We start from the raw sequence: 288,358 nt of genomic DNA, 5'->3' as shown, positions 1-288,358 counted from the left end.
ATGTTTTCATTGTCATTCGATCGGACATTTGCATGAGTAAGTACTTTTGGTGTTTGAACACTTTCTTCCATGTGATCACAGAGACCTCGATCATTTATTTACTTTCAAACATTTAATACACCAAGATCTTTGAGGAGAATCCATATTCTTTGTTCCAAAAGATAGCTTTCGCCTATCGATCACAGTTGCTTCGCTTGATTAGTATCATCTGCAAGTCAAGTAAATAATTCATCCCTGTGAGGATAACCTGTCTTTACAGTAGGCAGATGTTTGACGCAGTTGTAAGAAATCGCGATCCGTGTTGATAGTATATATATCCCGTTGTAGACCGTATTTGGAATTGGTTTCACATGTCACAATGTTAAGCATTACAAACGTAAAACACCTTTAAGAATACGAAAGGAATCTTGACTTTCCTTTAGCATTTAGGCCTTATAGTGCAATGTTTAAATTATAAAGCGTCATACACAAGGTTCAAAAATGCATTGAAACATTTATTTGCTCACATGCATCTTTTTGCATTAGGATAATAACTGTATAAGGCCTACACATTCTCTTAGGAAGATATTCATGAAAGGTAGAATAATTGAAGAAAGCTTCGTCTTTCGTTCCGTTTTTAACACGTTTGAGAATCCACGATGATTATTTTTTTTTTGAAGTATCATCGGTAAAGTGACTTTTATTATTCAAATAAAGTTAGCCACGTGTTCATTCTTTCGTGACAGGCTATCACTGCGACTGTACATTGCTCCATTGCCTGAATGAAAACCGCATTCTTTATCATCAGCAGTGATTTCAAAGTATCATGTTTCTCGACTAAATGCGACCTATTTGTAAAATCATTGTTGAAAGTTATTATCATAACATCATAGTGATTCAAAGCTTGTTTCCTCGTCAGCTATTATTCGAATACATAGGTGGGTGGCTTTATTACATATTGGAATAGTTTGTGTTGGATGAGAAAACCTGTATCACAAGTTAAAAGGAGAGAAAATGACAATCATTCATTCCACTATACTTCAGTCAAATTTAGACGATCGAAGGTACACTTTGTCACATTAATAATAATTCTAGAGAATCATATCTTCACTTGATATTGAATTGAAATATTGTGCAATATCGATACCAATACAAGTCATAACATTTATCGTCAGAACAGTTCTTCCCTTGCCAGCCTGTTGTACAGTTGCATGAGTAGCTTCCATTGCAATTTGTGCAGGTGCCACCATGTTCACACATGAAATTTAAACATTCATTGATATCTGAAACTTTATACTCCAGCAAATTAAACATTCGAAACAAAGTATTATCCTTCATCATCATAGTATTTGATATATTCCTGGCAGACGTGCTCTAATCGAGACCTGCAGTTTAGATGATAAAAATTATTCTTTTAAATATAATTAGCACACTGCATCATCACGTGAGTCCCATCGAATAGGACTATGTACAATGCAATAGGACTGGAATCTTGACACTGATTTGAAATGCAGTTTTAAAATAAATTGCAAGGATGAAAGTGTAAAGATGTATTAACTGTTTTCTCTGATCAGCTTAAATGCCTTCTATAAGTAAATATTTCATCAGTTCAGAAAGTATTCTGAATAACACCTGATATTGTTATGCATATTTAATTTATATTCAGCCCAAGATTTTGTCCATCATAAGGTGGATGACTGGAATTTATTGGGAACACAAACGTAATATATCCGAAATACTCAATAAATTTGGACCTATGAAATTGTTTTTAGAAAATCTTGGACATAGTTCACAGAAGTGTTAGTTTTTTTTAATTAAAATTCCAGCTGAATTCAAGGGAAATAAATTATTGTTAGTTTTCACTAAAAGAGATGGTTTCTGCTCTTTTCTATTACTTAATTTAAATCATGTTTCAAAACAATCGGCAATTCCAATAATAAGAGCCATGAATGTTACATGTAGAAATAATTGTTTCATTACCAATCGGTCAGATAACTGCAAGAGTGAGCAACGTTAGTTTGTGTAGAGTTACCTCCTGATTATCACAGAGATGTCGATCATTCTTTGATATATAAACATCAATATTCTGTAATATTTTAGGAGAAAAAACATTCTTTGTTGGAGGCGATTTTCAACACCTATCCCTCACAGCTGTTTCATGGATTATGTTTAATTGAAATCTAGTAAATAATCCCTCATTGGAAGGTTAATAGGTCTTTCTTATAACCAGATGTTTGGCGTAGTGGACATAAATCGTCAAACACTTTCTTTGCATACAAACAAATACCATCCATATTAGCATCGGATGTTAAATTTGTGAAAATGAGAAAATAGAGTATTACAATCGCAAACAGTAATTAAGATTTACGAAAGGGATCAAGACTTTTGTATTGATTTTGGTGATTTAGTTGAAATGCTTAACTTTTGAAGTATTATATACTAGGTTCAAAGATGATTTCTAGCATTTGTTTTGGTCAAATGGCTCGTGGCTTTTGAAAAGGATAATCATTCTTTGAGGCCTTCACAATATCTTAGAAACATATCTGAAAGGCTAAGGTATACGAAATGAAGAAAGCTTCGTCGTCCGTATCCTCTTTTACACCTTTGAGCATTAATGACAATTATTAATTGTAAAATGGGCATGGATCTTGAGGTCAAATCAGCCACTTGTGCAGGTGTCTGATTCGGTCCATCTCTGTGCTTGTGTATTGCGCCGTATCCGTAACAAAAAATAAATTTGTGATCACCCGATTTTATTCAGCGAGTTCAAGCTCCTCGTTGATGTTTCATTTTGTCCGTTAAACGATCTATTTTCTAAACATTACTTGCATTCTATCTTTGTGTGACATGTAGATTAATAGTTTGTCTCTTCATGGACTATTACTCCAATGAATGTTACCGAGAAAGCGTCAGTAACTATTAGAATCGTTTGTTTTGGATGGCGATATTTGTATTGTACCTTTAGAAGGAATAAACCTATTATCTTTCGATATCCATTTCAATGAATTTAGAGGAAAACAGCAGATTTATTCCGAATAATGGCAAATCCAGCAAAATGAATCTTGATGAAATACTGTGTAGAAATTTGCATTGTTAGATATCACCAATGTCTTTCGCCTTTACCTTCAGAACAGTTCTTTCCTTGCCAGCCTGATGAACAATTGCATGAGTAGTTGCCATTGGAATTTATACAGACGCCTCCATGTTCACAGGGAGAATTTAAACATTCATTGATATCTGAAATGTAATGGTTTAACAGATTAAATGTTTATAAACAATAGTATTCTTAATCTATCCTACACTTGAATCATACTACAAAGTTGCATTTTAATCGAGACATGCAATTTAGACGATTAATGTTATCCTTCCTTGGCTAATAGCACGAACTACTTTCTAAAAGCATTCTAGTCGGCAAAGACTGTAGACGATGAAATTGTACTTTAGTTTTCTCATCTATTTGGCAGACGCCTCTTCAAACAAACTGGCAGAGAGGACAGTAGAACGATTTATTTACTTTTCCACGATTAAGCTCAAATGAGTACTGCGGAAAACCACTCCATGGCTTCATACCTTATGCTGAATAATTCCTGATCGTCTTATGTGTGCTAATATTGGATTTTGTATTGGATTTTGACCATTATTAAATAGAACCTAAGACTTATATCGGTACTACTCTGGCATTCATTCAGATTGCTCTCTACTTCATGATTTGAGAAAGACCTTTCCGACTGATCTTGAACTTATTTCGCAATAGTGTAAATACTTTTTTCATGCTGACTATTTTGTCTCAGGAAATACCTTTGTTGTTACATTTGATTAAACTGCTGGATTTTATTAGGTTTTTATAGATATCTACGATCACCCTGAAAAACACTCGTTCACTTCAATAATAGGGTCTATTAATGTCACCTGTCTAACAATGTTTTCATTGTCATTCGATCGGACATTTGCATGAGTAAGTACTTTTGGTGTTTGAACACTTTCTTCCATGTGATCACAGAGACCTCGATCATTTATTTACTTTCAAACATTTAATACACCAAGATCTTTGAGGAGAATCCATATTCTTTGTTCCAAAAGATAGCTATCGCCTATTGAGCACAGTTGCTTCGCTTGATTATTATCATCTGCAAGTCAACTAAATAATTCATCCCTGTGAGGATAACATTTCTTTACAGTAGGCAGATGTTTGACGCAGCAGCACGAAATCGCGATCCGTGTTGATAGTATATACATCCCGTTGTAGACCGTATTTGGAATTGATTTCACATGTCACAATGTTAAGCATTACAAACATTAAACACCTTTAAGAACACGAAAAGAATCTTGTCTTTCCTTTAGCATTTAGGCCTTATAGTGCAATGTTTAGATTATAAAGCGTCATACACAACGTTCAAAAATGCATGGACACATTTATTTGCTCACATACATCTTTTATGCATTAGGATAATAACTGTATAAGGCCTACACATTCTCTTAGGAAGATATTCATAAAAGGTAGAATAATTGAAGAAAGCTTCGTCATCCGTTCCGTTTTTAACACGTTTGAGAATCCACGACGATCATTTTTTTTTTGAAGTATTATCGGTAAAGTGACTTTTATTACTCAAATAACGTTATCCACGTGTTCATTTTTTCGTGACAGGCTATCACTGCGACTGTACATTGCTCCGTTAACTGAATGAAAACCGCATTCTTTATAATCAGCAGTGATTCCAAAGTATCATGTTTCTCGACTAAATGCGAATTATTTGTAAAAGCGTTGTTGAAAGTTATTATCATAGCATCATAGTGATTCAAAGCTTGTTTCCTCGTCAGCTATTATTCGAATACATACGTGGGTGGTTTTATTACATATTGGAATAGTTTGTGTTGGATGAGAAAACCTGTATCACAAGTTAAAAGGAGAGAAAATGACAATCATTCATTCCACTATACTTCAGTCAAATTTAGACAATCGAAGGTACACTTTGTCACATTAATAATAATTCTAGACAATCATATCTTCACTTGATATTGAATTGAAATATTGTGCAATATCGATACCAATACAAGTCATAACGTTTATCGTCAGAACAGTTCTTCCCTTGCCAGCCTGTTGTACAGTTGCATGAGTAGCTTCCATTGCAATTTGTACAGGTGCCACCATGTTCACACGGGAAATTTAAACATTCATTGATATCTCAAACTTTATACTCCAACAAATTAAACTTTCGAAACAAAGTATTATCCTTCATCATCATTGTATTTCATATATTCCTGGCAGACGTGCTCTAATCGAGACCTGTAGTTTAGATGATAAAAATTATTCTTTTAAATATAATTAGCACACTGCATCATCACGTGAGTCCCATCGAATAGGACTATGTACAATGCAATAGGACTGGAATCTTGACACTGATTTGAAATGCAGTTTTAAAATAAATTGCAAGGATGGAAGTGTAAAGACGTATTAACTGTTTTACCTGATCAGCTTAAATGCCTTCTATAAGTAAATATTTCATCAGTTCAGAAAGTATTCTGAATAATATCTGATATTGTTATGCATATTTAATTTATATTCAGCCCAGGATTTTGTCCATCATAAGGTGGATGATTGGAATTTATTGGGAACACAACCGTAATATATCCGGAATACTCAATAAATTTGGACCTATGAAATTGTTTTAAGAAAATCTTGGAGATAGTTCACAGAAGTGTTAGTTTTTTATAACTAATATTCCTGTTGAATTCAAGGGACAAAATTATTGTTAGTTTTCACTAAAAGAGATGGTTTCTGCTCTTTTCTATTACTTAATTTAAATCATGTTTCAAAATAATCGGCAATTCCAGTAATAGGAGCCATGAATGTTACATATAGAAATAATTGTTTCATTACCAATCGGCCAGATAACTGCAAGAGTGAGCAACGTTATTTTGTGTAGAGTTACCTCCTGATTATCACAGAGATGTCGATCATTCTTTGATATATAAACATCAATATTCTGTAATATTTAAGGAGAAAGAGCATTCTTCGTTCGAAGCGATTTTCAACACCTATCCCTCACAGCTGTTTCATGAATTATGTTTAATTTAAATCTAGTAAATAATCCCTCTTCGCGAGGTTAATAGATCCTTCTTATAACCAGATGTTTGGCGTAGTGGACATAAATCGTCAAACACTTTCTTTGCATACAAACAAATATCATCCATATTAGCAGCGGATGTTAAATTTGTGAAAATGAGAAAATAGAGTATGACAATCGCAAAGAGTATTTAAGACTTACGAAAGGGATCAAGACTTGTGTATTGATTTTGGTCGTTAAGTTGAAATGCTTAACTTTTGAAGTATTATATACTAGGTTCAAATATGATTTCTAGCATCTGTTTGGTGAAATGACTCGTGGCTTTTAAAAAGGATAATCATTTTTGAGGCCTTTACGATATCTTAGAAACATATCTGAAAGGCTAAGGTATACGAAATGAAGAAAGCTTCGTCGTCCGTATCCTCTTTTACACCTTTGAGCATTAATGACAATTATTAATTGTAAAATGGGCATGGTTCTTGAGGTCAAATCAGCCACTTGTGCAGGTGTTTGATTAGATCCATCTCTGTGCTTGTGTATTGCGCCGTACTCGTAACAAAAACTAAATTTGTTATCATCCGATTTTATTCAGCGAGTTCAAGCTACTCATTGATGTTTCATTTCGTCTGTTAAACGATCTATTTTCTAAACATTAGTTGCATTCTATCTTTGTGTGACCATGTAGATTAATAGTTTGTCTCTTCATGGTCTATTACTCCAATGAATGTTACCGGGAAAGTGTCATTAACTATTAGAATCGTTTGTTTTGGATGGCGATATTTGTATTGTACCTTTAGAAGGAATAAACCTATTATCTTTCGATATCCATTTCAATGAATTTAGAGGAAAACAGCAGATTTATTCCGAATAATGGCAAATCCAGCAAAATGAATCTTGATGAAATACTGTGTAGAAATTTGCATTGTTAGATATCGCCAATGTCTTTCGCCTTTACCTTCAGAACAGTTCTTTCCTTGCCAGCCTGATGAACAATTGCATGAGTAGTTGCCATTGGAATTTATACAGACGCCTCCATGTTCACAGGGAGAATTTAAACATTCATTGATATCTGAAATGTAATGGTTTAACAGATTATATTTTCCAACACATACTATTCTTCATCTATCATACACTTGAATCATACTACAAAGTTGCATTTTAATCGAGACATGCAATTTAGACGATTAATGTTATCCTTCCTTGGCTAATAGCACGAACTACTTTCTAAAAGCATTCTAGTCGGCAAGGGCTATAGACGATGAAATTGTACTTTAGTTTTCACATGTATTTGGCAGACGCCTCTTCAAACAAACTGGCAGGGAGGATCCTAGAACGATTTATTTACTTTTCCACGATTAAGCTCAAATGAGTACTGCGGAAAACCACTCCATGGTTTCATACCTTATGCTGAATAATTCCTGCTCGTCTTATGTGTGTTAATATTGGATTTTATATTGAATTTTGACCATTATTAAATAGAAGCTAAGACTTATATCGGCACTACTCTGACATTCATTCAGATTGCACTCTACTTCATGATTTGAGAAAGACCTTTCCGACTGATCTTGAACTTATTTTGCAATAGTGTAAATACTTTTTTCATGCTGACTATTTTGTCTCAGGAAATACCTTTGTTGTTACATTTGATTAAACCGCTGGATTTTATTAGGTTTTTATAGATATCTACGATCACCCTGAAAAACACTCGTTCAGTTCAATAATAGGGTCTATTAATGTCACCTGTCTAACAATGTTTTCATTGTCATTCGATCGGACATTTGCATGAGTAAGTACTTTTGGTGTTTGAACACTTTCTTCCATGTGATCACAGAGACCTCGATCATTTATTTACTTTCAAACATTTAATACACCAAGATCTTTGAGGAGAATCCATATTCTTTGTTCCAAAAGATAGCTTTCGCCTATCGATCACAGTTGCTTCGCTTGATTAGTATCATCTGCAAGTCAAGTAAATAATTCATCCCTGTGAGGATAACATGTCTTTACAGTAGGCAGATGTTTGACGCAGTTGTAAGAAATCGCGATCCGTGTTGATAGTATATATATCCCGTTGTAGACCGTATTTGGAATTGGTTTCACATGTCACAATGTTAAGCATTACAAACGTAAAACACCTTTAAGAATACGAAAGGAATCTTGACTTTCCTTTAGCATTTAGGCCTTATAGTGCAATGTTTAAATTATAAAGCGTCATACACAAGGTTCAAAAATGCATTGAAACATTTATTTGCTCACATGCATCTTTTTGCATTAGGATAATAACTGTATAAGGCCTACACATTCTCTTAGGAAGATATTCATGAAAGGTAGAATAATTGAAGAAAGCTTCGTCATTCGTTCCGCTTTTAACACGTTTGAGAATCCACGATGATTATTTTTTTTTTGGAAGTATCATCGGTAAAGTGACTTTTATTATTCAAATAAAGTTAGCCACGTGTTCATTCTTTCGTGACAGGCTATCACTGCGACTGTACATTGCTCCATTGCCTGAATGAAAACCGCATTCTTTATCATCAGCAGTGATTTCAAAGTATCATGTTTCTCGACTAAATGCGACCTATTTGTAAAATCATTGTTGAAAGTTATTATCATAACATCATAGTGATTCAAAGCTTGTTTCGTCGTCAGCTGTTATTCTAATACATAGGTGGGTGGCTTTATCACATATTGAAATAGTTTGTGTTGGATGACAAAAGCTGTATCACAAGTTAAAAGGAGAGAAAATGACCATCATTCATTCCACTATACTTCAGTCAAATTTAGACGATCGAAGGTACACTTTGTCACATTAATAATAATTCTAGAGAATCATATCTTCACTTGATATTGAATTGAAATATTGTGCAATATCGATACCAATACAAGTCATAACATTTATCGTCAGAACAGTTCTTCCCTTGCCAGCCTGTTGTACAGTTGCATGAGTAGCTTCCATTGCAATTTGTACAGGTGCCACCATGTTCACACATGAAATTTAAACATTCATTGATATCTGAAAGTTTATACTCCAACAAATTAAACATTCGAAACAAAGTATTATCCTTCATCATCATAGTATTTGATATATTCCTGGCAGACGTGCTCTAATCGAGACCTGCAGTTTAGATGATAAAAATTATTCTTTTAAATATAATTAGCACACTGCATCATCACGTGAGTCCCATCGAATAGGACTATGTACAATGCATTAGGACTGGAATCTTGACACTGATTTGAAATGCAGTTTTAAAATAAATTGCAAGGATGAAAGTGTAAAGATGTATTAACTGTTTTCTCTGATCAGCTTAAATGCCTTCTATAAGTAAATATTTCATCAGTTCAGAAAGTATTCTGAATAATACCTGATATTGTTATGCATATTTAATTTATATTCAGCCCAAGATTTTGTCCATCATAAGGTGGATGACTGGAATTTATTGGGAACACAAACGTAATGTATCCGGAATACTCAATAAATTTGGACCTATGAAATTGTTTTAAGAAAATCTTGGACATAGTTCACAGAAGTGTTAGTTTTTCTAAACTAATATTCCAGCTGAATTCAAGGGAAATAAATTATTGTTAGTTTTCACTAAAAGAGATGGTTTCTGCTCTTTTCTATTACTTAATTTAAATCATGTTTCAAAACAATCGGCAATTCCAATAATAAGAGCCATGAATGTTACATGTAGAAATAATTGTTTCATTACCAATCGGTCAGATAACTGCAAGAGTGAGCAACGTTAGTTTGTGTAGAGTTACCTCCTGATTATCACAGAGATGTAGATCATTCTTTGATATATAAACATCAATATTCTGTAATATTTTAGGAGAAAAAACATTCTTTGTTGGAGGCGATTTTCAACACCTATCCCTCACAGCTGTTTCATGGATTATGTTTAATTGAAATCTAGTAAATAATCCCTCTTTGGAAGGTTAATAGGTCTTTCTTATAACCAGATGTTTGGCGTAGTGGACATAAATCGTCAAACACTTTCTTTGCATACAAACAAATACCATCCATATTAGCATCGGATGTTAAATTTGTGAAAATGAGAAAATAGAGTATTACAATCGCAAACAGTAATTAAGATTTACGAAAGGGATCAAGACTTTTGTATTGATTTTGGTGATTTAGTTGAAATGCTTAACTTTTGAAGTATTATATACTAGGTTCAAAGATGATTTCTAGCATCTGTTTTGGTCAAATGGCTCGTGGCTTTTAAAAAGGATAATCATTCTTTGAGGCCTTCACAATATCTTAGAAACATATCTGAAAGGCTAAGGTATACGAAATGAAGAAAGCTTCGTCGTCCGTATCCTCTTTTACACCTTTGAGCATTAATGACAATTATTAATTGTAAAATGGGCATGGATCTTGAGGTCAAATCAGCCACTTGTGCAGGTGTCTGATTCGGTCCATCTCTGTGCTTGTGTATTGCGCCGTATCCGTAACAAAAAATAAATTTGTGATCACCCGATTTTATTCAGCGAGTTCAAGCTCCTCGTTGATGTTTCATTTTGTCCGTTAAACGATCTATTTTCTAAACATTACTTGCATTTTATCTTTGTGTGACATGTAGATTAATAGTTTGTCTCTTCATGGACTATTACTCCAATGAATGTTACCGGGAAAGCGTCAGTAACTATTAGAATCGTTTGTTTTGGATGGCGATATTTGTATTGTACCTTTAGAAGGAATAAACCTATTATCTTTCGATATCCATTTCAATGAATTTAGAGGAAAACAGCAGATTTATTCCGAATAATGGCAAATCCAGCAAAATGAATCTTGATGAAATACTGTGTAGAAATTTGCATTGTTAGATATCACCAATGTCTTTCGCCTTTACCTTCAGAACAGTTCTTTCCTTGCCAGCCTGATGAACAATTGCATGAGTAGTTGCCATTGGAATTTATACAGACGCCTCCATGTTCACAGGGAGAATTTAAACATTCATTGATATCTGAAATGTAATGGTTTAACAGATTAAATGTTTATAAACAATAGTATTCTTAATCTATCCTACACTTGAATCATACTACAAAGTTGCATTTTAATCGAGACATGCAATTTAGACGATTAATGTTATCCTTCCTTGGCTAATAGCACGAACTACTTTCTAAAAGCATTCTAGTCGGCAAAGACTGTAGACGATGAAATTGTACTTTAGTTTTCTCATCTATTTGGCAGACGCCTCTTCAAACAAACTGGCAGAGAGGACAGTAGAACGATTTATTTACTTTTCCACGATTAAGCTCAAATGAGTACTGCGGAAAACCACTCCATGGCTTCATACCTTATGCTGAATAATTCCTGATCGTCTTATGTGTGCTAATATTGGATTTTGTATTGGATTTTGACCATTATTAAATAGAACCTAAGACTTATATCGGTACTACTCTGGCATTCATTCAGATTGCTCTCTACTTCATGATTTGAGAAAGACCTTTCCGACTGATCTTGAACTTATTTCGCAATAGTGTAAATACTTTTTTCATGCTGACTATTTTGTCTCAGGAAATACCTTTGTTGTTACATTTGATTAAACTGCTGGATTTTATTAGGTTTTTATAGATATCTACGATCACCCTGAAAAACACTCGTTCACTTCAATAATAGGGTCTATTAATGTCACCTGTCTAACAATGTTTTCATTGTCATTCGATCGGACATTTGCATGAGTAAGTACTTTTGGTGTTTGAACACTTTCTTCCATGTGATCACAGAGACCTCGATCATTTATTTACTTTCAAACATTTAATACACCAAGATCTTTGAGGAGAATCCATATTCTTTGTTCCAAAAGATAGCTATCGCCTATTGAGCACAGTTGCTTCGCTTGATTATTATCATCTGCAAGTCAACTAAATAATTCATCCCTGTGAGGATAACATTTCTTTACAGTAGGCAGATGTTTGACGCAGCAGCACGAAATCGCGATCCGTGTTGATAGTATATACATCCCGTTGTAGACCGTATTTGGAATTGATTTCACATGTCACAATGTTAAGCATTACAAACATTAAACACCTTTAAGAACACGAAAAGAATCTTGTCTTTCCTTTAGCATTTAGGCCTTATAGTGCAATGTTTAGATTATAAAGCGTCATACACAACGTTCAAAAATGCATGGACACATTTATTTGCTCACATACATCTTTTATGCATTAGGATAATAACTGTATAAGGCCTACACATTCTCTTAGGAAGATATTCATAAAAGGTAGAATAATTGAAGAAAGCTTCGTCATCCGTTCCGTTTTTAACACGTTTGAGAATCCACGACGATCATTTTTTTTTTGAAGTATTATCGGTAAAGTGACTTTTATTACTCAAATAACGTTATCCACGTGTTCATTTTTTCGTGACAGGCTATCACTGCGACTGTACATTGCTCCGTTAACTGAATGAAAACCGCATTCTTTATAATCAGCAGTGATTCCAAAGTATCATGTTTCTCGACTAAATGCGAATTATTTGTAAAAGCGTTGTTGAAAGTTATTATCATAGCATCATAGTGATTCAAAGCTTGTTTCCTCGTCAGCTATTATTCGAATACATACGTGGGTGGTTTTATTACATATTGGAATAGTTTGTGTTGGATGAGAAAACCTGTATCACAAGTTAAAAGGAGAGAAAATGACAATCATTCATTCCACTATACTTCAGTCAAATTTAGACAATCGAAGGTACACTTTGTCACATTAATAATAATTCTAGACAATCATATCTTCACTTGATATTGAATTGAAATATTGTGCAATATCGATACCAATACAAGTCATAACGTTTATCGTCAGAACAGTTCTTCCCTTGCCAGCCTGTTGTACAGTTGCATGAGTAGCTTCCATTGCAATTTGTACAGGTGCCACCATGTTCACACGGGAAATTTAAACATTCATTGATATCTCAAACTTTATACTCCAACAAATTAAACTTTCGAAACAAAGTATTATCCTTCATCATCATTGTATTTCATATATTCCTGGCAGACGTGCTCTAATCGAGACCTGTAGTTTAGATGATAAAAATTATTCTTTTAAATATAATTAGCACACTGCATCATCACGTGAGTCCCATCGAATAGGACTATGTACAATGCAATAGGACTGGAATCTTGACACTGATTTGAAATGCAGTTTTAAAATAAATTGCAAGGATGGAAGTGTAAAGACGTATTAACTGTTTTACCTGATCAGCTTAAATGCCTTCTATAAGTAAATATTTCATCAGTTCAGAAAGTATTCTGAATAATATCTGATATTGTTATGCATATTTAATTTATATTCAGCCCAGGATTTTGTCCATCATAAGGTGGATGATTGGAATTTATTGGGAACACAACCGTAATATATCCGGAATACTCAATAAATTTGGACCTATGAAATTGTTTTAAGAAAATCTTGGAGATAGTTCACAGAAGTGTTAGTTTTTTATAACTAATATTCCTGTTGAATTCAAGGGACAAAATTATTGTTAGTTTTCACTAAAAGAGATGGTTTCTGCTCTTTTCTATTACTTAATTTAAATCATGTTTCAAAATAATCGGCAATTCCAGTAATAGGAGCCATGAATGTTACATATAGAAATAATTGTTTCATTACCAATCGGCCAGATAACTGCAAGAGTGAGCAACGTTATTTTGTGTAGAGTTACCTCCTGATTATCACAGAGATGTCGATCATTCTTTGATATATAAACATCAATATTCTGTAATATTTAAGGAGAAAGAGCATTCTTCGTTCGAAGCGATTTTCAACACCTATCCCTCACAGCTGTTTCATGAATTATGTTTAATTTAAATCTAGTAAATAATCCCTCTTCGCGAGGTTAATAGATCCTTCTTATAACCAGATGTTTGGCGTAGTGGACATAAATCGTCAAACACTTTCTTTGCATACAAACAAATATCATCCATATTAGCAGCGGATGTTAAATTTGTGAAAATGAGAAAATAGAGTATGACAATCGCAAAGAGTATTTAAGACTTACGAAAGGGATCAAGACTTGTGTATTGATTTTGGTCGTTAAGTTGAAATGCTTAACTTTTGAAGTATTATATACTAGGTTCAAATATGATTTCTAGCATCTGTTTGGTGAAATGACTCGTGGCTTTTAAAAAGGATAATCATTTTTGAGGCCTTTACGATATCTTAGAAACATATCTGAAAGGCTAAGGTATACGAAATGAAGAAAGCTTCGTCGTCCGTATCCTCTTTTACACCTTTGAGCATTAATGACAATTATTAATTGTAAAATGGGCATGGTTCTTGAGGTCAAATCAGCCACTTGTGCAGGTGTTTGATTAGATCCATCTCTGTGCTTGTGTATTGCGCCGTACTCGTAACAAAAACTAAATTTGTTATCATCCGATTTTATTCAGCGAGTTCAAGCTACTCATTGATGTTTCATTTCGTCTGTTAAACGATCTATTTTCTAAACATTAGTTGCATTCTATCTTTGTGTGACCATGTAGATTAATAGTTTGTCTCTTCATGGTCTATTACTCCAATGAATGTTACCGGGAAAGTGTCATTAACTATTAGAATCGTTTGTTTTGGATGGCGATATTTGTATTGTACCTTTAGAAGGAATAAACCTATTATCTTTCGATATCCATTTCAATGAATTTAGAGGAAAACAGCAGATTTATTCCGAATAATGGCAAATCCAGCAAAATGAATCTTGATGAAATACTGTGTAGAAATTTGCATTGTTAGATATCGCCAATGTCTTTCGCCTTTACCTTCAGAACAGTTCTTTCCTTGCCAGCCTGATGAACAATTGCATGAGTAGTTGCCATTGGAATTTATACAGACGCCTCCATGTTCACAGGGAGAATTTAAACATTCATTGATATCTGAAATGTAATGGTTTAACAGATTATATTTTCCAACACATACTATTCTTCATCTATCATACACTTGAATCATACTACAAAGTTGCATTTTAATCGAGACATGCAATTTAGACGATTAATGTTATCCTTCCTTGGCTAATAGCACGAACTACTTTCTAAAAGCATTCTAGTCGGCAAGGGCTATAGACGATGAAATTGTACTTTAGTTTTCACATGTATTTGGCAGACGCCTCTTCAAACAAACTGGCAGGGAGGATCCTAGAACGATTTATTTACTTTTCCACGATTAAGCTCAAATGAGTACTGCGGAAAACCACTCCATGGTTTCATACCTTATGCTGAATAATTCCTGCTCGTCTTATGTGTGTTAATATTGGATTTTATATTGAATTTTGACCATTATTAAATAGAAGCTAAGACTTATATCGGCACTACTCTGACATTCATTCAGATTGCACTCTACTTCATGATTTGAGAAAGACCTTTCCGACTGATCTTGAACTTATTTTGCAATAGTGTAAATACTTTTTTCATGCTGACTATTTTGTCTCAGGAAATACCTTTGTTGTTACATTTGATTAAACCGCTGGATTTTATTAGGTTTTTATAGATATCTACGATCACCCTGAAAAACACTCGTTCAGTTCAATAATAGGGTCTATTAATGTCACCTGTCTAACAATGTTTTCATTGTCATTCGATCGGACATTTGCATGAGTAAGTACTTTTGGTGTTTGAACACTTTCTTCCATGTGATCACAGAGACCTCGATCATTTATTTACTTTCAAACATTTAATACACCAAGATCTTTGAGGAGAATCCATATTCTTTGTTCCAAAAGATAGCTTTCGCCTATCGATCACAGTTGCTTCGCTTGATTAGTATCATCTGCAAGTCAAGTAAATAATTCATCCCTGTGAGGATAACATGTCTTTACAGTAGGCAGATGTTTGACGCAGTTGTAAGAAATCGCGATCCGTGTTGATAGTATATATATCCCGTTGTAGACCGTATTTGGAATTGGTTTCACATGTCACAATGTTAAGCATTACAAACGTAAAACACCTTTAAGAATACGAAAGGAATCTTGACTTTCCTTTAGCATTTAGGCCTTATAGTGCAATGTTTAAATTATAAAGCGTCATACACAAGGTTCAAAAATGCATTGAAACATTTATTTGCTCACATGCATCTTTTTGCATTAGGATAATAACTGTATAAGGCCTACACATTCTCTTAGGAAGATATTCATGAAAGGTAGAATAATTGAAGAAAGCTTCGTCATTCGTTCCGCTTTTAACACGTTTGAGAATCCACGATGATTATTTTTTTTTTGGAAGTATCATCGGTAAAGTGACTTTTATTATTCAAATAAAGTTAGCCACGTGTTCATTCTTTCGTGACAGGCTATCACTGCGACTGTACATTGCTCCATTGCCTGAATGAAAACCGCATTCTTTATCATCAGCAGTGATTTCAAAGTATCATGTTTCTCGACTAAATGCGACCTATTTGTAAAATCATTGTTGAAAGTTATTATCATAACATCATAGTGATTCAAAGCTTGTTTCGTCGTCAGCTGTTATTCTAATACATAGGTGGGTGGCTTTATCACATATTGAAATAGTTTGTGTTGGATGACAAAAGCTGTATCACAAGTTAAAAGGAGAGAAAATGACCATCATTCATTCCACTATACTTCAGTCAAATTTAGACGATCGAAGGTACACTTTGTCACATTAATAATAATTCTAGAGAATCATATCTTCACTTGATATTGAATTGAAATATTGTGCAATATCGATACCAATACAAGTCATAACATTTATCGTCAGAACAGTTCTTCCCTTGCCAGCCTGTTGTACAGTTGCATGAGTAGCTTCCATTGCAATTTGTACAGGTGCCACCATGTTCACACATGAAATTTAAACATTCATTGATATCTGAAAGTTTATACTCCAACAAATTAAACATTCGAAACAAAGTATTATCCTTCATCATCATAGTATTTGATATATTCCTGGCAGACGTGCTCTAATCGAGACCTGCAGTTTAGATGATAAAAATTATTCTTTTAAATATAATTAGCACACTGCATCATCACGTGAGTCCCATCGAATAGGACTATGTACAATGCATTAGGACTGGAATCTTGACACTGATTTGAAATGCAGTTTTAAAATAAATTGCAAGGATGAAAGTGTAAAGATGTATTAACTGTTTTCTCTGATCAGCTTAAATGCCTTCTATAAGTAAATATTTCATCAGTTCAGAAAGTATTCTGAATAATACCTGATATTGTTATGCATATTTAATTTATATTCAGCCCAAGATTTTGTCCATCATAAGGTGGATGACTGGAATTTATTGGGAACACAAACGTAATGTATCCGGAATACTCAATAAATTTGGACCTATGAAATTGTTTTAAGAAAATCTTGGACATAGTTCACAGAAGTGTTAGTTTTTCTAAACTAATATTCCAGCTGAATTCAAGGGAAATAAATTATTGTTAGTTTTCACTAAAAGAGATGGTTTCTGCTCTTTTCTATTACTTAATTTAAATCATGTTTCAAAACAATCGGCAATTCCAATAATAAGAGCCATGAATGTTACATGTAGAAATAATTGTTTCATTACCAATCGGTCAGATAACTGCAAGAGTGAGCAACGTTAGTTTGTGTAGAGTTACCTCCTGATTATCACAGAGATGTAGATCATTCTTTGATATATAAACATCAATATTCTGTAATATTTTAGGAGAAAAAACATTCTTTGTTGGAGGCGATTTTCAACACCTATCCCTCACAGCTGTTTCATGGATTATGTTTAATTGAAATCTAGTAAATAATCCCTCTTTGGAAGGTTAATAGGTCTTTCTTATAACCAGATGTTTGGCGTAGTGGACATAAATCGTCAAACACTTTCTTTGCATACAAACAAATACCATCCATATTAGCATCGGATGTTAAATTTGTGAAAATGAGAAAATAGAGTATTACAATCGCAAACAGTAATTAAGATTTACGAAAGGGATCAAGACTTTTGTATTGATTTTGGTGATTTAGTTGAAATGCTTAACTTTTGAAGTATTATATACTAGGTTCAAAGATGATTTCTAGCATCTGTTTTGGTCAAATGGCTCGTGGCTTTTAAAAAGGATAATCATTCTTTGAGGCCTTCACAATATCTTAGAAACATATCTGAAAGGCTAAGGTATACGAAATGAAGAAAGCTTCGTCGTCCGTATCCTCTTTTACACCTTTGAGCATTAATGACAATTATTAATTGTAAAATGGGCATGGATCTTGAGGTCAAATCAGCCACTTGTGCAGGTGTCTGATTCGGTCCATCTCTGTGCTTGTGTATTGCGCCGTATCCGTAACAAAAAATAAATTTGTGATCACCCGATTTTATTCAGCGAGTTCAAGCTCCTCGTTGATGTTTCATTTTGTCCGTTAAACGATCTATTTTCTAAACATTACTTGCATTTTATCTTTGTGTGACATGTAGATTAATAGTTTGTCTCTTCATGGACTATTACTCCAATGAATGTTACCGGGAAAGCGTCAGTAACTATTAGAATCGTTTGTTTTGGATGGCGATATTTGTATTGTACCTTTAGAAGGAATAAACTTATAACCTTTCGATATCCATTTCAATGAATTTAGAGGAAAACAGCAGATTTATTTCGAATAATGGCAAATCCAGCAAAATGAATCTTGATGAAATACTGTGTAGAAATTTGCATTGTTAGATATCACCAATGTCTTTCGCCTTTACCTTCAGAACAGTTCTTTCCTTGCCAGCCTGATGAACAATTGCATGAGTAGTTGCCATTGGAATTTATACAGACGCCTCCATGTTCACAGGGAGAATTTAAACATTCATTGATATCTGAAATGTAATGGTTTAACAGATTAAATGTTTATAAACAATAGTATTCTTAATCTATCCTACACTTGAATCATACTACAAAGTTGCATTTTAATCGAGACATGCAATTTAGACGATTAATGTTATCCTTCCTTGGCTAATAGCACGAACTACTTTCTAAAAGCATTCTAGTCGGCAAAGACTGTAGACGATGAAATTGTACTTTAGTTTTCTCATCTATTTGGCAGACGCCTCTTCAAACAAACTGGCAGAGAGGACAGTAGAACGATTTATTTACTTTTCCACGATTAAGCTCAAATGAGTAATGCGGAAAACCACTCCATGGCTTCATACCTTATGCTGAATAATTCCTGATCGTCTTATGTGTGCTAATATTGGATTTTGTATTGGATTTTGACCATTATTAAATAGAACCTAAGACTTATATCGGTACTACTCTGGCATTCATTCAGATTGCTCTCTACTTCATGATTTGAGAAAGACCTTTCCGACTGATCTTGAACTTATTTCGCAATAGTGTAAATGCTTTTTTCATGCTGACTATTTTGTCTCAGGAAATACCTTTGTTGTTACATTTGATTAAACTGCTGGATTTTATTAGGTTTTTTATAGATATCTACGATCACCCTGAAAAACACTCGTTCAGTTCAAAATAGGGTCTATTAATGTCACCTGTCTAACAATGTTTTCATTGTCATTCGATCGGACATTTGCATGAGTAAGTACTTTTGGTGTTTGAACACTTTCTTCCATGTGATCACAGAGACCTCGATCATTTATTTACTTTCAAACATTTAATACACCAAGATCTTTGAGGAGAATCCATATTCTTTGTTCCAAAAGATAGCTATCGCCTATTGAGCACAGTTGCTTCGCTTGATTATTATCATCTGCAAGTCAACTAAATAATTCATCCCTGTGAGGATAACATTTCTTTACAGTAGGCAGATGTTTGACGCAGCAGCACGAAATCGCGATCCGTGTTGATAGTATATACATCCCGTTGTAGACCGTATTTGGAATTGATTTCACATGTCACAATGTTAAGCATTACAAACATTAAACACCTTTAAGAACACGAAAAGAATCTTGTCTTTCCTTTAGCATTTAGGCCTTATAGTGCAATGTTTAGATTATAAAGCGTCATACACAACGTTCAAAAATGCATGGACACATTTATTTGCTCACATACATCTTTTATGCATTAGGATAATAACTGTATAAGGCCTACACATTCTCTTAGGAAGATATTCATAAAAGGTAGAATAATTGAAGAAAGCTTCGTCATCCGTTCCGTTTTTAACACGTTTGAGAATCCACGACGATCATTTTTTTTTTGAAGTATTATCGGTAAAGTGACTTTTATTACTCAAATAACGTTATCCACGTGTTCATTTTTTCGTGACAGGCTATCACTGCGACTGTACATTGCTCCGTTAACTGAATGAAAACCGCATTCTTTATAATCAGCAGTGATTCCAAAGTATCATGTTTCTCGACTAAATGCGAATTATTTGTAAAAGCGTTGTTGAAAGTTATTATCATAGCATCATAGTGATTCAAAGCTTGTTTCCTCGTCAGCTATTATTCGAATACATACGTGGGTGGTTTTATTACATATTGGAATAGTTTGTGTTGGATGAGAAAACCTGTATCACAAGTTAAAAGGAGAGAAAATGACAATCATTCATTCCACTATACTTCAGTCAAATTTAGACAATCGAAGGTACACTTTGTCACATTAATAATAATTCTAGACAATCATATCTTCACTTGATATTGAATTGAAATATTGTGCAATATCGATACCAATACAAGTCATAACGTTTATCGTCAGAACAGTTCTTCCCTTGCCAGCCTGTTGTACAGTTGCATGAGTAGCTTCCATTGCAATTTGTACAGGTGCCACCATGTTCACACGGGAAATTTAAACATTCATTGATATCTCAAACTTTATACTCCAACAAATTAAACTTTCGAAACAAAGTATTATCCTTCATCATCATTGTATTTCATATATTCCTGGCAGACGTGCTCTAATCGAGACCTGCAGTTTAGATGATAAAAATTATTCTTTTAAATATAATTAGCACACTGCATCATCACGTGAGTCCCATCGAATAGGACTATGTACAATGCAATAGGACTGGAATCTTGACACTGATTTGAAATGCAGTTTTAAAATAAATTGCAAGGATGGAAGTGTAAAGACGTATTAACTGTTTTACCTGATCAGCTTAAATGCCTTCTATAAGTAAATATTTCATCAGTTCAGAAAGTATTCTGAATAATATCTGATATTGTTATGCATATTTAATTTATATTCAGCCCAGGATTTTGTCCATCATAAGGTGGATGATTGGAATTTATTGGGAACACAACCGTAATATATCCGGAATACTCAATAAATTTGGACCTATGAAATTGTTTTAAGAAAATCTTGGAGATAGTTCACAGAAGTGTTAGTTTTTTATAACTAATATTCCTGCTGAATTCAAGGGACAAAATTATTGTTAGTTTTCACTAAAAGAGATGGTTTCTGCTCTTTTCTATTACTTAATTTAAATCATGTTTCAAAATAATCGGCAATTCCAGTAATAGGAGCCATGAATGTTACATATAGAAATAATTGTTTCATTACCAATCGGCCAGATAACTGCAAGAGTGAGCAACGTTATTTTGTGTAGAGTTACCTCCTGATTATCACAGAGATGTCGATCATTCTTTGATATATAAACATCAATATTCTGTAATATTTAAGGAGAAAGAGCATTCTTCGTTCGAAGCGATTTTCAACACCTATCCCTCACAGCTGTTTCATGAATTATGTTTAATTTAAATCTAGTAAATAATCCCTCTTCGCGAGGTTAATAGATCCTTCTTATAACCAGATGTTTGGCGTAGTGGACATAAATCGTCAAACACTTTCTTTGCATACAAACAAATATCATCCATATTAGCAGCGGATGTTAAATTTGTGAAAATGAGAAAATAGAGTATGACAATCGCAAAGAGTATTTAAGACTTACGAAAGGGATCAAGACTTGTGTATTGATTTTGGTCGTTAAGTTGAAATGCTTAACTTTTGAAGTATTATATACTAGGTTCAAATATGATTTCTAGCATCTGTTTGGTGAAATGACTCGTGGCTTTTAAAAAGGATAATCATTTTTGAGGCCTTTACGATATCTTAGAAACATATCTGAAAGGCTAAGGTATACGAAATGAAGAAAGCTTCGTCGTCCGTATCCTCTTTTACACCTTTGAGCATTAATGACAATTATTAATTGTAAAATGGGCATGGTTCTTGAGGTCAAATCAGCCACTTGTGCAGGTGTTTGATTAGATCCATCTCTGTGCTTGTGTATTGCGCCGTACTCGTAACAAAAACTAAATTTGTTATCATCCGATTTTATTCAGCGAGTTCAAGCTACTCATTGATGTTTCATTTCGTCTGTTAAACGATCTATTTTCTAAACATTAGTTGCATTCTATCTTTGTGTGACCATGTAGATTAATAGTTTGTCTCTTCATGGTCTATTACTCCAATGAATGTTACCGGGAAAGTGTCATTAACTATTAGAATCGTTTGTTTTGGATGGCGATATTTGTATTGTACCTTTAGAAGGAATAAACCTATTATCTTTCGATATCCATTTCAATGAATTTAGAGGAAAACAGCAGATTTATTCCGAATAATGGCAAATCCAGCAAAATGAATCTTGATGAAATACTGTGTAGAAATTTGCATTGTTAGATATCGCCAATGTCTTTCGCCTTTACCTTCAGAACAGTTCTTTCCTTGCCAGCCTGATGAACAATTGCATGAGTAGTTGCCATTGGAATTTATACAGACGCCTCCATGTTCACAGGGAGAATTTAAACATTCATTGATATCTGAAATGTAATGGTTTAACAGATTATATTTTCCAACACATACTATTCTTCATCTATCATACACTTGAATCATACTACAAAGTTGCATTTTAATCGAGACATGCAATTTAGACGATTAATGTTATCCTTCCTTGGCTAATAGCACGAACTACTTTCTAAAAGCATTCTAGTCGGCAAGGGCTATAGACGATGAAATTGTACTTTAGTTTTCACATGTATTTGGCAGACGCCTCTTCAAACAAACTGGCAGGGAGGATCCTAGAACGATTTATTTACTTTTCCACGATTAAGATCAAATGAGTACTGCGGAAAACCACTCCATGGTTTCATACCTTATGCTGAATAATTCCTGCTCGTCTTATGTGTGTTAATATTGGATTTTATATTGAATTTTGACCATTATTAAATAGAAGCTAAGACTTATATCGGCACTACTCTGACATTCATTCAGATTGCACTCTACTTCATGATTTGAGAAAGACCTTTCCGACTGATCTTGAACTTATTTTGCAATAGTGTAAATACTTTTTTCATGCTGTCTATTTTGTCTCAGGAAATACCTTTGTTGTTACATTTGATTAAACCGCTGGATTTTATTAGGTTTTTATAGATATCTACGATCACCCTGAAAAACACTCGTTCAGTTCAATAATAGGGTCTATTAATGTCACCTGTCTAACAATGTTTTCATTGTCATTCGATCGGACATTTGCATGAGTAAGTACTTTTGGTGTTTGAACACTTTCTTCCATGTGATCACAGAGACCTCGATCATTTATTTACTTTCAAACATTTAATACACCAAGATCTTTGAGGAGAATCCATATTCTTTGTTCCAAAAGATAGCTTTCGCCTATCGATCACAGTTGCTTCGCTTGATTAGTATCATCTGCAAGTCAAGTAAATAATTCATCCCTGTGAGGATAACATGTCTTTACAGTAGGCAGATGTTTGACGCAGTTGTAAGAAATCGCGATCCGTGTTGATAGTATATATATCCCGTTGTAGACCGTATTTGGAATTGGTTTCACATGTCACAATGTTAAGCATTACAAACGTAAAACACCTTTAAGAATACGAAAGGAATCTTGACTTTCCTTTAGCATTTAGGCCTTATAGTGCAATGTTTAAATTATAAAGCGTCATACACAAGGTTCAAAAATGCATTGAAACATTTATTTGCTCACATGCATCTTTTTGCATTAGGATAATAACTGTATAAGGCCTACACATTCTCTTAGGAAGATATTCATGAAAGGTAGAATAATTGAAGAAAGCTTCGTCATTCGTTCCGCTTTTAACACGTTTGAGAATCCACGATGATTATTTTTTTTTTGGAAGTATCATCGGTAAAGTGACTTTTATTATTCAAATAAAGTTAGCCACGTGTTCATTCTTTCGTGACAGGCTATCACTGCGACTGTACATTGCTCCATTGCCTGAATGAAAACCGCATTCTTTATCATCAGCAGTGATTTCAAAGTATCATGTTTCTCGACTAAATGCGACCTATTTGTAAAATCATTGTTGAAAGTTATTATCATAACATCATAGTGATTCAAAGCTTGTTTCGTCGTCAGCTGTTATTCTAATACATAGGTGGGTGGCTTTATCACATATTGAAATAGTTTGTGTTGGATGACAAAAGCTGTATCACAAGTTAAAAGGAGAGAAAATGACAATCATTCATTCCACTATACTTCAGTCAAATTTAGACGATCGAAGGTACACTTTGTCACATTAATAATAATTCTAGAGAATCATATCTTCACTTGATATTGAATTGAAATATTGTGCAATATCGATACCAATACAAGTCATAACATTTATCGTCAGAACAGTTCTTCCCTTGCCAGCCTGTTGTACAGTTGCATGAGTAGCTTCCATTGCAATTTGTACAGGTGCCACCATGTTCACACATGAAATTTAAACATTCATTGATATCTGAAAGTTTATACTCCAACAAATTAAACATTCGAAACAAAGTATTATCCTTCATCATCATAGTATTTGATATATTCCTGGCAGACGTGCTCTAATCGAGACCTGCAGTTTAGATGATAAAAATTATTCTTTTAAATATAATTAGCACACTGCATCATCACGTGAGTCCCATCGAATAGGACTATGTACAATGCATTAGGACTGGAATCTTGACACTGATTTGAAATGCAGTTTTAAAATAAATTGCAAGGATGAAAGTGTAAAGATGTATTAACTGTTTTCTCTGATCAGCTTAAATGCCTTCTATAAGTAAATATTTCATCAGTTCAGAAAGTATTCTGAATAATACCTGATATTGTTATGCATATTTAATTTATATTCAGCCCAAGATTTTGTCCATCATAAGGTGGATGACTGGAATTTATTGGGAACACAAACGTAATGTATCCGGAATACTCAATAAATTTGGACCTATGAAATTGTTTTAAGAAAATCTTGGACATAGTTCACAGAAGTGTTAGTTTTTCTAAACTAATATTCCAGCTGAATTCAAGGGAAATAAATTATTGTTAGTTTTCACTAAAAGAGATGGTTTCTGCTCTTTTCTATTACTTAATTTAAATCATGTTTCAAAACAATCGGCAATTCCAATAATAAGAGCCATGAATGTTACATGTAGAAATAATTGTTTCATTACCAATCGGTCAGATAACTGCAAGAGTGAGCAACGTTAGTTTGTGTAGAGTTACCTCCTGATTATCACAGAGATGTAGATCATTCTTTGATATATAAACATCAATATTCTGTAATATTTTAGGAGAAAAAACATTCTTTGTTGGAGGCGATTTTCAACACCTATCCCTCACAGCTGTTTCATGGATTATGTTTAATTGAAATCTAGTAAATAATCCCTCTTTGGAAGGTTAATAGGTCTTTCTTATAACCAGATGTTTGGCGTAGTGGACATAAATCGTCAAACACTTTCTTTGCATACAAACAAATACCATCCATATTAGCATCGGATGTTAAATTTGTGAAAATGAGAAAATAGAGTATTACAATCGCAAACAGTAATTAAGATTTACGAAAGGGATCAAGACTTTTGTATTGATTTTGGTGATTTAGTTGAAATGCTTAACTTTTGAAGTATTATATACTAGGTTCAAAGATGATTTCTAGCATCTGTTTTGGTCAAATGGCTCGTGGCTTTTAAAAAGGATAATCATTCTTTGAGGCCTTCACAATATCTTAGAAACATATCTGAAAGGCTAAGGTATACGAAATGAAGAAAGCTTCGTCGTCCGTATCCTCTTTTACACCTTTGAGCATTAATGACAATTATTAATTGTAAAATAGGCATGGATCTTGAGGTCAAATCAGCCACTTGTGCAGGTGTCTGATTCGGTCCATCTCTGTGCTTGTGTATTGCGCCGTATCCGTAACAAAAAATAAATTTGTGATCACCCGATTTTATTCAGCGAGTTCAAGCTCCTCGTTGATGTTTCATTTTGTCCGTTAAACGATCTATTTTCTAAACATTACTTGCATTTTATCTTTGTGTGACATGTAGATTAATAGTTTGTCTCTTCATGGACTATTACTCCAATGAATGTTACCGGGAAAGCGTCAGTAACTATTAGAATCGTTTGTTTTGGATGGCGATATTTGTATTGTACCTTTAGAAGGAATAAACTTATAACCTTTCGATATCCATTTCAATGAATTTAGAGGAAAACAGCAGATTTATTTCGAATAATGGCAAATCCAGCAAAATGAATCTTGATGAAATACTGTGTAGAAATTTGCATTGTTAGATATCACCAATGTCTTTCGCCTTTACCTTCAGAACAGTTCTTTCCTTGCCAGCCTGATGAACAATTGCATGAGTAGTTGCCATTGGAATTTATACAGACGCCTCCATGTTCACAGGGAGAATTTAAACATTCATTGATATCTGAAATGTAATGGTTTAACAGATTAAATGTTTATAAACAATAGTATTCTTAATCTATCCTACACTTGAATCATACTACAAAGTTGCATTTTAATCGAGACATGCAATTTAGACGATTAATGTTATCCTTCCTTGGCTAATAGCACGAACTACTTTCTAAAAGCATTCTAGTCGGCAAAGACTGTAGACGATGAAATTGTACTTTAGTTTTCTCATCTATTTGGCAGACGCCTCTTCAAACAAACTGGCAGAGAGGACAGTAGAACGATTTATTTACTTTTCCACGATTAAGCTCAAATGAGTAATGCGGAAAACAACTCCATGGCTTCATACCTTATGCTGAATAATTCCTGATCGTCTTATGTGTGCTAATATTGGATTTTGTATTGGATTTTGACCATTATTAAATAGAACCTAAGACTTATATCGGTACTACTCTGGCATTCATTCAGATTGCTCTCTACTTCATGATTTGAGAAAGACCTTTCCGACTGATCTTGAACTTATTTCGCAATAGTGTAAATGCTTTTTTCATGCTGACTATTTTGTCTCAGGAAATACCTTTGTTGTTACATTTGATTAAACTGCTGGATTTTATTAGGTTTTTATAGATATCTACGATCACCCTGAAAAACACTCGTTCAGTTCAATAATAGGGTCTATTAATGTCACCTGTCTAACAATGTTTTCATTGTCATTCGATCGGACATTTGCATGAGTAAGTACTTTTGGTGTTTGAACACTTTCTTCCATGTGATCACAGAGACCTCGATCATTTATTTACTTTCAAACATTTAATACACCAAGATCTTTGAGGAGAATCCATATTCTTTGTTCCAAAAGATAGCTATCGCCTATTGAGCACAGTTGCTTCGCTTGATTAGTATCATTTGCAAGTCAAGTAAATAATTCATCCCTGTGAGGATAACATTTCTTTACAGTAGGCAGATGTTTGACGCAGCAGCACGAAATCGCGATCCGTGTTGATAGTATATATATCCCGTTGTAGACCGTATTTGGAATTGATTTCACATGTCACAATGTTAAGGATTACAAAATGAAAACACCTTTAAGAATACGAAAAGAATCTTGACTTTCCTTTAGCATTTAGGCCTTATAGTGCAATATTTAAATTATAAAGTGTCATACACAAGGTTCAAAACTGCATGGACACATTTATTTGCTCACATGCATCTTTTGTGCATTAGGATAACAACTGTATAAGGCCTACACATTCTCTTAGGAAGATATTCATAAAAGGTAGAATAATTGAAGAAAGCGTCGTCATCCGTTCCGTTTTTAACACGTTTGAGAATCCACGATGATTATTTTTTTTTTGGAAGTATCATCGGTAAAGTGACTTTTATTATTCAAATAAAGTTAGCCACGTGTTCATTCTTTCGTGACAGGCTATCACTGCGACTGTACATGGCTCCATTGCCTGAATGAAAACCGCATTCTTTATCATCAGCAGTGATTCCAAAGTATCATGTTTCTCGACTAAATGCGACCTATTTGTAAAATCATTGTTGAAAGTTATTATCATAACATCATAGTGATTCAAAGCTTGTTTCCTCGTCAGCTATTATTCGAATACATAGGTGGGTGGCTTTATTACATATTGGAATCGTTTGTGTTGGATGACAAAAGCTGTATCACAAGTTAAAAGGAGAGAAAATGATAATCATTCATTCCACTATACTTCAGTCAAATTTAGACGATCGAAGGTACACTTTATCTCATTAATATAATTCTAGAGAATCATATCTTCACTTGATATTGAATTGAAATATTGTGTAATATCGATACCAATACAAGTCATAACATTTATCGTCAGAACAGTTCTTCCCTTGCCAGCCTGTTGTACAGTTGCATGAGTAGCTTCCATTGCAATTTGTACAGGTGCCACCATTTTCACACGGGAAATTTAAACATTCATTGATATCTGAAAGTTTATACTCCAACAAATTAAACATTCGAAACAAAGTATTATCCTTCATCATCATAGTATTTGATATATTCCTGGCAGACGTGCTCTAATCGAGACCTGCAGTTTAGATGATAAAAATTATTCTTTTAAATAGAATTAACACACTGCATCATCACGTGAGTCCCATCGAATAGGACTATGTACAATGCAATAGGACTGGAATCTTGACACTGATTTGAAATGCAGTTTTAAAATAAATTGCAAGGATGGAAGTGTAAAGACGTATTAACTGTTTTACCTGATCAGCTTAAATGCCTTCTATAAGTAAATATTTCATCAGTTCAGAAAGTATTCTGAATAATATCTGATATTGTTATGCATATTTAATTTATATTCAGCCCAGGATTTTGTCCATCATAAGGTGGATGATTGGAATTTATTGGGAACACAACCGTAATATATCCGGAATACTCAATAAATTTGGACCTATGAAATTGTTTTAAGAAAATCTTGGAGATAGTTCACAGAAGTGTTAGTTTTTTATAACTAATATTCCTGCTGAATTCAAATGAAATAAATTATTGTTAGTTTTCACTAAAAGAGATGGTTTCTGCTCTTTTCTATTACTTAATTTAAATCATGTTTCAAGACAATCGGCAATTCCAGTAATAGGAGCCATGAATGTTACATGTAGAAATAATTGTTTCATTACCAATCGGCCAGATAACTGCAAGAGTGAGCAACATTAGTTTGTGTAGAGTTACCTCCTGATTATCACAGAGATGTCGATCATTCTTTGATATATAAACATCAATATTCTGTAATATTTAAGGAGAAAGAGCATTCTTCGTTCGAAGCGATTTTCAACACCTATCCCTCACAGCTGTTTCATGAATTATGTTTAATTTAAATCTAGTAAATAATCCCTCTTCGCGAGGTTAATAGATCCTTCTTATAACCAGATGTTTGGCGTAGTGGACATAAATCGTCAAACACTTTCTTTGCATACAAACAAATATCATCAATATTAGCAGCGGATGTTAAATTTGTGAAAATGAGAAAATAGAGTATGACAATCGCAAAGAGTATTTAAGACTTACGAAAGGGATCAAGACTTGTGTATTGATTTTGGTCGTTAAGTTGAAATGCTTAACTTTTGAAGTATTATATACTAGGTTCAAATATGATTTCTAGCATCTGTTTGGTGAAATGACTCGTGGCTTTTAAAAAGGATAATCATTTTTTGAGGCCTTCACGATATCTTAGAAACATATCTGAAAGGCTAAGGTATACGAAATGAAGAAAGCTTCGTCGTCCGTATCCTCTTTTACACCTTTGAGCATTAATGACAATTATTAATTGTAAAATGGGCATGGTTCTTGAGGTCAAATCAGCCACTTGTGCAGGTGTTTGATTCGATCCATCTCTGTGCTTGTGTATTGCGCCGTACTCGTAACAAAAACTAAATTTGTTATCATCCGATTTTATTCAGCGAGTTCAAGCTACTCATTGATGTTTCATTTCGTCTGTTAAACGATCTATTTTCTAAACATTAGTTGCATTCTATCTTTGTGTGACCATGTAGATTAATAGTTTGTCTCTTCATGGTCTATTACTCCAATGAATGTTACCGGGAAAGTGTCGTTAACTATTAGAATCGTTTGTTTTGGATGGCGATATTTGTATTGTACCTTTAGAAGGAATAAACCTATTATCTTTCGATATCCATTTCAATGAATTTAGAGGAAAACAGCAGATTTATTCCGAATAATGGCAAATCCAGCAAAATGAATCTTGATGAAATACTGTGTAGAAATTTGCATTGTTAGATATCACCAATGTCTTTCGCCTTTACCTTCAGAACAGTTCTTTCCTTGCCAGCCTGATGAACAATTGCATGAGTAGTTGCCATTGGAATTTATACAGACGCCTCCATGTTCACAGGGAGAATTTAAACATTCATTGATATCTGAAATGTAATGGTTTAACAGATTATATTTTCCAACACATACTATTCTTCATCTATCATACACTTGAATCATACTACAAAGTTGCATTTTAATCGAGACATGCAATTTAGACGATTATTGTTTTCCGTCCTTGGCTAATAGCACGAACTACTTTCTAAAAGCATTCTAGTCGGCAAGGGCTGTAGACGATGAAATTGTACTTTAGTTTTCACATGTATTTGGCAGACGCCTCTTCAAACAAACTGGCAGGGAGGACCCTAGAACGATTTATTTACTTTTCCATGATTAAGCTCAAATGAGTACTGCGGAAAACCACTCCATGGTTTCATACCTTATGCTGAATAATTCCTGCTCGTCTTATGTGTGTTAATATTGGATTTTATATTGAATTTTGACCATTATTAAATAGAAGCTAAGACTTATATCGGCACTACTCTGACATTCATTCAGATTGCACTCTACTTCATGATTTGAGAAAGACCTTTCCGACTGATCTTGAACTTATTTTGCAATAGTGTAAATACTTTTTCATGCTGACTATTTTGTCTCAGGAAATACCTTTGTTGTTACATTTGATTAAACTGCTGGATTTTATTAGGTTTTTATAGATCTTTACGATCACCCTGAAAAACACTCGTTCAGTTCAATAATAGGGTCTATTAATGTCACCTGTCTAACAATGTTTTCATTGTCATTCGATCGGACATTTGCATGAGTAAGTACTTTTGGTGTTTGAACACTTTCTTCCATGTGATCACAGAGACCTCGATCATTTATTTACTTTCAAACATTTAATACACCAAGATCTTTGAGGAGAATCCATATTCTTTGTTCCAAAAGATAGCTTTCGCCTATCGATCACAGTTGCTTCGCTTGATTAGTATCATCTGCAAGTCAAGTAAATAATTCATCCCTGTGAGGATAACATGTCTTTACAGTAGGCAGATGTTTGACGCAGTTGTAAGAAATCGCGATCCGTGTTGATAGTATATATATCCCGTTGTAGACCGTATTTGGAATTGGTTTCACATGTCACAATGTTAAGCATTACAAACGTAAAACACCTTTAAGAATACGAAAGGAATCTTGACTTTCCTTTAGCATTTAGGCCTTATAGTGCAATGTTTAAATTATAAAGCGTCATACACAAGGTTCAAAAATGCATTGAAACATTTATTTGCTCACATGCATCTTTTTGCATTAGGATAATAACTGTATAAGGCCTACACATTCTCTTAGGAAGATATTCATGAAAGGTAGAATAATTGAAGAAAGCTTCGTCATTCGTTCCGTTTTTAACACGTTTGAGAATCCACGATGATTATTTTTTTTTTGGAAGTATCATCGGTAAAGTAACTTTTATTATTCAAATAAAGTTAGCCACGTGTTCATTCTTTCGTGACAGGCTATCACTGCGACTGTACATTGCTCCATTGCCTGAATGAAAACCGCATTCTTTATCATCAGCAGTGATTTCAAAGTATCATGTTTCTCGACTAAATGCGACCTATTTGTAAAATCATTGTTGAAAGTTATTATCATAACATCATAGTGATTCAAAGCTTGTTTCCTCGTCAGCTGTTATTCGAATACATAGGTGGGTGGCTTTATTACATATTGGAATAGTTTGTGTTGGATGACAAAAGCTGTATCACAAGTTAAAAGGAGAGAAAATGACAATCATTCATTCCACTATACTTCAGTCAAATTTAGACGATCGAAGGTACACTTTGTCACATTAATAATAATTCTAGAGAATCATATCTTCACTTGATATTGAATTGAAATATTGTGCAATATCGATACCAATACAAGTCATAACATTTATCGTCAGAACAGTTCTTCCCTTGCCAGCCTGTTGTACAGTTGCATGAGTAGCTTCCATTGCAATTTGTACAGGTGCCACCATGTTCACACATGAAATTTAAACATTCATTGATATCTGAAACTTTATACTCCAGCAAATTAAACATTCGAAACAAAGTATTATCCTTCATCATCATAGTATTTGATATATTCCTGGCAGACGTGCTCTAATCGAGACCTGCAGTTTAGATGATAAAAATTATTCTTTTAAATATAATTAGCACACTGCATCATCACGTGAGTCCCATCGAATAGGACTATGTACAATGCAATAGGACTGGAATCTTGACACTGATTTGAAATGCAGTTTTAAAATAAATTGCAAGGATGAAAGTGTAAAGATGTATTAACTGTTTTCTCTGATCAGCTTAAATGCCTTCTATAAGTAAATATTTCATCAGTTCAGAAAGTATTCTGAATAACACCTGATATTGTTATGCATATTTAATTTATATTCAGCCCAAGATTTTGTCCATCATAAGGTGGATGACTGGAATTTATTGGGAACACAAACGTAATATATCCGGAATACTCAATAAATTTGGACCTATGAAATTGTTTTTAGAAAATCTTGGACATAGTTCACAGAAGTGTTAGTTTTTTTTAATTAATATTCCAGCTGAATTCAAGGGAAATAAATTATTGTTAGTTTTCACTAAAAGAGATGGTTTCTGCTCTTTTCTATTACTTAATTTAAATCATGTTTCAAAACAATCGGCAATTCCAATAATAAGAGCCATGAATGTTACATGTAGAAATAATTGTTTCATTACCAATCGGTCAGATAACTACAAGAGTGAGCAACGTTAGTTTGTGTAGAGTTACCTCCTGATTATCACAGAGATGTAGATCATTCTTTGATATATAAACATCAATATTCTGTAATATTTTAGGAGAAAAAACATTCTTTGTTGGAGGCGATTTTCAACACCTATCCCTCACAGCTGTTTCATGGATTATGTTTAATTGAAATCTAGTAAATAATCCCTCTTTGGAAGGTTAATAGGTCTTTCTTATAACCAGATGTTTGGCGTAGTGGACATAAATCGTCAAACACTTTCTTTGCATACAAACAAATACCATCAATATTAGCATCGGATGTTAAATTTGTGAAAATGAGAAAATAGAGTATTACAATCGCAAACAGTAATTAAGATTTACGAAAGGGATCAAGACTTTTGTATTGATTTTGGTGATTTAGTTGAAATGCTTAACTTTTGAAGTATTATATACTAGGTTCAAAGATGATTTCTAGCATTTGTTTTGGTCAAATGGCTCGTGGCTTTTAAAAAGGATAATCATTCTTTGAGGCCTTCACAATATCTTAGAAACATATCTGAAAGGCTAAGGTATACGAAATGAAGAAAGCTTCGTCGTCCGTATCCTCTTTTACACCTTTGAGCATTAATGACAATTATTAATTGTAAAATAGGCATGGATCTTGAGGTCAAATCAGCCACTTGTGCAGGTGTCTGATTCGGTCCATCTCTGTGCTTGTGTATTGCGCCGTATCCGTAACAAAAAATAAATTTGTGATCACCCGATTTTATTCAGCGAGTTCAAGCTCCTCGTTGATGTTTCATTTTGTCCGTTAAACGATCTATTTTCTAAACATTACTTGCATTCTATCTTTGTGTGACATGTAGATTAATAGTTTGTCTCTTCATGGACTATTACTCCAATGAATGTTACCGAGAAAGCGTCAGTAACTATTAGAATCGTTTGTGTTGGATGGCGATATTTGTATTGTACCTTTAGAAGGAATAAACCTATTATCTTTCGATATCCATTTCAATGAATTTAGAGGAAAACAGCAGATTTATTTCGAATAATGGCAAATCCAGCAAAATGAATCTTGATAAAATACTGTGTAGAAATTTGCATTGTTAGATATCACCAATGTCTTTCGCCTTTACCTTCAGAACAGTTCTTTCCTTGCCAGCCTGATGAACAATTGCATGAGTAGTTGCCATTGGAATTTATACAGACGCCTCCATGTTCACAGGGAGAATTTAAACATTCATTGATATCTGAAATGTAATGGTTTAACAGATTAAATGTTTATAAACAATAGTATTCTTAATCTATCCTACACTTGAATCATACTACAAAGTTGCATTTTAATCGAGACATGCAATTTAGACGATTAATGTTATCCTTCCTTGGCTAATAGCACGAACTACTTTCTAAAAGCATTCTAGTCGGCAAAGACTGTAGACGATGAAATTGTACTTTAGTTTTCTCATCTATTTGGCAGACGCCTCTTCAAACAAACTGGCAGAGAGGACAGTAGAACGATTTATTTACTTTTCCACGATTAAGCTCAAATGAGTACTGCGGAAAACCACTCCATGGCTTCATACCTTATGCTGAATAATTCCTGATCGTCTTATGTGTGCTAATATTGGATTTTGTATTGGATTTTGACCATTATTAAATAGAACCTAAGACTTATATCGGTACTACTCTGGCATTCATTCAGATTGCTCTCTACTTCATGATTTGAGAAAGACCTTTCCGACTGATCTTGAACTTATTTCGCAATAGTGTAAATACTTTTTTCATGCTGACTATTTTGTCTCAGGAAATACCTTTGTTGTTACATTTGATTAAACTGCTGGATTTTATTCGGTTTTTATAGATATCTACGATCACCCTGAAAAACACTCGTTCAGTTCAATAATAGGGTCTATTAATGTCACCTGTCTAACAATGTTTTCATTGTCATTCGATCGGACATTTGCATGAGTAAGTACTTTTGGTGTTTGAACACTTTCTTCCATGTGATCACAGAGACCTCGATCATTTATTTACTTTCAAACATTTAATACACCAAGATCTTTGAGGAGAATCCATATTCTTTGTTCCAAAAGATAGCTATCGCCTATTGAGCACAGTTGCTTCGCTTTATTAGTATCATTTGCAAGTCAAGTAAATAATTCATCCCTGTGAGGATAACATTTCTTTACAGTAGGCAGATGTTTGACGCAGCAGCACGAAATCGCGATCCGTGTTGATAGTATATATATCCCGTTGTAGACCGTATTTGGAATTGATTTCACATGTCACAATGTTAAGGATTACAAAAGGAAAACACCTTTAAGAATACGAAAAGAATCTTGACTTTCCTTTAGCATTTAGGCCTTATAGTGCAATATTTAAATTATAAAGCGTCATACACAAGGTTCAAAAATGCATTGAAACATTTATTTGCTCACATGCATCTTTTTGCATTAGGATAATAACTGTATAAGGCCTACACATTCTCTTAGGAAGATATTCATGAAAGGTAGAATAATTGAAGAAAGCTTCGTCTTTCGTTCCGTTTTTAACACGTTTGAGAATCCACGATGATTATTTTTTTTTTGGAAGTATCATCGGTAAAGTGACTTTTATTATTCAAATAAAGTTAGCCACGTGTTCATTCTTTCGTGACAGGCTATCACTGCGACTGTACATTGCTCCATTGCCTGAATGAAAACCGCATTCTTTATCATCAGCAGTGATTTCAAAGTATCATGTTTCTCGACTAAATGCGACCTATTTGTAAAATCATTGTTGAAAGTTATTATCATAACATCATAGTGATTCAAAGCTTGTTTCCTCGTCAGCTATTATTCGAATACATAGGTGGGTGGCTTTATTACATATTGGAATAGTTTGTGTTGGATGACAAAAGCTGTATCACAAGTTAAAAGGAGAGAAAATGATAATCATTCATTCCACTATACTTCAGTCAAATTTAGACGATCGAAGGTACACTTTGTCACATTAATATAATTCTAGAGAATCATATCTTCACTTGATATTGAATTGAAATATTGTGCAATATCGATACCAATACAAGTCATAACATTTATCGTCAGAACAGTTCTTCCCTTGCCAGCCTGTTGTACAGTTGCATGAGTAGCTTCCATTGCATTTTGTACAGGTGCCACCATTTTCACACGGGAAATTTAAACATTCATTGATATCTGAAAGTTTATACTCCAACAAATTAAACATTCGAAACAAAGTATTATCCTTCATCATCATAGTATTTCATATATTCCTGGCAGACGTGCTCTAATCGAGACCTGCAGTTTAGATGATAAAAATTATTCTTTTAAATAGAATTAGCACACTGCATCATCACGTGAGTCCCATCGAATAGGACTATGTACAATGCAATAGGACTGGAATCTTGACACTGATTTGAAATGCAGTTTTAAAATAAATTGCAAGGATGGAAGTGTAAAGACGTATTAACTGTTTTACCTGATCAGCTTAAATGCCTTCTATAAGTAAATATTTCATCAGTTCAGAAAGTATTCTGAATAATATCTGATATTGTTATGCATATTTAATTTATATTCAGCCCAGGATTTTGTCCATCATAAGGTGGATGATTGGAATTTATTGGGAACACAACCGTAATATATCCGGAATACTCAATACATTTGGACCTATGAAATTGTTTTAAGAAAATCTTGGAGATAGTTCACAGAAGTGTTAGTTTTTTATAACTAATATTCCTGCTGAATTCAAATGAAATAAATTATTGTTAGTTTTCACTAAAAGAGATGGTTTCTGCTCTTTTCTATTACTTAATTTAAATCATGTTTCAAGACAATCGGCAATTCCAGTAATAGGAGCCATGAATGTTACATGTAGAAATAATTGTTTCATTACCAATCGGCCAGATAACTGCAAGAGTGAGCAACATTAGTTTGTGTAGAGTTACCTCCTGATTATCACAGAGATGTCGATCATTCTTTGATATATAAACATCAATATTCTGTAATATTTAAGGAGAAACAGCATTCTTCGTTCGAAGCGATTTTCAACACCTATCCCTCACAGCTGTTTCATGAATTATGTTTAATTTAAATCTAGTAAATAATCCCTCTTCGCGAGGTTAATAGATCCTTCTTATAACCAGATGTTTGGCGTAGTGGACATAAATCGTCAAACACTTTCTTTGCATACAAACAAATATCATCAATATTAGCAGCGGATGTTAAATTTGTGAAAATGAGAAAATAGAGTATGACAATCGCAAAGAGTATTTAAGACTTACGAAAGGGATCAAGACTTGTGTATTGATTTTGGTCGTTAAGTTGAAATGCTTAACTTTTGAAGTATTATATACTAGGTTCAAATATGATTTCTAGCATCTGTTTGGTGAAATGACTCGTGGCTTTTAAAAAGGATAATCATTTTTTGAGGCCTTCACGATATCTTAGAAACATATCTGAAAGGCTAAGGTATACGAAATGAAGAAAGCTTCGTCGTCCGTATCCTCTTTTACACCTTTGAGCATTAATGACAATTATTAATTGTAAAATGGGCATGGTTCTTGAGGTCAAATCAGCCACTTGTGCAGGTGTTTGATTTGATCCATCTCTGTGCTTGTGTATTGCGCCGTACTCGTAACAAAAACTAAATTTGTTATCATCCGATTTTATTCAGCGAGTTCAAGCTACTCATTGATGTTTCATTTCGTCTGTTAAACGATCTATTTTCTAAACATTAGTTGCATTCTATCTTTGTGTGACCATGTAGATTAATAGTTTGTCTCTTCATGGTCTATTACTCCAATGAATGTTACCGGGAAAGTGTCATTAACTATTAGAATCGTTTGTTTTGGATGGCGATATTTGTATTGTACCTTTAGAAGGAATAAACCTATTATCTTTCGATATCCATTTCAATGAATTTAGAGGAAAACAGCAGATTTATTCCGAATAATGGCAAATCCAGCAAAATGAATCTTGATGAAATACTGTGTAGAAATTTGCATTGTTAGATATCACCAATGTCTTTCGCCTTTACCTTCAGAACAGTTCTTTCCTTGCCAGCCTGATGAACAATTGCATGAGTAGTTGCCATTGGAATTTATACAGACGCCTCCATGTTCACAGGGAGAATTTAAACATTCATTGATATCTGAAATGTAATGGTTTAACAGATTATATTTTCCAACACATACTATTCTTCATCTATCATACACTTGAATCATACTACAAAGTTGCATTTTAATCGAGACATGCAATTTAGACGATTATTGTTTTCCGTCCTTGGCTAATAGCACGAACTACTTTCTAAAAGCATTCTAGTCGGCAAGGGCTGTAGACGATGAAATTGTACTTTAGTTTTCACATGTATTTGGCAGACGCCTCTTCAAACAAACTGGCAGGGAGGACCCTAGAACGAATTATTTACTTTTCCAGGATTAAGCTCAAATGAGTACTGCGGAAAACCACTCCATGGTTTCATACCTTATGCTGAATAATTCCTGCTCGTCTTATGTGTGTTAATTTTGGATTTTACATTGAATTTTGACCATTATTAAATAGAAGCTAAGACTTATATCGGCACTACTCTGACATTCATTCAGATTGCACTCTACTTCATGATTTGAGAAAGACCTTTCCGACTGATCTTGAACTTATTTCGCAATAGTGTAAATACTTTTTTCATGCTGACTATTTTGTCTCAGGAAATACCTTTGTTGTTACATTTGATTAAACTGCTGGATTTTATTAGGTTTTTATAGATCTTTACGATCACCCTGAAAAACACTCGTTCAGTTCAATAATAGGGTCTATTAATGTCACCTGTCTAACAATGTTTTCATTGTCATTCGATCGGACATTTGCATGTGTAAGTACTTTTGGTGTTTCAACACTTTCTTCCATGTGATCACAGAGACCTCGATCATTTATTTACTTTCAAACATTTAATACACCAAGATCTTTGAGGAGAATCCATATTCTTTGTTCCAAAAGATAGCTTTCGCCTATCGATCACAGTTACTTCGCTTGATTAGTATCATCTGCAAGTCAAGTAAATAATTCATCCCTGTGAGGATAACATGTCTTTACAGTAGGCAGATGTTTGACGCAGTTGTAAGAAATCGCGATCCGTGTTGATAGTATATATATCCCGTTGTAGACCGTATTTGGAATTGGTTTCACATGTCACAATGTTAAGCATTACAAACGTAAAACACCTTTAAGAATACGAAAGGAATCTTGACTTTCCTTTAGCATTTAGGCCTTATAGTGCAATGTTTAAATTATAAAGCGTCATACACAAGGTTCATAAATGCATTGAAACATTTATTTGCTCACATGCATCTTTTTGCATTAGGATAATAACTGTATAAGGCCTACACATTCTCTTAGGAAGATATTCATGAAAGGTAGAATAATTGAAGAAAGCTTCGTCTTTCGTTCCGTTTTTAACACGTTTGAGAATCCACGATGATTATTTTTTTTTTGGAAGTATCATCGGTAAAGTGACTTTTATTATTCAAATAAAGTTAGCCACGTGTTCATTCTTTCGTGACAGGCTATCACTGCGACTGTACATTGCTCCATTGCCTGAATGAAAACCGCATTCTTTATCATCAGCAGTGATTTCAAAGCATCATGTTTCTCGACTAAATGCGACCTATTTGTAAAATCATTGTTGAAAGTTATTATCATAACATCATAGTGATTCAAAGCTTGTTTCCTCGTCAGCTATTATTCGAATACATAGGTGGGTGGCTTTATTACATATTGGAATAGTTTGTGTTGGATGACAAAAGCTGTATCACAAGTTAAAAGGAGAGAAAATGACAATCATTCATTAGACTATACTTCAGTCAAATTTAGACGATCGAAGGTACACTTTGTCACATTAATAATAATTCTAGAGAATCATATCTTCACTTGATATTGAATTGAAATATTGTGCAATATCGATACCAATACAAGTCATAACATTTATCGTCAGAACAGTTCTTCCCTTGCCAGCCTGTTGTACAGTTGCATGAGTAGCTTCCATTGCAATTTGTACAGGTGCCACCATGTTCACACATGAAATTTAAACATTCATTGATATCTGAAACTTTATACTCCAGCAAATTAAACATTCGAAACAAAGTATTATCCTTCATCATCATAGTATTTGATATATTCCTGGCAGACGTGCTCTAATCGAGACCTGCAGTTTAGATGATAAAAATTATTCTTTTAAATATAATTAGCACACTGCATCATCACGTGAGTCCCATCGAATAGGACTATGTACAATGCATTAGGACTGGAATCTTGACACTGATTTGAAATGCAGTTTTAAAATAAATTGCAAGGATGAAAGTGTAAAGATGTATTAACTGTTTTCTCTGATCAGCTTAAATGCCTTCTATAAGTAAATATTTCATCAGTTCAGAAAGTATTCTGAATAATACCTGATATTGTTATGCATATTTAATTTATATTCAGCCCAAGATTTTGTCCATCATAAGGTGGATGACTGGAATTTATTGGGAACACAAACGTAATATATCCGGAATACTCAATAAATTTGGACCTATGAAATTGTTTTAAGAAAATCTTGGACATAGTTCACAGAAGTGTTAGTTTTTTTAAACTAATATTCCAGCTGAATTCAAGGGAAATAAATTATTGTTAGTTTTCACTAAAAGAGATGGTTTCTGCTCTTTTCTATTACTTAATTTAAATCATGTTTCAAAACAATCGGCAATTCCAATAATAAGAGCCATGAATGTTACATGTAGAAATAATTGTTTCATTACCAATCGGTCAGATAACTGCAAGAGTGAGCAACGTTAGTTTGTGTAGAGTTACCTCCTGATTATCACAGAGATGTAGATCATTCTTTGATATATAAACATCAATATTCTGTAATATTTTAGGAGAAAAAACATTCTTTGTTGGAGGCGATTTTCAACACCTATCCCTCACAGCTGTTTCATGGATTATGTTTAATTGAAATCTAGTAAATAATCCCTCTTTGGAAGGTTAATAGGTCTTTCTTATAACCAGATGTTTGGCGTAGTGGACATAAATCGTCAAACACTTTCTTTGCATACAAACAAATGCCATCCATATTAGCATCGGATGTTAAATTTGTGAAAATGAGAAAATAGAGTATTACAATCGCAAACAGTAATTAAGATTTACGAAAGGGATCAAGACTTTTGTATTGATTTTGGTGATTTAGTTGAAATGCTTAACTTTTGAAGTATTATATACTAGGTTCAAAGATGATTTCTAGCATTTGTTTTGGTCAAATGGCTCGTGGCTTTTAAAAAGGATAATCATTCTTTGAGGCCTTCACAATATCTTAGAAACATATCTGAAAGGCTAAGGTATACGAAATGAAGAAAGCTTCGTCGTCCGTATCCTCTTTTACACCTTTGAGCATTAACGACAATTATTAATTGTAAAATAGGCATGGATCTTGAGGTCAAATCAGCCACTTGTGCAGGTGTCTGATTCGGTCCATCTCTGTGCTTGTGTATTGCGCCGTATCCGTAACAAAAAATAAATTTGTGATCACCCGATTTTATTCAGCGAGTTCAAGCTCCTCGTTGATGTTTCATTTTGTCCGTTAAACGATCTATTTTCTAAACATTACTTGCATTTTATCTTTGTGTGACATGTAGATTAATAGTTTGTCTCTTCATGGACTATTACTCCAATGAATGTTACCGGGAAAGCGTCAGTAACTATTAGAATCGTGTGGTTTGGATGGCGATATTTGTATTGTACCTTTAGACGGAATAAACTTATAACCTTTCGATATCCATTTCAATGAATTTAGAGGAAAACAGCAGATTTATTTCGAATAATGGCAAATCCAGCAAAATGAATCTTGATTAAATACTGTGTAGAAATTTGCATTGTTAGATATCACCAATGTCTTTCGCCTTTACCTTCAGAACAGTTCTTTCCTTGCCAGCCTGATGAACAATTGCATGAGTAGTTGCCATTGGAATTTATACAGACGCCTCCATGTTCACAGGGAGAATTTAAACATTCATTGATATCTGAAATTTAATGGTTTAACAGATTAAATGTTTCAAAACAATAGTATTCTTAATCTATCATACACTTGAATCATACTACAAAGTTGCATTTTAATCGAGACATGCAATTTAGACGATTAATGTTATCCTTCCTTGGCTAATAGCACGAACTACTTTCTAAAAGCATTCTAGTCGGCAAGGGCTATAGACGATGAAATTGTACTTTAGTTTTCACATGTATTTGGCAGACGCCTCTTCAAACAAACTGGCAGGGAGGATCCTAGAACGATTTATTTACTTTTCCACGATTAAGCTCAAATGAGTAATGCGGAAAACCACTCCATGGTTTCATACCTTATGCTGAATAATTCCTGCTCGTCTTATGTGTGTTAATATTGGATTTTGTATTGAATTTTGACCATTATTAAATAGAAGCTAAGACTTATATCGGCACTACTCTGACATTCATTCAGATTGCACTCTACTTCATGATTTGAGAAAGACCTTTCCGACTGATCTTGAACTTATTTTGCAATAGTGTAAATACTTTTTTCATGCTGACTATTTTGTCTCAGGAAATACCTTTGTTGTTACATTTGATTAAACTGCTGGATTTTATTAGGTTTTTATAGATCTTTACGATCACCCTGAAAAACACTCGTTCAGTTCAATAATAGGGTCTATTAATGTCACCTGTCTAACAATGTTTTCATTGTCATTCGATCGGACATTTGCATGAGTAAGTACTTTTGGTGTTTGAACACTTTCTTCCATGTGATCACAGAGACCTCGATCATTTATTTACTTTCAAACATTTAATATACCAAGATCTTTGAGGAGAATCCATATTCTTTGTTCCAAAAGATAGCTTTCACCTATCGATCACAGTTGCTTCGCTTGATTAGTATCATCTGCAAGTCAAGTAAATAATTCATCCCTGTGAGGATAACATGTCTTTACAGTAGGCAGATGTTTGACGCAGTTGTAAGAAATCGCGATCCGTGTTGATAGTATATATATCCCGTTGTAGACCGTATTTGGAATTGGTTTCACATGTCACAATGTTGAGCATTACAAACGTAAAACACCTTTAAGAATACGAAAGGAATCTTGACTTTCCTTTAGCATTTAGGCCTTATAGTGCAATGTTTAAATTATAAAGCGTCATACACAAGGTTCAAAAATGCATTGAAACATTTATTTGCTCACATGCATCTTTTTGCATTAGGATAATAACTGTATAAGGCCTACACATTCTCTTAGGAAGATATTCATGAAAGGTAGAATAATTGAAGAAAGCTTCGTCTTTCGTTCCGTTTTTAACACGTTTGAGAATCCACGATGATTATTTTTTTTTTGGAAGTATCATCGGTAAAGTGACTTTTATTATTCAAATAAAGTTAGCCACGTGTTCATTCTTTCGTGACAGGCTATCACTGCGACTGTACATTGCTCCATTGCCTGAATGAAAACCGCATTCTTTATCATCAGCAGTGATTTCAAAGTATCATGTTTCTCGACTAAATGCGACCTATTTGTAAAATCATTGTTGAAAGTTATTATCATAACATCATAGTGATTCAAAGCTTGTTTCCTCGTCAGCTATTATTCGAATACATAGGTGGGTGGCTTTATTACATATTGGAATAGTTTGTGTTGGATGACAAAAGCTGTATCACAAGTTAAAAGGAGAGAAAATGACAATCATTCATTAGACTATACTTCAGTCAAATTTAGACGATCGAAGGTACACTTTGTCACATTAATAATAATTCTAGAGAATCATATCTTCACTTGATATTGAATTGAAATATTGTGCAATATCGATACCAATACAAGTCATAACATTTATCGTCAGAACAGTTCTTCCCTTGCCAGCCTGTTGTACAGTTGCATGAGTAGCTTCCATTGCAATTTGTACAGGTGCCACCATGTTCACACATGAAATTTAAACATTCATTGAAATCTGAAACTTTATACTCCAGCAAATTAAACATTCGAAACAAAGTATTATCCTTCATCATCATAGTATTTGATATATTCCTGGCAGACGTGCTCTAATCGAGACCTGCAGTTTAGATGATAAAAATTATTCTTTTAAATTTAATTAGCACACTGCATCATCACGTGAGTCCCATCGAATAGGACTATGTACAATGCAATAGGACTGGAATCTTGACACTGATTTGAAATGCAGTTTTAAAATAAATTGCAAGGATGAAAGTGTAAAGATGTATTAACTGTTTTCTCTGATCAGCTTAAATGCCTTCTATAAGTAAATATTTCATCAGTTCAGAAAGTATTCTGAATAACACCTGATATTGTTATGCATATTTAATTTATATTCAGCCCAAGATTTTGTCCATCATAAGGTGGATGACTGGAATTTATTGGGAACACAAACGTAATATATCCGGAATACTCAATAAATTTGGACCTATGAAATTGTTTTTAGAAAATCTTGGACATAGTTCACAGAAGTGTTAGTTTTTTTTAATTAATATTCCAGCTGAATTCAAGGGAAATAAATTATTGTTAGTTTTCACTAAAAGAGATGGTTTCTGCTCTTTTCTATTACTTAATTTAAATCATGTTTCAAAACAATCGGCAATTCCAATAATAAGAGCCATGAATGTTACATGTAGAAATAATTGTTTCATTACCAATCGGTCAGATAACTACAAGAGTGAGCAACGTTAGTTTGTGTAGAGTTACCTCCTGATTATCACAGAGATGTCGATCATTCTTTGATATATAAACAGTAATATTCTGTAATATTTTAGGAGAAAAAACATTCTTTGTTGGAGGCGATTTTCAACACCTATCCCTCACAGCTGTTTCATGGATTATGTTTAATTGAAATCTAGTAAATAATCCCTCTTTGGAAGGTTAATAGGTCTTTCTTATAACCAGATGTTTGGCGTAGTGGACATAAATCGTCAAACACTTTCTTTGCATACAAACAAATACCATCCATATTAGCATCGGATGTTAAATTTGTGAAAATGAGAAAATAGAGTATTACAATCGCAAACAGTAATTAAGATTTACGAAAGGGATCAAGACTTTTGTATTGATTTTGGTGATTTAGTTGAAATGCTTAACTTTTGAAGTATTATATACTAGGTTCAAAGATGATTTCTAGCATTTGTTTTGGTCAAATGGCTCGTGGCTTTTAAAAAGGATAATCATTCTTTGAGGCCTTCACAATATCTTAGAAACATATCTGAAAGGCTAAGGTATACGAAATGAAGAAAGCTTCGTCGTCCGTATCCTCTTTTACACCTTTGAGCATTAACGACAATTATTAATTGTAAAATAGGCATGGATCTTGAGGTCAAATCAGCCACTTGTGCAGGTGTCTGATTCGGTCCATCTCTGTGCTTGTGTATTGCGCCGTATCCGTAACAAAAAATAAATTTGTGATCACCCGATTTTATTCAGCGAGTTCAAGCTCCTCGTTGATGTTTCATTTTGTCCGTTAAACGATCTATTTTCTAAACATTACTTGCATTTTATCTTTGTGTGACATGTAGATTAATAGTTTGTCTCTTCATGGACTATAACTCCAATGAATGTTACCGGGAAAGCGTCAGTAACTATTAGAATCGTGTGTTTTGGATGGCGATATTTGTATTGTACCTTTAGAAGGAATAAACTTATAACCTTTCGATATCCATTTCAATGAATTTAGAGGAAAACAGCAGATTTATTTCGAATAATGGCAAATCCAGCAAAATGAATCTTGATGAAATACTGTGTAGAAATTTGCATTGTTAGATATCACCAATGTCTTTCGCCTTTACCTTCAGAACAGTTCTTTCCTTGCCAGCCTGATGAACAATTGCATGAGTAGTTGCCATTGGAATTTATACAGACGCCTCCATGTTCACAGGGAGAATTTAAACATTCATTGATATCTGAAATGTAATGGTTTAACAGATTAAATGTTTATAAACAATAGTATTCTTAATCTATCCTACACTTGAATCATACTACAAAGTTGCATTTTAATCGAGACATGCAATTTAGACGATTAATGTTATCCTTCCTTGGCTAATAGCACGAACTACTTTCTAAAAGCATTCTAGTCGGCAAAGACTGTAGACGATGAAATTGTACTTTAGTTTTCTCATCTATTTGGCAGACGCCTCTTCAAACAAACTGGCAGAGAGGACAGTAGAACGATTTATTTACTTTTCCACGATTAAGCTCAAATGAGTACTGCGGAAAACCACTCCATGGCTTCATACCTTATGCTGAATAATTCCTGATCGTCTTATGTGTGCTAATATTGGATTTTGTATTGGATTTTGACCATTATTAAATAGAACCTAAGACTTATATCGGTACTACTCTGGCATTCATTCAGATTGCTCTCTACTTCATGATTTGAGAAAAACCTTTCCGACTGATCTTGAACTTATTTCGCAATAGTGTAAATACTTTTTTCATGCTGACTATTTTGTCTCAGGAAATACCTTTGTTGTTACATTTGATTAAACTGCTGGATTTTATTAGGTTTTTATAGATATCTACGATCACCCTGAAAAACACTCGTTCAGTTCAATAATAGGGTCTATTAATGTCACCTGTCTAACAATGTTTTCATTGTCATTCGATCGGACATTTGCATGAGTAAGTACTTTTGGTGTTTGAACACTTTCTTCCATGTGATCACAGAGACCTCGATCATTTATTTACTTTCAAACATTTAATACACCAAGATCTTTGAGGAGAATCCATATTCTTTGTTCCAAAAGATAGCTATCGCCTATTGAGCACAGTTGCTTCGCTTGATTAGTATCATTTGCAAGTCAAGTAAATAATTCATCCCTGTGAGGATAACATTTCTTTACAGTAGGCAGATGTTTGACGCAGCAGCACGAAATCGCGATCCGTGTTGATAGTATATATATCCCGTTGTAGACCGTATTTGGAATTGATTTCACATGTCACAATGTTAAGGATTACAAAAGGAAAACACCTTTAAGAACACGAAAAGAATCTTGACTTTCCTTTAGCATTTAGGCCTTATAGTGCAATATTTAAATTATAAAGCGTCATACACAAGGTTCAAAAATGCATGGACACATTTATTTGCTCACATGCATCTTTTGTGCATTAGGATAACAACTGTATAAGGCCTACACATTCTCTTAGGAAGATATTCATAAAAGGTAGAATAATTGAAGAAAGCGTCGTCATCCGTTCCGTTTTTAACACGTTTGAGAATCCACGATGATTATTTTTTTTTTGGAAGTATCATCGGTAAAGTGACTTTTATTATTCAAATAAAGTTAGCCACGTGTTCATTCTTTCGTGACAGGCTATCACTGCGACTGTACATTGCTCCATTGCCTGAATGAAAACCGCATTCTTTATCATCAGCAGTGATTTCAAAGTATCATGTTTCTCGACTAAATGCGACCTATTTGTAAAATCATTGTTGAAAGTTATTATCATAACATCATAGTGATTCAAAGCTTGTTTCCTCGTCAGCTATTATTCGAATACATGGGTGGGTGGCTTTATTACATATTGGAATAGTTTGTGTTGGATGACAAAAGCTGTATCACAAGTTAAAAGGAGAGAAAATGATAATCATTCATTCCACTATACTTCAGTCAAATTTAGACGATCGAAGGTACACTTTGTCACATTAATAATAATTCTAGAGAATCATATCTTCACTTGATATTGAATTGAAATATTGTGCAATATCGATACCAATACAAGTCATAACATTTATCGTCAGAACAGTTCTTCCCTTGCCAGCCTGTTGTACAGTTGCATCAGTAGCTTCCATTGCAATTTGTACAGGTGCCACCATTTTCACACGGGAAATTTAAACATTCATTGATATCTGAAAGTTTATACTCCAACAAATTAAACATTCGAAACAAAGTATTATCCTTCATCATCATAGTATTTCATATATTCCTGGCAGACGTGCTCTAATCGAGACCTGCAGTTTAGATGATAAAAATTATTCTTTTAAATAGAATTAGCACACTGCATCTTCACGTGAGTCCCATCGAATAGGACTATGTACAATGCAATAGGACTGGAATCTTGACACTGATTTGAAATGCAGTTTTAAAATAAATTGCAAGGATGGAAGTGTAAAGACGTATTAGCTGTTTTACCTGATCAGCTTAAATGCCTTCTATAAGTAAATATTTCATCAGTTCAGAAAGTATTCTGAATAATATCTGATATTGTTATGCATATTTAATTTATATTCAGCCCAGGATTTTGTCCATCATAAGGTGGATGATTGGAATTTATTGGGAACACAACCGTAATATATCCGGAATACTCAATAAATTTGGACCTATGAAATTGTTTTAAGAAAATCTTGGAGATAGTTCACAGAAGTGTTAGTTTTTTATAACTAATATTCCTGCTGAATTCAAATGAAATAAATTATTGTTAGTTTTCACTAAAAGAGATGGTTTCTGCTCTTTTCTATTACTTAATTTAAATCATGTTTCAAAACAATCGGCAATTCCAGTAATAGGAGCCATGAATGTTACATGTAGAAATAATTGTTTCATTACCAATCGGCCAGATAACTGCAAGAGTGAGCAACATTCGTTTGTGTGGAGTTACCTCCTGATTATCACAGAGATGTCGATCATTCTTTGATATATAAACATCAATATTCTGTAATATTTAAGGAGAAACAGCATTCTTCGTTCGAAGCGATTTTCAACACCTATCCCTCACAGCTGTTTCATGAATTATGTTTAATTTAAATCTAGTAAATAATCCCTCTTCGCGAGGTTAATAGATCCTTCTTATAACCAGATGTTTGGCGTAGTGGACATAAATCGTCAAACACCTTCTTTGCATACAAACAAATATCATCCATATTAGCAGCGGATGTTTAATTTGTGAAAATGAGAAAATAGAGTATAACAATCGCAAACAGTTTTTAAGACTTACGAAAGGGATCAAGACTTTTGTATTGATTTTGGTCGTTAAGTTGAAATGCTTAACTTTTGAAGTATTATATACTAGGTTCAAAGATGATTTCTAGCATCTGTTTGGTGAAATGACTCGTGGCTTTTAAAAAGGATAATCATTCTTTGAGGTCTTCACGATATCTTAGAAGCATATCTGAAAGGCTAAGGTATACGAAATGAAGAAAGCTTCGTCGTCCGTATCCTCTTTTACACCTTTGAGCATTAATGACAATTATTAATTGTAAAATGGGCATGGTTCTTGAGGTCAAATCAGCCACTTGTGCAGGTGTTTGATTCGGTCCATCTCTGTGCTTGTGTAATGCGCCGTACTCGTAACAAAAACTAAATTTATTATCATTCGATTTTATTCAGCGAGTTCAAGCTAGTCATTGATGTTTCATTTCATCTGTTAAACGATCTATTTTCTAAACATTAGTTGCATTCTATCTTTGTGTGACCATGTAGATTAATAGTTTGTCTCTTCATGGGCTGTTACTCCAATGAATGTTAAAGGGAAAGTGTCATTAACTATTAGAATCGTTTGTTTTGGATGGCGATATTTGTATTGTACCTTTAGAAGGAATAAACATATCATATTTCGATAACAATTTCAATGAATTTTAGAGGAAAACAGCAGATTTATTCCGAACAATAGCAAATCCAGCAAAATGAATCTTGATGATATACTGTGTAGAAATTTGCATTGTTAGATATCACCAATGTCTATTGCGTTTACCTTCAGAACAGTTCTTTCCTTGCCAGCCTGATGAACAATTGCATGAGTAGTTGCCATTGGAATTTATACAGACGCCTCCATGTTCACAGGGAGAATTTAAACATTCATTGATATCTGAAATTTAATGGTTTAACAGATTAAATGTTTATAAACAATAGTATTCTTCATCTATCATACACTTGAATCATACTACAAAGTTGCATTTTAATCGAGACATGCAATTTAGACGATTAATGTTATCCTTCCTTGGCTAATAGCACGAACTACTTTCTAAAAGCATTCTAGTCGGCAAGGGCTGTAGACGATGAAATTGTACTTTAGTTTTCACATGTATTTGGCAGACGCCTCTTCAAACAAACTGGCAGGGAGGACAGTAGAACGATTTATTTACTTTTCCACGATTAAGCTTAAATGAGTACTGCTGAAAACCACTCCATGGTTTCATACCTTATGCTGAATAATTCCTGCTCGTCTTATGTGTGTTAATATTGATTTTGTATTGGATTTTGACCATTATTAAATAGAACCTAAGACTTATATCGGTACTACTCTGGCATTCATTCAGATTGCTCTCTACTTCATGATTTGAGAAAGACCTTTCCGACTGATCTTGAACTTATTTCGCAATAGTGTAAATACTTTTTTCATGCTGACTATTTTGTCTCAGGAAATACCTTTGTTGTTACATTTGATTAAACTGCTGGATTTTATTAGGTTTTTATAGATCTTTACGATCACCCTGAAAAACACTCCTTCAGTTCAATAATAAGGTCTATTAATGTGACCTGTCTAACAATGTTTTCATTGTCATTCGATCGGACATTTGCATGAGTAAGTACTTTTGGTGTTTGAACACTTTCTTCCATGTGATCACAGAGACCTCGATCATTTATTTACTTTCAAACATTTAATACACCAAGACCTTTGAGGAGAATCCATATTCTTTGTTCCAAAAGATAGCTATCGCCTATCGAGCACAGTTGCTTCGCTTGATTAGTATCATCTGCAAGTCAAGTAAATAATTCATCCCTGTGAGGATAACATGTCTTTACAGTAGGCAGATGTTTGACGCAGCAGCACGAAATCGCGATCCGTGTTGATAATATATACATCCCGTTGTAGACCGTATTTGGAATTGGTTTCACATGTCACAATGTTAAGCATTACAAACATTAAACACCTTTAAGAATACGAAAAGAATCTTGACTTTCCTTTTAGCATTTAGGCCTTATAGTGCAATGTTTAAGTTATAGTGTCATACACAAGGTTCAAAAATGCATGGAAACATTTATTTGATCACATACATCTTTTTTGCATTAGGATAATCACTGTATAAGGCCTGCACATTCTCTTAGGAAGATATTCATGAAAGGTAGAATAATTGAAGAAAGCTTCGTCATTCGTTCCGTTTTTAGCACGTTTGAGAATCCACGACGATTATTTATTTTTTTAAGTATCATCGGTAAAGTGACTTTTATTATTCAAATAAAGTTAGCCACGTGTTCATTCTTTCGTGACAGGCTATCACTGCGACTGTACATTGTTCCGTCGCCTGACTGAAAACCGCATTCTTTATAATCAGCAGTGATTCCAAAGTATCATGTTTCTCGACTAAATGCGTCCTATTTGTAAAAGCATTGTTGAAAGTTATTATCATAGCATCATAGTGATTCAAAGCTTGTTTCCTCGTCAGCTATTATTCGAATACATATGTGGGTATCTTTATTACATATTGGAATAGTTTGTGTTGGATGACAAAAGCTGTATCACAAGTTAAAAGGAGAGAAAATGACAATCATTCATTCCACTATACTTCAGTCAAATTTAGACGATCGAAGGTACACTTTGTCACATTAATAATAATTCTAGAGAATCATATCTTCACTTGATATTGAATTGAAATATTGTGCAATATCGATACCAATACAAGTCATAACATTTATCGTCAGAACAGTTCTTCCCTTGCCAGCTTGTTGTGCAGTTGCATGAGTAGCTTCCATTGCAATTTGTACAGGTGCCACCATGTTCACACGGGAAATTTAAACATTCATTGATATCTGAAACTTTATACTCCTACAAATTAAACTTTCGAAACAAAGTATTATCCTTCATCATCATAGTATTTCATATATTCCTGGCAGACGTGCTCTAATCGAGACCTGCAGTTTAGATGATAAAAATTATTCTTTTAAATATAATTAGCACACTGCATCATCACGTGAGTCCCATCGAATAGGACTATGTACAATGCAATAGGACTGGAATCTTGACACTGATTTGAAATGCAGTTTTAAAATAAATTGCAAGGATGAAAGTGTAAGGATGTATTAACTCTCTTCTCTGATCAGCTTAAATGCCTTCCATAAGTAAATATTTCATCAGTTCAGAAAGCATTCTGAATAATACCTGATATTGTTATGCATATTTAATTGATATTCAGCCCAAGATTTTGTCCATCATAAGGTGGATGACTGGAATTTATTGGGAACACAACCGTAATATATCCGGAATACTCAATAAATTTGGACCTATGAAATTGTTTTTAGAAAATCTTGGACATAGTTCACAGAAGTGTTAGTTTTTTTAACTAATATTCCAGCTGAATTCAAGGGAAATAAATTATTGTTAGTTTTCACTAAAAGAGATGGTTTCTGCTCTTTTCTATTACTTAATTTAAATCATGTTTCAAAACAATCGGCAATTCCAATAATAGGAGCCATGAATGTTACATGTAGAAATAATTGTTTCATTACCAATCGGCCAGATAACTGCAAGAGTGAGCAACATTAGTTTGTGTAGAGTTACCTCCTGATTATCACAGAGATGTCGATCATTCTTTGATATATAAACATCAATATTCTGTAATATTTAAGGAGAAACAGCATTCTTCGTTCGAAGCGATTTTCAACACCTATCCCTCACAGCTGTTTCATGAATTATGTTTAATTTAAATCTAGTAAATAATCCCTCTTCGCGAGGTTAATAGATCCTTCTTATAACCAGATGTTTGGCGTAGTGGACATAAATCGTCAAACACTTTCTTTGCATACAAACAAATATCATCCATATTAGCAGCGGATGTTTAATTTGTGAAAATGAGAAAATAGAGTATAACAATCGCAAACAGTTTTTAAGACTTACGAAAGGGATCAAGACTTTTGTATTGATTTTGGTCGTTAAGTTGAAATGCTTAACTTTTGAAGTATTATATACTAGGTTCAAAGATGATTTCTAGCATCTGTTTGGTGAAATGACTCGTGGCTTTTAAAAAGGATAATCATTCTTTGAGGCCTTCACAATATCTTAGAAACATATCTGAAAGGCTAAGGTATACGAAATGAAGAAAGCTTCGTCGTCCGTATCCTCTTTTACACCTTTGAGCATTAATGACAATTATTAATTGTAAAATGGGCATGGTTCTTGAGGTCAAATCAGCCACTTGTGCAGGTGTTTGATTCGGTCCATCTCTGTGCTTGTGTAATGCGCCGTACTCGTAACAAAAACTAAATTTGTTATCATCCGATTTTATTCAGCGAGTTCAAGCTCCTCGTTGATGTTTCATTTCATCTGTTAAACGATCTATTTTCTAAACATTAGTTGCATTCTATCTTTGTGTGACCATGTAGATTAATAGTTTGTCTCTTCATGGGCTGTTACTCCAATGAATGTTAAAAGGAAAGTGTCATTAACTATTAGAATCGTTTGTTTTGGATGGCGATATTTGTATTGTACCTTTAGAAGGAATAAACATATCATATTTCGATAACAATTTCAATGAATTTTAGAGGAAAACAGCAGATTTATTCCGAACAATAGCAAATCCAGCAAAATGAATCTTGATGATATACTGTGTAGAAATTTGCATTGTTAGATATCACCAATGTCTATTACGTTTACCTTCAGAACAGTTCTTTCCTTGCCAGCCTGATGAACAATTGCATGAGTAGTTGCCATCGGAATTTATACAGACGCCTCCATGTTCACAGGGAGAATTTAAACATTCATTGATATCCGAAATGTAATGGTTTAACAGATTAAATGTTTATAAACAATAGTATTCTTCATCTATCATACACTTGAATCATACTACAAAGTTGCATTTTAATCGAGACATGCAATTTAGACGATTAATGTTATCCTTCCTTGGCTAATAGCACGAACTACTTTCTAAAAGCATTCTAGTCGGCAAGGGCTGTAGACGATGAAATTGTACTTTAGTTTTCACATGTATTTGGCAGACGCCTCTTCAAAGACACTGGCAGGGAGGATTTGATTAAACTCCTAGATTTTATTAGGTTTTTATAGATCTTTAAGATCACCCTGAAAAACACTCGTTCAGTCCAATAATAGGGTCTATTAATGTTACCTGTCTAACAATGTTTTCATTGTCATTCAATCAGACATTTGCATGAGTAAGTACTAAAGTTAGCCACGTGTTCATTCTTTCGTGACATCCTATCGTGGAAAACAACTTCATAGCTTCATACCCTATCCTAAATAATTCCTGATCGTCTTATGTATCTTTAATTTTGAATTTGTATTTGATTTTGCCCATCATTATATGGAAGCTAAGATTTTTCTCGTTACTAGTCTGACATTCATTCTGAGTGCTCTCTACTTTAGGATTCGAGAAAGACCTTTCCAAATTATCTTGAACTTCGTTCGCAAGACTGACAATGATATTTTCATATTGACTTTTTTGTCCCAGAAAACACATTTGTTGCTACATTTGATTAAACTGCTGGATTGTATTAGGGTTTTGTAGATCTTTACGATCTATCTCAAAAATACTCGTTCAATTCAATAATAGTGTCTATTAATGTTACCTATCAAACAGTTATTTCATTGTCAGTCTCCAGGATATTTGCATGAGTAAGTACTTTTGGTGTTTGAACCCTTGCTTCTATGTGATCACAGAGACCTCGATCAGTTATTTACGTTCAGACATTTAATACACCAAGATCTTTGAGGAGAATCCATATTCTTTGTTCCACAAAATTGATATCGCCTATCGATCACAGTTGCTTCGCATGATTAGTATCATCTGCAAGTCAGGTAAATATTTCATCCTTGCGAGGATAACAGGTTTTAACAGTTGGCATATGTTTGATGTAGTAATTAGAAATCATCATAAGGGTTGGTAGGATACATCCTAGTGTAGACCGTATTTGGAATTGATTTCACATATTTGACAATGTTATGGAAAGTATTACAGCCGTATAACAGCTTTATGAAAACGAATGGAATCTGGACTTTTGTTTAGCACTAAGGCCTTATATTGCAATGTTTAATTTCTACTGTGTCATACACAAGGTTCAAAAATGCATGCATACATTTATAAAGTGTGTTTGTGTGTGTGGGGGTGGGTGGGTGTGTGCGTGCGTGTATGCGTGCATGCTTCGTATGATTATATTTGCTTTACCATTATTAGGTATTCTTTATCATTCATGTAATAGATTGTATTCTAGACTAGGTACCAAACCTACATGACCACTATTTGTTAAACGAAACACGGCTCTATATGTTACATGGCTTTTTCAGGTGGGATTTTCAGCACTCTAGGATTTCAAAGAACTGGTTGATAGTCTTTTTAAAACAGTGTACAGATCACTTCTGATTTCGTACAGTTAGATGATAAGACTACTTAAGATTATAAATCCGCTGCAATTCAACACGTTTGATTATAAGCATTCTTGCCTACGATTACATCACACATAAAAAAGTAATTTTAATGTGTAAAGCACAATTGTTTGTCATTAAAATATCAAACATTTCATTCTTATGCGAGAAGACTCGAATATAAGATAGTTTAGCGTGGATCAAACTGTATTAGCATACATGCATTACGTTTGATCATGTCTGCAATTCAGGCTGTTCATGTTTGAAATGTATTTGGCAAACAAATCCTAAATTTAAAAAAAAATTCTTTTTAATGGCATCTATAGCTTTCATCCAATCAAATATGATCAAAGATCCTCGTGGTTTTTTATAGTTGCCAACCCCACTATTATGCGTTTCATGGTAAATGGTAAAAGTCCATTTTGCGAACTACATGTTTGATCAGAAGGTTTCATGGCTGATGGAAAGCTATTTTTTTTAGAAATATGGACATCATAATGTTTTAGAAATATAGTTTCTGGTAACCAATAGGTATACGACTGACTTTATTTGCACTAGTTTTGATTTTTATCAAGTTTATACGATGATTTGTTCGTACCATTTCCAGAAGCTTATCAGAATACAAAATAATGCCTCAGCTAAATCTACAATATCTATTTTAAAAATATAGATTTACCAGGCATATTAATTTTTTAATGGTTTGAGAATATGTGTGTTTCTACACCAGTTTGATCGAAATCTGGATGAAATATCAATTGTGGATGTTATTTGTGTGAAATCTTTTACAATTTTGGAAATTTCTTAGAGAATGAAGTAAGAATTCGATTCGCATTAAACATAATTGACTGATTTGATCGGAACGAAGTCAGCATTTTATTACGGTGGATGCGCAACATCATTCATGTTGGAGATACAGAAAAGAACCCGATATTTTTTCTGTAAAACAAAACGCATTACCGTTCGAAATTCTGAAAAATCTATCTTGCTTTCGTTAACATTCAGGACACGCTCATGAATCGTATTTTTTAAAATTGTTGCCAATAGCTCAGTTATAGAGCAAATTCAAGCTCCATCTGTCAGAAAATATTCAACTGTATATGTCTAAATAATAGAAAATAGTGACTCAAATAACGATATTAGTATATGTCAAGCTTAAACAGCACAATGAAGGTTATTTCCGCCTTCGAAATCAGGATATGTGTATTTATAGATACAATTAATAATGATGTCTAGCACTGGGGCATAATGAAACTGACATTTATCATCATTTCCCACCAAGTCACATTATCCTGACACCATGACAACCAGTCCTAATATTAATATATTTTGTGTATAGCGCCAACCGTGGTAACTGCATGTATTATTGTTATAAATCTTTGGCACGTCTCGGCCGGGGTTAGAACCGGTGAACTCCTAATCCTAAGCGGAGTCTCTAATCACCGGCCACCGAAACGGTGTGGACAGATAGATAGGTAGGTAGATAGATAGATAGATAGATAGATAGATAGATAGATAGATAGATAGACACATAAATGAACACATAGATAATACCAGACTGCGCAGAAAGTGCTATCACTGCTTCGCAAAATAGTATGCTTGATACAATTAACATCATTTTCAGATACGAACCAAGAATACTATCATTAATGTTCGGTACGGAAATTCGAACCAGGGACCTCGAGTTGCTGTGCTAATCGCCTTGGCTGTTCGAATCAACCTTTATATCATCTCGACTATTCACATATAACCAAACAAAGCATGTTGCTGCCAACATGTTTTCTTCCAAGTGGCTGATATAGGAATTCGTTCTGTTGAGACAAACCAGCATATCGACCCAGTATTGAATTCTTGTCAACATACATTGAAATCTGGATTCCTATGACACAAATGAAGTTGCATTGTGGCTATTATACAGATATACAAATATACGCTAAATAGAGAGAAAAGTGCGGTACCTGGAACCTTCAGGATGATGCTTGTCAACATTAACATTACCAGTAAATACGAAAAAAATAATATAATATCAGTTTATAGAACCGTTAATTCTTATTCGAACTCCATCACTCTGTCTGCACATAACAACCCATATAACATCCAGACCAAATCATGATACTACGTAGTCGTTGGTATACGCATTTGTGAGTGACCTACACAAACGCATATATTGGCGCCCTAACTCATTCCCATTCTCATATAAATATAATAACACTCTCGATTCCGTCGCTCCAACAGGAAAATGCTTGATACCATTAGCAAAATATTTAAATATAAATTACAAATATATGTTTCAGTGTGGTATCTGCGTATTTATGATAGTAATTACCGGATTTGGTACTTCGTAATAGTGCACAATCGAATATATCTTTAGTAAGAAAAGGATATTATACATACTTGTTACAAACAATTATCCATTAGTTACTATTGTGGATAGGAGAGTGCTATATTGTGGACTACGACCACATTAACTCACAAAAACTGTCATAATTCTTGGAATGATTGGCTGATTCTTCAAAGAAGGAAAACAAAAAATATTGTCCTATAACTTACATTTTTCGCATGTCTGACCATCCGATTGCAGTATAATACCATCGGAGCATGCACATACCCTTGAACCACCAGGTTGAGGGAAACAAAACTGGCTACAACCTCCACGTCCATTAGAACACCCGTTAATGCCTGTAATATTAGTAAGTAACACTTAAAGATTAGGTCCAATTTATTATTCATATAGCTTATTGATGAGCATATATTTTGCTAAACAATAAACTAATACTTATCATTATATAAAGATATAGATTCAGTTATACATCAGGTTCCACACCAGAGTATATACATTGTCATCGAATTACATGGTTATATATATATATATATATATATATATATATATATATATATATATATATATATATATATATATATATATATATATATATATATATATATATATATATATATATATAGAGAGAGAGAGAGAGAGAGAGAGAGATAATAACCTACCAAACTTATATATATATAACAGTTATTGGATTCTTTAACATTATTGTTTAATTTAAATCAGAATTATTTTCCTCTGTAAACCTTATCATCGGACACACAATATGCACAAATTAATGTAGGGTCATAAGCTAGAGATATTTATTATGATACAAATTGTGCGATACGTTGTTCCCTAAGAGCGTGCGATGTACAATAGTTGCAAGCTTGACAATTCGTTTCCCTTCATGATGGATTCATAAGTCAAAGTTGCAACCTAATTTCATTACTCTTTGATGACCAATATTGTATTATTTTGCAATATAGCTACGCATTTGTAACACCTTTCACACACCAGAAATAATCCATTCGTGAATGGAAAATATACGTTATATATACGGTTGACGAAATATGTAAGAAATAATATTGCTAGCACAGCCTCAGCAAGAGAATAGTTCTCAGGTATCGTGACTTACGTAGTGCTTTATAACTCAATATTATTAACTTTTACCTAGCTAATGCAACGTTCATATAGCTGGGGGTCTCTCAGGTGCTGTTTGTTTGTACATTCTTGTATCTAATCTATAACTCATGATACTACCGATACTAACAGATATTATCGTATAGCTGACATGTAACCACCTTATAGCTTGACCATATATTTAGCTGATACCCATCATTGTGACCCAAGATTACCTGTAGGACTGTAGCCATCTTTGTGTACGTGTATACCACTTAAGCGGGAAGATACGGTTGGGCCGACGGAAACTGGTCCACTTCCATTTATAGCAATTCTCATCACAACGCTAAAGGATATACATTATAACATACATTGTAAAGAATAAAGTATATTGATTATTGGTTATGAAAATACAACATTGATCGTATCGATGACTATACGAATGATTTTTATTAATATAATTAGAACCAAAATGATTGTAGTTTTCTTTGTAGTTTTGTTACCCACTGGGTATTATTTAAAAACATAATGTTTGAATTGTTAAATATTTGAGGTAATGGACGGATGCAAAATTGCGTTTAGTATCTCTCTTTCCCTATATATATATATATATATATATATATATATATATATATATATATATATATATATATATATATATATATATATATGCAGATACAGAGTGTGAGAGAGAGAGTGAACATTCTTTGCCTAAGAATTCTAAACACGATCATGAATGATTATATTGAATAACCTAATTGATAAAACAATAAAGAAAATGAGAGAAATAGGCAAAGACAATTTGTCAGACGGTACTTCTGCGTCCAGCCCGTGAAGTATAGGTAAGTCTGGTACAATGCAATTCCAAAGAAATGTGTTCCCTGTTGTGCCTGGTAAACTATCTGTCGATTTGAACCATTCACATTAGCTCGCTCTATTTTCGCCGTTCCCCCATCACACCAATATATTACTCCCGCTGCAAAATATTTTCAAAATTGTAAAATTTATGCACTTTCTAAGATATATTTGCCATACAGTGTAATTGCAGGTCATGCATATTGTAGAAGCACGATGGATAATAATAGTGTGAATCACAAACATGATGAATATGTAATTGGATTTGTCAAAAGAGAAATGACAAGGCTTCTTTCTTACCTAAGAACATTAATCACACATGTTATAGTTAATTTTCTTATGGCTGGATTATAATCTTGAATTTGGAAGTATTTGCTTACATTTTAATTTTCAGCTTTATAGCGGATTTCAGACGCCGTCGAAAAGTATAATAACTGTCTCATATTATTGCATTGGTTCACCAAACATTTAAATGATATACAGCTTCCTCTAGGTAATAATGTGTTAATAACGTGCTACATCTACTGAAATGCTTGACGTACATTGCAGTTTTAACTGAAATAGAATATGATTGTTTGTTCTGATAGGGTCTCACTTTTATGTAAATTATGAAAATATGATTCCTCTAATGCTGATGCGATGTTCATCGTTCGAATCTTGCTGATGTAGTCGATTCATCGTGATCCTGCTAAACGTTAAAATTTAATAATATATATAGTCAATTATAACTTAGCGAAGAAGAAGCTTTTTTATCAGTTTCATGCCCACTTCCAACCCACCCACCCCCTCTCTCGCATGTGATTATCAGTAGTTTCCACCAATTGAAATTATTTTTTCTTATACTAGATTATTCGTTAATCTTAATTCACAATAGTTTCCCGTCACACTGATCACAATGTTAACAAACATTGTGCATTTGAAGTTGCAATTTACTTTACGAAATATTCTGGACGAATATTAGTAGTGCATGTGGGTTAATGTACATGCTTTTTAGTTCGTTCAGTTATAAAGCAATTGAATATATAATGACCTGATCAAGAATATTCCTGGAAATTATAATGAAAACTAACGCAAACTTTGCTTTACACTAAAGCTGTGAATTGCTAATCACAGTGTAGTTCTTATTGTCATCAGTATACATACATAATTTTCTGTTTCCAACATACTCTATTGCAGTAGTTTTGCAAGCTTGCAGATTCGGTTAAATTTTAAACATTTAAGTCATTCTCTTGATATATGCATAAAAACATACAAACATACTTGCAGATATTTGTTAGAAAATATGACTGGCTGTTCTACAAAAAGGTGGTGTATTCAACATTTATGGATGGATACATATCCATAATATGATTTGTTATGACTATATGGTCTTAAAATTAGCAACTGAACAGAGCGAAAACCAACCAATGTTTTAAAAATTCAGTGCATAATGCATTTCCTTATAACACAAAGTTAAATTTTAAAAATGACGCACAGTATTATGGTTTAAATCCATATCACAATTTGAAAAGTATTAATTATTTCGAAAGAATTCCAGTGATGTTCCTAATGAATTTCAATACTGACTGTGCTGATATACAAATACATGGAAAAGAATTGATGTGCAATCAATATTGAGGTATCACAATGATATAAAATATCCTTAAAAGAATTCACATTGATACAGAAATAATGATTTTGTGCGACATTATAAATGATAAGCACTTAGTAAAGTTAAAGAATAACTTGAAAATGTAAATCTTCTCAGATTAAACTGTTTAAGACCGATTCAATTACACATGTGCTAAAAAAGAAATGAGTCCTTATGAAGTAAACAAACTTTATATAAAAAGCTAAGATACAATAAAAGAAACATGATGACCTTCACTTTCCAATCAAATTCGGAAAAATACGTAATTTCTAAAAGATACTAGTCCTTTAACTCAACACCTGTAAATATGTTACTTCTAATTAAAAATGCTCTTGTGAAAATAATCGAAAAGCATATACAAATATTATATATGTAACATACTGTTTACAAAACAACAAGACATTAGGCAGGTAGGCACAACTCATAGCCTGAGATGTGGTAAAAAGTCAGTTGCACTACACATTAAATATACATAACTTATAATCTTGGACATAAGCCAAAGCATAGTGCAAATCAATATACAGAACAGATTAAAAAGAGGTACAGTACGGCAGCAACTACTGTCGGAAAACACAAGCAATTTAGTGCGACGATATGCTTGTTCTATACGCAATTTAGTTGCCAAGATATGCTTGCTATTCCGTCAGCTGATCACTCAATATTAAAATGTATTTCTCTTTCTCTCCCTTTCTCTCTCTTTCTCTCTATTTCTCTCTCTTTTAAGTTCATCGTTTGTTGTTTCAGCACACGATAGGCTATACATGGCGGCCAGTATTAATGGTGGAGGAAGAACCCGGGAAAACCCCGGAAAGAACCACCGACCCTCGAGAAGCTACTGGCAAGCTTTCTCACATATCCACATTGGCCGAATCCGAGACTCGAACCTACGCAGACAGAGGTGAGATGGCAGTGATCCGTAACGGAGAGCGCATTAGACCACTCGGCCACTCGGGGCCCCCATAAACAGATGGTACAAGCTGGCCTAGACAATTCATGTCAATTAGTTACGTCACCTGAAATATAGTGAATATGATAAACAAAATAATGAGCCTACTACGGACCTATTGCACAAAGGCTCTAATATATTTCATATAGGTCACCGCAATTGTTTGTGTTCCTAGTTTGTCGTTGAAAAGATAGATAAACAGATAATAATCGTGGAATATTACCACGATATCACATGCGGGAAGATTGTGTTGTACTCTGCTGTATGACACATGATTGAAAGGTTACTTTTATTACTGGCCATAATGAACTTCGGTGTAATGCTTACTTAACTTGAGTATGTATATAAATATATATATATATATATATATATATATATATATATATATATATATATATATATATATATATATATATATATATATATATATATATATATATATATATATATATATATATATATATATATATTCATACGCAATGGCATTATGATCATAAAGAATATACAGGAAAATGAAACGATGTTTGAAGGCGACTCTATCGAATATTGTTTCACTCAAGTAAGGAACGAGTTACGGTTTAAAGTCATTTATTATAGGTAAATTTTACTAAGTATGGATTTTTGTCAGGTCATTATCCGTTAAATGTTTGGCCACGAGATATATAATATAAATTCCCTTAAGCAATGGATGATTAAAGAGGTGGGTTACTTTTTGTCCTTTGTTTTATATTAGTTTTATTTCTTAATCTCAGAATGTATTTTTGGTATATGCTTATATACGTAATTAGTACAAGTAATGGTCATTGGGGATGGTGATACTACTCTATGGTTTCAAACAATATAGCATGAAATAGTAAAAAACAAAAAGTTTGGCAAAATTTTTAAAATAATATATTTCCACTGAATACAGAGTGTAAAGTTAAAAGAACTTAATTGCGTTGTAAACCAAACCCAAAATACCAAAATAGGCTTTAAAGTTCTATCACAGTTAAAAAAGTATATTGTATTCCGAATGAAATCCACTTATGTTCTTAGTGAATTCCTACCTTAAATGTCATAATGTGACATAATCTGAGATATATTGATGTGTTAAAAGTATAATAATGATATAATCCAAAATGTCCTTGAATGAATTCATTATTATCTCAAAGTAGTGATTTAGTCCGAAAAAGATCAAGGAGTGCGTTATAATTCCGAAGAATAATTTAAATAAACAAATCATGTCAAATTTTAAATTAACGCAACTACCAGTCTAATTCAAATACTGATGTTAACATAGGAATCATTAATTCTGATGAAGAAAACCAAGTTTAATTTAAAATATTAGACACAATAAAAGGACCAGGATCAGATGTAGCACTGCATTTCCAATACATTCTAATTTGTTACTAAGGTCAGTGTTTTACTTTAACTTTAGCAAGGAACATGGGAAATATCAGGTAGACCAGGAATTGTCAAGTGGAAAACCAATGTCTTGAACTAAGATCCATGCAAACTAAAGTACCCACGCGAAATAATTGTCTTAAAACATAATCTATAACCATATACAACTATTACCTATGAAATATTTTCTTTACTAAATACTACATGCAAGCTAGAATCATGAAAATACATGAAACCCACAATATGGCTGCATATTACAATGGGATGTCTTTAACAATCCGTAGCCAAGCGGATGCAAAATAATCGAAACAAACTCTAGAGACTTCCTGCGTGTTTATAATTTCGAAAAGATATTTTACCAGATTTTTATTCATATTCCACGCATAATAGGGTTTTAAATAAATATCAATTAGAGTGGCAGTTTTTCTGATTTTTTAAATAAATTTTAGATAAAATTGTTTACCTTATTTCATCATGTTCTTTAGATCTTTGTTATGCGTACTTGTTAAAAATTCACTCTTTCAGCTGTTTCTTGTTAATGTTCAATTTGCTAAATCAAGCTTTCGAGCTCGCATTTATTATTAAATATGACGTTGTTACCTTTAAATTTAAATATGCTGAACATTGTGTTAAGATCTTATTCAAGCACGATTCGTATAATGTCCTCTGTTGACAATTTCTCTAATGAACTCTCACAAAAGAATTTAGAAGTATTGAAAATGTAAAATTATTAAATAAACTCAAGCTTGATGCTAAAATCGGGAAAAATTGTAAATATATAATGTTGACCTCATCACGGCTGACCGTTGATTCCTATTGGTGTTCGTATTTTCATTGACAATTAAGGGCCATATTGATGTTTAGAAAATTCCGATTTCAGCGAACCATCACACATCTTTATTAGTGAAACCTCTCACAAGTTAAGAGACAAAGAAGGACACATTTTTGTCATTATTCACTTGGTCAAGCAATGTTGCAATTCACCAGGTGGAGAAAAGTTTTAGGACTCACTACTAAAACCTCAATATGTTTATATATATTTTTAAAAATATGATTATTTTTCACAAGAGAAAGCAAATTGTTAAGTAAATTATGTTTCTCCGAGAATACTTACCCAATCGCATTACGATGGGGAATACTAGCCTGCTATCTAGCGAATCAAGCCCTCCTATAAAACAAAATAATCGTCGTATCTTGTCTACTTGTAGATAACCAAGTGCAGTAACTCCTGTTCATTATCTCTCCTTAATACCGCCAGGTGTCGCCAGTTTTTAGCTGAGCAAGACACTAACGCAGATTCTCACATGCCGGGGTGGTTGGGAGGATTCCCTAACATAATGTGATTGGGTAAGTATTCTCGGAGAAACATAATTTTCTTAAAAGTTTGCTTCCTCCTTCGAATACGTTCCCAAATCAAATTCCTTTAAGAGAATAAGTAATTGAAGAAGGGGATGACTAGCATCCGACCTCTATCTATGGTATTCCTTTTTGAATGAGTGGCTAGATTCTCCATATATAAGATAAGCCATTCTCCTAGTGATACAAGCAACACAGCCTGTGATCCTTTGATCTAACACTATAGTGTGATTGAAACTATGAAGATGGAGCCTTCTAACCTGAAAAAAAAACATTTTACTGGCGAATCAAGCGAAGCAACATGATGTGTTGCTGGATCTAGTTGGGTCTGTGGGCCGTTTGTCCCGCAGCGACCATCCCAACTAGATTCACAGTTTGTCTCTCCAACGCTAAATCTCTCAGGTAAACACTCTAGAAAGTTGACAGTGCATGCCAGCCAACAGCTTCTACATTATCTCGGACCAAAACGTTGCATTCGGAAGGCAGGTTCGCGTAACTGTGACGAGACTTCTAAGCAGTAATGTACGTGAGGCTATTCCGATCTGGTGAGATGTCAGAGTAAACCAAGCGTACGTCCCACTTCAGCCAGTAATAAAGGGCATGAAGTGGGGTATCCTGTGTTCTGGCTCTCAGAGAATGCTCGAAATTTAGCAGCAGTAGTAAACGAGAGGCGACTGTGATCTGGTGAGAGGTCAAAATCAACCAAGTCTACGACCCACTTCAGCCCTGAAGAAAGGGCTTCAGGGGTGATATCATGTGCCGGCTCACACTTGAAGAAATTATCATGTTTGCGCACCATATATATATATGCACTGCAAGTGAATCCTTGAGAGCACTAACAAGATCTTGCATAGTTGTTGTTCTCGACCAAGTTATAGAAGAGAGCGAGCAAGGGAAGATTGTTTGACTACCGACAGACGGTAACCTATTTTGGGGGCTACGAATCCTGATTGTATCAAGAGAACCAGTGAAATCTCCGATCTGAACTGCAAGGAATTCCATTCAACATAAAGGTGTAATTAGCCCTCTTATCTTTCATGCAGAAGCTAAAGCTTTCAGGAAATATGGTCTGTTTGATAGTAACTTTAGCGATGTGCAGGCTAAGCGTTCGAATGGGATCTAATCGATCCATGTTAAAAGCCAGAATTGGATCCCTTTGGAGACAAAATAGAGGACCCGACAGTTCTCTATCCCGCGTGATCATGACTGTTTCATTTAAGAAGACATAAAGCGGGCCGCGGATACCTCTGGTGCCGGTCATAAGGCCTGGTTGAACGGACAGATTTCTCATTAAAATCTTGGCGTGGTAATAATAAGAAACTGACAGAGTGGCATGGACAGACTCATTATTGAAGTCTCCGGTATAGTAATGATAACGGTACCGACTGCTTGGCTATCTATCACTAAGATCCACGTATGAAGATTGTGTCTGGACCATTTCAACGAAAAGGTCATCATGATGAGATGGCTGGGCTGCCGGTGTTGGCTGGACTGCTGGTGTTGGCTGTGATGGTGCTGGTGTCGGTCCCGCCATATTATCAGTTGGATCCTATGGGTCTATCGTTATCCCCATGTGCCTGGACCTAACAGGCCCAAAGACAATGCTCAGACATGCGAAGGGGGGGGGGGACTTACGCCACATGGGCTGCATAAAATTGCATCGGTATCGCCAGCAATGAACCGTAGGTTGTTTCCTTGATTTATTCTGTCTTCTCTTCCCTTCAATATCGAACTGGACGAACGCAGTCCACGTGCATATGATGCATATAGTATTTGTTTTAAATCCTGCTGAAACAACAGAAGAAGAGAAAACGAAGCATTTATAAGCAAATTAGTATGTGACTAATTATCTAATAGCATGAATTGTGTCATGCGTAAAATAAGCATTCCTCATGACAAGACACAATAAAAAACATATTAGAAATTAGTATGGAACTAACTAGCTAATTCCATAATTGCTACTCATTTACGACTTATTACCTAAAAAGGAAACAGAGACTTCCGCAGACTCCTTATTATAGACGTCTGCATATCAGAAACAATGTTCACATAATATAAAAAATGCAAGGGTTGTGGTAGACGTCCATGCTTGGAAGTTGCATATAGATCATTACAATTTATATTCTGCTGAAACGACACAAAAGGCACAAAAGTAAAGCAGAAACTAGTAATGTGTTGGAATTGCTTAGTCGCTAAAACACTGTCGAACACAGGTCAGTGAAAATGTCGTAACAGAAACAGGTGGCCCTTTATAAACATATGCGCAATACTTAGTTAATAATTAAACCATACTATTATGAAAATTCCCTGAAAGCCGAATAAACTAAGCGCAGTTATCAAGCAACACTTTAGATTTTCGCTAATAAGAACTCGATAGCGGACGGAGTAAGCAAATAAAGTCAAAAGTACGCTAACTCGTAATGTCCTTATGTAAGGTCAACGATAGCGTGGTGGGACGGGGGTCTTGCAAGACAAAGTCCTGATAAGTAACAAGTCACTCAAAAATTGGCGAAACAAATTCTACACTTAAGCATTCAACCTGTAGTAGATTGATAAAACTGCACAATAAATTCAAAAGGAGCGTAGGATGAGCCCATATGAACACAAACCAGGCTGGTTTATCGGAGGCTATTTCACTGTGTGTGTGTGTTATGCACCAAAGCAAAGCTAAAATCTGACTACATCTGGTGGTATCAAGGTGAGGTAATGAACAAGAGCTACTACCCTTTGTTGATCTTATAAAAGGATAGGATAAGACCATTTTCATCATTTAGTAGGCTGGAATCGCGAGAGAGCAGGTAATATTCCGTAACGTAATGTGACTGGGGAGCGAATTTGAAGTAGAAATGTTGCTAAATTAGATTAGAATTAGTTATATAAGTATTGTTTCCAATTACCTCTCATTTTCAAATTATGCATGCTGATGTAAACCATTTCTAATGCAAATAAGATCAAAACAACAGCTGAGTGGTCAAAAACTAATTGAGAGTATGACAAATAAATCTTCAAGCTTTTGTGGTCAGTCAGCAACATTCGTTGATACGGATCCCGGGAGCTCCATATAATGGTGGTTTGTCCAAAATGGATGTTAGAACAAAAGTTGGTGAAAATTGTTTAAAAATGGAAGTTACCGATATTTTCTTATGAGATGTAATTGCATACTTTTATAAGCATCTGCTGCATCATTTAGCTTTGGTGTGCAATTGAATACCTCGTGACCAACAAGCTCTTTTGCGGTGAAATCATTCTTCACGCTTGTTTTTTGTAGCGTGAATGTTAAATATTAACCCTATTTAAGTTTTCGTTCATCCTGTTAGTTTTTATGTGATAGCTGTGTAAGCAACATGACTTTCAGGTAAGAGAGTAAAGATGTGATAAAAGCCGTCTTTTACAAACATCAAGAACATAATTTTCGCTTTCACTTATCCACCATGACATTCTTTTAAAACAACTACATTCAGAATCGTTCGACTTACTTTCCTTCAATTTGATTCCAACGTTTGAACGTTTTGTTGACTGTGTTAGCCAGGTTTATTATTACCACGATTTAAACAATGCAATATAACATGCCTATCAGTTATTTGCAGTTTTAAAGTTAAATTATTTTTCTCTATATATTACATGATTTTGTGCAATCGGTACCGGTTGACTATGCAGAATGTATTAGATTGTCAAGTTGAATTGCGAATTTAGCAGAAAAAACCACTTGTGCATATCAGCATTTCAATATATCAATTGTTAAGTTTGAATAAAAAATGTGCCATCGTATGTGATATTGATATGGTAAATGTAAGAGAGATTCTGTTAAATATAGACAACGTTAAGTTAAACTCGATCCGTTATGTAAGAGAAAAGAAGACAAAATATATGTTTGCAACATACAAAACATTATACATCAGTTGAGTGAATGTACGCTTTTGCAGATGCCGTTCTTAGTTATTAAGAAACATAACACTGTTCATGGTTCATTCTATGGTAGAGCGTCTCATGTATATAGGTGGAGGATTGTTAGTGCAATTCAGTATATCATATCTTCATTTACGACACATGATGAATATAAGCTGAAAGAAACATAAATAGTTTATATGCTCAGAAAAAACAACACTATGTTTAGTTTTTAAAATATCTTATCGTGTTAGCCAGTATTAGATCTGACATGAGTATTAGCATCTGAATTGATAAGTCAACAAATGATTGATTTAATTGGTAAATACACATATTCACAAAGTATTTAAGAAACCGGAGATCGATTCGTTCAAACGACTGGCTAATGACAAATAACACAAATCCAAACATTGTTTTAACATACGTTAGTGTACATTTTCGAACCTTTAAAGGTTTCAAAAGTTAAAATAGTTTGATTAGAACCTCCATAAAGTCTAATATATATATATATATATATATATATATATATATATATATATATATATATATATATATATATATATATATATATATATATATATATATATATATATATATATATATATATAGTATTTTTGATCAGTGTAAGTACTACATTGTCAATTTATGATTGCTTCTAGAAGTAGAGCAAGCTAAAATGTACAAACCAGTGATGTCCACAGTTAGACCATTAGGCCATACGAGTCCAGTCTTGATAAGCTCCTGCCGGTGTGAGCCATCGTAGCTAGCTTTCTCTATCTTTGATATATTTCCCCAATCTGTCCAGAATATGGTACTAGAAGCGAAAGTAAATATTATAATTATTAACGAATTATGGAAAGAAATGCAGCACAGGAAGATATTCTTTCTAGGTCGTGTTTCGTCTCGAAATAATATTATGTTAAGGCTTAAAAGTACAAAGAAATAATGAATACTTCTATTAGGTACCGTGTTAATAATATCAAAACAAGCCTTATCTAAAGATACAATATATGTGAATGTAAAACGAACTATTGAATACATTTCAAATACAATTGTTTACATTAAATCTTGCTTTATAATATTTTTCAACAGCATTGTATTGTGCTTTGACAGAAATGTTCATGTTTTTGATTCTTTGTTCCCTTTGAAATGTTGATTGTTTCTAAGATTTTGTATAAATTGTTCATTTTATACAGAAACAGTGATTTGTTTTTTAATCAAGGTTGTTATCATATAATATGTAACACAGATATATTACCCAATAGTGATCCATCGAAACATACAGCAATGCAAACATACGTGAAACAACAGAACAACTAGCTATTGGTTTGGTCAACATACTATTTATCTGCATCTCAAATAATTGCTACTCAGGTGTGTCATTTACGAATTACTGCTACTGGCACAGCTTGTAAAGTTAAACAGTAATTAAGAAATACATGAGAAAGTATAGTATTTACGATGATATTGGTGCCGTCGTTAGTATGAGCAATGATCTATATATATTTTAGCAAACTGTGGTAAGATGCAATTAAGGGAGACATAATATAAGGCGCATGAAGGCTTGTAAAATCCGCTTGATACATTGATACAATAGATTTGTCCTCTGATTTGGCCATACAGACTATTTTAATATATAGCGTCAGTAAAACATACAAAAACAAATATGTGCACAATAAAGTTCTTTAAATATCATAAACCATTATAATCCACAAAATAACATCAACAGTAGGAGGAAGGGATAATTATTGAAATAGTATGACTCCTGAATAATCCATTCATAATAAACACATATATGCTTTTATTGTTTTCAATAAGACCGCCAGTTTTAATTCACAATATGAAGGAAGACTGTAAGTTTATTTTGCTGTAAACGTGAAACATCATACCCTTCCGCGTATACAATTTGAATTATGCAATCAACAGAGAGGACAACGTTGGCTTAAATAGCAAATAATTTTGCAATTCCATTGCAGCTAACAAGCTACACTGAAACAAACGCATATCCTTAGGGAGTCTAACAAATTTGTTTGCAAAAATCGTACATATTGACTAATAAATACATTGGCATGAGCGAATAACGTATCGACTCTCTTTCTCTGAGTGCAGAATCTAGCAATACCCATTGAATGGATCTACCACAATGGCTCTTGGTTCATCCAAACTACTATTTATGACAGTTTTCCGTATGGAGCCGTCAAAACTAAGGACTGCAATGATGTCATTCCCTGTGTCTGTGTAAAAGAGTAGTCTTGATATGGCATCCACTGCAATTCCATCAGGTACAGCAACTGCAAGCAAGGAAAAATTAAATCTTCAATAGAGAATACAATACGTTAGAATATTTAGTAAATACATTTGTACTATAATTAAGGGGAACCGAGTGGCCGAGTGGTCTAAAGCGCTCAACGTTACGGATTACTGCCGTCTCACTTCTGTCTGCGTGGGTTCGAGTCTCGGGCTCAGCCAGTACGTGACAAAGCTTGTCAGTAGCTTCTCTTAGGTCGGTGGTTCTTTACGGGGTTTCCCCGAGTTCTTCCTCCACCATTTATGCTGGCCGCCATGTAAAGCCTATCTTGTGCTGAAAAAACTCTACAAAAGCAACAACTGCACTATAATTATAGCTCTTTCTGATGACTTGAAACAAATATTAAAGATAGTTTGAAAATATGTTCTATGCATAGAGATACATTTAGTTTCCTCTTTACATGAATCTCGAGCATCTCAGAAAGGGTATAGATTATAATGGATTAATGTTGCAAAGATATTTGTTTCTGGTTGTAGTTTTGAAACTGCATTTTGACGAATAGGCATCATTTCGTAATACCAGAGTTACTTCAATATTCTTTGAAAACAATTATTTGTTCAATAACTGAGGAACAAATGCAGAAAACAGTACATCTTTGCATACTATGAAGTCAGCAGTATAAAATTCGTTTTCTAGATACATTCGGTAACAACTTACCACTATTCAATGGGATTATTGTCGTTTGACTATGTCCATATATCGAGGCTGAAAAAATCTGCCGAAGACCAACATCTGTCCAGTATATTGAACCCTCGATTGGGTCATAGTCAATGGCAACAGGGTTCTTTATTTGTTGAACTGGAATGGTGGCAATGCTGTAGCTATCCATGTCCATGCGGTAAATAATTTTGTTGCTTGACTCAGTAATCAGTAAAACGTTGTCAGGTGGGTTGTCTTGGCAACGAAAGAGCAAACAAATACATAAATAAATAAATATTTTAAATATTTCCAAAAAAAGATTAATATATACATTTTAAAGCTTTAAAGGAAATGTATGTAATATGGGTTCCTTATAAGTTGCCATGTTATGAAATTCTTTAAAATTTCGATTTCAATATATGTCAGATAATTTTGCTAATGCGTGTTTTTCACAAAAAGAAGTAAATATACATTCATCGCTTTTCGTACAATTATCTGTATAAGATAATTTACCCAGTGGACATTCTGCATGTTAAAATATTGTTATGGATCTGATATTTTGCGTTAATCCGACTAATGAGTTCAACCAAAATGAAGATAAATAACTTATCTCATGAGGCAAACTTAAGAAAATGTGTTCTACAAGTTCAGAAATAAAAACGATAGTAGCTAATGAAAGCAGGCGTCATCGGGGCATATAGGTCATGCATACATGTTTTACTACTTTACAATGTAGTCAAGAATCATGAATGTGCACTCATTTACAGAAACACGCAGAAGATCTCAGCTTCCTAATTATAACAAAATTTGCTGTGCATTCCATTCAGTTGCCGTTGAATAACTGATGCGGTGATTCTAGTTTCTATTTTACACATGTAACAGAAAGTCTTCGTCTCGATCAATCTCTGCTTACGAAATAGAGAAACACGTAACGGGCCTTTTCTACATTCCTGAAGTATTATGTGAAGGGTGTGCTCAGAAACCAACAGACGTACGTAAGATATAACATAAAGCTATTAATTGACTGTCACGCCAACTGGATTATTGCACTTTGAAAAATTCTTCACAGGTATTTTACTCGGTGTTGTAACGCAACAAATTACTTTAATTGAGCATTCTCCTCCATTCAGTTATAATATTCGATTACATGGTCCACTTGGTACTTTCATATTAAATACATGTAATAATATCTACCTGAGAAAATGTTACTTTCAAAATTGCTTTATATATACATATGTGAGCATAAAAGCGCGATTTCTTGATTTTACTTATGATAAAACCTAGATAATTGGATTTAAAATATAGCCAAGGTATAATAATGTGAAGTAAACATTGGAAACACTGCAGCGTTTAAAATTAAGTAATGTAAGAAAGTAAGAGACAATTTGTCCGAGGAACAAGCAACACCTCAAAAATTGCGTACATAAGCCTAGTTATGAACACTGGAAAGATGCAAATATTCTGCAAACTGTACAATAAAACAATCACGTTAATAAATTGTAAACAACGCAGATCAATATAAAATCCGACCTTAAATGTAGGTAGCATGTAACAACCTGCAAAGAATATTATTTAACATATTTAATGGCATTTAATTGCCAAAGTTGCATGGATTGTGGTTGCTAACGAAGGGTGACATAAGTATCTGGTGAATAATTATTTGGCAATAATTTTGATTTTTTTTTATTCAAACAAAGCACCATCTAGGTACCAGGCTAGCAAAGCAGGTAAAAAGTACGTGTACCGGGCTGTAATACCAAGGGCTCAACTTTGTCATCTGGGGCCAAACGTTCAATCAGTAAATCGTTGACTAATAGTGTATTAGGTACTTAAAAATGCATTCGTTTTGCGTTAAAAAAAATAAAATATTTTTCTGTTCATGTAAACGATTCTTTACAAAATTTCATTATGTTCACTGCTGCGGTTTATTTATGTTAATTTACACGCCGATTATTCTAAGAAGATAACGTACAAGTATTCATGCTTTCTCTGGGAATATATTTTGTTTTAGCGAGTGCCGCAACATTAGCGTTCTGTGATGAAAATGCATTGAACTCATCATCAATGTGAATACCACTCTATTGTTTAAATTTTATTCAGCCTTTATAAGAGCTAACAAAATATTCACGTCCTATTTCATAGTTAACATTTATATTCTACGCAAGAAGAGAAATTACGACTGTGGTTTCCGTATATTTGATTTAAATAAGTTAGCGAACTATCAAACATAGACTCATGGTAGAAAGTCAAAACCTTGCAAATTCTCACAGTAATTTGAAACTGTTATATGAAACTACAAAACCAGTATGCGTTGCAACCACTTCTTATGGAGTCTAAGCGATTAAATTGTAATTAAATTTTCAATTGAAATGTATAACAACTATATGTACAACAGAAAATATAAAGCCCACACAATTTTAAAAGAGCGTTACGTGCAAAATAAAAAAATGGGTAATCAAAGAAAAATTAATAAATCAGCTCGAAAAGACAACAAAAGATGACTTACTCTCTTTGCAGGTTTGACCATCGGCTTGGAGAGTCATGCCATCAGGGCAGGCACACTGTTTGCTACCACCGGGTTGCGGAAAACAAAAGTGGCTACACCCATCTCTTCCGTTAGAACACCCATTAATTCCTATATAATTTTGTATATTATCGGATCAAAAGATTATGCATATAATTCTTGTAAAAGGTATATGTTTCGTTTTCAAAATATTTCATAAACTCAAAGAGCTTTGACGTCATTTAATGATAGCATAACGTATCATTACGACAAATAAGATAAGAGCAACGAAATTAATCACACTGAATTTCAAAATGCAATAAATGGAAAAGATGCACCATGTGCCTTTTACCACGCTTATCTACAATGTTAAAATTCATTGTGTCAGTGTTTGTTATTCTGACAAATCGTAGTTGATTACAGAAAACAAATTTGTATATTGATCAGTCCTTATTATGGTTTCTCAGGAACAATCAAAATGGTCATTCGTTTGTTTCCTAATCAAGTCAACAACATGACAAGTGTTGACAAGTGTTTTTGTAGGCATCTGTACATTTTGAAAAGGATATAAATAAAATGTATTTAATTCTTGTCTTTAAATATAATGCAACAAAATATTTATGAGTGTTTACAAGTATATTTTTGAATCAATGACATGAATCCGTAAGATTGAAATACGAAACACATGTCCAGTTAAAATTCACTTAATAATGTTACAATAAATGCTTCCGTAATAAAAGACTTAGATTATCATCTAAAATCAAATACGACTTACATATTTATTATATATTCATCCTTAAAATTCCTTTACATTTACATTTATTGATTGTGCTGTTTACAATAATTTTAAAGAACATCAATTAGCGTTTGTCAAAAGATTTTTCTTAAATTGGAGTATGTAATGACACAAAATTCACAGCGGTACTAAATTTTTGATTTCATTAACTCCAAAAATCTACATCTTTCACATTTGTTACAATACGAATCAATATGGAATCATTTATAATTGAATACCACTACCTTGGACCCCAATTCCATTTGTGTGCGCCCGTATGCCACTTAACCGTCCAAATGCGGAAGGACCAACGGACGACTGTTCACTTCCATTTGTTCTAATTCTCATTACAGAGCTAAAATATACGCAGTTTCATACCATGAAATGGAAATGATAAGGGCAGTGATGACAATGACCAAACGTTTGTTACTTGTTACAACTAATAAAACATATTATATATGTGACGGTCTTCATTTTCAAGCCATAACTTGTGCACATGTAATGACAGACGGAAAATAGAAAATGAATGTTCGGTCCTCGAAAGGTAAAACGTAATTGTTTGTCCGTGTTAATCCAACATCTGAGACACTCAGGATATCAATAATGTGATTTGAATAGATTTTAATCTTATAAACAGATGCGTGCACAACGTTACTGTGCGTAGTATACGAGTGTGACGATATTCATGTACCAGTAACAGGACTACACGCAGAAGTGATGTCCAGGTGCGCTATTCACCTAAAGAGTGGACATGTGAGAAATTGTGCATGCAGATTGTATTGTCTTTTTGTTCTAATGTAATTTATTCTTCCAAATCCCTTCATTTATTGGTTCAGGTATGATTGGTTCATAAGTCTGATACACAGTAACTGCTAAGTGTTATGACTGTCATACGGGATAACTTAGGGTTCAAAATATGTGTAACGATATGCACTTACGTTTGCCAGATGAAATGATCTTCAGACATTACAGACATTCACCTCAACGATTTATTAAAAACGTTCTTTGTCAAAAAATCAACGCACTTGACCACTTTATGAGACGCCAAAATATACATTGAGACTTTTACCCATCACACCTACCAGAAAAGGAACAAATGAACGTAACGTTTTGGATTGATGATTATGCATAGGGAAACAATATAATACATTTGAATATCTTGATTGTATGCAAGAAAAGCGATCATATAAGTTCTTTTCTGGTATACAATTTTGTAGGATCCTACTAGAGTGTTTAAATTCCAACCCTTTCTGCTGCATTCGGAGAACGTTTATATCAGAAAGTAAGACATGTATAAGCCCTACATTTGGTATGTGAAAAATGTAATCATTTAAATGTTGTTGTTGTTGTTGTTGTTGTTGTAGGGTTTAACGCCATTCTTCAGCACAAGATAGGCTTTACATGGCGGCCTGTATAATTGGTGGAATAAGAACCCTGGAAAACCACAGGAAGAACCCGGGAAAACCCCGGAAAAAACACCGACCTACGAGAAGCTACTGGTAGGCCTTCTCACGTACCCATGTTAGCCGAGAATGAGACTCGAACCCACGCAGACATAGGTGAAATGGCAGTGATCCCGAACGGTGAACGCTTTAGAACACTAGGCCATTCGGGGCCCCCATTCAAATGAAATGTTGTTGCCAATTTAATATGCTTGATCTATGTGATCGTTGTGTAATAGCACCTACATTCATTTCATAAATCAAGTGTTTGGAGAAAAAACTATGTGTTCCTGCCTTTGTTCCCAGTCTGTATAATAGAGGTAAGATTGATGCAAGGTGATTCCAAAGAAATGTGCCGGTTGCTGAGCTTGGTAGATAACCTGACGTTGCGATCCATCCATCTTGGCTCGTTCTATCTTCTCAGTGCCTGCGTCACACCAAAATATAACTTCCGCTGCAAAAGGTATCATTTTCAAATCAATTGGGGTGTCTGGGTTATTTTACCTGCATATTTTTGTTATCATATATGATACTGAAGGTTATTATTTATCAATTCTATAAAATGAAAAGAAATTATTTTTTCCAACCCTGAATTCGTTTATTCTGATCATCAAAATTTAATACTGCTTGACAGGATGGATGAAATGACTGGCTTGTTCCTACTTTTTGCCGACACAATTACGCATGTGTAGAATTTAAATAACGTGCTTCGGGATTTATCTTATTTTTAGTGGATATTTCTTTTCCTAAAACTACTACACAATTTCGTTTGATACCAAAATTAATATATCATCTGTGTGATTTATCAAAAATCGTTTGCCAGCGTCCACTCTATTTATTGTATTATTTCATATAAGTAAGCATTTTAAGCATGTAAATATGGAATATTTCTCAATATTTTAAACGATTGTCCAACAGTGTTCGAAATATATCTAACGTTGCTAATAACAATGATTTTAAAAATGAGAAGAGACAGTATAAATCATCAACCTTGAATGTCTGCAGCAAGGCCATTAGGCCACAAAAGCCCTGTATTTACAAGCTCCTGTCGGTTAGTGCCATCGTAATTGGCCTTCTCAATCTTAGAAATGTTTCCCCAATCAGTCCAGTAGATGGTGCTGACACGAAAAACATAGAGATGCAAAATACACGTTATGGACCTATTTTATTTGTAATGATTAGAATTTCGTCGTGGACATAAACATTGAGTACGCTATGTACATGACGTTAAACTTCTACTTTAGTTTAAAAATTAGCGTTTGAGTTTGTTAATATGGTAAAAATGGAAATTATATGTGCTATTGACTTTCAGCAGTTTAGATGTCTTGATTCATTTGTTCCTTTACTTACTTTATACTTTTCATGATTCTCTTTAAGGGAAAGTGGCAACAACACAATGATAAATGACACGTTTGTACCATTAATTGTAGGTTTATAAACTATTTATAAAGAAGCGATGAAAAGAAAAGAAAATACATGGAGATGTTATGATATTAAGATTTAAAACTCTCGGTTGATCCTAAGTCCTAACTATGAATAAGTACTGATACTCAATCTAAAATATAGCAGGCACTGCAGAATAATTTATTTCATAAGCAATTCCCGTTGCATATATCAGTCGTTGTTATAACTATAGTGTAAATTTAAGCATCCAGCCAAACGGTCAGTGTGGTTGCTGAGGTACAGATTAAACATATTTTGCATATATATGTGCCATATCAAGTAATATTCCAAGTCATGTTCCAAGAGAAATTTTTTTGTAAATTTAGCAGAATATAAATCCAGCATACATGGGTACACTGAGAACAGCCAGTATATGTGCTTTCAAAAGTAGATAAGATTGTACCCAGTTATTGGATCTGCTATAATCGCTCGTGGTTCATACAAACTGCTGTTGATGAGTGTTTTCTGTATAGATCCGTCAAAACTCAGAGCGGCGATAATGTCATTTCCTGTGTCTGTGTAAAACAGGAGTCTTGACAGTACGTCTACTGTAATTCCATCAGTTACGGAGACTGGCAAAAGTAAAATTAATCACAAATTTGAATAATGAATATGACAGTAAAATTTAAAATTACACGGAGAGTAAAGACTAAAATAATATTAAAAGAAGAATCAAAGTTTTGTTGTATGCCTTCAAAGCACTAAATAAATTGCACTCCAAGGTGTTAAAATATGCATTACGTAATCGGGTATTTGTTTTCTTTATTCTTGATAATACACTATAACGTAAAATAATGTGATGTATGCAATATTGAATTAAGAAGGAGAGCCCTTGTATTTTTCTGCCAGAATGCACCCTAATTTGTGAATATTCCGTTTTATTCGGTTAAACGTGGCTTCCATAGAAAGAAATAATTATTTAATTCTTATAAGAAAACAGAGTTTTCATGTAATTGAGAAAACAAACAGTTCCAGAATCAGTTTATCTGTGGAGCCCATTTAATCAGAACATAGGTTGTAATCGTCTAGTTAAAATATATTACTCACGGCTACTTAATGCGCGTATCGTAGTTTGATTATTCCCAGTAAGTGATGCTGAAAATATCTGATGAAGTCCTACGTCTGTCCAGATTATAACGTCGTTTATTGGGTCGTAGTCGATGGCAACTGGGTAGGACAAATATTGAAGTGACATGCTGGCATAGCTGTAGTTGCTTATTTCCATACGATATATCTCAACATCGTAAGAATCCACAAATACTAGAAAGTTGTCTGGAAAGTTATCTGTAGAAATAGACAAAAAAATGAAAGATGAAATAAAAAATAGCAGCATTTCAAAGAACAGTAGAGAGTGGTTTGTGCTTGTGCAATCCTAATGTGTTGATTCATACAATGCATATTATATAAACAAGAGCTGGTATTGTGCACGACCTCACGTGATACTCGTCTGTTATTTTTTATGAGTCAAAATCTTCTTCCTTAAACTGCGAGTGAAGAGTGTGTCGAAACAAACGCAGCGATGCAATTTAGTTTACTACTAACCCTGATCTGTTTACCTCCAAAAATGTTTCAGTGGCAAAATGATAATATTGTCTGCAATTAGTTCAGGTACCATTTTAAAATTATGTTTATCATCACGGTACGTACGCCACAATGACCAAGTTTCGATTTGCATGTAAGATGTGCTCTAAATGCAAGTTTGTTTCATCAACAGTACAAGCTATAGAACTGAAATTAAAGAACGAATATATAAATTAAGTAACAGTTACACATGTTTGGTGCACTGAAAATAGTCATCTTATTTAAGATGTACATAAACTGTTTTATCAGTAAATGTAATGTGAAAGCACTAGCAAGATGGATATGCAAAATTAACATGTTTTTAAATCAATTTAATTGAATGTTGGTTACTAGGTTACACTAATGAAACTTTGATTTCGGGCACAAGTCCATCTTAAACGGCATAATTAGTCGATGGTGACAATAGATAATACGTTGCTGGCTTGATAAAGCAAAGACTGCATTTTGATCTTAGTTTGAATGACCTAGGAAAGTAGGACAACACCTCCAAATTAAACATGAGATGTAGGACAAGAATTGATTCAATATTATACGAATTACAGCCCAAACTGAACTGATAGACTTAGTATTAAATCAATGCTGATAACATAAAGAACAGTTTACAACGTACTTAAGTCCTATAATACTATTTATCTAACTTCATGTCAGTTGGTGAAAGTATATTGAAACTAGTGACATAACATGACTTTCAGTGAATTTTAAATAATTCTGAAAGGTAGTCAGAGTGTTTGTTTTTGAAAATAACGCATATTTATCGAGAGGTACAAGGCATTGCTATTTCGAGGTGAAAAGGTGTACTAATATAGGAATTAAGGTCAGGACAAGAAATATTCATACGATTATTACGCAATGTTAACAAAACCTTGAAAGTAAGTTGAATTCCTATCATTGAATCTGATGAGAAGTTATTGGTATTCGTAGTAACGCGTTTTCTTCCTGTGACATCCTATCAATGACTAAGCATAGCTTGAACATATTGAAATCTTATATCATATATCCCAAATTCGAGAAAGATTCCTTTTACCTATACCTATGTTGATCTATCCTTCTGGTCCCGGCTGCAACCACTATAATAGTTCATACATTGTCATCACGCATATGCTGTGTATGCAGCTTGTGATGAGTATGTGCTATGCACACAAACGTAGTTGCCTTGACCAACATTTCAGTATGTATGCAAAGTTATTAACAATTCGTGTCAGGGGTGGGTAAAATACGGCCTTCGGGTCAGTTCTGGACTGTCTAACATTTGTATGCGGACCGTCATGCCTCGAGGAAATAAAGGAACTTACTAGAATCTTCCTCCATTAAAACTAACATACAATTTGGATTAACGTTTATTCTGCTAATTATTATTCACCGTATCTATTTTGTTCTGGAAAGAACATAACAGGGTCTTTATGCAATATATTGTAGGGTAATTTCACTGATATAGTATATAAGTGGGGCCCGTGACGACTTATACAAATTTCTGGAGAGATCCACGTGCAATCATTATTACCCATCCAAATTTAGGTCTGATACCATACTTTGTTTCGCATCTGTTCTTAGCTTTATATTAAAGGTCTAGTTTCTACCTAACGAGGAAATGGGTTATTACAATGGACATATTCCTGCAATTTTTTTTATCAGAATTAACACATTATTTGGTAACTGAACGTTCAGAGATTCTATATTTCTTGGTCCCTCTATAATTGTCATGTATTTTAATAACTGAACATTCAGAGATGATTACCGAAATATGGAGATTAAATTATATTGGTATGATGTGATAAATTGTCTGCCCTGTACATGCTTTAAAGTTTAGTACACAATGAGAACTGAAAAGGAGGTTAGAATTTTTTATTACTGATTTGATTGGATTCACTAAGTCTTCGTTTATATTAGGTTCCCCAAGCACTGTATACTGGTGACTGTGTGAAGATATATACTTCAGTCCTATTACACTATGTCGGTCAGACGTCGTTTAAAGGTCCACCCTGCACTGTCAACTCGAGAGAATGAAAGCACATGGTTTGGCAACTGTAATGTTACCTCGGCGTTTTGCCACTTGAGCTGATAAAGTTGCATTTGGGTTAATAAAACGAGGGCATTTCCGCTGAGGCTTGCACGAAAATGTTTCAGTGTAACTCCGCACTCGTTTTATATCGCCTCGATTATTTCGCAAGCTGGATTTTGCAACGACCAGCCTTAGCTTTATGGACTGTAATTATTTGTCAAATATGCTGTTCAATAACATGATCAATTAGCCATCATAACCGCGCAGGTTATAATTCATAACGGGAACTCTTCTTCGTGCTGGATAAAGTCGCTGCTGCAGGTTGCCTGCACTTTTAGCAGCTCGTCTCTATGTGCCAGTTATGTGACAGTGATCAAGAACGTTTTTAACCCTGGAGCGTAAAGTTCCGCCACAAATTAAACGCTGAGTCGCCGCCGAAATCTCGTGAATGCCGTCGCCGGCCAGAATAATGTCGGCGGGAGAGAGAAGCTGTACTCTTTGTAATTATATTATATAATATTGCCACGGACAAATTAACCAGTTTCTGCTAGATTAATTTTCGTTTGATATTTATGGGCACACTGCTACATTACGGTGTATGAAAGATACGAGCCAAAACAATGCTAGCCAAAACAATGCCATTCTATCATATATGATACAGCCAAAGAGAATCAATACAGCTGTGGAGTCCGCTCGAGGGTTGTGTGTGCCGCGATTGAGTTTAGTCCTACTGAAATTTCAAAACCTTTTGAGGCTGCTTGCGCAGGAATGATTTTGTCATCACAATTCTTGCACGTTTTTGTGTGTGTGGTGCAATCCCTCGCGCTGCAATAGCGAGTGATGCGCTATCAAAGTTATGTCTGGTGGGGGAAGGAACAGAACGCTCAGACCCTGAGCAGTAATAAAAATATAAAATTCTTAATGTTCAACTTTTCCCCTGTTCTCCCCCAAACGTATTTACATATTAACAATTTAAAAGTTTGCTTTCATTATACAGGTTTATAGAAAAGTGTCACTCGATACAAAGATGAGAATAGTTTAGATAGGTAGGCTTATTAAGATAGCTTTCACCTTACCTAACGTATACAAGGTGACTTTGGATGTACATGTATTTTACATTTCAAATAAGTACATTTGTACAGGTATCTAATTCTATTCAGACACCAGTCTATTTTAAAAATGTACATCTACCTAGCGCCCCAGCTCATTAAAATGTTCTCCATACATTACATGACCTGCATTTTATATTGCAATTAAAATCGTTGGAAAACAAGTCCATGTAAATATTTTTATCCATTGGGTCGTCTGACATTCTTTAGTATGCCCTTTCTTCCACATTGGACCGTAATTATTCTTGTTCTAACTGTGAAATATAAAATTGTTCACATTCACTCTAATTTCTCTATCTCCTCTGTTACATTTTTGAACGATTTTCCTTCTTCCTTATAACGCTCCGGTGGCCTAGTGGTTAGAGCGTCCGCCTCGGATGCGAGAGGTCGCGGGTTCGATCCCCGGCAAAGTCATACCAAACACTTACAAAAATGGTAATAACAGCTGCCTCGCTTGGCGCTCAGCATTAAGAGGTTAATGTTAGGACTGGTCGGCCTGGTGTTAGGATAATGTAACTGAGTGGAACATCATGCTACATATCTGTGGCATGATGGCACAGTGCTAGACATCACTTCAAACTGCCACACTGCAGACATCTTAGAGACATGACTGCAAAATTGTTAAAGCTACGTTACAAATCAGAACCACACACACAAACTTCTTCCCCGATTATAACCAAAGTATGATTTTAACATGCTTGTATTGTTTTTACAGATATTATCGTTCCGTATGATGGAAAACGATATTATCACATTTATATTTGATGCGTTTGATCTAATTGTGTGCCGATTTCGTTAGAAAAGCAACTGCTCAAGACAGATAAAAAATTGCACTACTCCGGCTGATATTAAATAGTCAATTTCATAAGATGTCAAAGTGCACAGTTACTATAAGCCAACTATGACATCTGTGCAAATTGTATGATTCAGAGGAGTGAAAAAGGTAATATAAAGGAACAACTATCCTTCACTGACTAAAAATAGGACATGGTCAGCAAAATATATTTATTGAAACTTAGCTGACTGCGTATTGTCCACATAACAATATTTGCATCTTCTTGTACAGTTTCTACAGACACACACGCACGTACGCAAAAAATTTGGTGTATATGTTTGTATGTGTCACTTTTAAGATAACTCGATATTGTCCTCTGTCAGGCTGGAATTTTTATTTGATGTATTCTAATCTGGATGTTATAAGAATCTGGAATATATAAACCAACTGTACCAATATAAAATCAAATTCGATCAAGTATAACCTCTGATTCCATATAAGACACGAGTGATACCCATCGGCCTCAGCAGCAATCAATATACATGTGCGCTAGACACATCCATGTACACTTTAGCAGTATGAATCTCGTATGAAATATATTCCTATTCATATGACGGAAGCATCCGCACTCTCCTTAACACTAAATCAGGAACATGTTTTGCCTTCACTTACCCATCATTCATTTAAGCTGGTCAATATCTTCGTTGTATCATTTAGAAGCTAAAGATGAAGAAAGTTGAAACAGATACAAATCATTCTATGTACGACTGTCTGACTTTGCTGTTTTGCAAACGTTTAATCACACGATACATTCAAGCACGAAGACAAGCATGCATGAACAGAGAGGTCGGATGTTTCCGAAGATTAATGCCGTTTCGTCCAACATTCAACAAACACCAGCATATATGGGAAATCGTTTTGGATCCCAGACTACAGTATTTTTAAGACCACGTTAACAGGTGTTGTCATGTATCACAATGACTGCAATATGCTTTTGGATGAAACCGCCTCAAAACATTTGCAAGCAGCCACATATCCATACAATTGCAGCGATTTGTACAGTCATATCTGGTATTTAAGACAGCTTTCAAAGGTCTTTATTGTTCCAATAGAATGTTCATCTTGCATTGTTTCGTCAACAATAACAATATGAAGTTATACAATCATATCTTGTTTGTACCCATAACGTCCCACAACCATAGTCAAGGTCGCCCATGTAGTGAGGAAGTGGGTATAAAAAGTGACATATTTAGCTAAAATTGTATTATAATATTGTTACGTGCTTAGGATCTCACAAAACGTAGCTAAAAACGTGAAGACAACAAACATTGTAAAATTTAACAAATAATGTATTTCCCTAGAAAAACAAGATAAAAATGATTAAAAGAACTTAAGGTTTTACGAATAAAATCCAAAAATAATCCAAGAATGACAAATTAGAAGTCCTAGTAATAAGAAGTCCTAAGAAAACTGAGTTCGAATCTCGATAAAATCCCAAATTCGAAAATTAGCCCCAAAACTGGTCACAACATAAAACACTTTGACTTCTCATGTGTTATGGCAAGAATGACTATTATTTCTCAAAAATCAAAAATAAATCTAGCTACAACGCAAAACAGATGCTCGGATGTGGGTCAATCCTCTGAAGAAAGAAAAAACAGAGTTTGTAATAATTGATAAATGCTGTTTGACACGTAGGCCAGATATGAATCTTACTCTGAGAAAGAATTTTAAAAAGTTTAAAAGGTTATTTCCCAGAAACCATTACTGATTCTGAATCAAAGTCAGGAACAAGGTCAGCAATAAATACAAAGTCTCCAATTTTATTGTTAACTTCGAAAAAATAGTTACATTGCAATAGCATGTAATGGAATACAATAAATTAAAACAAAGAAACAAACAATTCAATTACATCAAATATCTATTAAATCAAATGTACATAGCACTTCCCCATAAAAAGAAAGATTTGTATAAAAAAAAAGCTTTCTTTTTACCATAGATTAATTATATATGAGGTTTAAAAAAATGACCTAAGAATAACTCTTATGAAATATGCAAAGTGTACATAAAATAATATTTCTTTACACGGGAAAGTGTATCTGCTATTAAACTGTCTTTTCCCTAGATGTTCCTGGTGTCAATATTATATTTATGTAACAACAAACTCTACCTTAATAGTCTTTGATGTTATTTTTCATCTTGCCGATGAAAGTAAGGGGGTTGTGATCACTAAACACAATAATCGATGAAGGAGCTGAACTAATGTAAACTTTAAAATGTTGTAATGCCAATATCAAAACCAAATATCTCTTCTCGATTGTTGAATAATTTTGTTGGTGCTTATTTAATTTCTTAGCAAAATAACACACTGAATGATTAACACAATTTTTGTCTTATTGAATCAATTCTGCTCCAGTACCAACATCACTTGCATGAACAGGCAATTTAAATGATTGACTGAAATTTGGATCTGTAAGATCTTGCGCGCTTTTACGTATGGCTTTTAACTTATCAAAAGCCTCCTGACATTTTTCAGTCGAAAAAATATTTTTCTTGCTCAACACATTTGTCAGGGGTTCAGCAATTATGGAAAAATTGGAACCAAATTTCCAATAATATCCAGTCTATAGCGTTCTAGAAGCAGTGCTATACGGCAATATAGACTTTCCTACTGTTGAATCAGCATCTTATAGATCTGAGATAAGGCTGACAGATAGGGTGCTAGATGTAGGTCTGACAAGCAAGTAAGTTATAGTTTGCATGCTACGCAATAAACGTGTTTGCAGAAACGGATCTAGTTTTCTTTCATTGCAAAACCCAAACATTATACAGCCATACCTATAAATCGAATCAGTTGCATTTTACTGATAGGCACATGGAATTAAGAGATAGCCTTGACCTTAGCATCTTTAGGTTTACTTGTCCATGTCCCACAATATGTCCTAGAAAGTTACACTAGCACGTCAGAACTCACTTTAAGATTAATGAATTGTCAAACTTGCATTAGTGAGTCTGTCAAAGACTTTCCGAATTGTTGATAAATGTTCTATAATGTAAGCATCAAAAGTATCTAGACCAGAGGTATTCATATTCATTAAAAGTACTTGGCGAACCCTTCATCACAAACGGCATCACTTTATATTGATAAAGTACATCTGGAGTTACGAATGCCGAAATTTCCTTTGCCCTTTCCTTGAGTGGAATTCACTTGCCAAAATCATTTCAGAAGTTTAAATTTGTTGACATACTTGGCATTTCGGATTTTATTAATGCAGTAACCGATTCTTGGTAATGGAAATGAATATGTTTTAGTCACACTGTTCACTTTAGTATAATCAGTGTGCATACGGAAAATTTTATCTGGTTTCGGAACAAGTATAAATGGCCAGTCAGTTTTACTGGGCTCTATGAAATCATTCTTCAGCAAATACTGAGTTTTCTTTCTTCAAGTATTCCTGTTTGAGAGGGTTCATCATGTACGAATGTTATTTGACAGGTTTGGAATTTAACATTTCAACGTCATGGAAAATTTTGTTTGTTCTTGTAGGAACATCTGGAAATAAGCGCTTACATTCAAGAAATAAATGTTGAAGTGCGTTCGTTTCACGTTGTTGCAAATTTGAAAGTTTCTGTTCCACATCATTCATAATTTCTGAAATCCGAAGATTTGTCACTCTAAAATCAGATAAGTCCGATTGTATTCCTTCATTTTAATCTTCACTCAGTATACTGGAACAACTTTAACTTATTTATATCCCAGGAACACTAATATTATAATTTAACTCATTCATTTTCTTTTTAACTTTGTAAGGGCCGTAATACCTAATCTGAAGAAATTGTTTGAACAATGAGCAAGAGAGACAGAAGTCTATTACCAGTCTCTAAAGTTCTCTCCATTGAAGTTCTTTCAGACCATAATTTCACTTTTGAATTGAATTGCTGAATGCCAAATTCAAGCATAATCAGTTAGAAATGTCCAATCTTAAAATTTGACCATTGATGAGCTTGTACAGATTTGGGAAGGACAAACTGAGTAAAAAAAATTATCAAAGCCTTTACTAATGAGTTGCCTCTGGGAACCGTGTTGACGCACACATTATGGCGAACAAGTATTGGTTACCTGACTTGGGTTTAGGTAAATGACCAACACAATCACCATTATTCTGCTAAATTGTCAGTCAAATGCAGAAATAGGTTCCTGATGAGCCTTATGTATCTTCTGACTGGGTTTTCCTACCATTTGACAAGTGTGACAAGATCTACAGTATTTACAATCATCACTTTTGACTTTTGGCCAGTAGAAGTGATTCAATATCTTGTGATAAGTCTTATTAATCCATAAATGACCAGCCAAAAGAGTTTCATGGGCCTGATTAAGAATTTCCTTCCTGTCTGTATGATTTTGAAACTCAACTTTGATAATTCACTGACCACTCGTCACTAGCAAGTACCTCAGGAGGTCTCAAAATTTTCTCATAAGAATTCCATTTTTAATGAAATAACCGACAGGTACTTCAGTGGCTTCAGTTTCACTAATGGGCTTTAGAAACAAAAGGAGACCTCAGGATCATTTTCCTGTTGGCGACACGTGACTGTCGTATGTCACCCTGATTGAAATAAACAGAATCAGTAGTTTTAAGAGGATCACTGTGATCCATACCTTTCGATTCATCCAAACAAGAAGTGAAAGTGACTTCATCGAAAGCCGGACTAATACATGTGTCAGCTAAAGGAATACTTTCCTGATTAAAATCATTCTCAAAAACTTTCTTTGCCATAGCTCCTGTAACTTCACAAGCTGGGTATAATCAGGGATTCGCTTTCAATAAGACCGACTTTCTGATCCAAACAAAGTTTGTCAAATACAAGTGCATTAACCACAAGCTTGTCTCACGCTAGTTCGTTGCCTATAAATAAATGAATTCCTCAACTGCTAAAACAGAGCCTGTTCCGACTGTCAAGGGTCCTGAGACTAAGTTTGACGACAAATTTACACAACATTAACAAAGCCGCACTCTACTCACTGTATAAGAAGACTCTCATTAGAAGACTTCTCAGAAAAAGGCAAAGTACCTGACAATAAAAGACCCTGAGAAGCTCCTGTGTCAATTAAACTTAAAAGGGATGGGGTTGGCCAAATCACCTAAGAAAGATATAGAACCTTTGGAACATGAGTGGTTCATAATTCTCCATAATAAAATAAGACTCGGGTCTATTACACCCAACAAATATATTACTTTCAATACATGACCGTGACCTTGACCTCTTAAAAATAAGAGCATTTGGAGTAGGTCTGTCTTGATTCTTTGAAATTTAGAAGGGCTTGTATTAGGATTGCATTGGCCTGAAATACTTTTCTGTCAGAAGAGTGCTGAGCGAAAGTGTTATTTGCAAAAGAAACTTTAGGAGCTCATAAATTCTCATCAGCAGCACGAATAGCATTTACCAAAGATTCGACTTTCTACTCATCAAGATAAGTCTTAATGTCACTGTGGACACATGTCTTGAGCTCTTCAATTAATTCAAGTTGTTTGAGACTTTCAAAATCATGATCAAATATCTTGACTAAGCACCATCTATCAAATAACTGCTCTTTTCTCTAGAAAATTCGACATGAGTTTGTCAAGCTTCATATTTATAGTTTCTGAATGTTTGTCGATAAGCCACAGGGACTAACTCATAACTCTTTAAGATGCATTCTTTAACCACATCATATTCAGCTCAGTGAATGGTAAATATCACTAGCTTTAATAGTAAGTAAACATTGTAATAACAGAGTCCAAAGCTCCCTTGGCCATTTCAAACTTTCCACAATTGTTTAAAAACAAGGGAAATATTTGTCTACTTCCTTTTCTTTTAAAGGGGAACTAACCTAATTTTCTTAGTAACAACAAACTTGATTTAGTATTTGAAGTGGGAACGTGCATTTCACTTGCCAGTTCTATTTCTTTTGTTCTAAATTGATATTACCTCTCTCCCTTCTCTTTGCATTTGCGTTTGCAAATGTCTAACTCTTTCTTCCTAATCTATTGCATTCTGCTTTTACGTTCACTGCATTTGTTCTTTTTGTAACTGCTTTGCTCTTTTTGTAACTGCATTTGCTCTTTCTGTAACTGCATTTGTCTTTCTCTCTCTCTCTATTTCCTCCTTACCTAAATGCAGCTGTTTTTCTTCTTTATCTTTCTGTAATAACATTGTTTTCTTCTATCTGTAATAACATTGTTTTTTCTTCTTTCTGTAATAACATTTTTTTCTTCTTTCTGTAATACCATTTGTTTTTCTTCTTTCTGCAATAACATTTGTTCTTTCTCTTTCTCCAACAGCGACCGCATTGTTTTTCTTTTTTATCTTTCTGATGTTCCAGCCTCCTTAGCTCTAATTCCATCTTGTATTTTAATTTTAATTCCTTTACTTTTATGTCAGAGTCTGATACAGCTTACTGCTCGAACCCAACGGAATTTTATCCAAAACATTCTTTTCCACCAAATATTGGACCAAAACATGTTTTATTTCTTGCTTCGTTAACGAAGCCTTCGCCTCAGAAAGATCATATTTTCTGTCAAATATTTATTCAATTTGTCTTTTTCCAAAAGGTCTAATTATTCCTGGGTATGATTTGAAAGAAAGATATGCACCCTTGATGACATTGTAAAAAAAGATGGCTAATTTCACTCAAGATTTTAAAAAGCATTAAATAATATATGGGATTTAAAACATTTCAAAACTAGTGAATCTAAATTTAAAAAAGCAAGTTGTTCTGAAATAATTGAACCAAAGTTCATATATCCCATGTACGAGGCTCCAATTGTCTTTGTTACGTGGTTAGACTCTTACAAAACATAAAAAGAAAATAGTAAAGACAACAAGCTTTGTAAACTTTAACAAATGATTTATTGTCCTAAAACAAAGAGGTAAAAATGAGAAAAAGAACTTACGGATTACCGAATCCAAGCCAACAATAATCAAAGAATTAAAAAATAGAAGTCCTACTAATGAAAGTCCTAATCAAACTGAGTTCGAATCCCGATAAAATCCAGAATGAAAGGCGATGACGTGCTTTCGTGTTGATGTGCCAAGAGTTCGATGTTAAATTCAAGTTTGAATTCTGTATAAATTTCGATAGTGGTCTTTGTCCAGGAATTAATTTAGAGCACAAGTATTTCCAGGTGATAAAAATCTCACGGAATCCAAATAATTTGAAGAAAAATGAAATAATTAGCCCCCAAACTGGTCACAGCATAAAATACTTTGACTTCTCAAGTGGTATTGCAAGAATGATTATTATTGCTCAAAACATCAATAATAAATCTAGCTACAAGGCAAAACAGATGCCCGAATGTGTGTCACCCCTCTGGAAAAAACAGAGTTTGGAACAATTGATACCTGTTTTTTAACACGTAGGCCAGATATGGCCTAGATTCCACTTTATGAATCTTACTATGGGAAAGAATTTCAAATTTTTTAAAGAAAACTTGTTTACTAGAGACCATTACTCTTTCTGAATCAAGGCCTGGATTATACACAAAGTTTCTTGCATAAGTTGTTTACTTTGAAATTAAAAATTCAGTCTTTTCCAGTAACGTTACATTACAATAGCATATAATGGAATCAAATAAATTTAAAACTAACAAACACTTAAATTAAATTAAATTAAATATAAATTAAATAAAATATACAAAACATTATCCACCCCTCCCAAATACACCTCAGGTACTGAATGTTCCATATCATGGATATTTCAGAGCCAGGCATGTTGCAATTCCTTATTTATAAATATATATGCAGTGTCATGCGCAATATTTAAAAATTGGGGAAATAAAAACTTTCTTTTCTTATAAAGGTTTAGTCTAATCAGGCAACACTACGACAACCTCGAAAGCGTGAGTAATTACTGCATTAATATAAATAAACTATTGCGTATATCTGATTTAATATATATATATATGTGTGTGTGTGTGTGTGTGTGTGTGTGTGTGTGTGTGTGTGTAAATATATTAATTGTTTGTCAGCTTTTCTTACATGCTATTGTAATGTAAATTTATTCACTAGAGATGATACTTTTTTAGAAAATTGTTTGACCTTGACTGTTAGTTTATAAACAACATGTGTTGATCTAAGTTCTGACCTGGGTTCAGAATTAATAAACAAAGTTCTATTTTATTTTAAAATGATTGATTGTTGTCAAAGTCATGATGGGACTACGTGGTTTAAGAAGTAAACACTTCTTATCAATTTTTATTCTGAGAATAAAACCATTGGTCTAATCAAGGCCATATTCTATGTATGTGATATAAACATGATCATGTGACCCCCTTCTGATTTCACAACTTGGGGGAATTTCGAAACTGCGTCTTAAGTTACAATATAATCTTTGTTTTGAGAGAGATTTATCACTTTTGGGGCTTTTCTCACTTATGTCAAGTTAATTTGTTGTAGCCAGATTTAAGCTATACTAATTCTTCAGTTCATTTGGATTTCAAAAGGATTAATTCTTTATTCTCTGGAAATATTTTGAGGAGTGCTCACACATAAATTTGGGAAAGACATTGGTTTCAAATTTAATTTGGATTTCCAATACCGGAGTGTCATTATTTGTATTTATACAAGGAACTGTTGATAAGCATAGTACTGACTACAGCATACGTCATCGTCATCCATCTTGGATTTTCCATCAGGATTCGAACTTTAAATTATTATTTATTACTAGGACTTTTGTAATTTAATTCGTGGATTATTCTTAGATTATTTTTGGATTTGATTCTTGAAACATTAATTAGTTCTCTTTTTTTATTTTTACAGAAATTTCTAGGAAAAAAATTATTTTTAAAATTTTAAAAAGCTTGTTGTTTTCACACTTTCTGTGTTACTGTTTATTCTAGCCTAAACACGTAACAATACGACCTCGGGAAAACTGGAAAACAGCTTTTTTACTTAAGAAAGGTCGTTATTTGTGATGTGACCTGTCTGGCGTAAAATATGTATGTTAACTTTATTTAATGAAGATAGTGCCGGGATTATTTGTGTGATTTATACACCTACATTCGTGACAAAAGACAGTCATTCAAATGAGTTAAATAACTTTATAGTAATCCTTTTTTCTGAAAAATGAGATCGTCCGATACAAGTTTGCCAAAATTACATAAATGCTCTCAGTCAATGAAAACACGTCTTGAGTATATTTGTGCATTTTTGTTTACGAGTATACAAGATCAATAAATTTAGGACATGTACGTTTACCTTATCGTCATTATACATAACAAAAGACGAAAGCGGATAATAACGATAAAATTGACATAATGTGTAACCTGAAATCATCGTATAAGGTGGTGTCATTATGCATATCTCCTCGCCCTAAACCGGTACATGCTGTCGTAAATGAACACTTTGTGTCACTTGTATTCTTCTCACATACCTGATTAGAGGTCATGATTTGAATGGACGATAGGTTTAAAATATAGGCGCCCTGAATGTTTAATCACTGATCTGATTGTGACACTTAATGAGGCAGTTGAGAATTATGATCCTACATCACACTTCTGCATTCACGTTATGATATTCAAGCAAACACGACATTAAAACTTCTACAGGTACAACATATTTATATATGTTAAAATAATGCAGTATTGTCTACTCCGGATTATAGTCAAAACAGGTAAATATGAACTAGATTGACTTCGGGTTTGTTTGTACACATGTTTACCACAAATGATGTGCCAATGAAAATTGCTGCTCTTGTTTATATCTTTATACCATAAACCAAGCCATGATATGGATTTAACTAATCCGTGGTAAACGAACAGAGTACCTGTTGTAATGGATGAGAACTACAGTTTGTTGATTATTTTCCATTCACTAACCTATGGTGACTTGATTTGCATAATGTTTATTGCGAGGACTAAAGCGCAATATAATCATGGTTATAATTAATAGAGATAATACATACTCATGGTTTAATTATGTATCGATAATGTTTACCTGAACTTTGTCCATCTAAAGACACAATTAAGATCAGATGGAGCACAATAATACTTCTTATCCCCATGTCGAAAACATCTGGAATCATAAACACACCATACAATACGTGCCAACTAGGAAGAGTAGGATTCAAATACGTTAGACATAGTCTCTCAGTTAAACAATATTAAATCAAGGTAACGCTTGTTGATCGTCATGTAAATTCCTTGTTCTAGTACACAGATATAACATGTACAGGCTTGGTGGTTGAATTCAATCATTACTCTATTATGAAAAAGAACTGGCAAGAGACAATGTGAAAACGGAGTCGCTATTTCTAATGCATAGATTCAAATTACCCTTAATGCAAGTAGTTTTTATGCAGTTCAGTTTATATCCTATTTATTTGAAATCGCTTCATTGGAGTTGCATAATTTCATCATGCAGTATTTTTAATCTTATTTTCCTGCAGCGAACAGACAACTATTGAATTTGCAATACACCACGATGGTAAAGGTTCTTAAAATTATATATTGTAGCGCTTAAAACTCCTCAAACAAGATATAGCTGCTAATAGGTTTTTCATTTTTCCGTGCATGTTCATAAGAATTAAATGTTGAGCTGGACTTGTTTGAACATAAAATGTGCCGATACTCAGGCAATCTGCAGTCTGCGTACTCCCTTTATTACAGTCTGAAAATTGGTATGTACGTTTCAGTAGGTCTTTTAATATTTAAAATAATATTTTAGCTGAGACTGTATTAAACATAAAAAAGTATAAGCTATACTGCCATCTCTACCAAAGTAATAGCGCATTTCTTGTATGACATATAAAATGACAAAAACGAGCGGCGCATATATAATCATACAATTATTTACAGGCGACTTACGGTCGGATCTGTCATCCATAGCCTATTATGTGAATGAGTAACATCTCTCTCTCTCTTTCTCTCTCTCTCTCTCACCGCTTCGGTGGCCTTGAGGTTAGAACGTCCGCCTCGGAAGCGGGAGGTCGTGAGTTCGAACCCCGGGCGAGTCATACCAAAGACATACAAAATTGGTACTAAACACTGCCTGGCTAGGCGCTTACCATTAAGAGGTTAGTGTTAAGACTGGTCGGCCTAGTGTCAGGATAACGTGACTGGGTGGGACATCGTGCTACATGTCTTCGGCATGATCCCTAAGTGCTAGACATCACTATAAAACTTCCACACTGAAGACATCGTAGTGATATGACTGAAAAAGTGTTAAAACTACGTTAAAAATCCTAATCACTCTCTCTCTCTCTCTCTCTCTCTCTCTCTCTCTTCAATTCATTTACAACAACGACCGATTCTGCAATGCAATTTCTTTCCTTTGTCGTATTAAACACGGGTTAGTAAATCATGGGACAAATGGCTGTTTCGTTAATGAGTCATTTTTTCAAAGTGGATTATGTCATTCCAGCTTATGACAAATGTTGAAATACGTCTCGCGTTCTCCGATAATTCGTTCATCCTCATAAACTTCCTGAATCAAATCGTATTGTGATATTTTGACTTTTTAGTGTAATTGAAGGTGAATACAATTTCTTTTTTAAAAGGGTAAATTCACTATAAAACTACACTGTCAGACACAATTATCAAGAGAATTTGGAGAAAGAAAAAGAAATATACTACGTTTAGCAAAGACAATGAGGATGCGGTTTAGGAGATATGATAAAAGAAATTTTTCGTACAATTGTACCCATTTTAGAACCTATGGTAATTCAATGATTGCTGAAAGGAAAAGTGGGTAAAAATGTGCTGCTTCAAAATAAAACATACATTGGGTCGCTGAGAGATACATATACATTCGCTGCTTCACACTTCTATCTAGGGGATTACCTCTTCCTCAACACCACACCAAGGACGAGATAGACCGAGACGTATTAATTCTTTCAGAATTCACAAACACCCCCGGGTAAAGAATAATAAGAGTAAAACTGGCGCAGCCAAGAAAGTTGACATTTTGGTTTATTAAATGAATAAGATACAAACAATGATGCACCGAGATTTTTGCGAATGTTCTAAGTATAGGCAATTCAGGAATCCCAAAGATAAATATCTTCCCGTCTCATCTTTGACTGCAGCATTCCCTGTCTAATTTGACATCAAAGGACATTGTGTTGATCAGATCGATCATAGAGCCGTCACTTGTACCCGAAAAATAACATTCTCAATGTATACCATACCGATCCAACGGGAATCTCAGAGTGTCACCTGTTAACAGTTACATGTATGTTTAGTTTGGTGAAGTGGATTTGTTCTTGAATCACAGACTACTCAGTGGAAGCATGGATAATTACCCTTACAGAACTCAACTGGACAATCTCCTGATGTACGGTAAATAAGCCAGGAGCACACATATGGGTGCCTCCGTGCTATGGAAACCTGACACAATGTCTACAAAAACAGTGCCTTGAAAAATGGTGACGATCCACATAATGTTGGATTTAATGACCGACGAAATAAAATATAACCAGGGCGCAGCTTGGAAATAATGGATCGTGTATATTTTGACATGTAGCTGCAAGACGAATATTTGTTAAATGGAATGAATTTACGCTTAAGACTGAATCGAAACAGTACCGTGTTCCATTGATTGGTAAATCCTGTACAAGTACAAAAGAAACTTAGAATACTTACATGATGTGTGAAACTAAATCAGTGTCATTACTCTATGGTCATAAACGTAGTAAGAGCAGGAAGCAAAACCATCAAATATTTTAAACTTTACAAATAATTTAATAATCAAAGTTATTAAACAAATTTTATAAGTGAAATTTACAGTGCCTCACCATTCTCTACGTCTTGATTTGTCCGAGAAAAGTTGACACAAAGGGTCACCGCCTATCTGTATGCGTAGACAAAATTTAACAATTTGCGACACACACACACACACAAACACACTAGAAATATATTAACAACGACCAATGTCAGATGTGTTAAGCCCGAGATATAGTGGCAGCTGAAATAAGCATTTAGGTCAAGGAGACTAAACGCAGTGTCCAGGCTATGGGGTGAAATTTAAGAATGGGAGTTTAAAGATAAAGCTTACCTTGGGCTTTCCAGACGGTCTCTTGTGTATCTTTACATTTCCTTGGTGGGTCAAGGAAATTAGTCCACATTAATATTTGAAAATGAGCACATCCCAAATCTGCACATGGAATGGCAAAAATGTATTTTTAGAGACTGTACAGGTTCAAGTGAAACGCAAAGAACATTAGCAACAATGATGTTTTAGCCATCAGTATATAATTGCTATTAGCAGTCTGATTTCTTTGACAGCGTTCAGATAGTAAGAAATTGATCAACTGCCCACATATTAAAACATTTGGAAGGGATGACTTCTATCACACTGATCAAGTAATACACATAATTCGAAGGAAGGAACTCTAGGAAAAGGTTCCATGCTATCAGGATTTCAAAACAAATTTAAAGTAACTAATTTTTCAAGAAGAGATTAAATTATGACGCGTGGTATATATGAATTACCAGCAGAATATGTTTGGAAAACTTCTGTTTCCTCAGAAACTGTATTCTTGGAAATGAATAATTTAGAAAACCCATATAAGATAAATTGTTAGATATTATCTTCAAACACGTTCAAACAATTTCCTCAAAATATGGCCAGAGAAATAAGGTGAAACTTTATGGCGCATGTACATGAAATATATATTCAACCAGCATGTTTCATAAAATAGCACATGCGGTGTGGAGGATAAATGTCCTACTGAACAACAAACGTGCGTATAGTAGATAACAGATAAAACACCTAAACATGTTTATTGTAAGTATGCATACACGATTTATAGTGTGCAATAATATGCATGTCCCCAAACTGCAGTTGGTTTATTATAATATGAAAGATTTCAGACTATCACAGTAATCAAAGTTATGTTTTCCTTGCCGTTGTAGAATATTTTTTTAAAAAAAAATCATTTTATCTGTTGACCCTAACGCAGTTTCGTTCCTAGTACCCTCTAGATTAGATGTCATAAGTAACCCCACATTTTCTTAAACAATGCTACGTGTTCGTTGTATTGCATTTATCATATACACTCACTTGTAGACCATTGATAATGATAGAAGTAGTGTTTTAAACTCTCTGTGACTTGTACTTACCGTTGTAATATTATAAATCTCTCCCATAAAGCTAATACAACATCGGCATATAATAGGCTCACAATATCAGGTATGGCAGTAATGCTAAAGAAACCGATCCTATAATTGTCCAACATAATAAACGTTAAATCAAGTATAAGTGGCGATAATAATAAACAGGATGGGGGGGGAGGCCTATGGAAGATAACTGTTTAATCCCACATTTATATATACACATGATCTCTGTAAAGTTTAACTAGCATGTGAGATTCGTACAAATGTCCTTATTATTCCTTACGGATAGCATCGAACAAATTTCAGCAATCAAATTGTAAACTATGTAGTCCTTCCATGGGACTCGTGATACATGTTAGTACTACTACTTATAACGTACGTGATATTGTCTATTGTTGAGTATCCACTGCAAAGGTCTGCTTGTTATCATCTATCTTCTGTCAACTTACAATCAAGTTCATACAGCAAGGATTAATAAGTGTTCCATACTTCCTACTGCACAACACATATGTCTAAAAAAACAGTAACATGTATTATGAACTTCTTTGCAAAGAAGAAATGCACGCTCATGAATAAGACGTTTTAGCTTTTCATTGTTTACTTTTGTTCGTGGATGAACTCAACAAACTGTTTGAAAGTCCATTTGAGGTAGAGATGATAATGTTCACGATGTGGACGAGTTCACTCTGTCACAAATAAAAATTTAAAACAAGCAAAACGAATGAACGTAATATTCACAATGTTCACAACAAACGTGAATGACAAAGTAATTGAAATTACCATTTTCATCATTTAAACATTTATTTACGGGCTACATTCGTAAATTTCCACAAGTGAAATTGTTCAGACTACGACCAGTGCTCACTAGAGTCTATAACAATAGTATAGAAAATCATTTTGAGGCTAAGATCTATCGTAGACATACCGCTTTGCAAAGTGAGCCAAAACACTACAATGCAGAAAACAAAATGCAACCGACAGTTTTGGCTGGAAACTAAGGGAATCATATCCAATAAGCCAGGACGATGAAGTCTTATTTCGGCTGGCTAAGTAGACTCAGACAACAATGCATTTAAATTTTCCCCATTTAGCTATGCTGAAACAGTGTTCGAAAAGCGCTAACGATAGAAGTTTTACGGGTCATAGCTGGGGTCCCTCAACAAAGAGTATGCAAGTGACAGGGCATAAACATATTTCTTCTTTAGCTGGTAATAAGAATGGCGATCAGTATAATAATATTTTTGCATCTTGACGTTCCAGAAAATGTAGTTTCGTAGCTCTGCATACCCGAATGACGTTACTCATGTCGTGGGTTCCTAAACTTGATACACACCGTGAAACTGTGCCGTAAGTTCGACTTCGTTTCCAGCTGAAATCACCTTTTCCTTACTGCACTCAAAACGAACTGAATGGGATAGTGTAATGCGTTTCTTTTGGATAATTCATTTAAAATAATTCATGTTTCCAGCCTGAGGTTTCCAAACAATTAATGCCAGAAACAAAATACAGGTGCAGTTGATTCAACTGTTCAAAACAGATGCATATCGTACGGAATTGATACAATATATACAGTCTATCACAAACAGAACTGCCGAATTGAGTTGGATGGACAGAAACACAATATCCATTCATGTCAGACCAACTGGAACAGTTCTTTCAATGCGCATTCATTCAAGATATAACCCTAAATGTCAATTTTATGTAGACCAAAACGAGAAATAATTGTGAAACTAATGAGTAGAGCCAGACAATGTTGAGAGGTTGCAGGGTGGTGATTTGGGATTGTGAATTTATTTTGAAATAGCACATTAATTCAGTTAATTTGTTTCTTGTAATGTATTCTCCTTAGTTAGAAAAACTAAGTAAGTATATAATGACAAGATTACTGCATTTGAATCGGAAAATATGAAATCGTTTTTTCGGTTAAATGCTGCACTACCAAGATGGCGCAGTATTGCTTAGAAGAACATAAATCATATTTTCCCAAGCAGGTATAGTGAGCTATAAATACTGGATGCATAAATTTCTGTACTTACTGTATTTTATGTGTGACCGTATATTTGCATTATTTAAATAGGAACAGTAGACTACATAAGACAAATTTCTCTTTGACTCAGAATTGCATCATATATTTACCGCGTGAAGTCGTTGCTGATTAACGAAATTGTGTCACCTCGATGTCTGGTTTATGTCCACAATCTCCTCTGAAAAATGATATTTATAAACTTGTTTCAGTTAATATATAAACTACACTAATAATGACCTTAATTTTAATTGTTGTTCTTGTCTTTGGGTTTGACGCCATTTATCATAGCATGGTATGAGATACATGACGTAACCAGCCCCTGTATGGATACATTTGCCATATTCAGAAAGACTTGACCTGTTTTCCCAGTTCTCTCTGGGCAGTCGTTTCGAAAAATGGCCTCAAAAGTATTTATAGTACTAGTGGCGCTTTACAGTTTCGTATTTTGAATAGGATTAGATTGTCCAAGAAAAATACTTCCCGGGGTTACCTTACTGGTTATACTGGCTATTGAGAAAATACCTTGTCTACCTTAGATATTGTTAAAAAGTTTGTAATTCAATTTATGTCAGTGTATGATTGATGGGTGTAATTTAGGATATATAGTATACAGATTGGACTAACTACGGATGTGCATCTGTAAAAAAAATGCTAGCTCCGCATGGACAATTTCTCTTCCTGAACTTCAGAGGTAACTTTTAAAATCAAGAGCCGATAACATACATACATACATACATACATACATACATACATACATATATATATATATATATATATATATATATATATATATATATATATATATATATATATATATATATATATATATATATATATATATATATTGTAATTCATTTATTGCACTTTCAAAGGCTAGTATTATGTTTTCTCACACATGCGACAGAGAAATCTGCTGGTTTTGCTAACCTTACTTTTCCTGTCTCAGTCTAGTCATTGGGGCATCGAGTGGCCGATTGGTCTAAAGCGCTCTCCGTTACAGATCACTGCCATCTCACCTCTGTCTGCGTGGGTTCGAGTCTAGGATTTGACCAATGTGGGTATCTAAGAAAGCTTGCCAGTAGCTACTCATGGGTCGGTGGTACTTGCCGGGGTTTTCACGGGTTCTTCCTCCACCATTAATACTGGCCGCCATACATACATATCGTGTGCTGAAAAAATGGCGTTAAACTCCACAACAACACCAACAACAACGGTCTAGTCATCTCAGACCAATCATCTCAGTCAAGGTGTCCAAGCGCCACGGACTACTTTATCAAGGGACGTAACCATAGTTGTCTTATACTTGGTCTGATGGAGTTATTTTCGGATCAAACAAACGCTAACACTTTGGGACATTTAACAAAATAACTTTTTGGAGTATAGAGAAAAATAACTTACAAAAAGAAGATCTAGAAAGAAAACGATAAATATAAGACAAAAAGAAAATGGACTACAAGCTAGGAAACATGTTGACTCTTAAAGGTAGGAGAGCAAAAGTCGTAAATGTTTACCACCCACTGGGTACCTATTCCATTTACCACCCACTGGGTACCTATTCCATTTACCACCCACTGGGTACCTATTCCATGTCTACAGGAAACAGGTAGGAGAGCAAACGTTGTAAATGTTTACCACCCACATGTATACAGTACGCTATTTGGACGATGGAAGTTTCGCAAATTATGCAAAACACGAACTAGTAATTTCAGAAAATTCACATCTTTTTGATGACTGTGAAACAAATGAAATAAATGTGTCTCTGAAACCGAACCAACTTTAGTCGGGGAAAATAACAACATCAGGAGTGGAAATAAAAAAGACTGAAATGGTCAAAGAGAATAGATTTACAGAAGTGGACGAACAATTTTTCACACATTTTGTTTTAGAGCAAGAAAATATGAATACCAAACGCAAGACATTGGGACACATAAAACTACTAGAAGAATATCTTGAGAAAAACAACGAAATGCGCCCTATACATCAATTGCCGGCACCTCCCTGAACATCATTCTCTCAAGATTTTTCCTTACAATTCGTCAGAATGATGGAAGTGAATACGAGCTGACAACATTGAGAGGTAGAAAAGGGCATATATACTGACTGATAACACACAATTGAATTTGAAGTATAATGTATGAGCAAATAAAATGATGCATAGCGCAACTGATATAAATTCAATTTGATTGAAACATAAATGAATTTTTAAATGAGTGAAAGAATGAATAAGTAAATACCCAAACAAATATTATGTAATGAACAAGAATTGTAGTTTTAAAAGGTAAATTACCTTATAAATTAAATAACTTGACTGATGAATCAATTTAGGCCCTCGCCAACATGGATGACAAATGATAAAAAAAAAACAGAGAGAGAGAGAGAAAGATTTGTTGCCCTAGGTACATGGCTTTTTATAATTAATTATTATTTATTAGTAGGTATGATGGGAAGTTTTGAACGATATCTGAGACGAAACAGATACAATTGCAGCTTGGTTTATGGCCTGAATTCTATCAAGCAAGAGAGGCTCTAAAAAGTAAACAGAAAGATTTGAAGAAGAAAGGAAAAGGAAACAAACCCAAAACTGCTGATGCCGTAACTGATGATGACATTAAAAGCCTCGAGGGGAGACAAATAATATAAACCCTTGACTGGGATTTCCTTGTCTCAGCCCAAACCCCAACATAGATTCTATATGGCTGGCACAATTCGTTTTCCTTATTTCAATAACTGCTACAGATAGTGTACTTTATGCTATAATAGGTTGATTTTTTGGTCACATGGGGGCCAACAATTTAGTTAACTGTATGCTTAGAACATTGACAGTTTCCACAAGTATAATATTCAAATATATTTCATCCACATTACATAAAAGTAACGTAGCGATATGCTGAAATTCTTTCCATTGTTTAGCTTGCATATACAGACAAGTTCACCTCAAACACTTGTCAGACTCCCAGAGGTTCGTAGTATCTGTCATGCGCTGCAAATAATAAAAAGAAATATTTCCATATGGTAGGGTAAAGAATCTTTTCTCACGATTGCAGCGAACCAGTAAAGAAAATATTGCTCAGGAATTTCATGGGTTGGTTTTATTTGGACCAATCCGAATCATATAATGTGTTATGTTAAAGTGCTGTAATAGCAAAGATATTAAACTGCACACACTATATGTAAAGTGTACAGCATATGTGATATATATATATATATATATATATATATATATATATATATATATATATATATATATATATATATATATATATATACGAACTTCACAGATAGCAATGCCGTATGAGACCTGGAGACAGTACCGGTACAGAAATTACTGAGAAGTCTTCGGCCATCTGCAAAAGAAACAAATATCAGCCATTATGGATAACGTAATAATGGAATGGTCATGTTATATAAAGCTGAGCATTATGTATTGGTTTTACGAAGTTGTATGCTCATAATATCTACATAATCGTCAAATAAAATTTGTATATAGCAGTATATACGTATTGTATGAATTTATCCACTTCCAAACACTAGCTTTGGCCAATGCAGAGCATTTTGTATCGTATGGTCAACTAAACTGAATGAAAATGTGGTTCAAAGTTAGTCCTTTGATTTGAAGCGGTAATAAGTCTTATTTGAATTATCTGAAACTTTCCTTCATATTCCCCAAACCTGCATTCCATGTAATTCTTGAGATAAAATCGTACATGCTTGCAGCAATCGTGGAACATAATGAGTCTGTCGAGCTGTCTTCATCATTGCTGAGGGCCTTCTCTGATTCAAATCCGTCCTCTCAATAACTAAAAACTAGTTTTGCTATACCTAATTATTTATGCTTACGTGAATTGCACCCTTTCAACCAGAAGACAGTAACTTTAATACAACTATCAAAGGCATTAATGGAATCAGATGATACATTATTTATTAAAATAAAATTCAAGACTACAACAATTAAAACTGAGTCCTGTCTGCAAGTCATTATGTCATACTCTAAGTAAATCTTAGTATGTAATTTCGACACTCAATATGCGATAACCCAGCTCTTTAACTTTCCGTGCACCTTTCACAATGCACTGTAAAATAGAAGAATATTCAAAACTGCGCTCTTTGTGTTCAATTAACATGCCCTTTGACCCATGATGTTGACGGCCAAGGTTTAACAATGTAGAACATTTGGTATTATACAGTATTTTGGTTTGCAGTTGTGTGTGTGCGCGCACGCACACACGTGTGTGCGTGCTTTATTTTTAACTTACTTTTAACCTGCAATGTGGCAGTTTATAGTCTACTATTAGGGCATCATGCCGCAGACACGTAGCATGATGTTCCACCCAGTCACATTATCCTGACACCAGGTCCACCAGTCCTAACACCAGTACTAACACTAACCTCTTAATGCTGAGCGCCAAATTAGGCCGCTGCTAGTACCATATTTATAAATCTTTGGTATAAATCGGCCTAAGTTCGGACCCGCAACCTGAGGGGGTTTCCAGTTATCGATCCCACTAAACTCCCGTCAGAAGTAAAATAGTTAAGCCGCACCTAAATGTTGAACCACTGTCTCTAGCTACTAACGAACAGTATGCGGTGATAGATGATTTATATAACATTAATATGCGATCTGATACATTGACAAACTAAACAGGAAGGTCCATCAACATTTTGTTGAACTACCTGTACATGACAATATTATTTACCAATATCTTACACTTCACATCCAATTTTCACGTTTATCCCACTTATTCATAAACCATCATACTTACCCCAGCCTCATTCCCATTTTAATCTGGATTTATGAGCTAGGCTGCGAATGAGATAACTGGAATCACTGCTTATACATTTTACTGATAATGTGGCACATGAAAACGTTTGCCTGTTTAGCTCAAATAAATGACGAGCACTTTGCATTATATATAATTCTGGGGATTTTAGTTACACATCCGCTGAACCTTTACAGAGATTATAATAGTCAAGCAGCACCAAAATGTTGAGCAATTGTTGTATGACTACTCAAGGAATTTACGCGGTGATTGATGCATCACATACCATTACTGTGCGATTATGAAATCCAGAGAAGTGACAACTCGCTGAAATACACTTCTTAGTACCTGTGTTTATAGCGAAATCCACATTCAGATAGAAAATATGTTGAAGATGATTATTTTGTGTGAAGCTCGTTCACATCATCGTCCTCATGACAGAGTGCACGGTAACCCCAATCATCTATCTCTCTCTGTCTCTCTGTCTCTGTCTGTCTCTCTCTGTCTCTGTCTCTCTCTCTCTCTCTCTCTCTCTCTCTCTTCAAGATACATTACATACGGATGATACATTTAAGTCAAACTTAGTTTCACAACCGACACTGTCATTCAATAATATTAGGCATTTATAGTCATTTGTAAGAGCTGCATTTTTAGTGACTTGATGCTTACAATATAGAGTTACATACATCATTGAACATAAGATGTATATATTATTACACCAGAACTACTGTTTCTCGCATAAAGTATATGGGTTGTATTCATCATGAGCCTTGTATAGTGAATACAGTCATACTGTAGAGAGGCAAAAATCCAGTCTTACAGATTTTGGTTATTAACAATGCGGTCGGTGACACATTTTAACTAAAACAAGAAACTTACATTCGTACGCTTAGTATTGATACAAAACTTTTTCAAGCAGGTTTTGAAGTAATCATGAAGAATTAACAAACATCCATGTTTTGTCTAGTCAAAATACGCAAATAAATAAATACAGAAACAAATAAATACATTTACTCGAGTGTTATGGTGTAGAGGGTATTAAAGCTTGCGACCGGCGAATAAGTACATAACTACATTGACCAGCAAGAAATTATGTGTCTATCACATGCTCTTTGCTCTGTATTATCATACATATACTTTCTATTTTAAATCAGATAATAATAGGAAATAATCGATATATATTCAGACTCCACGGCGATTCCATGGTATGCAGGGCGCGTTACACTAATATCGCTGTAATACCAAAACAATATGTTTACGATGGCATATTCTTGTCCTAATGTTAGGATCTTGATGCATGGTCTGCACAAATTATACAGCAATTTTAAAAAAAAATTGAATCCTACTTCAATCGCTTTCATTTTTGTAACCTGTACCCTCCAATAACAGAAATGTATATGAGAGAATTAAAACAATGCGTGCATAATCAGGTTTGACTTGGTGTGTGGTGGCTCCAAGATTGCCTTTGGGAACTGAGAATGGGCAAACCAACATGAAAATGAAAGTACATGTTGATCACAGACTGTTTAAATAAAATTAGGTTTTACAACAAAAACTAATAGATCGTGTGCAACAAAGTTTTTTAATTAATGCATGTCCATTGTGTAAGCCACCAAAAACAACAACATTAACATGGTTCATATCTTAGCTCGTAATTGCTACCATAGGTTATATATATTGCTTCATGACAAATATGACAATCATGTGGTCTGACTCTTGCATAAAATAATTGCACATTATTAGACGACAAACGGATTACCCGATTCGTTACACCAATATCGATTTTATTTGAAAGCATGGGGTTCCGCCATGTTTTGAGAAACGAAATTCCTGGGTGAAGTTTTCAAATAGGGTACTCCCCAGCAGTTCCTATATTTTCCCGAAATAAAACTGGTGATGCAGAACTAGTAATATATGGTCATATAACAGAAGCACAATATATGTTGTTCTATGCAGAAAATTACCTTAAAACCTAGAATAACGCAAGACCATAGAAACCGCAATATTGTAGGAAGCGACCATAAAGAAATAAATAGATAAACAGAAAGAGACAAAAAGAAAGGCGCTAACGTATTTCAGTTAAGTAATAGAAAGAAAAACAAAACAAAATTAAGGAAAACAAAATGTGAGCTCAGAGATATTTTCAAAAGCATTAATTTCTTTGAATATCTAAGTCTATCCCATTCGTATGTTATCTCATTGTGACATGAAATCATAATCGTATGATCCCCTTGCTACTTAACATAAGCTAACGATAAATGCCTTGAGTAGCATTAAAGGCGTTTTATATTTTTAGTTTTAGATATTTTTTAAATAAATAATTCTTTACCCTATGAACAGATGTAAATGGAGTGAAGCTGCTCCTGATTGAAGCGTAGGAAACTTTAATATGCACGGATTTTTAAATACTGACTTTGAATCATATACAGTTTATTTAATTAAATTCAATGTAAATGTCAAACCTTCAGTTGTTCACATATATGAATCAATTTAAAACGATAGCCCGTGTACTTTACTTAAAGAATGAATAGCGTTGAAAAGGTTTTCCACTACAGCCAAATTAAGTTTGCAAGATAATATTTATAAAATAATTAGAAAATATGCGTACCAGAGTCGAAAATGTTTTCACGATGCAGGGCCTTACATAAAAGAGAGCTCGAACATTATACTTTATTTGGCTGAGAATCATTCTGTGACGAGTTGATGACTATTGAATCGAGTAACAATCAGGAACGTAGATGGGGCGATTTGCTTCAGAAGATGATTTATACCCATGGTCATCGTTTCTTTTGCATTTTTGTTTGGCAATTAAAACTGTGTTACCATAGGCATATTATATATGTATTAATGCTATTTGAAACAAATCAGGCATCAAATAAATTTTAAAACGACAATGCATTTACAATTGAAGCAAGAAAATATTCATTCCAAATATACAACATATTGTGGCTAAACTAGGATTTCACATAATTTTAAATGCAATCCAAGACGATGAGAGAACATTGACCACTGTACAAACTGTGATATTGTAAAATGTTGATAACTGAAAGATCTATATCTATAATATCTGGATGGACTCAAAAGACTTGCATAGTACCACAGTAGACTACGTATTGCCCACGGCCTTAACGAAAAAGAAACGACCAAAACTCGATCAAAAATTGTAGATCCGGTTTGCTGTAAGTGCTTGGGTGTCTGAAGTGGTCATCTAGGTTTAAACGTCCGGTTCTTCTGTAGAAATGTCAAAACCCATACAAATGGCTATCTCAAACCTACATACTTTACAACACTCACGTATCAGAGACTTCTAATAAATGTTGTCTTAACTTTTACAGGACTTATCAAGTTTCTGAATAAACCGTAAGTATATATAAAACAAGTGTAATGACCAGAACGAGATCAATTGTGTTTTGTCTGACAAGTTTTCTTTCATCATATTGTATAATCATCAGAACTTCCTAGAACGACTATTACGGGCAATGAAATAAACGTTGAGATATGTTTAAGTGAGCTATAATTCCTCATAAAGAAATGGTTTGGACAGACTTCTTCTTATATCCCTGTCGAGTTGTTAGCTGAATTTTGGATATAAAAGGTGCATATCATGGATACGGAAGAAGAAACCTGACGTTTTTTTTTAAGAATATATTACTTGAAGTAAAAGCATAGGATAAACGTGAAGAAGAAACATACGTCTGTTCCCGTAGTTTCAAAGGTGCATCGATTCCACGTGGAATTCAACGTCTAGAATATATGACATCGCTTCCAGAACCGATAACTCACCAAGGCAATGGCGTTGCTTTTGATATAATGCATTGTAACGAGATCAGTGGTGAATCATACGTCCCTTCCAACACCTCGTTAAAAGAAACATCTAAAGAATGTGACGAAGAGCTGGACCATCTTCGACTCCGTGAAATCCAAAATCTTCCGGATTTACAGTATACACTTCCAATATACTACCTGAAAAAAAGAGCCAAAGTAAAACAGACGACTCATCTATATATTCTTGGGAAGAAGCGCTAGAAGCAAAGGCTGACAAGAAAGAGCACGAATATAACCACGATTTTCAGAAACATTCCAGGTTAAATATCCAACCCGAGAAATATAGTATGGATATAAATACCCGAGCGAATGCTGAAAATATTAAATACGAAGATAATACATTTGAGCCTGATCAATCTTGACCATGCCCAGCGTCTCCATATTTGTCGAAGTGTGCACTAACAGGTAATAGAAAGATATAAGTATATACATAAACCAGAGGCGAAGAAGGGTCGAATATTGGTGAAGACACGTTCACAACATTGTTTAGGCAAAAGGAAACAAAGCAAACGTCAGATAAGCAATCAACCGGAGGCAATGCAAATGGATGTAAGAGGCCTCCAAGCTGTACGCAACCAATTTTGTTCCGCAAGAAATCATTCAAAATCTAGCTTTCCAATCGACATTATTTCTGTTCCTCTGTATAAGACTGTACAACATATGAATTTGCGAAGTTGACTAATATACTAATGTAGTTGTGACAATATAAGTGGTCATAGTTTCTTATTAATGGAGAATTATGTTCAACATAGTCGAATTTATAAAAAGAATCGATTACACTGGACAACAAATTTTTACAAAAGTCATGTTACTGAAATAAAATTAGTCAATTCTTATCAATTTTTATGTGCTGAACACGAATATGACAGTCAAATTGCAAAATTGGCTCTAGTTTTTTTGTAATCTGCAAGAAATTAATGTTTACATAACGAAATGCATTCCAATAGTAAAAGGTCAACTGTAATAGCCTACCTATAAAAAATCAAGTCATTGACTACATCTTAGATTTCTTCGCCTGTCTCTTGTACAGCTGTTCGGGAGCATCTCTGAGGAGTGTCCAGCAGTAGTCAGCCAGCATTGTAGTGGACCATTTTCCCTGGTATCTTTGTTCCATTGTTGCGATATCTTGATGAAAACGTTCGCCGTGTTCATCACTAACAATACCACAGTTGCTAGGAAAGAAATCCAAATGGGAATGAAGGAAGTGAATCTTTAGAGACATATTGCAGCCAAGTTTCTTATACTTCATCAACATGTCTTCTACTAGTTCCTTATAGTTTTCTGCCCTAACATTTCCGAGGAAGTTTGTAGAAACTAGGCGAAAAGCATTCCATGCTTGTTTCGCGTCACCTTCCAGCAAGTTGTTGAACCGGTCATCTTTGAAAAGCTCTCGAATCTGAGGACCCACAAAAACTCCCTCTTTAATCTTTGCTTCGCTGAGTCGAGGGAATTTTTCATGCAGGTATCGGAATGCTGGCAAAGTCCGGTCAATGGCTTTCACGAAGTTCTTCATCAAACCTAGTTTGATGTGAAGGGGTGGTAGCAAGATTTTCTGAGCCTCAACCAGAGCTGGGTGTTGGATATTCTTCTCTCCAATGGCTACATTCTGCCTGTGAGTCCATTCCTTCCTCATGTAGTGCATTTCCCTTGCTCGGCTATCCCACTCGCATAAGAAACACATGTATTTTGTATATCCTTGATGCAGTCCCATTAAAAGGGCAACTACCTTCAAATCGCCACAGAGGTGCCAGCTGTACTTGTTATACTCAATGGAATTCAGTAGCTGCCTTAAGTTATCGTATGTCTCTTTCATGTGGACAGCATACGCTACTGGAATAGATGGAAGAATGTTTCCATTGTGCAAAAGCACAGCCTTGAGACACAGTTTCGAAGAGTCCACAAATAGTCTCCATTCTTGTGGGTCATGAGTGATTTTTAAAGCATTCATGAGGCCCTCAATATCGGAACAGAATATCAGATTACTTTCCTTTCTGAAGAAAGGCTCCAATTGCTGGTGGCGCTTTCGATATGCAGTAATTGTGACATCTTCTTCTAGAAGATTCCATTGTTGGAGTCTTGATCCTAGCAATTCTGCCTTGTTCTTTGATAAGTCCAAATCACGAATCAGGTCATTTAGTTCTTCCTGTGTTATTCTGTGTGGGGTTGATGATGCACCACAGTGAAAATCTGGATCACTGCATGCTGATGGACCAGGAGAAGAACAGGTCGACTCACCTTTGTCTTCGTCAGATGAATCAAGAGAATATTCTGCTGGAGGTTCTGGAATAGGAAGTCCCTCACCATGTGGAACTGGTCTCAATGCAGACGGAATGTTTGGGTAGACTATTCTCGATTTCTTTCGCTTCGTTATTCCGCCGGAAAGAGGAGGAACCAAGCAGAAGTAACAGTCATTTAGGTGGTTGCTTGGTTCTCTCCACACCCTTGGGACTGCAAACGGCATTGATGACCTTTTGCAATTCAACCACTGTGAAAGCTGTGTTGTACATGTAGCACAGCATATATGCGGAGCCCAAGGCTTGTCTTGGTCACCAATCTTGCATCCGAAGTAAAGATGATATGCCTTCTTCACTTGAGAATTGATACTTTTCTTCTGGTTGGCAAATGTCACTTCCCCACAAATATAGCAAAAATTGTCCGCGGTATTAACACACTTTCGAGGCATTACTGTTCTTTATTGTAGGTAAATGGATAAAATAATAAGTTTTATGTAACAGTAGCTTGAACTGTCTCGCACAACGTCTAAAATATTTTAAATGCTGAACCTATCTGATTGGGCTTTATATAGTACACTGCTTACGTCAGCTTCAGCAGCCGCCTGGCATTATTATAATAGGCCTACACATGTATAGTACACTGCTGACGTCAACTTACTTCAGCAGCCGCATGGCATTAGTATTGCACTGCATCAGAAAATGATGCAATCAACTGTGGATGATGTGAGCATGATGGTATTATGCAATGTTACATCATTATTCCGGATGTTGCTGCAGTCCTACTGGAGAAATTTACACAGTGAAACATAGAAAATGAGGTATATGAATATCTTCAAAACGAGAGCCAATACAAATTTTTCACGGTTATATTCGTGTTCGGCACACCAAAATACTACAGATTAGGGCCTTTTCAAGTCAGTAATGATTTCACTGTTGACCAGTGTTATCTTTGATCGCCTAACAGTACAAAAACAACGCTTACTGAGTTCAATAAAGACAAAACTTGCAAGATAATATGTCACTTCGTTGAACTTATGACCAGTATATAAAAGGTGAGGTTCATATCATTATCAAACCGAACTCTTTCAAGGTTCTTTTTTTTAATTTAAATTACCCTTATTATTTTTTAAATACATTCAGGCTGCTATATATTTATTATTTGTAATTGTGTAACAACCCTATCGATTCTAGCCGTGTTTCTAATACAACGAGAATTTGATGTAGAGTTCATAAGATATCTTGTTGTTCTCCTGTTTTGTTCATCCAACTATACCTACCCCAATCACGCTCTATAAATCTGTCCAATTTACATTTCAGGTCCTGAGAAATTATTTGGTATCAAGAAATGTCAGTCTTTCCCAATCGTTTGTGGCAAGGTAGAAAGTCAGGATAATTAAAAGGATACACTTGATGTTTACGATTTTCATTGATTCAATAGATTGCACACGAATTTGGTATGTCACTTAATTTTGTTTGGTAGTCAACGTTCATCTGCTCCCGATTGCTGCATTGTTTTCAATCATAATATTATAATCGTGATAGCTAAAACAGGTCATGCAATTTCCTTTACTGACATTTCGACAGTTTAAAAAGTTCTGTATTTCATTCAAAGAGGGTATCTAAGTTTGTTGAGTAGATGCAAGCTAATAGTTCAAGAGTGAGAATACAAAATATTTTCACTTAACGAGCGAAGCATTTCCTTATATATTTGTTTAAGGTAAAACCCGTTTATTTGCATGGATTGTGTTACAAATTGGTTTCCTAAAAACAATATTCAAGCTGAACTGATTTAACTTGGCGGAATTGAGTAGATATATAATTTTACTATTTATTTAGAAGCTATACTGGATAGGTTAGTGCTACTAGTTTTCTCCGCGTCTAGGTGCTACTTATATTAATTTGGAAGGTATGTAAGATATTTTTATGCAAATGCAGCCACAGTCAAAATAAAAGATCTCCCCTTACTGGCTGAAATGACACACTGACATACCGGTGCAGAACTAGAGAGATTGGTTCATATCGGTACAAGCGAAAAATGAGAGACATTAAGCAATTTCAGTCGGTTAAGGTGTGGATTACAGATTGGCGCATAATCAAATCTATGACACGCGTATTTTTGGATATACGCAAGCAAGACGTAAGTGGCGGCTTGTATATGTTCCATGTTATGCGATGTCAATCTACGCAGGAATTGGAAATTTAATATTTTCGTAGCATCTTTATTGTTAACGCTATTATATTTATATGATCTGTTTTGGGAATTTGGTAATAATTGTAATTGCGAATCATTTCACGTGTAACTTTTAAGACAAGAAAGGTTTTGTCAGCATATAAATTATCTGGAAAACAATCTTTAAATAGTCTGCATATACTTTTTTTTATTTCAACCACTTTCATTGAACTATAGTTCTCGAAATGGTCGACCATCAAAAACGCATGAAAGGTAACTTTTATACTTCCCATCTCCAATATCCGTATTCTTCACTTTAGTGACGTATCAGGCGCCAGAACCACACGTAAGTAGCATGAGTATATTCCAAAGCATGGAAAAATTTAGCAGCACTTAGCAATATTCAAAGCTCAGTGGCACTCCCAAATTTAATTATACTTATCAATGAAAAGGTACCAAATAACATATGTCACAGTTATGCTACACACGTTTGACATGAAAAGAACAACTCTGCTTCAAGTAGATTCATCATCATTGTCATCATCATCATCATCATCATCATCATCATCATCATTAATCACCTGACCCAAGAGGACGATGATGCAATAAAATTGACCCTGTAACCAATTCTCTCCATATTTCCGTGTTCTCTACTGTCCTTTGGGAATCTCCAAACCCCATGCCGGTCCATGTTTTAATGTTGTCTTCACACATCTTTCTGTCTGTCTCTTCTTCTGCACTCCCACCTTGCAAGATTGTTTTTGCCAGTCCATATGATATTGACACATGACCGTACACCTTCAGTTTCGTTTTTTTCACAGTTGGCAAGAGGTTTTCGTAGGGTCCGATTGCTCGTTGGATCTTGTTATGGACCTCTTTGTTGGTTATATGGTCAATGTATGAGATGCCCAAGATATTTCGGTAGCATCTCATTTCGAAGGTTTAAATCCTTCTTTGTAGAGCTGATGTGAGCGTCGATGTTTCACAAGCATACAGAAAAATAGATATGACAATAGAGCACATCAGCATTATTTTGGATGCTACTGTTGTCTGGGCAACCATGTCAAGTAGATCTGATTTGGTGCCCTCATCTGTGATAATTGATCCCAAGTACTTTAAGCTTGAGTCCGTTTTCAGCTTATACCCACTGACCTTTATTTCTGCATCGATGGTGTTGGTTGTCATCAGTATTTGTTTTTGGCGCCAATCTACATACCGTATGATGTGGAGGAGGTTCTGTCAAACCGCTCAACCAAGTCAGCCATTTTTTCCATCTCCTGCTAAGTTATCAATATCATCGGCGAAGCGATGGTTGGGGCTTGTTCTTCCTCCGATGCTGATAGTCATCTTCCAAGTCATCCTGAATGATCCTTTCCAGGACAATGTTGAAGATACTAGTTGAAGATACTGTCTGATTCCAGCTGTTGCTCGGAACTAATCTCCTCTGCTGCCATTGATGTGGACAGCACTGCTGGCTTTGCCATAGAAGCGCTCAACAACCTGCACCAGATTTGAGGTGATGTGGTATTTCTTCATAGTTTCCCATAAGTCCGTCTGTCATATCTTATCAAAAGCTGTTTGAAATCTTAAAATTGTGCTGATGCTTAAATGTATTTGTTACAAACGAGTCTGAGATTTAGGATGCGTTCTATGGTGCTCCTTCCTTCTCGGAAGCTTCCTGCTCTTCAGCAGTAGTTTTCTCTGTTTGTGGCTTTAGTCTGTTAAGAATTGTCTTCTGAATGACTTTGCTTTGGTGGCTGAACAGACGGATGGTTCTGTAACTTTAGCATAGGGCCATTCTTCTGTCTGCCAAATCTAGTTGCTGATTGTTACAAGGGCTATGACTATGTCTTCTCCTCCTGCTTGAATGATCTCTGCTAGTATGTTGTCAATGCAGCTGACTTTCCTTTATTTAATGACTGAACTGCAGAAGGGAGAAGCAAACGGACGTGGCCTTGTCACTCGTGATGTCCAAGCACACAGTGGTCATGATAAAACAAACGCCATCGCCGTTGTTTGATAAACTTTGCCCCAATAACGTCCTTGCTGATGTTGATATACCAGAAATTATAATTGTTGGAAGGCGAGCTGGCAGTAATTCCCCAGAAATCAATGAGGCAGTAGTTACTTGTAAGAGATTATTCACGGGTGGTATCTGGACATGAATGTTTATCGGCACTTGTCGATGAAATTACTGATGTCTGCTACAGCAACTGTGGCGGTCAATTCAGCAATAGTGATATCAATGACTATATATGAAATTAGGTCAGTTACAAGAAAACAATACTATCATATACAATGATAAATTAACGGTTGCCATCATATAAAGTTATCTATGGAGATATACGTGGTGATGTTGTTCAAGGTCTATTCAGAACGGTAGCTCCAAAAGCGGTCCCGATTGCAAAGCAGCTCGGAATGAAAGCCTACGATGTTATTCGTGACAAGACTATAGGCACCGTTGGTGATGCTGCTAGTAAAGCATTCTCAGCTATCAAACAGCGACTATCTCGATCAATACCCAGACCGCTGCCAGTAAAATTGCACACTACCGAAGTGATTTCAGCATGTTGCAGTAAAATATTAAATCTTGCTGCAAATGAACGGCTAAACGAAATAGCAGACCTTAACGTCGGCGTGCCATTAAAAAAACAACAAGCTGCTGAGAGAGAGAGAGAGAAACAAATGCAACAGCAAATTTATAGCAGGAATTGGTCTTGATTCACCAGTGAATCGTCGACGTCGTTTTAAATAACAGTAAATATAATAAAGATGTTCAAGCGTGTAATTGATCCTGCATTTGGCATGGACGCACCCGTCCTTAAAGATGAATATGTACGTGATTATCAATATTATTCTTACGATGCACGTGAGCCTGACGCACATGGAACAATCGAACGTCAAATTCAGGATACAAGCAGAAATTTCTTGCCCGCTGAGAGCATTCATTGAGATTGAAGGTCAACATCTGAATGCAGATAATATAGTGTATGGAATTGGAGATCGAGTTGTTTTTGTTAATAACGATGTTATGACATTGTTTACCAGTGCCACATACATAATTGACGGAAACATATTTAATCACGTATTGAAAATGATGACGTTGCTACGACGATACTGGGTCTCACAAGATATTCCAATGATTATTCACGGTCAACTGGTCTATAAATGATGTTCACTAAGGTTACCACTGATCACCCCGAGAACCGTAACATAACAAAATACGTCGCAGGAACTGAAGTTGCATTGATGAATGAAAATTTTAACCAAGGATTCTCAGCACGTTTATCGATGTTGAGCGACGATGAAGAATTTCCATGTGCAATTCCGCTATCACATATCTTTGGATTATGCCGTAACGTAAGAAACGTTATCTTCGATGCACATATAGTTGTACTTGTTCAAAACGCCACCGACAACGATGCAATCTGGCGAGATAATACTGCAGCTGCAAGCAAAGTAATACTTACAAAAGCTTTCGTTGTGGATGCCAACAATGACGCCATAGCTGACTAAAAAACAGCTGCTGCTCTCTTTCATCGACTTGGGTTGAAAATCAACGTTGTCGTGCTTGACGATGACCACAGACAGTATTCAATGTAACGCTGATAGGTTCTTTACACGGCAGATAGCATTGCAGCAGTGAGTTTCAGTTCCACAACATATATTCATAGCGCTTCAGGATAGCACCCGATTAGATTCACATGAGTAAAACCCAATGAATGTTTGACACGTTTGGAGTTAGTGACGTTTGTCTGAGAATAAACGGACATCAAGGAAACTGTCTTGGATTATTATCTGAATACTGCCACAACATTACTGTGTTACAGCCGCGTAATGACTAATATGTCGTTGTTTTTGTGTCATGATAAATTCAGCATCAAGATCAAGGTACCGAATATTTTTTATCACGCTGCTTAAAACTAGATATATTTTCTTACTACATCATCTCCATAATTTTGTTTTTGTCGCCAGTATTTTGATTATTATATTCTGTGAAGTTTATGATAACCCTCCGCAGCTGAGATATTTTTCTGAATCGAACCACTGCGAGATAAACTGCGAGAATGTTTTACCATTCGATGCGATCATCAACAATCCAAATCTTAGTATCCAAAGTAGTTAATCCTTGTGACGAATGAATCATTATAGCACATCCTACTGCGTATGGGGTTTTGTCCATCGTCAACAACACTGATAGGAACTAAAACAATATCATTTAACACTAGCTTTTGTTTACAAACACCTCCTGCAATTTCAATGTATCTGCTGAGCGATAACACCATGGTACAGGTAGATTTTAAAAAAATTATTTATGTAACATAAATCATTGTTGGTGAAGTGTATCACGAACTATCTTTTTACTTGCAACTATCAATTCATATGGTCTCCACATATTTCAAAAACTGTTTATAGTAGTTTCTGAAATTATCTTTATCATTATTTTACATTGAACTTTATTTGGTCGTAGTCTGCTTAATTTATTAAGCTCTCTTAATTCTAGATCAAGCGCCCTATGATCATCAGTTATTTCTTCATAATAATCTACGAACTCTTTTATTATTCATGTGGAGACAATCCAACAAAGGGCGGTGGTTGACCATGATCGCCACACATTATCACAGCAGTATTTTGCATCAATAACCAATCAAGAAATATTGTAATGTCTCCAACGACATTCTACATGTTTCATTCCGAGTGGCCGAGTGGTCTAACGAGCTCACCGTTACGGATCACTGCCATCTCACCTATGTCTGCATGGGTTCGAGTCTCGGATTCGGCCTATGTGGGTATGTGGATTCATGTTTGGTGACATACTCCTTCTTCAAAATATCACAACCAGTTGTAAATGAATTTACGACTTGTGCCTTGATACACATATCACAGAACATCTGCTTTAACTTTGAATCATATCTCAGCCACGGACGCCAAAGTTTCCAGCTGTCGAGATATTTTCGGGAACTTTTGACCCGTTCATCATGATGAGGTGCAGCACTTGAAACATTACTACAGTCACTACATGTAGACGATGTTGGACTGTCTGCTATAATATCAGTTTCAGTGACTATGTTGTCTGATGAATTTGCACTAAATCCAAATGCTGTTAATTTTGTTAACTTACTCTTTCAATGAAACGATGAACACGCAACGGTAAACTTTCGTTTACCATTAAAAAATGCACTGTTCACAGTATATAATTATGATTGATATTTCTTCCATTTGCTTTGTATTTATTATATACAATGGTCAGTACTTCAAAGCTAATCAGCTTTCTCTGATGTTTCAGCAAAACTATTTTATTGGTACATATTTTTTTTTAAATCAGGAGGATTAGCCATCATTCACTTAAATATAGCTGTTTATGTTCACTTCTTCAGAGGTCGGTTGATTGTAGGTATAGTCCGGTAGCATGACTGAGCGTATCACAGCATACAGTACTCAGGCCAGATGTCAGCATAAGAGGATCTTGATGCACCAATGCACTGTAAAGATGGATTTGTCGATACGAACAAAGCATTTGGTTAATTAACAGATCCCAGTGCATTGTATATCCAAGTTTGTGGCTTCCTTTGAATGTTTCCACTCCAAAATCCATGAATGTATGTACGACGTAAACAGCCAGAAAGGTTGTCGCCAAATTATCGCAAGGTGGTATATTTTGTCACCAGTAAGGAAACAAATCACACTTTGCGACATTGGCGAAGCCCAAGTCGATCCCTGCTCTATTATTTCTGCAATTCAAAACTTAAAACATGACGATAGAACAATTTCTGATCAGCTGAATTCTGAATTTGTTTTGTTATTTTGAGGCATGACAACAACGAAAATTTGAAGGTAAATATATATTACCAACAGAATACCGATTTATTAAGCGTTATGAACAATCTATGTTAAAATCCTTGACAATAGTCAAAGATACAGAAGTTGAAGAATTCGTTTCTCTCGCACTCACGATTATAAAAATTAGATCAGAATTATCTCATGATATGAAACAAAAAAGGCTGTGAATACGCGTGTAAAACATTGAGAAAGGTTATATCTGCAAGTAGCTTTGCTACTGGTGAAAGTGAAAATGAAAGCGCTGTCACCAGTGACCGTGGTAATTGTGAAAGCACTGTCAGTAACAGCTAAAAAAGTGAAAGTAGTAACGAATTGTAAAAATGAAAGTAATTGTAACAGATACACAAAACTGAAAATCCTTGACAGATTCGATGACTGAGTCCTTGACTTTGTCAAGGGGGAATAGGTCATTTCTGACTATAGTAAAAAAAATCAATGCAAGAATGTGTATAACTCAGAATCTGATCTCTATCACACACATTGATCAATAATTATGTTAACACTAAATTGTTCTGTGTGTGGTAATGTCAATATTGGTCTGACGGCCCTTTCAAATATCTCCTTTTTGTATACAAAAACTCTCTCGTGTTGGTATATTATATAATACAACATAAATAATTGTTTTTGAGACTCAGAAACAGATTTTACAAAATCCTCTACGAACCACATACAGATTTATATTCAAAACATCATGTCACAAATCAAGCAAGTGTCCTGTCTGGTCAATGAGCTTGAAATGTATCTGTGACAATATTGGATTATGATATCGTCTTTCATCGTCCTTGTTTATCCTGAAAAACAACGACTTAATTTTAGTCCACATTTACGAGGCTCAAAAAATTAGAGATTTCCTCCTTGACCTCGTCAAAGGAGGCATATTTAGATAAGTCGCCTTGAGGTTTGCTCTGAGTCTTACTCAGAGTAGATCTTCCGGACATATCTACCATTATACTTTAAGATCTGTTTAAAACGCTGGACGACGATGTATACTTGTGCACGAATTTATGAGATGGTGTTTTGATGATGACACAGTGTTGACTACATCGATTACTTCACGACACATATTGGCGGATCGGTTATTGTCTCTGTTGGTAATGTTGTATACTAGAGGCCAGTACTTCGTACCGTACCGATATATTTTAAACATTCTTTTGGTGGCGCCAACCCATAGGATTCGAAATAAACAATTCCACGTGAATCAATCGCGGATGCAACCAAATGAGTACATGGACCAGAATTTCCATCGAGCTTAATGATACCGGTTTCAACTCGGTTCGATTGTTTTGGTAATTCATCACGCATAAAAACACCTCTGAATTTTTTTAATATTTAATCGCTTAGAGGTATCAATTAAATAAAACTTGGACATGGGAAGGAGACGCTTTGCGTTTGACGAAGTGTCCCGGGAAGTCTCAGACCTTTTCCGTACTTAGTAGTCTTAGACCCTTTCCCTTTTTTGGATGTTTATATTCCATGACCGGTTGCTTTCTTTCGTGCCATTCCAGAAATAGTTGCAGCATCACCAAGTACAGCTGCTTTTGCAGCAGCTGGGGCTACAGCGGCTATCAACGCTGGTATAGCTGCACGAAGTGACAATATACCAACCGTCTCGACGCATCATTCACGGCACCCGCAGAACAATCAGTCGAACACCGGTATTTGATCGTGTTGGCTTCATTGAAGTGCCTGAGTTGACGATTAGTCAGTGATAGTTAATTTGGACCACCTGTGATCTGATCAATTTTAGTTATATTTTTGCAGCAGCTGGGGCTACAGCAGCTATCAACGCTGGTATAGCTGCACGAAGTGACAATATACCACCCGTCTCGACGCATCATTCACGGCACCCGCAGAACAATCAGTCGAACACCGGTATTTGATCGTGTTGGCTTCATTGAAGTGCCTGAGTTGACGATTAGTCAGTGATAGTTAATTTGGACCACCTGTGATCTGATCAATTTTAGTTATATTTTTAGTATACAGTTCTTTGCTGATTTCGATTGAAGTATTTTAATCGACCACGATTCAGAGTAACACAAACGTGATGATTTGACATTATAATATCAACGGCGATTTACTAAAAGTTTCCCACTTGGGCATTAATGACTCTCATTCGTCCACCGACACCTTCAAGTAGCATTGTTTTGTCTGAGAGTATGACAGCGATTGCCTCTATAACCACCAGAAGCGGGCAGTCGAACTACACGTGCTCGGAAGTGTATATCAACGACTAATTTCCTGAACAAATCCAAATGTTCCATTGAAAAATAATAGATCGGATACAGCGTTGTAAAATACCGCTGCAGTATCTGTAAACCAGAGTCAACATTCTGGTCACGCCACATAAATGTCATCAACCGATGATAAGCACGTGCAACATGATTTTCATCAAAATTTAACAAACCTTCCTTGAAAGGTTCTTCATGTTCATTTATTCTCAAAGAAACTTCAAAAACTCCAAGTGTGTCAAACACCATGGGATTTCGTTCCTGCGAATCTACTCTGGCATTTTCCTGAAACCCGATGAATATATGTCGTGGTGCTGGCACCCCCTGCTGTGATGCTATCTGCCATGTGAATAACCCAACATGTTTGATCGAAGAAACAAATTTTGGAAACCTACTACGTTAATGATACAGCAAATGGTGATAACTGGTACAAATGGATATTTGGCTTACACTACGGAGTTGATCGGGTCCGAAGTAATGATCCAAGATATCCTAAATTTAGTGATGGAATAAATAATTGTCTTGCACTGTTACAACAACGACAAATACAATTACAGCAATTACAATTACAACTACAACAATTACATCAATAACAAGAAACAAAATACCACAGCAACAATTACAAAAACAGAAACAAAGAACCACAACAACGGCAACAACAACCACAGCAACCAGTCCAAGCAACAAGTGAGGTAGAAGATAATGCTCAACGCGCACCTAAATTGGTCAGAATGATGAATTCGCGATTACCAGTATACAAAGCAGTCTACGGTGATGGACTCAGTGATGTTGTTCAGGGTTTATTTAGAGGAATAGCCCCACAATCAATACCGATTGCAAAACAATTATCAATGAAATATATTGACGTTGTTCGTGACAAAGGTATTGGTGCTGTTGGTGATATTGCTAGTAAAGCATTCTCAGCAATCAAGGATAGACTAGCACGATTAATATGAGGAAAACCGCAGCCAGTAACATTACCCAGCACTGAAGTGATGCCTGCAAATGTTGGTAAAATAGTAAGCCAAGCTGTAAGTCAAAATTAGCAGACTTGGCTTGTGTAACACTATCAGAAAAAGAAAAAAATAACTGCTAGTCTGATAGCAGGAAGTAGTCTTCGTGTTAGACGATAATAAATATAATAAGATGTTCAAACCTGTATTTGATCCCACATTTGAAGATAATTCTTCCACAAGGTTCAGTTTTTTTATTGTGGTAATACTTTCTTTGGTACATTTCTCAGTTATTTCAGTTCTCTCTCTTGCTTGTTCTGGTTCTGGTATACGATCGTTTATATCACATATTTCAGCACGAGCTTGATCAATACATTCAAGTTTTTTTTGCATTGGTTGAGGAACATCTATTTCACCTGGAAGCTCTCGTAGAATCTTTTTTTTTTTTTTTTTTTAGTTCTTTCTGCTATTTTTCCAGTTGCTTTAGCGATTTGCTCCAGTGTGGGAAGAAGACCTTTGGTGGCCTTCGTAACTGGTTCAAATAACTGGTCTACACCCTCTGTAAATTCCACCTCAGAGCCCTGACGCTCTTGTTGATGTTGCTTGACAGAATCACGGACGGGGAGATATTTCTTAATTGCCTCTAGTCGCTCGAGAGCTAGTTTAGATGTGTGAGATTCCACTTTTGATATAATAATGATTTAATTACTCACACAATACAGCAGCAAGGAGGGTGACGACCAACAATTAGTGTCCGGGTGGGTAAACAAGCACACACAAAAAACAAGCGTCACAAAAAAAGTAACCCAATTAGAGGCTTCGGTTTGTCATTATTGACCTTGTATTTTTCATTTTTGTAGGAAGCTTCATTTTCGCGAGTAGAATTTTCTAAAAAGTGGTCTGTTCACCTTCCTGCTGCTCAGTTTCATGACGCATGACTCACTCTTTTCAAGGACATTTACAAATACAATAAATTTACTTTCAGATATTCAGATCCTACATTTGTATAGGACATCTATCGAGCGTAAAGTAACCGACTCTACTTAAAGGGTATTCCAACGATCGATGTACATGATGTATGTGTTAACACAAGAAAAAGCGAACAATATTATTCGAAGTTATTATTACACTTATTCTATCTTTTGTAACCTATTCAGTCATATATATATATATATATATATATATATATATATATATATATATATATATATATATATATATATATATATATATATGTCATTGTTCTTTGAACGTTTTTTTTCTCAATGTCATCCATATCAACATTCTGTTCTTTTACTTAAATTGTGTCTAAATATGGTATTTAAAATGCAGAGGAAACATTCAGTGACGTCATCAATTTGACCTCTATTCGATATGGATATATATCCGGTTGTAAAGTAGACATTTTTATACACAAGCTGATAAGCGACTTTGGAGTGTACAGTTTTACGTCCGATCTGTATGTCTTGCTGCACAATTAATGTTCAGCTGTTTCGAACTTTTCAAACAATTATCTTCCTCATCTACGATTCAATCTCATTGAAAGATATAGGTTACCGTAACCCTAAATTGTATATCTTTGACATTTCTCTCAAATAAACCTGTCATTTTATTATAACTCTTTTTTCGAATTTATTGAGTCATCAGTGTAAAAGGGAATTGTAATTGTTCTTCTTACTTGTTGTGTTATTTCTGTTACAGGTAAAAAGGTGTTCGAAAACAAAATCAGTAAATATATGTATATAACATATAAGATATCTACTAACATTCTACGATATACAAACATTATGTTAACATATTGCTGAGGGGCTCCGAGTGGCCGAGTGGTCTAAAGCGCCCTCCGTTACGGATCACTGATATCTCACCTCTGTATGCGTGGGTTCGAGTCTCGGATTCAGCCACTGTGGGTATGTGAGAAAGCTTGCCAGTAGCTTCTCGCGGGTCGGTGGTTCTTTCCGGGGTTTTCCTGGGTTCTTCCTCCACCATTAATACTGGCCGCCATGTATAGCCTATCGTGTGCTGAAAAATATCGTTAAACCCAACAACAACAACTACAAATTGCTAATGTTATTATGGCCTTACTGTTGATGAAATTGTAGTGCATGCAATGCGTCATCATACACACTTTGAGTTCTCTGTTCGTTATTTCTCTATATAAAAAAAATAATTTATTATATAGCTCTGACTCCTTCCTTGTTTTTATACCTACACATATCATCTCTTTGTTCCGCCACAATCATTGAGAAAGATGCAATGAGCGGTTATAATACTAGCCCACCATTTCCATCAAGCAATATTTTACATTGTTTTCTGATCTTCTACGCATGAGCATAACATTATTGCGTTTGTATCTGCATTTTTCATGTCTTTGAAACTTGTTTTTACCCATTTAAGGATAAATGACAATGATTTCTCTCTCCTCAAACCAATTATACTTCCGAATAGGTGGCTCAAGAGCATCTTTAAGACGTTGTGCCAATTTCGCAAGAAAACAGATGAAAATAAAGATATGTGGCCAACAGTGTGTGCCATTGAGATGAGAGGCGCGATGGGGTGGGTGCAAAAACCAAACTAGGAGATCAAAACTCTATCAAGCTTAACTATAGCTCTACAGAAGCAATAAGCTTCGCACAAACATATATAGACCAAACATGGCAAGATTTTTGGAACTCCTCCACAAAAGGGAAAAATCACCATGAAACCCAAAAACACGTAGATAGGAACATACAGCTACCTAAGGGTACCTATTTAGAACAGAAAACCATAAACAGGATAATAACTGGACAAACTAAACTAGCAAGCAGTTTTGGAAGGTTTATAGGACCCAAACCAGCAACCATTAACTGCTTTAACTGCCACACCACCGAAGATCTACACCACGTAATCAATATATGCCCAAAATATCAACCCGCTCGGAAAATATTTATCAAAAACCAAAAAGAGATTGGATTACCACACACATACCCAGAGTTACTTATGGACTCTAATAAAAATAAACAGTCAGCATATAAAAATATAAATCAATTCATAGACTCAGCAGGACTTAGGAACAAAATATAATTACTATCCCCACAAAACCAAAAGACCCAGTAACTAGCTAAATAAATGTAGAAGCCACCACATAAAAAACCATAACATATCATTCAATTTTATAAAAGTATTAATACATAATTCATTTACGAAGCACCTATAAAAAACTAAGGAAACCGCAAAATCGGATGTCCTAGATGTCCTTAACGAACCGAGTAATCAGCTAGGATTCCTGTCCTAGATGTCCTTAACGAACCGTGTAATCGTCTAGGACTCCGGTCTCTTGCTAAATAAAGTATAAATAACATTCAATCTCTAAAAACATCAATTAATAAATAACTTAAAGAGGTAATATCTAAAAACTTATAAATAACATAACGTAGGAAACACACCCTAAACACCTCGACTAGTAATACCATAATAACCTTGAAAATCTCTCTTCATACATGATATCTACTAAGAACCTCTATAAACAGCATAGAACATCCCCCCTCCTTTTAGAACATTTTGAAGAAGAAAAAAAAAAATCTCGTAAAAAAAGAAAATCTCGAAAAAAAAAAGGCAAATGCAACAAGAAACCAGCGATGTAAAGCAAGCGGGACCGTTCCCGAGCTCTCCTTCCCACTAATGACAGCCAACCATTCAACTGTAGGGACCTTTATGGACCCACAGACTGAGGCCAAACTATCAGGGTTCCTTGAATCCATAAAAGCCTGGGGGAGGTGGCACCATCCCCTTCCCCAGGAACAACTAGCAGGCTGCGGTGCAGTCAGAAAACAGTGGCACATGCACAATTGTGCGAACGCTACTATAATTAAACTCAACAACAACAACAATGGGGTGGGGGAACGATTATTATATTCAAACTGTCGGCGTATCTCACAAACATGCTTATATAGTCATAAGTCCAATTCGAAATAATATTTATTATAAAATACCACTTCGTTTTGCAAACGAGAGCCGCTTGCTTCTGTAGCAGACGCCAATACAAAGTCTCTTGGCAGCGCTACATGATTTGCACATATTTAAATTTCGATCGGGAACGTATATTAAGTATGCCTATTGATTTTCAGATGCACTGGATTTAGCTTGATTAAAGACATCTGTACTACTCACTTGTAGTGCTCTTTGCTGAACAGCTGCAAAATAACACAAACCCTGACAATATAGTAGTATAAATTGGATATGAAACCAGTCAAAGGCCTTCTCGAATCTACCAAGTCTTGTATCAGGGCACCAAGCTACGTTAGACCATTGTATCTACAACACAAAAACAGGAGTAAATGTAAGTACTTGATTTACTCTGTATGATTGTTTGCTGTAATTAATCACAAATATAAGACAATATAAAAATGAAGAAGTAAGGTTAGACTGCGCTACTGATTACGGTGCATCTTAAGTGAACGCTTGCAGTGTGTGTGGGGGTAGTGGTTGGGGTGGTGTGTGTTTGTGTGTGTGTGTGTGTGTGTACCAATATATAGAGATGCTGCTTTGCTTTAAATATGCCTATATGTGATTTTGCCATTTATGTAGATTTTACATCTTCTTGACTTTATTACTCTACTTTAATGTCTGATAGCGAGGGTGAATTTGTGCTGTCAGCTGTTATTGTGTGTGTGTGTGTTTGTGTACCTGTGTATGTGACATGTACATTGAGCGAGTGGTACGTCATAGCGGAATTGATTATGGCATGTAGCCACTATTTCATTTGTAACTCTTTTGTTCATATCTTTGAAACATGAGTCCATTGTATATATATATATATATATATATATATATATATATATATATATATATATATATATATATATATATTTTCTGGCGATCTAAGAAGAATACATTAGTTGAGACCAGAGAACAAGTAATTAGATTTATGGACACAGGCGAGTATCAAATCGCCATACTGCCATGTTCGGTAATGTCTTTTCGAGGGAGAATTCTGTTCCTAATTAAGCATTTGTTTATACAGCAGCCAGACGGACTATTAGGGACACGGTCAACTTTGACTTCATGGAAAAACTGTCACAACTGAAAAATCGCAGAAACTCTGTTACTCAAACTACCAGGTCAAGCTGACCCCGACTTTGGCGTCTCTGAAAAAAGGCGGCATAGATATTTTATTCTGATTGGTTTCGCTAAATAAAGGGCGTGTTCCCACACTAAATTTATTAGGTTTTAATATCGCCACATCAAAACTTTTAATCAGTCTAAGCTTTTACTGGAAGAGGAAACACCAGAGAAGGACTCCGGGAGGAATTTGCAAGAAATTCCCTCGTAAAAAAAATGTTGTCCAAAGGGGAATGTCGTCGAAAGAAACCGACGAACTAATTTGGAGATTAGAGAGAGGAACGTTGAAAGCAAAGGGAGAAAATAGCTCCTGAGACGTATAATCCTGTGACGCAATCCTGCGACGTATCAATTCTGAGACGTATATTGAGAAGTATAGAGAGAAGTGTAGTGAGACGTACAATCCTGTGACGTAATACTGCGACGTATCAATTCCGAGACCTATTCTGAGTGTATCCTGAGACGTATTGTGAAAAGTAACATCCTGAGATCCAGGGGTCTGAACAGCTACAGTGGAAGTAGAATGAACCGAAGAAACAGGTTATGCAATCGTACAAGACGTTGACTTCGATTGTTTCACTCGATCCTATGATGAATTAAATCGATCAGTAAACATATCGGCTACTTTATTTAAATATATTTGTGTGTTATTTTCTTTACTGTAATTCGGTGGAAATTTTATTTCTAAAAGCAGAGTATATTCCTGATGGAATGAATCCTTACAGTGTACTATGTATTTGATTAAATTATTTGTTTACATGTACGGGGGCTCGTGTTGGTTTGTTCTATATATATCTGCTCAGATCTCGATCTATTTCACCTATAAGTTTCACCACTTAAATTTATATTTACTCGAACCGGGCAATAACATCGAGGGCGGTCAACCTCTAGATAACGAAAACCAAATTAAGCGGGATACACACTAGCAACCCCTTACAAGTGGGAGCCTTCGTCGGGGATCAGAACATTTTCATTCGAGTAAAAGAGTCTGAGCAAATAAAGAACAAAATCATTATCTAGATAGTAATAATTTCATTATTACTATAAGAAATAAGGATCAGAGTGAATCGAGTGATTGCCTGCTATTTTGTTTATATATATATTGTGCATGCGAATTTCTGGCCATTTCTTTTCATATTGCGATGAATATATTATAAGAATTGAGAGACATACCTTTGCTGTCAAGTCGTATTCTAAATTTGTGGAGTAAAGTGGAAACTTACCTTTGTATTCTCTTGTGAGATATAAATTACGCCTTGTTAGTGGGTAAGCGCTGCACTAATTTGGGGAGGCATTCCAGCTGCCCGTTTATTTATTGATTGATTGGTCCCGGGACCGTCTGGTTAAATTGAGTCAGGCCATACTAGGGATACGATAAATACGTGAGGGGCTGTTTTCAAATAGGGCAGTAGAACCTTGAGTATCGCTAAAGGGCTTAATTATTGTGTCACCTTACAAGTAGACCAGGATGGCGACAGATAAACAATTAGTTAGGGAATTTAAATCAATAGGTAAGGAAGAATTAGGATATGAAGGAATCCAGTTTGCCGAATTTGTTGAACGAAGAGTTAGAGAACACAAGGAGCAAATAGACGCGGAACGAGAAAAAAGACAGACAAGCAGCTGAGCGTGAACGAGAGAAAGACAGACAAGAAGCTGAGCGAGAGCTCGAACTAGCCATATTGCAGGCCGAAGATAAATCTAGAGAACGCGAACATATGTTAGCCATGGAGAGACTGAGAATCGAAGCAGAGTCCAGGACGGGTGAAGATCTGAACGAACGTTCAGGGCCCTCAAGTAGACGATCTGAAGACAGACGACTAATATAGATCACCATGTCCGTGTTCAATGACAAGGACGAAATCATTGACAACTTTTTGACACAGTTCGAAAAGTTGGCCCTGGTTCATCAGCTACCCAAGACCAGTGGGCCATCAATGTTTCGGCATTCTTGCAGGGAGCCGCGAAAGACGTCTACCATAATATGACACCAGACGAAGTAGACGACTACGACGTTCTGAAGAAAGCGCTAGTACGGCACTTTGAGCTGTCGGCAGAAACGTTTCGGAAACTCTTTAGAGAATCGTCGAAAGAAGCTACCGAAACGCACGCGCAATTCCATAGCCGAGTACGCGCAATTTTTGATAAATTGATGAAAATGTCTGGCACAGCGCTAACGTATGAAGGCATACGCGAATAAATTTTGAAAGAGCACGTCTTAAGTACGTACAGGAAGGACTTAATACTGTTCTTAGCGGAGCGTGAGTTCTCGACCTTGGATGATATAAGCGTGATGACCTAGCGCTATGAAAGCGTGCACTCGCATCCAGCCACCTGGGGTGGCACCTAAGACCTCCCATCGCCCGGTGCCACTAGGAACCACCCCACTGGTTGACGAACCTATCTCGAGGGTGGCGACGGACCTGGTAGGTCCGATAAAGCCGGAGGCAGAAAGCGGTAATCGTTATATATTAACGATAGTAGATTACGCCACTCGGTACCCCAAGGCAGTGGCCTTGATGAACACTGACTCAGTCACGGTGGCTGAGGCCTTGTTATAAGATTGGTCGAGAGTTGATGTCCCTGAGGAGATACTCACTGACCAGGGGACGCAGTTCGTGAGTCAGGTGATGGAAGAGGTAAATAGATTACTCTCTATTAGACACCTGATGACTACCCCGTATCACCTGCAGAAGAAGCTATGTGAAGGTCGACCCAAGGATTGGGATCGATACCATTCCGCAATACTGTTTGCATATCGAGAAGTACCACAGGCATGTTTGGGCTTTTCACCTTTTGAATTAGTATAAAGGGAGGACAGTCAGGGGACCCATGGCTGTGCTAAAACAATTATGGACGGATGAGAAAGCATCCGAGGAAGTGCGAACAACATACCAATATGTTGTTGATCTCCACAACAAGCTTGAAGAGGTTTCTAAATTGGCTCAGGAGAATCTCTGTGACACAAGGGGGCGTCAAGCCAAATATTACAACAAAAGGACTAAGGAACATCACTTCGAGGTGGGTGACAAGGTGTTGTTATTGCTACCGTTAGAGCACAACAAACTCTAAGTATCATGGAGGGGACCATTTGTAGTAACGGAGAAAAAGAGTGGACAGAACTACCGTATCCGGGTAGGAGACAAGGAGAAGCTGTACCACGTAAATCTTCTGAAACGTTACTGTGAAAGAGAAACACCCACATATTTAGTGGTTGCTACGGTTGTAACGGAAGAAGTTGACGACAACGGAGGAGAGGCGGGAGTACTCCCTAGTTGTCCTTTGACGAGGGAAGAAACCTACGTCGACGTTGTGCTTGACGAGACGTTAGCGTCAGAGCAACGTAAGGAAGTGGAGTCGTTACTCCAAGATTATTCAAGCGTCTTGACAGAACGACCTGGCTGGTTGGAGGAGTTCACTCTGAAATTACTGGATGAGAAACCAGTGATGTTGAAACCATACCCGCTACCATATGCAAAATTAGAAACTATCGGAAATGAAATTCAAGCCATGATAGACTTGGGAGTTATAGAACCAACTGAGTCGGCGAATAGCTCTCCTGTTGTGATGGTACAGAAGAAAGACGGTACACAGATTTTGCGTCGATTACAGGAAGTTGAACAGGATCACGAAATTCCAAGTGGAACTTTTACCTGACCCTGAGTCCATATTTGCCGGGGTGACCAATGCGAAGTATTTTTGGAAAATCGATATGTGCAAGGGATACTGGCAAATATCGGTTCGAAGTGAAGACAGAGCAAAACTCGCCTTCGCGACTCCAGATGGGACCTACCAGTGGGTCGAGAATGCGCCGAGTGTCTTCACACGTATGATGCGAAAATTACTTGAACCATTAAGAGTTACCGGAGTTTTTAACTTCATGGACGATTTACTTATTTAAGTAATCCCTTATATATATATATATATATATATATATATATATATATATATATATATATATATATATATATATATATATATATATATACGTAATTTATTGCTCCTGTATGGTTCAATGATGTCTCTATAACATCTATAACATGTACGAAATGTATCGCACTCGATATCCTGCAGTCCTTTAGCCAGATGTAATCGAAATTTAAACAAGGCCACGTTATTCAGACGTTTAAGCGGTTGAGTAAAATCCATAAGAAGCAGCATTAGCTAAATGTAAAGTTACTTTCTGTCCTTTGTCATAATAATGAAAACATAAATATGAAGGAGCACTCTGACGTTGTTTGTTTACAGTCGAAATCAGGCATACAATACTCGTGCCTGCAAATAAATGACTGCATAAAGGTCCCCACCCCCACCCCACCCTACCCCCACCCTTTCGTGCCATTACATGGGTGGGACGAAACATGGTGGATGTATCTCATCACTGATAAACAAAGCTTAAGATCAGTACCGGATGTAACTACGAAATAAGAAGGAACAACCCACGTGATGTCCGAATTAATTGACGAAACGGGGATCTTTCTCGATATTCCAGCAGGTTAAAATACCACAGATATTTAATCATTTAGAAACGTTATCTTGACTAAAGCCAACATATACTGTGTTTCAGCCCCATTTCTGAACTGATATAAGAGCTCATATGAACGCATGACATTGATCATGATTAGTATGTACTTCCAGAGGTATCACTATTAGCCATAATAACCCTCATCGATATAGAAATCTCTTCTGTAGGAAAAGCTCTTCATAAATTATGCTTATTATACTGTAAATCATGCTTATTATAATGTAGAACGTCTGACATTACTTCCGGTTCAGCACGTCGATAATCCTGTAACATGCTTTGTGTGCTATTTACTCTAGATATGAATAACACTAATGTGTTGAAACTAAAAATATTATAAGACTGAATAGAAGAAAATCTCCCACTAAAATTATATTTCGTAACATTTGTTTGAGATAGGTTGATATTAATCCTGCAGATCTTGTTGTATGTTTCTTTATACTTTTATTTATTTATCATCTTATCTTCTTGTCTTTTTTATTATTAATCAATGAATTTACTAATGTCTGTCTTACTATTAATTTCTGTTCTTTTTCATTCCTTTCTTTCTTTCTTTAAATATCATTTTTTTTAAATTCAGCGTTCATCTGAAAATTTCAGAAGAACTTCAGGCTTAAATTTAAACAATGATCATCAGAGGTTTGAATTACATACATATATTTCATTTTTACACACATATATTTCATTTTTACACCGATATATTTAAGTTTTACATACATTGTTTGACCCAATTAAGGACAGGCATTTGGACCAAGAAGGTACGTAATTTATATAACGGAAGTTTTTTTAGTTTTTTTTTACTACATTTTGCTTATGGTACGAAAAGGGTGGGGACGTAAAAGGATGGTATAGTCTCGGTGGAAAGCGTTATATCTAATACAAAGCGTGCGTGTCTGTTATAGAGAGCCATGAGTAATATGACAGAAAACTGTTGTTTTGTTCATACTGTCGGATCATATAACAAGCATACTTATATAATCTAAGTCGAATTCATATCTAACGTTTACTGTGAAACACTACTGCTTCTTGCAAATGTAAGACGCGTGTGTTTATAACTAACTCTTATACAAAGTATCATCAAAAACGCACATTTAAATTTCCATTCTCTGCGTGCATGCCGTGGCTGACTGATAATCAATAAACTACAGACATAACACAAAACCTGACACACAACAGCGTAAATCTGATACGAAACAAGATCAAGGTATTGCGTTATCTATCGATTCATTCTACAGAGTCACCAAGCTACCTAAGACCATTACATATACGAGACAAGAACAAATGGAAATCTTAGTACTTGACAAACAAACAACGGCGTATATCTAATACGAAACAAGATCAAGCTATTGCATTATCTATCGATTCATTCTATTGAGTCACCAAGCTACCTAAGACCATTACATATACGAGACAAGAACAAATTGAAATTTGAGTACTTGAGAAACAAACGACGGCGTATATATGATACGAAACCAGCCCAAACCATTGTGTTATCTATCTAGCTGTTACTTTTTCAGAGGCACCAAACCATGAAAACATTACATATACTAGACGAGAACAAATAGAAATTAAAGTACTTGACATAATCAAAGTGATGATTTGCAATAAATACTTACAAAGACAATACAAGCAAAATTGAATAAAAATGAACATACAAGGGCTGCGCTACTTATTACGGGGCGTCGGAAGGGAACGCTCTCAATGCGGTGTGTGCCTGTGGTGGTGGGAGATCTGTTACTGTGTACCAAGCAGAGGAGATGCTGATTTGGTTTAGGTAGTATCCTTTCCATAGATGTTATAATTTCCCAATATTTAAGGATTTCCTGATTTGATTTCCCCAGTTATAATAAAGAGATAGTACATGATAAAGTTGTGTTGGCAATTGATGTAGTGCGTGTAACCATTATTGCACGTCTATCTGTTGTTCATGTAATTTTAAAATGAACTCTAAGTAAGGAAACGAAACACGAAAGACTTCTCTCTCTCTCTCTCTCTCTCTCGTCCCATTTGTACTCAGAGTTTATATCGATCCAAGCCGCTCTGAGACTGTGCGACTTTGTCATCAAATCATTTAGTCGAGAACACAATACTAGCTCTTTAATAAAATTCGTGATGCATGATTCAACACTGTCACTAAAATATCTTCCAAGCTTTATCTATTCGATATCCTCTTACCCACAGAGGTAATTGAAATGTAGTCATAATGACACGTTATTCACACGTTTAACGTTGGGCTGGAAAAAATTAAAAATACACTGGTCAACAGTGAAATCATTACTGACTTGAAAAGGCCCTAATCTGTAGTATTTTGGTGTGCCGAACACGAATATAACCGTGAAAAATTTGTATTGGCTCTCGTTTTGAAGATATTCATATACCTCATTTTCTATGTTTCACTGTGTAAATTTCTCCAGTAGGACTGCAGCAACATCCGGAATAATGGTGTAACATTGCATAATACCATCATGCTCACATCATCCACAGTTGATTGCATCATTGTCTGATGCAATGCAATACTAATGCCATGCGGCTGCTGAAGTAAGTTGACGTCAGCAGTGTACTATTCATGTGTAGGCCTATTATACTAATGCCAGGCGGCTGCTGAAGCTGACGTAAGCAGTGTACTATATAAAGCCCAATCAGATAGGTTCAGCATTTAAAATATTTTAGACGTTGTGTGAGACAGTTCAAGCTACTGTTACATAAAACTTATTATTTTATCCATTTACGTACAATAAAGAACAGTAATGCCTCGAAAGTGTGTTAATACCGCGGACAATTTTTGCTATATTTGTGGGGAAGTGACATTTGCCAACCAGAAGAAAAGTATCAATTCTCAAGTGAAGAAGGCATATCATCTTTACTTCGGATGCAAGGTTGGTGACCAAGACAAGCCTTGGGCTCCGCATATATGCTGTGCTACATGTACAACACAGCTTTCACAGTGGTTGAATTGCAAAAGGTCATCAATGCCGTTTGCAGTCCCAATGGTGTGGAGAGAGCCAAGCAACCACCTAAATGACTGTTACTTCTGCTTGGTTCCTCCTCTTTCCGGCGGAATAACGAAGCGAAAGAAGTCGAGAATAGTCTACCCAAACATTCCGTCTGCATTGAGACCAGTTCCACATGGTGAGGGACTTCCTATTCCAGAACCTCCAGCAGAATATTCTCTTGATTCATCTGATGAAGACAAAGGTGAGTCGACCTGTTCTTCTCCTGGTCCATCAGCATGCAGTGATCCAGATTTTCACTGTGGTGCATCATCAACCCCACACAGAATAACACAGGAAGAACTAAATGACCTGATTCGTGATTTGGACTTATCAAAGAACAAGGCAGAATTGCTAGGATCAAGACTCCAACAATGGAATCTTCTAGAAGAAGATGTCACAATTACTGCATATCGAAAGCGCCACCAGCAATTGGAGCCTTTCTTCAGAAAGGAAAGTAATCTGAAATTCTGTTCCGATATTGAGGGCCTCATGAATGCTTTAAAAATCACTCATGACCCACAAGAATGGAGACTATTTGTGGACTCTTCGAAACTGAGTCTCAAGGCTGTGCTTTTGCAAAATGGAAACATTCTTCCATCTATTCCAGTAGCGTATGCTGTCCACATGGAAGAGACATACGATAACTTAAGGCAGCTACTGAATTCCATTGAGTATAACAAGTACAGCTGGCACCTCTGTGGTGATTTGAAGGTAGTTGCCCTTTTAATGGGACTGCAGCAAGGATATACAAAATACATGTGTTTCTTATGCGAGTGGGATAGCCGAGCAAGGGAAATGCACTACATGAGGAAGGAATGGACTCACAGGCAGAATGTAGCCATTGGAGAGAAGAATATCCAACACCCAGCTCTGGTTGAGGCTCAGAAAATCTTGCTACCACCCCTTCACATCAAACTAGGTTTGATGAAGAACTTCGTGAAAGCCATTGACCGGACTTTGCCAGCATTCCGATACCTGCATGAAAAATTCCCTCGACTCAGCGAAGCAAAGATTAAAGAGGGAGTTTTTGTGGGTCCTCAGATTCGAGAGCTTTTCAAAGATGACCGGTTCAACAACTTGCTGGAAGGTGACGCGAAACAAGCATGGAATGCTTTTCGCCTAGTTTCTACAAACTTCCTCGGAAATGTTAGGGCAGAAAACTATAAGGAACTAGTAGAAGACATGTTGATGAAGTATAAGAAACTTGGCTGCAATATGTCTCTAAAGATTCACTTCCTTCATTCCCATTTGGATTTCTTTCCTAGCAACTGTGGTATTGTTAGTGATGAACGTTTTCATCAAGATATCGCAACAATGGAACAAAGATACCAGGGAAAATGGTCCACTACAATGCTGGCTGACTACTGCTGGACACTCCTCAGAGATGCTCCCGAACAGCTGTACAAGAGACAGGCGAAGAAATCTAAGATGTAGTCAATGACTTGATTTTTTATAGGTAGGCTATTACAGTTGACCTTTTACTATTGGAATGCATTTCGTTATGTAAACATTAATTTCTTGCAGATTACAAAAAAACTAGAGCCAATTTTGCAATTTGACTGTCATATTCGTGTTCAGCACATAAAAATTGATAAGAATTGACTAATTTTATTTCAGTAACATGACTTTTGTAAAAATTTGTTGTCCAGTGATATCATTGACTTAACATAATCATTTCTTGGATCACGAATCAAATACATAATGTGATATTTCGGGATTTATGAAAATCTCTTTGTTCGCAGCCACAATTAGTACATCAGTAATCGCTTCATTTCTTTTAAATATTAGGTATGGTCTATAAAAAAATCTTATATGAACATGGTCACTTTCTGAGAGCACTTGTAGTGCATGTATGTCAATAGCAAAATATTGTATGCTCTCCGTATGTATAAATGACTATCTGTCTCTCATTTCTGATGAATCGTTTCTTGTCCATAAAGATTAAAGGATATATATATATATATATATATATATATATATATATATATATATATATATATATATATGCCGAGCAGCCGTAGAATCAGATCCGTAGATCACACACACACACACACACATAGCCGGTAGCCTAGTGGTTAGAGCGTCCGCCTCTGATGCGGTAGGTCGTGGGTCCGATCCCCGGCCGAGTCATACCAAAGACTTACAACAATGGTATAGTAACAGCTGCCTCGCCTGGCGCTCAGCATTAGAGGTTAGTGTTAGCAGCGATATGACTGAAAAATTGATAAAGGTACGTTGAAAATCAAAAACACACACACAGACACTCACTCACACACACACACACATACACACACAGATATATATATATATATATATATATATATATATATATATATATATATATATATATATATATATATATATATATATATATGTGTGTGTGTGTGTGTGTGTGTGTGTGTAGTGAACAAATCGGTTATGTACATGTTGAAATTTTGATATAACTTGTAGAGCCTGCTTGTCGAGAGGAAAATGTTGTACGATCTCCATATGTCTGTCTATCTTTCTCTTTCGCTCTCTCTGTGTTTTGGTTGACACAAACAAGGCAGTTCCTTCAGGCATTAGAGCTTATAACGCATATAATAAACAGAATATACTTCTGATGAATTGTTTATTATCCATTAAGATTGCAGATAATGTATACATGCAGAAAATCCTTAGAATCCGATCCGTAGAGAAGGGGGCCTGGAGCGGGATACAGTCATGTGTTTATTTCTAGTTGCTTACTGAGACCTTTGGCCTTGCTTCATGCATTTAATTAGAAATGCATTTTCGAGCGGTTTAAGGCACTGGTGTATGGAAGTTAGACATTAGGTGCCGTTACTTGCAGCGCGCTTTCGATTCCTGGTTTGAAGAATGATAAAAATAATTAATCTATGACCTGCTTTATTATCTCGGATAGTTAGATATAGAGCAAGAATGACATATAGATTGAACGAAAGAAACGAAGATGGTGCACAATATACAAGACGATTGGCTGACAGGACGTGTTTACATAGCATTATATGGCGGAGTTCCAAGTGAATATGTGCATTGATTGGACTCTTTTGTAAATGATAAAACAAACTAGGAGCGCACCAAGGCATTTCAGGCACTTGGCACGTGAGCTATCGAAAAGAATTATAACTATTTGGCTCACACCAACTGCGCATGGTTTACCTTCTAGCACATATCAAATATATGCATAATCTAAACACATCGCGCACCTACTGTACAATGTGTAGGTCTGCCAGTGAGTGAAGAACATCATTCTCTTGGTTACGCTACTTGTACTGGTAAGTTTAATTTAAGCTGTAGTTATGCAGTAGTAGTACTAAAATAGAGACCATATTGCTACTTTAATTTTCATACAAGTAAAAATAATCTAAATGTTTGGTTTCCACAGTTTAAACGATTAATTCTTTCAAAATCGTTTTTCCTTGTAATAAGCGATCGATATATGTTTATGTGACACCACAGAATCATGCGATCATTTTACGTCTGCTGACAGGTTGTTTGTTCAAAATTATGTACATGCAAGATGCAAGGTCATACTCAATAGTTTAGGATCTGTCATATATATATATATATATATATATATATATATATATATATATATATATATATATATATATATATATATATATATATATATCGATAGACATGTAGTTTGTTCAAAATTATTAAATAGTTATACTGAGTAGTTTACGATTAGTCTTATATATATATATATATATATATATATATATATATATATATATATATATATATATATATACTGACAGAGCGAGAGATAGAGACAGACACACAGGTAGATAGATATACATGTATGTATATTTTCCCAGAATAGAGACAGGATATTTGCTTGCTACAAGTTGCTCTTCGTAAATAATGGGTATATTTTATCTCGTTTCATGACAAGCTCATTATTTGCAAGATTGACAAGCCAATAGTGAAAATACACAAGTTTTTCACCTACAACATGAAATACATTCTTTATTAACTCTGAGCAAGCAATTATCAAATTGGGGAGCATTATCTATAACAGATTTAGAGCATGGTCCTTATTGCATCCCTCGAGATCATGTGAGCGGTTTACTTTTAATGCTCTGCTGTTTTGTGTATCTTCAGTAGTACTATAATTCTCCTTCATAATTCAAGGCAGAATAGCACATGCAACATCGAAGAGGAAGGTATATGTACATGATTAGATTTGAGCTTGGTTCGCTTGCATGTGTGGCGGCCATATTTATATTACACAACGTCAAAAATAACTCCATTTTCTTGGTTAATGTTATCGAAGCGGCAATGAAAATATGTATCTCCAGAGACTTATCACGTTTATTTCACATGGAAAGTGCAGTAATGCACAACCTAACGTAAAATATATTCACGTGTGTATGTTATATGCGTTCTTGAATGTTTCCGTTTCACACGAAACCATATCCATGCATCCAATCGTCCACTTTTGCACCTTTTGATTCGTCTTCTCTACATTTCTCTTCAGCTTTTATAATACCACGCCTGCATCTACAAATGACACTACAAATGACACTGCTAATCTGCTACTACCTCTAGTACTACTACTACCGCTACTACTACTACCGCTGCTAATACTACCACTACAACTACTAATATTACTTCTACTATTTCTACTACCACTAAGACTAGCGTTACTACTACTTCTACTACAACTACAACTACTACCGCTACTGCTACTACTGCTGTTGCTACTGCTACTACTACTACTACTACTACTACTACTACTACTACTACAACTCATACTGCTATTATAAAATGATGCGATGTTTACATAAGTAACCATATGTACGGATTTTCCCCCGTGACGAAACCTACAAGTCATTTCGCATTCCTGCTTCCACGGCAGACGTTTTGGAAATTTCACGAAATTATACACCGTGATCAATAGATTAACAACGAAAAATGCTACATTATAAAAGGCAAGTAGTTATTTGTGTGTACCATTTTTATAATAATTTCATTGACCGCTCCAATGGCCAAGTGGTTAGAGCGTCCGCCTCGGATTCGGAAGGTCGTGGATTCAAACCCCGGCCGAGTCATACCAAATACATAACAATGGTACTAACAGCTGTCCCGTTTGTCGCTCAGCATTAAGAGGTTAGTGTTAGGACTGGTCAGCCTGGTGTCATGATAATGTGATTGAGTGGGACATGATGCTACATGTTTGCGGCATGAAGCCCCAATGATTGACGTCAATATAAACTGCCACACTGCAGACATCTTAGCGATATGACTACAAAATTGTTAAAGCTTCGTTAAAAAACACACACAAACACACACACACACACACATTTCATTAGGCCGCTGGGAGGTCGCGGGTCCGAAAACCAACCGAGTCATACCAAAGATAGCTAACATTATTATTAGCATCTGCCTCGCCTGGCGCTCAGCATTAAACGGCTGGTATCAAGAATGCTCGGCCTGGTGTCAGGATAATGTGACTGGGAGGGACATGATGCTACATGTCGGCGTCATGATGCACCAATGCTAGATATCATTATAAACTGCCACACTGCAAATATCGTAGTTTAATGACTAAATTTTTGTTAAAGGTACGTTAACAATCCAAATCACACACACACACACACACACACACACACACACACACACACGTGCTAGTAGTCGTAGTAGTAGTAGGAGTAGTGGTACAGATATTGCGAAATATGTATGGTGATCCTGCATCGAGTAGTACCACTACTGTTACATATACTACCATGATTGATTCCACTCACATCAATACCAATACCAATAATATATCTCCTGCAGCAGTGAAACAGCTGAAACTACCACTTCGGTATGTGATAGTGCTAAGGTTAATTATTCAGCACCATATATTCCCACCATCGTCGTTCTATTCAAGCATTCATCCTTACTAAACTCTTACCGACACTTCAATCCCACGTCCTGCACATACACAGTGTGTATGTATGCATGTATGTATGTATATATGTATGTATGTATGTATGTATGTATGCATGTATGTATGTATGTATGAATGTTCTTGTTGTTATATAGGGTTTAACGCCATTTTTCAGCACAGCGTAGACTATACATGGCGGCCAGTAAAAATGGTGAAGGAAGAACCCGGGAAAATCACCGACCCACGACAAACTACTGGTAAGCTTTCTCACCTACTAACATTGGCGGAATCCGAGACTCGAACACACGCAGACATAGATGAGATGGCAGTAATCCGTAACGATGAGCCACTCGGCGCCCCCATATATGTATGTATGTATGTATGTATGTATGTATGTATGTATTGTTACGTATATTTGATTTAATTTAATTGTTTGTAAGTTTTAAAATCTTTCTATTTTTAATTTCATTACATGTCAAAGTAATGTAATTTTGTTTACTAGGAATTTGATATTTTCCAGAAATTAGTTCGACCTGACTGCTAGTCGTAAACACCGAACTTTGTATTATTTGCTTACCTAGTTCCTGACCTTGATTGAAAATCAAGTAAACAAATTCTTTCTAATTAATTTTAATGTGTGAATGATAATAGTGAAACCGAGGCTGTACTTATGCGAGTAAATACATTCTAAGCCATTCTGGAATGTGATCACGTGTTCATCATCCGGGAATCTCTTTTGCGTCTCAAGTTACTGTATAAGCTTTGTTTATAGAGAAAGTAGTCATTCGGACTTCTAAACACTGGGTCGTAAAGGTGATCCTTTTGTTGTGATAATTTGGAATTATATTTTAATTTTTATTCAAACTATTTGGATTCTAAATATTAATTCTTTTTCCTGGAAATATTCTCAAATTCAAACACCGGAATATGGTTTGTGAATCAAAAAAGAACTGTAAACACATCCGTAACATAAAGTCTACAGTATACGTCATCGCCTTCTATTTCTGATGTTTCGTCGGGACTCGAACTCAAATTTCATTAGAACATTTCATTACTAAGATTTCAAAAATTTAATTCGTGGATTATTCTTTGATTTATTTTGGGATTTGATTCTTAAAACCGTAAGTTCTTATTTTTTTCATTGTTACTGTGTTTTTCCAGGGAAATAAATTATTTGTTATATTTTTCAAAGCGTGTTGTTCTCACTCCTTCTTTTGTTTCTGTTTATTAGAGCCTAAACACGTAACATAAAAATTGGGGGCTCGTCCGAGAGTTAAGAATTTTGGCTAACATATTTCACAAAACATTGTTTTTTGAAATTTGAATTCCCCATGTTTTTGAAATCTTTAATGAAATCGGCAGGCTTTTGCTAAAATGTCATCGAAAGTGAACATCTTTCTTTCAAGTCCTACACAGGACCAATTAAACCCTTTAAATAAAACATGAATTAATTCAACTTGCCAGAAAATATGATCTTTCTGAGGTAAAGTCTTCCTTAGCGAAGCAAGAAATAAAAAATAGTGTGGTCCAGTACATGGTAGAAAAGAATGTTTTGGATAAAAGTGCTTTGGTTTCGATTAGTAAGTCTGTATCAAGCTCTAACATAAACTTAAAGGAATTAGAAGATGGAATTGGGGTTGAGGAAGCTGGGACATTAGAAAGATAAAGAAGAAAAACAAATGCAAATGAAGTTACAAGTGGAGAAAGAGAAAGGGCAAAAAAAATTGGAGCAATAGAAAGAACAAATGTTATTACAGAAGGAAGAAAAACTAATGCATTTACAATTTGAGAAAGAGGAGAGAGAGCGACAGGAAAGAGAGAAAGAAAAACGAATGTAGTTACAAATTGAGAAAGAGGAGAGAGATAGACAGGAAAGAGAAAAAGAAAAGGAAATGCAATTAAAAGAAAAAGAAAAAAGAAAGACGAACGCAGTTACAAGAAAAACAAATGCAGTTACGATTTGAGAGAGAGAGAGAGAGAGAGAGAGAGAGAGAGTCGGATGCAAAGTGAGAAGGAAGAGAGAGAATATCAATGCAGAATAAAAGAAATAGAGCTGGCAAGTGAAAAGAACATTCCTTCTTCAAATGCAAATTAACGTTTTTATGTTGCAAAGAATACTAAGTTAGTGCCCCCTTTCAGAGAAAGAGAAGTAGACAAATATTTTACTCGTTTTGAAAACGTTGCTAAAAATTTGAAATAGCCAAGGTAAGGCTAGTGATATTTACAATTCACCGTCAGTTCACCAAAGTGGTGACTATGATGTAGTTAAGGAATGCATCTTAAGGGGTTATTAGTTAGTCCCAGAAGCTTATCGGCAAAAATTCAGAAACCCTAAAAGTAAGCTGGACAAACTCATGTCGAATTAGCTAAAGAAGGAGAGCAGTTATTTGATAGATGGTGCTTAGCCAAGAAAGTTGAACAAGATCTTGAAAGTCTCAAAAACAACTTTTATTACTTGAAGAGTTCAAGAACTGTGTCCATAGTGCCATTAAGACTTATGTTGATGAGAATAAGATCGAAACCTTGGGAAATGCTGCTCGTGCTGCTGCTGAGTATTATTTATCTCATAAAATTCATTTTGCAGGCAAGTCTTCCACTCAGCAGTCTTCGGGCAGAAAAGTATATAAGCCGGATACAAGCCCTTCTAAATCTCCAACTGGCACAACATTTAAAAATCAAGCTTCAGATAAGCTTGATCAAAGGTCCTTGTCTCTTCCTACGTATACCTATTGAAAGAGGAAAAGACACGTTATTTCTGATTGTTACAACTTGGAAAATAGGCATTATAATCAAGACAGACCTATTCAGAATGTTCTTTTTCTAAGCGGTCAAGGTCACGGTCATGGACTGAAATCCATACATTTGTTCGGTCTAATAAACCCCAGTTTGGTTTTATTATGGAGAATTATGAACCATACATATCGAAGGGTTCTATATCACTCTTTGGTGATTTGGCCAATCCTACCCCTATTAAAATTTTAAGGAACACAGGAGTTTCTCAGATTGTTTTATTCTCTTGCATTTTGCCTTTTTCTGAGAAGTCTTCTTCTAATGAGAGTGTTCTTATTCAGGAAGTAGAGTGCGGCTTTTTTAATGTTTTTGTCCATTGTGTAAATTTGTCATCATACTTAGTATCAGGACCAGTGACAGTGGGCAACGTGTGTGCTTTACCGGTTGAGGGCATTCGTTTATTACTAGGCAACGACATAGCAGGAGACAAGGTTGTGGTTCATCCACGTATAACTGACAAGTGTTGTTTGGATCAGAAAGTCGATCAAATTCAAAAGTATTCCCTGATTTATTCCCAGCTGAAGTTACAAGACGTTCTAGACAACTTAAGCACGATCGAATAGATACTGATCAAACTGGATGACGATTACTAATATAGTCCCCATCGAATCAAGATGGAAATCGATAATTTGAGGAAGTCGACGGAAATGTTGAGAGAGATGATGAAAAAAGAAGAGGAGAAGAAGGATGATGAAGAGGACATAAAAGAAAAGAGACAATGGAATGAAAAGATGAAAAAGAAAGAAGAGAATGAAAAGAGGAAAAAAGAGCAAGAGGAGAAGGAAAAACAGGGGGAGGATAAACAATGAAAAAAGGAAGACAACAGGAATAACAAAACTATGATGATGGTGGAGGAAATGAAGAAATTAGAAGAACAAAAAGAAGAAGAAACGCAAAGGCCCTTTTCAGGGCTAATCCATTGCCTCGAAAAGATTCGCTTTCTTGCCTAAAAATTTTTTAGTCGATTTTGTATTTTTTATTTGAGGTTTGCCTCCAAATAAAACTTATTCTCTTGCCTAATAAAATTTTTAGTCGATTTTGTAGTTAAGATGTGATAAGTTGATGTTCATCAATCTATGTCTTTCTGTTGTATGCATTATATATGTCAAAGTCTATATCTCTATTCTATTTGTCTCTGCCTCGAGTAGCGCGTATTCAGGTCAAACCCTAACTACATTGTTACCAATGCCCAGTACCGTGACGTCACCACACCTGTTCCATTGCTATTGTCCATATAGAACAACCCCACTTTCCCTTGACGCTATACAGGCCCAATATTCCCATGTTCAATTCCTCTTGACGCTAAACGTGCCCAGGGGTCAGTAAAAGTATTGACGCTAAACGTGTCCACGACCTTTTTGAGTGGGATTTCCTTTGACGCTAAAATGCCCCCACTATACTACTGACATGATGTCACACGTCTGCAGCATAATGCCCCAGTACTAGACATCATTAAAAACTGTCAAACTGCATACATCGTAATGTAATGACTCAAAAATTGTTAAAACTACGTTAAAAATCCAAATCACACACACACACACACACACACACACACACACACACACACACACACACATTCTTTCAGTTGCGGATTTCAACCACGAATAAGAATATGTGCAAATAATAGTAGCAGTACTATTATTGCGAAATATGTATGGTCATCCTGCATTGAGTAGTACCACTACTTTAACAGTTACAACTACTAACATGAGTAATGCCACTCTTTTTAATGCCAATACCATCTGTCCTTTAGCAGTTAAACAACTGCCACTATCACTTCGGTTTGTCTTAGTGTTATTGTTAATTCTAAAGCACCAAATCTTTCCCCCATCTTTGTTCTATTCAAGCTTTCATCCTTTCTAAACTCTTACCGACTCTTCAACCCCACGCTCTGCGCATACACAGTATGTATGTATGTATGTATGTATGTATGTATGTATGTATGTATGTATGTATGTATGTATGTATGTATGTATGTATGTATGTATACATGTATGTATGTATGTATGTATGTATGTATATGCATGTATGTGACACTCTGGTGGCCTATTGGTTAAAGCGTCCGCCTCGGATGAGGGAGGTCGCGGGTTCGAACACCGGCCGAGCGATACCAAAGACTTATACAAATGGTATTAACAGCCTCTTCGCTATGCGCTCAGCATTAAATTGTTAGTGCTAGGACTGGTCGACCTGGTGTCAGGATAATGTGACTGGGTGTGACATCATGCTATGTGTCTGCGGCATGATTCTCCAGCGCTGGACATCAGCAGCAGAGAGGGCGAACACACCAAAGGATTCCGACAAAAAAAAAATAAAACAAAATAATAAAATCATCTCGTAGAAAGGTCCAGATTTTTACAAATAAACGTTTCCTTGAGATGTTTTATTTCTGTAATGGCCGATTATACTAATAAAACCTTAGTTCGAAATAGTAGCTGAAAAATAAAGTACTCTACGTGTTTATTTATTTTTTTGTTTATTTTTTTGACGACCAACATTGGTAGATGCCCTCTCTGCTGCTATTCATGTTCCTTTTGTTGCATTTATTTTTTGTTCCTTGAATCAACCACGTACAATTGTGCATATCTGTTTAAATAAATTTTTTAATTTATCCAAATATTTTATCAAGACCTACACGATATCTTGTTCTAGGATCGTGTAAATTTATTGTTATAAATCCATGCGGAGTAGCTTGCGCTCATGAAAAGAAGTTTTTAAATTTAATTATATCCATGTCACCGCTGCACCAGGTTTGATGAATATTTCTAAGTGTGTGTGTGTCTACGCCATTAAACACAACTAAAATATTGCAATTGTCTCTAATTACTTTCGGAATTTGTGTGTACCGCTGAGTAACATAGATCTCATCTGTATTTTTATGTCTACCTCGAGAAAATATTTTTGCTGGGTTTGCTTGTTTATCCAGCATCACATCGTCGTATACAACTAAATTATTAATAAACCCATCAAGATCATCTACGGACGGTGCTTCTTCGATATCTGTTATAAAATTAATAATATTTTCACCGTTATTTATTAATCCTGCATTTTCGTTAAAATCTCTTAATACTTCATAACACCTCTGATCATCAACGGATGGTGCCACCAAATATAATGTATCCCATTTCAACCATCTCATTATCAAATTAAGTAATAATTGTGTCTTACCCGATCCAGATGGTCCTATGATAATTATTCTGATGGAATTCGGTAACGCAGGGTGGTGTTTAACTGGCTCTCGTCGCCGAGTTGCTGAGAAATCAATTATATCCATATATTTTATAACATGAATTTATATTGTTTACGTTGCAGATCTAAAACTCCAACTACTGATTTAGTTACGGTTACAACAAAAAATAAAAAATAGCGTATGGTGGAAAATGTTCTGCATGCGGTAGAAAGAAATTTTTATTTTTCCCTAATAAGCGCGGTGGTGATATTGCTAATTTGATGTCAAAGTTTCCAGGTGCTCCATGGTCTAAATATCCAGGAGAAAAACATCTACCAGGATATAATTATTGCGGTCCTGGTACCAGACTTGATATCAGGCTCGATAATCAAGATCAACCAAAGCCAGACGAGGAACCAGTAAACGCTATTGATCGAGCTTGTCATGTTCATGATGTTGCGTATAAGAGTAAAAATCTACAAGACAGGCATATTTGCAGATGTGAAATTAATTCATGCGTTAAATTCTATAAAAAATAAAAATATGAGAGAAAAATTAGCTAATTGGTTAGTAAGATCTGCGACGAAAGGTAAATTAGCGCTTGGGGCTGGTAATATATAAAAATGGAATCAATTTATTATAGTCCAAGAGGATACTGGAAAGGTAAAGCAGCAATTAGTAAACTTGCTGCTGCAGCAGCGGTTAAACATTCTACTGCTAAAGCGTGGTTATCCAAACAAGCAATATGGCAAATTTACCTACCACCGCCGAAACAAATTCAATACGCATATTTTGATGTTAGTGTTCCTAATGAAGTTCATCAAGCAGATATTCTGTTTTTATCGCATGATACTGTACGTAGAAAAACATACAAGTACGCGTTGACTGTTGTTGATGTTGCAAGTAGATATAAAGAGGTAGAACCGTTATCAACGAAAACATTATCTGAAGTAGCCGATGCGTTTGAACGAATTTATCAACGAGGACTCGGACCACAAGGTGGTCTGCGATGGCCACAGCTGCTACAGGTTGATCCTGGCAAGGAATTTCTTGGTCCAGTATCATCGTTGATGAAGCAACATAATACCAAAATACGACGAGGGCATACTGCAATTCATCGTGATCAGGCAATTGTGGAGCGATTTAATCGAACACTTGCCGAGCGGTTATTTGGATATCAATACGCGAGGAAATTTATTCAGGATACGAGATCTCGCGAATGGGTGCAAGATTACCAAGCGTGAGATTACGCGAACGACCAATATGAAACCTATTAATGCAATTACAAAAAAAATATACCAATAAAACGACGTGATTTAACACAGTCAGTGCTAGGTAATATTACAGTTAGATATTTATATGAACCGGGTGAACTTGAAGGTGGTAAAAAAAGAGCTACTGATCCTATTTGGAGTGTTACCACACACAAAATATCCACCGTGACAAGATCCTCAAGTAGACCTGCAATCTACAGATTAGATTCGGCTGCTCCTCAACGTGGATTTGTACGTGAACAATTACAAGTAATTCCCGAGGATACACAATTACCACCCAAATCACTTAACTAACACTGGTGCCAGCACCCCGACGTCGATTACACTCAACACAGGTCAAGATCACATTTTCTCGTGTATGACCGCGACTACTATCTTTTCTTATCTACGGTAAATTGTCTTGAATCATTATTCGAATACCTCCACAGCATATACAATTACAACTTGCGCAATGATTATTCTGCTGCTGTTTTAATTCAGTAATAAATTCAGCATCAAGATCAAAGTCGCGTTTATTTTTTTTATCTGATTGTTTGTATCCTGTTAATTTTTTTCTTATTATATCATCATCGATGATGTTAAATTTATTAACGATTTCAGGAATTATAATTCTACGTAATTGAGATATTTTTCTAACCCTTGATACCGCTAAATAGACTAAATTTGACCACTCGATACGATCGTCTACAATCCAGACTCGTGTATCAGAAATAGTTAATCCCTGAGACGAGTGGATCGTCATAACGTATCCCAACACCCATGGAGATTTGTCAGCGCGTAATGCATCTTCGACAACAATGATATCAACAGCGACAATATCATTTAGTACGAGATTTTGTTTTTCAGTCTGTCCTGGAATATCAACATTAATATTCTGTTTTCATGTATCTGATGGTCTATAACACAACGATACGGGTAATTCTGAGTACTTTTCTTTATGCAGCTGAAATAACTGCTGTTGTAAAGCGTCTCTGATTATTTTTCTGCTTGCTACTATCAGATCGTTGGGTATCCATAAATTCAAAAAATTACTCATTGAGGTCTCTGAGATCACTTCGCGTATTATTTCGCACTGAATTTTGTTTGATTGTAATCTGATTAATTTCTTAAACTCCTTTAAATTTGCATCAAGAGCTCTATGATCATCATCTATTTCTTCGTAATAATCAACGAAACTTTTTAACCAATCATGTGGAGATGGTCCAACAAATGGCGGTGGTTGACCATGATCACCACACATTCTTATAGCGGTATTTTTCGTCAATAACCAATCAAAAAACATTTTTAATGTATCTAATGACACCGTAAATATCTCGTCCCAAATAATTATTTTAGGTATATATTTTTCTCCCATTCGTTCAGGAGTCCATGTATCCCCGCGCCACCGAAAGAAACTATGATACTTGCAAGATTATACCTGTCGTTGTTTCATCTCTCGTGCAAGTCTATGTGTGGGTGTCAGCACGATCACATCTGAATTTCTAAAAACATTAATTGCTCGAGTAGTTTTGCCGCATCCACCAGGTCCATTAAGATATACTGTCTTATATCTAGTTATTGGATCACTCACTGATGGCGCGTTTCGACATTTTTGATATTGTATTACACTTACGATAAAAATTTCTCATCGGAACATCTGCTGATTCTGTATAATTGTGTAATATTTCCTTTTTTATTCTCCACGAACTCCATCGTTCATCATTACTTGTAAATTTCATAACAGACTCTAAATATTTACTCGAAATATTTAACGAATCTGTTGCGACTCTGACTGCGGTTTCAGGAAATCTATTAATCATCGATAATAGAAACATAAGCCAACATAGAAGATCTTAGATGAGTATACTGTGGGGAGACATCATTTATGTAACTAACGATCGTACCTAATTTTGTTTCGTCGGATAAATAAACACTTTCTCTATTTACAAATATATTTCTCGCTGTTGTGTCAGCGATTATAAAATCGTACTCGGCATCATCTAGAATTAATCGTGTGTGATGTCTTTTATGATCATATGCACCACCTTGAGTAAATTTACCTATTATTCTACTGCCGAGATCTTTTGCGGTTTTAAGTTTAATCTCGAGAATCTTAGGAGCTTCTTTGATAATATCATCTTCGGAAACACCAGGACATTTCTCCTTAAATTCGTTAATAACTTCATCGAGACTGACGGAATCTGGCATGGGCAACCAAACTTCGGTCTGCGCGTGATATGATATAATTGCCTCGCTGATAACCAACGATGTCAGTACCGCACAATCTAGCATATATCGTAATAAAACTATAGGTACCCAACGTTTTTCACAAAAATGTCTGCCAAACCAAACATAACAAATCTTGTGAAGATTTTCATTAAACTGGAATGATTCAACACAAGCGAATCCAGTTAGATCAAAATCAGGTAATGGTCCATTAATTGCCACTCGCGTCATCTCGTTTGTGGGGTGACCGAATCTTTTAAAATCCACAGAACAATCTCCGTATCCTAGAAAACTTCCCGGATCACATGCAACTATATCAACCGAAATAACATCATTGTAATTATATTTGGTATTCCACAATCCGCCGTGTCCGTATTTGACGCAACTTGCGCGTACATCCTCGAATAAATCGAATCGTGTTGGTTTCCATAAATATTTTTCTCTAGCAAAATGAGCCGCAACAGATCGAACGGTAAAACAATTAGTTAATAATTTGTCAGTATTTTCCGCGTGCTTGCACTCTAAAAACTTCTTCGCGAGATTTTTCATCTCGTCATGGAGAGATTCTGCTCGATATATTTCACCATTCGGTTTAACAAACCGATCAAATTCACCCTCCTCATCACTTTTAAATAACCATACCGATACAGGATCGTTTTTACATATTTCGCTAATAAAATCAAACATGCCTGTCCCCATATCTGAGGTGTAAAATCTAACAGTTCGATCACGTGGAAATATTGTTACTGCGCTAGTCCATGCGTGTGCGTTATGATCAATAATATTTATTGGAGCTCCTTTTGAATTATATTTTGATTCGTGTAGTACTTCTCCGGTTATCATTGATATTGTTATTGGAAATTTTTATATTTTTCCTAGTTCAGCAACATCTTTTATTGTAGCACCGGTATCCTTAACTGAATCAGCCCACGTGTTTATTTTTTGACGTCTTAAATCAGTTAATCCGTTTCCACGCATCGCGTTTGTAAAGTGTTCTATTACTCGTTCGGCTACACAATTTAATCTTGAAAATTTCATGAGTGTCATTTTATCAACGTTGGGTTTTTTATTTATCTCATAGATTCCATAAATAACTGCTGTTACAGGGTACGCTTGTTCATAATACGGTTTGTCAATACCAGTCAACAGACCCGGTTTGGAATTTTTACTTAATATGATAGCTTTATTATTACCAAGGACAGGATCATATGTATCACGGATAATCCAACTACCTGTTTCTGTTAGTACAATAAATTTTACTCTGAAGAAATATTTTTGATTGCCCTCGTATTCAGTGATGTAGTTAATGATAGTTGCCGCTCGTTTGTCATTCATTGTAGCGTCCTTGACAGTGTTGCGAACAATCTTGAACGTTGACCATACATGAGATGCACCATCTGTGTAAAATTCTTTCTTGGCGTCGTGAATTTTACTGATCAAACTTTTATTTTTCGGATCAACCAAATCTCGTACTGGTAAGTCATGAGATAATCTGTCGAGATTAAATTTATATTTAGAAGGCCCAGTTTGGGATAATCTCTCGAATTCGTTCATATAATTAAAACAAGTATTTAAATAAAGAATATTATATATATTATATATATGATGAATCAGTGCATTTGGTTCATGATCGGCTCAGTAAATCGCTGCAACAAATCCTGTAGAGGTGAATTTTGTTGGATGCACTTACAAAGTATACGACGAGGAAGTCTAGGACCAATACCGTGTCTGCGATGTGGTGTTGGAGTGCGAGGAAAAACAAAATTATGTGGAAAGCGCGGTGGAATACGTTTCAGAGAACTTAGGAGATATTATGACAACAATAAAAATAACAGTGAAAACACTATAAAATCCGTGGAGGATTATATATCAATATTTCAGAGAAACAATGATTTAAACAAATAATATTATTATAATGGAGTAAAATAAATTTGTCCCACATCCTGTCATAGCAAACTATGAATCAAATATTGATGGTGTGATCAGAAATTGCAGGTTAAAAAGACCAGTTGGTCATGTCATTAATACTGGTTATCTAGCGTTCACATGCGAAGGGAATAAGAAAAGCTATCTTTGTCATAGATTTGTGTATGAATGTCATAATGGGATGATCAAAGACGGTCTTGTGATCGATCACATTAACGGCTTGAAAATTGACAATATTTTATCCAATCTTCGAGCTGTTACACAAAACAGGAACTCTGCACGTGAGGTACTGGTAAATATGACAGAACAATTGTGAGGAGGGCGGTAAAATCCACAAACATAGAAACGGGTGAAGAAATTATATTTCAATCAATGTATTCAGCTGCGAAATACTTTGAAATTAACTCGCGTGTGGTAAAATACGTCGCAGAAAATATGACCAAAACTGCTTTTTCCAGTAAATAAAAGCAGAAAATCACCTTCCAATATTGTTAATGAGATAAACTATCATCACTACCTCGAATTAATTTTTTTAATTTATGTCACAGTATTGCCTCCATACATTATTTTTTGATCCATGCGAAAGGGAGATTACTTCTGTATTCGTAGATTTCTGATTTTTTATGGTTGTAATTAGTCAGTTTAACCATTTACGTCAATTGCTCGTCGAAGTATATTTATAGTCTTTAAATATTCCCATCACACAACATAACGGATCTGTTACGAGAAATTGAGGTCATTTACAATTTGTTTGACCGTTGTTATTGATCCGCAAGGTAGTTGCATATAGGCAGAACACGCTACATTTACAATCAGCTTAGAGAAACCGTTGTTATTGATCCGCAAGGTAGTTGCATATAGGCAGAACACGCTACATTTACAATCAGCTTAGAGAAACCGTTGTTATGGTGCAAATCGATCTGCAGGTGGAACACGCTGTATTCATACCGCTTAGAGGACGGCTGTTATTGATTTCGCAGGTTTGTATTTTGCAGTCTGTTACGAAAAACGCTATTATAATACTGATATACTCAGAAACTGTTGTTTTAATACAGATATATTCAGAAACAGTTGTTTTAATGCAGAAATAGTTATTTAAATGTAGAAAACTATTATTATTGAGAAACCGTGGTTTTAGTGCAAATATATGTACCGTAACTACATATTAATTTTCGAAGCATATGTTTGTAAGAAGTTTCGATAGCTCAATCGGTATCGTATTGGACTGTGACGCTCGCGGTCCAGGTTCGAATCCCCATGGCTGACAACTGTCGTTGGTTTACGCATAATTGCGATTTTTATAATAATTGGGGCCACCGCAAAACCCCTCCGCTCAGCAAAATCCTCAACCACATATCAACTGGTGGTTGATACATATTTTCGTATACCCACGGGCTGATTATTGGGGGTGGGTCTGCTGAGCGTATATGTTTGTACTGTCCTTCATTTATTATATGTTTGTACTGTCCTTCATTCATTGTTTATACCCATTTCATTGTATATACCCATTTCATTGTATATATCCATTTCATTGTATATACCCATTTCATTGTATATACCCATTTCATTGTATATATCAATTTCATTGCGAATATCCATTTCATACTTAATGAACTTGCTAAAAAAACTCGAATAGAAGTTCATTTCATAATATATGTTGTGCCATCATTCATTCATTGTATATACTTCATGTCATACTTAATGAACTTGCTAAAACACTCGAATAGAAGTTCATTTCATAATATATGTTGTGCCGTTACATGCATAATCTGAGCTCGCTAAAACGCTCGATAGCGGCTCGTCATTCATAATATATGTTGTGTTCTGTGTATATCCTCTAAACTTAGTAGAATATGATGGCAATCTGCGAGTTTAATGAGGCTGTAAATATGTAAATACTATGTGTTGTGTTCTGTGTATATCCTCTAAACTTAGTAGAATGCGATGGCGAGCTACGAGTTTAATGAGGCTGTAAATATGTAAATACTATGTGTTGTGTTCTGTGTATATCCTCTAAATTTAGTAGAATACGGTGGTAATCTGCGAGTTTAATGAGGATTGTCTTCACCAAACACACCTTCTTGGGCCTCTAGACCGTTGTTTGACGGGTTAGGGGCTCTCATATGGGGTAGTGTTTCGTGTATCCTCTAAACTTAGTAGAATACGATGGTAATCTGCGAGTTTAATGAGGCTGTAAATATGTTGTGCCGTCCTTGAAACATCCCGACGAACTCGCTAAACACTCGATAGGGGTTCTATAGGGATAAAAAAAATTCATTTTAAATATTTATATATTATATAATGAACAATGAAAATATCAAAGACATTATTTTTGTTATTAAAAGCCTAGAAGAAAATGGAATTAATATATCTGATGCACTAAATCCTGAAAAAATAATATCTGATTTTGAAAAGTTAAAAGAACTTAAAAATGAAAATAAGTATGTTCTATCATCTCAGTATAAGTTAATAAAGCGGATTCAGGCAGCTATGTTTCAGTCGCTAGCTATGGTGAACGATGATCAAGTAAATGAATTTATTCCTCTTTCTGTTGCAGTAGAAAAAGTCAGATCGGGATTATCCAACGAGTACGAAACGAAAAAAACAATTAGTACCCGCATAAGATACTTAAGAAATATTATGTCAGCGGGTAACGACCAAAGCAACCCTGTCTGAAATATTTTATTTTATCAGAAATATTTTATTTTATCAGAAATATTATATATTTATTCTGAAATATTTTATTTTATCAGAAATATTATATATTTATTCTGAAATATTATATTTTCTGAAATATTTCAATATTTTTAGTCAAATTTGTTATTTTTTAGCTATAATTTAGTCGATTTGTCAAGGAAAATTGATAAATTTTCCAATATCATTCGGGTCAAACCTCAAGCGGTTCTCTAATTGTTTCATCGATAAATCGTAAAAAATCAGTAAAATTAGCTCAAAAAATGAGATTTTTCATGCCATTTTTGTTAATTTTTCTGGTAATTTTCAAAAAAATGAGGATTTTTAACGATTTATCGATGAAACAATTAGAGAACCGCTTGAGGTTTGACCTGACGAAAAACTGTAATTTGACAAATTTCCCCTGATAAATCGACTAAAATAGCTGAAAAAAATAACAAATTTGACTAAAAATGTTGAAATATTTCTGATAAAATAAAATATTTCTGATAAAATAAAATAAATATTTCTGATAAGATAAAATAAAATAAAATATTAAGATCAAGATCTAATCATCCCATCAGAATTACAAAACTGATTAATTTACACGAATTTGAGTACCAACCACCCCATCAGAATTAATTTGTACCAATTACCACATCTGACTGATTTGTGTAATTTTAAGTACAACCACCCCATCAGATTGATTTATTTCAGAATAATAATAAATTATTTCAGATTATACAAATCTGATTAATTTGTGTAAGTGATTAATTAACCCTACATTTATTTATTTAGAAATATTATTTTTTTTAAGTTGATCGAGTTTAATACAGGAGTGTGTATAATTTAGAATCTGATCTCTGCTACAAATGATCTCGATAATATGTTCTCGACGGAGTTCATCTAACTGTTCTTGTGTTAATTAGAAATCCTCGTTTCCGTGTTCATCAATAACTAAATTAACGTTAAATTGCTCTGTGTTTTGTGAAAAGGCTGTTTTGATGGCGTTTTCAAGTACTTCTTTGTCATGTATAAAAACCATCACGTGCTGGTACATTATATAATATTTACTGGATTAATTAAGATTTCACATACAGATTTAATACAAGCTCTTATCCACGTATGTCAATTAAGCGATTAAGGTGGTCTGTGATTTTAAAATTTATTCGTGTTAACATATTATTGTGACACGGCAAATACACAGGATTAGTTGGTTCTTGCACGATTAAACTTCCAGGGGATACTTGTGGTGTAAATGTATATAAAATATATCCCTGTTGAGCCTGATTTGATTTTCCGAGATCTATTTGATAGCTGCCATCAATTACGTCACAAACCAGATTGACCACGATCGTGCTGGTTATATTAACGATTCCGGGAGATACGTGTCTGCCGCCGCCGTGTGCATCATTATTATGTCTGAGAACAGATGGAGGTGGGGTTAGTTTTCTCCACACAGCTAGTATTTCAGAAAAGTTTTTCGCGACAAGATCATTGAGTGATCTTATTAATTCGTCGGTTTCAAATCCTGATAGTGTAAAATTTAATAAATCTGCTTCAGTTATTTTATAATGATCAATATATGCTTGTTTGATACTATTTCTCCTGAATCTATATAAGTACTAGCATTTATTACTTCAATAATAGTCTGATTAAAATCTTTAAGATCTAATACAATCTGATTTAAATGTTGTATCGCTGCAATGATCTGATGTTTTAGATCCATATTGGGATACTCCAGGGTATAAGTTTTAAATAAACTTACTAATGTCGTTAATGTAGTTGTGTATTCAGTTTTAATTTTGTTAGCCTCTGATCTAAAATCTCTTTCATAAACAATATTAGTTGAAGTTTTTCTATCAATATGAATAATAGAAAACGGTGTTATAGGATATCTTTTACCATCCTTCCAAATAACACGATCCCTATCAGTCCATGGATACAAATTTCGATATTTTGGAGTTGTTATAAACTTGGCATCGTCCGTGAGAAATTCAATTAATTTTGGTTCAGGTGGTCCTTCATACACTGGGAAAACATCCGGCCAACCTAGTACGGATCTTATCGTGGATTGATAAATATCAACTGCATAATCAGGAGAATGTATCTCAACCATCGAGGACAGCGTCGGCTCATGAACGTTAATTGATATTTTTGATTCTTTTCCCGTTATTGATTTTATTCTACGCTAAAATTCCTCATTAATTTGTTCGATCTCATAACTACCAGTGGGTATTCCAACATCTATCCAGTCAGGTGTTCCATCGGGTTTGTTTTTATCAGCAAATACAAGTAAATTATTTGCCTGTGTACCATTAAATGATTTTGATCGGATATTTGGCCAGCTGTAATATACCCGTAATTGAGCTAGTGCTATTTCTTTTACTGGAATTGCAGTAGGAAAATTAATACTAAATTCAGGATTAGTTGAACTTACAGAGATCATCGTTATCTTTGATGGAGTTGTATTAGTCACAATCTGCTGGAGTAATTGTGTCATTATTAGTACTTGTATCTTTAATACCGATACCTTCGTCATATATTTTAGTCATTGAAAATTCGAAATCAAATATAATTCCATCACTGAGACTTGCTGATAACAACGAGGACAATTTGGAGTATGCTACCGTCGTTGTGTGTAATTTTATTATGTAATCGAAGAGTTTTTCATTCATGCAAGTACATATTTTTTTTGCAATGATATTAAGCACACCTGCAATAGTTGTTGCTGCTGAAACACAGATAGTTACGGCTACTGGTGCCATCATTGTCACCGCTGATAATATAACACCTATTTCAGCAACAACAGCGGATACTGAATAAACAATCACATCAACGATAACTAATCGTCGTCGATATTTTTTACTTTTACTGTATACTGTTCGACCCGATCTTTTCATGCTGCCTGCCATTCACGCACTTGATTGTACCTGTATTGAGATCCATCGCTGATTGAGGTACTCATTATATTTTTCATGCAGTAACCAATTGAGGTGTTTCAGCTACAAATTCCAAACACCACAAGTAAGTTGTTGCGTTTAATGTTTTATCAGCTGCTTCCAAAATAAAAATTTCTTCGGTTCCTCTATTTAATATAACAGATACAACCCCAGAAAACTTATCAGTTGAATGGCGCCATGGATACGTTGTAAATATTTCAAATTTTGCAGCACTAAACACAAACAGCCTGTACACGCCAGTGACTGTTGCGGTATATTTGATAGTTTTATTTTGCTGCGACCATGTTGCAAATCTCGATGATATTGTGCATACGATATTGGTAATATGCCCGGAAGTTATTCCGGCTGGAATTTTAATCAAACTGGTTTTATTAACGATCTCAGGAATCCCGCTACGATGTTTTGCTGTGTTTGTTTAATTGTGTCGATGTTCGTCTTGATATCAGCGAGATTTATGTCAACGGAATGCGGAGTGCCGAAAAATGTATCAATGGATTCATCGGTTTTTTGAAAATTTCTTCGAAATCTTCCAAAAGCGCCTACGTGAACGTCATACTCGGCCCGCATCGTGGATAATTTACCATCTACGGTGTTGTAGTTGACGTTGACGTATTTTTTTGTTGCTGCGTCTTCGTCGGATGTTGGATCTCTTAACACTACTATCTTGTTTCCGTTCATGCTAAGTTCACCTGTCATTGTGTCGCCGGTGTTTCTTACACGATTAGCAACACCTTTTGCAATTTCATTTCTAATGGTTGCAAGAGATATACTTGAATCTCTGATTCTACCACCGTTAGTAAACACAGGAATATTATCCGTGACCTCACCGAGTACTCGTCGAACTATATCATTCCATTTGATATTGCTAGTTTTTAGTTTTCCGTATCGGTCCTGAAAAATAACAACCTCATCTGGGTCAACTCCAGACAGGTTCATAATATCAGCGAGATCATCTTTAGTCGCGTACTTTGACAGATCAATGTCGCCGGACTTTTTCTTAACCGTAGAAGATCTTCTTCCGTAAATATCAACCATTATATTTTAAGATATAAGATCTGTTTAAAACGAAGCGGTTGCTTGTATAATCATGCACAACTTTATGTGGCGGTTTGGATGATTTTGATATAGCGTTAAGTACATTAATTACTTCACGGCCTCATATTGGCGGATCTGTCATTATTTGTGTGGGTAGCGTTGAATACCAAACTTGCGCGTGAAGTGATGCAACATACTTGATAAATTCCACAGGTGGAGCTAACCCGTATGAATCAAAATAAACGATTCCACGTGGATCAAGCGCGTATGATACCCAATGAGTACCGGGTCCTGAATTTGAGTCGAGATTAATAATACCTGTTTCGAGTTTGTTCGGTTGTTTTGGTAATTGATCTCGCATAAAAACACCTCTAAAGGCTTTTATTTTTAATCGTTTAGCAGCATCGAGCAAATCAAAATTTGATGCTGGAACATCTAACGTAGAAGCCTCAGACCTCTTCCCCAACGAGATCCCGGTAATCTTAGGCCGCGTCCCTTTTTTTTGTACCCATTTCCTACTGCTTTCTTTAGATCCATTCCAGCAGCTGTTCCAACAGCACCTAACGCGGCTGCTTTTGCTACGGCTGGAGCAGCAGCAGCTATTAACGCTGGAATAGCCGCAAGAAGTGGAAATATACCACCTATTTTAACCATTTCCTTGATGGCGCTAGGAGAAAGATGTAATTGAAGTCCTGTTTTTGATTCTAGGGCTTTATTGAAATGTTTAATCTGATTATTTGTCAATGACAATTTGATTGGACCACCACCAATCTGATCTCGTTTTAGTGATATTTTAGTTCCGCATTTGTTGGCGGTTTTTGATTGAAGTTTTTTTACCTGACCAGGAGTCAGAGTAACATTACCATGACCATACGACATTTTTATATAAAATATATTTTTCTAAATAACATGATCAAAGATTTTCCACTGGTGCATCAACGACTCTCATTCAACCGCTACCATCTTCAAGTAACATGGCTTTATCACCGAGTTTGACCGCGATTGCTCTATAATCAACACCACCTGTATTTAATGTTGCTTTAAGATATATATCAACGACAGATTGTTTTGATAGATCAAGATGCTCCAGTGAAAAATAATAAATCGGATATAGTTTTGTAAAATCATATTGTGATATTTGCAACCCAGTATCAACATTTTGATCACGTCCCATGAATGACATCAATCGATGATATACACGTCCTATATGATTCTGCTCCTAATTTAGTTGTATATTCTCTGTTGGTTCTTGTTGTCCGTTTATCCGTAAAGAAATATTTGTGACACCTAGTTTATCAAATATCATATGAGAGTGAACTTGTGAGCCTAAACGATTGATGTTCTGAAACGCAACAAAAATATGTCGCGGTGCAGAAACACCCTGTTGTGACGCTATATGCCATGTAAACTGACCGTTAACGTTAGTTTGCATACTATCCGTGTTTGTTGTTAACCATGACAACAAGGATTTACCACCATTGTCCATGAAAGAAATTAATTTCTGTTCTTCTTCGATCGTTGGAGTCATTACCGGCATCCACAGTGAAAGTTTCGATAATATTACTTTACCAGCATCACCAATAGGTCTCCACAGAGCATCGCTATCATCACCTTTTCGCACAAGAACAACCGTGTGTCTAGCTCCAAAAATGACCTTTCGAACATTCCTACAAAATCCAAAAATATGCGATAGTGGAATTGCACATGAAAATCTTCTATTAGCTCCTAGCAACATACTTTTACGCGCTGTAAATCCCAAGTTGAAATCTGCGTTAGAACCATGAACTACTGGCCACACTTCAGCATCAGCGGTATTGGCAAAATTTCTTGATCGTCTTATTTCATACGGATCACTTTCAGGGTGATTAGTATTATCTTTCACAAACATCATTGTAGGACCTGCTGATCTTGTATAATCATCAGAATATCTTGCTAATCCTATTATTGTTGTAGCAACGTCTACATCTTTCTGAATCGATTCGATATTTTTTCCATCGATCATATAAGTGGCGCTATCAAACAGTGCCATGATCCCATTGTTGACAAAACCAACTTTTACTGCATCTCCGTAATTAGTATCATCATCCTTCACAACTGTACCTTCTACCTCAAGAAAAGCCTCAGCGGGTAAAAGGTATCTACTTGTGTCATGAACTTGTAGTTCAATTCTTCCACGTTGATTTGGTATTCGTGCTTCATAAGAGTAAAACTGATAATCACGTACCGATTCATCTTTAAGGATAGGTGCCTCCATATCAAATGCTTCATCGGATACGCGCTTGAACATTTTATTATAATTATTTTCGTTTAACATGTTGATTATCGCGTTCGGGAAGTTCCACTTCCGGATATTAAACTTGAAATATTATTCCCTGGTTCACCGAGTCCTTGATCTGCTAACGCCGCTAGTTTTTGATTTGCAGCCTGATTTATTATTCTACTGACATCTGCTGGCATAATTTCAGTACTTGCCAGTTTCACTGATGGTTGTCGTTTTCGTCGCATTAATCGTGCTAGTCTATCTTTGGTTGCCGAAAACGGCTTACCAGCAACATTGACAATTGCTCCAGGAGCTTTATCACGAACAATATCAATAGCTTTCATCAACAATTGTTTTGCAACAGGTGCTACTTTTGGAGCTATCCTTGTAAATAATCCCCGTACAACATCACCAAGTCCATCTCCGTAAGTAGCTCTGTAGATTGGTAATCGTGAGTTCACCGCTCTGACCTGTACAGATTTACGATGATTATTATGTATGATCATCTTATTTTATTTGCTATTTATCTAACAATTAGTCACTATAATCATCAGCAAGAACATCGATAAGTTCTCGGTAAACTCCGATATCCATGATACCACCTTGAAATAATCGCCGACAAATATCAGCTGCTTCATTAATTATTTCTGGTGAATTATTTCTGGCACGTTTTCCTCCTATTAGAATTTCTAACCGTGACACATCATTAATGATATTATCAGGACAAACAAAATTATTTCCCAGACCACTGCCAGTAGCTCCTTCTTCTGTTGTATCTATGTCTTTCTTAGATAGGGATCTTCTTGCTCTTTTAAGATACTTTTCTTTAAGTTTCGGCGAAGAAGACTGTTGTTGTTCTATTTGTCGCAGAGGTGGAGAAATTGTTGTTGTTCTATTTGTCGCAGAGGCGGAGGAAGTTGATACTGGGAGAGTTCTTCTTGTTCTAGTTGCTCCAGTCTCTCTCTATAAAGTCTTTCTACTTCTTTATGAAGAGCTTTGTATGTCAAATCATCACTTTCAACCCGTCTTTTGTTTGCATATATGCGATATATCCATTTAATAAGATTATCATCATTTATCCTCTTATGAGGGTGGTTTAAAATATCAGATTTGTTAAATATATAAAATAATATTTTTTCGGGTAATTTTTCTCTTTCAGTATTTCTAATATCTTCAACAACCCCTTCCTTAAATTTTGCAATTAGTTTTATATTTTCTTTTACTGGCTTGGATTTAGGTGCATGTTCTTTTTGCACGTCGGTGACTTCAGCACGAAGTTTTCCAATACTTTCAAGTATTTCTTCACCAACAGGTGGACGTTGAGCCGCAGCTATATCAGTTGGAAGATCTCGTAAAATCTTCTTTGTTTGTTTAGTTCTTCTTGCTATTTTTTTCAGTTTGTTCTGCTGTTTGTTTTGATACCTGAAGAAGATCTTCTTTGATGACAGCTGTAACTTGTTCAGTAGCTGCAGTGACGGGTTTAAACAGTTTTTTAGTTTCTTCTTCGTGCTCAACTTGTGCTTCTTGCTGCGCTTGCAGATTTTTTCTGAATGAGTCTCTCACGGGAAGAAATTTTTTAATTGCTTCTAGTCTCTCTCGTGCTATTCTTGCAGTATGAGATTCTGGATGTACCATTATTTTTTAATATAACAATTTTTTAATTGATAAATTTAATTAAAAAGATATGCACAATTGTACGTGGTTGATTCAAGGAACAACAAATAAATGCAACAAAAGGAACATGAATAGCAGCAGAGAGGGCATCTACCAATGTTGGTCGTCAAAAAAATAAACAAAAAAATAAATAAACACGTAGAGTACTTTATTTTTCAGCTACTATTTCGAACTAAGGTTTTATTAGTATAATCGGCCATTACAGAAATAAAACATCTCAAGGAAACGTTTATTTGTAAAAATCTGGACCTTTCTACGAGATGATTTTATTTTTTTGTTTTATTTTTTTTTGTCGGAATCCTTTGGTCTGCTCGCCCTCTCTGCTGCTACATCACTATAAACTGCTATATTAGAGACATCGTAGCAGTATGACTGAATTTTTTTTAAAGCTACGTTAAAAATCCAAATTGTACAATCACACACACGAATATATGTATGTATGCATGCATGCATGCATGCATGCCTGTCTGTCTGTCTGTCTGTCTGTCTGTATGTACGTATGTATAATATATGTCCATGGCTCTCTCTCTCTCTTTATATATATATATATATATATATATATATATATATATATATATATATATATATATATATATATATATATGTATGTATGTATGTATGCATGTATGTATGTATATATCAACTTGTGTATGTATGCCTCAAACTTGTGCTCATCCCTGAAATTTAGCGGATATGTTGTGATATCGTCAGTTTGTATGTATGTCTGTCCATCTATCTATAACTCATACTAATTCCAAACCTTTTGGCTAGTTTTATTGGATTAGGCTTCCTAAGGCCGAATCAATAACTTTAGCTCGAAATTGTATATGTTCCAGCTGAGTTTACAACAACTTTACAAATACCAACCGCCGCTCAGAAAAACACCACATATATCTGAAAAACAAGGTTTGATTTTGCGGGTTTAATGCGATTGTTCTGCACATGATAGGCTATACATGGCTATCAGTATATCTGGTGGAGGAAGAACCAGCAAAAACTCCGGGTAAAACCACCGTCTTACCGGAAGCTAACGACTAGCTTTCTTCATATACTCAAGTTGTCCAAGCTTGGACTTATAAAGGCGAGCGCCTACGACTACTCGGCCAACCGGGAGCCCTTTCTCACCCACTCCTCAAGTTGCATCGAAAAAAAGTACCCCAAAATTGGTAGAAATCCCTAACAACATCACCAACAAAAAAACATAAAAATAAACAATATAAATAAACTAAGATACAAAAATAGAGACTACCTCTGATATCTAGGTTACCTAGTAAAGTGAATCGTTCAGTAAAATCAAATACATGCAAACACAGGACTACAAGAGATAACACATTTATGCGAGAACTGCTATTGAGTGGAAATACCTGGAAAACACGAAGTTTGTGTAGCATCTGCGGAACAGTAAGATCCTTACCTTACTCTCCACTTTCGACAATGGAAGTTTGTTTTGTTTACTGAAACGGAATTCAACAGGAACGGAAATATAGCGAAAGTCGTCTCTACAAATAAGTTCCCCTAACAATCCAAGAGAAGATGGACTTAGATAAATTCCCACTCGGATTGGAAGCAGATCTTAATATTCCCCGTACAAATTAATATTCTGGAAACTCCATTGATGCTGATTTTAAACTAAATAATCATGTCATTATAGATATGAAGTCAAATTATTTCAGTCTTTCCTTTTTAATGTATTACACACATCACTCAAGGATAGAACTTTAAAAATGTAATTACAAAACCCACTCGTTCTTTTAGTTCCGATATATGCAAGTCATAAATTGCATAACTTTGGTACTGGTGAAGATAAGACTGAAAGGCCAATGACTTACCATGATACTCTATGTGCTATGGGTAAGGACATTCGTGTGAAAAAGGAAAATAAGACTGTTTATGGCTTGTATGATTGTTATGGAAGTTTATGTGCAAAATGGAAAATAAGGGAATAATTTCAAACATGGATATGGAGGGAAATGTTTGAGAAAACGGAAAATAAGACTTTTTTATGACATGCATGGCTGGGTAGGGAAATTAGTGGGATACAGGAAAATAAGACTAGTTATGGCTAGCAAGGTAGGGTAGGGAAATTTGTGATAAAAAATGGAGAACAGTCGTTATGGCTGGCATGGCTGGATAGGGAAATTTGTGAAAAAAAGGAAAGTCAGACTTTTTATGGCTGGCATGGATAGGTATTTAGATTTGTGAGAAAAACGAAAAAGTAAAGACTGTTTGTTGCTGGCATGGTTGAGAGGGGAAATTGTGACATAAGAGAAAATATGGGTGTTTATGGCTGCCTTGGATGGTTAGAGAAATTTGTGAAAAGAAGGAAGATAAGACGTCATAGCTGACATGGTTGGATAGGGACATTTGTGACAGAAAGGAAAGTAAGGTGGGGTTTTTTGGGGGCTAACGCGGATACGTATTAAAATATGTGTGAAAGGGAAAACAAGACTTTTTATGGCTGGCATGTTTGGGTAGGAAAATCTGAGAGAAACAGGAAACTAACATCGTTATTGCTGGCATGGATGGGTAGAGAAATCTGTGAGAAAAAGGAAAACAAGACTATTTATGTTTGGCATGGTCATTTAGGGACATTTATGAGAAAAGGGAAACATGACATTGTTTATGGCGTGCATGGTTGCTTATGGAAATTTGTGATGAAAGGAAAGCATAGTGCTTGTATCTTGCATGGTTCGATAAGGAACCTTTTGAGAAAAAAAAAGGAAAATAATACTGTTTATGCCTTTTGTCGTTGCGTAGGGAAATTATAACAAAAATGAAAAAAAGACTACTTATTGATAGCATGTTTGGGTATGGAACTTTGTGAGAAAAGGGAAAATATGAATGTTTGGGGCTACTGTGGTTGGGTATGGACAATTGTGAGGAGAAGGTAACTAAAATAAATTTGGGCTGGTGTTGTTGGGTAGACAAATGTTGGAGAGGAAAGAAAATAACCCCGTTTATGGCTGGCATGGGTTACGTAGGAAGATTTATGGAAAAGTGGAAAAATAATACTTTTTATGTTTGGCATGCTTGAGGTACGAAAATTTTGACAAAATGGAAAATAAGACTAGCGGGCTATGCTGGGTATGTAAATTTGTCAGAAAAGGGACACTAATGCCATTTACGTCTGGCTTGGTTGGGCAGGGACATTTTTGAGAGAATGGAAAAAAAGTAGTGTTCTTAAGGCTAGCATCGGTGGGTAGGGAAATTGGTGACAAAAAGGAAACTAAGACTATTTTTGGTGGGCTATGTTGGGTCGTGAAATTTGTGAGAAAAGGAAACATAAGCGAGTTCACGACTGGCATGGTTGGATACTTAAATGTATAAGACAAGCGAAAATAATGCCGTTTATGACTGACATGATTGGGTAGGAACATTGATGAGAAAAGTGAAATATATCGTACTGTTAATGTCTGGCATGGGTGGTAGTGAAATTTGTCAGAAAATGAAACTATCGGTGGTTATATGTGGCATGGATTGGTAGGGAAATTTGTGAAAAAAGGAACAAACGACTGTTCATTGCTGGCATGCCTTTGTATAGACAGTTCTCCAAAAGGAAAATAAGAAAATTTTTAGAAGAAGGAAAATACGGCTGTTTGTGACCAGCATGGCTGGATCGTGAAATTTGTGGGAAAAAGGAAATCAAGCGTGTTTATGGCTGCCATGGTTGGATAAGGAAATTTTTAAGGAAAGGGGAAAAAATGCCGTTTATCGCTGGCGTGGTTGGGTATGGAATTTTTGGAGAGAACGGAAAATAAGGCCATTTATAACTGACATGGTAGGGTAAAGAAATTTATGAGAAAAGGGAAATATAGTTCCGTTTATTTCTGGCATGGGTGGGCAGTAACAATTGTCAAAAAAGGAAAATAACGGTGGTTATATCTGGCATGGTTCGGCAGGGAAATTTGTGATAAAAAGGAACTTAAGACTGTTTAATGCTGTCATGCCTGGATATGGAAATTTGTGTCAGAAAGGAAAATAAGACTTTATGACTGACATGGAATGTAGGGAACTGTTTGAGGGAAAGAAACATAAGACTGTTTTTGGCAGACATGGAGGGGTAGGTACATTTGTGAGAAGAAAAGGAAAATAAGGTTGCTTGTGGCTGACATGGTTGGGTAGCCATATTTCTGAGAAAAGGGAAATAAGGCTGTTTATGGCTTGTTGTAAGATATACAGGATACATATTACTCATGCTATCTACATTCGAACATATTTCTGATTTTTTCAGAAAAGGACAGTGTGGACTAAATTGTGAATTTTGCAGTGGCTGCCAACATCACAATGATGGACCCAACTAAATGGAAGGTTGTATAGGAAGGCACTACATATAAATTCTACGGACACCACCTCCCCACCATCGCAATGATGGACCCAACTAAATGGAAGGTTGTATAGGAAGGCACTATTTATAAATTCTACCTACACCCCCCCCCCATCTCCTTCTCTCTATTGTTGTTTCCTTTCTTTTCATACCACCACTACCGCGTATACTACTATGAATTGCAACACGATTCTCGCTTCTACTCATACTACGGGTACTACTAATAATAGTGTTGCTGCTGTTGCTACTACGAATACACCAGGTTGACATCATGTACGGAATTTTCTGAATTTTCCACATTTATCCTCATCACTGAGGATACGCGAAAAGATAATTCAAAAGAGCAAATTGTTTCCATGATAAAGACTTCCAAGTTTATTCGAATTATACCATCATCATCTGGCAATATACACAATCTACATAATCAAAACAGCATGCGTGACATATTATGAAGACAAAAACAAAATGATGGGCCACTCAGTAGTTATTATTTCTCCTTTTTTCCACCAATAACAATATCGATTTTACTAAAATGAGCATTTTCTTCCCTAAATTGCCGATAAATTTTATCTTATCGTGCAAACTCTGTACGAACACATGTTTTAAGTACAAATGCTGCTCCCATACCCTGTAGTAGTCCCATCCATGCTAGCTCTACTTCCTACCATTAAACGACTGACACCGCTGAAATTTAAACTATGAATTTTACACCACCACTTCTTTCGTCGTCTTCGTTCTGTTCATTCGTAAATCAGTTCGAAAACAACAATGACAAGGAAACCATACACCACTGTTATTGCTTTTTATTCTTTTCCTCATCATCCCAGGAGGTACACATAGATCATGAGCAGTAGTGATACCGCTTTGTCATAACATTTGTGCTTCATCTGTCAGCGATTTTTCTGATTTGACAGCTACTTGTAGTAGCACTGCCACCACTAGGAGTGCCTTACACAACGTCGAAATCCGTAGTATGTGTGCATCCATATTTACGTATGTATGCATGCTGAAAGTTTGTATGTACGTATTTACGATTATATCTGAGTATATGACTACACTGTGCAAACCCACGCCTTCTGTCTGTCTGTCCGTCCGTCCGTCTTCAAATCTAACACATCCATAGCTTCATGTAAATTCACCAAGCTTGTGACATACATTCCCCAAGAGTCACAAATCAAAGAGATGCGTCGGTGGATGAACGTGTATAAAACTTCGTATTATATATTCATTTATTTTTGTTTGTTTGTTGAATTTAGGTAAAGAATACAAAGAGGTTATTTTAACTATACATGGCCAATATATATGTTTTGCCACGTGAAACATGTTAAAATGCCATAACCATTGCAAGATGCAGAATCACACAATATTGAAAGATTATAAAATCAAACATAAATGTAAGCATAATTAAGCTTCATATATATATATATATATATATATATATATATATATATATATATATATATATATATATATATCAGAGAATTACACATTTACAAATATAAACCAGATTGCAAATGCATATGACTCAGCATACATTATATATATATATATATATATATATATATATATATATATATATATATATATATATATATATATATATATAAAACTGACAAAATAAAGTACCGTACCAGCGCAAGCAATGTCGGAATCTACATATTCCTCTTCCAAGGAGTCAAGGACTCGGCAGACGCTTATGCCAGCAAAACAGAGCAAAAACACACAAGTAATTACTTTACAGAATCTGCATGATGCTTTTTGTCGATATTTACATACTCGATCGATGAAATAAATAAATAAAGCCAGTAATTTTGAACGGGTTTGAATGTCGGAAGGAGGCATAATGATAACATGCCTTTTGTTTTCTTGCATTGGCTATGTAAATATCTGCAGCAGAAAATCATGTAATGACGTAAGTAGACGCGATTTTCTATTAACAGTTAAGCATTACCGTCCGTTTGTTTATATGCACATTATTTTTTTATGTGCACTTTATGCATCTCTGCTAGGCCATAACAATATATATCCTAAAAAATCATCTGCACGTTTATTCTTTTCTTTTAGGTTCGAATTTCTGGAGGGAAGGTTAATTAAGATATTTTATTACGTTCTTGAATATAACTTGTTTTCTGTCCCAATGTTTGACTTTAATTTCCAATACCAAATTCCTAAATAATGTTTTCCACGGGTTCATTTATAAAGCCCCTTTGTTGCAACGTTTAACTGGTTATATCGTTGTATCGTTTGATTTGCGAGGTCTGCTTGACATTAGCTCATAACGTTTTAATCACCATACGAGCTGAACCCAGATATAAAAAACGAGTGGCCGAGTGGTCTAAAGCGCTCTCCGTTACGGATCACTGCCATCTCACCTCTCTATGCGTGCTTCTAGTCTCGGATTCAGCCAATGTGGGTATGTGAGAAAGCTTGCCAGTAGCTTCTCGTGGGTCGGTGGTTCTTTCCGGGGTTTTCCCGGGTTCTTCCTCCACCATTAATACTGGCCGCCATGTATAGCCTATCGTGTGCTGAAAAATGGCGTTAAACCTTACAACAACAAAACGTACATTTAAATAAAATATCAGCAATAACAAGAACGTCAGTAACGAAAGATTGACAATCACATTTCATTCACACTCAGTGACTACCACAGGTATAACAAACACGCGATGTAACAAAGGCGTGATAATCACACATGATTCATATTAGATACTTTAACATAATGGGTTTCTGGTATAATGTAATTAAAGTATGAAAAACACTTTCTGTTTTGTACCTCTTTGACTAAATATGTTTTGAAATTTCCTTTAGTCATTGTTCTCTACGTTCATGTTTACTAAATGAGTACAGCTTGAAGTAATTCTCTCTGATGGTCATTTTGTATTCCGATTGTTGTGCAAATGACTGAAAATTCACCAGACAGAAATTGAAAACAAATGGTTACTTAGAAACAAAGCTAAAAATGAAGCATGTGGATTAGACTTCAAAGTACTGGCACCCTCTAATCCAAAGAAACCCCAGGAACCTTGACGTCAAAAGTTGAGCGTGAAAGTAAAATGCCGCCAAAATCAGGATGTTTTGATTTTTTCGTGAAGGACGTAATCTTGGAACAGATGTGCTGTAAAGTGTTAAGGCAGGGTTTAGTGAGTAAACATACGTCATTACCAGTGATAATGATGTAGTTATTGGCCTTCCACTTGTGCATGACGCTTACTTTGGTCTGGTAGCGAGGATGTTGATTTCGTGGTTTAATTTAATTTTGACACTGACTCTGTCACACTCGTGAAAGCAACAATTCAAATGTAAATGTGTTTTATCGTGAAGATAGGTATGCAAAATTAGTGAACCAGGAAGCAACTGAATATACTGATAAAGGCCATTTCACATACATATTATTGTTGTAATTCAAAGGCTGGTACATGCATACGAATCCACACTTTCATCGGCTGTAAAACTTATTGATTTGTCTTTATTTCTTCATTATACAAATCATTTGCATAAATGAATGTAGTTTCGAAATATATTGAATGTTATTACCATTAGATACGAGTTCTGGTAACATTTATACCAGCACAAATAGTTTACTTCATGTATGCCCAAACTTTTGAAAGCTAAACGATGAATGTTTTGAATGTGACGTTTCTCGGTTATTAATAATCATATATATATATATATATATATATATATATATATATATATATATATATATATATATATATATATATATATATATATATATATATATATATATATATATATATATTGTATTTGTGTGTTTGTGTGCGTGTGAGTCAATGCGTGCATACAATTCATATCAAAGTCACTGTTCCTATACAAGACTATATTAGTTAAAAATCATTTTGGCGTGGGATCAAATTTCACATGCTGATCAATATTCATGATTCTATCGATCCTTAGAGTATGCAGGACCCTGTGCACGGCGTGATTGAACTGGATCCATTAGCTCTCAAAATCATAGACACGAGCGAATTTCAAAGGATGCGGTTCATCAAGCAACTTGGTTGTATGGACTATGTTTACCCCGGTGCTACACATACGAGATTTGCTCACAGCATTGGGTATGTATTCAGTTACAATTTGCCAAATGTGTTTGTCCATTTGATTTCGGCCGATAATTGAAAGTAGGTTCATATGTACGAGTAGTATTAGGGTTCATGTTGCTGTTGCTCCTGCTGTTATGTTTTGCGTGCAACTATTGGGTGTAGGCCTCCACTTCTATTTCCATCTTCATTTCCTCCTCCCACACCATTTTTGCTGCTTCTATTTCATCTTTCGAAATTGCTATCACCAGCTATGTAACCAATTAAAACAAATCATCACCCTCTTGATTACTCTTGTGTTTGGATGCAGCTCTAATTTTTCACTCGGTCCGAAACAAGCTGCACATATTACAAGGGAACTAAGGTCTCCAAAGTCGTCCTCTCATATGAATGGCAACACCGGAAAACTCACTGCTTTATATACTAAAGGCATTGAAGTAAAGGAGTACAACACGTAGGGTTGAGACTCATTCGTAAAAGAAGACAATGTATTAGAAAATGTAAAAGCTCAACAAAGAAGGAAATGAGAAGCGCATGGAGAAAACAAAATTGAATAGTCCCACAAGAAGCAGCAACGTTTATCAAAATAAACATTTTAACAAGCCCCGATAACTCTAAACTTTACAAAGAATGGAGAGTGAATATTGATGACAAATCCTCTAGTTTTCATGTATAACTACCAAGACCAAATTAAATAAAATTAAATTTGAATGTATTTCAAAGGTTAAAAAACGTTGTAGGGTAACACTAGATTTCCAAAGATATATTACAGTGTCATTTTGCCAGTGATGAACACTACTTTTTTGAGTTCAATGATATATATATATATATATATATATATATATATATATATATATATATATATATATATATATATATATATATATATATATATTCCAAACAGAATCTGATCCTTTTCATCTCACATTATCCAATGAAGTGGATGCACACTTTATTCTAATTAATTCTATGATATTGTCTTCTAGCTAAGTTAATCTATATAATCTTACATAGTCCACGAGTTGGTTGTTGGGAAAATGTCCAGCTCCCCATCGGTTTTCAAAGGGACATGCCTGGATCGATGACATAAACGCTATCGGTTTTAGTTTTCGGATAACGGAGTATATCTTTAGCACACTCTGCTTGACTTCAATAAACTGTTTCCAGGCTGGGAATAGAAGGTACTGACGTTACAATGTATTCATTCTTCCTTGGTAATGATAAGAAGCGTCAATCATACTTTAGGTTTTCTTTAAAACTATTTATCAAGTAACTAGATGAACCGAAAGTATATGTGCTGTGTTGTAAGAGAACTTCGATGTGGTTCGTTTCCAAAGAAGTCAGTGTAGTTATGGAATGAACGTTCAAGTTGTTATATTACTCTGTCAAGTTCGTTTCGTCTGGAATGAGTTTCTTGTTCCTCCAGAAACTATTTCAATATTCCTTCTTGACTCAATATCAAAAATGTGTCGTGTTACAATTGACTAGGATGATCAGGATGACGCCGTACAGTCCCGTCATGTTAAAGATATGAACTAAGGTTAAGTTCTCCTTCACTGCATAAAATCCCCTTTTAAAACTAAGATATAATAATAAGCTCGCATCGTCGCCCTACATTCCAGTTGGGTGACATATCACACCCCATTACTGCGTGGTTGATTTTGTAACTCCAACGCTTCGGGCTTGGCTGGTATAATATTTAGTTCTTTTTTAAAGAGAAAGTACTTTTAGTCGTTTCTTCCATCGTAACATTAAGCCTCATTTAAATTAACTTCATCATACTATGCGCGAGTTATCTACTTTTATATTTCATTCTTGGGAAAATATTGGAAATATGCATATTATTATTACCGTATCTATGAAGAAGGGATTTAATGAGCCCTTTTGGCGCATTTCTATAGTTTTCATTGTATTTGTCATATTCATTGACTGATCATAAAATATTCAGCAATAATACAGAACGCTAGACTTGGTATTACCTAATCTTACATTTGTGACACTTTTTAAACTAGTGTACCATACCTGACGGCAAACAATTAGTCCAACTGAACGATGTAGCACAGTGGGGTTTTAGCGAGTTTTGTCAAGGTGGAAGAAAAAATCACGAATTTGCAAAAGCAGAAAGTTGAGATTTAAATATCTTCGACACAAAATAATTTCGTTTCCTGAAAGGTAGTGCATTTTCATTTTACTAATCATACAACCCTCAGTTTTCTTGCTGCAAGTATTGGTTGGTCACACCATCAAGGGTGCTATGCCATGATGGAGATTTGTATTTGTTACACATGAAATATAAGGATGTGTCCTTCTCATGTGAAATCGTAGACAAACAAAAACGTATGCAAACTATTTTTCTAATTATTCTAACAATAATTTACCGTACTAATTTCAGAACCAAAAATATATCCTCGGCCCAATTTAGAATAATTTAAAACTCATCAAACTACTTTCAATAATTATTGAAGAGACTATTTGAAGATTATGTCTCTTTCGAAAACGTTCCACGATCACATTAATGTTAGTAATATAATCACACTACCTCCCAAATCCAGCCATCCCAAAGTTAAAATCCGTCTTTTTTTGTGGGTGGAGGGACACCAGACAAATGCCCTGCCCCCCGCCCACATAACCAAAACAATAAAGTGTTATTATGTGTGGGTGTTTACCCCCGAAGGTGTGTATGTTTGCGTTATTTTGAAAAAAAGAATATTGATCAAACTTATATTTAAAAAAAACTAGATTTTGATGAGCTACTTTTGGTTACCCCAGTGTTCTCTAAAGGGTTTTTCCTTCGATAATGGATTTGATCCTCCATATTGGAGTTCCCTCCCTTGTTTGTTGGGTGATCTTTGCCATAGATCTCCTATGTCCCATGTGTGCTATATGTATCATTGCTATATTATGTGTTGTGTGTATGCTATATAATCTGTATGTGGGGACGGCAAGCTTCATCAAATATATCCCAGTTGTCTTATCATATAAGTATTTGGACGTTCATAAGTCCAAGATAGTCGTTATAATTTAGTTTAATTATTAATATTAATTTAGAATTTGGACGAGAGAACGGTGTACTGAGTCTGAGAGAAAAACAAAGCCAAATATTTTTGTGTGTGGTCATTGTGTGTCGTTTCTCGTTTAACTATTTATATCATAACTGCGATAGGCTGTTAATAGGTTAACCCCTAAGTTAGTATTGGTAACTCTTTATTGTTAGTTCCCGTTTTTATCTTCGTTTGTCCATTTGCTTCATGTGGGTTTTTCTGACACTCTTTCGCACGGATGTTCACACCTATTCACTTCCCGGCATGCCTTGCGACGTAGACCTGCGACGTCCATGCATCTTACTTCACCCACATGAAGGTTCCCCGTATCCCTCCTAAATATAGAAAAAAAAATATACCTTATCATTTTAAAAATTTCTAAAATATGTTTTATTAGTATTTATGATCTGATTAGTTACACTATTAGTCTTATTTAGGTTGGTTAAAAAAAGTTTTCCTTTATGTATTTCCATTTAAATTGGAAGCATTATTTGATTATTATCATTTAAGCTTTAAAATAAATTTCAGGTTTATAAACTCAAACATTTATAAACCTCAATATACTAGAGACTGGAAGTGTAGGATGAAGTGGGGGATCCAGCCCGCGCACTGGCGGTAGCATACCTCTAATGGGTAGAAAAACTAATCCCTTATCCCAACCCCAATCCATCAGATTATTCAATTTCAGCAAATTATATTTCCTTTCAGTTATTTGTATTTATTCCCGTTTTGGGAAAAAGGGATGAGGTGGGGGCTCGATCCCGCGCAATGGCGGTGGCACACTCCTAAACATTGGCAAACCGAAGCCCGCCCCCCATCCCCCAATATATAATGTTCTTCAATTAGAACAATTTACATTTCCTTTTCTTTTTATCATTCTCATTTTGGGAAAAAGGAATGAAGCGGGAGCTCCAGCCTGTGAACTGGCGGTGGCATACCCTTACTTGGCAGCTAACCGAAGCCACTCGCAGCCCCCCCCCCCCCCCGCCTCATGAGCCTCTAATTTAATTGGGTTTAATGTTTTACTGAGTTGTTTAATTTTAGAGAAATCGAAGGAATTGAAATATCATTTAATACATGGGTTTGTTATTTTGGAAATGAATTCATTAATAATTTATTATAAGGATTTGCATTTAGTTTGTAGAAATGATGGCATATGTTCAGTTACTTTTTAATTGTGATTACTTGACCACAGGCCATCATTGTTTTGGTTATATAGTCAGTTATTTTTTTATTTTTTTTAATCAAAATTGCCATCTAAATATAGAATGTTATTCCTTCGATATCTATCATTTTTTTTTACATATCTCCATTATTAGTTGTATCCTATCATTTTTCCATTTTTAACATTGTGCAATTGCATGTTATTTTATGAAATTTGCATTTTTGCACATAGGACATTTAACTTTATTTCTAATCATTTTCCTTCTTAGGGCTACTTCCCCGGTAAGTCATGCATTATGTAACATTAAACTTTGTATTTTAGAGAAGCCGATGTTGGCCCAATGCCTCCATACCCTATCACAGTTAATTCCAAAATGTTTCTCTTCTACTTTATGTCCTATCTTAATAGTTAATTCCTCCCTTATCCAATTATAAGTCTTAGTTTCTTTAAATTCCCGTAAGTCTATTTTATCTCTATATTTCACTAACAATTCTTTTATGTACCGGAAATGTATTGTTACTTCGAGGTTTTTAAAAAATTATTTTATTATTTTTAAATATATCATGTCTATTTCTTATCGTGAACCCAAGCAGTGTATATATATATATATATATATATATATATATATATATATATATATATATATATATATATATATACATACATACATACATACATACATACATACATACATATATAGCATCTCAAGGAGTTTAGGTCTCTGCAGTTAACCTTTTAATTATATTAACGATGGTAAAGCAAGCCCTCCTCTTAGCTTTGTTCTATACAATGTTATTTTCTTAACGTAAGGAGGTTTAAAATTTCAAATATAATTGCTAATTTCATGATCTGTTTTTCTAGGAATTTGTTCCTTACATCCATATAATTTAAAATATAGTCTATGTTGGAGTACATGTCAGTTTTAACTACTTGCGCTCGCTTCAAAATTCATAATGGCGTTAGTGCCCATATTTTGATGTTTTCATTTATTTTCTTTATTAGATTTTTATAGTTTTCGTTTTCCTCTTTTTATTTCTCCAAAGATCACTCCTAGTGCTTTGACCCCGTCCTTCACCAAGTGTATGGGGGGGAGGGGTAATCCAGGGTGATATCCACCCGTCTTTCGGTTTATATATAGCCAGAGGGCTTATATAGCCAAGGGGCAGTAGCTCTTGCTCATTACCTCCCATACCACTTCTAGTTAGCCCGTAAACGGACAACATACCGTTCACATTGTTTCCCTAAATAAAGTGGATCTTTATTTTATTTTCATTCCATCCATTTAGGATTTAGTTTATTTCGGATGTATTTAGGACTATTCTACATGTACTATACATTATCATTTTAATTTTGACCATACCTACATGATTTTCTTTTGCCTTAGTTACTTAACTTACGTGCCCTAGTTAAGTAACTTAGTTACTTAGTTTCTGAGTTCTCCGACCACATGGCTCTATACGTTAACATTGTATTAAAAGGTGTTGAAGTTCGTGTTTGGGCATAGGAACTGTTTCTTTATTCACCCATGGTATAGCGGATGTCTCTGAGGCTGAAACACAGTTAACTACAAAATTTATTTAACATCTGCATAACAGGATCAATGATCCCGGCAATTACAAAACTTTCCCTTTCTGAGACTAAATTTCCTTTGCATTCTCGTCGGTATAAAAACCATTTCAACTCCTTCTTGACATATATCCCATCGTTAGGCAAGAACTACTATGCGGTCAGTCTGACCTGGTGGTTTTCTACGGTGGATAAAAGACATTATATACAGTACATTGAAGCTCATCCCAAAGCAGTGGACACTTTTCGTTGATGAACTTGGCGTCCATGGCGAATTTTTTTCTGACTTCCAGTGAAAGTTGGCAATACACACCCCGCCCTGACCCTTTGAACCTCCGTTTGCATACCTTTGCTGAATTTTTGGTGGCTATATTGAAGAATTGCTGATGCAAGCGTCCAAGAGCTGCCCCTTATGCATCTTCACCGAGTCGAACTCAACGACGTGATGACCGCAGACAACGAGATACAGGAACGTTCGCTTGTCACCCGGAAATCCAGCCACGAGCCCAGTCATATGCATGATAACAATCGGCTAATCAGTTTCAAAGATAGTGATATCAAGGGGATATGAAACAAGCTTCTCAACCTCCACGCCACCGCTCTTTTGCCATTGACTCGTGTAGCCGACGTTTCGCAGACAACCATCGATTAGGCGCCCGACTCATGCTTTAGCATTGCATTAGTCTCTTTCTGGTTAGGATCAGTCCACCTCTGCATCCGTCCGAACGAATTTAGCATCTTTCTTGATCTAACTGCTATACAGTTTTACTTTCTAGTCCATTCTTCGATACGGAAACTCCTGCTGTTTCAATACCGACAAAAGTATCAGTTTAGCGCTCTCGCCCTATTTCGACATAAGTCCTTGAGCCTTCATAAACTACTCCGTTGTATATTATTGACTCTTTCTTTCGGTTTCATATATTTCCTCCGCGACATGTTTAGACAACATCTTCTACAAACATGATCAGTTCCACTCTAGTTAAAGGAAAGAATGATCGCATTTGTCTTTTGCATCATCCTGCCTTCTAATCAATTGTATTGTTCCATCATTGCCCATTGCATACGTTCTTAAAATCCATCTGTGTACGGATTTTCTCAATTAAATGAACCTTTTACTTCTTCTACACATTTGGGTCGTCAGAATTTATGTCCTCGCAGAATTCATGTCCCAAACATATGGTCCACAAACCAGGGAAGGGAAGGTTTCGGAATGTTATATCCAGCATCGTATCTTATCCCGCTGGGTTTCCTCTTAATGCGCCCTTTGGAGATGAACTAGTTATCTCTATAACATCACACACCCATGTCCTAGAATACAGGTTCAGTGTAATGGGTTAGATCGTATCATTCCTGGACAAGTGATGCAGCCAAGATTGTTTCACGATATTAATGTATCCTGGATACCTGAACCTGATGGGCCGATAAAAATAAATGAAAGTACCTGTAGTTGAGCAACCCAACTGTCACCGTACTTCGACACTTATAACGATCAGTGCGTTTCAGATGGCAAAGGTCTGCAAATCAGTCTCTTGGATATGAGAACAATCGTAAATTCCTTTCATTTAGGAGATAACATCTTCTGTACAAGATGTAGCTCATCATGTCAGACAAATCGACATTTCGTTAGTCTCAGTCGTGGCCGATTCGCTGTCAAAGAGGGAACAGATTCTTCATATAGAATGGCTCCCCATCAGTTGGTATTTCATCAGATTTATCAGCTATGGGGAGCATCCTTTTACAACCAGGTGGAATGACTACGGAAAATCTTCGTTTCACTCATACTGGATCCCAAGCTTTGGACCGACCATGCTTTTTGTTTCAATTGCAGGATCTGTTGCCCTTTGCATCCCCACCCCGATCATCTGAGTTCCTACTTTTATGCAGACATTGAGGAGCCAGAAGAGCGAAATAACTCTAATTGTCTTTTGCCGCTTTGGCAAATCTTGGATCATCGATCTAACTGATCTAGTAATAGATTTATCCAGAAGACCCTGGCAAGAACGAAAATTCTCAAACACACCAATGCCCACGTGTTTCGCTCCGTCTTCTCCTTCACGCTTAGTGTATTTGTGTATACAGCCTTACAGCAGAAACAATTAAATAGTTACTCGTTTCTTAAGCCCTAGCGCAAAGACAAAACATCGTCAATTTGAGTGGTCCTAACCGCAAATATAGCTGGCTTTTTCGTTTGCCTAATCGAGGATAAACGTTTGGCTCCCACTAATATTAAGAGCACGTCCCTTGCCTTGACCGTCGTATGTCATTGGTCATAACAAAGACCTCTCCGAATGTTGTCTAACGCTGGTTCATATGAGTTCAAACACATTCAATGAGGGTCTTTTCATACAAAACCTGTTTTATGATGGCGCTGGCTTCGTTGTGCAGAGTCAGTGAACTACATGTCGTCACTGTTGACTCATTCTACTTTCAGCTTCGATCGGATGGCTTGGTGGTCCTTTCGACGCAGACCAGATTAGCCCCCCCCCCCCCCCCAACTGGTTGCTGCCAATGGCATTCAAAACGTCATAGACAATCACATTCCTCCACTACCTACACCACCCAAAACACTTTCAAACATAACTAGGTACTTTGCTCAGACTTTATCTGAAGCGGTCTGAGCAGTTTAAAGACTCTTCTTTCTCCCGGTTAAACGTGGGAAATAGGACATAACTCCCCAAGCCGTCTCATTGCGGTTGAAGTGTATAATATGCACGGCACACTCTGATATATCACTAGAATAGAGTCGCCTCGTCAAAATCTTTGTACTTGATATTAGATTAATCTATGAGAGCCTTGCCTTGACCGTCATATGTCTATCACATATATCGTCGAGGACATCGGTTGGCATGCATATTCAACATTCTAGAGTTTATCTAAGACACTTTGACTCCATTGTGACAAACTCTGGATCAGGTAGATTTAGTCACATAAGCGTTTCCCTGTCCTATTTGACCCAAGCACAACCTTCCGACGACCACCACGCACAGTGTTCGTTGACTTCGCTAGGATATTTTATGTGGTAAGAACATATTATGTCCTCTTCCCAGATATAAATCACATCACTTCAGGTTATGCTGCTCAGAGTTATGAGAGTGGGTTAACCTTCATATTGGGACTCCAATATTCTACTCTCACAGGTTATTTGGGATTTGTGATGCATGCCCAACTTTCTCTATACCTATTACAAGTTCTCCTAACTTTAACGTTATGCGAACGTATTCGAAGGAAAAACAAATTTCATGCAAACAAAATTCTTATAGAATACTAACCCGATCACATTACATCAATACAACTCCCATCCTCCTTGCAATGCGAGCATCTCGTTATACCATGTTTCGCTCAGCTGAACTGGCGCAAAACCATGGGCAGCAAGGTGAGGTAAAGAACAAATAACATTGTCCTTTTGTCTCTATATTTTAGACAGAATGACAAATTTCGTCTTTGAAAGGACTTTTTCGGCAGGTAGTATGGCTTAGATTCCTAACGTTAGTGTGATCGAGTACGTATTCTAAGAGAAACATAATTTAATAAAACGTTTGCTTTGCAATTAAAGAACATAAAGCAGAATAATTCAAATAATTGAAACATTGGTGGGGACCTACTTTCCTATATTTTATGGATTGCACAGCATTGTTTAAATATTGCGTTATACAGGCTCACTTTAGGTAGATCACAGTATCATTAAAGCCATTGCTCGTGTTCAACCGTCATAGATTTTTTTTCTGTGTCACTGAATTCGTGACATGGAATATATAACACGCTTTCTGCACTACGTTTCATGTTATTTTAATACATATTTTGTTCAAAATGTAAAATAAAGTATCACAAGCATTCAAGATGTAGTAACTATTTTATTCCAACTTCTATTTTAAGTGTCTATCATCTTGCGTGTAAAATGATCGATGCAGTGAGAAAATCGATTCCCGGTCCCGAAAATGATATCAGAATGACTGATTGGGAAGAGGAGTGTGTTCGAATCGCTGCACTCTGTCATGATTTAGGTATTAATGCACACAGTATACTAGCTATTCAAATTTACTGCAGTGTTTGTTTTTGCCATGCTGAAATAAAGAGCTACCTCCCTGTTCAGCCATATTGCCTTTTTGACAATATTTCGTTTATGAAACAACCTATGTTATACTGTGATATATGGTATTTGTTTCTGAAAATAGCTACAATAAATGAATTGGTTTAAGAATTATCATAACTTTACATGAATTGCTCTTACATTTTGTGATATACTGCAATGGAGTCAGTATGTTCCCGATTAGCTGTGTTCAGCATTAAAGGGAATAATATATATATATATATATATATATATATATATATATATATATATATATATATATATATATATATATATATATATATATATATATATATATATACCATTAGGCTAGTCAAAATATAGGCAACCGGCAATTGATGTCATCAGTCGGTGGTGGTAGGAGATTGAAAGCTTAACTCTCTGATACATGCACTATACACGGGGTACGCAGTGAGGGTTCGTGTGTTTTTGTACATTTTACGTTTAAATATGGTAGCCACCATCGTTCTCAATCCGAAACGATAATACCTTTGGAGGAAGCTTAACTGTGTAGTAATATTCATATTTGACAACATTGTTTACTTTTAAAAAACATACACAAATAATAGAGAAAGCCAACCTAAAGAATTTGCCCTCACGCTAAATACGTCATCAGCAGTCTGATTTAGTATATACTGACTGTTAACATCGCTCGATGTTACCGATGTACGGGACCCTAAGACGAATGTTGGTTCACCATAAGGATGAAACTGATAAGAGAGATATTTGTGGACCTATCAGTCACATTAAGTATGAAGGACAGGGTGAAAGTCAATGTCATCATGACTATATCGGGAAAACGGAAATGACACTGAAAGCGAGATTTAATAAACATAGGAGACCAACTTCAAGTTGGTCTAAAGTAATACGACAAATTCACATTGTTTGCCCTACCTATACTTGGAACTCAGTAAAAATTCTAGATCAGAAACAAGCCCGGTTCGAGCGGGGTGTTAAGGAATCGACATACATTCGTGCACACAAACCGACACTGAACAGGGAGGGAGGCCGTTACAATCTGCCGCATATCTGGCACAATCTGTTAATATCGCTCAAAATTCCATCGAGCGATGTTAACAGGCAGTAGACATTAAATCAGTATGCTGATGAATTCCTTAGCGTCAGGACGAGAGCTTCGCGTTTGCTTTCTCTGTTGTTTGTGTATCTAGTTGAAAAGTTAAAAACATTGTCAAACACGACGATATTTTTGTTTCATTCTTGTCTATTACTAAAGACGGCTTGGATTAAAGGCTGAGACTCGTATTATTTTGGAGGTCGACGTGCTTTGCGGGTGGACCATTTTTTTCTTTGCTACGCGTAATGGTTAGTTGAGTGTTGTTTAGTCATATTGACAATATATGATGTGTGAAATAACTATTTTTTGTTCCTCAGTCTAGTTTTATTCGACATTGTCTTATTAAACAAGCTTAATTAGTAATTATTTATTGGTAATCGTAGACACCACTGAGCAATCATATTGCAGGCCATGTCTTGAGATGTGCCTGGCTAAAACATTTTTCTGAAGCAACGCTTTAACTCAGTAAACATATTAAATAGCGAATAAGGATGCCAACTCGACAGCGCTCTCTGGTAATGAGACCAGATGCAATGATTCTGCTTTTATAACATGGTCTCACTCTGTAAGTTGGAGTATTATTCTACCTAATTTGAATATGTTGTGTTGCTATTCCACAACAATATTATTGGCATCTAGACGTTTTAATGAATTACTTTTAAATATAAGTATTTCATGGTGTCACTCGTGTCTTTTGACCACGTGTAGTAAGACTGTTTCCACTTCACAAGTGAATATTTTCTTATATCGACTAAAATAACTTAGATACTTTACACCTATTTTTTTGGCGATATACATAAAATCGAATATATATTGTATATGTAGGAAAGAACATTCAATTTTATTTTATGTGATGGTAAATACTTTTTAGTAATGGAACATAATGGAGACAAAAGACACAAGAATTCAAAATTCTTCCGTGTACGATTGCTATTTATATTATAAATAATTACAGTCAAATTAATGTTACATATCTAATTTTAGCATACTGCATTTTCATTTATGCAGGTCACGGACCATTCTGCCACATATACGAGGAACTATGTCGCGAAAAGAATGGAGAGACCTGGAATGTGAGTTCTAAACTTGACTGTTTAGCTATTTATTTGCGAACGGGTTTTAAGACAAGTAATAACAAACAAAAACATCTGTAATGTAACATAAATTAAGAAAAACAGAAATTAAGAAAATTACTTTCTGTTTTAATACTTGAAATGCAGTCTTAAAATACATTATTTGTTTAATTGTGACAGCTATACATATTTATTAACTACGTCGTAAAACAGGGTGTATTAGTGACCATACTTATTATTTTTGTCATACTATGCAAACAAATTGCAATCTGTCCCCCAATTTTTTTTCAGCATGCTATCCTCAAACCCTTTTCCTCTGTTACATGACTTTTCATTTTAATATATATATATATATATATATATATATATATATATATATATATATATATATATATATATATATATATCATCAGCTGTCATAATTCCCTTAGACAAATGGATGACTAATGATACACTTTACATGAACACAGCATAAAGATCTTTCTTGCTTGATGGTGCGAAGAATATTAAAAAAAGATGACATCAGGAAAGAGATGATAACCAAAGACGTGAAGAAATCCATTCGGCTCATCCTGAGGTTAATAATGGTAGGTAACATAAAGTTAGGCATAATGGTTAAGGCCCTATTTCTCATATGTAAATAATGCTTAAACTTGGACCTTTTATATAGGCATGTTCGATAAGAATTGCTATCGCCCTGAAAATAAGCTCCCTTGATGAGCTCTTCTGTGCATTGAAGACAGAAACCGTGCGAGCGAATTTACAATCCCTAACATCAGCGAGCAATATCCAGTTAAAGATACATCAACTCTAGCGCCTAAATCAACCTAAATAAAGAAACATTACTGTAGTATATATTCCAATTATCATGGCAAATATGTTGAGGATAACATTAAATTCTCCACACATTTCCCACAGACGAAATATTCAGAAAAGCAGGGATATGGCGTGTTAAAAGTGCGATGCCCCAATTTGCTTACAAAAGACATGACTACCTTAGCACATTTATTACATGGATGATTTAAACAGGAGCACGACAATGTATCGGTTTTCAACGTGAAGTCTAAATGAAAGATATTTGCATTTTCCAAGGTAATTTAATGAGAATTTAGTATGTAATGACTTCAGTGGAAGAGTGTATTTGTGTGTTTGTGTGTATGTGCACATGTTTCTCGATTGAAACTATTAGTATCATTAGTAAAAGGCAACACCAGATGCATCATGTCTCCGATTTAAATATTATTATTATTAGTAGTAGTAGTAGTAAATTAAGAAATAAATTCTGCACACACACACACACACACACACACACACACACACACATATATATATATATATATATATATATATATATATATATATATATATATATATATATATATATATATATATATATATATCTGTGTATGTGTGTGTGTGTGTGTGTTCCCAGATAAAACTAGGTATGTAAAACAAGCTTTTTCGAAAAAGAGGTGTCCTAATTAGATTTGTCAACGAAAAGCAAAAAATCAGTTTTGTCTTATATGTAAGAAGGTTCAGATCTTTTTATCAAATGAATGTTAGGACTTAGTGTCTTGTGAACGAATAAATGTTTTTAGATACCTTTACATTGTTATCGTTGTTGTTATTGGCTTGACTTCGCTTGCGAAGATTAGAAAGGGGTATGTCCATGTATATTGCACGCGCGCTGGTAGCTGACGAGCCCTATACGTAACAGGAACGTCCGTCCACATAGGCTGCAGGGGAATGTCTGGGTTGTGGTGGGTGCTGTTGATGATTCCCTATTTTCCTTTGCCATCGTTCAGTCACTCGTGAACAAGTCACTCATGTTTTCACACTTTCAATCACATATGACCTACAAGATTATGTATTAGTCCGTCTGGTCTAATATAAGTTGTGTCATATTTCTGAGCTGGAAGTATCAGCGACAAACAGCTCACTCATACTAGTGGAATATAGGTAAAGTGCGAACCAGGAGACGCAATTAAGGGCGATAAATGTTTCCTTATTTCTAACCTAATGCTTATTTCTGACCCCACTGCTCCAAGAGGAATCAAGTTGACCATTCCACCAATAACATTTCAAAGATTGTGTGGACGCCACGTTGAAGACGTAAGAATAGCAACTTAATGGATGTAGAAAGGGGCAATTGATAGGGTTAAGAACGTTTTCAACGTGCAAAATGTCAAGCATATCACTCAAGCACAACAGGCAATCAAACTATCAAACTTTCGAAAATAGGTGTGGCCTTGGCTAATCTCCAATTACCACTAGTTTACGATAATGATCATGATCATTGATTTAATTGTAAAGTACTTGTTCATCAGTGTGCCTTCTGGCCATGTGAAAGAGGGATTACAATGTGACCGAGGGGGTATATATATATATATATATATATATATATATATATATATATATATATATATATATATATATTATAATTAAATCTGGTCATTCATAACTGTCACAGTCCAAGCTAGTGAATGCGGTATGAGAGGTAGAGAAACATATATGCTTGGATGCCAGAGGAAGTGGCAATTAAAATAACAATCAACAATCAGTTTTTCACAAGATCAAACCACAACATATTTCTTTTTGTCTGTGAACGTTTGTCTTACTATATACATGGACATATGTAGATGAGTTAAAGTATGCTGAATTTAAAATCATATATATATCACAAATGACATATATAGCATGATACTACGTTGTTGTAACACTCATACGCGCCGATGTTTATACTGTTTACAGCTTGTACATTGTCATGAACATGTGCTTGCTCTTTCACATAATCGCAAAATTTATTAAGTCTCTCTCATTCTCTGTCTGTTGTTCTGTCTGTCTCTGTCTCTCTCTGTCTATCTCTGTCTGTATGTCTCTCTCTCTCTCTCTCTTCGCTTCCACCTCACAACACAAAGAAGCAGCAGGGAGGTTATACAGACCAGGTGGCACAGACCGAATTAACCCTCCCACCAAACATTTCTCCGTAGAAGCCTCAGATTTCAAAAATAAACCTTCCTGCGCAAATTAATCCGCAAAATTTCAACCCAAAGTGCATTTTCAGACATAAAAAAAACAGCAATTTTTTGGGGGGGTATTGTAAAATTTGTTTGCCATAATTGAATTATGGTGCAAATTCCGACTGCGGATACTAATTTTATTTCACAATAAAACAATATAGTTGAAAATAAGATGAGTCGAAAAGTTAGCACAGTTGGAGAGCCTCAATCTGCTAGATTAGCGCGAGATCAATTAGCGGCATTAAAGAAGCTAATTCCGACAAAACGATTATTTAAGAAAAATGTTCGTGGTTACGAAGATATGCAACATGGAATTTCAGAAACTTCGGCAAAATGGTTGAAGCCAGTGACCGGAACAATTGAGCAGGTTGTATATGGCGACGAAAAAGATCCAGATGCTAGAAAACGTGGAATCTTTCCTATGTTGAAAGGTATTGAGGATCAATCACGAACATTACCCGAGCGATTAGCAATAGCAGCAGCGGCGCAACAACTTGCAATTGCTGATGGAGGAAAACCTGGAGGTGGAAAACCGGGAGGAAGAAAAATCTCAATGATAAAAGGGAAGTTTAATATCGATAATTTAAGAGAAAATTTCACCGATGAGGGATGGGAAATAATATCGCAGCCCCTCTCGACATTGTATAATATAGATGAGATTGGCCAATTTGCGGAGGAATATTTTAGTAGTCGAACTGAATTTTTGACTGCAGTGGGGAAAAAAAGATATGCAACTCGCGATAGTTGGTATGATATGGTATATAAAATTTACACACAAACAACATCAATAAGTAAGACAGCGGATCCGCGTTACAGAAGATTTTTAGAAACGGCAAGAGATACACAAAGATATAATAAGCAAGAGAAAGAAAGAAAACAACAGGAAAAAGAAGAAAGAAAACAACAGGAAAAAGAAGAAAGAAAACAACTGGAAAAAGAAAGAAAACAACAGGAGAAGAAGGAAAAAACTAAAAAACGAGGGAGAAAAGAAACATCACAGGAAGATATTCAACCACAGGAGCCAATATTTCAACCAGAGGAATTAGGAGCTAGACCAAAAGAAAGAACTCCACCTCAGAAAAAGGAAAGAAAACCAAAAAAGAAAAAAGATCAGAGTGATGAACCGATAATTGTACCCGAACATGTATCATCACCGGCTATTAGTGTGTTTAAAATTGATCCTAGTGTAACAGCGGATAATTATTTGAATCCAAAAAGATTTTATTTACTTGGCGACTATGATTCAGTAGTTCAAATAGCTGCGGATGATTCTACGAAAAATAAAAGATTCTTTTTGCGAAAAGAATTTGATGCTGATAAAGTTAACATACTTGATTGGTATGCGATAATGTATTTTGGTAGTTTAGGAAAACCAGTAAGATATTCTGATGAAGATTTTGGGAAATTTTCATCGGATGTTGGTAATTACAGAATAAAGTTATCAGAGGGAAAAGCAAGATTATCAACTTTAATAACACCTAAAAAAGATAGTCCTGAAAAGTTTAGTCCTAAAAAAATTTATAATCCCACAGAGGAACTTATTTCTAAATTAACATACCCCCCGCGTGTAAAATCACTTGAAGAAGTTTCTATTTTACAACCATATGCTCCTCTTGAAAAGGCTGCTATAAGCCCATATCTTACTATAAAGGATAAATATCCTAAACAAGATAGTCCTATAGAGGATTTGCCACCGAAGTCATCGTCGTCAGGGACATCTTCATCGCCGTCAGACGAAATATTTTACTCAACGCCATTGGAATCTCCAGAAACAAAAAAAATAGGAAGTGGATATTCAGTTTGTCCCGATAGTGTTGTCAACGATGTATCTCGCCTTGAAGTATTAATCGGAGGAAAGCGAGCCGGAAATAACTCCCGTGAGATAGTCAACGAAGCATCAGATATTTGTCAGCGATTATTCCGTGGTGGTATCATCGATTCTCACATTTACAAGGAGTTTGTCGATGAACTCATCGATTAAATCAATACAATTGAAATAACATGATTATTCATAAACATCAACGCAGACCTAATCAGGTCCGCATAGTAAACTCTCGATTGCCAGTATACAAATATATTCACGGTAATGGATTTGGCGATATCATTGGAAGTCTTGTCACGCGAGTAATACCTAAAATTGGACCAATGGTAAAACAACTAGGATTGAAAGCGATAGGAAAGATAGGTGAGACTGCTGTTTCTGGTATCGGTAATTTGGCCAGTAAAGGCTTCAACGCTATCAAAGATAAAATATTAAGTTTAGTACGTAAAAAGCAACCCGTCAAATTACCCATTACCAGCGAAATGCCACCCGAAGTCAGTAAGGCCATAAATGATGCGGCAAATAAAAAAATAAATGATCTAGCACAGGAAGCTGCTATAACAAATCTAGCGCAGGAAGTTGCTAAGACAAATCTAGCGCAGGATGTTGCTAGGACAAATCTAGCAAATACAAGTTTTGTTTCAGGCGATGGTCTTCGTTTTAGACGATATTATTAATAATAAATGTTCTCACAAGTGTCAAATGAAGTATTTGACATGGATGAACCAGTAGGTAGGGATACATCAGTGCGAGATTTCCAGTATTTCTCGTACGACACAGTTACACCAAATACTGATAATCGCCTGGAAATTCAAGTTCACGATACAACAAGATATTTTCTTCCATCTGAGGCATATATCGAAGTTACCGGTGAAATTACTAGAGATGACGGCGTTACTCTCTATGGAGCAGATTTTAGAGTCGGATTTGTTAATAACGGTATTATGGCATTATTCAAGAGCGCCACTTACATGATTGATGGAAAAGAAATTGAGTCAATTACCAATGATGTTGACTTAGCAACAACAATAATAGGTCTAGCGAGATACTCGGATGATTTTACCAGATCAGCTGGTCCGGGTATGATGTTTGCCAAAGATAATTCTGATCGTCCCGATAGTAGACCGCTTGATATTAGACAACCCAACGATCGCGCCGCTCCCAATCCAGGTCTCGCAGCTATTCAGGATATTCCAGTTGGCACTAATTCTGATTATAATCTTGGATTTGCCACGAGAAAATCCATGTTGTGGGATATACGTAGAAAATTCTCTTGTGCTATTCCGTTATCTCATATATTTGGATTTTGCAGGCATTTTAGAAAAGTTATTTACGGAGCAAAGCATACCGTAACATTTATTAGAAAAGCAGATAGTAATGATGCTATTTGGCGAGAAGGTGATATCAATTACCAAACGAACGTGGTAGGTGCAAATGATCACACGAATCATGGAGGTAGGGTAAAATTACTAAAATTTACCTTGTGGATGCCAGCGATAACTCCATCATTAATCGTGGAAGAAAAATTATTATCATTTATGAATCAAGGTGGTAAATCTATCATGTCATGGCTAACAACAACAACAGATTCCACAACTACTGATATTGATGGTGATTTTACTTGGCGCATTGCATCGCAGCAAGGTACCTCTGCGCCACGTCATATTTTTGTCGCTTTTTTGCATACACGAAGATATCATCAATTATATAGCCACATGATATTCGATAATATCAGCGCAACAAACGTGTCACTGAGAGTAAATGGCCAACAGGAGCCATCCGAGGAAATATCCATCAATTTTGAAAATTATTCGACAGCTCGCGCATATCATCGATTGTTAAGTTTCATGGGTCGCGATCAAAATATCGATACTGGATTGCAAATATCACAACTAGATTTTAATAAACTTTATCCTATTTATTACTTTTCCTTGGAACATCTCGATTTGATAAAGCAATCCGTCGTCGATATTCATTTCAAAGCTAGAATTCGAACAGGAAATAATTTATATAAGGTATTCGCAGTAATTCTCAGTGATAGAACAATGTTCCTGGAAGGCATCAGCGGTAGAATGAGAGTTATCGATGCACCCGTAGAGAACATGTAATAAATTCTAAATTTAGATTAAGTGATTATTAATATGCCATACGATCACGTCAGCGTAACTCTGACCCCCGGTCAGGTGAAAAAACTTCATGCAGCAACAGCAGCACGACGAGGTTTAAGTTTAACTTTGAAAAGTAATCAACTTCACGGTGGACCTAACAAACTATCGTTAACTAAAAATCAACACGGACATTTCACCAAAGCCAGATCAGCAAATACTGGTATTCGTCTGAATCTCTCAATAGGAGCAATCAGAGATATGATCAAAGTAGGTGGTATTTTTCCATTGGCTGCGCTTATACCCGCGTTAATAGCAGGCGCAAAGGCAGTAGGATTAGGTGCACTTGGTGGGATAGGTTCCGCAATAGCAGGAAAAGTTGTTGGAAGAGGATATCGCAAAAAAAAGGGAGGATTTCTCTTCCCCTCTCTTCTCGCAAAATTGTTGCAGCCGCAACAAGGATCCGGCCTTTACCTAAGACGACCCCCGTACGGATCCGGTCTAAGTCGAGCCTACCAGCCTCAAATTTAGATTTAATAAGTGAAGCAAAAAAAAAGAAAATAAAATTTTTCAGAGGCGTATTTATGCGAGATCAACTACCAGATAAACCAAATCTCACCGAGACAGGAATAATAAATCTCGATAAAAATTCCGGCCCTGGCACTCACTGGGTTGCTTACGCGATTAATCCTCGCGAAGTTATTTACTTCGACTCATACGGATTAGCACCGCCAAATGAATTTATCAAATACGTGTCAAAACTAAAACTTCCGGTTTGGTATTCAACACTTCCAACACAAACATTAGCGGATCCACCAATATGCGGTCCAGAGTCAATTAATGTCCTTGATGCAATTTCAAAATCATCCAATCCTTATCGCAAAATTTTATTTGAATATACCGTAGATAAATATCATGGTTGACATTTACGGTAGATCTCTCTTCAGAAAAGAAAAAAAAGATGCAGTCGACATCGATACATCAAAGTTTGCAACCAAGAGCGATATTAACAATCTTTTATCGCTGTCAGAAGTTGATCCTGGTGAAGTTGCTGTATTTCAAAATACAGAAGGGCGATTACAAACTAGCAACGTCAAAATAACTGACATAATCAAGCGAGACGAATACCGCGATCACATTAGTCAGTTTACTCGCCAATCGGAGATGGTATTAAAATCTATTGCTGATATCGCCGATATTATAGCAAAGTTACCCCTGAAGGCCGATAAAGCATTACACGACGATCTTCAGGATAGAATGACAAAAAGACTTAATAGGCTAAATAACGACCTTAAAAAACTTGACGATGCTTTAGATAAATTTAGCAAAAAATTTGACGAGAATATAAAAACATCAACTGATACTTCCTCCGCCGCAAACGAACTAGCAAATAAAAAATCCGATCAAGCATCACATGACGATCTTAGCGAGAAAATAAAAAAAATCAACGAGGAAATTACTAATATTCTTGCCGAAATTAACGAAGTAAATATCTCGATGAGTCAGAAAATCGATAAAACATCAATCGACGATCTCAACAAAAAAATAAAAAAAATCAACGAGGAAATTACTGGTATTCTTGCCAAAATTAACGAAGTAAATATCTTGATGAGCCAGAAACCATCCACCGACGATCTCAACAAAAAAATCAACGAGGAAATTATTAAACTCGGTAATGTTGTTGTTCCTGAATTTACCAGAGGGATTAACGCGATGCAAGTACAAATAAAATCCATCAACGATGAAATTAACGTGGTACGTGAATTAGCGAGTCAAAAAGTCGATAAAATATCACATGATGCAATAACGAAAAAACTCGACAATGTCATTGATGAAGTTAGCCAAAATATCAATAAAATATTTGAATTTATACGTAAAAAACTCGATAAATCAGTACACGACACAGAAATAAAAACTATCAATGATAAATTTCTTGCTGTAACAACAAACGCCAACGAAATCAACACAAAAATATCGTCAATGAACCTTGGAAGATTATCGCGAATTTCGATACCAGAGGAAGTAGAAACAAAAAATCTTACCTGCAGTGTGCCACTTGTGGTAGAGGTACGAAAAGAGGCATGGTGGACACCCAGGGATAATATATTTACATTTAACCCGCCAATTAGTGGATATTATCGAATATTTATTCAATCTATGGCAAATTTTAAGGTAAAATCTAGTCGTAGCACCCACGGAGAAAATTTTAATTATATTATGCACAAAGGTCATGATCATATATTTGTGTTGGAACCACCAGATAGAACCAATATGGGACCATTGGAGTATAGTATAGTTTTCGAATTTTTAGCCGAAGATAGGGAGTAATTATGCAATTGATATCGTAGATTAATAAATGACCGCATCTGATTACCGTTACAATCAGGCGAGATCATGGCAGGATTCGTTGCGAAAACAACTTGACGATTATCAAACAAAAATAAATAAATACCAGCGCAAATTAGTTATCATTGATGTTGCAGTGTACGCGGTATCTGCTGTGGTCGCTGGTGCGGGTATTGTTTTATCCGCGGTAACAATGATAGCGCCAATCGTAGCAACAATAATAATCTCGTCAACAACAGCAATCGCGGGTGTTCTTAATATCATCGCGAAAAAGATATCCTCGTGCACGAGTGAAAAGTTATCTTCGTACAAAAATAAACTAACTAAAGTTAGTGACGCGTACTCGAAGTTATCATTGTTACTTTCTGAAAGTCTCAACGATGGTATTATATCCGATCTAGAATTTTCTTCAATGATTAGTATTTACTCGGAGATTGAACAAATGAATATTAATAATGTCCGAGTTAGCCCAGATCGTGACAAACACGACACCGCCAACAACAACGTTAATATCGCTAAGTTCAACGAAACCAGAGTTTAGCATTAATTTCTCAACACCAATTAACGTTAGCGAAATTGCATTAACACAATTGCGCGTCTACAATAGCTGGCCTAATGTTAGATCAAAATCATTCGGTAATTTGATGTCAAATAATTCACTAGTTTTTGCAAATAAGAATAAACCCGATGGAACGCCGGATTGGATCGTTGTTGGTATACCAACGGGCAGTTACGAAATTGATCAGCTGAATAATGAGTTTACCACTAGAATATCAAATATAACCGGCGATGCTACTCCGGGAATAAAGATATCTTCACATGATCCAACATTGTCATCGATCATCGAAGTAAAATCGCCGTATATTGTTGATATTTACCAATCGTCGATTAGAACCGTATTAGGTTGGCCCGAGGTCGCACCTCTGATAAAACCAAAGAAATCGGATGTTATTATTCCAGGTTGGTATGATGAAACTCTTCCAGAACTACCGGAACCAAAAAAGGAAGATTTTACAACCGACGAAGGATGGTATGGAGATATCAAACACAAACCTCTGATCCACAGCGCCATCAATCTCATGAATAACCACAAATTTAACCTGGTAATGTTCGCTTTCACTTTTATTAACGAAAGAATTCTCTCATGGTTGCCTCTTCCTAAAATCCCCCCAGATATGAAAATCTTCGACGCTACCCACATTAACAGGATAATAGCCCCCATAGACGGTATCTTGGTAAGAAGAACTCTAGACGAGTTTATTCAAGAACACGAATTACAATTAAATTTATTGCGAGGATCATTTCATGAATGCATCCTAAATAAATCTAGTTCATGTAGCGAAATTATAAAGCACGTGAAGATTTTAAATCAACTTGCGAATGATATTGAATATTATCATGATATGTTTATTCGGGCGATAGTCGACGATATATCAATTGCCGACTATGTTCTTCCTATTAGCAAATTCGAGTTGATCAAGAACTCGGGTGAAAAACAAAAATTCATGAGAGTATTTGAATTAACCGAGGAAACACTGCCAAATTTCAAATTTCCCAATTCTGATTTTGATGCGATGAGAAAATCCGTCACTGATACCATTGATGATTTATTTCCAAAATTACATGCTTCATGGACCAAAAAAATATATTCAGAATTGATTCTTAAACACAATAATGATCCTTCCAAACTTGGACGACATATATCGCCGGGTATCGTTAATATAACGGAAGTTATCGCGATTTATCTTCACGCGGATGTTGTCGAGGGTAGCTACAACGTGGATTCGTCAGAGTCAAATCAAGCCCATCAGGGTTTTATATTGTATTCATTTTCACCTAGCGCATCTCCTGGTTATTTGATAATCAAGGAACCAATGAATCCGTTTTACCTGCGATGTCATAATCGATTATTGACAAGAATAAATTTCAAACTAACGGATCAGAAAGGAAATTTACTTGATATACGCGGGGAAACTGTGAGTATCAATCTTTTGGTGAAATCGTGAGCGAGATTTTCCAAATCTGTCTCCGTGGGAAAAATGGGCGAAAAAAATAAATAAAATCCAGGGAAAATTTCAAAATTAATCTTTTTTTTTTTGTTTTGCGGAGATATTCAATTATTCTTCGTCACTCTCCGAATCAAATATTATTGGTACATAGGAGAATTTGATCCACGAATCAGCATCATAAGAAAATGTTGCGTTGTATTTTCCTTCTGCCACAAATTGTACTGATCGTGGTTTAATAAAGAAATGTTTTGCTGCTGCACTCATCGATGTAAACGCGATTTCCTCACCTGTTGCTTGATTCACTGATTTAACAGTCTTCGAATAATTAGAAAATCCACGGTTATTACCAAATCTTGAATTTTCACTCTGGGTTACCGCGCGCAGATTGGAAAGTTTATTGTTAAGTTTATTACCGTCAATGTGGTCGATAACAAGTCCTCTCTCTATTGGTCCTTTGTAGCATTCGAATATAAATCTATGATTCGAATAACATTCTGTTCTTTCATTTCTTTTATGGACTGTAAATTTGAGATATCCCGAATTACAAATACTACCAACACGTTTCTTTGTTTTGATGTTTCTGACATTACCATCCTCAGATGCTTCGTAACCTTCGATGATGGGATGCGATTTATATTCACTCATGGGAATCGCTGATTTCATTTCCATATATGATATTCTCTTTGTTTAAATCGAAATTTGCTTTGAAACGATTAATATAATCTTCTTCGCATTTTATCACTGACGAGGATCTTTTTTCATAATATCTCCGTAACTCACGATATTTTTTCCCTCCACAGGAGAAACATAATCTTGTCTTTCCTCGAATACCAACTTGGCAAACTAAACATCGCTGTGGTCCTTTGTTACCTCGTCGAATTTCGTATATATGAGCGCCACAATATTCACCTCTGCAGGATTTGTTACATGATTTTGTTGATCCAACTGTTATCCACGCGCATTGCTTCATTATATTTAGATATTTGTCTAAAATATAATAATGGATTTATTTGATCTCGATGAGGCAGAATATATCATTCCTGAAGTTGATAGTGCGAAGAAGGAATTTTTTGATGATGGAGCGATTCATGTTTGGTCGACATGGAAAACTAACTTTGTTGATGCTACGATGAATTTGGAGCGAGCAAAAAAGATAATCGAACATATAAAAAACTCACACAAAGAAGAGAGATTTATCTTCGGAATAAAATTTATTGCACAAATGCCCGATGATATTTGGATTATTCGCGACAAACGAGATCCAGTACGTGGCGGTAAGAAAAATGTTGTTCTTGATAAAAATTCGAAACCAGGATTGTTATTAGGGATTGATGGTCCTTATTATGCTAGGGCGTATCCTTCTAGTGCTGTTGTCTATGGAATTTATCGGCTGAATAATAATCCTGATGTGAAAAATCTACCTGCGATGAGGGAATCTCCGATAATAAATTGTGTAGCTGAGCGAGTTATCGAACATATGAGGAATGCCCGTCGCGGATCTGGTCTGACTCAATTGAGATTGGATAAAATTAATTCATGGGCAAAGACAGTTGCTGATGGCGCATCAATCGATGATGTTGCTGCGTTAAGTAAGAAACTTAAATTTCCTATTACGGTTAAAACACTATCGGGAGAAATATTATATTCATCGCCGTATAATTCTCGAGGAACACCAATCGAAATTGTTGATCATAATTCACATGCGTGGAGTCAGTCGGTAATGATATTTCCGCGAGATCGTGTTGTTAAGTTTTATCCCGTGGAATCTGGGAAAGACAATTCCGATGCAATGTTTAGGTTTATCAAACTATTAGCCAAGTCCGATCCAATATCGATTTGGTTATTTTCTAGCAAAGAAAGATACGATCAATTTATCTTACCACGCGGAGATATTTACCGAGATGAAATATTGCATGAATCGATGAAAAATATCGCGGAGAAGTATTCGTCAAATCCAGATCGATTACTGACAAATTGCTTTACTGTTCCGTCTGTTGCTGCTCACGCTGCTAGAGAGAGAAATTCGTGGAAACCTACAAGAAATGAATTTCTTAATGATATTCAACTTAGCTGTATCGAATACGGCCATGGAGGATTATGGAATACCAAGTATTATTTCGAAGATATGATTTCCGTTGATATGAGCGCGTGCTATCCTGGAAGTTTCCTTGGGTATGGCGATTGTGCGGATTACTTTGCTAAATTTGGCCATCCTACCAACGAGATGACAAGAGTGGCAATTAACGGACCGTTACCTGATTTTGTCATGACCGGATTCGCTTATGTTACTTCGTTTGAACTTGCTGAGAATTTGCATAAAATTTGTTATATTTGGTTTGGTCGGCATTTATCTCAACGCAGATGGGTCCCTACGGTATTGTTGAGATTTATGCTGGATTCATCGATGTTAATATCGTTGACGGTAAGCGAGGCAATTATATCATATAGAAAGCAAACCGAGGTGTGGTTGCCGACAGATTGTGAGAACGCGAAAGATATTGGAAGAAAAATAATTGGTAAATTTACTCAAGGAGGATCAGTTGATCATAAACATCGCCACGCTAGGTTATTTATCAATGATGCGGAGATGGATTTTATTATTGCTGATACAGTGTCTCGTGGAATATTTTGCAACAGAGAAAATATTATTATTGATGGAGAAAAATTGGGTACAGTGATCACTTATCTCGATGGAGAATCCACGCAGTATACTCATTTAAGATCATCAATGCTCGCTTATGTGAGTATTAATTTGCTGTCAATGATAAATAAATTTTCTGATATCGCGGTAAGGGTTGCAACGGATTCATTTTATATCAATAAGAAATTTCAATGTAGATTGGAAAATTTAATCACCGATGGTTCCTGGGGAACTTGGAGAATAAAAAACGAGGATATTCTAGATTATTGTGAGGACGCGGATGTAGAAGATTGCGATAAGTTTCATAAAGATAAATGTGATGAAATATCAACAGCATCATCTGCGTTTGATCCGATTTCACGAAACAAATTTGTTTACCTAAATGGTCCTGGCGGTAGTGGTAAAACAACAAGAGCAATAAACTTATTTTCAAATTCTGATATGATAGTGTTAACTCCAACTCATAGATTAGCGCGAGAAATAAAACAACGTGGCGTTAATTCTTGTACGTATCATAGTTATTTCAAGTATAGCGGTGGATTGTGGGATTCAGCTCGAATGGGAAACAAATATATCAACAAGATTATAATATTTGATGAAATTTGCACGGTAAATTTAGTTGTGTTAAAATCATTTCTAAGTTGGTTAGAAGAAAAAAATACTGCAGTAATAATGTGCGGCGATCATGGTCAACCTGATCCTATTGATGGTGAATCTCCTCACAGGTGGCTTAGAAATTTTGTAGATTATTATGAAGAAATTGACGCTGATTATAGATCTAATGATATTTTACTGACCGAGTTTAAAAAAATGATTCGATTGCAACCTAATAAATTTCAATGTGATGTGATGAGAAAAATAATCGACGAAACTTCGATGGATAATTTTCTAACTTTGTGGCGTCCAGATCATCTGATCGTTGCTAGCAGAAAAATTGTTCGCGATGTTATTCAGGAAATATTATTCAAACTTCATTGTGATAAATTTCCAACGTTGCAGGTTCCGTTGTGCTATAGGCCCGCTGATACTAGAAAACAAAATATTAATGTTACTTTGCCGTGCGGAGAAGAAAAAATATTAGTTTTGAACGATATTATTTTCGTTGATATTAATCTTGTCAATGATGCAATAAACGCAGAAAGATCGCCATGGAAACTCGGATACGCAGCAACGATACATTCATCACAGGGATTAACAGTAGATGGCCAGGTCTGGATCGTCGATGATAGAATTTCCTGGTCAAATTTAGTTTATCTAGCCGTGTCTCGAGTAAGAAAATTATCTCAGTTAGGTAGAATTAAATTTCACATTAACGACGATGGTGGTAATTGAGTATCCTTTGGTATTATTTGTAATTCTTCTTTGGTAAATCCGCGTTGTGGTGCTAGTGAATCTAGAAAATAAATTGCTGGTCTTCCTGATGATCTTGTTACAGCTGATATTTTATGCGTTGTAACACTCCAGTTTGGATCAGTTGCTCTTTTTCTGCCACCCTCGGCTTCTCCCTCCTTATATAAATATCTGACCGTGACGCTACCTAACACAGGTGGAATAGTAGAATCTCGCTTTAGTGGTATTTTTGTCTTTGTAATTGCAATTGCGGGCTTCATTGATATTGTTCGTGTTACTTCGTTATTTAGTGCGTTAATCACGTGAGGTAATCTTGTTACCCAATCGTGAGATCGTTTATCTTGGATAAATTCGCGCGCGTACTGATATCCGAATAATCGTTCTGCAAGAGTTTTATTGAATCTCTCAACGATAGCTTGATTGTGATGAACACCTACAATACCGCGACGGATTTTAACATTATTCTTTTTCATCAGTGAAGTCACCGCGCCAAGAAATTCTCGACCTGGATCAACCTGGAGAAGCTTCGGCCATGTTAATGGAGATCGTGAATAAATTTCGCTAAACGCCTTAGCAATATCTGTTGCTGTTTTATTCGATAACGGTTCCGCTTCCTTGTATCTGCTAGCAATATCAACAACCGTCAGAACATATTTGTATGTAACTCCGTCAACGGTATCGTAAGGAAGAAACATAAGATCAGCCTGATGGACTTCATTAGGGACGCTGACAGAGAAACTCGCATATGATATTTTCTTAGGCGGAGGAAGATAAATTTGCCAGACTGCTTGCCTCGATAGCCACGATTCAGCGACAGATTGCTTTACTTTTGCTGCCTTAGCAAGTTTGGCTATTGCTGATTTTCCTCGCCAAAATCCTCGCGGAGAATAATATATTTGCTCCATTATAAATTACCAGCACCTAGTACTAATTTACCTTTCATTGCTCCTTTTATCAACCAAGTTGTCAATTTCTCTTTGAAATTTTTATCAGGAATAGCATCTATTGCGTGAATTAATTTAATATCAGCGAGATGTCTTTGTTGTAAATCTCCGCTGCGATATGCAAGATCGTGATAGTAGCATGCGTTATCGATAGCGTTTACTGGATCCTCGCCAGGATTTGGTTGATTATTATCGTTAAGTCTTATATCTAGCCTTGTACCAGGTCCGCAGTAATTATATCCTGGTAAATGTTTCTCTCCGGGATATTTCGCCCAGGGAGCTCCAGGCAGATTTGTTAAGGAGGTTGCGATGTCTCCTCCGGTTCTACTTTTTTTTTTACAAATCTAAACTTAATTGTCTTGCAAACTTCACATTCTCCCTTGATTGCATTCCTGTTGTTGCGTGTAACGACTTCGATTGGATTTAGCGTAGCAGTTCGAGTGCGACACTTAACACAATATGAATCCATAATATTCTAATAACATGAATGTAATTGATTTTTCAGCCACAAAAAAACGCGAGCAAGTAAAGCACACCGAGGCATTACCAAATTCGATTAGAATGATAATTATTGGACCATCTGGTTCTGGAAAAACGCAATTGTTGTTGAATTTGATAATGAGATGGCTAAAATGGGATAAATTATATTTGGTTGCGCCATCCGTTGATGATCAGCGATGTTATAAAGTACTAAAGGAATTTAGCGATAATACTGAGGATGGCACAATAGAATTTATAACGGATATCAATGAAGCTCCATCAGTGGAAAGTTTAGACGGTGATGCTAATAATCTTGTCGTATTCGATGATGTAATGCTGGATAAGCAAACTAACCCAGCTAGGATATTCTCGCGTGGCCGACACAAAAACACCGATGTGATTTACGTGACACAGCGATATACGCAAATTCCGAAGGTAATTAGAGATAATTGTAATATTTTATCAGTTTTCAATGGAGTTGATACTCACACGCTGAGGAATATTCATCAAACTTGGTGCAACGGCGACATGGATATAAATAAGTTTAAAAATTTCTTCAGTCACGCTCAGGCAACACCGCACGGATTTGTCACGATTAATCTTCATGATCCGCGTAGTAGGTATCGAGTTGGTCTTGATCAAATTTACTCATAAAATTGCAACCTTTCATTGCAATCACAAATAAATTTTACAACACCCCCCCCCAAAAAAGCTGTCTTTTTTTTATGCCTAAAAATGCACTTTGGGTTGAAATTTTGCGGATTAATTTGCGCAGGAAGGTTTATTTTTGAAATCTGAGGCTTCTACGGAGAAATGTTTGGTGGGAGGGTTAATTCGGTCTGTGCCACCTGGTCTGTATAACCTCCCTGCTGCTCAAAGATGTGTCTCTGGCTACTTCTATTGCTATCACATGTCTAAATTTAAATGGACATTCACTTCTTACAGCCCTAAGAGTTCTCCAGCAATATCTGCAGGTCATTAAGCCATTTAGACAGCTACCAGCATGTGAATATGCATTATCCACCCATAATGCACTCTTTGTTAAAGTAATGTGAGAGTGGATTTCATTGGATTTTTTTAGTACAGTTGTTTTGCTGCTGACTTGTGTCTTCTACTCCATCCTTTACTTTGTCTGCTTAACTGAGTGTATATCATGACTTTCTTTATTGTACAACCCGGTAAAGAACTGTTTTCAATTTAAAAAAACCTCCGAATTCGGAGATATCGATTTTGCCAATATATGCAGACAACCAGTTTTTGTTTTTTCCTGTACTTAGAAAGGTATTCAGTTATGTCACAGTCGTCCTTCTTACAGTGGAGAGATGCAAAGTAGTCCTTTAAATATTCAGTACATTCAACACTCTGCAAGTTGGACTTGTCTTATTACATGTCGTCAATATTATGTAATGTTGGGATTCATGTTTTGGGCATGGTAACTTAACATAGTCACCTGTACTTTTTAAAATGCTGCATGATAGTTGACCTCAATTTCTTACAAGTAACATCCTGCGATATTTTGGGCTTAGTTTCATATCTCTTTTTATTCCACTTTCTAGGATCCCACGTTGATACATATAAGCAATTCTTTTTGGAGGATATGTCAGCCAAGGAATACAGTAGTGCAGCTATCTGATTGCACGCCTCTCTTTGTCGGAAATTTATTAGAAATATTTTTATTGAATGCAGATCAGAGATCAGATGCGACTCAGTATTATTTGGATTTGTAGAGCATTTTGATACTGATGGAACAAACTCATATTTTATCACTCCAAATAACAATAAATTACATCACTTAACTTAGGAAAGTATATTACCAATAAGTATGATGAAATCTATTCTATGGGCCTGAATGTTTATTATACTAATGTCACCTGAATATGGAATTTGTATAACATTTCACCCATATAAAGCCTCATAACTGAAAATGGGCCCAAAGAACTAAAATATGGATGAACGTGTAAACAAACTGCAATAGTATTTGCAAATTACACTTAAAATCTTTTGGAGCAAGGGCGCCCACAGAACTAGTGATGGTTGGGTGGGCGAGCGGGCCAAGCATGTAGTGGTTACGTGGATGTAGGTCAAAACATGTTTAGAGGTGAAATCAAGGAGGGAGACGGGGATATCTCCTCTTGCCTCTGTATGCTTGCAACCATGCTTTGGAGTACGTTAGATCCAATATAAAAGCGTGCTTTACTTTAATTGATCTTCGAAAATGTGTATAATATAGAAGTTTATTTTCTGTTTAATATTTTCATTTAGGAAACTAAATGTTAAACATTCTTAACCTACACTGCAGGTACAGCCAGTTTCTTGAAGGTTACCGGTTCCTTAGATAAACAGATATAGTCAGGTTTCTTGTTTTTCACCAAAGTCGGGAGAGAAGGAACAACGTTGCACTTAAAAATTCAGTGGATCAGCCTTCTGTTTTGATTTTGGATTTTTATTATGTCTGTGACGATCTTCATAGAACACGCCAGCCATTATCTCTTTTTTGGCCTTCATATTTTCCAAATCTAATGTATGCCTGCTGTTGAGCAACATTTAATTAGTCATTTTCAGTAACGTGTGTTATATCATCAACATTGAATGTCCAATTCTCGCGAAGTCGCTTCGGATCAGTTGATTGCTTCCCAAACGGTGTCACACATTTGTCAATGTTCGAACCGCTCCATTTTCATTGTGTCGTACATGTCCTCGTATTTAAATCTGCCACGCCTTTCTCTCTTTAAAGGCGTTGGCTTTATTCCCTGACAAAAGGACACATATATACTGAGGCACTTAACGCTACAATTTTTCAGCACAAAAGGTTCATTCGCAGTTTTTTTTTTTTGAACTCATTGCCTTACAGATTTGCTCGCCGGAAAGAACGGTAAATCATAGATAAATTAAGGGAATTAATAAGCAAAGGGAAAAAACACATAACAACCTTTATCGAACAGGCCTATAGACCCAATCTGATATTTTCCTTACACAGGAATACGAGAAACGCTGAACCTATTCTTGGAATAATAAAAATGGACGTTATGGCATGTTTGTGGTGCTCGTTTCTCTTCCATGTGAATTTATTAATAATGGCAATTAATAAATCTGTATATGACTGAACTATTTATTCGTATTCAAATATGTCATTATCATCAAACACTCTCCTTTATTATCCTGTGATAACATTCCCCCCGGTATTCGGTGTATATTTTCTGTCTGTCTGTCTGTCTGTCTCTCATATATATATATATATATATATATATATATATATATATATATATATATATATATATATATATATATATATATATATATATGTGTGTGTATATATATGTGTGTGTGTGTGTGTGTGTGTGTGTGTGTGTGTGTGTTTGTGTGTGTGTGTGTGTGTGTGTGTGTGTGTGTGTATGTGATACTTCTTAACATTGTATTTGACCATTTGAACGGTTTTACTGAGAGTTCAATTTTCTTTGGTCATATATGCTTGTGTTTGTATGCATATATTTTGCTATTATGCAGGGAAAAAAGGTCTCCGAAATGTGCGAGGGTGAGAAAAAGAAGGCATACATGTTTCAGGTAACTCATGAACTGATCAACATTGTCATAATCCTGAATCCTGCATTGATTTGTTTTAAAACATACATGCCGTAAATGGCTTTGAATGGCACGTGATCTATAAAGCAGCAAACATTACAATTGTGCTGAAAAAGCAGAAATATTTCACCGTCTACAGTGTAGATAATGTTGTTCTATGTATCTCCTAAGGTATCATTGCAAGGTGCTTCTACATTATTTTGTAACTGTGCAAAGGTATGACCTCTCGTTGATGTGAACAATGAAAATTCTCGTGAGGTCTGGGGGTCATTATTTAAATTTATATGTAATCACCTCTATGATGATTGGCTAAATAACATTCTTTAACGAACAACGAACGCCTCTTGATTAGTATATATGAAATCTATATTAATATCAGTTCATTTTTAAACTTTAAACGTTTTGTTATGAACTAGAAAAAAATAATTTATATCATGGACGTCAAGAGGGTAGAATATATATTATAGTAGGTGCCTGGACTTTGGTCGTCATCCTTTCTTAACATTGGGCACAAACTAAAATGCTGTTGTGGTAATAAACGCCACCACTTATTTGTCGCTCGCCGTGATTCAACCCAAACAAAAATGGTACATTTGCATGTAAACTACTGTTCGTATGATAGCGCAAGTTGTCCAATATATTTTTAAACCTCGTATATCTATCTATCTATCTATCTATCTATCTATCTATCTGTCTGTCTGTCTGTCTGTCTATCCATCTATCTATCTATCTATCTATCTATCTATCTATCTATCTAAGTGCTTGAACGGTAACTGGGAACGCGACAGTTGTGATATCGTTTCAAAAATGTTGATGTGTGTTACATAATTGCTGACATAATGCAAACTCGAACGTTGAATATTGCATGAAAATCTATATTATTGCGAGCTGTGGCTGTGACTTTAATTTTAGATTATAGAAAACTTGGAAACCTATGTTGATGTCGACAAGTGGGACTATTTGTGCAGAGATGCCATGCACTGTGGCCTGAATGAACGTTTCCTGACTGACAGGGCTATATTAGGGGCCAGGGTTGTTCTGACGTCAAAGTCTGGTGAACCAGATCTACATCAAATCGGATATCCAGAGAAGGTAAGTTAAATTAAAATTCATTTGAAAACATATAGACAAATGGAAGTACAGAACCTTACGAACTCAGTGTAATATTTTTCAACCATGCGCAACAGATAAATTTGAAAAATTAACAAGAAAGACATTTGGTTACATGATAGAACTATGCGAATTTTCAAGCCAAAATGAATATGTGGGTACCATCATTCATCCTCCTTCTCCAATGATTAAAGGATCAAGGAACACATTGGATTTTAACTATGTTTTTTCAATTGTAAATTGCTATAAAATGTGTTAAATAACACGGATGTGTGATATAGAAGCAAGAAAGATAAAAAGACCGAGGAAGTTGATAGGTCTGGCAATACAAGTTACAAGCGCTGTAGGTATTTTCCATACAAATTAAGAGTTCATCGTGGATTCTCCATGCAATCCTATCAGATGAGAAAAAGCATTGTCAATGGTTCGTTTAAATACACTACTATGTAAAACATTAAGCAATTTATTTAAGTTTGGAATGAAAAATACTTCAATAATAAGCGGAAGAAAACTTATATAACATAGACTAGAAAGCTGAGAATTCCGAGAATTAATGTATGCAAAATAGAGAAGAAAGGACGTTAGAAAGGGCTTAAATAAAATATTAAAGTAGGAAAATAAATATAGAATAAATATGTATGTCTTAATTTGCAATAAAGTGTTACACTCGCGTTTATACATGTGCGGTGTCTTTATATGTCATACTTTTGTTATGCGTGTGAAAGTAATTCAGTTCCTCTAGTTTGATTCAATACCGTTATCTTGACAGATTCATAAAACTTAAATTTTCGAGTAGTTTTATTTGTTTTAGAGGTACCGTTGTGGTGGCAGTTCCAATGCTTGTTTTCGAATTAGTCTCATTATTGCATCTTAGAGACATTTAAGCCAGTGGGTTTTCAATAAAGTAAGCGTGTTGTAGCAATCGTGCTTGTAAATTAAAGACAAATCTATATTGTAAGTTCTAGCCTTGGCATGTACGCTTTTTAAAGCACATTGAAATTTAAGCAATAGATTTGTGGTGTTTGCTTTATTACAAAGTGAGGATTAGTTACATATTGACAATTATGAAAGGAATTTAATTATCCATTGCTTGAATAAGTCTCAACAATGTATAGAAGGTATTGATCTACATGATGACTGATATGCATACTATATGACTAATTCTTTAATAATTTCTGATTTTGTTTGCGATTGTAATGGTGCGTCTCAGATTATCGATTAAGGATTCATTATAACTTGCTCATTTTTATCTTTCTTATTAATGCTTGCAAACACTAATCAATGAAATTCTTTACAATGTCTTTGTCGTTTGGCTCTAAAGGTCTTTACAATGTTTTTGTCATGGGGCTCTGAAAGTCTTTGCAATGTCTTTGCCATGTGGATCTAAAAGATGGTCCCTAAAATTAAAAAATGATGATGTCTTTCATACGTATTCTACTTAAGTTCTGTATAAATGCATTATAAGCATCCCCTTTAACCTTTACCCCAAATGATGCGTTGTTAAACTTTTCTTACAATTAAGACATTTGTGACAACATTAGATTTGCCATTTGAGACTTTTAGACAATACTACAGAGAGTGTGCAGTACAGTAAAGTTTAGAATTAAGATACTAAGTATATTGTTTATTTTAAGGAGTATGGTATTTACAATATGCTGTCATGTTTATTATTTTGTGTTAACGATGTTCAATAACTCTAAGTAAGTCCAACTAATTATTGAAGATACTCAGCCAACAAAAACACCAGTACTTATTGCAATGGCATTGAATACATGTTCATAATATATCTATTTACCAGAAGACTGGTTAACGCTAATCACTTCAGGTTACCTTTGTTTATCTTAATCTTTGAGTTTAAATTGTTAACCTGTTTTCGTTAAATTCTGCTTTCTCGAAATAATTGTGTCAGGTTCTCCTTATCATTGAGATTGAATAATTGGAACAGATAATTGGTTCCTTTACATTATAAGCTAATATGTTTAACACCTTCAGTTATAGACGTTGCTTACGACCTTATACCTATGTTTTTTAATGGTAAATAAATTTCCAAACTGCTCAATTGTCATCAAGCGTGTTGAACGATCTTCTCTTGGATCATGTTTAGTAAGGCGGAACACAATAATGTTATTTTCCATATGTATATATGATCTCAGTTTTAGATGCTATATTGAACGTGTTTGTCTTCTTAAAAATTCTAACGTTTTCTCTATTCCAAAGAATAGTCAATGTTATGCAAACCTTTTAATGTAATATTTCATACAAATTTACATTTTCCAGCTTTTTGGCATTCTTTACCCCAAAAAGTAAGAGAAAGAGGAAACAACGTTTTACAAATCTAACTGATCCGGTACAATGAAATATTCATAATGCACTCTAAAATTCTGGCATTGAACCCCATTTCGTATACAAAAGTTTCTTTTCACGATCAGCTGCAAGTTTCTGGAAATGAATACATTTTAAGGTTGCATAACTCCATGAAATGCATCAGATTTATTAAATGTTTGTCTTGACCTCTGTCTCATAACTCTTCACAAATCAGAATTGTTTTTGAATTGTGAATTGTGAAAATGGAAATTGTTGCTCAGAATGACAAGAAAATTTATTTATATTTCAAGCACTCGTTATAAATGCTATCTTTATTGTTATTATCAGCAATCATATCTTGTAGGATTGTATGCATGCATATTTCGAGGCTGTAAAATCAGTCTAGATTTAAAGCAGTCCTAATTTCTTTTCTGCCTTTGATGCAATCGATTATAACATTTTTCACTTCGTCGAAAATATCAAAATGATCAACAACGGAATCTAATGTGTGTAATGAAATCGATATATTACCATGTATGTGTCAATCGGTCTGTAAAATAGATTTGGAGAGCATGTAGTCCATAGTTTGTAGTATGGCAATCCGTTTGCACAGGTTAAATGGTAAAATATATGCAACTTAGAGCTAAGCTTATTATTTCAATGTATAACTTCTATTAAGCTTCTCACTTACTTCCTTAGGTCTGTTAGCTTATCAGCAATATATCTCCTGTTTCGTCTTAGATTACCTATCAAATTAAATTATCGTGATTGGTGTCCTGTTCGTTAAAGCCCTGGTTGCGGAAGTTAGTACCTTATCGTGTTTAATAATTTTACTGTATAATAACTTTTACTTTTTACTTCCATTTTTCAACATATATTAAATATATTCAATAACTGGAGCTGTCAACTGATAATATAAGTTGTTTTCTGTCTGATGTCGAATCATTTAGTTGTCTCAAAGTGTCATGACTCAACTAAGTCACAAATTATACTACATTTATCCCTTTGTGTATTTTCTTCTTTAATAGTTTCCACAATTATTCTCGTTCAGTCTGTCTTCGGTCTTACATTGATTGAACCGTATCGCTGTTCATTTCCTTTTCCAGCTTTTCTACCTCATACTTTGGCTCCACTTTTGTTTTCAGGTGAAACATTTTAACGTATTTGCATATTTACATTGTAACAGTGTCAATATTTGCCTTAAGATGTAATGGAAAATCCACAAGCAAAACTTGTTCGGCATGGACAACCTTGTAACGTTTTAAGTATCTGCAGGTACTATTAAATATTTGCGCAATTTTATAATTATTTTGTGATGTTAACGCTTCATTTATTTGAACAATTAATTTTAAAGTTAAATAATATTTCAAAATAATGTTCTTCATGTTATACTAATTATATTCGTTAGAGGAATTGTTGGCCTGACGACTTTTTTAATAATGGAATTAAGAACGTGTACCATTACCTTAGATATTGTATACATGTTCATGCCATAGCTTGAGCTCATTAATAAAGAAATCGTGATCTCATTATTCCATGTTGCAGGATGCCTTGATGTTCTACAACATGTTTCAAACACGTTACACACTCTATCGATATATTTATCGGCATCGAGTGGGAGTCGGTATGAACCTGATGTAAGTAAACAACAATATAGTGTGTTTATATGTAACTCTAACTATTGTAAATTCAATTAATCATCTTAGTTATGCAAAATATCAATATCATGTTTGTCCAGTGTAGAAAATAAGCAGCTTAAAGTGTGATACCAGAATTTCCTCCTTCAGTCTATTCGAAACCAGATCATCTACCCGATACTAACGCTCGTTTTTATTACTATTTTTTGCATTTATTAGTGCTGCGCTGATTGGTATATAAGACATATTCTCAAGCTGATGTACAAGATCAGATATTCTAATTTGATTTACACTAGATTCATCACATTGGGCAAGAGAACAGTAGCACTTATATTTACCAAAGTTCACATCAGGTAGTTGACATAGCATGTATTTGATACACTTTGTGATTTATACATCTCTTTAATCCCTTTTGGATAAAATAATTTGTTTGAGAATAAAAGAATGTTATATATATATATATATATATATATATATATATATATATATATATATATATATGGAACATTATTGTTAATACCTTGTTATGTGTAAAGTGTTAAATGGAGGTTTGCAAATGTTTGACTTTCTTGTGAATCGAACTGTTGAAAATTATTTCAACCACAGTGGGCTGATTGATTTTTGTTTCATCTTAGCAGACAATATAACTCTGAATATCTATGTATCATTGCATTTTGTCTTTCTACAATAATCTGAAGGGTTCATTTAAGCCGTTAGGGTAGCCTGTCTAGTCTTAAATAGATTCATTTTGTCCACTATCGAATGATTTCAGGCAATTTCCTTTCACCTATCATGCAAGATCGAATAATACGAACCAGCTATTCACAACGCTCTCTCCTGCGTACAAATGACCAGTTCTTTTATGTTTAATGATTTGATAACGTTCACAAATCTATTTAATAGTTCTTTAATTTTTTTTTCTTTTTATGCATGCACTGACATTTTTGTTACAATTATATTTACAGGATTAAGGATATTTTCCATGACTCAGACTCAGATTCAAAGACGGAAGGGTAACGAGAAAGAATTTTCTTTAAAGATTGCGTACAATTAAAAACGTTTCAAGTAATATATATATATATATATATATATATATATATATATATATATATATATATATATATATATATATATATGCAATAAACTGACAACGAACAGTGCGAAACTAGTGTTTAAATAGCCTGAGCGCTTTCGACTCTTTAATGAGTCTTTTTCAAATGCCAATACAAAACATAGATAAGACATACAAATAAAACAGAAAACGGTTATGTTTGCGAAACTATATATTTCTGTTTCTACAGGAATTAAACCTTTTTGTTGAATCACATAAATATAATTCCAGGTTTGAATACAACATAACTTCCAGGGAATATATATCTCCAAGATATTTATCGGATTATTCTTGGATTAATCACCAGAGAACATAATCGCTTGAATTCAATAATTTGATTTTTGTTGTTGTTATAGTAGGGTTTAACGCCATATTTGAGCACACGATAGGCTATGCATGGCGGCTAGTAATAATGGTGGAGGAAGATTCCGGGAAAAACCCGGGAAGAACCACCGACCCACGAGAAGCTACTGGCAAGCTTTCTCACATACCCACATTGGCCGAATCCTAGACTCGAACCCACGCAAACAGAGGTGAGATGGCAGTGATCCGTAACGGAGAGCGCTTTAGACCATTCGGCCACTCAGGGCCCCTCAATAATTTGAAGAAATAAAATTCATCTCAGCTAGGCACAACATAATACAACTTTAAAGTGCTAGATGTGCACGAATGAATAAATCCTCTCAGTTACACCATATATATAGTTATATACATGACTTCAGGTCACAATTAGCATTGTTTCAGAGTTACCATTGCCTAATGGAAAATAACCTACTAGAATGATCCTGATGTTTACAAAATAAAAACTATAACCTGTAAAATTCAGTTAGGAAATTCTAAAAGAACTTGACACAAATAAACATATTTACTTCTTCTATTAATAACAATTTTGATTTTAAACAGACATGCATAGATAATAATTTAGCTTTGTATTAGTTGTTAACGATGAATTAAAATAAATGTCAATCTAGGTCAAACAGAAATGAACTCAATTTTGGACATGCTCAAGTCCAACATTCAATATCATATTACAATGATATGTGCTAAAAAACAATAACTAAGAATTACTTTATATATACATAACAGTAGTAACAAAATTAGGTTTCATTACAAATTTATGTCATTTATCTGACAAATTATATTTGAGACATTGTTTGCAGTCATCAGCTACTAGTGCATTTAAATGTTCATCAGCTTTATTGAGGACTTTGTAATCCATTGGTTGAAAATTTTCGGCCAAGTATTTTTAGTAACATTATTTTAGTTGACGTAATAATTATCAGTGTAATTTGGATTTCCATGCTACGTGTCTGCGGCATGATGCCATAGTGCTATACGTCACTATAAACTCTCACACTGCCGTCATCGCGGCGATTTGTCTGAAAAATTATTAAAGCTACCCTAAAATCCAAATCACACACATACACACACTCACGCAATTTATGATTTCCAAACTCTTGCATAAAGTCACTCTCTGAGAAGTATTTCACTATAGAAATGGATACAATCAAATTCTTTAGGGGTCAAGATGGTAGTAAGATATTAACAACAACAGATAAATATATATTAAACGAATAACCTTACTTATATGAAATTAAAGAATACAAAATGGAATCAAAAATTAATATAGCAACGAAACATGCAAGACCTAACCTGTAAATATTTAAATGTTGGGACGCTGGATATATTGGATGTAAAATACATAATGCATGCATAATCAACTCCTACGTCAGCTAAATAAGATGCTCGATACCGTAAATGGAATACGTGTATATTGAAGACATGCGAAAAGATATAAATTCTACAGTTAGACAAATTACATACATACCTGAAAGAAGATTACTCTACAAGAAACTTAATTAGATAGTTTACTCTGTTTTATCTATCAGACTGGGATTACCACCTACAGGATTCATTTGAGTGCCATCTTGATAACTTCAAGATATATGTCTTTACAAAAACTCAACATCTTAGATTGACGCAAACAATCTGGAACAAATAAAAAATACAGTGATCAAACGTAATAGCACAAATTAATAATGTTATCGAATATTAAAAATACTTTACTGTTTTGAACGTATATCAATCGAGAGCAACAATAGCGAGTGAGCCTTCCGCTTACTTTGCTTGCTCAGCAGGTGCGTTAAAACTGCTTCTTGGCATATTCACAGTTTAAATAGTTATTGCTAGTAATTTAGGTCATTGGGCCTTTATTTGAGAGTATTTACTTTATCTGGACAAACTTTCTGGAGGGTATAAAGGCATTCATGTGACACGGGAAAAATAATCCGTAGATAGATTTAAATTGTTTCATGAAAGATTAAATTTTCGATACTAGATTATGGTTGTTTTCTTTTTTAAATTGTATATGTTTTCTGGTGCCTTTTGTTCAGTAGTTTTGTAAGATGATTTCTAATTTGAAAACAACACTAGATGGGGTTGGTGGACTAAATATTTCGTTTTAAATTTAATTTTCGCCTTTCATATTAGGTTCTTATTAGATTCGGTAGTTTATTACCGCTGGACGAGAATATAACTGCTATCGTCACTGACAATTCCGTCTTTGCCAGAGTTGTGTACCCTTGTTGAGTGACTTATAACACCTCTCACAGCATACCATTTTTATGGGGGAATGGACGGGGCAAATAATTAAATAAACAGAGGCGCGAGAAAGAAAATATATGTAAATATACATATTTATCATACAATATGAAAGCTCTGGTCTCGTCATTATTTAGAAACAAATTACTAGATCGAGACCTGAGCACCATCACAACACATAATTGTGTTCAAATGTTACTCACTATATCATTCTTTTTCTTTTTGAACGTAAACAAAAAAGTAAATAAATAAAAACATAAATACAAATTAAAACATATATGACTAAAATACGCGATAAACAGTGGAACCCAAATGAAATAGAATACGTAATGAAAAAAATAGAAAACGCATTGGACACAAACGAAGTGGTGTTTGTTTTTTTTTTCATTTTTCATTTAAAGAAATCAAAAGACTTTTTTAATCATCAGTTGTATACATATCTCTTTGATCTGCAGAAAATAGAATTAATTTTCAAAACTGACGCTAATAAATGTATGAAGCGTGCGCATTTGTACAAGTACTAAATTGCTGTTTTCTAATGGAAGTGATCATTCATGAATTTTTTTTTCTTCTCATAGTGCTGAGTTTTGGCGCAATGAGAACAAAGTAAACAATGGAATGATTTATTTTATTTATAAAGTTATTTTTGAAACATTAAGTAAGAATAATATGAGGATGAGGATGTATATTCTCAGCTTTCTGCATAATAAAGAATACAATCTATAATATATATATATATATATATATATATATATATATATATATATATATATATATATATATATATATTTATATAGGCAAACATTCAATTCGTCGTACAAAAAGTATGTGCACGTATGCATACCATAGACTGTATAATCTTTCAGATCCAAAGTGTTCAGTTTTGAGTTGTTCCCTATAGAGAAAACAACCAAAATACCGGAGTCTGATGAAGATCTTGATCGATATATTGATTGTAATGATGATGAAGGAAACATGAACAAATTTGTCAGACTTACAGATGAAATCATATCTCGCGTCCGCTACATCAGTGAGGCTAATAGCTTCGCACCCGGACGACCTATCGCAAATGCGATCGAAACGTTGAAACGAATCGATACAAGAGACTTCTACAAAATGCATTGTGAGATGCATCTTAAGGTAGGTTTACCATTAAAATCTATGCAAATAAATTATTTTCATTATTTTTCTTCAATGTATTGTGGTCGTGATAAAAATGTAAAACGAAAAGATGACTTTTAAATTTGTATTTTATTCTCAGATATACAATTGCAGCTGTATCGCTCCCAAAATACTAGCTATAAATTGAAACTTCTACCTACCACTTATGATTATATCACACCTAGAGAAACACCACACATATTCTACATTTGGCACTTAGCTTGTTCCATTTTTCTCAAACTCAGATCCCGCTATGGCTCATGCATTAGTTTATAAAACTCACAATCAGCTGGGTGCGAGTTCGAATCCTGCCAAATCCAATCCATGTCGCTCGTCGTGGCGTGTGACAGGGTAGTATACTTAACTTCCACGGCCTCGAAATTTGGATAGAAACGGTTTTTGTTCCTTTTTACGTTGAAGCATATACCAATTAAATCTGAGCTACACAACTAAAAAATTATTTAAAAAAATTAATATGATCAAAGTAATAATAAATCACTCGATCGATCGATCGACCGATCAATACATTGATCAATCAATTAATTAAATCAATCGATCAGTAGTCGATAAAAAAACTTCCTTGTTAGTTGTATGTTTTCGACACGATTATAAATTGTTGATCACCTACTACGTATCATGTCCATTCAGAGAAACCGTAAGTTTTGTCCATACGATTTTCATGGATTTTACATGGAGTCGGTGGTTCTTTCCGAGGTTTTTCCAGGTTCTTCATCCATCATTTATACTGTCCGCCATGTATAGCCTATCTTGTGCTGAAAAATGGCGTTAAACGCTACAACAACAAAAACAACTCAGGATTCCAAATCTGCATCCTTCATTTTATATACTTTGCACGGTGACCACATGTTACAATCTTTATTGACCGATCCGGTGGCCTAGAGGTTAGAGAGGCCGACTTGGATGCGGCAGGTCGCAGGTTCGAACATCGACCAAGCCATACCAAAGACTTATATACCTGGTACTAGCAGCTGCCTCGCTAGACGCTCATCATTAAGAGGTTAGTGTGAGGACTAGTCGTCCTGGTGTCAGGAAGATAATGTGACTGGCTGGTACATCATGGTACATGTCTGCGGCATAATGCCACAGTGCTAGAGATCGCTAAAAACTGTCACATTCCAGACATCGTAGCGATACGAATGAAACCATTGTTAAAGCTACATTAAAAATCCAAATCACAGACACACACACGCGAACTATATTGTAGCAACAAAGGTCGATTGCTCAAAAGTGATAAGAACATAACACATCAGTAATATCTTTAGTCAAACTTCATTTAGATTCTTGACAGTTTTATTTTTTGCCTTCTTTTTGTGCTTTGTTCTTGTATCCTTTCTGTAATCGACCTCTATGCCCTAGAGAAAAAAAATATTTTGAAAGCGCTCGTGCTGGTTTAACCTTGTAATGTTATTTCTACCTTTCTCTTGCAAATGTACAGTTTTCCCTGACCCATAATATCGTTATAACACTTTGGTGCAATTATGGAGGACGGTTAGTTTCTATTTGAATATATATATATATATATATATATATATATATATATATATATATATATATATATATATATATATATATATATTGCAGTAAATCAAGTCATATATAGAGAGAGTGAGAGACACAGACAGAGACAGACATAAAAATACACAGACAGACAGACAGAGTGATAGAGGTTGACAGACATACAGACAGACGGATCGATCTAGCGATATATAGATTTTAAATGAAACAATTACTAGTATTAACCGTGATTTTGAAAAAACGTGGAGTTACTGGCTTACGTTCTTTATAATTATAGCCAGGCACAACGCTTACAGACGCACAAGAGGAGCTTAAAAAATGTACACAGAAGCTACAAGAGAAAGATGCGAACTACATCAAATATGTCCAAAATGTGGTAAGTCGATATTTGATACAACAAGATGGAGATAACCAGCTCGTTAGTCTTGTAGAAGCCGTGACTTGTTTTTCATACTAAATAGATCATAATTAGTACATATATCCCATAATACACTAGCGCAGTGTGGCATGAGATAACGGCTGTTTTTTTAGGGGCACATAATGCAAGAATTTAGACGTGGTTTGTAATAGTATCTATCCTGAAGCACTTACTGCATTCGTCATGTATATTATCTATTCTCACTTGTGACACAATCTTCCTTTTTGTTTACCAAATAGTACACAAGGTTAAGAACAAAAAACAAATACTTTGTACTGATATAGACTTGAAGCAAAAGTACACAAGCACACGTGCGCCGGTGACTGACATACGTGTTTATTCATTTCAGCTTAATGTTTGGTGTCATGGTATTCAATTAGTTAAATTGAGAACACTGTTAACATTATGATATATAACAGCCTGATCTTTTCACCCATACTCACTCATGAAACATGTATTTTACAAAATATAACGAGTTGCCATTTTGTTTATCACTAGGATGCCCATTACCGTGACTATCTTAGTATGTGCACTGGCACACTGTTTTACCATCTTTGATCGATTTTATGATATTTTAGGTTTTTTGGATGGCGGGTTCAGAGGAGCTTGGGTCGCTTTAAATTATCCTTGCTCTCGTTTCGTTACGTCCGGATTTAATATGGTTCTAGGACATGTGCTTGCGTTATTTATAGTGTTTTAGATACATTAGAAAGACCGTAACTTTCCTATGCGTGCACGATCGAAAAATGTTATATTGTCAAATAAATATGTTTTAGAGCGAGTAATTGTTCTGTCTTTGCGTTTGGGACGGTCAGGGATGAATATAATGTTTCGAGGCGGATAATGGTATGTATAGTGTCTGGTGGCCTAGAATGATTATGTTCTTCTGAGATCGTCTGTTGAGCTTTATAGTATGTCAGGAGATTCCAGATTGTTTCCGTGGCACAATACACTATTCATGATCATACCATAGTGTTCCACTACAAGATAAGCGGGGGCCCCGAGTGGCCGATTGGTCTAAAGCGCTGTCCGTTACGGATCACTGCCATCTCACCTCTGTCTGCGTGGGTTCGTGTCTCGAATTCAGCCAATGTGGGTATGTGAGAAAGCTTTCCACGAGTAGCTACTCGTGGATCGGTGGTTCTTTCCAGGGTTTTCCAGGGTTCTTCCTCCACCATTAATACCGGCCGCCATGAATAGTCTATGGTGAGCTGCAAAATGGCGTTAAACCCTACAACAACAACAACAACAAGATAAGCGCATCAACACTTAGATCTTGTTTGGTTCCCTGTTATGTGTTGTCATAATTTATGATTGTAATGTTTGAAAATCAGCTTAGAAAATACAGTTAGAAATTGTCTAGTTATTTGAATAATGAAATAGAAGATACGTAAAGAACTGAACATGGAAACACTTATGTTGAAAGTGCAAAGTCTTGCAACATCAGCAACATGAAAGCTAGATGGATACACATGGTATTATTGTCATATTACCTGTAAATATCTATGTGCGGCTCCTTCTGATTCTGAATAATAATTTATTCTAAGAAAGCTCAAGTATTTGTGGCATTTCACAATCTGATTGGTATCAAACCATCTTATAACTCATATTGCTTGATGGTTGAAAATACCGACGGACGTATAAGCTGCACCGCAAACAACATTGGAATTAAATGTACTTAATGTAGGCTAGGTTTGGTTCATTGTTTCGCTTAAATTCCATAAAGCCATCTTGGAAGCGTTAGTTGTAAATATGAACAAAATGGTTTTAAAAGATAAATGCATTTACAAGGTCAGACATGTTAACTAGGAAACGGGTATACCCATCTGAATGTATTAATTGTTTGAATGTTTCGGCGAGGATAAATTACCGCCAACAGAAGTGTTTTACCGGGTACTCAAATCAAGAATATGCAAATGAACATGTGGTATGAAAATATTGGAATGTTAAATATTTGGATGTCAAAAATGGTTTGCATCTTAAAGCCGATGCTGTCGACTGTTACCTTTGAAAAATTAGAGATTATCAGAAGTATCCTATTGTTGAGATATTCCTATTATGTCACATGCCCAATGATATCACATCATTCATTCCTTAAACTGGCACGCTTCCAACCAAACGGAACTCCCAACTAATAATGATATACAGTTCCTTCATGGAGCTTTGGCGAAGATAATAATGTGGTTTGTGGTTAGGAGCCACCCTGATAAAACAAATAACTGAAAATATATCCCACTTGTAATATCGTTTTGGTTTCGCCATGGTACCAACGTCTTGGTTTAAAATGATTAATCCAAATACAATACTATCTAACATTGACGATGATTGGGTGATAGGTTTGATAAACCACTTGATAGCCACCATATTTTTCAATTGACATGACAAAAAATACACGTTGGAAAAAAAACAATTACTGAGAAAAGAAAACTAGCAAGTTTACCAACTGAGATAAGCTTGTCCAAAATTTAATAAATAAGAAACATTGAGTGGTTCACTACAGCAATCTGAAATTATATTTAGGTTTATGCATGAATATCAAACGTCCATATTGTTTAGCAGTTTGACAACTCAAAATGGAGTGCATCCAGTTTATGAATGATCTAAGAGCATGCTCTAAAATGAATTTAAAAACTATTTCTTGAAACTGGTGAATAGACACTATTTGGGTAAAACTATGCACAATATGAAAAATAGTTTTAATGTTGAAATGGCTGGAGCTTATGAATACCACCAGAACAATGGTACCAGACCCGAGATTAGTATCAAGATATCGTATTTGACGAATATTTGATATACATTCATAGAATTAACTGAACATTAATTCTAAATTGATCCATATTTACGGGGCAGTCTGTGCAATATCTACGTTTTCAGTGCATAACTTTTACTTTAATCGTCTTAAAAGAAATACGGCAAGAAAATGAATTTGTTATTTTCATACTCAGAGAGCTTACTGATGGAATGTAAAACAAAATCAAAGAACATTTACACAGACATAGAACAGTTTGTATTATGGTAGGAGCGATGACACAAACGATCGTCATTTGTATTACACTTATATGGTTGCAAACATGAAAGTGTTTAATGTTTCCTTCATTAACAACAACCAATTAATGAGACAAATGATGCATGAATGCCTATAATAGAAAAGGCATTCAACCATGCACTAGATAGAAAATCGCTATTTGAAGAAAAGCGTACACCAACATAAAGATGAAAGATGTGATGTACTATATAAAGAATGAAAACTACTGCATGGCATTATGCACTATAATTAAAACAAGTGTGTCGCCGCTGGACAGAGCGTCAACTTATTGTGGGGACAGATTCAATGCTTATGATTGCGGACATCATGCAATGTTATGCTAACTATTGTTGATGTGATCGAAACCATTAAGCGTGAACATTCAAAATCCAATGTAAATGTACTCAAGTACATGTCCAAAAGTGTATTGATCCACGATATCCTAAAACACAACAAATACTGTCAAACGTGTTCCCGAAAATCATATTTATTATAAATCTTAAACTTAGTTCATAAACCAGTTTGATTAGATAGTATTTTGCCCAGACCCATATGCACAACCGGACTACCTCGATGTGGGGCAGGGGATAGCCATCATCCCAAATCATATTTATTCTATGATCCCAAAAGGTTATCTGCACTGCAAACGCGTCGTCCATTAATGATAACATTAGATGTAATGATACCGAGTGGAATATGGTCATCGTCAGCGACAGAGTATAAACAACCTGTCTATATGTACATTAAAAAAAACTGTCTTCAACAAGCTGGAAGGTAGACACATTGGTTCCTTTTAGACCATTCATTACATAGTCTATGGGTACGAGGAATCGTAACAAAAATAAAATGCAAAGAAACACATTCATTAGCATTTTGCAATTGCTAAGATGATTGATAACATGGGTTGTTGGAAACACCGATGAAACGAATAGAGATATACATACTCTGAAGTTTGCTGACACGATACCCAATAAGTTCTACGCAATATTATGATATAATTTTGCTTTCTTTCGAGTTTTGCTAAACGATAAATTTGTACACTTGCACATAACGTTCCACAGGGTTGAATATTTCTTAAATTGCTGAAAACTGATAAGAAATAGCCTTGATATGCATTAGTGAATTATTCTTGTATTGTCCTTTAAAACGAAATATCTTAAACATCATTGTCTTTTTTCTAAATGTTTCTTTTAAATACAATGTCTCTGATTTTAAAATAGAAATTTAATGTAATTAGAGCAAAAATAGTTTCTTTTACATAGCAGCCTAGTATATACATATGCGAGCCTCAGTAACACTTTTTAGAGTTGACATATGACTTGAAAAATAGCAAGGAAATATTTAACGGACTCAGTTACTGGGATAATTGTATTGCATGTCAAATAATACTCTAAAGGTAACAATAAGTGGGAGTACGTGATCTTGAGAACGAAAATACCTCCAAGACTTTTTTCGTCCTATTATCTCTTGCAGCTAATTCGTTTCAACTTTGGCATGGAAGACGAAAATCCTATGGAAAACATGATTTTTTATAACAAACGATCCTCTGCTGAAGGCAGCGAGTGTCTCCGCGGCGATAAACTGGCTAAAACTAAGGTATAGCAGTCCATAGCCTGTAGAAAATATTTGTGTTTACCATTCCATTTTGAGACTGGTTCGTATCTGAGGAAATTTTTTTACAACCTTACCGCGTATATAGAAAGGGAAGTTTATTACTATTTCCAAAATTCTCTTTATAGCACGTTCAAAGAACCTACAATATACCAACAAGACATGTAAAACATACAGCTAATTCGTGTAACAATTTCTTCCCTCATTTTCTGCGAGAGTAATTCTCAAAAGACTAACAACGTTTCTAGTATTTTCCTGATTTCATACTCGTAAATATTATGGGAAATTTATAATTTTTGCTGTGAGCATTATTATAGTTTCTTTGTGAATTGTGAACCTTAATTTAATTACAAAGGGCTAAAACGTACATGATGCATCATTCCAGATGCCATATCTGCTTACGAAGTTTTTCTCTGACTACTACATCCGCATCTATGTCAAGACAATTCCGATTCCACCCAATATTGATACGGTGATACAAGATTTGTCGTAAGTATATTATTATTATTATTATTATTACCATTTCACACAAAGTTTTAGCTAGTATGAAAAACATTACTAAATCCAAACAGGCATGCCGATATATATATATATATATATATATATATATATATATATATATATATATATATATATATATATATATAAACGTTTAATACGTGCAGTTGATTACACACACACACACACACACACACATATATATATATATATATATATATATATATATATATATATATATATATATATATATATATCAGCATGCCTTTTTTCTTATCGTTTTACTTGATTGAAATTTGGGTTGTTGGTCTTTATTGATAATTTGTATATATGCAGAGTGTAAAACTCCCAAGTCATCCGTTTGTATGACTCGAACATGATCTATTACACTTTGAGCATTACTATTGTTTCTTTTCAGAGACTGGTACAGAACGCAAGACGTATAGCGAGACTGAATGCATTAATATGAACTTGAGAACAAATACAAATGCATTTAGTTGAGATATTAACAGTACGGAAACAACAAAGCAGCATACAGTTCCACAGCATACATGACCGAAATAATGATCGAGCTAATTAAGAGCAAATGTGATGTCAGCTTGTTAACTAACTTCGTTATAGTGTAGGTTTACTGACAAATCGGGAAGGAATCTGCATATGGAGTTTGAAACTTGTGAATTTATGTACTGTAGTTATTTATATAGAGTAGTACAATACAACTTCATATAATATGATCTGAAAAGTTAATCTTTAATATGTGTAGAATACATTTCAAAAGACCATAAATGCATATTTACTCCTATACAAAGAGAACGGTGCTGTCGTCGTGGATCAATTTGATACGAATTCTAGCATAGCTAGTAGTAAATAGCAAAATCTTGAAGAAAGAGTTTCATTCTGCGTGCTGTCTTAATTCATCATTAATTGTTCACTAGAGCAACTTGTTGTATAAATATTGTTTTTGTGGTTTTGTGGCATATATTGTGAGCAATTGCTGGTTTGTATGGTCTTAACGTTATTATTATTATTATTATTGATTATTGATTATTATTATTATTCACATAAAGTGTGGCCCAAACTGTTATGTAATATACCATCTACCCAAACTGATTTACCAGATGATTCCAGCGTTAAAAATAAATATACTTTTTGGAAGCACATTTTGACAGTATTTATAGTGTTCTAGTGGATCACATATGAAAACGTTTAATACATTTGTAGTGTATTTGGGGACCTAGAACGAATTTTCGTCCTCAATGGTTTATCACATAAACAATAACTAGCATACCCTTGGATGGTGTCTGTAAGTATAAGTATTGATTATGTCTTCACCTCACTAGTAAATTGAGTTTTGTCGCCAGCAGCGACAAGCGTTTCTTAGTTATCGTGTATAGGCCCACGTAAAAGTTTTTATTCTTTATGTAATGCATTACATATTTCATCTAAATGTTGTTTTTCAAACAACGTTTTCTATATGGTGCATGGTTTAGTTCCTTTTTAATAATATGCCTATAATATACTTTTGCTTGATTTATTAGTAAAGACTATCTAGACAAGCTGGGGTTTATGATTCCTGCAAACAAATTTGATCATTCTCACAAAATAGTTTGAACAATGCATTAGATACGATATCAATACGATCCTCGAACAGGTCAGATATTCGTCAGATTAGCGAGGGATCAAAACGGCGTCAGAAAACTAATATTTGCCAAAATGCTAAAGATTTCGTTTTAAATGTTCCTTTTTGAGTCTGATGTTTAAAAGTATATCCTCTAAGTATATCAACTTATTTACTTACTCCATTACTTTTATAAAATAAGATACAAAAATGCTTAGAGTGCGGTTGGATCCAGGTTCTTTCAATTAGTGGAAAAGATACGGTGTAGGTGACAAGGTGGTTGTGATCGACATATTTCTTCTGTAGAGCGAGTTCGTTGTTGTGGCGGTTGACACAACAATTTCTACCGACAATGCCTGTACATGTATGCTGTACTGAGTCAGTTCTAACATTGATGCCATCAATGATGATGGGCTTGTTTCCCTGTTTACATTGGTTATGCATAGTCGCTGAGAATATGTGCATGCCTTCATCTAGATAGTGGAGGCGTCATTAGTCTATCATTCATGCCCCTTACGAAATTTGTAAACATGCTGACACGTTGTAATTATGATGACATACCCAACACCAGCTTCTAGTCATTCGTATTTACTTAGGACGCTACGAAACAAGGTTTCACTCAGGAAAGATATTTGTATGTTGAATCTGGTCAGTTCGCTACCAACTAGAGTCGCCTTGCTCTCTGGTCCATCTGCTGGTATACTGCCACTAGTGTCCGTTCCTTCCACACAGCGATGGTATATGAGGCCACCTTTGTCATCGTGTTAACTTTTGACCACAAAGCTGGCAATCCCATCAATCGTAGTATGCTGAGCAGATTTAAGTTCATGCAGGCAATATTTAAGGTAAATATTTAGAACCTTTCTGAAGATTCAAAGATAAACCATGTGATCCTAAATACAAGTTGGGCTGCACAAACGCCTGGGAGGGGGGGGGTGGCAGGTGAGGCTAGCATTTACCAATCCTGCCTTGAGCCGGTTGTGTGGAAAGCTAGAGACAAATTCCATGTGTATCCACACCTGCGCTGCTTTATCACTCGTCCATCGTCTTGGAGCATGAAGGTATTTGGAAAGGGAGGGGATAATATCTTTCCTTTGGCCAGAGGTCGAATGGAGTCAAAGAATATTTTGCACTCTCATTGTCTCATCCAGACCTGTCATGATCCAGGACACGACGCCAATTGCGAAACGTCTTGCGACGAGTTCAGATACATTGCATAACCTTCGGGTACTTATACACCTGGGTTGATGCCATGTACTATCCACGCAGCTCTTGACATCAACCTTCACAGCCGAAGGGATGTGTAGGTCTTAGCAGTTACAATTGCAGTTGCGACTGTGATGCTTAGCGTTCATTAACAGTTGAAATTGCAAAGGGCAGTTTAATCGCCTAACACTACAACACTGGATGAGATCAAATGCCACTATAATTCAAACTGTGAATTTTGTATGAAAGCAGAAATTATATAAAATTAAAATCATCACCCGCCGACTTGCTAACAGTATGTGAGAACAAAAGACCCTCTGTCCACCCCGCCACCCACCTATCCAGCTTTGCGACCAAAGTCATTCAATTTATATGGAGACCAATATTACGTGAGTCGATACAATTATTTTAAGAAAGTGGAAGTATCGAATTGTCATTGCAATGTCCCCGTGTGATGGACAAAGACTTTCTAAAAACAAGTCTGTCCCTGCACAGAATAAACTGTTTGTGCAATCTGTTGTTTAAAACTACGACATACGTAAACGACCCCAACTCTACATGAACGTTAGGATACTTGGAAAAGACAACATAGTTTGGTAGGGCACATTATTCTAACTGTAGACTGCTCAATGAGTATTTTGGTTATATATGTATAAAGACAACTATAATGTGCCGGATATCTAACCTCGTCATTCTTTTATAATAAATTTCATCGCAGAGCTCTCAATGTTAAAACAACTGTCAACATTAACATACAATATGAATTTCTTCAGTACCTACTGTTATACAAGTGCTGGTTTGTACAATTTCCTTTTATTCTTTATTCTCCCATCGAAAAGGCTCATATGTTATGCTTAAAATATATAATGAATCGATTTTTAAATCTGACATAGGCAACGGCCTAGTTTCCAGGTTTTGCCAATTTGGAAAACTTCTTAGCGGTCGTCCACAGTATCGTCTGTATTACAACTAAAAAACAATTTTATATTTTAAGTTTTGATCATTTAGACATTAACTCTATGTATGTACACTGAGGCAACACACTATGTAATAAGAGATACTAATGAAAATTAGTGACGTGTGGTTCTGTTGTCGCCAGAAGAAAAGTGATGTTGTGTCTGTAAGCACACGTGTAAGGCAATGTTTACTGTGACTAATAGCCAGCAAACGGCAGAATTATCCCTGCCAGATGCATAATTCCACAGAGGTCTGGAGGTGTCAGTGGGTCACGTTTGGACATTCGTTGTGCCAAGACAGTCCATGGGAAAGATTTTACATTACTGTACTACGAAGTCAATTTATGTATTATTTGACTGGAACCACACACACACACACACACACACACACACACACACACATATATATATATATATATATATATATATATATATATATATATATATATATATATATATATATATATATATATATATATATATATATATATATATTATGTTATTATTACAAATATTTGCAGGGAAATATACCCCTTATTATTAAGTTGTGGAAAAGTCTAAGAAGGTGTCTAAAATAAGGTATTGAAGTAATGTATCTAAGAGTTACATTATTACATACATACATACATACATACATACATACATAAATGTCACCATAAATGTTTCACAATACACGTTAACTCATAAAAGGTCACCTAAAAATACCTTAGGTGTGAATAAGGGCCTCGGATGTCTTCAGAAGACAAACTTGCTCAGCATAGCATTTAATGTAGTTAATCCATTAAGGCTATGTGACATAAATGTTTCTGTATATGGAAACATTAGAAATTATATATATATATATATATATATATATATATATATATATATATATATATATATATATGTGTGTGTGTGTGTGTGTGTGTGTGTGTGTGTGTGTGTGTGTACTTGTGTGGGGAGAGAGTATAGTCTGTACAACTGTGCAAACATTATTTCACAGCATGACATATGGCTCAACTGCATATAAAGGCAAAGGTCCATGTGCTTCATTTATACATGAATCTAAACATGTATGAAAAGACTACATGGTTATAAAGACTACTTCCAGATTGTCATCACCGTATGGTTGCACACACACAGATTTGAATATACCTTGTTAACAGATTAATATTTAGTTATGGATGTTTAATGATTGGACATGATTTATTTTGCTGAAATCGAAATACTATGATTTAGACACAACATGTACATTCTTTGATCCGCCTGACATCTGATAGATCGGCGGTCAGCTAGTGAGGTGAATTTAAAACCTTTGTCACTATGACGACCAAATTTAGACTATGTCGATAGCTTGAGCGAGTATTCTTTGCCTGTATCATCTGACCCTTAGGCATTTCTTGTATAGTCTTGACTCCTCAGTAGAGTACTTCCATATTTTAGTCATATACGACCAAGAATGGATGATTCTTCCTAAATAGACAATGTGGCGTGTCAAACGTGGTAGGAAATATTTCAAGTGTACACGTCAATTGAGTATCAACAATGAATATTGAATATCAATCAAAAGAAATAAAACAGATTGAATAATAATGATATTCATTTCACATAATTAAAACATATCAAATATTTAATGCAAATTATCGAAAATGAATTTAATATTTATCATATAAACATATGAAATAGTAAATATAATTGAAGAAATCTAACATATTGCTATACAATTTGCACTGCACATTGATTCAAACATGCAATAAAAATTAACTAGATCTGAGTTTGTCTGGTGGTCCCTAATATTAGGAGACATTATTATACTTCCATTTTTTAAGTGGGTGCATATAGGGTTTTGCGCATAACCAACTATGAATATAGTGGGACACGTGGAGGTGAAAAGTTGTAATGGTATTAAACAGTATGGTCTCAATTTGGAAAATGTGGCACTTAGGAGATTATGGAAAATCAATGTTAATACATAGACAGGTTTAACATCAATGTGGCAATCTTTGGACCATAAGAAATTGTAATTAGTCTTATTGGCATTACGTTTCCAATTAATGATAGAAATTGTTTATGTTTCCATCTGTGGAAAAGTGAAAATATAATGTCATGTCTGATATTACAGTTGTTTCATACGTAGAACTGGTTTGAGACACTAGATATCAAAACATGTAGCTATTACACCGTGTTGGTAGTAGTATTTCCACGTATGTGTTCTAGAAACGGAAACTGTTTTTCAAAAACATGCACAAAGGCTTGTTTCAATTTCGTTCCATCTAGAACATTCACCATGTCAAAACTGTTGCCAGAATTTAATTATGGCGCAAAAAATGTATCGCGAATACGCATGGGTCAATTATTTTGATGATTCTGCAATCGAAATTTACATAACTGGCTAACAAGTTATCGGTCAAATTAATTATTCTTACGTGTAAGTTACAACAGATGGAAACCTTTTATAGGAGTGAGAACTATATTTGCATCATTCCTTGTTATCAGTATCATGGTAACCCATTATCCGTAATAATTCTGTTCAATACTGTAATAAATTATTACGTATCTTTAACATGAATTCAAAACTCCATATCACACGTATGTAAGATTGTGGCAGATACTTCATGGATGCAGATCAGTAGGAACAATCAGCTCGATCGAAAATAAAATTGAGGTCATTCAGAATATTCAATAATAACGTCCGTATTGTAACATGTAGGCATCTGTATTCCGCGTTGACTTGTTGTTTTGGTGTACACGATATTGTTTTCGTTATTATTTAGATCCTAAGCTGGTGTGTTATTTAAGAATTGTAGATAATGTTTGGTTTATGTAAATTTGTTGTTCTGTTATTATACTTGTCATAATATGTTAGTCAGAAATCATATAAATTTGGAACTATAAAACTAAACGTTTGCATTAGGTAACAAAGTCACAATGGCTTCAAGCATTCTAAATTTAAGAAATGGGAAGATGATTAATACATTTCAGATTCCAGAAATCTTCTCAAATAGTATGCATGCACAATGATCGTAACAATTTAAGTCTGATTACTTGAAGCAAATGGACATATAGTAAAATATACAGTCTGGTACCTAGGTGATAAATTATTTTCCAGCAATGAAACAGCATGTTTTATGGTCTCGGCTAAGCTCAACCCGTATCTTTTGTGGTGAATATGTTCATTCAACATTTACATATGATGCATTTTTGTTACCGTTCATTGTGTGTGATTTGTTCTTTATGCATGACAGTTTCATAAACGACACTCATTTCGACAAAGCGTTGAATTATTTAGGATAATAAATAGTGAAATAGTTTGATGTTTCTTTTGCTAGTCTAGTACGTCTCCAATGTATTTGTTTCGTATATATGTTTCCCTTTATAAACGGATGCCCAATGCGTGTCTGATCAAATGAATCAGACTTCACTTTGGATATTACACAAACAATAGTTTCGACTTTTCTTAAGCGAAAACTATTCTCTTTTTGAAAACAAAACATACAACACTGATTTAAGACTTTAACACTGCTCAAATATTATTTAAAATTTTCAGCAACAGGAGTGTAATTTTCAGCGACAGGAGTGTAATTTTCAGCGACAGGAGTGTAATTTTCCAGACTGTCAAACATGAAGAACAAATTAAACATCACGAATGTTAACATTCAGTTCATCCGATTTAAATATCGAATCCAATATATTTCGATAAAGGTATGCGGAGTGATTTATTGGGACCATAAATAAAGATGAAATCAAGATACATCATGAACAAACATTTGTGAATGTTGTTCGTGGGAGTAAAGTAACCACTCTAAAGAGAAACGTTGTAGCGGATGTCTATTCGATATTTAATATTAAATAGCAGAAAAATAACATTAATATATAAGGTCAACACAAATGGCGGTGAATATTTCATGACACCCTCTTACGAAATTTCTGAGATTTCCTTCACGATTTAAATATTTGTGTGTTGATACAATTTTATTGATTAGCATTTTAATATTCATGCTTGTTCAGTCTATTATAGAAGAGAATACAATCTTCTGAAGTTCTAATACATTTTCTTGTAATCGTGATGTATAAAATGTAGAAGTTACCGACATATATTTTGAAAGGTTAGATAAAGGACTAAACTGAATAATGACTGTTTTCTGTTCCTCTCTAAACAAATTCCTAAGATGTATATTATAAGCAAATGAATAACATGGTTTGACTTAATTTTTGACAAACGTTTTGTTTCCATTTGGTGATTGCCATGGAAAACGTGCGATAGGAAAATATGAATGAAGATATGCATATTTCTCATCTTTTCAATATATGTCTCATTTATAAAGTCTATCTTTAATCTACTCATAAATTTCGAATGACATCATTTTTTCTCTCTTTTTTTGTGGCATAAAGTTTATGTACTTTCAGAGATATCTTATCCACCATACTATTGGTGTTTGGCCTCTTCTTCTTGGAAATGAATGATGTTCCTTTTCATTATTTCTCTTAATTTAATGACAAGACGCAGCACGTGTGTGAGAGCATGCACAACAGGATTAGATCACCTGGATTTTTGTTTGACTGCTTTGTCCAAACTTTATCTATTCCTATCCGGTTTAAAAGCGGGTATCGTGAAAATACTTATATATGAAATTCATAAGTTGCGCTTCCACGTTCACTAAGCAATATTATATCGCACTAAAGATCTTTGTACACCCCAAATCATACCTAGCCATAGAAAGGTGTTGTCAATAGAATACAAGAAAAGAAGAAACATTTGATTTGCCTTAAATACTGTCTGTATATTTAATTTTGAATCCGAACGGTCACAATAAAGGATGCTGTTATAAATATTATCTCAGAAAGCTTTCTTGTAGTGGAATATACCACATATTGGTCAGTCAATAGCTAGATATAAAGATAAAATATCACTCGTTATTAGCTCAGCTGTAATAGATTTCAGATGTATGGTTGAAATGAATTTTTGTGGTTGCAGTTTTACCTAAAACTGACAATTTGATGAGATTAGAGTTGAATCATTTGTATCAGAATAATATGATGCGACTGATTAACAATCTGTAGTTCAATTTTGGATACTTTGAACTGTAAATAATTACAGATTAATATTTCATACTAATTTGATAAGGATGATTGTATGTATTGCATATCTAAATATCTGGTCCCTTCTGATTCACGTATTTTAAGCAGAACTCAAACTCATTTAAGCATTCAGTGTACCAAGAATGATGTGTCATTTGCAATATTAGCTATGGAATGAAAAGTTTATCTTTTCATTCATTATTCTGAATTATGTTTTTATACATATTTCTCTGGAGTCCATGAATATGAATAAATACCATTACAATATTATCCTCCAAGTTTTGTTCCCACATTCGAAAACATTATTCATCGCAAAGTAAGTTTATGGGAAGAAATCTTTTCATTTCTAACTTGAAAGCCAATAATTTTGTTTTTCTTTTCTCCCATCGACTAGATCAATAATATAGCTAGAAAGGCCACAATTGGTACTGTCTAAAATGTAGAAAGGTCTCTACCACCATAGGATTTTGCAACTACTGCAGTAAGTTACTTCAAGACTAATACCACCAGTAGTGCTGGAAATAACATTAAAGGAACAATTAAATCGTCGACGGAAGCTAATGCATTAATTGTGAACAAGTATGTGGGTAGTTACTCACTTGCATGTAACTAAGGAGCGAATGTGAATTTGTTCTAGAAGACAGCCATAACATCACCTCTTTGTTTGTCTTCTGGTCTGCATATGCACTTTTGCCTGGCAAGAGAAAATGGAATGGGAGTAGAGTCTAACTGTCAGCATTCCTTAGGGAAGTATATGAAATCAAAATATTTGGTAACAAATACCAAAATAATTACGAAAAGACTACAACAACAATTGCTGCTGCTGCTAGTTCTACTACTGATACGACTACTACTACTACTACTACTAAAATCACCATAATTGTGCTATTGATACGTGTACAAAAACGATGATAAGTAAAACTGATACAGTTCTGAATATATATATATATATATATATATATATATATATATATATATATATATATATATATATATATATCCAGTAATATTTTCATATTGTAACGTTTTCATGTTGATACATGCAATCTTTAATATTGTAACGTCCATAAATATCCGGTAATATTGTAATATTGTAAGGTCATGGTGATGGAAACATGCAATCTTTAATATGGTAACGTCCATAAATATCCGGTAATATTGTAATATTGTAAGGTCATGGTGATGGATACATGCACTCTTTAATATGAACATGTTCGTACAAGTGCTAGCAACTAATGACTTATGAACAAGATGACCTAATTTATTGTACAAATAGTCCCCTTCGTGCAATAATATGACATTGAATAATCCATGGTTATTCAACTAGCAGATTGTTTGCTATGAGGACTCGGCGCAACATGTGTTTAACTCTTAGCCACTGACTAACCTTCAGTGACCTAACGTGTTATATATTCATGAATATAATTATATATAGGTTATACTCACCCAATTGTTCCCCATCCATATATATAATTACAAACGAATAGAGCACATATAAACATCTCATCCCCTTGTCGAATGTCAAAATCAAATGCCTGGCTTACAGGAAGTTTACGATTTACATATAGTGAAGGGATTACTTCGGTTTATCAGGATTGAATACACGTGTTTCATAATGATCTGCTTGTAACGTGAACTTGCTTGTTAGGATAAAGCTCAAATAGGTTGGGTTCTTGATTTCAGACTCTACTCTTTTGTGAAAATGCACAACATAAAAGTGAAGTTTACAAGAAATGTATATGACGAACGGACTTACAAATTCGAACCAATCGCCTGGCAGTGCAGATAGAAAATTGTAGCTATTAACGGGCACAATTGGCCTTCAACTTATATTAAAATGCTGACACAACAGTCTTATTGCCTTGCACCAAAAATTAACTAATTTTCTATAGTCTATAATAGCAATTGTCTTAAGAATTTATATTGTTGTGGTAAACTTACCATAAACAAGATATTGCGGGTAACGCATTGGGCTTAGTGTTACCTTCTGATCACAGAAGAAGTTTATGTTGCAATGCATTTTTCAGAACATTGGCATGTACTAATACACTGAAAGCCTACATCGCGGGAATTTCCCTCTTTTACAGACTGGGATAAGATTATGTCATATTCTCCATCAATATAGTTCACATTGTGTTGTTATATGACATAAAACGTACCACCACAGACTGATTGGTTCTCAGTTTCGTAGTTAATTGATGTATGTTACTAAAACGTATCGTCATTAGAATATCAATGTACAAAGGCTACGTGTTTCAATCTACCTTTTTATTGACTCTTTAATATACAAAATATGTAGACTGAAATTATTCATAACGTAAAGCGATCCCGTGTAAGTGCTATTACACCGTACTCTGTATATACGTCAAAAGAAAACAACCAAACGGTACACATTTGACTATGCAAAGGCTCACAGCTCAACCTTCGACTGGTGCCAATAATACCTTACGTATTAATGTACATGCATGGGTAGATCGATTTAGCTGATGCATATATGAACGAACTTAAGCTACTGAAATAATTTGGCTTTAAAACATGTATACCGTGTTCCACCTCGTTCAATAAACTTATCATCACCACCTTCTCCCCCCCCCCCGTTGGGCATTTTCGTTTTCCTTTTGCAGCTTAATCGATCCATTAGTAATATTTAGTAACTTAGACACAGTCTCCAGAAACGTTATTAGCATAAAATGATGTCAACAGGTTTATTTTCCATCATTGAAGTTATTTCCCTTAACGAATTGAATACTCTAAAATAATTTTAAAAATAACAGTATATTTATTATTACACACACAAAGGCACACTCAAACATAATCAATTTGATCAGGGTTTTATTTATATACTCTGTAAACCTATGTATATCCTCTAAACTCGCTAACCAACTCATGCCGCACATATGTTATAACGTCGTAATTGAAGGTTTCTTGCAGTCTGCATGATATTCGCTTCAGTTTGTCATCACAGCCATGAGAGTTTCAAACAATTGGTCTTATTGAAACATAGTATTCAGTAGCACGCATTTATATGTGCTTGTTTGTTCTCCGTTAACCTAGCAATCCTAGATTCGTGTAGAATTTTTCCATATTGCACAGATTCATACTGCACGACAAGTGAGCCTAAAAACAGTATCTTGTTTTATGACCTACTTTGTAAATAAATCACGTGCACTCATGTTAAAGTTTTATCAGTCGTTTGTTTAGATTTGTCTGTGAATGAACTAAACAAGCTGTTTCGTCCATATCAAACTTGTTGATAAAGTTGATGATGTTGACGTTCTCACTGAGTTACATTAGAAACCTTTCAAACAAGCAAACGAAGGAACGTGCTATTCCCAATGTTAACATCACTATTGAGTTAGATGAATAGAAAAATAGAATACATCTATTCCAGGGAAATTGGAAAGGTTTCTTCAATGCACAGTCATTCAAAATATCACTTTAAATTAAAATTTTAAATACAACAAAGGAGAATTGTTTTTTAAAACTAATGTCAAGCACGCGACGAAGTTCAAAGGTTGCTTGGTCGTGCTATGTGCGCATTAAAAATGTTGACCGATGGAAGAACAGCGGAAGTATGGTAGTATCATTTCTTCACATGACGTTCATAGATGTAATCTTAAACCTTAATCATAACCTAGCACTATTAACCAGTGATGCATCGTAATTAGACCCCTTTACTAGACTCTGCTCGGCATGACGTAAAACAGAGGAACTTATTACAGGAAAACAATGCAGTAGGAAAAAAGTCTCTACATGATTAAATATGATGACAAGGAATACTGGCAATTTAAGTGTTTAATTGTTTTATCAGTATAAATGAGCATGATACACTTGGTTAAAATCTAACATTTCTTGGAAACGTAATGGCGCTTTAACCTATGGTAGGGGAATTTTCATCTGAGACCACAACCTTTGTCAATGATGTTGCTGAAAGATAGAAATCAATATCATTGTTGCATGCCAAATTTTATTGAAATAAAACTATACTTGGTAGAGCTGGGAAAACAGAAAATGTCAGAATCAGTTTTCTTGACTCTTGTAACTTAGTTTAAACTTATTGAAAGCATTATCAATATAATGATGCATGCTAAACTTTGCTTCACATCTAATACAGTTTGTGGAAGTTTTAATAAAACGGGAAAATTAGAGACATAACCTCTATAAATGATGTGTTACTGTGGTATATTAACAAATTCAAGCTGTAATCAAAACATATTATGCTTGATCTCGGATTTATTTCTTGCACGCGAGCGATGGGCCGTGTCAGCTCTCTCATAATGTTTTCTGTGTACCGTATATCCACCAAAATATACCTCCAAGAAGCACATGTGACAACTCGACCAGCGACCTCTATTCACGACCAGTCTACAATATCGTATCCTAAGAAAATTAAAATGTGCACGAATAATAACCTTCATAGTGTCAAAATTCACGTACTCTTCCTTTCGAGTTTTTTCATGCCTGGAAACCTCTAATGACGTTATTCACCACTTCTGTCCCAAAAGGTTAGTCTTTCTTCCACGAGGTGGGAAGATTTCTTTTCAACATGTTCAGTTCTTAATGTGGACAGTTTTCTAGCTTGAACTGGCTCTGACGTAAAGTACAGATTGTCAGTTAAAGCTATGATAGTAATCAATAATCCACAAAGTCAGCTTATGTCACTATGGCGCACTTTGTAAATCAAGTCTTCACCAATCTGACCAATAAAACGTAGTACATTTTGTTATGGTCATATTATTTTCCTGTTTCCGTCCTCCAAAGGGTATATAAAAATTGGGAAAGTATATTTTATCCCTTCGGTCAGTTATAAGTGGATTGGCAACGACCTTATGTCTAGTTAGGTCACTGTCTTGTAAAATATGAATATGATTAAAAGGTTACGAAGTCACATCTCCGACAGCCACGGGTCATGATAGTAAATCTTATGCCAGATTTACATAGTCGAGTGGAACATTAACAAAACCGCATTCTACTCCCAGAATAACATCACTCTTACAAGAAGAATACTTTAACAATACCAAAGAACCTGATAATAAATGATTATTATAAGCTCCTAAGTTCCATAAGATTTTAATAGGGATAAGTTTGGCAGAATCACCAATACATGACATAGAACTGTTCGACATGAATAGTTCATAATTCTCGATAAAAAAAACTCAGGCGGATCTTTGATTGACCCATTAATGTATTACTCTCAATGCGAAACTTTGACAATGTCCTCTTTGAGAACTTGAAAAGATATATCTGTATTCTGTGCATATTTTTCAACCTGTAGCAATCGGAAAAAAAACTTGTCATTTCTTCTTACAATACGTATAGTTAGGAGGAGATAATGATCGCTTAGAATCCAGTATATCAAGCGCATTTGACCTAATAAATAGACATAGTCTTGTCATCCCTTCATTTGCTAAACCGTTGCTATGTTGTATAAAGGAGTACGTCAAATCTAATAATTCTTCTGGTGTTATTTGAGAGCTATGTTTCTCATAGTTATAACGTACCAGCCACTCTTCTATTTTACAATATGTATCTTATTATTATAATTTTCCCTCTCTCTAGGTTTATAAACAATTTTAGGCTTTTAATATTGTTTATGTTTCTAAGTGAGTTTGCACTATTTAAAGATGTATTACGTTCTCTTGCTGAACATGGATAGTGAGAAATATTTAGTATCAATCAATGATAAATGCAGATATTATAGTTATTTTTCAACATTTTCTGGAGATTTCACACTGCTACATGATCACTTACCTACTTATTTGTTATCGCCCTAAATCTTTACTTGGCGATGGAAGTACCAGACAAAAAAAAGTTATTTTTTCGCTCACAATTTGGTAAATGAAATACAATGTTAATTACAATGTTAATCCGCTAAAACAGAACAACCCTTTTCTGCACTTCTCGTAGGATGTATGTCCATTGGAAGCTAATGGCATGGTCTATCTGCAGTCAACGCTATATAAATGTCCACATTGATATTATGCTTTAATGAAATAGTCTGCCTTAGTTCCTTACGTCCACGCACATATTTGAGTGGAACGGTCACATTATCACAGTGGATTCAGCTAGTTATATTCCCTTCAGAATAGGCCTGAGCCTACTCTTCACTATTAGTTGCAACTCGATGGTGTTGGTCTATCTTGTTTTAAATTTACTAGTTAGTCTACTCGTCATAAGTAAACACAATTATACTCAACCTTGTTAGAGTATGGATTGCTAGCATTATGATGTGTATTACTACTATTACGGCGAGATGTGTGTGTACTTGCTGCCAATACTTCTTTCTCACAATACTTACTCATGTGCCAGTACGTCTTTCCCACCATTTGTACCTCAAACCTTGTCATACCAGACAAGTGATTTGTATGAGTTCATGAACTACTATTGATTGATAAACTTGGCTTCAGCCTCCGTTAATATCATTTAATGGGTCAGTTATTGACAGATATTAAGTTGGGTCTGTTGTCTCGTCAGCTACAGATATGTGCTACTTTGCAGTAGATTATAGTTTAGACAGAAATATTTCAGCCATTCTTTCGGTCACCTTTCTTTGTAATATTGCACCTACCATCTTCTAACTTCTTCTGTCAATTTAAATTCAGCATACTATGTGCCATGGAAGAATATCTGCATACTTCTATTATGCAACGCCCTGGAAGTACTTCTAGAAGCAGGGTCAATATGAATATACATTAATATATGAAATAGGTATACCCAACGATCAATTTCGTTAGTATCTTAATTAGTAATAATTTTTTGTCATTACGTTTAACGTGAGGTCGTAAAGGAATTGTAGCAAATATATTAAAGAATCAGATGGTAGTAGCATTGGTGAGTAGAAGTCTTGTTAACTGTGTCACATATAGTATTTGAAAATCAAATACTAGAAGAATAACGGGACTGAAAATCTGCATGCTAACATAAACATCAAAGTTTGCTTATCTTGTCACTAATCAAAATAAAACACTAAAGCAGTTAAATTCATAATCATTTATCGCATATAAAATTTACAATTGTAATTATTTAAAAACATCATAACATTTAACCACTAATATTTACATGCTGAATTTGAGCATTTCGTGTTTAAAATAGAAAAGAAGAATTGGGCAATGTGAAAAAGACACTAATCTCGTGTCTTTTTTGTATGCCTTTTATAATGCGAAGACATAATTTTGTATTGAAAACAAAGTGATGATAAAAGATGCATACTATTATCACTGCAACTGCTAATGATATTGATATCACTAAAACCAATAATGATAATAACAACAAAAATAATAACAATAATAATAACTAATACTGGTAATTTAACTACCATTATGAAAGATCATCTCACTACTACAACAACGTTAAATACTACTACTATTACTACTACTACCATCATCATTTCTGCACCACCATCACCGAAACTGAGTTGTTTGTATTCTAGTGATAGTAATTATATAATTTTGTCATAAAAATATATGGTATTTCAAAGTTTCTTTCTTTTTTTTTTTTTTGTACAATTTTCATTGAAAGAAGTATTACAGTGTGCAACTCAAAATATGCGAGATGTCAAGATTAAAAGTTTCCGTGTATAAAATCTGGGATCATTTTACTATATGACAGTGATGTGCATCTGGTACAATATGTAGTATTTTGATGTCCAGTTTCCCATCACAATGAATCTTAACACAACGATTAATACATAACCTGTAACCACATTAATTGTAGCTAACTACCCAGGTCAGCTGGTAAACTGGTTAATTCCCATCTCCCCTACACAGTCATTCCGGATTCCTATACAAAACAATCAAGGTATATAGGAATAATTATAGAGATTTCATGAGTATTTGCAGAGATCGATGGAAATTAATTACTAGGTCGCCATGCGAGTGTGCCTGCTACATACGAGTGTACTGAAAACCGATTAAGTAGCATCAATAATTGGTATTGTGTACTTAGTCGTAATAGAATATGGGAGGATGTGTGCAGGCAAGGCGATGGGTGCCGTTTACCCGCGGACCAGGGTTCAAATCTCCGTATAGTACGAATTCCAAATTCTCTTACCAGTACGAGAGTATAATTGGTATTAAATATTAACACTGCCTACTATTATCAAGCATTCTCCTATGGAATCCAGGGATAGCACTTTCCGTTATGTCTATTGTTTTATATATATATATATATATATATATATATATATATATATATATATATATATATATATATATATATATATATATATATATATATATATATGTGTGTGTGTGTGTGTGTGTGTGTATGTATGTATGTATGTATGTATGTATGTATATGTATATGTATATCCAAACTCTAATGAATATACAGGTGATGTTTATAATGAGGAATTTACTGGCAGGGTTTTACAACTACCTTAAGGGCTAGAAACACTTTCTAATCAGGTGCGCTAATGCTTTTACAGTATCAGCAGGCAAGTAAAAATTGAACACATCCAGATAGCATGTAACAGTGATGCCAACTGTATCCCCTCTCTTTCTGTGGCAATAAAAATATATGATCATCAACAAGATGCCACCTTAATATGACAATCACTGTAATATGTGCAATCCATGTTAACCAGCAAGTCACATAAAAGGGATAGGCATCGTTCCTCAATGACAGTTCGTGAAGCATTTCCGCCTTTTATTTTGCATTCTAATATTTATCGCTGCTGAATATCCAATGTATGTGAAAAGGGTGAATTACAGTCATTGTCTGCTTAAACAGGTTGTAAGACAATGATGAGGAATGTTCAATTATTAACTTATGTATCTACTGAAAATGAATAAACACGTCAAAAATTAGTGAAAGAGGGAAAGTAAGAAAGATAAAATAACAGTAGACAAAGAAGACAGTTGTGTGTGATTTTAACAATCATTTCGTCATATCGACTACTTTGAATTAAACCTAAATCCAATTAATATGATAACATCTTTTAAAATGTAAGCATGCGTTGTATATCCTTGCTGATTACATGAAGCACAATTATGCAATGAATGCCTCCATGTCACAGAATCCATATGGGATTATTTTCTATATTTTTTCAAATCAATAGATATATATGGAGGGAACGTGTGCGGCTGTTCCAGATTGAACCTTAAGGACACTTGATATGCCCGAGTTTCTGAATTACTCAATGAAAAATATATCACAATATGTTAATATGCTTTGAATTAAAATCATAATCTTTAATCTAAGTGATGTGTTAATATCAAATGATTGTGTTGTCCATTTTAAAAACTGACGAATAATGAAAAGTAGTGAAAGGATTCCTTTAAAGCAATAAGATGATGAAAATGGAAATGTTGATGACATTTTGAAAGAATAAGAATCCATAAGCAGAAAATAGATTTGAGTGATGCAATTACTTACATGTATGAGATCACAGAAAGTATTAACATTATCGGCTGAGAAAGATTTGGTGTCAAGATGCTGATTCTTTTGACTCGAGTTACAAAGTGTTAGTCAGGTTCCACAACTCTAGAGGCATCATAATCGAGTCGAGCTAGTAGAAAACAATGATTTCTACCCGCATGCACCCTTTCCTTTTAATATTGTGTTATGTCATGAGTTATGGGTCTGTAGCAAAGTAATTTGTAATAAATCTTGCATCAAATCAAGTTTCAGACAAACAAGACTTGATAATGTGAGTAACAAACATGCTCATTTGAAATATACAACTTATTGTGCGTAATATAGGTATCATTGTTATTTTAAGTACAAAGCACGACAAAGAGGGGAATTTGACATTACAATATGTATTGTGACACAGCAAAAATAAATAACACCAGTATCTTGAAGACTTGGGATAGCTCAAAGTATTTGCACAGGCAGACTCTAAAGTATTAGTTGTTTACGATCCAAATGAATTTGAAACGTCCGAATAGACGCCACCAAAATATAAACCCGCGCCATAAGCTAATGATAAAGGTTTGGTCTTAGCTTAAGGACCAGCATTTTAAAAATAAAACAGTAATAGACGATTACAAGGTAAAATAAGAGCGATAACCGACGACTGTGCAAAAAAGTTGTAAATGGCTTAAGCTTTAAATTTGTCATTGAGAAATATTTTATACACCTTTAAGTAGATAGCAGGTTTTTATTCCCGTTATAGATTGAGCGAAATCGTCTCTTTCTGTAATATGTTTATGTCTTAATGACTGCTAATGTTTTACTCTATGCAAAGTGCGCGCTTGATATAACTTTAGAGCATGGACTAATCCTTGCATTGTTCAGAGGGGATATTTTAAAATAAACTTGACAAAACCTTTAGTCTCTACAAAAGATAATCATACAAACTCAAATAATGTGGACATTATGGTACAAAATCTAATCAATTTACGGTACATTGAGTTTAATAATTAGTGCAAATACTGGAATGTGTATTTTGTACTCTGCAAATATCAAGTTTAACATTATATTTGTTGTATTTACCATCATCATTTATACAAGCATTTACCACTAGCGGTCTCCAGCGTTAACAAAAGGAAAAACAAATAATAGAGAACGACACTCAAGCTAGACACATTTTCCTAGTATGTAAAATATGCCATCACATTAAAACCTAGAGAATCCTTCCTCATCCCTAATAGATTATTTACCTTTGCTTAACATTTATTCCGATCGATAATGAAGGGAAATAACTGCGATTGCATTTTTGTCCAAATGCGTGATAAATCAACCTTATAGAGCCTCGCATTTCGTGCTTGCTTTGTGCATGCATCGCCGCCGCATATAATTCTCTTTCATTGATGTTTTCTTGTTGGTGATGTTGTAATTCAAGTAGTGTATAACTTCGTCCCTATAAAATTTTTAACATAATCTCCGATTAACATAGATTATTTACACCCTCTGCACATTTTTTGTATAGAATATGAGCTTATTTCAAAATACCTAAAAATACACATATTAAGTACGTGCATGACGGCCAGCAAATAGGCATGGTAGTCTGTGTGGCGTGTTGGTCTTTTATGCCGTCACTTGATATGTGTGTTATGGTTGGGGTGGGGTGCTCCCAATAGTATTTTTAAATTATTACAGAAGTCCCACCAGGCTAGATTTTGGTTGGAAGTTCAATTAGTGAAAGATCTATGTAAAGCTCCAAGTCCTCAGTCAGCGATGTCGACGTTTAAATAATTGAATATACAACAAATTGAAATTCAACGAGTAAAATTTTAATGACAACTCAATAGAAATATGATTATAATTTCCCAAGCACTATCCTTCCGCTCGACCCGGTGATAGACTATTGCATCATTTGGTTAGTACTTTGAGATAGTTTTCCAGCTGTCCCTGTGTTATACTCATCTGTGTATTCTTCTCTCCTATTCCTCTAATTCCTTCTCCTCCTGACTTTCTCCTAATTCCTTCTCCTCCTCGACTTCTCTATATTGCTCCTCCGTTTCCACTTTCTCCTCTTCGATTATTTTCCGCCTCCTCCTCCTCCACTCTCTCCACCGACTAGACTTATCGACTTCGTCGGCTCTGCCAGTCTCACTTACGTCTCGTCTCTTAGAGACTCGGGACTTAACTGAACCGGATGTTTTGTCCCAAAAAAAAGCTTTCTTTTAACAATTATAAAACGGAACAGTATTTTCTTCGGCCCACTCATCTTACATTACACCAAGCCTATCATCAGATAACAGATATCAAATTTCTTTGGTCACACATTTATTCACATCAAAATACTCATATGTTCTTGTATGGTAAAACAACGTCGTAATAAAAGCACGGTATCAATTATCTCTCATACTTGCATCAATAAATTGCGCCACATCAGTACATATTCCCAATCCGATTATATTAAACAATATCACATCAATCAGACGTATTTCTTTACATTACAACGCATACAAAGTACGCAAATATTCAAATATCCGTGATCTGACATATCCATACATCCATATTAACTAACCTTACATATTTCAACCATTTTCAAATTCATAATTCAAGCATGTGTAAAATTTAACATATCACATGAATAAATGCACTAGTTTGCTACGAAGTAACCTAATGAAGAATTACAAAATTAATTATGTCCAATAGCTAACAATCTGCATAATTCTCTACATAATAGCTGTAAATGAACACAACAAAGGTAGTTTTATGTACTAAATGAACCTAGTCATTAAGTATAGATACTAAACATTACAATAACAATGCTGTAATATTCATACAATACGAGTAAAAAGCTTACTGACCTATACGAAGCTTTGCCTCTGCTTAGAATCTCCTCTCTACATTTCACCGACAAACTACGAATGTCTTCATCGGAGTAACCCTATGTTGCTCAGCAATCTTCCCAGGCGATACTAAATTTTCGTTTGCTAGTTAGAAGTTATAACTCGTACCGAATTTGTTTTCACCATTCCAATTGGGTGTCATTGAATCGCTCCAATCAAACTTGGCGGACAATGTCATTCTCGCAGTCTGTCCACGTTTGGACGGAATTACAACACGCGTTGTTTCTCGCGGGATCTTCTGATATTAGGACTGAGCTGATGTACATAGTTGGAATGTCGCTCAATCTAACGCATGTGCCTATCCAAGATACCGGCTCTACCCTCCGTTCACGGTTACCTTTCGTAAGAGATGAACTGTTGCCTGCGGCAATGTTTAGATATCAAAACATGGCTTGTAATAATATATTAGTTTATACACGACTTACGAACATGGGCTGAGCAAAAGTGACAATATTGCATGCATAGTTATATTTTAAAGTTGTTTATATATTGCCTCATATATTTAGATAATATTTCAAATACAAAAAGAAACAACATCGTAAGAAACTTTGCACGTCCTTTGAAAATTGACCTTGAAAAAGCACTGCTTTAGGAATCTGTCAATATTTTGGGCAACAATTCTGCTCAGTGTGTCTAACGTTTGCAGTTTCTAAAAAATGTATTTTGCTGACTGAGAAATTTTGAAACATTGAACCGATACGAATATTCATTGTCCGTATATTTATATTTTAGAGTTTGTAGATTTCCGACAAAACAGAAATTTAGATAGATTACAGATACATAGTTACTTTAATGCATGTATTCATTTTGTAGGTATGTTGAACCATTTACTTCCTGTAAACATTATAAAGTTATTTTACAATCATGTTAATACATTTGTTATTGCTGTAGAAATAAATTTATATATACAAACTTGTGAATGGATTCTAGAAGTAAAATTGCAAATGATATATCCCTCCCCATGAAACACCCAACCCTTTTGGTTATTTTCGTCTAGGGGGTTATCATTATCTCATCGTTTGATCCATTTTAGGGTGTACATCAAATATATTCTCCTAAAGGAAAGGCTGCCTTACATAAATGGTGTGTGCTCGGAGGCTGGATTTGTTCAAACAAGTCTTTTTAGCATGGTGCAATGTGATGACGGCCGAGCAGGGGTAGTACATACATTAATTGTTTTTATTAAAAAAAAACATGAAAAGATATATGCAAAGACGCACTTTATATTCTTAGCGATATATCAGATAGGGGCAAAACGAATCTATATGGATAGCAAGTCTTGGGTTTCATGAATATATATTTAAATGTACGAACTTTTGTTTACTTTTTCATCTTGCTCATTTTCTCTGGACACGTCTCTAGTTTGGATGCACTAGTTTAATAACTTGATTTCAAAGTATTGTCAGACGCTCGGTATTAACACCCGGATAATCACCATAAAAAAGGAATACTTTGTGTATACCTTAAATGCTTCATCCATAGTCTCTTTTTGCAATGAAATAATTTACTGACATATATTTCATTCAACTGTGCCCAAATATATTTCTAGTACAAATCAGATTGTGCACCAAAATTATCAGTTTATACAAACGGCAATTTTCAAGTGACGTCATATGAAGACGTTTGAAGACTTATGATGGTCATACATATATGTATTGGGAGTACTAGCTTTGAGCTGATCGTAGAAAAGCTAGCGAAATGTGAATTTTTCTCCAAGAATAGTTACTGGAATAAAATCAGCTTAAATGTTAGTAGGATTTGATTTGTTGAGGAATGATTTTCAGTATTCTACTGCACCTCAAATAGTTTATCGTAATTATAAAACATTCCATTAAACATCAATTAAACATATCAGATATTTTCCAGTATGGACAACAATAATATCTGAATCATCATATGCCTACTTTCTTTTTAAATGCGGTTATGTACAAACAACTTGTGTGGCCTTCGATTCCCATATGGGTCAACTTTCCGACCAGTCCAGCTGAATGAGGTCCCTTAGCGTCGTTTGTGCCCATGTGTACAGCATGCATATACAGTGACTATTCTGAAAGATTCCTGTAATAGTCTTCATCATTTTTAATGATGAAATACTTACGTGTATTATGTGTGATAAAAATGGTTAATTGTTTTATGAGTTTTCAACCAAATTAAATTTCAATTCAAATAAGTTCTCATCTAAGTTCTAAATCAATTTGCAATTAAGATGCATTTTCATTTGCAAGACCAACACAAATATGTATACATTTATGTACCTATCCTTTAAAGGTAAACATGAAGATAAAGTGATTTTACTTTTAAAATTAAACACCATTCATAGATTTAGTTAAGACATTATTAAACATGAATAGACTGATATACTTTAATGATATGCAGTTTTACATGGAAACGTTCGGTATTATGAGCGAACAAATGTTTATCCAACGTATCTTAAATATTTATCTTATCCAAATTATCATTAAGATCGTTGGGAAATAAATCATTTGTCTAAGCCCTGCATTGTACTGCACGGTAACTACCAGTTTGATTTTAGGTTGTCGTATTTTACCTGTCTAGAGTACCAGCTGGCAGTTATTCCAAGATAATTTGAGAAATGATTTTTGTCTGTTTTGTTTCTTGTTTTTAACAAGACATACTGACTCCAAATCAGCATAAACAATGATAATGTAGACATTAACAGTAAACACAATTGAATTACATCTTGCGAATGACTAATAATATTAATCAATATATATTCCTACAAAGATATCAATAAAAGCTATACGATGTCCACGTAAAGGTATAATTGGACTCTTCACCCCGTTTATACAGTGCCGTACTATAGGCCTAAGTAGCATCTGAGTATAATGTTGAAGTCTAGTATATACAAGACTAAAGGTCAGTTTAGGTGATCTTGACACATTAGTGTCACGATATCCTCGTAACAGAACTTACCTACTTACTTTCCTATTTACTTACTTACTTATTTACTTACTTAAATCGTTCATTAAATCTTCCAGCTTGTAAAACACGGGCGTACCTAAAATGACATGGCGAATTTGTAATAATTTCTTTGTAATATAGCCATTTTCATCAACAGGACTTCTATTTTGCAGTTCCTACTTCTTCAAATACTTAACGTTTAGGTGTTCTAAATGCATCTGTAAGACGTTTAGGTGTTCTAAATGCACCTGTAAGCACGTCACAGTATACGTTTATCCATGTTTTTGATTTTGTACCTCAGTTAACTAGCAGTCATGTCAACTACCTACCATTCTAAATGAGTCAAGTATATATTTTAAGCAAACTGAAGCATTACTATAGTAAAAAGGGTCGTACCTTTCTGACCTTCTCATTGTAATAGTCAAAACACCATCTTGAAAGCTTAAGACGGTATGATGAGGATTGTCTTTTATGGTGGAATGACGTCACCCGGAATAGCATCATTGATATCATTACATATCTATTCTGAAAAGACCTGACATAAATATAATGTTCACGTATCTTTCAGATGATTCATATGATATGTATCAGGCCAACGTAACTATTAAATCCACCAGTTAAATATACTATCTATTCTTATAATTCCTCCTATTGTTACGTTTTATTCCTGCTCATAATCCCATATTTTATTTTCCAGTTCCCTCCGTTCCCCCATCCCCCTTCCCTTAATTTGACATGATGTTATTGTGTTGTTTCAGGTAAATGGACATTTTTCAGCGCGTGATAGACTATATATTGCGGTCGGAATAAATGGGAAAAACCCAAGTAGGAATCTTTGACCTTACTCGCAAGATTTTTCAGTTACCTACATTGCCCGAGATTGAGACTTGAACCCACGCAGAGAGAGGTAGGATACTAGTGATCAGTAAATGCGATCGCGTTAGACAACTCTTTCCGAAGAAGTTCCAATTCGACATGAATAAGAGACTTAGATACTCACAATCTACAGCGAAATAATGCGGGCTTTGCCGTACCTTTGTCATATCTGTAACCTTAGCAACGGAATACCTGAACTATGAGTCATTATGATAATCACTTTTGATCAAAATGACATGTTATATATTTATAGACCTGATCTAGTGTACCTGGACTTTAAGCTGATTAAATAATTTAAATGTTTATCCATCGGTTCAAAGTTTAGTCTTACATAATATGGCCAAGTTGTTCACAGAGCGAAGGGCGTGGAATCTCATTCTCTCCACAACTCGGTTATTTTCAAGGTAAATCTACAATGTTATAAAATTGAATTCCAAACATATTCCTTATTAATGGGAAGATGTTATAAAATATACACTAGTACAGAAATCGAAAACCGAATGTGTTTATATTAATGTGTATATGAGTAATTTATCTGCCGATTTTGTTTCCATCTGACATTTTGTGAATGGCACCGTTAGGGTGCATTATAGAGAACGACTGCCTCCTCGGCACCCACATTAATAAATTACGAGCAAATATATTTTAAACCTATGTTAATGTGATAACGAAAATGTTTTTAAACGGAAGTGTTTTGTTTGGTATCCAGTGCTCTGTAATCATAATGTGTGTTCTTTTTGACTTTATTATACTTCAGCAATCGTTCTAATAATGTATATATCGATAATTTAGACAAAAGTGAGACTGCAGTAATTTATGATGTAATCCTCGTAATGGGGATATGATGACGCATTATATTACTGCATCATTAAAGGATGTACAAACAATCTGATAACCTTTTAACAACAACTGATATAGTATATCTTGACAATCATGTTATATTATGGGCGTGGTTTTTAAGTCATAGCGATTGTTTATTATCACTTACAGCAGCAAAAGGGTACACAAATGTAAACATGCCAATTGCATCATTTATGTGCTTTGAACGAAAACAAACTAATTATTAATTAGTTTATATGAGATAGGCCGAGGCAGAAAGAGAGAGACTACACACACTTAAAATACTACCGATTTTTACCGGACACGTTTTTAAATTTAGTTTTTATTAATTTACTCCAGTGACAGTTTCACATAGTTTGTCATGTAACTTGTACGTGTGTAGGAATATATGTATGTATCTAAGTATGCATGCTGGAGGACAGGGTGGTGGCTGCATAAGCAGGTAGATAGGTAGCTATGTAAGATTGTCTGAATACATATATATACATATATATATATATATATATATATATATATATATATATATATATATATATATATATATATATATATCAGTAAATCTTGCTCCTTTATTCATTACAGGACCTAATCAGAACGTAAAATTGACTATGAATAACATAATCTGCATGGATAGATCAAACGTTGTGTATTTAAAAGTGAAGCAAACAATTAGGAATTTGTTTTAATGGAGAGTAAACTGCATTATCTTTACTATTCGGAAGTAAATCTTTCAAAATAAGATGGGATCATTCGAAGAGATATCAACAAAGAAATGTCCCATTCATCAGATTTAGAAAGGGCACAGTCGGCTGGAAATCTTCCAACTCTTCCCGAGGAAGATATCTCTTCTAATGCAGCTACATCAAATGCTTTGCCCCGGCTCTTAGAATTATTCAGCAATCAAAATGTCAATGATGGCGACCAAACCGATTTCTCAGAAGACGACAGCTGCGTATTTTGTGATGGTGATGATGATGATGATGATGTAACCAATGAGAGCTGTAGAGAAAACGAGAGACGTTTAAGCCCATGTATCAACATAAATGAGCAAATGCATCTGGAACAAACATTGGACTCTCTTACAAAATCAACTCATGTAAGCTTACTTAATAACAATACATCAGGATCTCAAGATTTATTGTCAACGCATGCAAGTCATGGCCTTAGTCCTAATGTTGTTAGAAGATGTGTGAGCCAACAGAATCTCCCTAGATATCGATCAAAATCCGCAACCTCGAGAATGATGAATGGGAGCTGTGAGTCTATCTATCTATCTATCTATCTATCTATCTATCTATCTATCTTTCTATCTATCTATCTATATATATATATATATAGAGAGAGAGAGAGAGAGAGAGAGAGAGAGAGAGAGAGACTGATCTAATATAGTTGATAGCTGATCCATTATTGTGAAATCCCACTAAACAGACTATGTTGCAAACATTGAAACTTCCTTAATCAATGTTTAAATTTCTTTGTGCAACTGATTGTTATTTCTAAAGTATCTTTTTTTGAAAACCATTGACACATTGCAAAGAATGTCATTTAGGGAAAATAACATTTTCCATCAGGAATTTTGCATCCACACTAATTAAATACACAACGACTATGAGCTTATAAATTGCAAAATAAATTATTCCATTATAAAAGTGTACAGAGAATTTAGACGAATTAAAAGAGATAATTTATAAAGAAATTGACATAACAACGGTGCAAAAATAATTTTACAAAGAAAACACTACATATTGGATGTGTGCTATAGTTGTCAAACGGACGATTATCATGATAAAAAGGGAACAACGCCATGAAAATATCCGGTATTATGATCATTAACTGGAAAACATTGAGTTTCTAAAGTAACTAATTCACCAGCACGTAAGAAAAGCACGTAAACTGTCACATATACAGGTCAAAGCGGTGAACTTCAAAATGCAAAGCGAAGTTGATGCAACATTAGTATTCAAGAATATTATCTATTAATTTGTTTAAGTGTGTGACATACAAATAGATTACATTAATATATTCCAATTAATCAGCAAAAGCACACATGTAGCCAACAATGTTATTATTAATAATAAGTGTTGGAATTTATTGAAATTAAAGGAGCACAGACATACATTTAACAGACTGGATCTATAACCTAACATTATAGGCAAAGGTAAAATTATCAATTCAGCCGTTAGTGAAGAGCTTGATGTAGGGACTTATGTAAATTATCAATGAACCATTTTTTCAACAAGAGAAGTACAGTCATAATTTAACAGGATATTGAATTTGTCGTATTTTTCAAAATTGTTTAAGATCTGCACTGATTTTATTGCAAAGTGTGAAACATAGGGTAAATACAACTTACTTTCAGACAGGAAATAACTTATAGGTCTACAAATTGGATTAATTATGTTTGTTATAATGGTAATACGATATCTGCATCCGTTGTCATCCATGTTTCAGATCTTATTTTCCCAAAAGAGCAAATCATCATCACACTGTGCTCTGTTTCCATTAATTGATCATCACAGTCAAATCTTAAAGTGCAGTTGCTAATGCTTTGAGAAACACTTTGTATGTGAAAACGAATATGTTCGTTGTCGCAGATTTCTGCCTATATTAATAGTTATAAAATGTCTTTATCAGCTTCTGAATATAAATAATTAACAGAACAAGAATAAGGCGCTACAGTTTGTTTTATATTTGTTTGAAATAATAATTTCTTAATTACTAAATACCTATTAAATTAGTTATAGTTTTGTGAGGATTAAGTGAATCCAGAGTTAGAAGGGCTTTGAAAAATTCCATTAATGTTTAATATGCATTTTGTTTCGTTTTCACGAGGATTTGATTTTGCAAGAGAATTTATGATGTGCTGTATAATGGTACTTTATATAGTATTATGGTCGCACTATATAAAAGATACTGTTTTTGGTTATTTTTCTCTTCCACATAATGTTTTAAATTAGCATGGTTCACTCGATCGGCACATGAAATATCAGAACCATTTCATTCTCAGCTGGCTCATCGGTTGATTTCACAACAATCTTCCCACATCATTGACTACATCAAGCCAAGGAAATTGGATTTGTTTGCTTTCACCAATGACACACTGGGGTAGACTACTCTACCTGGCACGATGAACAAGCGACACCTTAGATTATGAGTATGACTACTATCTGATCTACTGAGGCTTGATATTACGTAAAGAATGTCATTCTTTACAGTGGAAAGTACGCATTACCGAGCGTACAGGTGTTGTATAAAGATGCTAGTGCTTATTGACATATCCGATTGCCTGGTATAGTGAAAAGAATGACACACGTTTTGCAAAATATATTTGAAAAACACTTTTAATTGATCATGGTATGCCTATAACATTCTTACTATTACTAAATTCCTTGCTTATAAACAGAACATTCGCTGACGCATGAGCAATATTTTCCAACTTCACCTACAAAGTCGGCATGGGTGCTTCCAAATATGATCGAAAAAAGCCATTAAGGGTGCATAAAATGTCAAACCTTTGATTACTTTAAAGCAAAGTTATGTTTACCTCGCTGAGCCATTGTTGATTGGATGATACGGTGATGAATAAAAGACATATTACGAGTGAATTATTGGTGCTTTTGATGCAGAACTTTTAATATTTATTATTATTATTATTATTATTATTATTATTATTATTTTCAGATTCCTCCTTAACCTGTAAATCTGGATCACAACAAAATTTCCACATAGATACGGCATACCTCCAAATCAGCAATTCACGCAGAGGTCTCTCCCTTCTTCTACTTCTTCTTCTTCTTCTTCTTCTTCTCTCTCTCTCTCTCTCTCTCTATCTCATTCGCTTTCTCTCTCTCGTGACATAGTGAGTAATACAGAAATCATAAAGATAAATATAAGAATACATACATAAATATTTGTAGCTATACATGCAAAAAGAAGTTTCATTCTAGCTTTTTAATTAATGCAATCAACAATTTAAGATTTATATTTAAGGAAACGAAAGAAAAAGATTAAGAAAGATAGGTAAGAATTGATATTCAAGGATTATCATATAGTAGGTACAGTGTTCCTATAGTATGTGCAGTTTCATATGTTTTATATTAACACATGTTGAAAGATCACTTTATGTGATTCTGATTGGTCCAAATAAGCCAATGAAATTATTGCGCAGTATTCTCTTTATTGATTAGCTGCGATCGTGGGAAAACGTTTATATCCCCGACATTCTTCTTTCTATCCAAATAGTTTCCACTGAAATAAAACCTTAGTGATTAAAATGATCTCAAATGGGATATGATTTGATATCAAGTTTGTAAAACTTGTTGAATAAATTCAAGATTAAATCATTACCCATTTAAATATTTGTTAGATAAGATTCGTAAAGAATCTGAAAACATAAGTATCAGTCAAAGAACCATAGGTCATAAACAATATTCATAATGTATGATTGTCATTTCAAGAACTAACCATTTGGGGGTCTGCTGCTAGTGATGTTGCTGCTTACTATGATTATTATTATTATTATTATTATTTACAGGTTCGCAGTCTTCAGTAGCCGCCTCTGATTCAGCCTCCCAAAATTACATGAGTTAGTACAGTTTAGTTCATGCTTAAAATAATACAAGCATGATTCATAGTCAGTGTGTGTGTGTGTGTGTGTGTGTGTGTGTTTGGGTGTGCATGCATATGATGTTGTTGGTGTTGTTGGAACTCACCCATGACTCTTTTCTATTGCTAGATGGCGTGAGGCAACAATGAGATCTCTAGATCGTTCATCTGTCCGAAGGATTTATTCATAAGCAAAATTTCAGAAACAGTCAAAGCAAACGTTAACTGTTTGCATAGGTGTTATAGGAATTAATATGTTGGTGGCATGAAGTAACAGTATAAATTGTGTCATCAGCCAGGATGAGCAAACAAAATCAGCGACTTCAAAATATTCGGATGTAATCCTAATTGTTACATCATTTCAAGGTAAAATGGTAAAAGTAGCGTAGAAATTTATACTTTGAGTTACAAAGAGGAACACTATTATTAGCTAACTATCCAAATGAAAAGATCAAAGGGAAAGAAAATTCTCTATCAGGTCAGGTGAAAATAAACTTAAAGTTTATTCTTGTACTGTATATGCATAGGTTCTTTGCTGGTACATTGCGATTGAGAACATTGGCCTTCACGATATATATGACCAAGCAATAACCTGCCTTGTTTAAATTGTGCATTCACAAAAACCTATTCAACATTACACATTTTTATAAAAGATTATATACTTTGTGTCATGCACAGTATCTGTTAAAACATATATTAACATCCCAAAGATTAGATAAAATATCGCGTAGTAAATCCTGAAATATTAACAGTTTCTAGAAATGTGGTACTTCACTTTCAGATGTATTAGATCTGACATTTTCACCTTCGTGCAGTTTGATTTATGTCCTCATACTTGTGTGCACCCGTTCATCGTGTGTGTATTATGTGTTATATATTGTACCCATGATGGAAACCATCCATAAAACAAAAATCATCGAAATGTAGCTTCCATTAAAGTAAATAGCAAGTGCATGACTTAAATTGACACAGTCAAAACAAAGTGACAAGTTTCAAGTATTTAATCATAAACTATCTTTCACCTTACAGGCTTTTATGAATGTAGACCAGCTGAACGTATCCGAGGTAAGACAATACCCTCAATAAAATTCATTTTTCTCCCGCATTTTATAAACAGTCAGTAAATTACTACATCAGTCCATGCTCTTAGAATCAGTGAACTTTGCAAGTCTCGTAGACTAGTGTTTGACACTTAACCTTGAGCGTATCATGCGCATTAGCTCAATAACTTTGATTCAGTAATATGTGGCGCCCTAGCGGACAACGTTGGGAAACTAGCAGTTCAGATTTCAAGTTTCAAATGTAGAGAATTCCAATTCCACATGCTCAATACAATTTTTGGTGATGAAATTTCTATTTTTCTTTTTAAAATAGAACAGCTCTAGTAAAATCAATTTCCTATGTTCACCCTTTACATTATATCCATTGAATCACATAGCTTTAGTTCAAATTTCAAAATATTAGTTTTATCTAAACAAAATCCAATTTCAAATGTCGAATCAATTTGGTGGTGTGATAGTTAGATTTCATTTGTTAATTTTACACTTTATGTTCAAGTTATATAGCAATGGTTGTATGTTTTATTACCTATATCGAGAATTTCAAGTGTACACGTTGAATCAAACTGTTTACCGCTTGTCTGCCATGGGGTCATTTTACTGCAAATGTTTGTCAAGGACAAGAACTTGGTATAATCTAGAATCGGCGATATTACAAAGAATTAATAAAACCAGAACACCAATCAATACTATAAAATTATACAGTCCTACTATAAATTATACAGTCCTACGATAAAGGTACTTTAGTGGACTAGGCGGACTGCATCAAGTTATGTTATCATAACTTTGGCAAATAGATTATGCTGTTCTGTTGATCAAAAGGTTTTTGTGCACCAGTATTATCACCAGATACTTCCACACCTGACCATACAAAATCTGTGCTTTTCAATAATTTTCACGCAATCAGACACAAAGCAATGCAAGGAATTTATAATAACAATTCGAAGACATGACAAAGATAAAAGATCCAAAACAAAATAACTAAAATATGATGTTAATTAGTTTATGCCTGGCTTTATATTCGTATTTGCGTTAGGTTATATTAAATTGAAACTTCCATAGGGGGTGCAGGAAGAAATAATATATCTGAATATCAGTCGCAATACCAACGTATGAACAACTAACTTCTAAATGAATTAAAAAAAAATCAAATCATCCTTAAATAAGGTATGCGACTTGGATCTAGAAAAAAAAAACAAATTACAAACTGCAGATGCAGACTAAAGAGCAGCAAGTTATCAACAACTAAATATGGAGCTCGCTCTAAAGTGTTGTCGTATTAATGTAATTGAGGTAATGTTGTTGTTGGCTGTTGTTGAATCATACAAAGAGCAACATGCATGTCGTTCATAAGTCAAAACATAATACAAAAATAGAAGTTTATTTATTTGTTATATCGGCAAAGCGGATCAATATTAGTTTTCATGCAAGCAGTTAATTTAAAGAGATCCGACGATATACTATTTAAATGAAAGGTTGAGAGACGATGAATAGTGGTTAAGTGCTTCTTTAAACTGTGCGCTATTTTGTACTCTATTCTTCCACTTTTTATCCTGTTCTACTTCACCCAGACGCAAGAAAAGGAAACATTTCGGTTTTTAATTATATGTACTTTGTACTCACAGACAAGTAATTTAAGGAACCAGCATTAAATGAACTAATATGTGAAAGTGTAATGGAAATGATTGTTTAAAATGGTAATTAAGTCTGAATTATAATTTATTCAGGGAGTTGATAAAAATGACATAGTACTGTATCATTGTCAGCCAAATTTAAATCAAAGCAAATTCATATTTACTGGAACAAATCCACGACCATTAGCCCCACCACCACCAAAACAAAACACACGAAAGGAGAAAACAGAGTGCAGTTTACAGTATTGGATCATAGAGAAAAACAACGAACTATAACAACACCAGCAGCAACAACAACAACAACAGTAAGAATAATAATAATAATAATAATGGTCGAAGCCTCAGAAATAGCAATAAGATTAATTAGTATTATCATCGTTATAATTTATTTCATACCTATGAATTAAGGAAAACAAAATTTCTCAATACGTTTGATCGTTGCATCAAGCAAAACTGCGATAAATGCTTATAGCGTTGACACCCTAGTTTCGAACAGAAATCAAAAACTAGCCATACTGTCCGTGTAAGGTACCACTCACACAGTAAAGCAGTGCAAAGATTTCCCTAATATTCTAAAAGCAACAAAGATCATTCTAGGCAATGTGACACGCTATCAATGCATGGGTACTGATCTATCTGCCATGTTTTCCGGCCACGTGTAAATCGCATTGCATTTGTTCAGTGATGTCACTTGTGAGCTACCTCGCTCATTATTGTACAATGATTGTTGTCACTTTAGTGCACTATATGGCCATGATAGTGCATATGAAGTGTATTTAGTGCAAGTATATTGTAGACGCAACGTTTTTCTGTGTTTCGCTCTCTGTCTCTCTATTTATCCCTACGTATATGCGTATCTCCAATAATATATGTATATGAGAGAGAGAGAGAGAGAGAGAGAGAGACAGAGAGAGAGAGAGAGAGAGAGAGAGAGAGAGAGAGAACGGAAAACCATTATATGAAGTGAGAAGTTTTCAGAAACCCTTGAAACTTTCGTGTTACAAAACAGAGAAATATTTTAAGGTAAAGCAGGGAATTCATATAGCGGACTTCCTTGGAATATTGCAATTTTGAAACCAGATGATTCGACAGTAAAGAACATAATTGCAAACAAATATAATATACTCAGTTCATGTGGTATTATTATTATTATTATTATTATTTTAGAGAGAACCGACTCCATTATTCACAACAATGAACGAGTGAAAACGTTTGTGAAAGCTGTTGGCTACAGAGCAGCTGAAGTTATAATGGATTCAAATGAAGGTCCCCTTGTAATTGTTGGAAATCCCGGGGATGGACGAAATTCAATAGGGATTGAACTTCTAGCAAGAGCAACGAGGGACAATCCTGAAATAAGATGTTACATTGTTGCTAGTTTTTCTGAAATAGACGATGCAATCGTTTCAGATGATGGGTCTGTACTGTATGTGTTTTTCAAAGACATTCTTGGAAGAGAGGTATCAGAACTTGATAAGAATTGCAGAGAGCTACGTGGTAGACTGCATAATATTATGTCAGTGGTAAATATGGGCGGCAAAATAATTTTGAGCATGACAAAGGAAATTTATGTACAGCTCAGTAACTCTCAGTCTAACGAAGTGTTAGCAGATTTCGTACAACCAGAAAATACTGTCGACCTTACAGTTCCAGAGAGACATGTATCTATCGAAGACATGGCAAATATTCTCCTGAATTACATCGAATATTTTGAAAACCATACACACGTGACATTTGCAAAGGGAAGACAAGTGTCATCGCTACAAAAATTATCAGAGATAGGGATTGTGAAGGAAGAATTCGTAGAAAAAGTAACCTCAGTCGCTGTCCCTATGGGGTATCCGCATGCAGTGGCTACATTTACAAGATCTGAGAAGGCCAGAAAACTGGGACAACTCTACTTCGAGAAAATCAACTCGAGTCATGTATCTTTGGTACAGAACCTGCTAGACAGATGTAGCCCACATGACCTACAGCAATTCTTTGCCCTGTTATGCGTATTCGTGCATGAAAAAGGTTGCAAAATAATTCAGATGAAACAAAACATAGATCATGCTATAGAGACCCACCTGAAGCAGAAATACAGCAAAACCCGAGCCGTTTCCAAAGAAGTAGGATTCCTTGTTCGGTTTGCTAAGGAGAAGAAATTCTTTCTAAAGATGACATCGTTTCTAGAAGAAGGTACAAAACTTTTGAATGGTTCGTTCCTTAAAAAGGCGAATGATGCCATATATTTTTATGGTCCATCAGTCGAGAAAGCGGTTGGATTGGTTTGTTTGAGATCATTTCCAAGAGATATCATACCTTTATTAAAGGGTGACAAAGAACATTTGTTCTTCACCCTAATAGTTCCCGACTGTGTGCAAGAAACGCATACTTACGTCCCAAACGAAAGGGAAGAAATTCATGCTGTCTTTGCAAGAATTACAGACATTATTATTTCTGGTGAGGTTGCAAAAGGAATACATCATCCTCTCTTGACTCAGCAGAACTTCATGGGGATTTACATTCAGCATATTTCCGAAACGGGTGACATCTTGAAGGTTATGGCGGCGGATGACAAGGACGGTAAATCTCTTCTTGTCCATGGTATCGATATCATATTCGCTCCGTCATCGTCTGAAACTGCTACAAATCTTGCTGAGAAACTTTTCATGTCCAAAGAATGGACAAATCATACAAAAACTTCCATAGTCAAAATGTTCAAAAGGAAAGATATGGAAAAGGAGAAGAGGAAACAAAAGCAGGAACAGATAGCAATACTATCATGCTGCGAGAAAAATGTAAAGGATAGTTTTGTTTTGTTCCTAGGAAGATGTCGTCCGTTGACGAACCTTTTCCTAGTCACCTGTCTTGAGGTAGCTGTCAAATCTCTTAGTAAAGATATTGTTGAGATCCTTTTGACAATGGATAAAACAAAATTGTCATTCACCTCGGCCCAAAAGAACGCCATCATTTGGAAAGCTCTTTTGCGACATACTGAAGAAGACAAGGCGTCAGCCAAAATTATTAACCTCCTCATATCAGCGGGGGCCGAGATCAATTCTCAGTATGAAGACAAAGTCTCTGGGTCATGTCAGGAAGGTGTAATTCATAGAGCTACAAAGGATGGAAACACTTGGCTCATTAAGTACCTGATACAAATAGGCTGTGATGTAAACCTACGGAACCAAGACATGAAGACAGCCTTGTTCCTTGCAGCAGAGAGTGGATGTAGAGTTATCGTTGAAATACTACTGGAAAAGAAATCTGATCAATCGATACCGGACCATCAAGGCCGCCTTCCAGTACACGTTGCCGCACTGAATGGACACTCTTATATTCTTCAATCACTTTTGGAAAAACAACGTCATCTGGTATCAGTGACGGACAAACTTAAAATGACGCCGTTACATTTGTCTCACGACAAAGAAGTGGTAAAGACATTATTATTTTTCAAGGCAAAGACGAGACAAACAGATTTCCAAGGGAATACTCCAGCTCACGATTTAGTTTTGGCGCAAAACTCATCGACTCTTCATTTCATACTCGAATGCGATGATATGGTAATTCACTCCAAAAACAAACAAGGCCAATTCCCACTGACACTTGCCTGTGAGAAAGGTTTTGAAACAGAAGTAACGGTACTGCTACATTTCCATCAGCAAGATAAATTTTGTAGTCAGCCTGTGTCGAGAGAAATCGTGAAGCATGCACTAACAATTGCTGTCAAGAACAAACATTATACAATAGTACAGCAATTTCTTAAGATAGGTGTTATTAAACACGATTGTATTCAAATAGCAATACGAAATTGCGATATACAAATGCTTCAACTGCTCCTGAAATCCAACTTTGATGTTAATAACAAGGACACAAACGGATTGTGTCCAATATTAGTTGCTTTAGAATATGGAGACTTGTCATCCATAAAAATGTTGCTTGACCATGGGGCAGATGTCAACACAAAGAATGGTGGTGGCTTTTCTCTTATTCATCTAGCCTCAAAAAAAGCTAGCATGGAGATCCTACAATGCTTAGTAGAACATGATGCCGATCTTAACGCCCTTGTTTCAGGCAAAGATGACACAATACTGCATATTCTATGTAGAAATAGAAAGGTGGATCTCATTAAATATGTAGTGTCCATTTGTCCTGTTTTGGTAGATCAGAAGAACAAGGAAAAAATGACACCCATCCATATTTCATCAGAGTCTGGAAATGAAAATATTGTGTCGATTCTAGCATCACACTCAGTTGCAATTGATGCCCGCAATAAAGATGGAAAATCGGCTTTTGATCTTGTACAACTACTAAGTAATAGGGAGAGGGACGAGGAAAAGAAAAAGAACTATGAGAAAATCTCTAAAATTTTACATTCTGCATTCAGGAAACAGTGTCAGGTTAAACAAGATGAAAGGCAAAAACTGAGAAAATGCCGATTTTATTCAGCAAAGTCTGATCGAAATTAAAACGAATTAGCTATCGTCCCAAAGAGTGCATTGCAAACTCAAAGATTATACCAGAGAGGATTGGTTGGTCTTTCCCATGTAGAGTATAAAAGAAACTGTAGAAATACGAACTGAAAATTCCCCCTTTTTTCTTCTAATGAAACCCTTGGTTTTGTTACTATTCCTTGAATTATAGTTGGAAAATTTTAATGTTATGTGACATTAATTGATATTCTAACAAAACACAGCACATACTATGTCCCTATAGTATCCTATATATTTTTTTTGTACGAATGTTATTTTATCATTAAGTTTTAAATAAATGTGCTCATACATTCTACTTCAAGCATGAACAAACAGATAGACAGTACTGAGAGAGTCGATTAAGATCGTTAACGCAATATAGGTGCTTCTCAAAAAGATTTAACATTTTTAGTCTTTAGAAACATGACCCTGATATGTGCAAAAGATTCACCTGATCTTTCAAATAGTTCTGATAGTTATTCATAAACTTTACAAACACCATTCAAACCTATAGCACCACTATATCTCTTTGCATTAAAAAAGTTTGAATCTGCAATTTTTGTATTACACTAAGCAGCCTCGATAATGCATATGTCCGATTTAATAGTCGTCAATATTAATTTTTCATTGCTATTATAATCGCAAATTGTTTATGCTACAATGCTGTATATCGACCAAACGTGAATGGAGCATATATAGACATGATTATTTTCTTTTTACCTCAATCATCCTATTTACATGACAGATAATTGTTTTTCTTTTAGATTTTGTTCTTAATTGTGTTTAGGGGTAGCGGTGGAGATTTTTTACCTTGTAAACTGTTATTGCTGAATACCATAAATCTCTTGTATAATCGATTAATCGAAACAAATTTGTATTCAATCACGGTTAACAATATTTGCTTTTAAAGAATCCATGTGTTTTGTGTAACAAATGGTTTTTGTGGGAAAAAGAAGATGTCATTTTAACTAATGCATAACGAAACATGAGCTCATGGGTCTATTGTGATATGTAATAGCATTAGTTAATTGATTCATTACTTCATCTTTTTTTCTAGAAGTATTCAATAAGTGTTTAGTAACACAAAGCATACAATGTCATCGATAATGTCAGGATCAATAGAGTTAGTGTCAAGCAATCGCCTGAGCTGTCGACTCAGATTATGGATAAATCGGTTTGAACTTGACCGTCGTTAGTATATGTTAATCATATATCTCATAGCAGAATATCCAAATGACAGAAAAGTGTTTGCAGTGCGAACCACTGTTCGTTTACATTTTGGATGGCTTTAGCTGATCAGATACTAATTTACCCAAAGCAAGGGGTCACCTAAGTATTTTTCTTTGCATAACATATGTGATTTTAAATCTGTATACCTTCCGTATTTTCAGAAAATTTCATTAAATTATTTACATTTTTGAACATTAAAAATGGTTTTTTACTCTTATTTTTCTTCAGATGTGTAATTTTGGTGGTATAGGAAACGACCTTTGTGAACACATAGAAAATTACATTCTAAATGTTTATTTAAACCTACGCCACATTGTTAGATTAGATGTTTGTTGCAAATGGTGATGGAGATAAAAGTCTTTGACATGAGTTTCAATTTCAGTGTTTTTGCATTTTGATATATGTGTTATATATATAACGAAAATATTGAAATATGTTATTGCTAGTAGCTCCAAACTTTTCATTACATAATGCAGGCTTTAGTAATTATAGCAAGTATATATATTTGTATATCGGACGTTCGTACCTTAATCGATGAACTGTTCTGCAAAATATTGCAACATTCAATTCCAGCACTAATTAAAACATTTGTATGCTGATTGGTTCAAGTGTCCAATAACTTTTGTAATTTTTTTGACTATTGTAGTTATCCTTAAAACAAATATTTAGAACTTAAATATGTGTCATTCTTGCCTATTACGGATAAACAGTTTGGTTGTTGTTGTCATGTGTTTTCCTTTATGTTTTGAACAATGCACAATCAACTTAATCGTCACGGAAATTGTTGCAAGGTTGTAAATGATATGCAGTTATTAAATGCCACTCAAACATTCTTGAGTTAAATTTGTATTAAATTGCCATTTTATTATTGTATCTTGTTATGATTATTATTATTATTATTAGTAGTAGTAGTAGTAGTAGTATCAATATTATTGCAAAATAGTACTAGCATAAGATGACGGAGAAATCAATTTGAAGATTAAACTGGCCAGCCAATCAATTCCACAGTTTCGAATGTAATTTGAATAATAGACCAAAGACATATGGGAGGCTCTCAACCAAAATGATGCTGTACTTGTTTTCCAAAGGATGGATAAGCGAACATTTTGGAAACATATATTAGAAGCAGGGACAAATTTTGATAAACATTCAAAAAATAAGCTGCATCCTTGTATCCACTATGGTATAATTCTGAAAACAATCTAGTATATGTAGAATTGCCGGAATTCATTACATAATTGAAGTATTAAATAAAAAAGGCTCATGAAAACACATACAAAATCTCAGAAACAACTTTAGTACAGGAAACGTTTCTTAAATATGAAGGAAAAAATGCAAGAGCATTAACACAGAAATGGTCAAATGACATGTACGCAAATAAGATGAACCTGCCAAAAATATGTACAATCCGCAACATGGAATGTTTTAAACTTCTGAAAAACAATATGAATTGTGATATTTTTATGATACTTTCATTGGGAAAGTTAATTTTATCTCAAATACTGATTTTGTTTTCACAGGACAAATAATCACATAATATCACTAATAAAGAAAATTCAAACTGCGGTTATTTAAATTATGGAGTTTGTGAAAGATACGTCCGAACGGTACATTTTGCTAAAGGGGACAAGAAGCTATTTCATAAATACATTCATTGTGGCCTATTCAACAGTGTACGTCAGTTAAGGAGAGACAGGCTGTGAGCGGCAGGTAAATAAAGACCTCCAAACATTCATATTTTCCACCAATGTTTTACTTCAGGTAGTACATAATCATTTACTAATTAACTGATTAGTATGTTTATAAGTACCGCTTACATGTATATTATTATATCACGTGTTATGTTCCGAATCAAATAATAAGTTAGAGCTAGTCTTTGTGTGGGCATAGCATGAATGCCCTGAGTGTGGGAACCATTGAAAATTAATATAACATGAAATATATTTGTGGAGCAGAATCTGTTTTAAAATAGTGTCATTCATTTTCCTCAACGTTTTCAGTTTCGAGGAAATAACCATCATCATCTGGAAGTACCGAGTGATATCCATCCAGCACAACTCTGTTTACCAGTACACCACACACCAATGATTTGATGCCTTGAGCCAATAATATTACCAGTGTAACAAAAGGAAGTGATATGAGTGAAGATGTGGAACCAATCCTTGCCATATCCACCACATTAGACAGTATAAAAGAATAATCAAACGCTGCACAACAAGCCAATTATGAATGCAGTACGTGGACATTATTGACATTCTAAGTAGTTTCCCATCAGGTGAAAGAACTGACAACTGCAATCTCATATTGTCTTGTATGCGGCTAATGCTCCTTTATTTTGCTGCATCAGGACATATTTTCTATGCCAAGATAATTTGTTCTTATCTTCAAGAAATGTTACAAGTTGAAACAATGCATCCGAGTGTGTATCAAGCGATTTTTGAACGATATCATGCTGCAATATGTTGTTCGAGAGTCAGAAGAGGCCTTTCCATTGAACCCATAATTAAGCAAGTTCAGACGCGTAGCATTAAGAAGACAAGAAGACTTAACACAGGTATAGGTAAGTTAGAACGTCAGAGGCTTGTCTAAGTCAATTCAATGGGAGCTTAAACTGAAAGCAATCATTCCATGCAATACTTTTCAGGATCGATATCCCAAATCAGTGATCAACAGAAAGACACTCAGAAAGACTACAAAGACACTTAAAACTAGTACAAGTCTTAAAGGTAAGAAAGCCACCCAGATGTAAAGATACGTTTTCTCCAAGCAGAGTCTCAGGAATAGTGGCACAGTCAACGTGGACACTGCAGCAGCCGTTTTATAAAAGATAATAGAATCTACGAAACAACAGGACATCAACAAATACTCCATCAACAGGCAATCACTCTATGTAGCAAGGTCACAGTTACAGCTGATAATCAAGCTATGCACATTGACCCTGAAATTTTCTTTCAGAGACTGGCATTAATGACAGAAAGAGAAAAATAAACAGAATTGCAAGAAATAAATAAGTATGAATTTTGCAGCAGTCCTGCAATCTTGTTTAAGACACCGTATGTGTTGAGTCAATCAAACAAGGTAATGTATGGTGATGCATTGTGGGACGAAGTACAAGACACTACAAATATCTTCCACTTTTTTCCGTTGTATATCTTAGATGAGGGAGCTTTATTGAATCGTTTCCGTTGGAATAAGAGCTGGACATTTCAAGATATACCCCGTTTATATGTGCAATAATTTACAAAAGGTATTGGTGTTTTGGGGTTATAAAGAGGTTAAATCAGTGAAAGCATCCCACATATGAGAATATCAACAACAACAGGAACAAATGTATCGATTCAATGTCACAAAAGAACAGTGCTCACTGCGAACAAGAATGTGTTCTGGATAAACAACGAAAACAAGCAACGTGTCATATATATGCTGAATTTGACACTATACATGCACTTGTTGATGCGGAAGTTCGTATTGTGCAAACTGCAGTTACTGTATAAACTGAAAGATATGTAATAGATGTAGCTGATTGCACTGGCATACTTGTTTTCATTTGCTATCATACCATAACGAAGGAGAGGCATAGTATTTCAGCCAGAACCCAAATGTACCTTTAGGAAAATCAGTAGCTGGAACGTCAAAAGCACCATGACTTCTTTGAGAATGGTGACCTGCTAAAAACCATCTCCTCATTCTTGCTCTGCTCGATTGTGATACAATCTCAAAACTGCATGGAATAGGAAATGGTGTTGGACTCATGACGATCAGGCAGCTGGAAGAGTATGCTTGTTATGCCGAGGTCTTCAATAATTCCAACTCTGTTATTATGTTAACGATATGGTTTTTGGCTGGAGAAAACGCCTGGTTGCTGCTTATACAATGGTAAATCGAATGAAACGTTATAATCGTTTCAGTGAGAAGGGAAAGAAGACTTCAACGTTTGTCAAGTCGAAGTTTCTGACTCCAAAATATGCTAGCCATGTACCACTCACTCAGTGTCTACTATCAAGTTCAAGTTCATGGTAATGGTAGCTTAGACCCATTAGGTGGGGATATAAAGAAATCCAAGAAGGTATCCTTCCTGTGGCGAGTGATGCCAAACCAACACTAAGCAGCCTGTTAGAATGATTCTATGCAGCTCTAAGACTGACTGTAGCACTGCAAGATACACATCCCGCAGCTGAAAGACTGAATGTTGACCTCACCTGCTGCAGTGAATGTTGATGTTCTGCTTGTACGGCTCCTTCTCACATGGCTTGTAATATAGAGGAGACAGACAATAAAGGAGGACTGATATGCTGATTTTTATCATTTTCATATGTCACTGTTTCAAGTGGTTCTTTACACCAGATAATACGATATTAAGTAAGACAATTTGAAAATAATTGCACCTGATGTTGCTTTCATAAGTGCTAGTGTTTTTATAAGTACTATTTTGTTGATTTGTCACATTTTTCTAGTAAATGATATTTTATATTATCTTACCGTAACAGTGTAAGCATTATAATGATGTAAAGTAATATTTGTTGTGCTATTAGACCCGAATAAAATCTATTGCAATCATTGGATGATAAGTTTTGAAACTTCAGATATCTAACATTTTATATAACTTTACTCTCTATTTCACTTTTGGTATTAAATATGTGCTATGTATTTTTCTTTTTCCTGTATATGTTCAGCAGATTAGTAAAGCACTAACCTCAATGCCGTTAAATTTTAATGTCAAACGTCGCTTGAAATTGATACATCCGAGATGACTTATATAGATTACTGCTAATGAATGATACGTATGTACCTAGAAAGATACATGACATTATAATGTATATTTTCAATACGTCCATCAAACATTGCTCTTATACTTTCAATATGAAGTTTTAGGTACCTTTTAGAAATGAAGTGCAAAAGAAAAAAATTGTGTTGCCAATATTTGACCCTGACCGAAAATTGTATACAATATTCCTGGAATAACTGTTTTCTTATCTTTGTTGTTACAGACAGCAAGGCGTTTTGTATTATCCCCCAATTCCTTGGTACATGGGTTATAATTTCGTATGACAACCAAATCACTATCACATACTGCCTGCACTAGAAGCTAACTTGATCGCTTCCCTTCTTCTTTGGATCTTGGAAGTTTGCACAGTCATCTATAAGAAAGAGTGTATTAATGCCTTGTGAGAATATTATGTGAAACTGGGATCCATTATTTCATTTACAACATACGGCTGCGATAATGACTGTCATTGCTAATGGCATTTTAGTGATGACAGTCATCATCACAGACGTGTGTTGTAAAGGCGGCATGCCTTCTATTACATGTGAGACTGATGCAATCAACTAAGTTGAGTCCAGTTTGTCTTTCATAATTTATCACACCAATATACGATAACGTTATGGATTCGTTGTAGGTATGTCATATATAAACAACCAAGAATTAATTGTTTGAACAATAATTAGCATATATACCTTCTATGACATGAGTGTTCAACTTTGGCTTCTCTCTGTTCATATGTTCTGGATGTTTCAAAATTATTCATGGTGAAATCATGTCCAGGATGAAGGAAAAATGTATATATATCCATATGGATATCAAAAGTGTAATGAATGATTAAAAAATTTACCTAACACTATTGGCATTGATTTTCTCTAATTATAATGTAGTGTTTAAATTTATGCGAATGTCAATTTATAATCCATGGTGTTATATTTACCAGACCCCATTTTAGAGCTAGCATCAAAAGTTAAATGGGCATACTTTTCAGAGTTCTCCTTATTATCTGGTTAGGACAATTGCTTAGTATATTCCATTACCGTTTTCATGGAAGTAAATTTATTAAAAACTAGTGAAGCCTCCTTCCACGTGACATGATTCACGTAGCTTTCAATCTTCGTATTTTTCTTCCATTTAGATCTCTAGGCACACACATGCACACACACACACACACATACAGGCACGGCACAGATACATACACTACACTGTAGATAGATAGATAGATAGATAGAATGATAGATGGATGGATGGATGGATGTGGATGGATGGATGGATGGATAGATAGATAGATAGATAGATAAATAGATACATGCATGAATGCATCCATCCATCCATCCATACGTACGTACATACATACATACATACATACATACATACATACATGCATGCATGCATCCATACATACATACATGCATACGTACATACATACATACATACATACATACATACATACATACATACATACATGCATACATACATACATACATACGTACATACATACATACATACATACGTACATACATACATACATACATACATGCATACGTACATACATACATACATACATACATGCATACATACATACATACATACATACATACATACATACATACATACATGCATACATACATACATACATACATACATACATACATACATACATACATACATACATACATACATACATGCATCCATACATACATACATTGTGCTTCCATAAATCATTCCATGTTGATTTGCCGATGAATGACTGGTATGTTTGGCATGACTAATCTAGTTCAACATAATATGATCTCATGTTCACTTCTATGAACTATTGATGTACAATGATTGTATGATTATGCTGCTTTGTTGTTCATGCTGCTGCTGTTCGCTGAAAAAAGTTCTTAGTAGGTTGTAGGAATTGTTGTCTGAGCTTATGTCAAATTCAAGTAACAATAAGTTCGTGATTTCTACTAACCCTATCAAGACATAGTTAAATATGAATATATTTTCTAGCGTGTACATAGAATACATACTGATTAAAAACATTTTGCTGATTTTCTCGAAGTATCTTATACTTAAATGGCAACATTTATAAAATTCATACCTCCTAACAAACAAGATAAAACATTATAAGATGGAAAAGGTTTTAATCTAACACATTACTGCATTACATATAACATTTTCTATGGTATTACCAATGTCTGCGAATTTTGGGCCAGAAAGAGGCTTCTGTTTTACAAATTAAAACAAAAACGTCTTTGATCTCATAATAGCATTTACAAAAAAAGCATTACAATCTGCAAACATACTATTGTAATTATCTTTAAAATGTATTCGATATGACTTCATAGGCACATGCTCATTAATGCACACTTGGCTATATACAAAAAACATTTTGTATTAAAACTGGAGCTATGTTTACAAAATTAATGTGGTCCACAAGCGGCAACCAACATCATATATTTACGGACTATGCATGAATAACCTTTACCTAGAAAGTCATTTAGGCTCTTGTTATGTGCAGCATGTGAACAACAACACATTTTAAGTGCATCAACATTCATTGGTACGTGCATCTCTACAATGATAAAATATTAATTACACATAAACTGACATTTCTACTGCAATTAACACACATAGTAATATTGACATATACCAAAATGACTGTATGTCCACTGTAACATGTATACGTGGAGTACAATTAAACAATGGAATGAACATTAATTTTCTGATGTTCGTCTAAAACCCAAAATGTTGTAATACTTCCGCATCTAGAAAAAGATATCACAAATTACTAGCGCACTTGAGAATATTATATAAGATTACTTTTAAAAAGCATCTAATATGTGCAAAGTTCAAACGTATTCTCGTTTACATTACTCTCTTTTTCTAATCGTGTTTTGGGAATTATTAAAACATCGAGCCAATGATAAGTTAATTATACGAAAGGCGCATGAAGGAATTCGTCCCAAAACAGCAACAACGAAAAGCAGCTTACGGTATTTTACTAACGGTATTTAAACGATAATGGAATGATTATAATGATATCATTTATCTTTCCCAGTTGATGAATTACTTTAGTACACATCTCCACACTCTTCTGCTGAAGATTACATCGCGGTCTCTTGACAATAAAACGGATCAAAAATAAAATTAAATGAAGCGGTTATCGAATGAATATTCATTGAACGAAGGGATACATTGCAGTATTGTGAATTTTACTCTACTTGTAATGCAAAGATCTGCATACCATATCTTTCTAAAAGGATTAACATTTTTTTACGGCACAATTTGTTTTACCCAAAGCAGTCCCACAACGCACACACTACCTATATATCATAATTTGTTTGCCCGTCATGGTTTTAAGGAATCCACGTGGTCCAGATGTACAGTGTATGACTCCATCCAGCTGTCACTAAATCGTCAGTCAGTAAATCGAGTCTGCATGGGGCATACTTTTTCTTTCTAGGTTTACATACATGTTATAATAAAATATCTTTAACTTTTTCCTACATTTTATTAAGTGTGTTACTCTTGTTCTGTCTTTCTTTTTCGTATCATCTTTCCAAAGATTTGAATTAACCGACAAAAACTAAAATAACACTGAAAGCAATTTGTTTTTAATCACTGTTTTATGAACTGGTTGATTGCATTTATCATTATCAAGCCGTTATTGTTTATCATAACAATGTTTCCTGATGCTGACTAGTAGAAATCTTTTACTCATGACCATGCATGTGCATGTGAGGGAGACAGAAAAGAGAAGCAATAAGAATGACCACATCGAAATAAAGAAAGCGAAGGGGACGGAGCCTTTTGGGTTCCACAAGTCGCATCTCTGCCAGTGCTGGATTGTTTTATCGTATAACTTAAACTATATATAAGTTGTGTATGTGCTTGTGAATCGTCAAAATTGAACGAGACGTTGTACCACGGCTGTTCCATATTTTTAAACCAAATTATTAGCGAACAGTTTGATTACTCACCTCACCACTTATAGAAAAGTATCCTTATCGTTAAGTAAATAGCCTCTTTAAAAAGTCTTGATGGCCACGGACTATGTCTATTCACACGTGTATGTGTGTGAGCCCGCTCATGCGGATGTATAAAATTGTTTATCCCATGCATGAGCTCCATATTGATGCACATATACAAATTATATTTATTAAACCAGAAATGTTGTCTTTTTTCTGTGCAATTGTTCATTCTAACATTGCTAGAAATATTGTGCACGTCTTTTCAAGGTTTAATTCAAGATGACCATGTTCATTTAAAATACAATAGTTCTGGAATACAAACTTCATGACGATAAAATGATTTGGTGGGTAACTGTATATTTATAATGCACCATCCTTAATTTCCAAGTCATTTAATATGAAATTTCAAAACTCCGGGAAATAAATCCATTAAAAAAAGACTACGTTTTACAAAAAAAGAAATTTAGAACCGTTTCCTAGCTGTATTAACCACTTAATATATCAGTAGCTTCAGTTAAACAAGTACTTTAAACATGAGGAGACAGTACTGAGTTCTAATTGGGTATGACACAGGAATGACGTCGGTGATAAGATCGTGGGTAGAGGAAGCAATGCACACTGAAGCAAATATATCTGTATTAACCTGTCTTACTGTAAACAAATTTCATATCATCCAATCTGGAGACCCATTTGACGTCTAATAAGGAAGCAATGCCAGTTTAGTCATCGTCTGGTGTGACTTGAATGGGGTTCTTAGCCAGGACATCTCGCATCCGAGGCGGACTCTCTAACCACTAACCCACCGGAGCATTCTCATCGCAGGCACTGAAATAGATTATTATTATAACCAATTTAAAACTGTATCTATGACTTAAACGTCGTGTGAGAGGAAACCCATTTCCAAACAGATGAGATTCCACAAAGAGGTTTTAAAATGCATAGATATCTGAAGCTCTAAATGTTTGATGCATCGAGTCCTCAAGGCACAAAATTGTATCTTCGGAAGTCGTAAATCTACCATGAAAAAATGTGTCAATATGACCTACGTTTCACGCATAAGCAAAGACTAGTATAATGTTTAAACACATTTCGCATATATTACCTGATATGTTCTTGAAGCTGTGTAATACCTACTTCACTAGCGTCATATGTTTAGTCCCTAAATTATTACGGTAATATACATAAAACCTTAAGTTGGTTCATTAATGAATAAGTGTTCACAGACTTCTGTGAGAAATCAAAGAAAACGGTTTTTAACTTTATTTCTCACTGACACTATACATATAATTCAATGCAATGAAGAACAAGTATATTTCAAAACAAAAATGACCTTTAAGGGTTCATTATCATTTATCATTTTTTTTTCTCGTAGCTAATGTTGGAACGACATCTGAAATGACGTTTAACGTTTGCCATAAACTATTCGCAGCTATTCTACTGGAAGAAGTAGCAGATATTGATTTAACTATAAAAGTAGGTCTTGTTTTAGATATTCCGCTGAAGTCATGAGGTGGGTTTTCACCGTATATGATATGCAATAGTGATGTACTTAGATTTTATGTTATGATTTATCTTCAAGCTGAATAACTGAGTGAAAGACAACAACCAGTGTAAATTTAACAAATAGTTTATTTCCCTAGTATACAAAGTGAAAATAAGAAAACAGAACTTACGGTATTGCGAATTAAATACCAAAATAATCCAAGAATTAGAGACATAAGTCTTAGTAATTTAAAGTCCCGAATTAAATTCAGTTAAAGTCCAGAAAAAATCCAAACACTCAAGTCGATGACGTGTCTGTGGTAGCTATTAAAATGTTGATGTGCCAACAGAATTATGTTGAATCACAGAAATATAATTCCAGATTTGAATATGCTATAAATTCCAGTGAATCTCTTTATCCAAGAATGTTATTAGAGCACATTTGTATTTCCAGAGAACATAATCACTTGAATTCAATAATGTGAACAAAATAGGTTCCAGTCCACAATTATTGGTCACAACATTTAATATACAGCTTGAAAGTGCTAGAAATCAGTCAGGTCAAGCGAAAGCGAACAAGATCAAGTCCAGCATACCATGTTACATTACATTAGCATGTAATGAAAGAAAAAAAATATTTTGGAACTAACAAACAAACAAATAAATTAAATATGCATAAAAATTGTAACCCAAGAAACATCGAATTATTTCACAAATTCTGGGACATTAAATTTGAATAGCGAAATCTGCATCTTTCTGTAAAAGAATATTCACTATTTACTTAACACGTGTTAGAGAGGTAACATTTGTCGGTAATCAGGATTATAGCTAAGAATCTAAGCCAAAAAGTTATTCTCTCTCTCTGTCTCTGTTTCTCTCTCTCTCTCTCTCTCTCTCTCTCTCTCTCTCTCTCTCTCTCAATCATGATCCTATTATATTTTTTTTTGATTAATTTGAGATGGATGTAAACATAACGATTTTTATTTTGCATGTAACTCGGAGAACCGCCCTTCTTATTATGATGGTGTTGTTCCTATACTTACAAGTCTGTGCTTACGAAGGCATATGGACAGTTTAATTGATGACATTAATCCTAAACTTATAAGCATGTGCTTACGAAGGCATACGGGCATAAAAGTATGTGCTTACGAAAGCAAATGGACAATTTGATTGATGTTATTGTTCCTATACGTATAATTCTGTGCTTACAAAGGCATACGGACAATATAATTAAAAATATTGTTCATATACTTAAAGGTTTGTGCTTGCAAATGCATACGGGCAATTTAATTGATGGTATTGTTCTTATACTTAAAAAGGCTGTGCTTACAAATGCAAACGGACAATTTAATTGATGGTATTGTTCCCATACTTATAAGTCTGTGCTTACAAAGTTATACGGACATACAAGTATATGCTTACGAATGTATACGGACAATTTAATTGATGTTATTGTTTCTATACTTATACGTTTGTGCTTACGAAGGCATAGGGACATACAAGTGTGTGCTTACGAATACATACGGACACTTTAATTGATGGTATTTTTCTTATACTTATAAGAGTGTGCTTACGAAGGCAAATTGACAATTTAATTAATAATATTGTTCTCATACTTAAAAGTGTGTGCTTATGAAGGCATACGGACAATTTAATTGATGGTATTGTTCCTCTATTATGAGTCTGTGCTTACGAAGGCATACGGACACTTTAACTTATGGTATTGTTCCTATACGTATAAGTCGGTGCTTACGAAGGCATACGGACGGTATAATTGAAAATATTGTTCATATACTTAAAAGTATGTGCTTACAAATGCATACGGGCAATTTAATTGATGGTATTGTTTTCATACTTATAAGTCTGTGCTTACGAATGCATACGGACACTTTAATTAACAATACTGTTCCTATACTTAAAAGTCTGTGCTTACAAATGCATACGGACAATTTAATTGATAATATTGTTCCTATATTGTTCCTATACGTATATATCGGTTCTTACGAAGGCAAACGGACAATTTAATACTTTAGAATTTATAGTCCGATATCAAGACTTTTAATTCACGCAAATAATTTCTGAAATAAAAACTGGTGCGACTTTAAATAATATTTCAAGCTAGATAGGAGCAAAGTAAAACAATACATTCAAGAAATCGTTGACTGGAAGTGAGCTCATAAATATGTTTTAGACGGTTATGTAAATATAATCTTTTTGAAGGGTTTTACGATCTGTAATCATTTTCATTTTTCCTTTGAAGACAACACAGCGTAATATTTATTATTATATGTTTGCGTTCATCTTTTTACGTTGTTTATGCCAATATAAACTATTTGACATCCAGTATTCATGACTGAGGTGGTAATTTCTAAATAGTTTATGATAATTTCGTCTCTTTCAAAATGCTTATATAAAACTGGTGCGCTTTTCCCCTTCAACCTCCAACCCCGCCTCCACTATGTGTTGAAATTTAATATTAAAATACCTGACACCACATATATAGCAACAAATCGTTTTTTCTGACCGCACTCACAAAAGGAAACGAAGTCTGCATTTACATAAAAAAGGCACGGTTTGTAACACATGTATATTAGACTCGGATGCAGTAATTAAAGAGACAGTGGAAATATCAAGGAAAAATAGCTTTCAGTATTTCAGCTACAAGAGAAGTATTGAAAGAAAACTTGCATCTAATGCAGGAATTCGCCAGAAAGTATAAGTGTAGCAATGTAATTTCTATTATAAAAATAACACGCTATTATATAACATCCGTTCCAATATCAGCCACTATGGCAGACGGCAGCATCCGCTGACACTTTAACAGTAATGTACATATCGCCTTCGATGTGAAAGTCGATTGAAGACTGGGTGAAAATATTCGTTGCACGAAGTGCACATGTTATATATCGCTGTGATGTCAAAACGTTTTTTTATTATACATAAGTTATGGGTTCTTAAGGACTCGAGTTTTCTCTGCCAATGTACCATTTGAGTCCCCAGGACAAGCCCTAGGTTGTGCGATGAGCGGGGCCCCAAGCGGTCGTAATTAAACATTCCATACACATAGTCATCATAATACCAGCATGTATGATACAAGAGATATATACAAGAGATGCATAAAGTTAAGACGACATACTCGAAAATTTCTAGCCCACGGTATATACTGTATGTAACAGGATTAAGCCGATTTGTGACTAGATTTACCGAAGACCCTGAAAGCAGTTTAGTGAATGATATGTTTATGCATACTGTAATCAAACAATGAATGAATATGTCACCAAACTCGTGCTCATAAAGTCAAAGAGCGGAATAATTAACAGAATGATTCGCATCGAGTTAAACAACTGATAGACGAAATGATACCCTTACTAAACGGAATGAAACAGAACAAATAGCGATACTGAATTGTTGATTTCTCCCATATAGTGATATTCAATATTGATTCAAATGTAGCTCGTGTCGTCCACCACGTAAGGCCCGCCCCATCCAGTTTACCAAAAAATCCCTCAAAACCCTCCATATTCCCTGCAGACACGTTAATTCCGAACTACAGAATGAACATAAATAGTGTGTGCTAAGCGTGTTTCTGTTGTTTAACTTTGTTTTGTACAATTAAAAATTAATGATTATCGGGCCTTGACGGATGTCGACTAGGCCGACCGTCAGTACAATCTTGTGACGGGAAGAAATGATGCCGGGGAGCCGGAACCGCACGACGTGTTGTAATGATGCCAGAGCTTTCTTACATTTACACACCAGCTCAACAACTAAAAACTATTGATGTGTGTGAATTGCTAGTGGTATAGCAGTCGTGATCTTCATCACATAAGTCGACCAGCAGAGGCCGGCTCTGATAGGCCGCATGGCGCTGTCAACCAGTTGGCTGTATCAACAGGGTGTCGTGAAATCCAGAATAAATACTGTGGCACATATACCTTTCTTCGTCTCGAGTCAAACCCAGACCAGCTTTTCACGTTACGTTGCCCAATAAGATCCACTAGGCAGACATACGGTTTATGCCGTACAACTTGCCCGGGGCTGAAAAAGAGCCCCTTAATATGCGCTGAAAGTGGTCGATATTAGGTACAAATACGCCCAGGCTCTAATTACCAAGGACTCACTTAGAGTTGCCGAGTGCTTGGCTATGATTTCAAGTCGCAAAAACAGTAATCGTACAATAGGGCCTCTGACGTTGCCAATCTATTCTAATTAGATTCTAGCCGTGAGTTCCTTGGTGAAACCGCCACGCTGCTGGCTGAGCATAACGTTGTACCAAGCACAACAACAACTGCTCGTACAAGCTGCCAGACATCGTTGAGTTGTTGAATCCCAAGCTGAATAACCGAGGGTTTGGGCCACACATTTTATCGCGACCTTGCCGCACAAGAAGGCTGCCAACCTATGCAAGGTGAAACCAGAAACAGAGATGGAACAGATGCCTACATGATGTGATAAAGGCTCTGAACAATAAAACAACCAGGCTCAATAGCAAATATCCGGTACTATCCATAAGTACTGCTGCGACAGTCCACATTGCGCCATCGGCTCAAGATCAGCAACTGTCGATGAGAGGACTGTCTCTCACGATGCACATGTGAGCTTTCTTAAAGGCCGGACGCGCTGTAGTGTCGTTGCTGTAGGGTGCCTGGTCCAGTCTGATCAGAGGATATTTAGCATTTTTCATCTTTACGTGTTTTCAAAGTCATGGGTGAATAACCAGCCCCAAAAGGAAGCAAATAGCCCGCACAGTAGGCAAAGCATGTGAACGTAATTCACTAAAAGAAAAAGTAATCTTAAATTAAATAAACGTTGCCTGAAACAGTTTGTTATAGTACCCTTGTCACTTATATACGTATAGACTTGAAATCTCTAGTTTTCCCATTTAAGCCTACTATATCTATATTTACACCCACCAGTTTGTTGATGTAAATGATCTATAAATTGTAAAAGTGGGCCTACATTACAATTAAGCACTACTACGTTAAAAATATAACCATTTAACTCATGGTTTGATCAGCTGTTATTCGCAATTGTGTTGAGCAACAATTGACAAGTCTTCATGTACATATTGGACTATAAGGGCAATGCAACCCTTAGAAATCCTAGTATGACTTGAATGTTGATCTGAGTTCATAATAAATGTTTAATATTGTTATACATTTTTTATTTGAGTGCACCACGAATAATAATAATAATAATGCAAAGTATAACAACCATTGAGTAGCCAACCTGGTGCTTCTCTTTCGCATTCAGACACACATGTGACAGCAACAAAACTGATTAGTATGTGGTCTCCCTTTGAATCAAAGGCCATGAAAGCTTTAAGTACTTTATCAAATGAGGAGAATTAAAACGAGGCACTATTGCTATGTATATTTAATTTAGATTGTGTACCTGACTTTTATCATGATCGTTATTGAGGGTTGTGAAGGAGTTAACGTGTACATGACGTTTGTCATGAATCTAAACGTTACATATCATGAAAATTACACCACCTAACATGAAAACTACGCAATACATAACATGGAAACTACACAATACATAGCGTGAAAACTAAACAATACATAGCATATAAATTATGTAATACATATTATACAAATTACGCAATACATATCATGAATATTACACAACACAGAACATGAAATCTACACAATACATAACATGAAAATTACACAACTCATAACATGAAAACTACACAATACATATCATTCAAGCTACGTAATACACAGCATTGAGACTGAAGCCCTTGTCGTTTGAAATAACAAATTTTAAGTTTGAAGCGGGCCCGGAGGATGGAACACTACCCTCCAACGTATGACTAAATGTCACATTTCCATCATCCCCAACTCGTAGTGGATCAGTCCTCGTGATCACGTCTATATAATGCGTATTTCCGGCATTTACTGATTTTCCTCCCTGGCCTGGCATTATCTTTAGTAAAATTAAATATATATTGAGACAGACGTTGAATTTTTTCGTTAGTTGAACTAGTTGCATTAATTATACTAATTACACTGATAAGTATGGCTCAGTGTACCTTCCATATGGTGTGTTAACATATTTTTTAAAGTTTTTCAAGTAACCTAAAATACATATTTAGACATATAGAACAGTTTTGTTCATTCGAGATTTTAAAGCAAACACTAAGAAAGCTTTCATATCCAGAGACGGGCAGCTGAACTTAGTGAAAAAAACACACAAATTGCCAATTGTTGACAGATTATATTTGACATTCACCTGCTGGTACAGCTGACCTTTGTAATCCGAAAATATAGTTTATTTCCTCGTGAATAATAATATACACGAAATCTAATTTTCTGATATTAAATTGTCTGAGAAAAGGCTGCTTGCCTTGTTAAAGCATGATATATATATATATATTAAAGTTTAATATGTCATTAAATGCTACTTTTGTATTAATGTGAGATGAACATGCAACGGTTCCTTTACCCATGGACTTTTTCGAGCATTTAGCTTTTGAAACATAAATAGGGCTTTGTTTGGAAGTAAAGGTGCTAAATCTTCTTATTGGCAGCTTCTAAATACACTTTTGATAGGTATTATATTCCATCTTTATTTCCTCCTTTCGGAGATTAATGACACAAAGAATTGGTAGAGGCATGATAATGACAAGAATAAGACGTAAAATTATATATAGAAATAACAAACCCCTACATATAATCTTACAATCACACATATAAATTACACATCCATACATATATAAGTAGGAATACGTTTTGTATGTGGAATTCGGATAGCATTTTCTACAAATAAAATGAATCAGTCATATTCTCTGACTCCTCATAGTACATGAGCTACACAATGCAATTATCAAATCTGAGAACTACCATAGATATTACAACAAATGTTTTAAGCAGTTGTAACGCTACGTAAACAAAGATATGCAGTCAAGTTATCCGTGAAGTGACCCAGCGGGATATTTTGAGGTGTTTCATTTATTTGTTGTTAATTCGTTAGTTAGTCATAAAATGTCAAAAGCCAACAAACACTCCTATTAATTACAATATTCATGTTGGCTTCCTGCAGACAATGTAGCAGCTAGCCTCATAACTGTTTGCTAGACTTCGGGGTCATTCATTTCAGATATATATGGGAAAGATAAATTTTAACTTTATTTAAAACATTAGATATAAAAGTGAACATAACATAATCCTTAAACTATAGGTCATTTTCGATCAAGATCATTTTAGAGCGATATCGTTTTCGATCAAGATCATTTTAGAGCGATATCGTTTTCGATCGAGATCATTTTATATAGAGATAGTGAGAGCATTCTGTCCCTGCATAGTTGGCATAGTTAAAAGTATCTATAGATCAAACTTTATGTATGACCTAGGGCAGTGCTTGGCAAATAAATTGAATCTCGCTTTTCCATATAAGATTTAAATACCTTACTGACCACTGAATGGCTAGTTATTCCGTTGCTTCGTTTCCTGTCTATGTTGATCCACTTCAATGGTATATATTTCCGGTATGTCTAGGAATGGAATGCTGTATTTATTTCTGATTAGTGGTTATTTCTTACATTGGAGTTGAATAGATTGGAGTCAAACTCTTCTATCCAATTAGAACTGAATGTAGAATATTTACTATATGTCGTACAGGAAGACTATATCATCTAAACTGGATCCAAGTAAACAAAACACGAATAGAACGAAAATTTGGTAAATAATAGAACTCTCAAAAGTAGTTTTAATAGCAATATCGTATTTCAAGCAGCAATAATAATGGAACGGAGGAAATCAATGATCAAGAAAGGAATGGCAATAAACATTAAGAACAATAGCAAATGTTGCCAACTGCACAAACGTTTTCATTCACTGCAAACTAGTAATGAAAAATCAAGCAAGCCGATAAACACCGAGTTATTCTTCATTCACCAAATCGATTCGTTGCAAAAATCTACATAACTTAACTTTATGTCAAAACTTTTCTATTCAATTTTCTTACTCAGATCAACGTCCATTATAGCAGATCTTATGTCGTTATATTCAAACATCCTTGTTAGTGTGGTATTTAAGACATTTACATTGGATCTTTAAAGCATTGACAAGGTCATTCGCTGTCATGGTCAAATCCTTGACAAACAATTGTTTGTTTGGATCCCTTTTATTTTAATTTTGCTATTGAACATTGCGATCATTTTTGCATGGATGATATTATTTCTGCTGTATGTCTGATGACAGCCTGTGACAATCATGAGTTATTCATGTCCCAAGAAACTTTTTGTCATTCAGTTTTGACAAGATCAGTTTTACCAGAATATCGATCTTATCACTGATTTATTTGATTTTGCGTTTGAATGTTTAGAGAATGATATAGAGAATGACTTCCTACGTTTCAAAATTTAGAACTCTGCTTTAACTGAATTAATATACCAACATTAGCTGACGCATGATCTTTAGAAGCCGTCTTAATTAGACCAGGACAACTGTCATATAATTTTCGCGTCATTGTTTCTTTAACTTACTTTGTTCACTATAATATGCTATTCTTGGCATTGTCTTTCATGTGCTAAAAGCAGATATGCAGCATACTTTGTTTTTTAAATATATACCGAAGATGAATAATATATATGTCTTTCATCATGTTATTTCCACTCTTCGTCATCACATGTCCTTGTATTTCTAAAATGGTGAATACATGCTGACAAATCTTCTGATTCCCACCTTAGCTCGTAAGGTCTTCCTTAATAATCAAAATACGTATTAACTGTATCAAATTTGTTTCCTAATATGTTCAGCAGCTGAAGCTAGTAGGACGTTTGGAACTGAATGATCTAGCTAAATATTTATTATATAATCCGGGTTTGCGTTGAAGGGATCGACAGTTGACTTTCAACTCTGATTTTAATTATTATTTATCGGAAATGAAATCAATTATCAGTCAATATAGAATTGGGATTGAGGGCATTATCATAATGTTTGGTAGCTGTTAATATAATTCAATGTCAGCATATTCCTTCCCATGTCTTGATAAGGTTACCCTCTATTTTATTATCAACACATACAAAATGACTGGTAGCTTCATCAAATTTGTGCATAGGGCCCGCTAGAATGTAATAAGATTATGTCTGTTGCACTTTATGAGTGTTCATTGTTGGTCCAATCACATCACCGTTATCATCGGCTTTGGCTCGTACAACATGCCATCGATGAATTATCATTTAGCTCTTCTGGTTTATAATTGATTGCATCACGTAAAAATACTTGCATGGCATTAAGCATTTGTTCTGTTAACTTGCAAGAGGGTCATTTTCAAACATTATTAGAACTGTTTCACCTGGTTCAGTGTAGCTGTTTCACGTCTATGTTTTGTCAGGTAAACTAATAGATTGAACCATGCATACCATAAGCTTTGTTTCTCGATTGCTTCAAAATGCGTCAGGTTTCGTGGTCTTTGATGAGTGTTATTGTGGCCAAAAAAGGATTATATATAATTGTATACCTGAATAGTCTCAGTAAAATGTCAAAACCTGTTTTCTTTCATGTCCACAATCAAGACATGAAAGGTATGTTACCATTATTGCTTTTCTATCTGCTTAAGTTTAAAGAGGTTGATGATCTTTTCTTTCCAAACACGTCCTTGTATGTATCTTGTACCTATTCAAACTATATAATTAAATATATGAACCAAACAGCATTTGACAAAACGTCTATCAATATATAAAAGTATATATGTTCACTGTAATCTTTGCTGTATTACTGTATGTTAAAACTGTCTGACTATCACCAATTAAGTGACTAACAAAAGCAATTGTCTAGACTATTTGTGTGATGTATTTGCATATTATAAAGTTTGATATTCCTTGCCTGACCGCAGCGTATTCGTTCATTTCGTTGTTGCGTTTGACTTTCCCCTAGAAACGAATGATAGACAAAAGTTATTTTAAGGTTTTAGTAATATGTTTTAAATCCTGTACTTCTTTAACCGTTGCAACTATTACAAAACATAAAGGAATACTTTTTGAGTGGTAAACTGACTATTAATGTTATAAATAAAGCTAGGTGACATATATTGCCAGCCTATAAATTTATTTCCAGCAATTCGCAACATGTGTTTAGTTCTTTCAAGCTCATAAATGATTTATGTCAAATTTTTACATTTCTAGGAATAAATATTAACCAGACTGTTCATATAAAAATCTTGAATCGTTGTAGGTTTCTCTTTCAAAACGTACGATATTTGCAAACGTTTAATGGGAATTTATGCGATCACTTATTTGTGTATTTACTCCAAAAAAAATGTTGCGGATTCCTTCGAAAAATCGGTTTGATTTAACCAGCTCCCTATCGGAGTTGCGAAACTTATGTTCACGTTACTATTAACACAAACAGAGTATAAATTTACATATTTTTCTGAAAGATTGCACTACATCAAGTCATATATATATATATATATATATATATATATATATATATATATATATATATATATATATATATATATATAGAAAGAGAGAGAGAGAGAGAGAGAGAGATAGTTCCGTGTGTGCAAATGTTTGTTTCTATACGGAGAAGTGATATTTAAATTTAAAAGGAAAACATTGCCTGGCAATAAAGGATTGTTACTTACTTGCACTCGTATGTTTTTCCTTGTATTATATTATGGTAGTGGGTCGTACTATTGAGGTGGACATGATATAGTTTAAAATCTGAATGCGAAGACGATCGAAATGCCAGGACATCACAGAGGCCATACTAATCACATTTGTTTGATATTTCCGTTGTGGGGATTTTTTGCATTTCTACTGAGATGCAATAAATTAGTTATACCTTTAAGTACAGGATGACTATATATGTTATTTAAGGATCTAAGTTGAACAAAGTAAACACCTGTATATCCTGACGGATCAGGTAGCTTATTTGGTCTATAGTTATATCGGAATGCAATGACTGGAATTTGCAATCATACATGATCGTATTGCCATCCTTTGCAAAATCTAAGATCTAACTCAATACACGTGTAAAACTTTCATTTAGACTGTAATGTTACTTAAATTGGAATACAAGCATGAAGTGTCAGTGCTCAACAAGTCTCAATGGAAAGAAATAATACCTGCAATTGAATATTGACCCCCTGAGCAAGTTATACAATTGGTAACTATTTATTAACTTCGCATTCCCTTCAATATTAAAGTATAAAGTTGCAAGTTTGCTAAGTTTTGGTCTATGGAAGTTTGCTCACTTGCAACAATCATAACAGCAAATCTTCCTTGATATTCTTAAGAATTAATTAATGCATTTCGACAATATGACATTTAGACGTTCGTAAATAACAATATCCCTCACTTTTGGGTCATGTTGAAGTATTTTATCTTAAGAAAAAGGCAAAATGTCAAACATTTGGCACAGTTTATATTTACAGTATTTAAACATGATAAGACTACCAAAATAAGTATCATACTACCTTTGCTATCTTAATATGATATGGAGAAAATAAATCACTTGTAAACAAACATATAACATAGTCTGAGATGTATGTATCATATCCTTAATGAAAGAACTCCATGAAATAACATTCACTTTGACCTCAACACTTAAACATTCAAACAGAGCGTCCTAAAAAATCAAACAAAGTTTAATAATCAAAAGTGTCATATATCTTCATACTGTTTAAAATTTTGGTCTAGGAAATATGATGCCCTCAGATCGTAAATGAATGTAGGTTTCTCACAAAATGTTCCAACTGAAAGACTTAATCATTCTTGGCAAAATGGACTGAGAATTAGTACAGCTATGATCTCAGCGCAAACGAAAATAACATGGCCTAATTTATTTGGAGGAATAGAACCACGCGCACGTCTTAATCAAATCGTTTCTGAATCCCACTGGTTAGGAAAACACAGTAAAGCAAGCAAGTGATGAACGAAAACATTCAAAAATAAGCAGCCTTGCGACAAAGTTACATATTTTGAGTCCATAAATTTGGACACATGTTATAGCGAGACTACATAGGCTATGTTGCCGGCCGCAAAGATAGTCGCATTTAAATCGAGTAACTAGAATGTTGTGCATGTTGCCTTTCCTATACATTTAGTGTGGAATGTATTGACCTTGTCCTGTTGTGCAAAAGAATACAGTATGAAATTTAATAACGTTCGATGTTTAGCATAGGCTTTAATTCTTTTCTTTGAATACAATCAGCATTTTTAACGTGTTTGAAACAACCCGGTGAAAATAATGATTTGTTTGGGGACTAATTTTGTCGAGGTAGTATTCCGATACATGTAATAAGAGTAGTCACGTGATACAACTCTTCAGTGCCCATTCACTGCAAAATAATGACTTGCTCGTGGTTGGTTTTGGGGTGAGGTATGAAGCTGATAATGTCATCAGTATATAATAGAGATGTAGCGAGTCCACTTAATCAGATATTCCGATGCAGTATCTGTAACGTTTTGTCTAACACATTTCGTATACCATTATCGTACTGTATCATTTCCGGACCGTTTGAGATCATTTTACCAGCATATCACAGTGTTCGTCTCCGCACACCTTAGTAGCATAGAATATCAAGACTGGCGTCCATTCTTTCAGCATCATTATATTAACCTCAGATTTTAAATGGATGCAATTGAGGCATTTAGGCAGAAGGTTTGGAAATTTACTTAAATTATCAATTCGTCCAAAATAGTCTTTCTTCTCCCTGTGTGTTACATGATTTAAACAATGTATAGTTCGTTCCGAAATTTTAATATATCATGAATAATGTTAACTGTCATGTTGTAATAAAACAAGGGTAAACGTAGCCATGCCAAGCAAATAAAATTTGGAATCAAAGATACACTGAGGATGAAGATGCAACATATTTTTAACCATTATAACAGTTTATTTATACAAGTAGTAATACGCACTCTGTCATATTGTTTACAAAAAACTACTTCAATGTTATCTCTGTATTAAAAATCCAAAGCACACGCGTTTGTTATTAGTAAACTATTTTTAGCTAGATTGTTCATTATGCAAACAATCGACTAAATAATCATATGTCAACAAATTAAGTTGTTATTTGAAGATATGAAGGATGATACGTATGGTAGATCTATATATTTGTTTTTAGTTCTACAATACATAATTGGATAAGTAAAAAACGTATGCAACTATATGAACAAAGCTATAACATGTAGTATACACGTCAGTGCTAGTCAGTTTATTTTATACCTGCAGTCGTTTCTATACAATCCTAACGTGAATATATATTGTGTTTAGACTCTTACAAAACGTAACAAGAAAGAAGTGAAGACAACAAGCTTAGTAAAATTAAACAAATAATGTATTTCCCTAGAGAAGACAGGTAAGAATGAGAAACAGAACTCCCGAATCAGATCCTAATATAATCCAAGACTTGAAAGCTTCAAGTCGTAGTAAATAAAGGTCCAAAAAAATGAGCTCGAATCCCGATGAAATCCAAAATGGAAGGCAAACACGTATGATGTTGTCAGTGGCATACTGATTTGCAAACAGTTCTTTGTTGAATTACAGAAAATAATACACCAGTGTTTGAATTCTGTGAAATTTCGATAACTGTCATTGTCTAAGAATTAATGTTGAGCACTAGCATTTTCAGGGAAAACAAACTTGTAATCCAAATAAATTAATTAAACAAAATAATTAGCCCCAAACTGGTCACAAAATAAAACACTTTAACTTTTAAAATGTTAAGGCACTAATGCCTATTCTTTCTTAAAACATAAAAAATAAATCTAGCTACAGCGTAAAACAGATGCCCGGATGTGGGTCAATCCTCTGGAAAAATCCTAATTCAATCATGTTATTTGTCACGTACCCCAAGTATGGCATTGATTCCACTTTAGTACCCTTACTCTGAGAAAGAATTTAAAGAAAATAAAAAATGTTGTTTACTACAAACTATAACTGGTTCTGAATCAATGTCAGGAACTATGTCAGATACAAACTCTCTATAAAGGTATTTACGTCTTAAATTTAAGGCTTATACAGTTCTTAATGATTTAAGGGTTGTAAAGTTCTTAATGAGTTAAGTGTTATAACGTTTTCAATGAATGAAAGGCTATAACGTTCTCACGAAATTAAGTGTTATAGAGTTCTTAATGAATTATGGGTTATAAAGGTCTTAATGAATTAAGGTGTATAACGTTCTTAATGATTTAAGGGTTATAGAGTTTTTAATGAATTACGGGTTAATCCGTTCTTAACGAATTAAGAGTTCTAAGGTTCTTAATGAATTAAGGGTTTTAAAGTTCTTAATGAATCAAGGGTTATATAGTTCTTATTGAATTAAAGTTTATAGAGTTCTTAATGAATCAAGGGTTATAAAGTTCTACATGAATTAAGGGTAATAGAGTTCTTAACGAAATAAAGTTTATAGACTTCTTAATGAATCAAGGGTTATAAAATTCTTCATGAATTAAGGGTAACAGAGTTCTTAATGAAATAAAGGTTATAGAGTTCTTAATGAAATAAAGGTTATAAAGTTCCTAATGAATTATGGGTTATAACATTCTTAATGAATTAAGGGTTATGGAGTTCTTAATGAAATAAAGGTTATAGAGTTCTTAATGGATTAAATTTATAAAGCGTATATATAATACCTATTTTAGTGTTTCCCATTTAACAGTGCATTGTTGTCATAGTTACATTGCGTTTTGTCTGTATGGAGCTGTAACATTTGTGCAGTAAGTAGGGATTCGTATGACGGTTTCCGGTGGAAAATATTGCCTCCACTAGATTTGCCAATTTCCGTACGTTTCGTATTAGTCATGCAGCATGCAGGAAGTTTAAAATAATTGTTTTCCCAATGAAAATGTTAATTAACAAGCTACAATTACTATAGAAAATGTAAATTACCCAGGCACTTGTCGCCATTTTCTAAATAGCCCCCAGGACATGAGAACAGCGAAATGCTACACCACTTTCCTTGTGGATGGATGCCTCTTCATCATAACATGGACGGTTTAATGAACACGGTGTTTCTCTTCTTTCATTGAAATCTAATTACAACGGTCTCCTGCTAACAAAAGTAAGGGGTACGACATATATAATTCATTTCCCTTTACCCTGTGGGATGATTGAAATAACTGCACTACTGAAATAAATAATATTCCTTTCGGCTATATTTACATGATCTCTGGTCTTAAATGTCCATTATTATTATTATTATTATTATTAATATTAGTATTATTAATTCTAAAGCATGTTTCGATGAGTGTTGAGACACGAAATACAGATAATAGGCAAGGTATAGATATTACAATAGTTTTTCTTATATAAACCGCCTACCTCGGTTGTGGTGTTTTGTTTTCTGAGTGATCATTCAAACTGTCAAAATAGTTTATACACTGATTACTAGATTCTGACATGTACAATATTTTCTTCGTAATTTAGTGCATTCCATCTTACAGATATTATCTTTAATCCAATTTCTTAGCGATGCTAGCATATATACATTTACGTGATGTGTTCATGCACATGTAGAAGAGGGGTGCAAGTTATTGTCAGAACTAAAGTGAATGAGAACGATGGTTTGTATTATTAACTTGTTTGATGAGATTGTACATGCACCAGCCTACTCTTTCCGACATCGATAGAGTCAATAGGAAGATAGAGAGTGAAAGGACAGAACACCCTAGGTCAGTCGTACAAATATTACAAAGTCAAAGTATATGGATACTAAAACAAAGACAAACGTTGTGTTTGATGCTGGCCAATTTCGTGACTTTGTATTGAACATAAATGATATTAGTGAACCAAATATTTGCTATGTATTTACAGCATAACATAACTATGTGGACAAAGTCTATAGTGTAAACGTCCTAAGAAATTGAACAATGAGACATAGCATATAATACAGACATTTTTTGAGGCTGCAACCGCCGTAAACTTGATTGTTATATACTGAGCAGACTCAGCCTAAACTATGTATTTACAGCAATGTAACTTTGAACAAAATATATCAAGTAAAGGTGCTAACAAATGAAACACTGAGACGAGCAGTATTATAATACAGCGATACTGTAGAAGCCGTATAACCTTGTAAGAGATTACTGCGGATGCAACAGCCTAAAAACCGAACAAATGGAGAAAGTAAAAATATAACAACAAATAAACAAAACAACAAAAACAAAAGACAACAATAAACAAACATATCATTAACAGCATGATAGCATATAACAATTGTATACAGGGAGGTATGATGGGGTGGAGGTGGGAATAATTTCTAGGAAACACGTCCGCATTAGCGTGAACCGTTTGCCAGAACGGTACTAATGCTTTATGTATAGGTTAATAAAGTAAGGAAATGCGCTTGCGACGATGATATTGGTGCTGTCGTTGCTAAGTGTAAAACTACAGCCCGAGTTTTGAATGTTTTGCACTGAATCTAATCGATAGCAACAATGCTCATTTAATGCCGTATACCCACCAAACTGACGTGCTGATGTCGGTTGTATAATAACCTTTCAGGCGGTGCTGCCTGTACTAAAACATACAACGCGACCGGAGCTTCCTGCAACTGGGGCAAACGGGGAAATGACCCCGGGTTGACCGTCGTGCGGGTACTAAATGGGCCCTTGCGTTCAAGTAAAGCAGTGAACTATAGAATATTAACTGGTTTTAATTGTTATTTTAAACATGAATCATTAGTAATGTGCTTCAACTTGGGTTTCCAAAAGGGGACAGTACGTGGTACCCGAAGGACTCATGAATAATGTCAAGCAGTTAGGTTTGTTTTACTGTTGCTTGTTACTTCAACAATATTTTCAATTACGTTGATGTGACTGAAGTGAACAAGTGCTTTGAGGTGCCTTCCTAAACGTTCTGATATGGGATGAACTCAAAGATGTTAGAAAACGGTCATAAAATAATCAACTTTTTATCTGGAACGTCGCCACATTGTAGTCAATATAAGCTTCAATAACGGAAACCTGTATTATATTTCTAGGCGTATATATGTGTTAATAAGCATCAAAACTGGGTTCGCTCGCGGTGTAACGAATGCAGGAAACTTAAAGACTTTTGTAATAAACTCTGCTGAAATGTTGTACCATCTTCATGTATACGAATTCTCCAGGGGCGGAAGGCTAGTAATTGAATCATCACCTGTTCGGGAGTTACACGCCCAACGAAAATGTTCGTCACACAACATACATTGTCAACACTATTTAGGATCAATGCTATTGATTTAACAGCAACGAGAAATATAGCATTGTTATTATAACGATGTAACAAGCGCAGATCCCCTTACAGTAACCCCATCTGGACATGCACGTGCAGACTGGTATTATCTATATGGTATTTCAGTTATAATGCTACGGTTGTGAGAAACATTTTACACCTTCGTGAAGTTGCATTTTGAATGTTTCTACAAATGATCCAAAGAAGTTTTGCTATTTTCTACAACAGCTCTCTTCCAATTACAGGTAAACGACATATACCCTAAAATATCCATCATGGTCTCAATTTAACAAAATGATTCGTGTTGTAATTTTGAAATCAATCTTCGACCTATTTTTGCCTTAACAAAACAGCAGGAACACTTAAACGCAATATTAATAATCTTTCAGACTTTCTATACACCATCAGTGACCTTCGGTTCAATTGGTTTGTTTTTAATTTACGGTTCCAATTAAGCATATGATGCACCTGTGTTTGGAATGTTTCAATTTGACATAAACAAAATGTTTCAGTTTATAACACTATTCAAGTTTACATTGTACGTCACATGTCAAGAACTTGATGTAAAAAGTTACTCCTACGTCACAAAATATTTTCAAGGATATTTGATAACTGCAAATTGTATATTTGTTTATCAAGATTAATAACGAACGTATCAAGTAAGGTTTTAGTCAATACGTTCGATGTTATAAACCGCTTCTTCTGAACAAATGTTAGAATGATGGAAGAGTAAATTTTCGTACTTTTCTTTCCCAATATATAATTCATTTTGAGACAAAGGAGTAGAGGCAAACTTTGAGTTAACTGTATCAAATATTCCACACATTAGTTGTGCAGGACGAAAATATCAGTGTATGCGTTTCAGATTCACTGCTCTCAGATAAAATAACAATCTCATAGCCTTAACATGATCGTTTGTAATTTTATTTTTTTCTCCATACAAGCTGCTTTTAATCTGAAATACTTAATCAGAAATATGATGCTAGATTGTTTTGAAAGTAGGTTCAAACTTCACTATACCCATCCCCAGTATAAAACACTCATATTTAATCGAATGGAATGTTTTAATACTCGATAGAAGACGCTTCCTGACTTTTGTTTTAAAAATCCGTGATTCCGAAGAAGAATAGTAACATTGTTATTATTTCCGTTCATCGGTATAGTGGCAAAGGTCTTTATATTTCAAGTTTAATCACACACGATTCACACATTTACGGCATGTCTCATTATAAAGTTTGTTTCTGCACGTATTAGATGACCGAAGTTGTAGAATTTGCAAGTGGTCAAGTTACTATACGATTGAATGGTTCAACAGAGGTTTAGATTTTTACCAGAAACAAGTATAGATCACGTGGATAGAACAACAGTATAATAACATTTAACACATATGTATTTAGAAACTATGTGTTAAATAGTCATTACTTTACTTTCTGTATCACTACCAGAGCAATCACACATTGGTTAAGTCTTAATATAAGCTTTTTTATGCAGTCTCGTTTATTTCTTTGAAATTTGCTCATGTCTTTCCTAGATATATTGTTCTGCTATTTGTATCAGTCTTTATTCAGTAAATATAACACACTGAATATGCAGAATGCTCTCTAATGATCAGTGTGAGTCATACAACCAGATATATACAAACTAGGAGTGTGGATGACACAAACATACTTGTAATTCACTTTGTTTATCTTATCATTCTTATTTTACCTTTCGTTATTTGATGTTTAGATTGCAGAGTGAAAAAAAGTGTAACAACTGAACCTGATGTAAGATAAATAGTACCTTGGAACTTGTATTAATCCTATCGCTAAACCCTTAAGATCGCCTGTAAATCAGTTCCACGGTTTCACAAAGCGGTGGTTGATCAGAAATAGATATGTTGATTATACTTTGTGCCAGTTGATTAATTTCCTCACGAGTGATAAATGATTGTTGACTGGGTATGTTGTTTAAGTATTCTGAACCTCTTTTTATATTTTTGTGTTTGATTGAGCAATGTGATGTTATGAACCCATTAGTCGAGCAGTTACTGATGACTGTGTCCCGTTTATTACCATCAAAGTATCACATAAGTTCTTAAAGTCCTTTCTGTCTTTGTATGTCTGAATTTCATATGTCCTGCTGCGCAGCCATGATACTTGAAACACTGTGGGTTTTCATTTGGGAATAAAGGTTATTGATACATGCGAGCACAGTGATTCTCTGAAGGATGCATATTTTGTTTTTCGTTCTCTGAGTGCACATCAATTGTTTATAGTTGGCTATATAGTTCTTCGATAAGCGCTTGTTTCATATTCTTCTTTTACAATTTGGAGACACTGTGTTTGTTGGGATCTTCTTTGCGTTATTATTGACAGAATCTGAATATTATGTTTGGAGGCTATAATGTTGTCGCCAGTCCAGTATTCTGCACGTCTAAGAGCCTTTGTT

The 288,358-nt window shown here is 34.9% G+C and overlaps 4 protein-coding genes across 7 annotated transcripts; 2 read left to right on the top strand and 2 right to left on the bottom strand.

The window, feature by feature from the left end:
* Window positions 1–28,370: 28,370 nt before the first annotated feature.
* On the bottom strand, window positions 28,371–75,552 carry LOC149791740 (low-density lipoprotein receptor-related protein 5-like). The gene is made up of 10 exons (XM_089969468.1): window positions 75,457–75,552; window positions 74,440–74,568; window positions 71,952–72,188; window positions 71,109–71,277; window positions 69,673–69,800; window positions 59,748–59,907; window positions 59,168–59,277; window positions 58,046–58,174; window positions 32,339–32,443; window positions 28,371–28,546 (listed from the first exon to the last, which is right to left on the bottom strand). The coding sequence occupies exons 2-10, from the start codon at window positions 74,474–74,476 to the stop codon at window positions 28,371–28,373; spliced, it is 1,251 nt and encodes a 416-aa protein (XP_089825594.1). The 5' UTR covers window positions 74,477–74,568; window positions 75,457–75,552.
* Window positions 75,553–78,112: 2,560 nt separating this feature from the next.
* LOC149791739 (protein cueball-like) lies at window positions 78,113–93,663 on the bottom strand. Its single transcript, XM_089969253.1, has 3 exons — window positions 93,536–93,663; window positions 79,144–79,380; window positions 78,113–78,668 (listed from the first exon to the last, which is right to left on the bottom strand). The coding sequence occupies exons 1-3, from the start codon at window positions 93,621–93,623 to the stop codon at window positions 78,478–78,480; spliced, it is 516 nt and encodes a 171-aa protein (XP_089825379.1). The 5' UTR covers window positions 93,624–93,663; the 3' UTR covers window positions 78,113–78,477.
* A 32,206-nt stretch (window positions 93,664–125,869) lies between these two features.
* On the top strand, window positions 125,870–228,954 carry LOC149791738 (deoxynucleoside triphosphate triphosphohydrolase SAMHD1-like). Of its 3 annotated transcripts, none has more exons than XM_089970240.1 (15): window positions 125,870–126,002; window positions 166,381–166,538; window positions 170,389–170,549; window positions 180,177–180,304; window positions 182,474–182,538; window positions 183,009–183,125; window positions 202,760–202,816; window positions 203,747–203,926; window positions 207,794–207,885; window positions 208,851–208,898; window positions 212,464–212,737; window positions 214,572–214,670; window positions 219,211–219,333; window positions 219,734–219,837; window positions 220,265–228,954. In XM_089970240.1, exons 2-15 carry the CDS (start codon window positions 166,515–166,517, stop codon window positions 220,290–220,292), a joined length of 1,500 nt encoding a protein of 499 aa, XP_089826366.1. In that variant the 5' UTR covers window positions 125,870–126,002; window positions 166,381–166,514; the 3' UTR covers window positions 220,293–228,954. The 3 variants fall into 3 exon arrangements, with proteins under 3 accessions (XP_089826366.1, XP_089826363.1, XP_089826365.1); XM_089970237.1 differs by lacking the exon at window positions 125,870–126,002 and adding an exon at window positions 137,422–137,574; XM_089970239.1 differs by lacking the exon at window positions 125,870–126,002 and adding an exon at window positions 140,356–140,437.
* A 16,121-nt stretch (window positions 228,955–245,075) lies between these two features.
* LOC149791737 (uncharacterized) lies at window positions 245,076–257,922 on the top strand. Of its 2 annotated transcripts, XM_089970235.1 has the most exons (6): window positions 245,076–245,131; window positions 246,150–246,823; window positions 249,249–249,332; window positions 250,102–250,152; window positions 251,202–251,237; window positions 254,032–257,922. In XM_089970235.1, the coding sequence occupies exons 2-6, from the start codon at window positions 246,340–246,342 to the stop codon at window positions 257,313–257,315; spliced, it is 3,939 nt and encodes a 1,312-aa protein (XP_089826361.1). In that variant the 5' UTR covers window positions 245,076–245,131; window positions 246,150–246,339; the 3' UTR covers window positions 257,316–257,922. The 2 variants fall into 2 exon arrangements, with proteins under 2 accessions (XP_089826361.1, XP_089826362.1); XM_089970236.1 differs by lacking the exon at window positions 245,076–245,131 and having other exon boundaries at window positions 246,551–246,663.
* The last annotated feature ends 30,436 nt before the right edge of the window (window positions 257,923–288,358 follow it).

The sequence above is a fragment of the Sinohyriopsis cumingii genome, chromosome 9, assembly GCF_028554795.1.
Source record: "Sinohyriopsis cumingii isolate HCF-2022 chromosome 9, ASM2855479v2, whole genome shotgun sequence".
NCBI lineage: Eukaryota > Metazoa > Mollusca > Bivalvia > Unionida > Unionidae > Sinohyriopsis > Sinohyriopsis cumingii.
This window is presented reverse-complemented; position numbering and strand designations above follow the sequence as displayed.

What these genes read in the sequence shown, in the direction of transcription:
- LOC149791740 (XM_089969468.1), bottom strand. Translation starts at nt 74,476, where the DNA reads ATGACTCTCCAAGCCGATGGTCAAACCTGCAAAGAGA. An exon ending in TCTAACTGTGGACATCACTG is followed by an intron (nt 59,908 to 69,672) that starts GTTTGTACATTT and finishes AATATTTTGCAG; the next exon opens with CGGGAGTAATATATTGGTGT. An exon ending in AGGCTGGCAAGGGAAGAACT is followed by an intron (nt 28,547 to 32,338) that starts GTTCTGACGATA and finishes ATAAACTTTCAG; the next exon opens with ATATCAATGAATGTTTAAAT.
- LOC149791739 (XM_089969253.1), bottom strand. Translation starts at nt 93,623, where the DNA reads ATGATTCCAGATGTTTTCGACATGGGGATAAGAAGTATTATTGTGCTC. An exon ending in TTTAGATGGACAAAGTTCAG is followed by an intron (nt 79,381 to 93,535) that starts GTAAACATTATC and finishes CTATTTCTACAG; the next exon opens with ATAACTTTCCAGACAACTTT. An exon ending in GATACGCGCATTAAGTAGCC is followed by an intron (nt 78,669 to 79,143) that starts GTGAGTAATATA and finishes TACTTTTGCCAG; the next exon opens with TCTCCGTAACTGATGGAATT.
- LOC149791737 (XM_089970235.1), top strand. Translation starts at nt 246,340, where the DNA reads ATGTCCCATTCATCAGATTTAGAAAGGGCACAGTCGGCTGGAAATCTT. An exon ending in AATCAGCAATTCACGCAGAG is followed by an intron (nt 249,333 to 250,101) that starts GTCTCTCCCTTC and finishes TATTATTTACAG; the next exon opens with GTTCGCAGTCTTCAGTAGCC. An exon ending in AGCCTCCCAAAATTACATGA is followed by an intron (nt 250,153 to 251,201) that starts GTTAGTACAGTT and finishes TTCACCTTACAG; the next exon opens with GCTTTTATGAATGTAGACCA.
- LOC149791738 (XM_089970240.1), top strand. Translation starts at nt 166,515, where the DNA reads ATGATGGACCCAACTAAATGGAAG. An exon ending in TGCACTCTGTCATGATTTAG is followed by an intron (nt 180,305 to 182,473) that starts GTATTAATGCAC and finishes TCATTTATGCAG; the next exon opens with GTCACGGACCATTCTGCCAC. An exon ending in ATAAACTGGCTAAAACTAAG is followed by an intron (nt 219,334 to 219,733) that starts GTATAGCAGTCC and finishes GCATCATTCCAG; the next exon opens with ATGCCATATCTGCTTACGAA.